At 40.3% G+C, this 228,704-nt stretch overlaps 2 protein-coding genes across 4 annotated transcripts; one reads left to right on the forward strand and one right to left on the reverse strand.

Moving 5' to 3' along the window:
- Nucleotides 1-51,726: 51,726 nt before the first annotated feature.
- SLC35B4 (solute carrier family 35 member B4) lies at nucleotides 51,727-79,576 on the forward strand. The gene is made up of 10 exons (XM_003920981.4): nucleotides 51,727-52,044; nucleotides 59,215-59,328; nucleotides 61,917-62,019; nucleotides 63,861-63,910; nucleotides 66,560-66,641; nucleotides 66,848-66,908; nucleotides 68,398-68,507; nucleotides 69,053-69,128; nucleotides 72,559-72,634; nucleotides 73,945-79,576. The coding sequence occupies exons 1-10, from the start codon at nucleotides 51,968-51,970 to the stop codon at nucleotides 74,189-74,191; spliced, it is 996 nt and encodes a 331-aa protein (XP_003921030.1). The 5' UTR covers nucleotides 51,727-51,967; the 3' UTR covers nucleotides 74,192-79,576.
- Nucleotides 79,577-97,351: 17,775 nt separating this feature from the next.
- On the reverse strand, nucleotides 97,352-228,421 carry LRGUK (leucine rich repeats and guanylate kinase domain containing). 3 transcript variants are annotated; one of them, XM_003920982.4, is made up of 21 exons: nucleotides 228,094-228,421; nucleotides 217,651-217,758; nucleotides 215,259-215,340; nucleotides 211,370-211,470; nucleotides 206,447-206,528; nucleotides 197,244-197,368; nucleotides 192,228-192,371; nucleotides 182,426-182,506; nucleotides 179,963-180,049; nucleotides 178,636-178,742; nucleotides 173,747-173,866; nucleotides 165,849-165,945; nucleotides 160,346-160,459; nucleotides 157,666-157,867; nucleotides 155,531-155,626; nucleotides 135,670-135,809; nucleotides 121,766-121,854; nucleotides 119,929-120,054; nucleotides 109,990-110,138; nucleotides 104,240-104,366; nucleotides 97,352-102,767 (listed from the first exon to the last, which is right to left on the reverse strand). In XM_003920982.4, the coding sequence occupies exons 1-21, from the start codon at nucleotides 228,391-228,393 to the stop codon at nucleotides 102,761-102,763; spliced, it is 2,484 nt and encodes an 827-aa protein (XP_003921031.3). In that variant the 5' UTR covers nucleotides 228,394-228,421; the 3' UTR covers nucleotides 97,352-102,760. The 3 variants fall into 3 exon arrangements, 2 of the variants coding, with proteins under 2 accessions (XP_003921031.3, XP_074235146.1); XM_074379045.1 differs by lacking the exons at nucleotides 97,352-102,767; nucleotides 109,990-110,138 and having other exon boundaries at nucleotides 104,246-104,366; XR_012512030.1 differs by lacking the exons at nucleotides 97,352-102,767; nucleotides 104,240-104,366; nucleotides 109,990-110,138; nucleotides 119,929-120,054 and adding an exon at nucleotides 127,056-127,212 and having other exon boundaries at nucleotides 121,767-121,854.
- Nucleotides 228,422-228,704: the final 283 nt, after the last annotated feature.

Raw genomic sequence — 228,704 nt, forward strand, 5'->3', positions numbered from 1 at the left:
TCCCCATCCTTTCTGGAATCACCTCTCTCCCTCTCCTACCCATTCCCCAGCCCCAGTAAACTACTTGGACCTAATTTCTCACTCAAGGTTTGCTTTTGAGGAAGCTCAATCCAAGACTGCATGTTTTCTCAAAACAATGATAGTTCATTGGTATCCCACCATGCCACCCACCACCCTAAATCAATTTCCCCCCAAATCCCTACAGAGAAACCTCTGCTTGAGTCACACTATTTCCCTAGCTGTTCCATGAGGCACTCCTCCATATCTTTCATCACAGTCCCTGGGAAATTTCCTAGTCTTCATTCCTAAGTCCTTCAAGACCCATGGCGCCAGTCCTTGACAGTTCTGGCAAAGTGATCTGCCAACATTGTAGACTCCTGACGAAGGCATGTTATCAACTTTTCCTCATGGCCATTTTCTCTGTTTAATTGCCTCATTAAATACAAATGAGAGCCAATGTTCTTATCGGAGGACGCAAAAGTAAAATCCACCCTTGTTAACCTGATGACCAATGGCTTCTCATATACCTCAAATGACAAATGTTAGCAACAAAAACGCCTGCACAGATACAGCATGATTGAAACAATGGGGACTATGGGGCGAGGAGGATGCATGATTCTCTTGATGAAGCATTGATGCACTCTTATTTTCTATCTCAATGAAAAATTGCAAATTGTACCCTCTTGAAGAACACATAGCATTGTGACTTATGCTTCACAATTTATGTAATTGATTTCTCGGGTTTTTGACAGTTCTATCATGTTTCCAATAAATGTCTTTTTCCTCCCCAGAAACTTGGTCATACAATGTTGGGAACGGGTGGTTGGGGGAGCCCTAATTATTTTCATTTCTTTCAATTCCAAGGCAATTACCCCCTAAATCATTTATTTGCCACTTCTCAGAAGCCGACTTGCATTTTTAATTCCTTTTTCTTCCGACAAAAGCCCGGCCTCCCCAGGCAGGCGTCTTGCCTCGTCCTTGTCCCAGGATCTAATAATTGTGAGTCATCTAAAAATAGAAAAATAACTTTTCCTTGATATTGATGAGAATGTTGACACCTTTCTAAAACACATTGTAGAATTCTCTGCTTTCTTCCAGAGACGAGACAGCGGGGCTGGATATCAGTGATTATACCATGCAGGATTACAGATTGTACTGAGTTTAGATTTTTCTGCCTTCCTCCTCAGTTGTCAGGCTGCTAGCCAGCTCTGCCGCTCCCATGACACCTGCCTCGAATGCCTGCCCCTTCCATACTGCAAGACTCTTTCCAGTTCCTGGGTTAGAGTCTGCTGCAGGCTAGGAATCCAACATCCCAGGAGTGATTTGGCTCTAAGTGCAAAAGGCACCAAGTGTCTACCTTTTGTTCCACAGCGTCGTGATGGACATAGCCAGGACTCAGAGATCCCTTTCCCTCAGCTCTCTGAGTTGGAAGCTGTCAGGTGCAAAAAGCCAGTATCCTTACATATGCAAGGTTTGGGCAGGTCTGAGCAGTGCCTGGTTAATGTTAAATGATGCAGAGAAAGGAATTGCTGACATCTGAAAGCCAATGTGAAAACTGTATGCACTGCTGTGACTCATACAACTTCACCTCCAACCCTGGTTTTCCATGATTCCAGAGTGGAAAAAATAAGGCAACTCTTTTCCTCGGAATTCAGAAAAATACCTGTTGAGTAACAACAGCTTGGCCCACACAAGTCAACTTTCCCTCATTCTAGTAGTTAACTTTGCTTTGCCCCATGGCCAGAAAAATCTCGTTCTTTACACCGACCTCACGCCACCATTCTGGATCCACTACAAAAACTAACTGCCGACCTGTATCCTACTAGAGGTGATTTGGTAGCACTGAAGATCAAATTCCGATTTTTTTCAAAAAAAGTGAACATAAAATGCATGTTTTAAAATGCTTGCTGTCTTTTTCTTGTCTGCAAATTAATTATACAGGTTCATACAGTCATCTTCCCATTACACACACAAAAGAGCTCTAACTGAACAACCAATCTTGTCTGTAATACGAGTTCTTGGGGAATTTGAGCTAGATCATCAGTGAGCACTGGAATTCTCCGTTTTAATGGGTTCAGTTATCAGAACACTTCATGCACGCATCCCCTCCCGTGGTATCACAAATCCACCAGAAAATCTTGCTCTGGCTGAAAGAAAACTAAGAAGTATCTTTGGTTTTACTTTGATGGAAAATCTCAGGAAAGTTCTGCTTTCATGGATATTTACGTGTTTCACAGGCCTAATCAGAAACCACCTGAGAAGTTCATGCTGTGGGTGCGCTGATAGTGAGTATTGATGGAAAGTTTTAGTACCTGAGTGGCGTCAACCACCAAATGCTCCATGTCAACAATGGCCCAGCCTGGGAGAACCATGGAAAGCAACAATGAAACCAGCAATTCTTAGAGAAATACTCAACAGCTTTTTGGTAGCCTGAAAGAGTAGGCAGACGTGGCCAGGCTCAGTGGCTTACGCCTGTAATCTCAGTACTTTGGGAGACAGAGGTGGGTGGATCATTTGAAGTCGAGAGTTCGAGACCAGCCTAACCAACATGGAGAAACCCCATCTCTACTAAAAATACAAAATTAGCAGGGCATTGTAGCACATACCTGTAATCCCAGCTACTTGGGAGGCTGAGGCAGGAGAATAACTTGAACCCAGGAGGCGGAGGTTGCAGTGAGCTGAGATCGCACCATTGCACTACAGCCTGGGCAACGAGAGTGAAACTCCATCTCAAAAAAAAAAAAAAAAAAAAAAAGGAAGGAAGAGAAAGGAAAGAAAGGAAGAAAGAAAAGAAAGAGAAAGAAAGAGTAGACAAACATAGCAGACACGTGGTGAATTCAATGCTAGGCATGGTCTTCTTAGAGATTCCGTGACTACAAGACTAACCACCGATGAAGAATGTGGTACCTCTGATAACACTGTGTAAAAAGATGTGGTTATCAAGTGCTCATTAGGGCCGCTTTTACCTACATGCATTTATTCTCACAACCACTCTGCATTGGTTCTGGGGTTATTGTCATTTTATAGATAAGTCTCAGAAGGATTAAAACCATCTGCCTAAGGTCACCCAGCAGGTAAGAAGCAGGACCAGCATTAGAACCCATGACGTTCTTGCTGAAACTATATGCACATTCTTAGGAAGATATTGCTTTGGAAATGAAGCTTCTGTTAATAAAAATTCTTCTCCAGGGGTGATATTCAAAATATTTAGCCACAGTATGACAGGGCATCGACCAATCAGAAGGGAAGCAGCAGTAAACAGTATGGACGACTATACCAGCCCTTTTCTACCGAATATCTGCCCCTCCTCTTCAGCCCATCAGTGGGATTTGGAACTGAGTGATTGCAGAGAATCACCATCTCTCATAACCAGTGGCTTATCATATACCTCAAATGACAAATGTTAGAAACAGAAACACCACACAGATGTAACATGATTGAAACAAGAGGGACCACAGGGCGGGGAGGATGCATGATGCTCTTAGATGAAGCAGGGGTGCCTTCTTATTTTCTATCTCATGACCAAAATATATTATGAAAATATTTTTTACTTCAATGAATAGGTGTTTTTATTTTATTTTAGAGATGAGGTCTTGCTCTGTCACCCAGGTTGGAGTACAGTGGCACAATCATAGCTCACTGCAGCCTCGAACTCCTGGCCTCAAGCAATGCTCCCACCTCAGCCTCTCAAGTAGCCAGGACTACAGACATATGCCACCATACCCATCTAGTATTTTTTATGATAAAAGAAATGTATCTTCATGGTATAAAATTATGAAATATTTTAAAATGTAAAATAAAAACTAGAACATACACACACACCCCCTTCCTCCATAGGTAAGATCTTGCCTTTTTTATTTATATCATGAACATCTTGCCTTGTCTTTAAAAGTCTCTGATGACTTTGTCAATGGCTGCTTAGTATTCCATTTTAGAAATGTAAGTATCATTGATTTAATCTTCTTTTCCTTATTGCGAATTTTGGATATTCCCACATTTTTGTTTATATAAGTAATGCTTTCATAAATATCTTTGTGCCTGAAGTTCTGTTTGCCTTTCCTCTTTAGGACAATTCCTAGAACGGTTTCTAGTGAAGATGATCACAGACCCTCCATACCATTATAATTCAGGAAGCTGGACTTTTTGTCTCAATTTAGCTCCTCAATCAGGGAAATATCCTCCTACACATTACATGGTTACCACCAATAGTAATAATTATAATAATCATTATGTTTATTACCTTCATGTGACGTCTCACCTGGGACCATGGTGACATCACATCACACTCATACCAGCACCGCCATTGATTTCCCCCACTGTCATTGAGATAAAGTTAAATATCCTTCCTGTGGTTTGCAAGGCTATGTGTGACTCACCTCGTCTTACTGACTCTGCCTCATAGTTTGCTACTCTGCCCTTGAACTTCATCCCTTAGCAACATCACACAACTTTGTTGGCCTTGTGTAATGAGTATTCAGGATGGTCTCCAGGACTCTGTATACGCAGTTTTTCCTGCCTGGACTGATTTCTTTTGGGGATTATGATGACCGCACTGCACCCATCCTGAGTGGGCCACCTTCCCCTCCTAACGCCCCCATTGCATTCCAGAATGCCCACCTTATCATTCATCACGTTGTGGTGTAATTGGCAGTCTTCCCCATTAGATACTAAGCTCCTTGAGGACAGGAACTGTGTCACCCTAACTGTATCCTCTGGGCCTTTTGCAGGTCTGGCATATGGTACACGGGGAATACATATTTGTTGAATGAACAGAACACGATCTGTGTTTACAGTATGTGGTTTGCTGCTCAGGACTGAACGAACCAGAGAAAGTATCCAAGAGCTTGGGGGTTGCGGGTCTACGAAGAGCTGTCATTTTCGTAAAATTTTTTTCCTAATTAGAAAACATTAGACCTCAGCAAAAATGGCAAGAGAGCCAAAGCCAAATGCGCAAGGCTCTAGTTAGCAGCGGGAAAACATGGAGAGTGAAAAGAAATGCATCCCTCATCAAGCAGTTCAGTTCAAACAGCAGATCTAAATGCTAACTTCAGGTAGGAAATTTCCATTCTCAGGGATCAGCATTGCAGGGAGAAGTGAATTCTTTCTGCTTTTAAGGGCCCAGCCACAATACAGAGATCAGAATCCCATCATAGCTTGGGGAGCAAAAGGAACCGAGTTCAGGGAGCAGACATCTCAGACCTGCCATGCCTGCTTTCCAGATACAAAAGGAAAATGTCTTCACATGTTTATCCAGCACATGGGAATCAGATCTCTACCTTGCCTTGTGATCTTTCCTGAGGTCGAACTATCAGATTCTAGCACATTCTGGAATCTTACAAGGAGACTGGCTCACAGTGACTCATCCCTCCGTGACCCACCCATCTCTCTTCTTACCCTTTGAGTTTACGTGTGGGGACAAATATCTCAGGGTCAGCCAGCTTCCAAGCTGTGAGAGGGCTTTACAGTACTGTGGAAGAATACAAAATTGGACATCAAAGGACCTGAGTTCTAGTGCAAGTTTCGTCATTAACTTGGTTGTGTCTATTTCTCTCTAGATCTGCGTTCTCACCAGGAAACTGAGGCGTTTGGGGCCAGGCTGCTGATTAAACCCCTTTCAGCACTCACATTTTTCTAATTCTACTGGTATGTAGATTGACAACATCTTACACTTGGCATTATTGGGAATTATTTTAATGTAAAACATGATTTCAGTCCAAAGGCAAATTTGTGGGGAAGAAAAGACAACCTGGAGGACTCTCTCATTCTTGTCTAAATCCTATGTAAAAGCTTAGCAGCCCATCTAGTCCGAGATAAGGGGAAAACTTCACAGGAGAGTTGAGACTTCAGCTGTTCTTTGCAGTAAAAGATCTAGCAAAAGCCCCTGGCAAGAAATAGTGCCTGCAAAGAGCCACAGCCAACGTACAGACTTTGTGTAGTAATGCTGACACCTCCACCAGAGTCCTGGAGGCTCCCTAAGCGGGGTGAAGGCTCAGCCAAGCTTGTGACATGAAATATAATGGGACCGGATATCCCATGTCCAGTCTACCCTTTGCTGCCAGACTTGGCTGTCAATCCTTACTCAAAGTCTATTAGCATTTTTCTCTGTGATGTCACTATTAATAATACTTATTAAAATCACTTCGAGTCACCACAGGTGTGGCACAGCTATATTTGCAAAAGGTGTTGCCATTAGTTCATAAAAATGGAGTCTTAGTCTCTGACCCTCGCCTTGGGGTAGGCGAGAAAGTGCAGTCATGCCAGCTGGGCACTGACTCAGTCCCACAGGCTCCCTGGAACTTGTCCATCCCCCATCCGTCTCCCTGTCTTGGCTTCCTGTTCTCCACATGAGTCACCTGCTACTGCCATCCTCTGGAAGGTTAGCTGCCCAATGAACCATTGGGCTTTAATGGCTAAGAAATTTTCCAGTGATTCACCATGTCTGTCTTTCACCTAAGATCATGCCTTCTCCTCTTGTGTTTACCTTTGGATTTCAGAGGGGAGAAGAAAAAGGGGAGGACAGAAATGAAGGAAAGGGGAAGAGGAAAAGAAAGAAAGGGGAAGGAGAGGTGCTCTGGAAGTGTTTGCCTGATTCAGAAGGAAACAGCTGAAATGAAACCAGTGGAGGCATGTCTGGGCGCCACGCCCATTGACTCCCATGCTGGATCTCAGGATTTAACCTCTCCATTATGCACGTGGTTGCCTGGAGCAGTTACAGGATAATCCATAAATTGTGTAATATGGATTTACTTTCTTAATTGCATTTTTATGCCATTAAAATGAATTTAGACTTGGCCTTACTAAACAACAAGGGGCCGCTACAGATGCCTAGGAGAGAGGACAGCTTGAACACAGCAGCTTGTATGTCCTATCAACCAGAATCATGGCAAGAAACACATTCCAAAGGGATGTTCAAAGAAACTTTATTACAGGGACTGTGTACAGTGGTGTGAGCAGAGTATAGGGAGCTAGCAGGGGATGGAGCAGGACCTTAGAGCTAGCAACGGTGGGAGCCATTATTGCCTGAAGGGGTCCCCACAACTCAGATGGAGATCTAACTCTAGCTCTAAGGGACACACAGCTCCAGCCCGAAGCTGTGGTCTTGGGTAGAGGAACACAGTATGGCAGGAAGGGAGAAACCAGGGAAATAACCCTGACCTCCTTCCTCTCCCCCTTCAGTCTCCTGTGGAAACCTCCCACTGGCTGAACTCACCCAGAAGCGAGAGGGTGAGAGAACCCCTGGAGGCTGTTCGCTCAGGGGTTCTCTCTGACCAGCTTCCCAGGGTCAGAACAGAGCACAGAAGTGAGGCACTGGGTCTCCAGGGGCAAACAGAGAAGATCTAATCTCTATCTGTGCAGCATATTATGATATCCAGAAGACAGATATTTACCCCTTCAGGTAGAGATAGATGCAGATGCATAGGTTCAGATAGATTTTTTTCATCTCATTTGATCCTCACAACGATTCTGCAGGGTTTTCATGTTTTTCAAATGCAGTCAGTACATCGGGCTCTCGGAGGTCAAATCATTGACCCCACTAGAGGCCGTGGCAGAGTGAGGACATCAATCCAGGATTTTGACCCTTACAGACATCATTCTCTGCCTCTGCCTCCTCTCATACCTGCCTGCCACTTCCTTTCTCCTCACCTACCCAGGGTTGACCTATCCGTCAAGCCTAGGTCAGGCTTCTACGAATGAAGTAACTCCATCGACGCCATACCTTTGGACTGCATAGAGTCATTGGTGGTGGTCAACACTGCACAAGTTGGCAACTATTTATTCATTTATTGACTTTATATTGTTCTGTGGGTGTTGTCCCTGAATATCAGAGGCTGTTTCCCTGAGATAAGATCAATAGAAGTCTTTTGGATGTCAACTCACAACAGTACTTAGCCCATTCTACCCCTCAGATCAATAACTAGTTCCCAAATTTGAAGAAGCAGCATGAGAGGGATGATTGGACCATGTGAGGATGTATATATGTGTGTGTGAGCAAACAGCATTGTATCAGTCAGGGTTTGATGCAAGAAACACACTCTAGCTGAAAGGGATTGAAGATAGGGAATCAGGCACCCCTGTAATCACTGGGCAAGCAGAAGCAAAAGGGTCACCTTTAGATGATTGGTTTTTAGATCAAATTACTCTAGCTGTGATCCATAGCTCAGGGAGCTGTTATTGCATCACACCTCTGAAGTGAGGATCAGACACCCAGACATGGAGTTGAGCCACCACAAACATTCACCTCTGACTAACCTTGCTTCCAACAGCCACAGTGTAGACAGATGGCCTCTGTCCGCTTCTCTAACACTCACTGGCACCACCTCGACTGCACCTAGGACCCCAGCTCTAAGAAACGTGGGAGGACAGTTTGGGGCCTCTCCTCTCTTGCCATGTTGAAGGGGGCTCAGCAGGGGGTGGAAACGGATCCTGATTGTCGGCGAAGCACGTGGCTGCGGGCGAATGCGGAACATCTGGTGCTGCCGTTGTTTGAAATCAGACAGTATGGTTGGGGCTGGATGTCTAGGAGGTCTGTAAACTCGGCAGGGTTGAGGAAGAATGCTCCTGAGGTATTTCAGATTGAACATTTTTATTCCATTGGTGAAATTTCACTCTGGGCTTCCAGATCAGCCTTGAAGGGAAGCAGATGTCACACAGAAAGACCATCTGTACCATGAAAAGCATGTGGCGAGGAAGGCAACCAACCTTCCCTTGGTACCGGCATGAGGACCGTGGATGGGATGAGGCTGGTGTTGAATTATCAGGTTTTAAGGTAGAAGAATCTGAGTCTTTTGAGTACCAACTGCTCATTTAAAGCTCCCCCTCTCAAGCCCCCCCACCGCGCGCACACACCCCCACCCCCACCGACCCACCCAAACCCTCTTCCATCTTGAGCCTTTCTTGAACAACAGTGCCCCCTACTGGTACTGCACGTTTACTTGCGTTTTCTGTGCCTTGGCAACAAATCAGCTCTATCTGAACTCGACTTTTAGGTGATGGAGGGAAGACACTAAACTAAACCGGCACGCTGAGCAAGTTGGGACTGGAGCACATAACACTTAGCTCCTGGAAACTGGAGCAGCCCCTACCTCTTGATGTTCTGGGCTGACTCTAGCTAGTCAGGACTTAGAACAGGCGTCCTCGACTGGGGACTGGTATGGCACATTTGGCAAGGTCTGGAGACATTTTTGATGATCATGACGGGGCGGGGTGCATCTGGTGTGTAGAGGCCAGTGATGCTGCTAAACATCTTACAGTGCAGGGTCCTCAGGTGCCGTGGTACCTAACAGGCCATGGACCAGAACTGAGCCACATAGCAGGAGGAGAGCGGCTGGCGAGCCTGCAAAGCTCCATCTGTATTTAAAGCCGCTACCGATCACTCACATTACTGCCATCTCCTGTCAGATTAGCCACAGCATTAGATTCTCAGATTCTCATTGGAGCATGAACCCTATTGTGAACTGCGGCATGCGAGGGATCTAGGCTGCACACTCCTTGTGAGAATCCAGTGCCTGATGACCTGTCACTGTCTCCCATCACCCACCAAACGGCGCCATCTAGTTGCAGGAAAACAAGCTCAGGGGTCCCACTGATTCTCCATTACGGAGAGCTGCACAATTATTTCCTTATAGATTACAATGTAATAGCAGAAAGAAAGTGTACAATAAATGCAGTACACTTGAATCATCCCGAAATCATCCCATCCTGCTGGTCTGTGGAAAAATTGTCTTCCCCGACACTGATGCCTGGTGCCAGAAAGGTTGGGGACTGCTGCTGGAGTGCACAGGACAAGAAAGAAGTACCTGGTCGAAAATACAGGTAGTTCTGCAGTTGAGAAATTCTGCGTTAGAAAAGGATAGTTTTCCCCTAGGGACTATTTTCAGGATAACGGGATCTCCTCCTTCACTGGGACTCCTGGGTCACAGTTCTCCTTAAATCTGAGACACTGAGAAAGAGACTTGGGCAAAGAAGAAAAACCTGCAAACTTCACACACTTAGGATAGTTATTAGAAAAAACATACAAACAACAGAAAGTAAATGTTGGCAAGGATGTGGAGAAGCTGAAATCCTCATATATTGCTTGTGAGAATGTAAAATGGTGCAGCCTCTGCAGATGGAAAACATTGTGTCAGTTTCTCAAAATTTACATGTAAAATTACCAAATGATCCAGCTATCCTGTGTATCCCAAAGAGCCGAAAGCAGGGCATCAAATAGATACTTGTACATCAATATTCACAGCATTATTCACATTAGCTAAAAGGTGGGAAAATGTCCATTAATAGAAGAATGGATAAACAAAATGTGGTATATACAAACAACGGAACAGGATTCAGCCTTAGCAATGGTATTCTGACACATGCTACAACATGGATGAACCCTGAAGATGTTAAGCTAATTGAAATAAGCCAGTTAGAAACACACAAACATTGCATGATACTATTTCATATAACATCCTCAGAATAGGCAAATCCACAGAGACAGAAAGTAGGATGGAGTTTACAGGGGTTGTGAGGAGGGAGGAATGGAGAAATTTCTGCTTAATGGGAACAGAGTTTCAGATTGAAAAGATGAAAATAGCTCTCAAGCTGGGCACGGAGGCTCAGGCCTGTAATCCCAGCATTTTGGGAGGCTGAGGTAGGCAGATTACCTGAGGTAGGGAGTTTGAGATCAACACGGAGAAAGCCCATCTCTACTAAAAATACAAAACTAGCTGGGTGTGGTGGTGCATGCCTGTAATCCCAGCTACTCCAGAGACTGAGGCAGAGAATTGCTTGAACTTGGGAGGCGGAGTTTGCGGTGAGCCCAGATCACACCGTAGCACTCCAGCCTGGATAACGAGTGAAACTCCCATCTCAAAGAAAAAAAAAAAAAGAAGAAGAAGAAGAAGAAGAAGAAGAAGAAGAAGAAGAAGAAGAAGAAAAGAAAATAGCTCTGGAAATGGATAGTGATGATAACTGCACAGCATTGTGAATGTACCTAATGCTACTAAATAGTACACTGAAAATGGCGAAAATGGCGAATTTTAAGTCATATATGTTTTACCACAATTGAAAAAAAAAACCCACATCCCTGGGATTCTCATCTCTCTTAGACCAAACAGCAGCCAACGTCAGCAGAGGCTCCTGTTCACCAACACCCTCTGCCAGTGACCCACACAGCCCCAAAGGTCTGTTTGCCGGGACTATGCCAGGTCAGGACATATTAGCTGAGGATTTGCTGCACATGGCCTTGATCACCCCAGGCTCAGATTGGATTTACTAGGACTAGAGACAGCTGGCAGCACATGTGACCACGGCTTCAGCTCACCAAGAAGGCATCACTTAAAAGTCTGAAATGTTCTGTGCAGGAGGGAGCTCCTCTGAAGCCCTCTTGGCTTTCTGTGGAAAAAAAGATAAGAGAAAGGGGCAGGACCTCGGAGGAGGGATAAGAAGCTTGCCAAGTCCTTCTGGCTGTCCCTGCTTATCTTCTGTGCCTAGAACCTGTCAGCTCTGCTCAAGTTCAAACAAAGCTACTTTACTTTTTTTTTTTTTTTTTTAATTTGATATGAACTCTTTTTTTTTTTATTTTTCCAAAATGTTTTTATGCATGTATGTACATAAACATCCACATAGATGAGTGTGTATATGTGCATATATATGTATAATCTATTTAGCTTTTTTTTTTTTATTGCATTTTAGGTTTTGGGGTACATGTGATGAACATGCAAGATTGTTGCATAGGTACACACATGGCAGTGTGCTTTGCTGCCTTCCGTCCCCTCACCTGTATCTGTCATTTCTCCCCATGCTATGAGATGAACTCTTGCTCTGTCACCCAGGCTGGAGTGCACTGGTGTGATCTTGGCTCACTGCAACCTCTGCCTCCCAGGTTCAAGCAGTTCTCCTGCCTCAGCCTCCCAAGTAGCTGGGATTACAGGCACATGCCACTGTGCCCGGCTAATTTATTTTTATTTTTATTTTTAGTATAGACAGGGTTTTGCCATGTTGGTCAGGCTGGTCTTGAACTCCTGACCTCATAATCTGCCCCCCTCGGCCTCCCAAAGTGCTGGGATCATAGGCGTGAGTCACCTCACCCAGCCAAAGCTACTTTACTTATCTTAGTCCATTTCTCTGTGGCATCCTGAGGTCTGTTGCTGTGCATGTGTCCAGGTGGGTGCACACATTCATGAGTGTATTTATTTAACATTTCTGTCTGAATGAGCGATCTCATGTCTTTAGAATACAGGGTGATGGGTCCAAGGTTGGGGTTAGTTCCAGTTATAAACAGCAAGCGTCACACAGCAATCACTGTTTAGGTCACAGAGCGGCATTGCCTCAGCTAACTTGCTGACACAGGGGAGTCGGCAAAGGAAATCCATCCACCCCCAGCCATGCCCAAGCCCTCGAGGAAGCAGAAGTCTTTGCAAAGTAGTGAGCGATGCGGAAGGACCTTTAGTGATTGGTGTATGGTGCACGCTGTCTTTTACTCAGAGAATGCTGCAGAGCCTAGAACCACCCTGTAGGCAATATGAGTCACTTTCCATCAATCAAAGCTTCCAACAGCATGAACTCATGATTCTGTTTGAAGTTATGGGGTGTCCACGGTGTATACCCCAAGATTTTCCCAATGATCCCTTTGGGTTTCCACTGAGGGAGATCAGGGACCACCGTGTAGCCAGGGAAGACAGGAGTAGACAAATATAGTTGCTGAGTTATCAGGACTGGAAATATCTATATTCCCAGTGCAGGCCCTGCAGAATTCACAGACCATCAGTACACCCCCCTTAGTGGAGGCCTTGCCCACCATTGCTAGCATGACCACAGCCACAGCATTCTTCTTGGCCAACCACAAAAAAAGCTTTCTATGTGACTGAAAAGCCATAGCTTTCTAAAGCCTAGATATAGGGGTAATGTCATACAAGGCCACACCTGTGGGCCAATCAGTGTCCCTGTACATTGTCTACTTGTGCAGAGTTTATGACAATGTGAGAAACCCTGAATCTCCTCTTGTCTCCTTACAGTACACCCCTAACCTGAAATTCAGCATAATCGTTCCCTTCTCTGTGTTTTTGATCATACTACTCTACCTGAATAGAATCCCTCCCATCCTTACCTCTTTATCCAATTGCCCCAGTTTCTATTCATCTTTATACTTGCTATTATTTAATCAAGTTGAATGTAGAAGGCAAGGTATCTTAAAACTGCTTTCTTCCTGGCTGACACGGTGAAACCCCATCTCTACTAAAAAGACAAAAAATTAACCCGGCACGGTGGCACACGCCTGTAGTCCCTGAGGCAAGAGAATTGCTTGAACCCGGGAGGCGGAGGTTGCAGTGAGCCGAGATCACGCCACTGCACCCCAGCCTGGGCGACAGAGTGAGACTCTTGTCTCAAAAAAACAAAACAACTGCTTTCTTCTGGAGACTTTTGTTTGCAATTTCAAATTCTGCCACCAGGTGGTGGTAGCACGTTATTCTGGTTTCCAAGAGAACTGACATCCTACCACGTGCCCTGGCAGCCACACCTGATCTCATACGATTCTACAGTGACCTTAATATTACCATCCCCATTTTACAGATGAGAAGATGGAAACTCTAGAGACCTTGCCCAAGATTACACCCCTCATAAGAAGCATAACTAGAGTTGGGAACCCAGGTCTGGCTTTAAAATCCCACCTTGTTCTTTATCGAACTTTGCTGTTGGGGGCGTTTCCTGAAGAGAGCCCCTTACAGTCTGCTGCCTTTTCTTTTAATGGAGTGTGCTACACAGTTTGTCCTCCAATCAAGACCCTATCTTGTTCCTGGCTAATCATATGGTTGGTCTTTGTGGCAAGGCTAACTCTCCAAGTCAAAGGAACAATCTGGTGTGGTCCCCAGGGGTCTACCATGAAAGCCTAAGACGCTCGGATCACTCGGGGAATTCCAAAGGTTTAGAAGCTCCCCTCCAGGAGCTGGGACCAAGTCTGGATCTCTGTTGGGATAAAGTTAATTCTTCATCGTACACATCTCTATGGCAAAATATAGTCTCCTGGAGCTGTCCGTTCGCCACCGTGTCTCAGAGTTCAGAAAAAGCCTAACACCAAGCATAGTCCAAAATAACATGGCCAAATGTGAGGCTCTTTTGATCTGCTTCAAGCCAGGCATAAATTTAGAGTATTAAATGAGCTATCTCTGATGCATACCGTAGGGGCAAACTTCCATAAATACAGTCTCTCAGCTAAGTTTTTGAGAGCTAGTGAGTCAATTTACACACCCTGGTAACCATTGGAGAACAAGTATTTGACGTTATAGTTAAGCATCAAACTATGTGCCTGAAGAGTCAAACCAGCTGGGAGGTAGGAGAATCGCTTGAACCCAGGAGGCAGAGGTTTTAGTGAGCCAAGATCTGCCATGGCACTCCAGCCTGGGCAACAAGAACGAAACTTCATCTGGGGGGAGAAAAAATACCAGTCAAACCAGCTGGAGTAGGACCACCGTCCTCTGATGAATGAGGGCACTGACCTACAGGGATTGTCCTTACTTCAAACGTGCAGGCTTGGAGTACCCTGGCACCTGAATGGATTAATGATACGTTTGTCTCTCAGAAATGTATGGGCGTATGTCAAATAAGCAGCATTCTTATTGCCAAGCAAACTTGCTTGGTGTATTTTTGAGTTGTAACACTCTGGCAATTAAAATGATTCAAAACTCTTTTAAACTCTGGGAAACCTTAAAACTGTGAATGAAGTGTTGTATGCATTATTTACTTTTTAAGTTTCAACCATCAAAACTCAACAAACTTTAATGAGTCTCTGACAGCATTGCTATGAAGGTAAGCATGGGGAGACACCATCACCACTGGATCCATTTTGTACACGTGAATCTATTCCTAGCTGGGTATGATTATTACGTAACAGGCACCAGTTGAGTGTGCATAGTCCAGATGGGCCCGTGGAAAACAGTGTGCAGGCAGCTGTCCCTGGTCATCACAGGCAGGCTCTGTTAAGCTCAGATCTGAAGGCCTTGGTCCGTCTCACCAGGTCTATGCCCTCTGCTGTTCAAAGAAGCTTGTAGCAGCTTCACTGATGATACCGACTTTGAGTTTAATGTAGGAAGAGAGTAGATCCATCTGGTATTATCACTTCCAAGAGTAAATACTATGTTGTTGGTGACCATAAAATTGGCAAAATGAACGTCCTCTTAGGTGGCAGATGTTATCAAGATAGCTGCTCAGGGCTGGCTATGGTGGCTTACTCCTGTAATCCCAGCACTTTGGGAGACTGAGGCAGGCAGATCACTTGAGGCCAGGAGTTCGAGACCAGCTTGGCCAACGTGGCGAACCCCATCTCTATATAAAAAAAATTAGCCCAGTGTGGTGGCGCACACCTGTAGCACCAGTTACTCGGGAGGCTAAGATGGGAGAATTGCTTGAAGCTGGGAGGGAGGTTCCCCATGAGGTTGCAGTGAGGCGAGATGGTGTCACTGCACTCCAGCCTGGGCTACAAAGCAAGACTCCATCTAAAAAAAAAAAAAAAAAAAAAAAAAAAAAAAAAAAAAAGAGAGAGAGACAGATGCTCAGGCACTCCCACAAAAGCTGCCAGCCAGGATCCCTGCTCCCCTTCTCTTTTGTGCCAACAACTTCATCAGGAAGTTGGCCACAGGGCCCTCTTCACAGCTGGTCTTGTCCTAAGAGCGCAGTGGACCCAGCACACATCGTCTGCCAAGTTTACTTTGTCCTCAACTTCCTACGTCAAAAAAGAACTGCTCGGGCCAAACTGCTTCCTGGCAAATAAAGAAGTGATGTCCACCAGAGGAGCCTTTCTGGACCTCGTGCCACTTCTGCGGTGTTGTGGTGATGCAGCACTGGCATGTTACACAGTACCATTGTGCACCTTTCAAACCCCCCTGGGCATATGATCGGCAAAACACCAAAATTCCTGGAATACATAATCCTTGGTTCACTTTGTTGATTACTGACCTTTACCTGGGGCTGTTTGTTAACTAGGAATAGGGTAATTACATGCATTCCACATTTCAGGGAACTGAGCACTGTACCTTACCCAATACACAACAGACATATAAGTTACATTAAATTACCACTGGGTTTTATGTCAGCACATACTACATTAATGAATGTGAGTCCATTATATAATCCCCCGTGGGATGGGCACCCTGAGAATGTTTGTTGTGTTATTCAGTTTGGATAGAAACAAAATCTTACTGATGTATTATCCTTGAATTAACAGCCTCCATTTAGCCTGTGGGAGGGAGTTTGAAGGTGATCAGCAGAGATTCATATTGATGAAAGAAATGAAATCATTTGAATTCAACATGGCAATTCTGGAAAAGTACTCCCATACACGGGCTCTGCAGCCCTGGAAAGTTCTGGTCTTAGCATGCCCTGGAACAAGTGATTTCGGGGTGCATCTAGAGAAACCACAGAGCAGCTATAGCATCGAGCGCATAAACCTTGAATATCATCTACCCGTATGCTGCAAAACGCAGCAGCTCAGGGAGCAGAGACTTCCGAAGCTCTCCAGGTTCATTGCTGTGGTTGACACAAAGATGTGCCATCCAGGTCAAGGAAGGACTTGCAGGCCAGCCGTGAGAAGTGTGGTCAGCAGACAGCCTCTAGCTGTCAGCAGCTTCAAGGTCAGCCTCAGCTACAGAGAGCTGCTGCCTCGCTGGAGGTCATGACCTCCCAGGACAGCTGTGCCTGGTGGCTGAGCAAGGCCGGGATACGAGGCCAACTAGCGTGATGCCGCCCTCACTCCGTGGCTCTCCCCTGAGTGGTCTCGGTTTTCTGGGGCCAGCATCATCCAGGTTCGGCTTCTTCCTCTGCCCAGGCCCCCTGCTTCTTTTTACGGGGGTTGATCCCTGATACACATTTGAACCCTAGACTCTTATCTCAGCCTCTGCTTCCAGAGAAGCCAGCCTGGGCAGTCACACTACCTGCCACTGGCACCTCCCCTTGGCAGCCTTCTGGAAGGCATGAAGTCTTCACTGCTGAGAAGTAAAGAGAATACAGACTTGAGTCACACACGGAAGCCCATTTGGGTAGTCCCATTTTGACACTGTCCCCAGCTTTCTGTGGTTGGACCCTGACGTGGAAAACAGAAAAAGACCACAGACCTGAAATTTATTTATTTTATTTGTTTATTTGTTTACTGAGACAGAGTTTCACTCCAGTCACCCAGGCTGGGTGCAATGGCACTATCTCTGCTCACAGCAACCTCTGCCTCTTGGGCTCAAGTGATTCTCAGGCATCAGACTCCCAAGTAGCTGGCTACAGGTACATGCCACCACACCTAGCTAATTTTTGTATTTTTTTTTTTAATAGAGACAGGGTTTAGCCATGTTGCCCAGGCCGGTCTCAAACTCTCATGCTTAAGCCATCCACCTGCCTTGCCCCCCCAGGTCTGAATTTTTTAAATCATCACACTATTTCATCCAGAAGAACTGCAGTGCAGATGGGAAAGTGGCGGGCTTACTACCTGAGGAAAGGGATCATTCACACCAATTCTTTTTTTTTTTTTTTTTTTTGAGATGGAGTCCTGTGGCCCAGGCTGGAATGCAGTGGTGCAATCTCACTGCAACATCTGCCTCCCAGGTTCAAGCGATTCTCCCACCTCAGCCTCCCTTCACACCAATTCTTTACATCAAAATGACCAGTTTGCAAGAAGCTGGTCCCCTCCAGGGCTATCCTAAGATCCCCTCCAGGGCTATCCTATGGAGGGCAGGGAGGAGAGCTCCCCAGACTCTGACAGGAAGGGACTGGGAACATGCTAGGTGAACCGTTCTAGCAAATTTCACAAAAACTATTTGAAAAAGAGTATTGATTACATATACTTGAAGAGAGTCATAATAGCTATCCAGAAAAATATTTGCAGGGAGTTAAACATTAAGAGTCTCTTCATCAGTTGATATTTTAAACTTCTTTCTCTAACTACTGACATGAGTATTGAATCATTATGGAGGGACTGATCTATTTCTGGATTTAGTCGGGAAATTGAGATCAAAGATCCTGCTCTGTGTCATTTCAGATTCAGAGCCCAATTTAGCATTTATTTCATCTTGCCTTGACTCATAATTAGTTGCGTATATATTCCTCTCCTCTGCTAGACCATAAAGTCCTTGAGGATAGAAATGCTTTGACTTACTTTTTGCACCCACTTCACGCCTCCATCTCTGACTCCATGCACAGTGGAGCGCCCATGAGGTTGGCAATCATTAAGGAAAAGGTAACAAAGGGCAAGGAAAAGTGGCAAAGCATTGCAGGTGTGCTTCATGCCAAGCCTGGAACAAGTGACAGAAAGTTCTACCGAAGGGGCCACAGCCATTCAATTGGGCAAGTCTCTTTTCCGGCAGCATAATTAGCAGGGTGTTTTCAACAGGTGTGGAGATGGTCCTGCCGTACGTATATCTGAAACCCACAAGAAGAAGCTATTCACTTGTTTCCCGAGTTCGCATGGTCCCAAGTGGCTCTGGGACACCTGGAATGGTCTGTGGTCCTGGCAGAGGGAGAACGGGCTGGGGAAAGGGGCTTGCGGGGGCGCATATTGTGAGCAGATATCCACGTTTTCCCAACTGTGACTTCGGCTGCTCAGGGGATATGCATGGATTTCCAGGTACCTACGGACTAGAGATTCCTCAGGTCTCATTCTCCCATGAAGCCTCTTCCTTCAGCCTTCCAAAGCAACAGTGTTCTCCTATCCTTCTGTGCCCGCCAAGTTTTCCGGGGCAGAGGAAATTCCATTCTTTTTTTAAACAGTGGCTGCATCTAAATTCCAAGCCACCCTTTCCCCATTTATATAATATATAGTTTTATTATATATTAGTAAAATATATTTTACATATATTAATTAATATATAAGCCACTGCACTCAGCTAATTGTTCACTGTTTTGATCCGCCGTTGCTGAAAACAGTTGCTAGTAGTTTAGAGAAGAAATAATAGTATCTTCATTACATAAACTATATTTTACATAATATATTATATATATTTTATTAGCGATACATATTATTCTAGAAAAGAGCACATTTTTATATAAATGTTTTCAGACATCTTTTAATACAAATGTTAATTAATATTGTTTCATTTTAAAAATATATACTTTTTTTTTTTTTTTTTTTTGAGACAGAGTCTTGATCTGTCACCCAGGCTACAGTGCAGTGGCACTGTCTCAGCTCACTGCAACCTCCACCTCCTGGATTCAAGTGATTGTCCTGCCTCAGCCTCCCGAGTAGCTGAAACTACAGAAAAATATACTTTTAACTTAATAACGTATTTAGATCAGTGTTTTAACTTAATGTATTTAGATAATATATATTATATATTTATGATTTACTTTTTTACTTTATAATGTGTTTAGATCAACTGCCTATGTCAGTAGGTAAACAGTGCTATCTTTTTTAATGCCTGCAGATAATTCCACCCTATGGATGTAGCATAATTCTATCCTGTGGATATAGCATAATTTGCTTAGCAAACATTATTGCTGGCATTTAGACCATTTCCAACTGTTCATTTTTATCTTTGAGATGGAGTCTCGCTCTGTCATCCAGACTAGAATGCAGCGGCATGATTTTAGCTGATTGCAACCTCCACCTCCCAGGTTCAAGGAGTTCTCCTACCTCAGTCTCCCGAGTAGCTGGGATTACAGGCATGAGCCACCACGCCCAGCTAATTCCGTACTTTTTTCACAGAGATGGGGTTTCACCATGTTGGTCAGGCTGGTCTCGAACTCTTGACCTCAGGTGATCCACCCACCTCAGCCTCCCAAAGTGCTTGGGATTTCAGGCATGAGCCACTGCGCCCAGCTAATTGTTGACTGTTTTGGTCAGCCACTGCTGAAGACAGTTGCTAGTAGCTTAGAGGAGAAATAATACCTTCATAGTTCACAGTTTGTGAAACACTTTCATATGTGTTGTATCATCAAATCCTTCTACCAACCAGGTGAAGTAGATATTTCAGGAAAAGGAGGAGGCTTAGCAATGCCGTAACTTGCCCAAGCTGGATGGGGAAATTGTGTCCTAAAGCCAGGATTTCTATCTTTAAGAAACTGAGTTAAGTGGATCGAAAGGACAATGTGATTAAAACTTACTGTCTTGCCCATTAGTAATTTTAACCCATTGTAGAGTTATTTTGTAACCTTTATTACATTTTTAGGGAATGCTGTCAAATGTTGGAGTTCTTTGGAGGCAGCTTCAAACCCTTCACTTATAATTCATTCCCAACCAATGATTCCTGGCCTGCCATATTTACAGTTGGAAATTATTAAAACAAACAAAATGTCCAACCATAGAGGGTGTGTTGGGTAAACCCAAACATCCTGGCTTCTCTGCTGGAGTATGGAGAATTTCCCTGTCCTGTGTTCACTCACTTGAGCAGTCTGGAATGGGAATTCCCCAGCAGTACCTGTCTCCGCCTCACTCATCCAGGAGCAGGGGTCCATGGGCCACACGACCCAGGCAGTGACAGCCTCCCTGCTCAGAACTGCCTCTCCTCACTGATGGGGGAGCAGCCATTTGGTCACATGTGTCACTAACGCCAGATGTTATATGATGTGCTAAGAATAAAAAATGAAGTTGTAAAATAACAAAAAAGCCACTTCCTTCCCTTATCCTAATTTCAGTTGCAGACCAGGGCAATCTTTTTATCTTAAGCAAGCAAGATTTAATACACTTTTCTCCCCTCCTCTTCTGATCCCACCCTGTTGCATCACATGTTGTGCGCACACACATATGCACACACACATCTGTGAGCACCAATCCTCACTTGACAAAAAGGATTTTAAATGAAAAAATATGCAGGAAGGGAAGGTATAAAGAAAAATAAACTAGCTAGATGGACGTGCCTCCAAATCTCAAAGGTACTGGCTGATGCTAGTGTAGCTTGGAGACCACCTAATCATTTAATGAAACACAGAGAAGAGAGAAATGCATTTGCTAGTCTAAAAAGCCACGAGTCAGTCAATGCAAATGTGCCCTATGCAGAAAACCAAATTAAAGGAACTACTGGGAATTCTCTGCATAGTCAAGCAGAACAATTTTCCCCCCTTTAAGGCCATGTTTATCCTTCAGAAATCATATAGCCTTAAGATGGAAATCTAGAAATGCATCATTTTCAGGAAGGATGTGTCACATTAGCCGGGCCCTGTCCTTCAAAGGAAGAAACTTGAAATTAATCATTGCCCTGGACAGTTTCTGCACATGCTGCAGCTGCAAAGAGAGAAAGCATGTCCTAGGGCTTATATTTAACTCTGCTGTGAAATGACAGGTGTCTGGGCCAGTCAGAGCCTTGGCCTTGCTCTGACCCATAGCCGCAATCCAACGTGAAGACAGTTCAAGACACCGTAGACCAGGGAAGTGCCTTCCAAAGCCAAAGACAGGTAACGGGCAAATGAAGTCATGGGGAAGATTCACGGCTCAGCACCTGAAATTTGCCACTGGGTCAGTTGCAAGCATTTATTCAAGGTGCATATTCTTTGATTAATTGCTAGAGCACCTTTCTTCCCATTGTCTGTCTCCATCTCCAACCAGGCCAATGATGGAATTCTGTTTTAGGAAATGCCCTCAGCCTAGACCAAGCTGAAAGGGGATTTGTGTGAGAATCCTAAGACCTCATAAGGAAGAATCCCAGAGGAGACAGGAGAATGTTTGCCTCTCTCTGAGTCTCCATCTGGGTGTGTGTCTCTCTCTCTGTCTCTCATCTCTGGGTTGTGTCTCTCTCCGTGTAGGTTTTTCAGCTTGCTTTCTTCATGTCTTCCTCTCTTGCAGGAAGCTCATTCCACAGCTCCACGTGGACTTATCTTCAATGGCGTTGCAATCAGCTGAGGCTGATTGATTCTGATTCTCAATCTCAGATTCCTAGAAGGCAGAAGCTTATAAACAAACAAACAAAAAAGCACAGCTTCCACCTTCATGGAATAATTTAGTAGAGAGAAAAAGACACCACCAGAAATAGGCACATATAAAGATAAAGCACAAAGTGAGAGGAGGTAGTATGCAAAAGTACAGACTGCTATAGGACAGAATTATAGAATGATGATGTGTGATGGCAGACACGGGGGGTGCAATTATGTAGATTGAGGATGCCGGGAATTGCAGTCCTCAGACAGTGACATTTAAGCCAAACAACAAGAAAAGAACATTCTAGGTCAGGGAACCACATGACCAAAGCCCTGGGGTGGGGAAGAGCTGAGCTTACTTAGTAACATTACATGCCTCTGTGGCCAGAGTGTGGTGAACGGAGCAGAAGGTGAACCGTGATGAGCCAGAGAGGTTCTCCAGGGCCAGAGATGCTGGGTCTTGCAGGCCAGGTTAAGGGTTTGGGATGTTGTTGAAATGCCTTGGGAAGCCATGAAAGGATTTCAAGCAGGTGCATTATTTTGTTTATTTAAAAGGATCATTCCGTCTACAGTGTGAACCAATATAACTGGAAAACAATCATGGAGGCAGGGAGACCAGTTCAGAGCCCACTTTGGGAGTACAAAGGAGAAACAATGCTGGCTTTTTAGTCCAGGGCTACAGGTCACAGCAATGGTCAATCTATGGTCAGCTGGGGATTACAGCTCCCCAGGTTTCGGCCCTGAGCAACTGGGTAGGTGCAGATGCCAGCAATGAGATGAGAAGCCCTGGAGCAGGAGCAGATGGGGCAGGACACATTAGGCTTCAGCTGCCTCTGAGACATCAGTGTAGAATTGAAGACCAGGTAATTGTATATCAGAATCTAGCACTCAGGGCTGGGAGTGGTGGCTTATGCCTATAATCCAAGCACTTTGCGAGGCCAAGGAAGGCCAATCCCTTGAGGTCAGGAGTTTGAGACCCACCTGGCCAACATGGCAAAACCCCATCTCTGCTGAAAATACGAAAATCAGCCAGGCATGGTGGCCGTTGTCTGTAATCCCAGCTACTCAGGAGGCTGTGGCATGAGAATCGCTTGAACCTGGGCATGAGAATCGTGTGAACCTGGGAGGTAGAGGTTACAGCGAGCTGAGATTGTTTCACTGTGCTCCAGCCTGAATGACACAGAGACTCTGTCTAAAAAATAAAAATAAAATAAAAAATTTTAAAAAAGAATCTAGCATGGTCTGGCTGAGAATGATCAAGTTGAGAGCTATAGAGCTAGAGTTTTTTTTAAATCATGGAAGAAAGTACAGAGTGAAATGGAAACAGAGATTAGGACTGAGCTGGAGACTCCCACATTGATTGCTGAGGCACGGAAAATCAACCAAGAAGTCTGAGAGGGACTAGCTGGAGAGAAATAAGGAAAATGGGCAAGCAGGCTGTCCCATAGCAAGGACAGAGATGGAGTAAGCAGCTGAGCAGCTGGACAAAGTCACTGAGAGATTTAGCTGCTTAAACCAACACTGACCCAAGGCCTGCATGTAGGTGTTGGGCACTGTCCCAGAAGGTGTCCATTAGACATAGCTAATGATGACACTGTTTCTATTTTCCTTCCAACTCCTTCATGTTTTATAACTATTTCAGGTAGACGTTTTACTGTAAACATCCACCTATCTATTCATCCACCCATCCATCCATCCATCCATCCATCCATCCATCCATCCATTCATCCAATCCATCCACCCATCCATCCATTTACCCATCCATCTATCCACCCATCCACTCATCCATCCACCTATTCATCCATCCATCCATCCATCCATCCATCCATCCATCCATCCATTTACTCATACATCTATCCACCCATCCATTCATCCATCCATCTACCTATTCACCCATCCATCTATCCATCCAACCCATCCAGTCATCCATCCATCCATTTACCCATCCATCTATCCACCCATCCACTCATCCATCCATCTACCTATTCACCCATCCATCCATCCATCCATCCCTCCATCCATCCACCCATCCACCCATCCACCCATCCATGTCCCAGGCTTCCCACTAAGGTGCAGGACGCACAAGAATGCACAAGGAGGAGCCCTCACTCTTCTTTCCTTTCACTTTTTCTTTCCCTTCCCTACTGGTTTTTGTTTTCCAGCTCTGAAAAAATTGTGCAAAATGTGCTTCACGTATGTATAACAATATGCATTCTGGTATTTGGTTTTGGTAAAGCACCTCACATTCCAGTTTAATTATGTTGAGTTAGTAGTAGTAATAATGGCAATAATAGTAACACTATGATTGAAACAATATCCCTTTTAATGAAGAGAAGGAATATTTCTAGCCTTCCAAATTACCGGCATTGTGTTTTTGCAGTCTAGATTGCCTCTAGCCCATTTAAGACGACTTTCCCTCGGTTAATTCAGTTTCTTTCAACATTTGCATTTTCTTGCAGCCTGTCAGCATGAAAAACTCTTATGTCGTGATGCCTTAAAGGTCAGTGTAGTACCGTCACAAAGACTGATGAGACTATTTTCTCAAAAGACAAATCTGTTGTGCTATCCTCAGAGTGAGCCCTTTTTTTCTTGCGGCACAAACCCCACCCTGGCTCTCCCAGCATCCCTGCTTGTGGCTGACTTCCTTCCTAACTTCTGCTACCACTAGAATCACAAGTTCTCCTTTCCTGGGTAGGTCCCTTCTCTCGATATCGTCTGCCGTATCTATATCGTTTATTTGTCGTGCTTGGTAATGATGGTAGATTTCATGAGAGCTTCCCCACATAGATTCACATATTCCTTAATGAGCCTCTATGGCACAGATTAATAAAATAAGGCACTGCCAGTCCTTCTTCAAATCTTCTATTATGTCAGAATTCACCTATCACCAGTTTTTTCCTCTATGCCTAGACCATTACAAAGCAGCCTCACAGTGGTTCATTCATTCTCCTGCAGCCATGACCTCCCAGTCTCTCTGCTCTCTGCTACTTACCTCATTCCAATTCTACCCAGTGCAGCCTTGAGTTTCACAACCTGAAGCCATCCCTTATCTTTCTTTAGAGCAGCATATTCCATACCACTCATTTTTTTTGTTGTTGTTGTTATTGTTAGTTTTTTCTTTCTTTTTTTTTTTTCATATTCTTTTCCCTAAACTCTGAGCCCACTCCGGTGGTGGATTGCCTCACAGCCATTTTGGAAGCAGGTAGTGTATTATCATCGGATACACTTTAAAGTGACAGAGGACATAAATCTTCAGTAAATAGATAGACTCCATCAGCTTGTGTTTGCTGTGGCAGGTGATGAATTAGGGAGATTCACCTTCCGACGTGTAAGAGTTGTTAACCCTGCAATAGCTCTACCGAAAAAAGAGGCTGCTGAGTGTCTTTCCCTGGGGGCCTTTCAAAATAAAAATGACCCTGCCTCGGATGATTAAGGGGGTGCAGATTAGATGACTTTTCAAAACTCCTTCCAGTGCTCCGTTTCTACGATTCATCTCTCCCCAATTCTCGCCTCTGATTTCAGGAGCGTGAGAGAAGTTGTGTCGTGATGGACTGCACCCATCCTCCCCACTTCGTGTTCTCTTTGTCCTGATTTTATTGATGGGGTGAGGTGGACTTCTTGTAAATCCATCAGAAAGATATCTGAAGCACACCTCAGGGTACATATTAAAAATAAGAACCCGATGTCCTTTTATTGCTGTTCCTGAATAACAATTATGCATCTGTTTCCGCACTTGACCATGTCTCAGATTTGCTGATTTTCTTTGCTCATGCTCTCTTGCCAAGTTTTGAGTGAATGGGCACTTCTCTGAGGCATCGAAAGTCTCCCGAGAAATAATTAATCCATGAATTGTTCACTTAAGAGAGTAACTGTGAACCCAGAAGCATGTTCTTATGTAGCCTCCTGAATTTAAAAGCCTGTGCTTAGCTCAGGTGCATTGTGCGGCTTAATGTGATGTGTGCTACGCAGGCAAATCACTTGCTCTACAAACATTACCAAACACCCACTATGTGCAAAGCTCGGTACTTGGGAGATGCTAGGGAAGATCCCAAAGCCAGAGCACGGAGTCGGTGGCATAGCAGTGAGTACAGTTGCTTTCCAAAGACACAGCATGCTTCCTAACAAAGGAGGAAGAGGGTTTCAGGAACAGCCTGGACTTGAGTCAGACGGGCCCGGGCTTTTACCCACCACCAGCTTTCCCACTGCACAGCCAAGGGATTTTACACATCACTAAGCTCCCACTAAGCCTTGCTTTCTTCCTCTCTGAAATGGAGTGGAAGTGTAAGACTCTTGCAAAGTTTAAGTGAGCAAATGAAAGCGAAGTGATCTGTCAGTGTCCAGGGTGTATTAAATGTATCATGACTACCGCCAGCACCTGAATTTAGCTGGATGATTTTATTTAAGGTATGTCTCAGTGCATAACTGTATTCAAAAGAAACAATTTCTCCCACAGAAAGATTTGGAACAAAATGTCTTTTCTGAAAGTGCCGTAGGGAGGCAAAAAGATTGCATTCTACAATTAAGAGCAAGCAGCGCTCCCCACCTATTCTCTTTACTCCTCTCCCTCCCCCAAATCCCACATCTCATGCAATGCCCACCCCTCTACTTTTCATAAGTCCTCCTTTCACTCCACCTGACTCTCACATTCTTCTTCTGACTCTCAAACCACCTCAAGCACACCTATCCCACCTTCCCGAAACCAAGAAGCCTCCTACAGAAGCAGCGTCCTGAGGTATTTTGCTTTATTTTGTTTTATTTTTGGAGACAGAGTCTCGCTCTCTCACCAGGCTGGAGTACAGTGGCACCATCTCGGATCGCTGCAACCTCCGTCTCCCAGGTTAAAGTGATTCTCCTGCCACAGCCTCCCAAGTAGCTGAGACCACAGGCACCTGCCACCACCCAAGTCAGGTGATCACTTGAGGTCAGGAGTTTGAGACCAGCCTGGCCAACATGGTGAAACCCCGTCTCTACTAAAAATACAAAAATTAGCTGGGCCTGATGGTGGGTGCTTATAATCCCAACTGCTCAGGTGGCTGAGGCAGGAGAATCACTTGATCCCAGGAGGCAGAGATTGCAGTAAGCTGAGATCATACCACTGCACTCCAGCCTGGTTGACAGAGTGAGACTCTGTATCAAAAAAAAAAAAGAAAAGAAAAGAAAAGAAAATGAAGTTAGTATGCAATGTGCAGCTGCCCAAGATCCCCAGTGGAGCCTACAAAGGCTCACATGACTACAGGTTTGTCTGGCCCTTGTGAGAAAGGGTTTCTGGAGGTACAGACAGCAACAGCTCTCAGGTACATCAAACAGGGTCTCCTGCATTAACCTTGGTTGTGTGTTTCATCAGATACAGTTTAAAGTGGACAGAGGGTGGGTGGAAGGAGACTGAAGTCAATTGAGTGCATTCCGTATGCCAGGAGGCTTACATCTGTTGTTTTACTGAATTCTCTAATGCTGGATTAGGTAGGTATTATTATTCTCTTTTTGTGGCTGAAGAAACTGAAGCTGAAGTTTTTAAAAACAACTTGCACAGGTCTCAACAGCTAAGAAGAAGCAGAGTCAGAATTTAAAGGCAGATCCATCTGATTCCAAAATATCTGCTTTTCCCATAACTCTACATAATCTTCCCCATCTTCTGGGTTTTACATTAAAATTAAAACCTCATGTACCTTATATACAAACTTTACACATTCCTAAATTAAGGTTTAATAGCGAGAACCCCCAAATCATTTTCAATTGACCTATATGTCAGGTGGTAGATACGTTAATCAGCTTGATTTAATCATTCTACAATGTAAACATATACCAGAACATCATATTGTAGCCATGATAGATATCATTATTATTTGTCAATTAAAAATATAATGAAATTTTAAAAAATCATTTTCACAGAAAAAAGAAATAATGCAAACCCAACTTAATTAAAATCATTAATCCACCCTTTGCTCAAAAACTGCCCACACTCTGCTACTTTCAGTCTCTGGCTTTATTTATGTCCTAGGCACTTGAGAACGGCCAAATGGCTGACATAATTTTGCTGCGAATGGAGGAAACTCTCCTGTGGAGATTATGGTGGGCCCGGTCTCACTTCAACACAGGCTCAGAGCAGTGTAAGACCATTCACTGAGGCAGCCATAATGTCCCAAAATTATACTGAACAATTGTGCATTCAAATGCTGTCATTTACCATTGCAGAAGTCAAAATACGGCTATCTGTACAACTGTTTTCACAAAATGTAGAATCACAGCAAAGGAACATTACCCCCTCCCTTCTGAAGCACATTGCTCAAATGTGTTCTCTTTGTTCACCAAGTTAATGAACTCTCCTCGCTGCCAGGTGAAGGACCGAAAAGAAAAACATATTTGATTAAGCAGAAAGAAGAGAGGTGACTTAATCATTCCCCACCTATACTGGGAAGTCTGCACAGAGTGTTTGAGATGAGCTTTCTTTTAAGAAAGGAACTTAACTGGCACCTGCCTGTTTTTCTTCTTGTATTTCTAATTTGACCTTCCCAAATGGCATCTGGATCTATAAGGAGATGAGGGGGGGCAGTCTCAAAGACAAGGAATTATTGCAAATTGAGGGAAGCCAGTTGCCTCCAGAATCTTTGTTCTTTTATCATTTCTTCTGCAATTCATAGAAGTAGGACTAAGAGGGCTGGCCTTGCTTGCTGAGCTGAGGCACAGAGTAAGGCCATATGTAAAAACAAAGCAAAGCGTCAACTCTCTAATGTGTAAGGCAGTGTTCTTTATGGGTGACATGGGTTGGCTGTGTCCCCACCCAAATCTCACCTTCAATTGTAATAATCCCCATAGGTCAAGGGTGGGGCCAGCTGGAGATAATTGAATCATGGGTGGGGTTTTCCCCATACTGTTCTCATGGCAGTGAATAAGTCTCATGAGATCTGATGGTTTTACAGATGTGAGTTCCCCTGCACAGGCTGCCTTGCCTGCCACCCTGTAAGACGTGACTTTCTTCTCTTTTGCTTTCTGCCATGTTTGTGAGGCCTCCTCAGCCGTGTAGAACTGTGAGTCTATTAAACCTCTTTCCTTTACAAGTTACCCAGTCTTGGGTATGTCTTTATTAGCAGCTTATAAATAGACTAATAAAATGGGTGAGAAAAAGTCAGTCCCAAATGTTCTCCGTCATGCTGGCCTCACAATGTCTCTGGAAGGTTTTTTCCTTATGGCTGGTTCATACTGGATTCCCCTTGGCCACAGAAACACCCCTCAACTCCCTGCTACTAAAAAACTGGTTTCAAAGGCTCCCCACACAGTGTCTAGCACATCATGACCTCATTTCCTAAGACAACAGTAGTTGTTGAGAATAATCTGGCTTCTTGATTCTCTGGCTAAAACTCTCTCCTGAGGACTCCAGCCAAGAACTATGACTACCTCCTCCAGTCCCCATACTGCTCCCTGGCATGTTGTTGACTCTGTATTAATGACAAAAGTTAAAGTGAGGCTGACACTAGCCAATAAAGGAACTAACGAGGAAAACCTCTGAATCCTCCTGATGCCTCAGCAAATATTAAGTTGAAGACAATCACTGGAAACTTAGGTCAGAAAACACATTATCAGCCTTGTATATGGCCATTAAGAATCTTAGCCAGATGGAAGGCAGAAAAAGCACAGCAGAAAAGCACCTCTTCCACATTCTCAGCTATTTGGAACAGCAAAGCACTGTGTATGTACATATAGAACAACCAGCTAAAGTATATATTGTGCAAACAACCTGTGCCAGAGACTTCAGGTGCCTATAATTAGCAACCAGGGAGAGTTGGCCCAGCTTTATAGATGTTCCTATAATGAGATCATCACTTTATACACTTATCCAATTCTGCATGAAGAGTTTCTTTATAATCCCTTTACAACTTTGTGGGGGTTTTCCTGTTTGCTTTTTCTTTTATTTTTGTTTTGAGACAGGATCTCACTCTGGCACCCAGGCTGGAGGGCAGTGGCACAATCTTGGCTCACTGCAGCCTCGATCTCCTGGGCTCAAGCAGCAATCTTCCTATCTCAGCCTCCTGAGTAGCTGGGACTACAGGTGTGTGCCACCATGCTCAGCTAATTTTTTTTTTTTTTTAAGAGATGGTGTTTCACCATGTTGCCCAGGCTGGTCTCAAACTCGTGGGCTCAAGCAATCCGCCCACCTTGGATTCCCAAAATGCTGGGATTACAGGTGTCAGACACCACATCTGGCCCCTTTATGACTTTCTACAAGTTCATGCAATGCGGGAGTCAAGGAGCATAGAGACATACAATTTGGACTCTGGGAGGAGATGCCTAAGAATCAAAGAAAGCTCTGAGAACATGGGAGCTCTGGATTTAAATCCAGCTCCTGCCATGTAAATTTTAACCATGTGCCTCAGTTTTTCTCTCTGTAAATTGGAGTGAAGAGCACTAGCATACACCATAGGACTACTGAAAGGATGAGAATTTTAAGAGGTTAAAAACATGCTGCAGACCTCAACTACACATGCAATTTATAAGGTTTCTTTATCTGAGAAGCCCAAGGTACATCAAGTCCATTCATGTTGTTAACATTTGCTGAGCATATGCTATAAGTGGCCAGGAAGTCGTATAGTTGCTGGTTGCAGCAATGGGCAGAGCAGACAAAGACCCTGTCCTTAAGGAGCTTACATTCAAGTCTGAGGAGATGGAAAAAAATAGTTACATGTTATGGATAATATAATAATTTGTGGTATTGATAAGTATGAAAGAATCAAAATGGGGTCACTAATGTTCAGAAAGAATGAAAGAAAAAAAGGGACAAATAGAGCTGAGGAAGGCCATGAAGAGAGGCCTTCCTCAAGAGAGGCCTTGTATTCATGAAAACAGAAGCTATTACAAAAGACTGCTGATATGGTTTGGCTGTGTTCCCACCTAAATCTCATCTTGAACTGTAGCTCCCATAATTCCCGCATGTCACGGGAGGAACCTGGTGGGAGGTAATTGAATCATGTGGGCAGGTCTTTCCCATGTTGTTCTCATGATAGAGAATAAGTCTCATGAGATCAGGTGGTTTTATAAAGGGGAGTTCCCTACACAAATCCTCTTGCCTGCTGCCATATAAGATGTGACTTTGCCCCTCCTTTGTCTTTTACCATGATTGTGAGGCCATCCAGCCACGTGGAACTGTGAGTCCATTAAAACTCTTTTCAGCCAGGCATGGTAGCTCATGCCTGTGATCCCAGCACTTTGGGAGGCTGAGGCGGGTGAATCACCTGAGGTCAGGAGTTCAAGACCAACCTGACCAACGTGGTGCAACCCCATCTCTACTAAAAATACAAAAAAAATTAGCTGGGAGTGGTGGTGGGCACCTGCAATCCTAGCTACTGGGAAGTCTGAGGCAGGAGAATCACTTGAAACCAGGAGACAGAGGTTGCAGTGAGCCGAGACCCTGCCATTGCACTCTAGCCTGGGCAACAAGAGCAAAACTCCTTCTCAAACCACAACAACAATCTCTTTTCTTTATAAATTACCTAGTCTCAGGTATGTCTTTATTAGTAGCATGAAAATAGACTAATACAACTGCAAAATCCACAACCTTGCCCAAAGGTCATCACAACCTTACACAAAAAATACTTTTGCAAGGACATCTGCCCAGCATCTGCTTGTGTAACCTTGGGCTGGTGTCAGCCTTGTTATTAATCTGCATAAGCAAGGAGAATTATTTCAAAGCAATTATGTAATCCTCCTCATTTTTCCTTTAAAAACTTTTGTCTTCCTTTACCTCCATGAATACCCACATAGTTTACCGTGGCACACATTTTACCACTTCAATGTTCTATTTCCAAATAAATACCTTTTCTTTTAGAAAACCTCTCTGTTATTTAGGTTGACATAAGTATGCTTCCAAAAAATGAAGAAGAGTAAGTTGCTGGAGAGTGACGAAGGGAAAAGTCCTACTATTTTAGGCAGGATGACCTGGTACAGACTCTCTAATGAGTTCATTTGGACAGAATCTGAATGAAGTGAGGAAGTGGGTGATGTGGATATTTGATGAGGAAGCCATCCAAACAGAGAGAACAGCAAAACACAAAGGCTCACCCATCCCTCAGCATTCTAATCAGAAAAGGGACAAAGCTTTGCTTCTTCAAGCTGAGGCTGAGGATGTGAGGTCCAGAGAAAGGAAAGATATGGGCAAATCCACATCATTTCAGAGTCTGGACCAGGCGTCTCCAAACTTTTTAAACAGGGGGCCAGTTCACTGTCCCTCAGACCGTTGGAGGGCCACCACATACTGTGCTCCTCTCACTGACCACCAATGAAGGAAGTGCCCCTTCCTGAAGTGCAGTGGCGGGGGTTGGGGGGGGGGGCGGATAAATGGCCTCAGGGGGCCGCATGCGGCCCGCGAGCCGTAGTTTGGGAACGCCTGGTCTGGACAGAAGCAAGGGAAAAAAAAAGTAGTTCTGGCTTCAGTCCCACCTACTCCATCAGTGCTTTAATTCTGAATGTTTGTGTGTCTCCAAAATTCATATGTTGGAAATCTAACTCCCAAGGTAGTGGTGCTAGGAAGTGAAGCCTTTGGGAGGTAAGTAGGTCACACGGGCTAGGCCCTCATGAATGAGATTAGCACCCGTATAAAACAGGCCCCAGGGAGCTATTATGCCCCTTCCCCCACGTGGGATGCAGCAGGACACCATCTGTGACTCCTTCTATGAACCCAATCTGCTGGCACCTTGATCTTGGACTTCCCAGCCTCCAGAACCGTAAGAAATAAGTTTCTCTTGTTTATAAGCCACGCAGTCCATGGTATTTTGCTACGGCAGCCTGAGTGGAGGGAGGCAGCCAGCTAGTATTAAGAACTAAACCGCAGCAGCCTTCTGCTGTTTTCTCAGCCCCGTATTTCCCCGACTGTGAAGATCCGTCTACTTTTTTCTAGAAAATGGGGGTTGGATTCTGTGCATCTCTGAAAATCGCAGCAGGAAACTTTGAAAGTGGTCTTATTTATGCAAAGCAATACCATTCTCCACCTACAGCATGCCTGTGAGTGGGCAGCAGGGAAAACAGAGCTGGGGCCCTGCGCTTTACACACAAAGTGTCCATTACCCTCCCACTAAATTTTGTCTTTCTTTTTTTTTTTTAAATTACAAGCCACATTACAGTCTGAGTACGCCTCGTTGTAGTGTGTATAATATACTTAGCCATAAAATGTCTTAGGGTTTCTTGGGTTGGAAATAGGTATAACATTACAGTCCATTATTATTATAAATTTCTCTTCATTACTCTTTGTTACATTTCTTAGCTCTAACCAAAATAATTCTTACTCTGCTCACTGGTTACAACCTTCAGCTGTAAGTGGATGGTCCCTGAGTTCCTCCAGATCATCATTTACTGAGCTCTACCTATTCAGCTCTTTTAATCTTTCTTCATAAATCAAGTTGTTCTTCTCCATCATTCTTGTTGCATTTCCCCTCACGCTCACCCCATTTGTCTGTACCTGGCTGGTAATTAGGTGCTCAGAGCTGAGCGCAGCCTTCCAGGTGGGGGCTCAGCAGAGTCAGCTGTTTCTCCAAGTGTTGCTTAGCGGATCCATTTCCGTTTCCTCTTGGGCCCCACATTTCACCCAGACAGAGCTGAGCTGAAGAGAGCACTAAAGGAGAACAACACAAATATTACCCAGACCCAGAAAATGGGTCCTGGGAGGAAGTTACAAAGCTGGGCCATGTTCTATTTAGGGCCCAGAAGCAGTCACAGGAAGAGATGCGATGAAGAAGACAGGAATTCGTTTTTTACTCCATCTTCAGTGACAACAAGAGAACAGGTGTTATGTGGCAGCAGAGACATTTTGTCTTAAATGCTATGAAAACCTGCATGAGGCTGAGCTTTCTAGGATTTCTTTCCTTCCAGAAGTCACTAGAAGCCTCCTCTACCGCAAGATGACAGACAAGGTGGCGCCTCTGATTCCAGGAGGATGCTGAAGGCACGACCCAGCAACTTGCTCTTTCCCGCCCACATTCCCTCACCTCCAACAGGCCCCTTCTCCCTCCCAAGTCACAGAAGGGGGCGCTTTCCCAGCTCTCACCCACAGTGACCCAGAATTAATTCATTTTCTCATCAGCAGGTGTATGGAAGAGGAGAAAACCACATCAGCAGATAGCTCGTATGGGTTCTTATGAATCAGCCACACCTCTCCGGCAACTTTGTTATGAGCTTTTCTCATATGCCTACTCCAGCCTTGAACATACCATTCTTCTAACGCAGGCATCTGTTGACAGACACTTGGGAGATGGCCCCAAGCAGTAGATTTTCATGTTTCCAAGCCAGAAAGCCCTGTGTTGTTGCCTGGCTCTCCCATCGGCTGGATGATTTGGGGTGGGTAATTTACCTGTTCTGGGCCTCTGCTTCCTCATATACAGGATGTCTCAATGGCGTTTTTGTCCACTGTGAGTGAAGGCATGAGCAGAGCTCCTGATACATAACAGGCAATGTTAACTTTTCTCCCCTGGAGGCAAAAGCCGTAATGGTGGCTGGCTGTAGTAGAACACACAATCACTCATGCTTAGGAAATTTCTGTAATCATTTCTACTTAGGGAAAGTTAGCGTTTGGAGAGAAAAATTCAAATAATGCAGTTTGTCTAATCCATTCGCAAGACAGCATAGAAGTTCCTAACCTAGCTTTGATCTGCAATTTGGAGGAAGGAGTTTCCGAATACTTGAGGGATCATTTATCCCCCTTGATGTGATGCTGGAATTTAACTCCCATTAACCATAACAGGCATAATGAGTCAGCAGCCAGGGGGAAATACCCTCTAGTGCTTAATGAACACAAAATAAAACATCTCCTTTTATCTTCAACATCTACCAGGGTAATTTGAATAATGATATTCATATTCATGATGCATACCAACTCTTCCATCAGCTCAGCATTGTCACTAAGGCTCCCACTGAATGCCAGTAAGTAAGGAGAGATCTTTCCGATGATCTGGTGGAACGGAAGACGCTGCTGCAGATGAATCATGGCATCTCAGGCCAACGAGGCAGATAAAAGGCAAACAACATTGCATACTAGGTGCATCTTTCTATTCGAACCCATGGAATCGGGTGGCCTTGAGGTGATAACTTCCAAGTAGAACACAAATCACCTTTAACAGAGCAGAGATATTACCATCCAGAGATGGACGGCAGTGGAACAGCGGCAATGATGAAGACTGTGTTAGTCCATTCTTGCGTGGCTATACAGGAACGCATGAGACTGGGTAATTTATAAAGAAGAGGGCTTTACGACCAGGCGTGGTGGCTCACACCTGTAAGCCCAGCACTTTGGGAGGCTGAGGAGGGCAGATCACTTGAGGTCAGGAGTTCGAGACCAGGCCGGCCAACATATTAAAACCCCGTCTCTACTAAAAATACAAAACATTAGCTGGGCGTGTTGGCATATCTCTGTAAGTCCAGCTACTGGGGAGGCTGAGGTATAAGAATTGCTTGAACCCAGGAGGCAGAGGTTGCAGTGAGCTGAGATCAAGCCACTGCACTCTAGCCTGGGTGACAAAGCAAGACTGTCTTAAAAGAAAAAGAAAGAAAGAAAAGAGGTTTAATTGGCTCATGGTTCTGTAGGCTGTATCTACAGAAGCACGGTGCTGGTATCTGCCTGGATTCTGGTCAGACCTCAGGGAACTTTAGCCCATGGCGGAAGGTGAAGGCAGAGTAGGCATACACATGATAAAAGCAGCAACAAGAGACGGGGAAGCACTCCACTCTTTTAATCAACAAGATCACACATGAACTCAGAGCAAGAACTCACTCATTATCCTAAGGACACCACCAAGTTATTCATGCGGGATCAGGCTCTGTGACTCAAACACCTCCCACCAGGCCCCACCGCCAACACTGAGAATTACATTTCCACATGAGATCTGCAGAGGACAAACATCCAAACCATGTCAAAGACGATTCCACCAAACACAAGGTTCTGCAATTTACCCAACTGGGACCAGACAGGACAGACATAGAAGTTTGAAAAGGAGTGGGGATGGGCAGGGGGAGGTGGGTGGAAGGGTTCAGGCTACATTATAGTCCCAAATTGGACGTAAGAAAATCTCTATAGGGAAGTCATCTCTTTCTTTTATTATATCTGTGAGCTCCTTCAGGCAAAAGACTATGTCCTATGTATTATATATTTATATTTTCACCTCTTAGCATAGGGCTTGGTGCATAGAGGGCTAACAGTTTCAAAGCATTCATTATGCACCAGGCTTTGGGCTAAGCATTTTACATCACACAATCTTATTCATTTCTCACTATGAGTCTGTGAGGGAGGGAGGTAGTATTATTTCCTTTTTACAGATTAAGAACGTGAGTTTGGTTTAGAGAATTCTAAAAACTTGCCCAAGGTCTGCTAGTAAATGTTGGAACTGAGACTTGAACCAAGGTCTGGCTGGCACCATTGCCTATAATCTGATGCACCATAAAATGCTGACTTCACAGCATGTGGCTAATTTGACTACAAAACTGAATATTTCATTTTCTTTAACTTCAAAGATTTTACATGTAAGTAGCCAGATGGGGCTAGCGGCTACCAAACTGGACGATGCAATTTGGAAGAAAAGGTTGGGGAAGATACGTCACATCAAGAGGGCTGAGTATTGGATGCTGTACTTCCATTCAGAATTTGGCCTTGGATTTGCTGTGGGAAGCCACTGAAGAGTTTGAGTCTAGAAGTGACAATCAGATTTTGGATTTGTAGTGAATTACAGCATCACGGAGGATATACAGAGCACAGGGTGCTATCAAAGCTCATAAGAGGGAGCCCCAACTCAAGATGAGCTTGGAAGACTTCCTGGAGGAGGAGGCCACACCTGGGAAGAATTTGAGAAACTGAGCTGACATTTGTCAGGTGGCCCTACAGGGAGAGGATTGGAGATAGAGACAAGAGCAGGTGCAAAGTACCAGAGCTGGACCACGTGGCTATGCTCAGGGATGTCCACGTGCAAGAGGGGGAGGGTTGTGGAATGAGGATGGGAAGTTAGGGAGTGAAGGGCCCTGGGCACAAGTTTGGATTTTCCTTTTCTGTAAAGGTATAAGAGATTCATCAAGACTTTTGAACGGAAAAGTGTATCTTATGTGTGAGAACTTGGGTTAACTATCAACCTCTCTGAGCTTCTCTTTTCATTTTTTTGAAAACTGAATTGTGGATAAGGACACCTGCTTTGGGGATCTGTGTAAGGGCTACTATGTTGCCTACAACAGAGCAATTACAAGATAAAAGTTAGTTTCCTGAAGTTCTCCTGGCTGCCTCCTAAAAGCTTCGCACTTTGGAGTGGGCATGCCAACTCTTCCCTTCTAGCCATCACCACTATAGGCTTGATGACTCCAGCTTCCTGCTTTTAACTTTCTCTCCCCACCCTCCTCTGCAGCACCCCTAATGCTGTTTCATAAATACCCTAAAATTATGGGTGTTCAGGGCATGACCCTGCAGCAACAACAAATGGTTTGTTAATAGAGAAACGCCAAAACTTTTACTTCTAGCAAAACCCAGACCGCCGTGTTGGTGCCTCATGAGAAACAGAGTTTATGATATTAATCCTGAGTTGTTTTCATTTTACATGAAAGAACCACTTTCTTTCACCCTCGCCTGCAAGAACAAGCAAAAGTGAATGAGGTGGGTTTGTCCAAGTGCCTTCCAGTTTCCACGTGCTGAGTAGGATTATTCCACCGAAGGGGATCGGGGACTGACTCTCTGCCTTCAGAGGACATGGTGTAACTTCCAACAATCACAGCCGTATAAGGAAAGCAGGCTGCAAACACTGCACTTGGGCCGGGTGCAGTGGCTCAATCCCAGCACTTTGGGAGGCTGAGGCAAGTGGATTACTTGAGGTCAGGAGTTTGAGACCAGCCTGGCCAACATGGTGAAACCCCCGTCTCTACAAAAACACAAAAATTAGCCAAGCATGGTGGTGGGCACCTGTAATCCCAGATGCTTGGGAGGCAGAGGCCGGAGAATAGATTGAAACTGGGAGGCAGAGAATGCAGTGAGCTGAGATCGCACCACTTGACTGCAGCCTGGGCAATAGAGTGAGACTTCCACCATTTGGGATCAGGTTAGACTGAAAGAAACTTGAAGGGTTAACCAATTGCTACAGACGGAGGTTTTGGGGTCTTTGCCTGTCCCTGCCTCCTCTAAAACAAACAAACTGCACTTGAACAAAACCTGTTGCCACATCATCAGAAACTTTGGAAGACATTCTTCCTAGGAAACAGGTTTTCCTTATGCCAGTGGGGTGGGCAGGAACAAAAAACCTTCTCTCCTTAGGTGTTCCTCCTCATTGCTGCTCACATGAGCCATCTGTTATGGCTGAAAAGTAAAGAGATCTGAAGAATCCAGGATGAAATCTGATCCTGGACAAGCAGTCTTCCCATGTCCTGACCTCTGTGAAGTTATGGCTTGTGGACATTGGACGGGAGCTTGAAAGGCCCGTAATTCAGTTTTCTTCTCTGTCCTCTTGGAACTTGTTGAAATACCATGAGGGCAAAATGGAAGGGAAATGACTTGCCGCTGAAAGCTTTGCAGACGTAGACTTCAGCACTGCAAGAAAAATAAGCCTGGAAGAATGAACTCCCGGGACATAACTCACGGTGGCAAAGAGCACGGACTCCACGTCAGACTCTGTGGTCCACATCCTGCTCAGCTGCCAGCTGCCTGGAGCCTGTTCTTTAACCTCTCTGAACTCGACTTCCTTATCTGTGTCTGTAAAATGAAAATAAAATAATACACCTCTCCCATAGGGCTGCGGCAAGGTAATATATGAGACATTACAATGAAAAACATCTGGTAAAATATCAGGCATAGGATTGCTGTTCAATGTACGTCAATTATCTTAAAGAACACTAACACAGAGTAAAGGCGTTTGTTCATTGGGCAAGTATGTATTGAGTGCTACTGTGTGCCAGGCACTGTTCTAGCTGCCGGAGCTTCAGACAAAGTCTCTGGCTTCTCAGAGTTTACGACTGAGTGGAAGATACAGGCAATAAAAAAACAAAATAGAGAAAGATAACGAATATCCTGTTGAGTCATGGTAAAACAAAGAAAATAAAGCAGCGTAAGTTCAAATAGAGTGTCAGGGGATGCTATTTTAGATAAGGTGGTCAACAGAGATCTCTGTCAGAAAATCACATGTAAGTAAAAACTAAATGAAAGGAAGGAGAGAGCCATGGATATATCTGGAGGGAGAGTGTTCCAGGCTGAAAGAATAGCCAGGACAGAGGCGCTGTGGTAGGAATGAGCTCAGCATGCTGCAAAGGGCCCAGCATGATTGGGGGGCAATTTGCACAGGCAAGAGTGGGCCGATGAGTAGGAGAAAGGTTATCAGGGGCCAGGTCCCAGGCTGGAGTATTTTGAGAAGTCTCAGTAGTTTCATCTGTGTTTATCTTGCCTCTCTGATGAAATTGAAAGCCTCTAGGATCAGTGGAGTAGCGTAGTTATAGTTACTACTGTGGTTTTGAAAATCAGACAGATCTGGGTGTTAGCCAAACTGCCAACTTCATAGTGCCTTGGAAAGGCTCTTAATCTCTCTAAGCCTCAATTTCCTCATCTATGAAATGAATATTGTAATAGTGCCCATCTCACTAGATTTTTATGAAGACTAAATGAGATAACTTGAATAAAACGCCTGGCATTGTGTAATTCCTCCATACGTCAGATACTACTGAGGGCGATGGGAACATGCTCTGAGCTTTTCTTTTGCCTATCAATAAATACATATTAATCTCTTACCACGTGCAAGCACTGTGATGGATAATCTCATGCTTCTTAGTGTTGTGTCGACCACATAACTAGACTCTTCACTAATTTTCTGAAGACTTACGAAACAGCAGTAACTTTTTAACCTAGCAATCAGCTGACGGACGACCCAATTTGGAACACCAGAGCCGGGCGGAAATCAAAATATGTCTTTGAATTCCCAAAACACCTGTCAGAAAGATTATGCACTAAAGATATAAACGTGAATCACGGAGAGGCCTCCACTCCCTGCTCATTTTTAATTCCTCTCATTTTACAGGCACAGTTGAGCTTCCCAAGCTGCAGAGAGTTAGAGGGGACAGTGGCCAAGGGCAACATGCTGAATGTAAAAAGAGCAACAGTGTGAAAGAAGACGAAAATAAAAGCTTTGAAAGGCAGGGAGAAGGACTCAAAGAAAGAATATAGGAATCTATTCATTCCTTTGTTTCTTTAATCATTCATTCACTCAACACGTATTTATGGGTAAGTATTGTAGGCTAGGCACTATCCTTAGGAGCTGGGTACATAGAAGTGACAAGAACATACTCTTGCCTTCACAGAGGCACCCTGGCTCATACATAAGAGTGTGGAGGGGGCAGACAGGCAAGAAATGATTTCAATACAATGTGTTAAGAGGCCAAGGGGAGTACAGAACACTAGGGGGCACTGGAGGAGCATTGATCAGTCTCAGGCATCGGAAGACTTCCTGGAGAAAATGGGGCCGTTTAGCATCAGGGCTCTTAGACCATGGTTCACACAATGGCTTAGCAAGAATCAGCACATTGCAATAGGGGATGCTCAAAACCATGGCGTTGAGTACACAGACAAGGATCGTCAACATTCATGTATCATATTTGATAAAGCAGGGGATTGCCTGAAGATTTCCATTCAAAATTATTTCTGTACAAAAATATTCAGTTCTAAAATCAATATGCTACCTGCAAGTTCTTGGTTAGTTGGAATGAGTTACGTCCTCATGATAGTGGGTGGGTGAGGAATTACTGTAGGCAGCACTTGTCAGACAATATATAATGTATACTATAATAACATTTTATATTATACTTAAGTATTACACAAAATATCTGCTTTGGTGTTATTTATATTTGGGGTTTGAATTTTTTTAAACCATCTGGTTTTAGGGAGAAGATTTGGAAAGAAGAATCCTTGGCTACAGGAGTTCTTTGAAAGCTTGTACTATTGATGCTACAGTTAGGAATCTAAAGTGAGTCTGTTAACCTAAGTGTCATAGCCAAGCAAGGGCCAGTGGTCCGTCTATTTAGTTTACTCAAAAATACGTACCATTGATATTCAGTGCAGGGCTGTCCATTAGAGCCAAAGATGGAAACTAACCTGAAGATCTAATAACAGGGAAATAGTTCAATAAAAGATGGTATATCCATAAATGGAATATTATACAATCATGAAAAATAACCACACAGTACTAATATAAATATTCTCCAAGACCTATTTTTTAAGGAAAAATACAGCATGAGAGTGAAAAAACGACATACTTTGTAGAAAATGGAAGAGTATACAAAACACTGGTGACAGTGGTTGCCTCAAAGTGGGAACAGTGGGTTATTGGGGCTCAGAAGAGGAAAGGAAAATTATTTTACACTAGTATCCTCTATGCCTTTTGATTTTTGTACTGTTTATACATATTACAAATTAAAAGTGTCACCAATCCCCAAGGGTAATATGTCAGGGTCCGCTGGTAGAGAGATGGAGCTGGCATCAAATGAGGGTGTTAAAGAGCTAGATCACCCTTTTCTTGGCTCTCTCACTTAGGACATGATCAGGGGTCATAAGCCAGCAGCCTACAGAAGAAATCTGGCTTAAAGATTGGTGTATGCCATACCTTTACAATGTGAATTTGAAGGACTTAAATAGACTTTTCTCCAGAGAAGATATACAGATGAGCAATACACACATGGAACGGTGCTCAGCATCACTAATCATTAGGGAAATGCAAATCAAAACCAGAATGAGATACCACCTTGCACTCACTAGAATGGCCATCATACAAAAAACAGAACGTAGCGAGTACTGGCAAGGATGTAGAGAAATCGGAACCTGTGCACTGTTGGTAGAAATATAAAATGGTGTAACCACTGTGGAAAACAGTATGGAGATTCCTCAACACATTAAATGTAGGACTATCATAAGATCCAGGAATTTCACTTCCAGGTATATCCCCAAAATAACTGAAAGAGTTTCAAAGAGACTTTTGTAACCCTGTATGCATAGCAGCATTATTCACAAAAGCTAAAAGATTGAAGCAACCTAAGGGTCTGTGGCTGGGTGAATGGTTAGACAAAATGTGTGATGTGCGTAGAGTGGAAAACTATTTCGTCTTAAAAAGGAAGGAGATTCTGACACAGGCTATCACATGGATGAAGCTTGAGGACATTATGCTAAATGACGGTACGTGTACGTACACGTACACGCTAAGGTACGTGGTTTAGCTAAATGAAATAAGTCACTGAAGGACAGACACTGTATAATTTCACTTATATGAAACACCTAGAGGAGTCAGACTCACAGAGGCAGAAAGTAGAACGGAGGTTTCCAAGGGTTGGCAGGAGGCAGGAACGGGGAGTTATTATAGAACGGGTGTAGAGTTTTGGTTTTGAAAGATGAAAAGAGTTCAGGAGTTGGATGGTGGGAATAGCAGCCTAACAGTGTGAGTGTGTTTAATACCATGGAAACTTACACTCTAAAATGGTTAAGGCAGTTAAAATGGTTATGTTATGTGTATGTTACCACAGTGAAAAATAATGTTGAAAATGTAAATTTGAATGTATTCAGACAGAGTTTACACTTTTTAATTCCCCAACAAAATTCCTATGATTTATGGCCCTTTTCACACATTTACCTTAGAAATCAGTTTTACCCACTTTACCTTACTTGCCCGGCCTACACATTCACACAAGTGAGCCTTGGAAAATATATTTCATCATATTTCTCCTAGGACTAATAATGCCTACCTGCTTTATACAATTAATGTAGGGGGTAAATGAGCTATGTATGAGGTCACTTTATAAACTGAAACTGTCAGAAACTGAGACGTGCTGCATTCTCTTCCTAGAACAGCAGATCAAAGCACATGCTTGGTACGTGGTTTAGTTACATCTTCACAAGCGCCTAATGCCTGAATCAGAGGAGAAAGGTGGCAGTCAGGGTAGGAAAACTAAATGATCCCATAGGTTTGGTATATTATCAGCTGGCCAGGCGCGGTAGCTCGCGCCTGTAATCCCAGGACTTTGAGAGGCTAAAGCAGGTGGACCATGAAGTCAGGAGATCAAGACCATCCTGGCCAACATGGTGAAACCCCACCTCTACTAAAAATACAAACATTAGCCAGGCATGGTGGCGTCCGCCTGCAGTCCCAGCTACTCAGGGGGCTGAGATGGGAGAACCACTTGAATCCGGGAGGCGGAGGTTGCAGGGAACCAAGATGGAGTCACCGCAAGGTAGCCTGGGCGACAGAGCGAGACTCTGCCTCAAAAAAGAAAAAATATTATCAGTTATACATGAAGACAGGGGGATAGAGGCACAGTAAAACAAACAAACAAACAAACAAAAAACAAAAACCAACTTGGAGACTTGTCACCCTTGACCTGCATGAAGAACCAAGAAAACTTGATTCTTGGACATGATTCTTTTTCTAAAGGTGGTATAAACAGTCTCTTTTCTTCAGTTAGATTTGCTACCTCTGTTCAATAATATAATTTAAGAAACATCTTTTCAGCAAAAATGAAGGGGAAAATGGTAAGGCATATGGATAAAGGAGCCCTGGTTCCTGCTGTTCAGAAGCTCATCCACAGTCATGAACACTGAGGTTTATTTCTTTGGGGAATTACTATTTTTTCTTTTTTAATGAAATTGTTTTATTTTTATGGATTTTAGGGGCTATGATTGCAGTTTTGTCATATGGATATAATGCATAGTGTTGAAGTCTGGACTTCTGGTGTACCCGTCACATGAAGAGTGTACATGGTACCCATCAGGTAACTTCCCATCCCTCACCCTCCTCCCGCCCTCTTTCCCTTTCCAGTCTGTGTCTATCACTCCACTCTCTGTGTCCATGAGCACACATTATTTAGTTCCCACTGATAAATGAGAACATTCAGTATTTGACTTTCCTTCTGAGTTATTTTATTAAGGCAATGGCTTCCAGCTCCATCCATGTTACTCCAAAAGACATTCTTTTTTATGGCTGAGTAGTATTCCACTATACCATGTTTTCATTATCCAATCATCTGTTGATGGATACTTAGGTTGATTCCATGTCTTTTTTTTTTTTTTTTTTTTTTTTTTGAGACGGAGTTTCGCTCTTGTTACCCAGGCTGGAGTGCAATGGCACGATCTCGGCTCACCGCAACCTCTGCCTCCTGGGTTCAAGCAATTCTCCTGCCTCAGCCTCCTGAGTAGCTGGGATTACAGGCACGTGCCACCATGCCCAGCTAATGTTTTGTATTTTTAGTAGAGACGGGGTTTCACCATTTTGACCAGGATGGTCTCGATCTCTCGACCTTGTGATCCACCCGCCTCGGCCTCCCAAAGTGCTGGGATTACAGGCTTGACCCACCGCGCCCGGCCGATTCCATGTCTTGACTATTGTGTTAGTGCTGCAATAAGCATGCTAGTGTAGGTATCTTTTTGAAACAATTATTTCTTTTCTTTGGGGTAGATACCCACTAGTGGAATTACTTTGAGAAATCTCTATACTATTTTCAAAAGGGGTTGTACTGATTTGCATTCCCACCAACAGTGTATAAGCATTTTCTTTTCTCTGTATCCTCACTAACATCTGTTGTTTGTTGACTTTTCAATAATCATCATTCTGACTGGTGTCGTGGTGTGACTAGTGATGTTGAGCGTCTTTTTCACGTGCTTATTGGCTGCTTGCACGACATCTTTTGAAAAATGTTTGTTTATGTCTTTTGCCCACTTTTTAATGTTTTTTTTCTCATTGAGTTGTTTGAGTTCCTTGTAAATTTTTTTCAGATAATTATTTGTACTTGGTTTCTCTTATAGCAGGTACCATTTTCAAACCCTTATCTGTTTTCTTTATGAGTCCCTTAAAAAGTAGCTGGTTTTGGAAGGTCCTCTCCCTTTTCCCCCCACTTTCTTCCTTCCTTTCTTCCTTGCTTCCTTTCTTTCTTGAATTGCTTGAATCTGACCCATGAAACAAACAAGAATATTTTGACTCTATAAATAATACCTTAAGTATATTTACAGTGCTCCTTTCCTGTGCACAGCTCTAAATATCTCAAGATTTATGTAACGCAAAGAAGAGAAGATCATCTTTCTATGATAGATACAGAAAACAGGTCTTAAAAAATCAAAGACAGATCTCTGTAGGATTGGCAATTTGAGACTTATCAGGCGGTATTCCACCAGAGTTATACTATTTAACTTTTTTTGTCAACAACTTGTTTATGTGAATTTTACAAATGATTCAAAATATGTCTGAGTGTCTAGAACTAGAAACAAAAATGGCTTTTAGAACAAGCTTGACAGCTTTTCCCACTGACAACACTAGGTCAAAGATGATGAACATTCCAAAATCAATAGATCCTTCTATCTAAGCAATAGATCTATGTGATAGATCCTTCTAAGGTAAGAGGACTGTGAAAAGGTTTAAACATGTTGAGCCTAGCTGCTAACAAGTTGCTATTCATTCAAAAATATTAGAATTCTGAACTCAGGGTAATAAAAGAAAAAAAGTTCTGTGAGATGAAGTCATAACTCTACTTTGTAGCTTTGGTTTTATGATGAAACAAAATGTTGAAGTTGACATGACCCCTAAAAAGACTCCTGAATGTTCTAGTTGTCAATTTATGGCCTCTCCACTCCAAATTCACCCTTCATGGCCCTGTTTGGGATGCTGGAGCTGGACCCTGTGGACGTTTCTCCTCTGACAGGGGGCACAGTGTGGAGCTTTGTCACAGAGGGGGCTGCAGGGACACTGAGGGAGGAGGTGGCTTTTCTTCCTGGTTCTGGTGTGTTTTCCTCCATGTTGTTCATGCAGTACTCAGCCAGCTTGTAGGATACCCTGGAGCATTCACTCTGGTGAGTTCAGCAGTACTCTCACAGGTGGTATCCAGAAAATTCTGCCGGAGCCCCACCCAGCTTCCTAGCAGGTACAAAACTTCCGCCAGCAGCTTCTCAACAAGCTGGCCAGTGCCCCACCTGGGCCCCAGAGGGTGACCTTTAGTGAGTTTCATCAGCACCTCGCTGAACTTCTCTGCTAGCCAGAGGACTACAGCCCTTCCCCCTTCAATGAGATCTGAATCTCCATTTGGGGAGGAGGGGAGAAGGCCCTTTTCCAAATATGTTCTTTTCTTGGGTAGTGTGACTCAGTCTTATACAGTGGCTACTTCTTGTATCTGCTATTCCTATAATTTGAGGAGTTCTTTTAATCCTTTACAGTAGTTAATTTTCTAGTTAATGCTATTCATTAATAATTCTTTATATCAAACTTTCTTTGTTCAAATACTATATAGTTTCTGTATCCTGACTGGACCTTGATTGATACACCAATGTCCAACAGAAATGTATAAAAGGTAGCACTATTGAAATAACCAAATTGTCCCTCACCAGAGAACAAATAAATCATAGTATATTCGTACAAGGAAATGTTATGCAGCAATAAGAGTAAATAAGCTACAAATACACACAGCAAAAAGCTGAAATGACAACATCATGTTGAGCAAAAACAGCAGAAACAGAAGATATATACGCATGATTCCATTTATGTAAAGTGCAAAAGCAGGCAAAACTTATCTTTGGTGCTGGAAAGTCAGAATAGGGCTTGCCCTTGGAGGGGGTTAGTGACTGGAATGGGGCATAGTGCTGCTGGAATGCTGGTACTCATTTATTTCCTAACCTGAGTATTGCTTATACACCACTGTTTATGCAAATTCACTGAGCAGTACATTTTTGCTGTTTACATTTTTAAAATTAGTCAGGTTAAAAATATCATATGTTCATGAGGTGTGAATTATTTGACTACATTAATCTGATTCATTCATTCATTTAATAGAAAGTATATGCACATATCATGTACCAGTCACCACATGTAAGATGCTGAGAATCTAGAGATAAATTAGTTATATGTGGATCCTGTTCATAAAAGGCTTAGTCTAGAGTGGGAGACCAACATGAAAACAGATAACTGCAGGGCAACATGATTAATGGATTAGTCGGGGCATAGAGGAATGCTAGAGATATAAAGATGGGAGCCATAAATGGTTCATTGAAAAACTGACAGGTGCGGTGGCTCACACCTGTAATCCCAGCACTTTGGGAGGCTGAGGCAGATAAATCACCTGAGGTCAGAAGTTCGAAACCAGGCTGGCCAACATGCTGAAACCCTGTCTCTGCTAAAAATACAAAAAATCAAATAAAATTAGCCAGGCATGGTGGCAGGGACCTGTAATTGCAGCTACTCAGGAAGGGGAATTGCTTGAACCAGGAGTCAGAAGTTGAAGTGAGCTGAGATCACACCATTGCACTCCAGCCCGGGCAACAAGAACAAAGTTCCCCTCACCCACAAAAAAAGAAAAGCTACACACAGAAAAGTGACATCTTAGCACAGCACCTTCCTCCTGCACAACATAGAGGTATCTACTTGCTCTACTGTCCTCTCTGGTCACCATAAAAGGACGAACAGGAGTTGGCTAAAGAGAAAAGGATATTCCAAACAGACAGAATAGGATATGCACTGATAGGAATTTTGACAGTTACTGTAAACTCAGAGAAGAGAGTGAGTTTATGTGGGTGGAGCCCAGGTAGCTCTAGGGAGAATGACACAAGATAAAACCAAAGAGGTAAACTGAGGCTTGACTGTGATGTTTATATGCTTTCTACTAAGTGTGAGTTTTACACAAGGAATCAAGGAACATTGTATAGCTAGACTTCAAAGACGCCCCTCCCACACAGACACAACAGATGTCTTTGTTAGTTTTCTCCCACAGTGAATCAGGCTTGGTCCTTTGGAATCAATAGAGTATGGTACAAGTGGCACTGTGGTGACTTCAGAGGCCACCATGGCTCCTGCCTTAATATCTTGGAATGCTTGTTCTAGGGGAAACAAGTTACCACTTAAGAATTCCAGCTAGCCTGAGTCCACCATGCTGTGAGCAAGCACAGCCTAAGAAAGACTATGTTAACAGACCTGCTCCTGCCATCTCCGGCATCAACCCTTTCAAGCTTCAGAGAACTCCAGCGCCAGCCCACATCTGACTGCAACTGCATGAGGACCCAAACGGAGAACAGAGCAGCTGTGTGCTGAGCACCGCCAATGCACAGAACCGGAGTGAGAAATATAGTGTTTGGGCTTTTTTGTTTGTTTGTTTTGCTTTGAATACTACAGTTTGGGGTGGTTTGTCATGTTGTACTACACAGTTGGAACACACATCTTGGAATAGCAATGGGACGTGAAGATTTTGGGTTTGTTTTTGGAATCAGCGTGGAGGATGGGTTGAAGAACACTGAGGCTGAAAGTACCAAGATGTGAGGAGGACTTTACAGGAGAAGTGGATGTCAGTGGTAATAGAAAAGAAAGGCTGGAATCTAGAGATACTTGTGAGGTGGAACTCACAGGATACAAAGAGCAAATAAATGTGCAGTGGGAAAAAGAGGAAGACCAAAATCTTTGGGGGTTTTTCCTAAAGAGAACAGGTAGAGTATAATTTCTTAATAGAAATAAAGGCCTATTAGGGAGATTAGATAATGAAATATGCATGCCCTGATGGTGAAGAGTTTATAGGGAAATATTAGTGAGGATTCCAAAGACACTGGAAACTCAGAGGACACAAGGGAGATGGGGCTGTACATAGACATACATGCAGGATCACTGTTCCGTATGGCAATGGTGGAAGTTCCAAGGGTGAAATCCCCAAGAGAACGCTTCCAGGCAATAAAAGGAGGAAATCAATGATGGAAGGAGAATCAGTGATGGAATCTCTCTGAAAGGAAAACCCAGTGGTCAGAGGAGGAGAGACCATTAAGGAAACTGGAAAGGGTAAGTCAGAGAAGTCAAAAGAGAAACAGGAGTTTCATGTCTTAGAAACAGAAGAACAAGAGAATGTCAAGAAATATTCGGTTTTCATTGTAAAAAGCCACTGCCAGATCAAGTAAGGTGAGACTGGTATATGGTTTTGACAATTACGAAGTCATTAGGGCTCTAAACAAGACTGCTTTTAATACTCTGGCATTGATCAGAGTGGTGTAAGAAGCTGCTTGGAGGTTTAAAAAGTAGAGAGTAAGGGCCGGGCACCGGGGCTCATGCCTGTAATCCCAGCACTTTGGGAAGCTGAGGCGGGCGGATCACGAGGTCAAGAGATGGAGACCATCCTGGCCAACATGGTGAAACCCCGTCTCTACTAAAAATACAAAAATTAGCTGGGCATGGTGGCACGTGCCTGTGGTCTCAGCTACTCGGGAGGCTGAGGCGGAAGAATCACTTGAACCCAGGGACGGAGGTTGCAGTGAGCCGAGCTTGGCCACTGCACTCCAGCCTAGCGATAGAGCAAGACTCCGTCTCAAAGTAGAGAGACTACAAATATAGATTACTCTTTAAAGATAGTTGATGGTAAAATGAAGAAGGAAGAAAGATAAGTTCGTTTCTTTGGCATGATTGTTGTCTGAGAGCAGGTTTGCTAGCAAGAGTTCTCTAAGTGAATGAGAGGGGAGGATAGAGAGATCTTCTGAGTTAACAGTTGTACAGGGTTCTGCTCTCCAAGTATGATCAACAGATCAGTAGCACCACCATCATCTGGGAGCTTGTTAGAAATGCAGAATCTCAGGCCACGCTGCAAGCCTACTAAATCAGAATCTGCATTTTAACAAGATCCCCAGGTGATTAACATGCACGTTAAATTAATACTCACTGCAGTAGGTCAAGACAGAAATGTGGAGGAAGGAAGGAAGACACAGAACTCGTGAAGGTATTACAGTACTCAGGTCATTTTTTTCTTGTTCAATCACCTATGCATGCTTTGGTTTTTATCTGAGATGTAATGAGAAATGTTTAGAACATCCTTTAAGGGCTTCCAAATTCTTGGCATATATGGAAAATGAAGGTCTGTGTGATGAGAAGTCACCTCTAATGAAATCCAGATGGAACTCCAGATCAACCTTCCTCTTGGCAGGATTATCTACAGTGGAGGTGGAGATATTATTGCTTCAGCCTCACTCCCAGATAGTCTACTTTATTTGGTCTTAGGTAGACCTGGTGCTACTATTTGCATGTATATATACCAGTTTTATATATATACATGTGTGTATATATGTATAAATATAACATATATGTACATATGCATGTGTATATATATAACCGATATATATATATAAATATGTGTGTGGTGTGTATATATATATATATACACATATATATATCTCCTGTGTGACTCTATTATGCTGCCAGGATTGAGAATCACTGAGAATTCAAGTAAAGCTGTGGCTCTCAACCATGTCTGTACATTGGAATCACATGAAGAACTTTAAAGATGACTGATAGCCAAGTCCTACCCCCAGCAATTCTGATTTAATTAGACTGAGGTGCAGCCTTAAAGGTGATCTATTGATATTATTTCTAATCCTATCTTTTTAAGGTACTCCCTTCCTTTCCCTCAGTGGTTCTCAAACTTAACTGTACAATCAAATCACATGGTGGCTAAACTGCCGATGTCCAGGTACTTCTACTGGCAAAACTGTCTGTATCAGCAATCAGATCTTTAATGGTGAAAAAAAGGCACACTTCCCTCTTCTTCCAGTGGAATTCTCATAGCAGTTACAGTCTGAGTCATTCAACGTGACCCTTAATTACTCAATCAACAAATGTTTGTTAAGCACCTATTGTGTACATGAGTTAGTGCTGCACTGCTTTTTATTTGTAAAATAGGTTTGTCCACGCAGCAAGACTCATTTTTGATGGAAATGCGTTTACACTTCCTTTCTGCTTCCTGGTGTCTACTACAAAAGGTTAGCATTACTGCTCAGTATTTTACCACATCAAATATTTACGTTGTAATTGAATCCCACAGCAATAGCAAAGTACGTGGCACAAAGCTAAGTAGGATTTTGGAATGCTATATTGTTTTTGCTGTTCCCTGTGAGACATGAACACTCTGAAGTCTTTCTTGAGATCTGCAGCATAGTTTGGAATGCTTTTTCCCAATCCGTGGCTGGGAGACCACATTGGAATCATGAGGTACATTATCAAGTGCAGATTACTGGGCCTCACTTTAGACCTACCAACTCAAAATCCCTGTGTATGGGTTCTAGAAAACTGTATTTTTAGCAAGCACTCCAGGTTCTAATTCTAATGCCTTCTAGAATTTGAGAACTGCTGCCTTAAAAAGGTGAGTAGGAAAAAAAACTAACATGAATAAAATGCCTGCTACCTGTGAAATTAAGTATTTAATGAGCGTCCCTCTTGAGTCTGCACAGTGCTGGCACATTACAACAATGAATTAAAGAAAGTCCTGGGGCACATGTTCTCAGGATCTCTTGAGAGCCTTGGGCGAGAAAAATTAATATAAAAAAAAAGGAAGGAAGGAAGGAGGTAGGTTTGTTCTTAGAGAGAGAAGAAATGAAAGAGTCCTTACCCTAGAGTAGCTAACAGGGTCAATTAGTGTGCCGGGCGCCTCATCAAGAATGAGAATATAAAAGCAATACACTTAGTATGTTAGGCTTTTCAGAGACCATATCTTTTAATTCTCACAACCACCAGGTGAGATAGGCATTCTTGCTTCCCTCTTCACCTACGGTGAGATTGAGGCTCAGAGAAGTTGCCTAAGATTCAACCTCAGAACCTCTGAGTCCTACTATAACGAGAGGTAGACAGCTAAGTTCAGATGAGTTTCTACTTTCACTTAGTTCAGGAAGCAGAGTTGGTTCAGATACTAGAACACTTCCAACGAACAGTCACAGCTTTGTAGTTCTAGTGCCGCCGCCGCCGGCAAGTTTGTTGTGACCCTGGTGGCCGAATTACTCTGCGCTCTGGGCGGTCTCCAAAGAAACACTGACAGCGTTGGGACTTCACTTCCCAGCAAGCCCCGCGGCCGCCTATCACGCGAGGCATGCCGGGCACCTCGCCCCTCTGTCCTCTCTGGCGGAGCTGCCTGGCGGAAGCGGGAACGACGCAGCCAGTCGTAAAGGCGCATGGCATCCTGGGACATGTAGTCTGGCCCTTGCTCGGACGCCCCCTCGGATGAATGGGACCGAGGCTGACTGCGAACTACAGCTCCTTGGTGGCTACGTCGGTGTTGGCCGCGGGGGAAGGGGAGACCTCGGCGGCCCCCGGTGAGAGCGGCTCTTCGGGACGGTGTGATGTGCTGCGCTGCGGCGAGGCAAGAGGCCGGCTTCCTGGGGTAGCGTTATAGGCGGGCGCTTCCTCTGCGCGCTCGCTCCCCAAGCCCTGCACCGGCCATGCGCCCGGCCTTGGCAGTGGGCCTGGTGTTCGCAGGCTGCTGCAGTAACGTCATCTTCCTCGAGCTCCTGGCCCGGTGAGTGACCAGCTCGGGCCGCACCCGCTCTCCCGGGGCGGGTCGGAGGAAGCTGCGGGTCGGAGGAGGGGTGCCCGGGGGACGCGCCCACGCCCCGTCCCACCCCGCCGCCCACGGAGCTCGGGGCGGGACGGCCTGAGCCCCCCAACAATCCGTCCTGTCTGGGCAGCCTGGGACCCCGTTGAGTCCGCTGCTTCCCAGAATTGCGCACCGGCCGCAGTCCTGCCCGACAGTTTCAAAGCATCCCTGAGAGGGGAACACTCAGGGTGTAGCCGTCGTCACCCCTTTTCCACATTCGCGGGGAACTGAAACCTGAAGAGTTTTTCACATGACCAGCCCAAGGTCGGCAGAGAGCTAGTGTCAGAACCAAGATTCCTTTATCAAACCACTCTCTTCCTTCCAATCCAACTCCAGCTCTTTTTTCGATCCTGTTAAATGGCACAGGCTGGACTTGAGCAAAGTTTTTTTGACTTAGAAAGCAGTCTGACTTTGTACATGCTGCAAAGAAAGTTTTATTTTTATTACGGCATCCTGCAAAGCATTTGCTTTATTGGTCTTGGAGATGGTTATGAGTATTTTGCCCAAACAAACATAAATGATGCGGTAGAACAGATATTTATGTAGAACATCAGTCCAAGTGACCCGAGAGGGCTCTTTGAGGTCGCTTTGAATGTGCAAAGTTCAGTGGATAGAAGCTATTACGGAAGAGACAACAGGTGGCGTGGAAAAGGCTCCAGGACTAAAAAGCCGAGTGTTGTGAATTTCACTCTTGGTTCTGTCATCCACTGGCTAGCCTTTCAAGTTACTAAGCCGCTCTGGGCCTCCTTTTCCTTTTGGTAAAACAATATCTAGTGTTAGCTAGATCGTGTTTCTGGGTCTATACAAGTTGAGTATCCTTCATTTGAAATGCTTAAGAACAGAAGTGTTTTGTATTTTATAGGTTTTTTTTTTTTTTTTTTTTTTTTTGGATTTGGGAATATTTGCGTGTACATAATGAGATATTTTGGGGATGGTACCCAAATCTAAACACGAATTCATTTGTGTTTCATATACACCTTATACACGTAACTCGAGCTTGAAGGTAGTTGTATACAATATTTGTAACAATTTGTACATGAATTAAAGTTTGTATACATTGAACTATCAGAAAGCAAAGGTGTCAGGTGTGGAATTTTTTACTTGTGGCATCATATCAGTGCTCAGAAAGTTTCAGAGTTTTTAGAGCATTTTAGAGTTCAGATTTTCAGATGAGAGATACTCAACTTGTGTCTCTGTTGATCATCCGAGCGATCCTGTGCAGAAGATAGGTCACGAATTATAAACTGTTTTACTGAAGTGGAAACGGTCCAAAGAAGTTAGATGACCTTTCATTACTTGTCAGTGGCAGAGTAAGAAATAGGACCCAGGACGTCTCAACTCCCTAGTCCAATACCTTTTTCAACCTCTCTGCCAGTTTTGAACTGGAGCAGCTCATAGATTTTGGTCATCTAGTTCTTCATATGGTGCCTACTAGAAGTTTATTGTATTTGATTCCATTGATTAAATTATCCCAAAGCAACCAGTTTACTTCAGGTAAACTCTGTTGGGTTAAGTTTTGCTGTTACACAGCTTGAAGTTGTGTTATGCAGCAAGTGTTGATAAAGATCTGTTATTTGACTTAGGAGTAGGTAGTGAGGGATATAAAAGTGAAAAAAAAATTATTCAACTGACAGACATTTTTTTTTTTTCTTGGAGGTTGAGTTTTGCTCTTGTTGCCCAGGCTGGAGTGCAGTGGTACGATCTTGGCTCACCCATGTTGGTCAGGCTGGTCTCAAACTCCTGACCTCGTGATCCACCCGCCTCAGCCGCCCAAAGTACTGGGATTACAAGTGTAAGCCTCTGTGCCTGGCTGCTGATACACTTTTAAAGGAAGGCCACTTTGGCAACAATTGATCTGAAAATATAAAAAAGTGATATCATCAGGCCAGCCATGGAAATGAAAGAGAATAATGGTGTAATATTTGTGTTGACTATGCCATTAAATTAAATCTTGCCAAAGGCTGTATGATATGAGAATATGCAAGCAACTGAATCCCTTCTTTACTAGTTTGTGAGCCCTTGACTGATTTACTTGATCTCCCTGAGTCTGACTCAACTGTCAAAGAGGGTAATGGTGATGATGGTTCTAGCAGCTTTACAGAGTTCTGAAGGATTAAATGAGATACACATGTAAAGCCTAAAGCACACCTGTAGGGCTTGCTGTTCTCTCCAACAACTTGGTTTCAATACAGGTATATTTCTTTTATGAGCTGTTCCTGCAAAGTCGTGGACAAACTAATTTTACAAAATATTTTCCTGCATTATAGGAGAGTCTATTTAAAATATTTTGAATAATTTGTAAATAAATCATCACTCATTTTTTTTTGTAAATTTGTATTTTTTGCATAAAACAATGGGTTTTCATAAAGCGGTGAGGAGGTACATTTATTTGAATAATCAGGGGTACCCCTGACTGAATAGAGCCCGTTCCTAACTTGCTTAGACAAGTCTCCACTTCTTGTGTTACAGATCAATAAAGTAAGAGCTAGTTGAACCAGATGGCCTTAAGGTTCTTTGTAGATATGGCCTTGGAATTTGTGACTTTATCTTGGGACATCACAGTGGAAGGCCCATAAATTTTTATAGCACAGAAACTGTGCTTTTTATATTGGCTGCCTTGGAGCTATTAGGTGCCCTAATAAGTAGCAAGTGTAACACTAAATATAAATGCTAAGTGACTTGCAGGAAGAAGAGGACATTTTAAAATTATATATATATATATATATATATATTTATGTATATATATATGTATATGTATATATATATATTTTTTATTGCATTTTAGGTTTTGGTGTACGTGTGAAGAACATGCAAGATAGTTGCATAGGTACATACATGGCAATGTGGTTTGCTGCCTTCCTCCCCGTCACCTTTATCTGGCGTTTCTCCCCATGTTATCCCTCCCCAACTCCCCACCCTCTGCTGTCCCTCAGAAGAGGACATTTTTAACCATTTTCCCCAAATTGGAAAACAAATTTAGTCTTTCCTTTGTGATTTTTATACCTATAATTGGGACCAATAATAAAACACAATGCAGTGGACAGAGCAGATAGATGGTAATGGATGATTGCCTTGATATTCCTCCTTAGGGACCTTGCATTCTACCTTGGAAACAAAATATACACACATCAGCTAGTTAACTAGGCAAGATATTGCATGTCTTACATCAGGAAAACAATCTGAAACCTTTTTTTCCCCATTTTATTTTTCATTCAAGTTTCCTAAATTCAGCAAAAGTAAACTATCTGCCCAATTCATTCTCTTCAAAGTTGCATTCTTTTTTAAATAAAAATTTGAATTTTTGCCAAGAGAATTTAAAGTAAGAGAAACTGTTTGCAGCCAGTGATTACAATTCCTGAGCCATAGGGCTTAAGAAAATAAGAGATTAAGGGATCCCAGTTTTTAATCTGAAGTTTTAGAATGAATTATTCAAGTTAAAATAAATAATTCCGTTGGTAGTTAGCCAACAGTGTGTTTCACAAAGGCTTCATAAGTTGGGTTTTCAAAAATTGAATTATTCAAGTACACTAGGGAGATTTTTTTAATTCTATGAAAATAGAAACAAAAAGTAGATGAGGGTTGTTGCTGACCTGGGAGAAGGAAGAAGTGGAAAGTGACTCAAAATGGGTAGGGAATATCTCTTGGGAGTGCCCTAACATTAGATAGTGGTAATTATTGCACAACTAAAAACCCATACCAAACCCCACTGAACTGTAACAATAACAATGCTAAGGGTAACTCCAAATGCCATTTATTTGCGGATAATCCCTGGGAGACTCACCTAACACAGTGCCATGAGACCCTCAGTGTCTTTAGCAATGGGATGAAATGGAATGAAATATCAATACCTACCTTCATAACGTAAAGATCAAATTTTAAAATACTAAGATATCTTTCTAAAAAAATCCTATAGCGAATGCCTATGTAAAGTGAATCATTTTTTAAATCTCTTTTTATCTTTCTTAGAAATTATAAGATTCTAGATCACGTTGGAACCCTCACATTCATTCTCTTGCTTAAATGAAGGTGGGTCACTGACCCGAAAGTGAGAGCACAAAGATAATGGGACCTGGTCAGTCCCCTCACCCTGCTATGGCACTGGCTCCTGACTGCCTCCTTCTTCATGTCTGGCTCCCTCTTATTACCATCTTCTTGGGCAGGGGTCCGATCCCATTCAAGTTGGGGGCTCCCTGGAAGCTGCCATCGAACTCTACACATCATTGGGTCTTGATAATTGTTCTTTAATTTACTTGGCCTAAGTTTGTTAAAGAGAACATAGAAGGAAACTTTTAAGCCTTTTTTTGATTAAGTCTTCTGCTTGGCACTTATGTATATTTTCTCATTGAATACTCACCACAACAATGAAGTCAGTTCCATTTTAAAGATGAGAAAATTAGTCAACTTGATGAAAGGGTAAAGACCTTTTAAAGGTTGAAGGCCTTTTAATATGCAAGATCCTAAATCGTGATCATCATATTTACCTTTTTCACTCTGTGGCAGGCATGCATTAAGTGCTTTTCAGGGATGGCTCACTTATTGTACAATAAATCAAACGGATGGGCACTAATATGGTTCCTATTTTAAAGATAAAATGGGAACTTGACGTAGGTAAATTAATTCACTTCTACTGTCACATAGTAAGTGACAGAGCAGCATCTTGCATGTCAGTGTATACTTTTTTTTTTTTTTGAGACGGAGTTTCGCTCTTGTTACCCAGGCTGGAGTGCAATGGCGCGATCTCAGCTCACCACAACCTCCGCCTCCTGGGTTCTGACAATTCTCCTGCCTCAGCCTCCCGAGTAGCTGGGATTACAGGCACGCGCCACCATGCCCAGCTAATTTTTTGTATTTTTAGTAGAGACGGGGTTTCACTATGTTGACCAGGACAGTCTCGATCTCTTGACCTTTTGATCCACCTGCCTCGGCCTCCCAAAGTGCTGGGATTACAGGCGTGAGCCACTGCGCCCAGCCCGTCAGTGTATACTTTTAAGCACAATGGACCATAGTGGTTCTCAACCTTGTGTCAGCACCTGAGAACCACCTGTACTTCACATCCACAGTGGCACTCGCACTCACACACACACTCTCAGCCCTTTCCTTGCACTTTGACCGGTATTTCTCCAACCTGGCTGCATGTGACAATCAAGTGGAAAGCTTTTAAAAGTACAGATTCCAGGGTCAGGCTAATCAGACTAAAAGTGGGAGAGTGAGCCTCTTTGGACAAATTGGTTGGTTGGTTGGTTTGTTGTTTGAGACAGAGTCTCAATCACTTTGTCACCCAGGCTGGAGAGCAGTGGCACGATCTCAGCCCACTGCAACCTCCACCTCCCAGGTTCAAGTGATTCTCCTGCCTCAGCCTTCCCAGTAGCTGGGATTATAGGCATGCATCACCACACCCGGCTAATTTTTGTATTTTTAGTAGAGATGGGTTTCACCATGTTGGCTAGGCTAGTCTCGAACTCCTGACCTCAGGTGATGCACCCACCTCGGCTCCCCAAAGTGCTGGGATTAGGGGCGTGAGCCATGGCCATTTTTAAAGAGCAGAGCAGGCTGGCCAGAGTTGCAAAGCCCGGAACCATCTAGAGTTAAAGATCCTTCTGTTGCGCATATTTAGGCTAATGGTTTTAATTAGCTCCTTGAATGAGGTAAATGTCTTACATGATTATATATGGATTCCTGCAACATTTTGCCTTGTCCTTTGAACGTAAGAAGTGCTAAAAGAGAACTTGTTGAATTGCATAGAAAGCAGTAGTTTTCAAGGAAATCTTCATAGGCAGCAGAGCTTAAAGAGTAGCAAGACTTCTGCTTCAGTTAGTAAGCCTAGCTCGGTAGAAGAATGGCTCATGCCTTAGTTGTCTTATTTTTGTGCCTGATGGGTATATTTAAGGACTTGTATGTCTTGGGATTGCTATATAATAATAATAATACCACCAATGGAGGATGGAGTCATTTCTCACAAGTAGCATTATATTAATACTTAATAATACAATTACATTCCTCTCCTCACCAGCTTTAGGTAAATGCCTTTGGTCGAGATGAAAATACAGAGTACGAAGGCTGGTGAATATTGCTATGATAGGAAAGCTGGAAGCTTCAGAAGAGCAAAGATAACTGCTCACTCTGTTCTTCTTCCAGTGATGGAGCAGAACTGAATGGAAGACAAGCTCAGGAAAACCTGAGCATTTTAAATGACTGATTTTCAGAGAGCCTCAAGATGAATGTCAGGAGGAAGTTTTTAACTTTGTAAATTTGTTCTTAACAGTCACTATGGAATGTGGGGAATCTTCCCCAACCATTTCATAGATCACTAAAGAGGATCTATTGAATTCCACAAACATTTTTTGAGTGCCTAATATAGTCAAAACACTAGGTTAAGGGTTGCGGAGAATAGACTACAGCAGTGTTTTTCAGCCTTTTGTTCATTATCGCTTCCTCCAGAATAGTTTTTAGACATTATTTTCTTAATTCCCCACCACCCCCACATAGATACAGTATGTACTGGTTCAGGTAGTGTTTCGATATTTGTATTTTATTATTATAAAAAGAGTAAGATTCCCCCCATCCCAGGAACCAATTTTTGTCCTGTTCTGGGCACCATTTAAAGTAATGTCCCTATCATCAGCACTGGGTCCCCTTTTCGTTTGACAGCAGTCTTGGTGATTCCCGGTCAGTAGGGATATATGAACATTCCAGGAGATCTGAGCGTATTTCTGTCCCTGGGCTTTGCTACCTAAGCTGACTAGGATCCTGATTAAAGACCTTTTTGGTGAAGCAAAGATCCCAGTAAGAACACATGACCAATTTCCTACAGTTTACTAGGAAAGCTGTATCATTGTTCTAGGCACCAGTATATCACAATAATTCTCACTCATGGCCTGGTACACGCAGGGAGGAGTGAAATAAGAAAGCTTGACCTTCTCTGTGAGATCAGTGCTAAATGTATATGATACAAAGGCTATGAACATCGAGATAAAGAAGGACAGTGAGTAATCGCAATCCATCCACCCTGTTATTCTGGCCCTATAATTGGAATGCATTTCAGTGTTATCTCCATTTTTGCTTCCCCCTCCCTTTTTGTTATTCCCTGTACAGGAAGCATCCAGGATGTGGGAACATTGTGACATTTGCACAGTTTTTATTTATTGCTGTGGAAGGTTTCCTCTTTGAAGCTGATTTGGGAAGGAAGCCACCTGCTATCCCTATAAGGTATGGCACACTAGAGTCTCTTTTAGCTTTTGGATTTTTTAAGAAAGTAAAGAGGTGGTATAAAAGGAGTATGAGACATTCTTTTATAGATTTTTATTTCAAAGATATCAGTAGAATAATAAGTCATTTTCTGAATTTAAGATGTTGTGGAACTCCCAGGTGCCTACTTCCAAAATATAATTTCTGCCACAAGATTTAAAGTAACTGTGATGGAGGGGTGTGTGTGTGTGTGTGTGTGTGTGTGTGTGTGTGCACGCGTGTGCTTATTTAGTATAGGATTAGTCAGAAGGCCTAGTGTGACCACACATTTTGTGCTGCTTTCTGTGTTGGTAAAGTTAGCAAACATTCTAAAAGAGAAGTATCCTTGTTTTTTTTTAAAAACGAATGGCTTCTGGAAATAAATAGAGGTAGTAATATAACTTTTGTGAATATACTAAATGCCACTGAGTTGTTCACTTTAAACTGGTTAATTTTGTTTTATGTGAATTTCACTTCAATTAAAAGAAAACGAATGGCAAACGAAGTCAGAATTTGTGGATGCCAGACCTGCAGTCCATTAGTCCAAATTTGCATAAATGTACTCATGGGGCCAAATAGAAAACAGGGTAGTTCTTGTGATAAACAATGTATTGAAAACTCAGCCTTCTTACTGAGAATGACTTGAGATAAAAGTGTAATTCATCCAATTGTGCGTATTTAGTAGGACAGTGTCACTCCCTTTGAGAGCGACATTCTGGTACGAATATATCCAAGTATGAAGGTGAAGGCCCATCTTTGTTGGTTTTCTTTTGCAGATTCCCATGTAGCATGCTATAGAAAATCTGGCTGAATTTTAGTAATATTATACTTTTAAATGTCCCAGTGTGATGCTAAATATCCTAGATAATTTTTGCTTTGCATTGGCTTTAGCATCTGCATAAAACTTTCTGCCTCTAAAGGCCAGCATTTACATCGCAATAAGAGCCCTGGCATTTCTTGACTCCTCTGGCCCTTTCCCACCTCTTCCCACTATCTCTTCCCATTCCCTTTCTACCACTAGCATAGACCAGGAGGTATATATACCCTGTCACCATATCTTTTATAATAGCATTGTAGCTGGCTGACCTCCCTGCCACACGCCTCTTCATCTGTCCATTTCACTTAATATCATTTTGTCACGTCACCCCACTCTGTGGTTACCACATCTGAATGACGTCCAAACTCCCCAGCCTGCCCTCTGAGGCTCTCTGTGACGTTGCCCTAACAGCCACATTCCCATGCATGTCCTATATGGGGTGGCCATTTTATTTTCTGTAGGTGAAACCATAATCAAAATTTTGCTCAGGTCATTCATCCCCATCAACAATTTCTAGGCAAGCAATGTAGAACAGTTAATTATCCTTAAAGACCTTGACAAACTCTAAATGGTACCTCTTCCAGATAGAACTAAGAACTAAGAAAATTTGGCAAGAAACCTTGTAAAGTCGTCGATAGTGTATTATTTAGAAGCTCTGAAGAAGCTGTTGCTGGTCATTTTGCTTGTGCGTTCATTGTCAAGGTCATCAAACTTTCCAGACCGTATTAATTTAGCCTTGGCTTGCCTGCCTGTTTGGGGTGTGGCTCCATACCTAACCAGCAACGCAGAACAGGTTCCTTCAGGGAAGATCACTCAGGACTCAGTGGCGTCATATCCTTCAGATGTGCAAAGGTGGAAAATGGTTGGGAATCTCAAAGATCAACATTTCCTGAAGAATATGGAGTCACTTATTTGCCTTTTCCCTGCATTCTGTAGCCATTTATTTTAAATAACCGTTTTTTCTCTTACTGAATATAATAAGTTGAGTCATATGAAATTTCTGACATTCAGATCTTTTTGATCTATTAAAAATGGCAATTTCATATGTAGAAGGCCTGATATAGGTAGAAGGCATCTATATATTTTTTGGATCACAGTGATGACATGCAAATATAAAATTTTTTAATTCATCTGTTCATAAATATTCATTTGTGTTTATCCCTTTATTAGGGTTACTGGATTTTTTTTTAAGTTTTTGTTTCTGTTATTATCTTAAAACCTATAAACTTCCAAAAAACAGAGACCCCGATTTTAAATAAAAATCTATACAAGTCAAATCATGTCCTCATTAATTTGGAGGCCACTAGTTCAGAATGAGGGAAAATTTTAGCAGCTGCTAGGCTGAAAGTAATTCTTAACGTAGCAAATATTTTCTTTAGAAACAGCAAAAATTAACAGTACAAATAAGTGAATGGAGGAAATATTTGAGAGAATCAGTCATTTTCAAGTTCTTCACAGGTAAATGAAAATTATCTACAAAGATAATTGTTGTTTTAAGTTGCTATGTCTACTTGAAAAATGTTAAATAGTGTTTCTTTAAATGTATTTTATAACTCAGGCTTTCCCATGTTAGTCTGGCTTTATGAAGTATTTTGATATCTGCTAAGTAGTTGACTTCACATAATAGTAATGCAATCCTATAACACAGAGGAAATACGCAAAATGCCTTTGTAGCCAAAAACATGTATTTCCTATACTTGATTTTCTTGAAATCCTAGATTCTGTTTGACGTGCGGTTCTGTCTGCATTTCAGGTACTATGCCATAATGGTAACCATGTTCTTCACCGTGAGCGTGGTGAACAACTATGCCCTGAATCTCAACATTGCCATGCCCCTGCATATGATATTTAGATCCGTAAGTGCTGTGGGATCACGTGTGTATGCACCTCTGAAAAGTGTAAAGTTGGTAGATTGAATATATGGCAGAACTAGAAAGGTGGTAAGTGGTCTTGGGTAGAAGAATAGGTTTGTGAGTGAATGAGCAAGGATGGCTTTCATCTGAGAAGAAAAGCAAAAAGAGGCCGGGCGCGGTGGCTCACACCTATAATCCCAGCACTTTGGGAGACTGAGGCGGGTGGATTACGAGGTCAAGAGATCGAGACCATCCTGGTCAACATGATGAAACCCCATCTCTACTAAAAATACAAAAAAAAAAAAATTAGCTGGGCATGGTGGCGCATGCTTGTAGTCCCAGCTCGGGAGGCTGAGGTGGGAGAATTGCTTGAACCCAGGAGGCAGAGGTTGCGGTGAGCCAAGATTGGGCCATTGGTTAACAAGAGTGAAACTCCGTCTCAAAAAAAAAAAAAAAGCAAAAAGAAATCTCAAAGTGGACAGTATACTTTTATTTATCTGAGGTCTGATGAGTGATTAATTAAAAGAAAATTAAATTTGTCCTAGGAAACAGATTTTACCTTCATTTTCCCCCATCTCTTTAATTTTATATTTAAACATGCTATTAATGTTATTTAACTTATTTCTTATCACTTACTCTTTGTTTCTTTCTTCCATAAAATTACATTGACTTCTAGAACATGAAAGAGATACTTGTCTTTTCTGATTTTTTTTTTTAAGCAGAGACTTGAGATAATAGAGGGGAAATTCTTGATGAAGGTAGGATTTCTCCCAAAGCAGTCCAGACACAAAAGGCTGATAATTTTGATGATAGCATTTCCACGTGGCCTGAGATTTTTGTGAGATTGTACTGTTCCTGAAGGGACTTTCCAAAGCTAATTATAATAATTAAGATAACCTTCGAAGCATTGAAAACATAGTAGACTTTCAATAAATACCTGTTGATTGATTGTCACCTTTTTAGAGAATAGAGAGATTCTTGCATGACTTTTTCCATTAAAACTGGTTGGGGGTGTGGGTAATTCGGAGAAGCTTTCAAAAGCTCTTATAAGTTAAGTAGATGGAAATTTTGACAAAAATAAGTCTATGATAACATTTATTTCTGCTGACCCTAGCGTTAGGACTGACCAGTTACAGTTGTTTCTTGAACAACATGGGTTTGAACCACATGGGTCCACATATATGTGACTTTTTTTCAACCAAATACAAAAATACAGTATTCATGGGATGCAAGACATGCCTATAAGGAGGACTGATAAGGACTGTATTGAGAATTGATCCTTTTTATTCTCATTGTCATTTTTAGAAGGTTTTATTTTTTAACATGATAGTTTTTGTGTGTGTTTTTTTTTTTGTTTTTTGTTTTTTGTTTTTTTTTTTCAGAGTCTTGCTCTGTTGCCCAGGCTGGAGTACAACGGTTCTATCTCGGCTCACTGCAACCTCTGCCTCCTGGGTTCAAGCAATTCTCCTACCTCAGCCTCTGGAGTAGCTGGGATTACAGGCGCCCACCACCACATGCAGCTAATTTTTGTATTTTTCAGTAGAGACAGAATTTCACCATGTTGGCCAGGCTGGTCTCAAACTCCTGACCTCAGGTGGTCCTCTGGCCTCAGGCTCCCAGAGTGCTGGGATTATGAGCATGAGCCACCATGCCCGGCCATCATAATAGATTTTTATGGTTTATACTTTTGCCATCATAAGAACAACTAAATCCTACTAATTATTCATCCTAACCTCCTTCATTCCATGTTTTACCCCTTGCCCATGTTCCTGTTCATCTCAAATTGTGTTGTTTTTTTTCCCTTGTGCACTAAACCTCTCTGTTACTGTTGTGTCCTTTTGCAGGGTTCTCTAATTGCCAACATGATTCTAGGGATTATCATTTTGAAGAAAAGGTAAACAAGATACTTTTATATTTTGTGTATGGAAATGATATCCTGAGCCCCTGTTTATAAGCTAGTCATCTGGATTCCTTGTCCCAAAATAGTGATAAGTTTGTTCCTGGCCATCTTCCTCTTTTCTTAGTTCTTTCTGTACCAGTAAGGCCTAATATGCAATGTCCTGAAGCAGCTGACCAGGTAAGAGGCCCCACCTGTGGTGTCACTGTGTAGAACTGAGTAGCTCCTGGCATCATTCAATTTTAGTGTCATACTAACCTGTGACACCAGCTGACAGAGATGATAGAGCACTTCACTGTGCACTATGATCACCACTAGCCACATGCGACTGATTACATTTACATTTACATTGTCAAAATTAAAGAAAATTAAATATTTAGTGCCTCAGTTTCATTAGTCACATTTTTTTTCTTCTTTTTAATTTTTTTGGAGACGAGGTCTCACTCTGTCATCCAGGCTGGAGTATAGTGGCACAATCTTGACTCACTCCAGCCTCCACCTCCCAGGTTTGAGTGATCCTCCCACCTCAGCCTCCCAAGTAGCTGGGACCTCAGGTGTGCACCACCATGCCTAGCTAGTTGTTTTGTGGTTTTGGTAGAGATTGGTTTTGCCATGGTGTCCAGGCTGGTCTCAAATTCCTAGTCACATTTTCAATGCTCACTAGACACACGTGGCTGGCGGTGACCACGTTGGAGTGCCCAGGAGTGGAACATTTCTAATACTCCAGAAATTCCATGGGATGCTGCTGCCCTAGAAGACGCTTTTCAGTACAACATAACAAACTAAGGAATGGTTGTACATATTAAAAAGGAAATTCCTAACAAAGGCCCAGTAGCCAAGAAAATGGAACGAAAGATTCAGGGCTGTTCTTTGTGACTGTCACCAATGGCTATCTTTGGGATAGGGGCAGGAAATACCAGAAGTACCTGGGATGGTTTTTCAATGTATTTGTCTCTCACCTTCATTCTGAGCCTCACCCCTCACTCCTAAGGAGGAAGGATGCCAGCGAGAGACAACACATAGTGTTGTTAGGGAAATTTCTCAGGGAAAGTTCACTTTTAAGACCAAATTATACAAGTTGATGGCAACTTTTCAATGTATTCATTATCCAGCCCCAAGCTCTCTATACAAGCTTGGAAAGTAGCTGTCAATTCAGAATGCAAGAACCTAGAGTTATTAAGTGTTAAGGACTGTGTCACAAAAAGAACAATTGTCCTGTCCCATTAGGCTCAGTATCAGGGACCCTTTATCTCCTGAGGCTTCTGAGTTCCCCGAAAAGTACTACAGTAGTTGATTTCTTTCTTCTTGGTTCTCTGCATTTAAACATATATATATGTGATGGTCAGGTTTATTACATTTGAAGTGATCACCATACCTCTTGTAGTGTAGAATTCACCTTAAGACAGGCCTGTGGTCTTTCCCAACCTTTGATTCTGTCTCATAACAAGGATACTAAAGAAAATGTTAGGGGTCTTTCTCAAGCATCTGTTGCCCTTAAGAACTTGTTTGGAGTCTGTTGCCTTGCATCTGTTGAAGCCTTTTGACTCTTTTTCTGTACGTATCTCTTTCCCATAGAGCAGTAATTTCCATAACTTTCCAGTAGAGTGAATTAGTAACTTCGTATCTCCTTTTATCTTGGGTAGAAGCCCCTCAAGTTCATAGTGTGCTCCTCATTCCAGGATTTGAAATTCAAATCTATATTCACTTTACCCATGCCTTTCAGTATTTTTTTTTCTTGGCTTGAGTTGTAAACCTCTTCAGCATGATCCTTCCAGACTGAAGAGGTGCATTATTTTTTACTGTACCTTTGCTCGCACCTGCTTCCTCCCCGACCCCTCTCTAGGACGGTCCTCGTGGCCCTTTTAGTTCCTTTCTCTGCTTATTACCTAGTTCTACAGGCCTTCTTTGAGATACTGTGACCAGAACAATGTTATGTATTTGAGTAGAAAACCTTGGATGGTTCATCTTCTTAGTTTAATTTCTTTTAATTCTTGCCTGAGGCCTTTTGCTTGATCACCAAGAATCTGAGAGGGTGCTAATGATACTAGTTAATGTGAAATGCTACTGTTATTACTGCTCATAGTTCTATAAACTGAATGTCCTTCCCCTTATCCAACTATGCCAACATTTTAAAACAACATTAAATCATTCAGAGATTTAAAAAAAATAAGCCTCCTGCAGAGAGTGGATAACTGGATTATTTTCTGAGTATTGAATCCTGCTACTTGCACTCGATAGCCTGTTCTTCCACTTGCATAGTGTGTCTTAGGACACAGCTGTGGGCCTCCTAAAGACAGGAAAAGCAAAATAGATCCTAGTAAGGACTGGGTCAGGCTTTCGTTTGGACGCTTGAGAGCAGAATGCAACTATCACTCCTGGTCTGTTTCTGTTTTTGTTTCCTGATGAAGTAATTGATTGGTCAAGAAAATGTTAGAAACAGACTGAACAATACCAAGGAAAAGTGTTGGTTAGAAACCAGTCAGTATCCTGATTCATTCATATACATATTTCTGTGGACTCTGCTGGAAAGTAATCTTGTCTGTCATATTTTAGTGATTTGTATTTTCATGTACTATCTGACTGTAAATATCACTTGGAAATTCATATCTGTGGTTTCCTAAGGTGTTTTTCTTATTTTTTTTGCAGATACAGTATATTCAAATATACCTCCATCGCCCTGGTGTCTGTGGGGATATTTATTTGCACTTTTATGTCAGCAAAGCAGGTGGTAAGAAGCTCACGAATCATTTTATTTCACAACTTGCTATTGAGGCCCAGTTACCAGGCAATTAATAAAATTCAAATTCTTACGTAATACAAAGATTCTGAAAGAGAAGAATGGAGGGAAATGGGTAACATAAACGTTTCCCTTGTATGTCGGCGCCTTGCATGTAGTTCTGCTCTCTGTACCTAGTTTATTTTCTTATTTCCTAGACTTCCCAGTCCAGCTTGAGTGAGAATGATGGATTCCAGGCATTTGTGTGGTGGTTACTAGGCAAGTACAATAATTATAATAAAGCTAATTGCCTCTGTAGTTGTGTTTGCTGAGTTTTCTCCTAAGAGACACGTTCCTTGGCAAGAACCTTCAGCTAAACAAATTATGCCATGGAAAAGAGGCACCTGGGATCATATATCTCCGAACCTTATTCAAGAAATGAGAAAAAGAAAATGCCCGCATTCGTGGCGGTGTGTTCTACAGCATGGATCCATGTTTTCCTTGGCTGCCACTGGTGTAGAAAGACAAGTGTGTGTCTACTTGCCCATCACACTCTTTGAACATCATCCGTCTCATCACAATCTGTCTGCCGAGTTGAAGCTTCTGCAGGGCATGTTAGAGCAACTGAGTCTTTAAATTTCCAAGGGACTCATTTCCAAAGCCTTATTTTCTTCAGAGGTTAGCTGCTCCACATGGCAGTGTTCCCAAACCTGACTGATCATCAGAATCTCTTGGGGAATTTTTTAAAATATGAGGATCTCTTTGTGGAATTAAATAGGCAACTCCTATAGAGCTTTGTTCTCATGTTGTTTGATATGGAGGTGAGACTCGTTCCAGGAGCTTTCAGTGATAACAATAACAGATTGAAACTGACCAAGTGGAAGAGAAATAGCGATGAAAAGAACTGTGTTCTCCTTGCTTTTTGGTTTTGAAACTTTCTCTTTAGGTTGCTGTTTGTAACCTAGAAAGCTCCTTATGAGCTATTAGAAAAATACCCAATGAGAAAAATTTGCAAAGTATATGTACATATAGTCCATGGGGGAAATAGTAGTGCCCAGCAATTTTAGGTTCAGCCTCACTAGTCTAGTAATCAAAGAAATGCAAATTGAAACCCAAATGTAATACCTTTTTATCTTGGCCTATCATATCAGCAAGATGATAAATGGTTATCTCATTGCTGCTGAGGGTACAGTAAGACAACTATTTTTATATGATAAAAATAGTTTGGGTATAAATGGACACAGCGTTTATGGGTATTGTATTTTTTTTTAAATGTCCACAGCCTTTGAGTCAGTAATTGCACTTATGAGAGTTTATCCTAAAGCATATCAACATTTGTTTAAAGATTTGTATACAAGGATGTACACTGATTTTAATAATGAAATAATTGGAAATAACCATTCTCATAAGGCATTTAAGTATGGTACGTCCATATGTTCATCATTAAAAGCATTCTTTTGAAAAAATTTAATGACTGATTTGAAGGAAAAGTCCAGGCAAAAGCTCCTGAAGAAAGCAAGATGTAAAATTCCATATGCCATCCGATCCTGTCCTAGTGTAAAAAAATTTACATAAGTGAATACATGAGGATATGTAGAAAGCTGTAAAGGACTAGTTGGTAATAATGTATTTTTATTTCTTTTTACAATTTTGTACATGTTCTACAATTAGTTTGTAATATTTACAAGACATTAAACAGTGTTCTTCAAGAAAAACATCTGGAAATGAACAAATGCAGGTATCTTGTAAGCTGATGTTTGTTTTCTAGGTATTGGGGCACTGACTTTTGCTCTCCTGATGTCAGCAAGAATGGGTATATTCCAAGAGACTCTCTACAAACGATTTGGGAAACACTCCAAGGAGGCTTTGTTTTATAACGTAAGCAATTTCTTGAACATGAAAATTCCTAAGTTGTGAAATGTTACTTCAAGTGAACTATACCATTCTTCTGATGTAGTTAAGGTACATTATTGGTAGTTGGCTTTCAGACCCACAGACTAAAGCAGTTTTGATGGGATGCTCTTGTGGGTTCTGAGCCACATTTCACTACATGAGATGATCACTATCAATCAGAGTGAATTAAATTGTGTCTACACATTTAGCAAATTCTTTTGTGCAGAATGACTATGTGCTTAAATGTCTCCATTCCCCATTGTTAGGGAAAGGATGCTGGGTTCATTGTTTGCTTTGTCTGTGATGGCCCTCAGACCCTATAAGGGCAAGAACCATAATTTGAGAGTTGATAACCTGCCATACGATGTGAAGTGGTCAAGGAGCACTGTATACATTTAACTTAAGTCTAACTGGCATTTATTTGTATTGATTGTCAAACAACATGTACAACTTTTAATCATGGTAAAGCTACTCTAGTTATTCTGTAATGTTTTGGCACTGAAATTTATGTGACCTGTTTCTTTCCATAGCACGCCCTTCCACTTCCAGGTTTCGTCTTCTTGGCCTCTGATATTTATGACCATGCAGTTCTATTCAATAAGTCTGGTGAGTTTGGGGTGAGACAGTAGAATTACCTGACAGTTTCTGAGGCAGAGTCTCAGTTTCACTCTTGACTTGACCACAGCCTTTTTCATGATCTTATTCAAATCATGTGTTCCTTTTGAAAATGTCTCCATTCCACTTTCCAGTCATTGCAGCAGCAAAAGCTTTTACAGGGGTTTCTCAATTATTTACAAATGAAGTAAAATAATATCTTTGAGTTTCTGTTTTGCTTTGGAATTTGGGTGTTGGCATTTTAATGTGAAATGTTTGATGTTTTGAGGATGCAAATAAATACTCTTTAGCACACTGCAGAGACTGGAGCCCTGCGAAGTTAGGCAGCCATCCAGCTCTCTCAACTGCTGTTTATCCTTCTCTGCCATGAAAGACAGAGTTGCTCACAGATCCAGCCCAAGCTGCCGTGGAGCAGAGCGAGAGGGGCGCTCAATGATGACAAGGGTTTTTCTCCTGCTTACAGATGAGATAGGCAGCAGATGAATAAGCAAAATTAGTTTCAGGCATCTAATATAAGTTAGCTATTACTTTTTTAAGTGGCAAGTTAATAAGTTAGCTATAGATTGTCGGTTAACCTGAAAGGAATCACTTATATGAGCTGATTATCTACGAAAAGAGTATTATATAGACAAATCGAACACACAAGGAACAAGTAAACATTTTTAGAATCAAGGCTTTATGTTGCACACATCTCAAATGCTTAAGTACATTTTGTAGAATGGCGGTAGGTGCTCAGTAAACATTTGTTTGCCATTGAGCATGAGTGGTGAAGTTACGACTATTCTCTGCATTTATAGTGTTACCTCTCCCGTTTGCCCCACTCCCCAAAAATGTGATGAAGGTAGTGTGTAAGAAAGTTTGTGAGGCTCTGAATTACTCAAATAATCATTTCCTCATATTAACGCCACCATTTTTAAGATCTCTGAGAAGCCCCACATAGCAAAGGGCTGTTAAAATAAAAATGTCAAATTCCGTGCAGTTGATTTAGCTATTAGAATGCTGCTTCTAAAAGTCACAGAGCTAGGTGTTTATGATAAAGTGTTTTACAGAATATGCCTTCTTCAGAGTCATTTCCAAGTTAAAGACACATTTTCCTTCTCTTGCTTTTCTTGAGATTAAGTATCTGGGATTTGTGAATTTTTCAAGAGAGCTAAATATTCATCAAAATATTTTAAGCGATATTTATTGTATTTTTCCTTCAGAGATACAGTGTTTCCCTGAAGTTAGTAATCACATTTGTTATCTTTTTGGTATACCTCTAAGTATATCAAAGACAATAGAATACCAGATTATTGGCATTGCCCAGTGATCCAGAACCAAGTTTCAAAAATTAGTCTTTCTGTGTATGTGTGTGTGTGTGTGTGTGTGTGTGTGTGTGTGTGTGTGTATGAATGACATTTTTTGGCGAAAGAAAATTAATGTTTATTTTCTTACCAGATCTCAGCATCACTGTATCAGAACTTCTTAAATTATGCTGTATAATTCAAAACCTGAAAATAATTTAGCAATGCAAAAAAACTGACCCTTTGAGGATTCCTATGTCCTTATTATCTTTCATCTTATTTTCTCCCACAAATTTACTGTGCAGGTGTTATTATATAAAGCTAACATAAAAGAGAGAGAGAGAGAGAGTTTGTGGTTTTTGGTTTCTGTTTGTTTTGTTTTGTGTGTGTGTGTGTGTGTGTGTGTGTGTGTGTGTGGTTTTTTTTTTTTTTTTTTGACATGGAGTCTCGCTCTGTCACCAGGCTGGAGTGCAGTGGCATGATCCTGGCTCACCGCAACCTCTGCCTCCCGCAACTTCTGCCTCAGCCTCCCGAGTAGCAGGGACTACAGGCGCGTGGCCCAGCTAATTTTTGTATTTTTAGTAGAGACAGGGTTTCACCATGTTGGCCAGGATGATCTCGATATCTTTACCTTGTCATCTACCTGCCTCGGCCTCCCAAAGTGCTGGGATTACAGACATGAGCCACCGTGCCCAGCCATATGTGTACTGTAATAGAGATAAGACTACTGCCCAAGCTGGTCTCAAATTCCTGGGCCCAAGGGATCCTCCTGCCTTGGCCTCCCAAAGTGCTAAGATTACAGGCATGAGCCGCTACTCCTGGCCTGAAACTAACATAAGAATATATCTAAAGTTATTCACGGATGTCTAGTTCCATCAACCTAGACATCTGCTAATTTTATTTTTATTGGTTTTCTTCTAGACCATGTCTGTTTATACAGATTCTAACATTGCTGTAATCCTTGTGTGGATATAATTTTATATTTGTTTTTTACTTTTTTTCCAAGTTTTTTTATGTGGCAATATAATCTCCATGATTTTTGTTTTTATCAAACGTACAATGTCTCCTCTAATGAAACTTTCTTTGTTTATATAGCCATTGCACTGCCATTGGGCATTTGATTGATTTTGATTCAGAGTTATTCTTTATTATGTATAGTACTTTAATGAATGTAGAACCTTTTTCTTCATTTGAATTATCTAGGATTAATTCTGAATGATGGGTAGGAATGCTTTTTATGTACCCACAATAAGGATTATGAAACTGATTTTTTAAGGAGTGACACCAAGTTACACTACCACCAACCTATGGTTGCCAGTTCCATTCTACCTTACCAGAGTAAGATATTATTTATACATTTTGAATTGGCTGGGCATGGTGGCTGTAGCTAGCAGCCTCCCAAAGTGCCTATAATCCCAGCACTTTGGGAGGCTGAGGCAGGCAGATTACTTGAAGTCAGGAGTTCAAGACCAGCCTGGCCAACATGGCAAAACCCTGCCTGTACTAAAAGCACAAAATTTAGCCAGGTGTGGCAGCACGTGCCTGTAGTCCCAGCTACTTGGGAGACTGAGGCACAAGAATCACTTGAACCTGTGAGGCAAAGGTTGCAGTGAGCTGAAATCACGCCACTGCACTCCAGCCTGGATGACAGAGTGACACTCTGTCTCAAGAAGATAAATAAATAAATTTTGAATTTGCTAATTTAGTAGCTATGCAATGGTACAGTCTTATTTGCTTCAGAATTCTGTAATTACTAGTATGATCGAACATATTTCCAAACAGTATGTAGTTTACTAGCTGTCTTTCCACTTGTGTCGATTGCCTGTTAAGGCCGTATCATTTTTAACTTTTCTGTGCTTCACAGTTTTTCTTTGTAAAGTGAGGCACTATTCAGGCAAATAGTAAAGCATTTACTTACAAATTAAAACAATTATTTGTTTTAAGAAACCATTGTAATGACTTCGATGGCTGATGTAGACTGGAGTCAAGGCAAGGAAAGTGATATGTGGTCCAATTCCGTTTGCAAGGAAAACAGTGTTGCTGTTCTTATTAGGTTCTGTCTGTATTACCCTGTTAAAAATATGAAAAATTCAGCTGTGAAAAAGTGATACGGCTATATCCTCTCGTAATCTCTGCAGAGTTATATGAAGTTCCAGTCATCGGAGTGACCCTGCCCATCATGTGGTTCTACCTCCTCATGAACGTCATCACTCAGTATCCTTTGGACTCCGCCGTCACCTTTGTGTCATCTTCAGGTTCTTTTGGCGTAGGAATGGTCATTCTTTTCTTCTAACGGTGTGTTAAAATAAATCTGATTTTCACTGGATTTATTCTGCAGTAAGCTGGAGACAAAGAAGCCCATTCAGGGAACTCGTCATAGAGGGCAGAAGATCTGTTAGTGGTGCAGTAGGTCAGTAAGGCATAGGGCAGTGGGAGGAAGTGCTCTGAGTGGAAGTGCAGTCTGTTGATTGGTAGTGGCGGCACAGTGGCTCAGGCCTGTACTCCCAGCACTTGGGAAGGTCGAGGTGGGCGAATCACCTGAGGTCAGGAGTTTGAGACCAGTGTGGCCAACCTAGTGAAACCCCATCTCTACAAAAATATAAAAATTAGCCAGGCATGATGATGAGTGCCTGACTCCCAGTTACTCCAGAGGCTGAGGCAGGAGAATTGCTGGAACCCGGGAGGCGGAGGTTGCAGTGAGCCGAAATCGTCCCATTGCAGTCCAGCCTGGATGACAGAATGAGACTCTGTCTCAAAACAAGCAAACAAGAAGTTACTGTATAGCATGAATCATCTGTGATTTCTCCTGGGATTTTTTTGGGTGTCCTTAGATATTTCCAGTTATAACAAGCTGCCACAAAGTCCTGAAAGAAATTTCAAATTACCAGCTACTTAGGAGGCTGAGATGGGAGAATCGTTCAGGCCCAGGAGATCAAGGCTGCAGTGAGCTTGATCACTCTACTATACTCCAGCCTGGGCAACAGAACAAGACCCTGTCTCCAAAAAAAAAAATTTCAAAGTAATCATGCTTTTGTTCTTTTAAATGGTTACTCTGAATGACCTTACATTCATTATAAAAATACTGTTGTCTTTGAAATAGTGAAACGAATCAAGATTGACCTCATTCCTCTGAAGTCAGCTCCTGCTCCTATGTTTGTCATAGAGTTCCTTTCTGGAGGAGGGGATAGAAGGGCTGGAGGCAAGATAAATAAAGGTGAATGGGATCACTCTTACTACCACTCCCAGTCACCCTCTGTCATTACCTTGGAGGTGCCTGTCATTATAACTATAGGAAGACTCCCACATAAGAATTAGGAGGGTTTTTAGGTAGTTTCAAATTGGGACCCACAAATGGAACGGCAGGAGTTCTGCAGTTTCTCCCCAGGAGGAGCCTCAGGGCTGCCATAGCAGAACTTCATGTTTTCTTAGAACTTGAGAAGTTAAGTTGGGACCATGACAGAAGGTTCTCCCACTGATCCCCCAAGTACGGTCTACAGAAAACTCCCTTGACTCCACTGCTCCAGGTATGTGTGCATCCGGGGCGTGTTCATCCTCACAACGGAGTGTGCCTCCCTCACTGTCACGCTCGTCGTGACCCTACGCAAATTTGTGAGCCTCATCTTTTCCATCTTATACTTCCGGAACCCCTTCACCCTGTGGCACTGGCTGGGTACCTTGTTTGTCTTCATTGGGACCTTAATGTACACAGAGGTGTGGAACCACCTAGGGACCACAAGAAGTGAGCCTCAGAAGGACAACAAGCAGAACTGAGGCCTGCCTGCAGTATTAGAACAGTGTCGTCGTGAGGGAGGGACCCGGTGAAGGTCTGACCACTGATTCGCTTTTGTTAATGCCGAGCTACCCGGCCGTGCGACAGGAAGCCTTCGAGAGGAGGGGACTTCTTACCTTGCTCGTGGTGATACAGACCAACACGGGTATAGTCGATAGAAACCCCTCAGCCCTAAAGTAGAAAAATGAACAGTTCTGGACTATTAAACAGCCCACACATTTATTTCTGTTTTGTTTACCAAAATATTCAGTATTATTCTTGTTTGTTGAATTCTGCGTCCCCAGAACTACTGGCTTATTGTCCATGGTCTTGGAAAAGCTCGTCCCTTCTATTGCTGTTCTCATGCATCTCTGCCACAGCCGCCATTGTCGTCCTGTGGCCTCATCCCTTTTGTCTCTTGTCACCTTTCCCTTCCTCAGCAGCACCTCGCAGTCAGTCAGATGCTGCAGGTACCAGGAGTGGCCAAGTAAACTGAGGCACCAGTAACAGCAGGGCTGGACTTCCTCCAGCAGGTTGGGAAGGAAGCAGATGTTCCCATGAGCCAAGTCCCAGTAACACTGGAGCAAGACTGGTGGGACTCCTCTTTCCCATATTTTGCTTTTTTTTTTTCCTATGCAAAAGTCAGATGCTTCTTCTCTACAGTGCTTTCTGTGATTAAGGCAGCTGTGTAGCACATCTCACAGTGGGCACAGTGCTAATAAGAAAGGAAGGTTGTTAGGGACTGGGAGCCCATGTAGCCCTTTACCTAGCCCATCACGGTGGTGACAGCAGGATGGCCCAGCAGCAGCTAGGCCTATTCAGCACCACGAGAGCCATGGCTGCCCCTGCTGGCCAGGCCAGGCACTCACAGGGCAGAAGGGCAGGTCCCTAGTGGGTGGATAAAGTTTCACCACCAGGAGATTCCCTTCTGCCTGATGACTCTGATAGAGTCACCACCAGTCAGGGGTTGCACAGACAAAGATATAGAGTGGGTGTGATGTGTAAATCAGGTCAACTGAAAGTTGTCTTTTTGCCCTGCAAGGTATCTTACCATTCTCCATGAGTATTGAGGATGGTTGGATGTGCTTTATTCTATGTGGAAACGTGCCTCTCTTTGCTAATCATTTCAGAGGTCCAGTTTTCCTCTCATGGGACAGTCTTGAGTAGGAGGAAAGCTGTTGCTGTAATATGCATAGCTTGCGTGTGCTCTTGTATAGTCTGTGATTGAAGGGCACAGAAGTGGCTTCAATCAACTGGGACCTTACATAGCAGTACGCGCTCCTCCGGAAGCAGCTGAACTCACTGTCCACTTCTCTTTTTGCCTGGAGACAAAGACCTTTTTTTGTGTGTGGTGTGCACATTGTGTTCTTAAACTGAGACGTGGCTCTCCAGGTCTTCTGGGCTCATTCCATGGTGTGTTACGTTTATTCCACTGTCCAGAGCTATTCTTTGATGGATTTGAGCAACGGCAGTGAAGATAAATGTCCAGGAGCCACCAGGTTGCTTGGAGAAGTCACTTAAGCTGCCTTGGGTTTTTGTTACTTAAAATACGAATATTATTTCTCCACCTAAATCACTCAGTTTATAGAGTCATTTGTTGATCTGGACATTGACAGCTTTGTAGAGCCAGTCATGGGCTCTTCTGAAAGATGCTGAATTAGATGTGAACCCATTCATAGGATCAAAAGCCACTTGCTTTGAAATATGTGGAGTTCCTCAGAATTGATGGTGCTAGAAATATCCAAGTGTTAAATAACCTCTTAAAAGCAACAAAAGCTACTTTTCTTATCACTTAATAGAAGAACCTGTCCCTAGAGCCTATTTGATTGCTACATATCTGGAGTCTCTGAACTCTTAATAGGCTACAGCCTTACATAACATAGTATCACCCATTTTATGTTTATGAAAACATTACAAGTTTTCATTATTGGGTATGTGTTGTACGCAGATGGTACTTGGGTCAATTAGGTTTTAGCTTCTGGTTTTAGAGCATGTGTGTTCATCTCAGCGGGAATACCTCAGCCAGTTTTTTGAATAGGAGGCTATATACGCACAGAGAATAGATTAGAGCACTCATACAAGATGACCACATGTAGAAGCAGAAACCCCGAAATGCCCTGGGAGCTGGTTTTTCTCTCTAGCAGCTGGATATAAGGAAATATGTCTAACAGACAGCAGTTAATACTTTTGAAAACTGCTCTTAGAAAAATATTCCCCTTGGTTAACTGATTTTTCAATCCAGGGTGGACATTTTTTCAACCTTTATTAAAAGGGCAAATAAACTATTTTGTAGAAGATCAGACTCATACCTAACTGGAAGAGAAATGTCAAGTAAATGTCTCTCCTCTTTCTCTGGGTCAAGACCATGTAATTTTGTGCTTCAGAGATAAGGATGTAGTTTGTTTACAAAGAGTTTAGTCTTTAAGGCATCCAAAACTCTATGCTAGAGCAAAGATCCAATAGCAAAGGACACTAGCCAGAAAACAGTGTATGTGTATGTGCACCCGCATGCCTGCTGAACAGCTTGGCAGTGTAACAGACAAGGGAGCAGAAGATGGTAGATATTTGAATTGTCTTAGCTTAATGTCTACATATCTTTTGCCAAAACTATTGTCATATTAGAAATGTTATCTTTTCCATGTTTATTAGTAATTTATTTTTGATTCTTTGTTTTCTTTTTCGTCCAACTAAAAGAACCATTAATGCACTTGATACGTTGATATCAAGTTCTAAAGTATTTAGACAAAACCCAAATACTTGGTTTCCTCCTTTCCATCCAGTTAACCACAATGAAACGCTGCAGTATCTTAATTTGGTCAGTGCTATGGAGGATCATGAAAGCTGAATGGATGTGTGCCACCCAGAATAAACCCCTTCTATTCTTCTGGGGAGATGACATGATGTTTTTAAAGGATTCTAATAAATACCTTGCAGTCATCTCATGAGCACCTTTCCTCTGTTTCACTTCTGAACTCCTTCCCCCACTTCCTTCACTCCAGTTTCTTCACTTGCAGTGTTTTCTGCTAAGAAAGACCTATCATCTTATATCTGTTTATGCCTCTATTCTTTGGGGCCTCTGGATGTTTTTGTGGATTTTTACAGAGTATTTATATCTGCACAGCATGCATTTTGTTATACATTCTTATAAGCATTGATATTGAGGGAGAACACTTATGATAGAGTATCTGGCAGAATATGTGAATGTTGTATCTGTAGATGAGGATGAACTTGAAGGGTTAAGGTAGAAATGTTTGTTTATGCTTTTACAGCCCAAAGTGGGGCTGAGAATCGCTACCACCATTCCTCTCTCTATTTGGGAAACAATACTTTTTTTATTTTGCTATGTTTACCCTTCCATTAACTGGCTTCACTCAACTGTGCCAGATACCTATAGAGAGAGGAAGTAAAAAACATTAGGTCAGAAATAATTGTAAAGCAATGACTAAGCTCTGGGCTGGTGGACGTGTTCTCTGGTGGACCAGCTGGCATTGACCTCAGCAGATAGGGAAATGCACATGGAGGAGAATCACGTTGAAATCAAGATCCTATGTTTGTTGTATTTTGTTTCACTTTGCCTGGAGTAAATAGCACCATAAGTTGTTCCACTCTTATTAGATAACCAAAGCATTTTGGTCTCAATAGCTTTCTCCTGAAAAATGTGGTCGAATCTTACCTGTGGCAGTGTACTCTTAAGGTTGAAAGAACTGTCAATGTAGATAAAATCCATTCCTTATAATTGGTTGGTGTGACATTTGAAAATGTGTCTAAACAATATTTGTAGGTAAAAGAACTAGTCATGAACCTTGAATGTGTTCAGTATGTACCAAGCTGGGGTGGGAGACTGGGCCCCTGGCTTTGTAGCACATTGTCTTTTTCCAGCGACTTCCTCCTAGCAGACATTCCAAGGATGGAAGGGGCCAGGGATCATGTCTTAATTCATTTCTGTATCGCCAGTGCCTGGGATCGTGTCTGGCTTATGTTACGTGAATAAATGAATACTTGCCAAGATCTCTCCTTCCCTCAAGTTTCTGGGAAACCTGAGGGTTCCTGATACCTGTTCCCACTCTTCATCAACTGGCTGGCAAGAACGCAAAGAAGGGGAAACCTTCCTAACATTCCAAGCAAAAGAAAGAAGAACTGCTCTTAGGAGGACGCACGCCAGCGGTTGCTCAGCGTGCAGCCTGTGACCTCACTTTTGGCTCTCTGGATTGCCTGGTGGTAGGAGGGAAGAGCATTGTGTAGTTAGCACCTTATATAGTTGATGCTCAGGAAGAAAGTACAAGGAGCTCCCTATTAGAACATTAAAGATTCTTGGGGCCGGGCGCAGTGCCTGTAATCCCAGCTCATGCCTGTAATCCCAGCACTTTGGGAGGCTGAGGCGGGTGGATCATGAGGTCAAGAGATCGAGACCATCCTGGTCAACATGGTGAAACCCCGTCTCTACTAAAAATACAAAAAAATTAGCTGGGCATGGTGGCGCGTGCCTGTAATCCCAGGTACTCAGGAGGCTGAGGCAGGAGAATTGCCTGAACCCAGGTTGCAGTGAGCCGAGATCGCCATTGCACTCTAGCCTGGGTAACAAGAGAGCAAAACTCCATCTCAAAAAAAAAAGATTCTTAAAAGTTTTTGAAGTAGGCTTCCTGGGGTGACCGTCCCACCCTTACATCTCCATAGCTGGTACAGTTAGCTCTTGCAGTGGTGGATACTGATGCCTGGAGATCACTGTCTGTCAGTCTGTTCTCAGTGTCATACTGAGACACCTCTCCTGAGCCTTACTTACTTACGTTGTTAACCATCCTACCAAAATTTGTCAATTTTAATCAAGTGAGGCAAGTTGCAAGGGAGCCAGAGAGAGGTGAAAAACGAAAAGCAGACATACGAATACTTTCTAAGAAAGTTGTAATAATTCCTTTGGCATATTGACTTACTGAATCTTGAAATGTATAGAAAACTCTTGTGAACCAAAGAGAGCAGTAGCAGTTTTTCCCCAGCGCAATAAAAATGCCTTTGTGTATCACTTGTGATTGCCAGTCATTTCTCTGCCAGTTACTTTCATTCCAGAGAATGGCCTCATTCTCTGAAAAAAGAGGATGATTTTAGAAGTAGGATTTCCTAACAAATTATGTGGTGGAGAGGGATGGCAAGGGTTTTATTCATCCCGTCTGAGCTCTTCATTAAGTATTACCATTAGGTTTTAAGAACAAAGATGGGGTAGGAGGGAGTAGAAAGCGGTAGAGTACATACAGAACAGCTACAAGACATTAGTGGGTATTCAGATTTTGAGCTGTGTAAATATCAAACATCGGCTTCCAGCCTTAAGAGTTCTTTGAGCAGAGAGTTAAGGAGGAAAGGGAGATTTTGTGAATAAAATGTTTTGCCAAACAGAATGAGTCTTTTTGCCATTATTTCTTAGAGCCGTTTTTTTCACCTCCTGAAACAACTCTTCAGACATCTGGGGTTTATCTTGAATTGTACCATCATTGTTTCTTAATAAAAGTGATAAATTTCTCGCAGGTGTTTCCAATCACCATTACCTTTGAAGTGCTTGTGTGCAATTTCAAAAGCTCTCCAATTTTTACCTAGTGGAGTGGCGGTGGCATATTTTACTACAAAACGATTGTCGGCAGCCTGTCTTCCTGATGCCTCGCAGCTGGATCAGCAATAAACCACTTCTCAGGCCAATTTCTGCATCAGAAGTTAGTTTAAAGAGGATCAGCCTACTTTTGGAAGTTTTAAAGGTTTGCAGCATGTACGTGCTATAGCAAACCTCTCAGAACTTCTTTGCCTTAATTGAAATACACTGACTTTTGTAAGCTGCAGTGACCAGCTCTCTTCGTCTGTGTAAACCTCAACTGGGAAGCAGCTCTCAAACGAGTTTACCATACCCAGCCTATTTTTAATCATGTTATGCAGCAGCCCTCAGGTACAGAACACAAAAAGGAAAACGAGAAGTTTTGCACTAAATATAGAATAATTAAAATTCATGTCTTTAAAAGTGGCAGTCCATTTCTATCAGGACAGGGCTGGATGTTCTTAAACAGCCCTGGGCCGGTCATTTCTCACAGGAATGGTGTCACTGCTTCTGAAGCCCTTTCACTCTCAAGTCATTTAGGCCTTATAGAGTGTGTTGAACTCCAAGATGTTACAAACCGCAAGCCTACAAAAAGATAAAGAACCTTCTGGGGGAGTAAATTATGGTGTAGGTCAACTGTTTAGCAAATTGTATCATCTCATTAATGGAACAGCTTTCTACACAGAACTCTGTGATTCTGATGCTAGCAGCAAAACACAGTTGTAGATAATGCAATGGCATCTCAGGCTGAGATGTCTCTCATTCATAAAGGCTCCAAGCACATAGATGAGCGTCAACAAAGATCCAATTTCTTTGTCTTACATTTTGTATTCAAGCAGTACATTAGTTCATTCTCATGCTGCTAATAAAGACATAGCCAAGCCTGAATAATTTATAAAGAAAAGAGGTTTAACTGACAGTTCCACATGGCTGAGGAGGCCTCGGGAAACTTACAATCATGGCGGAAGGGGAAGCAAACACATCTTTTTTCACATGGTGGCAGGAAGAAGTAGTATAAGCAGGGGAAATGCCAGACACTTAAAAAACCATCAGATCTTGTGAGAACGATCATGAGAACAGCAGGAGGGAAACCACCCCATGATTTAATTATCTCCACTTTAGTCCTGTACTTGACAGGTGGGGATTATTACAATTCAAGATGAGATTTCGGTAGGGACACAGCCAAACCATATCAAGCAGCTATAAGAAATGAGTACATATCACTGAATGGGATGTGTGTTTATGTCAAAATTTTTCTTTAAAAGGAAAAAAGCACATCTGGCTACACAAGTGTTTGTTAATAGAGCTTTTCAGTAATGTTCTTTGTCTTCAAATTAATAAAATCTCATTACAATTATTTTAGTATTGACTGCTTCTTAATCAGCACTTCAAGGAATTAGCCTATGGGTCCATTTTTACATGTGACTCCGTGATAAACATGCATTCTAAAGCCAAGGGAGCTTATGAGTATAATTACTGGAGTTTTATTATTTCCTGTAATAGCTTTGAATGAAGTTTACTGCATGAAACACTCCTTTCAAGAAGGCCATAAATCTGTATTGATTTCCCAGAATCTTTAGCATTGTTAAAATAATAGGTTTCATGCCAGCAATTAAATGGAGTGACATAGTAATAATAGTAAACATATATTTACTACGTGCTAGGCACCTATATCAATTTATTTAGTCCTTATGAACAATTATTGAAAGAAGAAAATTATCCTTGTTTTATACATAAGGAATCTGAGGTTCAGATGAGCGACCTAACTTGCCTCAGTTACTGTTATATTTTGGAGCTTAGATTTAAGCCCATGAAATCTGATTTCAGAATTCATACTGTTAAATCCCTGCATTATGGCACCTCTAAAATCTCAGCAGTGAGACTGTACCATCTCCTTTTGTCCTGTGTCCCTGCTTGGTGTAGATGTTCATATGCTAAAGTTTTGAGTCTGTTATCATGTCATCATGTGTCTGAATTCATGTCCTGTTTCATCTCTAAGAACTTATTATCTGTTCTATAGTACAAGGGTATTAGTCTGTTCTCACACTGCTGTAAAGAACTACCTGAAACTGGGTTATTTATGAAGGAAAGAGGTTTCATTGACTCAGTCTCACTGACTTAACAGGCTTAACAGGAAGCATGACTGGGAGGTCTCAGGAAACTTACAGTCATGGCAGAAGGCAAAGGGGAAGCAAGCACCTTCTTCACATGGTGGCAAGAGAGAGAGTGAAGGGGGAAGTGCCTCACACTTTCAAACCATCATATCATGTGAGAACTCATTCACTATCATGAGAACATCAAGGGGAAATCCACTCCCATGATCTCTTCACCCCTCACCAGGTCCCTCCCCTGACATGGGAATTACAATTTAACATTTGGGTAGGAACACAGAGCCAAGTCATATCAACCAGCAAGAAGAAAATAAAACCCAGGAAGATAGCATCAAAACAAGACTCTCAAATCATTCTGCTTCTCAAATGTTCACATCAAAATGTACCCGTTTTCTCTGGTATCTATAGCATATCACTTTCAGATTGATAAGCAATAATAAATATACAGAATAGAAAAAGGTAATTAAATCAAAGTATTAATGAATGCCACTTAAGTAGCTGTAATTTGCAGGATGTTTCATGTGTTAACTGGTCTTTCAGTTTCTCCAAGTTTGGTCCCAGAAAACATTTAGATTCTGTTATCTCACCTACTTGGGAAAATGCCACCCCTGAATTATCCTTTGAGAATGAACCTTCAACCATTCTGAGGATCATTACAAGACTTTTTATTTTCAGTAATTCAGTATCTTTAACACAAATGAAGTTTAATATGTTAGCCGTTATCCACTGGATTGCCTAATATCACCCATTCAAAAAGGATCAATGTTATAGTATGGCTCAATTTTTTGTTCTAGAAAATATTTGTCTCTACAGATGTGTTTGGATACATGATTTTGTCAGAAAATGAACACTAGCTGTCCTCCCTTTTATACAAATTTTATCAGGAGTATGTTTAATTGCATGTAATAGAAACTCAAACCAGTCCATTAATCTAATGGTTTATTTTTCACAGGAGATAGGCACATTGGGGCTAGGTCAGTCATTCAAGGAAGTTGTCAAGGAAAACAAGTGGGAGCCGCTATAAAATGGCACATCCGCAAAAGCCCACTTGCCAGAGGAGCGATCTGATGGCTTCCGCTTCACCTCTGCCTTCCAGACCTTGAGTACCTGTCATTAGAGAAATCCCAGAAAGCTTCTGGCAAAGATTATGGGAAATGTATGGGAAATGTACATTCCTAGACTCCCAGCTCCTCTAGTACAGGGGAGAAATGTGCAGTCCACCCCTTTGGTGGACTATTCGACGATAATGTATAACTTCCAGACAAGAAAAATTAGAGCAACAACAGCAGGCTCCTAATATGACCATCCCCCACGCAAATGAACATGCCATCATTCTTCCCAAAACGGAGATTCAAAGTCCCACAAATCTCCATATCCACTTCCAGTTCAGTGGGCCGTTCCCCTTTGATAATCCTGTGAACCTAAAGCCAAAAATCCAAAGCTAACCACACATCTTATATAAAGTCAATGTGCTAATGGTAATATGCTAATATATTTGTAAAAACGCAAAAAGTAAGACATGCAGGGTTAGAGTCCTCATTTTAGCAATTGTGCGAGGCCATACTCCACTCCTCAGTCTGTATTCCCTTTGCCCGCTGCCAGCTCCACCGTTGCTCATGGGTCTTCACCTTGTGGAAGGAACAAAACCTTCATTCCCTTTCCTGCCTACATTGGCGGTGGTGCTCATTAACTTTTACCTCTGGACACAGTAAGTACTAAGAAAGGTACCCAGGGAATGCTTTGAGTTTCACTTATTCCTTATCTGCCTGATGTAGCAGGAACTCTGTTTCCATTGATAACCAGGATCAATTCCCCCAGCAACTGTAGTCATCATTTTTCTTGCCTACTGCTTCAGTGGGCGTAAAAAGGCAAATGTGACCAGGTGGCAGTCTCAGCTCTCTCCTTAACTGAACCTTTGTTGCACTCATTGGTGACAGTGTTCCTCCCTTGAGAACTAAAACTTCTAGACCAGCAGCACATGAAGTTGTGGGGATCAGAAACAAAACTTTTGCAAGGGGTTATTATGGGTAACAATGAGAAGCCATTCACATTGACCTCCTAACTCTTGGACCTGGGTTTTCTTGCGAGTGAAAAGGTGCCATATTGAACCAGTTGCAGTTCAAGCATGCACTGTATCTTGTGGGACAGGAAGTTTTCATTAATCATACAATCAGCCTCCATGGAGACTCGACCAAGTAAACCAGGATGTGTAACTTACCTAGATCATCCTTCTCTGACTGCCAGACAAGTAATGAGGTCTCAGGTGTTTGTTACTGGTTTAAAACAACTTGAATGGCATAAAGAGATCTGGCTGAGCTTCATCTGTCTACAGCGTCTTCCTTAAACGTTGCTTAAACACATGCAAATGGAACACACACACATTTGCAGTATTTCTGCTGTGAATCCTGAAAGCTACATTCTTTCTTTTTCATTTGAAGGCTCCTCAGCTCCCCCCACCCACCCACACCTCTTTCTTTGGTGGGCCCATTTTAAATGTGTTAAAGCTAGGAAAAGATGTCATCAAAAGGAGAAAAACAGGTGGGAAAGAAAAAGATGAAAACACTCTTTTGACAGTTCACTTCTGTTTTGCAGCTGTGAGAGCTGTAGATTGAATTGTGTTACCCCCGCCTCACCAAGCTAATTAATCCTCTTTTTTGAAAAAGCCACGTCTCCTTCCTTCAATCAGTGTCAACAGCCAATTACAATCTTTCATCACCCAAAGTGTAATAACGCAAATGTTATCAAGGAAGAAAACAGTTGGACTGACAAGATTAGCAATTCACTCCTCCTTTCTTAATCTTGTAATCACATGGTATACAGCAGTTTACAATAATATACACCCAAGTTTGCTAGTAAATTACTCTATAAAGGCCGTATGTAAATCCCCCATCATGTCATGTCTACGCTTGGCACAGAACCGTGGGTCTTCCTGTAGGAGATGCGGGATGAATTAAGATTGCCTCCTTAGAGAGCTTTCTCTGCATCCATTAACCACTGCAGAAGTTGTTAATTATGTAAAGAGAGGCACACTTGGTAGAATATAAAACTATGCATGGCATTTAGGGGCAACAGAAAACCAGGGCAGCTGACAGTGACAGAAGGTATTTCACCAATGCTAGGATTAACACTTCACTGTTACCTATCTGCTGGAAGACAAAAAACTTCTTGCTTTATGGGAGTCTTTGACTTCCATATTTATCGATGTCATTTGGAATTTGTCCCTAAAGTCTTTGGGAAGCCCAAGTTTGTTATCGGTACACTCCCCACAACCATGGATGGTGTGAGTACAATGGGTATGAATTTTGTACCATAAACACAGTTGTGAAAGGAATGGCACATAGAATTGTTACAAAGACTTTGATTTCAAGATCTCATTCTTAGCCCTCATTCTGCCAGGCTGGTAGGGCTCCCAAGCTCCACCTTTGCCAAGGAACCCTCATTTCCCTGGGGCCAAAGAAAAACCCAGGAGGCTTATGTGATGTTTAGAAAATGAATGAGGGCTTCTGCATTTCTGCACATTCCTGGTCACTGAGGTCCCTGAAGGCTGGTGACCCCGTGGTTCCAGTGCCCGACCCCAGAACAATGCCTTGGCTACCCCTCGGCGTTTGAGCATTTCCCTGGGTCCAAACCCCTGGCTTGCCTAAGGCAAGAGAGCACAAAGGGCTTGGAGTGGGGGGATTAAAGCTTGGCAAAGGGATTTTAATGGAGAAAAATGAATGGCAGAGGCAGATCATTCTCAGTGAAACACTGGAAGTGTAGCCTTGAGGTGGAGGAAGGCTTGAGGCACCTCCTTGGTTTAGAGCTTTCTGTCTTCCTGATATTATTCTCCTAGATTCCAAGAGGACTCACCACAACCACCACCACCACCACCTCTATCAAGGAGACTGTGTGGCTTGTACTGTCTGTTGTCTGTGGGGTCCCCTTGTCTCTGCCGCTGCGTTTATGCCCATTCCTTGACTTGCGATGCTGAAGGAGAATTTCTCCTTCCTGGGTGACCACAGGAATATCAGCCAACCTTAGAAAATCTTATCTGGGAGTGATTACAGATAAGAGTGATCCTCTGCTGAGGAACTGGGAACACATTCCTTACTTCCCCAAAGTCCTCTGCATCATTCCTACCAGGGGACCTCTAGGGCTTTCATGGCCAGAGGACCTGTGACATGGTTTGACTGCATCCCCAACCAAATCTCATCTTGAATTGTAGCTCCCATAATTCCCACATGTCGTAGGAGGAACCCAGTGGGAGATAATTGAATCATGGGGGTGGTTTCCCCATTCTGTTCTCGTGATTGTGAATAAACCTCATGAGATCTGATGGTTTTATGAGGGGAAACCCCTTGTGCTTGGTCCTTATTCTCTCTCTTGCCTGCCGCCAATGTAAGACCTGACTTCCACCTTCTGCCATGATTGTGAGGTCTCCCCAGCCACGTGGTACTATGAGTCCATTAAACCTCTTTTTCTTTATAAATTGCCCACGTATGTCTTTATCAGCAGTGTGAAAATGAACTAATACAACATGTGATCGATCCTATAATTGAATATCCCAGGAAGCCCAGGCCCCATAGTAACCACTACTGGAGTCACACACAGTCAATCCAGGATCAGATATTGGCAGCCAATGAGTAATACAAAATAATTAGAGTGAGAACATATCCCCAAATCATCCTTAAGCAGCCAAAATGTAGCCATGGTATCACAGATAATTGATGGAAGGCAGTGTTGCTGGGCTCAGTATGTTTAGTGCCCACCAAGAGTTAATGGAAGTATTTCTATTTCTAATCAAACACACACACACACACACACACACACACACACACACACACACACACACACACTCTGCTGTGGATGCTGCATGTTGAGTTATTTCTAGCAGGTAAAGCACAGATACCACAACACTTTGTCAGTGCACTCTGCAGGCATTTAAAGGTGCTGGCGAAAAGTCACTTAGGTGCCTCTGTCATTTCCAGTCCCCAGAGTGCCCTTGGAGGGCATGGCCTACACCCTGGTTTGCAAGCAGGAACTTGAGAGGATACATGAAATTTTAGAATAAACGACCAATGACAAGCTAGTGAAAATGGGCCATGAAGGATTAAGCATTCTGATTATTTTTAAGTGTGCTATTCTAACTCATTAATTGTTGAGTACCACAATTCAAAAGCACTGAGCTAAGCTATAGAAATACGTAGCTGAAACAACTTGGTACTAATTTCAAGGTGCTTCCAACCCGTCTGATGTGGTGGTTCTAACTAATCAAAGACAACTACTGAAAAACATTGGTATTTTTCTTTCCAGTTTTTTATTCACCAAATGCCATATGCCAAGATTAGTACAATACTAAATACACAGTACTATTTTCTTTTATTTGCTGAACACTGTTTTGTATATGTTTCTAATATTCTTTGAAAATGTGAGTTTTAATGACTTCATGACAGTCTATTATGTGGATGTTCCATAATTATTTAAACAAATTCATTATTGTTGGTCATTCAACATTCATTGCTTCCATATTGACTTTACCGTAAATAACAATCCCATGAACATCTTTGTAGGGAAATATGTCTACATTGATCAGATTTTCTTCCTAAAATACATCCCTAGAAATAGACATATTAGCCCATAGAGTGTAAATATTTAAGATTCTTAAAGACAATTTTGTGGCTGTATACCTTACCTAAGACATTAGTCAAGGATATATTGGGCAAGCTCTTAGATGCCAGATAAGATGCTAGGTACCAGCACCAGGAATATATTGTTGAGCAAAATCAACAGAGTCCCTGTTCTTACAAATGTTATCATTGATCAAGAATCTGGATCTAATCTGGGAACAAGAATCTTCATAGACTTAATATTGAATTTCATGCATAATTAAGAGCTTAGGGGAAGGAAAAATAAGAACAAAAAGAAAGCTTTGACTCTTAGATTATCATTTATGCAAATAATTCCAAGAAACAAATGGCATTAAAATGTGCTAAGCATTGTAGCAGCTGTCAAATTACCTATAAATTATGCATTGTATTCAGTTAGTTAAGGTTATGGAGGAATATTAGAATTGGTTTAATTCCAAATGGTTCTCAAAGGGAGAAATAAAAATAATTATTTTACTCCCCAATTTAATAATGAAAAGGAATAATTCACACACCAGAAGGGTTAACTATTTATTTTTCTGCAAAGTTATCTAAGAAAGGCTACCAAAAATGCTAGGAAGGGGAAAATTTAAGAGGAAGGAAAAGTCTATTGGGAATTTCTGCATAATGTAACGAATCAAGTTGACATGAATGAGTTCTCCTCCTCTTCCAAATCCATAGATATTCTGGGGGAAAGCATGACAAGGAACGGGGGGAAGATGAAAGGATAATAATTAAGCCACAAACTAGGAGAACATGTTTGTATAATACAAGAGATAAAAGATTATAAACAGCATTTAGAAAGAACTCCTAAAATCAGTAAGGAAAAGACAACTAAATAGAAGAACAGGCAAAAAAGACATGAAAAGTATTTCACAAAAATAAGAATTTCACAGAATAGAAAACATCCAATAGTCACTAACCATGAAAGGATGCTTGATTGCATTAATAATTGGAGAAATGCATTTTAAATCCAGAGTGACATATCACATTACGTTCATCAGATTGGCCCAAATTGGAAAGCCAGAAAACATTAAGTTTGGACAAAGAGTGTATCCACAGGAACTTTTTATATACTACTATGCAGCACAAATTGGTAGAGCTGACTTGGGAAATAACTTGAAGTTATCTTTTTTTTTTTTTTTTTTTTTTTTTTGGTAGTCTCCTTCTGTCACCCAGGCTGAAGTGCAGTGGCGTGATTGATCTTGGCTCACTGCAACCTCTGACTCCCAGGTTCAAACGATTCTCCTGCCTCAGCCTCCTGAATAGCTGGGAGTACAGGTGCCCGCCAGCACGCCCGGCTAATTTTTGTATTTTTAGTATAGACAGGGTTTCACCATATTGGCCAAGCTGGTCTTGAACTCCTGACCTTGTGATCCACCCGCCTCGGCCTTGAAGTTATCTTTTATGGTTGAAGACTTGTTTATCCTGGAACCAGAAATTCCACTCCTGGTTATACCCATAGAGAAACTCTTGCACATGTGTACCAGCAGATACACATAAGATTGTTCATAATAGAACTTCTTGCTTTGCAAAAAACTGGAAAGACCAAAATTGCTGTTAACAAGACAATGGAAAAGTGGAAAAGTCATGAATGTACTATAGCTTCAGCCATCAACAAAGCTGAATCTCAAAAACATAATGTTGAGCATAAAAAGCCAGGCTCAGAAGACAAAAATTGGAGCATTTTCATAAAGCTCAAAAATTAGCAACATCAAGCAACGTGTCCTATTGACAAAACAAGGTAAATGCAATCTAGAAATTTAGAATTGAGGTTATCTCTACGTTTCTGGGCTTATATTTTAATAAGAGGAAACACACCATAATAAAATAAATGTTAGATATTGAAAAGTGCTCTGGAGACAAATGAAGCAGGGAACGAGAAAGAGGTGAGGTATAGGTGGAGGCTCTAGACAGAGAGATGTTTAAATAGGATGATCAGAGGAGACCTGAGATGTTGATGTGTGAGCGAAGACTTGAGAAGATGAGGGAGCAAGCATTTTAGTGATCTGGGCAAAACGAGTCCTGGGGAAAGTTACAGGAAGTGCTCACACTCTCATCAGTAGCTCAGTTTCGTAAGTGAAAGTCATGTTATCAACACTGGTGCAGTGAAATCAACCAGCCTCTTTCACTTTCCATGATCTTGCCTTCCTGTTTCTCCATTGCCCTCCATCCTCTGGCTTTCTGAGCCATATACTGATTAGGTTTTTAAGGACCTGCCCAAGAACAAGCAAGTGTAGTTATTATTTAGGCAAATCGAGTGGCTCAAGCAAATCTTTATCTTGCACGATTCATAGTTAGATCCAGAATTTAACTGCAATTTTAGGTAAAAAAGATTGGATCTTTGTACCTAAGCTCAATGATCCAGTACGTATAAAATTTAAATAGCCCACAGTGGCAATTCAGAATATTTTTGACTTTATAATTGACATGCTTTTTTTTTTTAAATAGGAGTTGAAGAATTAGAGGCATGCATTAGGATAATAGAATTTTCAAGAGAACCTTATAAACCAGGGTGAAAATTAGATTTGGGGCTTTAGTGTCTGGGATTCTAATTTAACATGCTGTGGAATGCACCTCATCAAATTGCAAAACTAATCTCTCATGCCAACAACTGCCTGGGTTAATTTAAAAAACCCGAAGCTTTTTACATGTTAGTAAATAAAAGAAAATATATAACTGCAGACCTTCCTCTTTCTGAAATGCAACCAAGTTGTATGTGACCTTAGTGGAGTCACTTTGATTGATGGAAGCATTCTAATTAGTTGATCAAATTGCTCTCATTTTTCAGAGTTCTTATTCGATGAAACTTCCTGCATATATTTTTAAGAAGAGTAATGCCATAGATTCTGCCTGGTGCTAGGCTGATTTTTTTTTTGTACTAACTGTTTTTCATGTGTTAATTTCACCTCTTTCTAAACACCACCTGTGCTATTAATAGAGTTTGGGATCAGGGTATTTTCATTAATCAACTTCTTTAGGGAAGATTTTTTTCAGAGAAGTAAAAAATGGTAACATAGAATGCTTATGCATTTGGAAATCTAAACGGCACATGTACGAATGTGCATGCAATGTCTCACAGATATTGCTATGTTTGCTTTAGGGAGTTTGATGTGATTTGGGAGAGGAATTAAGGTAAATTTTCCGGGTGCCCTCACACCGCTTCTCCCACCACAGACACTGCTTGGGGACTGCACTGTGGGAAAACCATTTGACCACAGAATTTAAGAGTTGTTCCTATTCATGGACTTCTAGCTAAGGCCTAATTTTCATTTTTTTCCATTTCTCTTTTAGATTTTGGTTTATTTGTTGTGCTAAAGAGATAAATATTATATATCTATAAATATATTACAAATGTAAACATATATATTATTACATACAGATACGTACTGCTTTAATGAGTTTTTCTCATTCTATTTTTATTCTTTTGTTTCCTATTTATATTCACCCTATTGTACAATTTATCTACTTAATTATTTAGGTTCTCTATTTTGTCTTTTATTATTACATGTTTTAATGCTACACCTTAAAAATACTTATTTTGAACTGTTGGTTTAGAATAGTTCTTTTAACTTCTCAAGTGTTTTTATTTAACGAGTCTAATGTAGAAATGTTCTATACTGTGTTATTTATTTTTTTCTTTTTGTGTTTTTATCTATTTCTAATTTCTTGGGTTTGAAATTCTTGTTCTCAAGCATTTGAGTATCTTACTGATTCCATTTTTTATCCCTTCATATTTTAATTATTTCTCACGTGTATGAATAGAAAGATGGACTCACATGACCCGCACGTAGAGTGATCATGAAATTATTGTCTGCATGAGAATACTTTGGAGAGTGAAAAGGACCTCTGTTAATAATCTTGCTGGGATGACAGGCACAAACTGGGACAGCCAAGGGCAGACCAAAGTGCATGCATCTCTCAACCCTCAAGGACGCTTCTAGGTCTTCCCCTTGCCCGGCATTCCCAGGCACCATGAAAAGCAGAGCTGCATTGCTGGGATTTCCTAATAGATCTTCCATATCTTCCAATCTGTCTGGGCAAACAAACATAAAAGGAAAAATAGCTCATGTTTATGAAGCACCGATTATTTGACAAGCACTTTACATGGACAGTTCAAGGGGAATGGGGCATAAACTTCCCCTGAAGGTAGATGTAGCCTCTTCCAGAACTGGTATAGTGTGGCTAGTTCTGCTTCTCCCACGTTTCTATGAGTTTCTTTGCACCCAAATCCTGGTGGTCTCTGATATCCTTCCCGTTGGATTTGGGGCCAGTCCTGCCAACAGCATGCGGGAGGGAAAGGTCAGAGAAAGCATCCACTGGCAATGATCTCTCTGCAGTCCTGGCTGACTGATGAAAAAAACAGAAACATAGGGAAGTGGTACTGGAGAGGCCTCTGGCAGGCTCTCTACTTACCCCCTGCCTCCCTCTGACCTGCATATTCTCATGTGCATTCGTGGCACTTCTCCCTGACAAACGGAAGGAGTTTCCTGCTATATGCAGCTCCTCTGTTCCTTTCCATCATTCTGAGGACCCTGAGAATGGCGGCAAGGATTTGCCCTATGAAGGATTCCTCTTAAAATGAGAGAGCTGTGCTTCTGCTGACAGCACCCTAACTGGACAGATGTGGGTCAGAACTTTAGCGGGATCCATGCTACCTCCTCAGACAGACCTTGGCTTCCCCTGAGGAGTGGCCCAGCTCTTACAATGGTTATTGCTACCATAATTTATTGAATCTAGGATGCGGTGCATTGCAATATACACCATCATTTTCTATTCCACCAAGAAAGAAAAACAATGCTGCCAGTTCAACTATGGCATGCCATCAATTTTTAAATGTGCCCTGAGTTTAGAGATATTAAAATGTGAAAAATGTCCTCTTAGAATCAATGGAATACTTTTTTTTCCCCCATTTTCCACCACTTGATTATTAATTCTCCTCTAAGATGCAGCCACAGGGAATTGAAGACTTGAGGCTGGAGGCCTGCCCGATATTGTTCAACCTGATGCATGATATGCCACCATTCATCTCCCTCACCCCATCCCCCACTATTCTGGTGAATGACACCACTATCGGTCCTTCTGTGACGGAGCTTAACAGATGAAGAAACAGAGAGCTGTGTAAATTACCTAAAGTCAGACTCCTAGCAAAGCGCTGAACCAGGATTTGAACTCAGGAATTTTGACAGCAGTCTCCCACGGTGAATTATAATAGTGCCCTCCAACATAGTTAGACATGCCTGTCAAATCACACCTTTGGTGGGGTGGGGAGAATTGTGATTTCGTATTCGCTAGTCTAAGTTAGAGGACATTACAAGAAATAGAAATGGCTTTGTCAAACTCAAGACTGTCTTTAATGCCTGTAGGCTACTGAGAGTGTGGTCCATACATTCATATAGTACCCGCTTTGGGAGAATTGGGAAAGTAAGTCTCTGAAGTCATTATCAAGAAAAGCTGTGCTGCCTCTGAGCAACCGTTTGACTTAAGGTCTGAGGGTCGCCATGAGTCTTGAACTGTGGAATGGAGCTTCGTTTTTTCTTTGCTCTGGCTACCAGGAAGCTTAATTTTATGACAATTAGAGCTTGCATTTGATATATTAAATATTTTTCTTTCTTTTTGCCACAATACCTTGCCCTTTTTGTGCTTTATCTGATTGAATTGAATTTACTATTAAATGTCCTCAAATCTTTTTGGAATGAGATGATATAAAAATACATAAATGCACACATTTTTTGTGAACTTTTGAAAACTTAGTGCTCTCTAGAAACTGGAGTACAGATAACCTGGTTAATATGGTAGCATATTGGTAGCTACCTATCCTAAACTTCTCATACAATGAAATTATCAAGGGGGTCAAAGACAACTGCTTGATAAAATCCAGAAAAAACTTCAACAATAACAAGAGTAATTGGCACTAGAAGTAACATCTATAGTTAAGTCCATGTGCCAAAGTCTTGGTATTTCCACTGAGCACAGTAACCTGAATATAGCAGAAAAAAATATATATCCTGGGAACAGCAAAATAAATGAAAAGAAAAAAATTCAGTGGTTTCTTACCTCTCATCTCTCCTGCTGGAATACAGAAACCAAGCAGACTTTTCTATACTGTATATTTTCGGAAATACTCCCTTCCCCTCACTTTCTCTTCTGGCTTTTAGATCAAGAATTTGACAAGGAGAAAGTTTCCATATAAAATAATTGGTAGTAAGCATTTAAATTACTAAAAAGTTCAGAGAGAATTACAATAAAATAAATATTTAATATAAAGCCAAAACAGCTCTTAAAGATTTATTTGAAAAAAAAAATGGAGATGGGATTCTATAAACTGAGTCTGTAATTTCTAATTAAACTTGTAATTGTGGGAATGGGAAAGACAGGGATAAATGAAAAAAAATTAAATACCATGATATATGCCAGACTAGAGAAAAATATACCTTCCTAATTACTATAAATGAAAGGAGCAAAAAATATATAGCAAAAACACAAACCAATAAGTGAAACAGCAAAATATCAGTGTCAAACTCAATAAAAAATATAAAACAAAATGATAGAAATAGGACTTGACTTAGTATGAAAAATAAAAATAGTTTTGCTGCCTGACTGAAATGAAAGACAGATTTGAATTGAGTTAAAGAAGGTCAAGAGTGAGACCAAAATTAAATTACATTGAAAGAATAAGACTGAAAGGATGAGTATAGAAGGCAAAGAAAAATAAGCACAGGTGGCACTGATATTTTCAAAGGAAAGTTCAAAGCAAAAACAATTTAATACAACATTGAAACAAAAAGGACCCTTTTCCATTGAAACAAGATGAAATCTGTAATTATGATGTAATAATCCTGTACATTTATGAGCTGATTAACATAACATCAAAATTTGTATAGAAAAAAACTATTTGATGTATAAGAAGAAAGAGACTGAAACATAATTATAATTAGGTGCTAAAATCTCACACCATCTATTACAGAACAAGTTGATAAAAATAAGAGGCTGTATCTAGGCAATTTAAATACCATAATCAGTAAAACTGAATTAGTAGGTGTTGCAAAATTTTATATCACAGATTTTCTTTTCATTTCCACTGATTTTCTAAAATTGAGCACATTATAATAAGGGATTAAAAAGAACATTAATAAAATTTAGAAATATAAACTACGTAAGTCATACTTTTATTTCTTTATTGTAATTCACTAAAACTAGAACTCATAAGGAAAAAAACTCTCAAAATGACTGTTGGGTCAAAAAGCACAAAACTATAATGACAAACCCTTGATAATTGCACTGTCCAATGTAGTAGTCACTAGTCACATGTGATTATCTACATTTCAATTAATTAAAAATAAGTAAAATGAAAAATTCAGTTCCCCAGTCACACCAGCCACATTTCAAGTGCTCAACAGCTACATGGAGCTGGTGGCCACCATAACAGACAATGTAGATATTTCTACACATTTCCATCATCACGGGAAGCTCTATTGGACAGAGCTGCTTGTGGAAGACAGAATCGTATGTATACACCAGCAAACACTACATAGGAAAATATAGAGCTAAAGATGTCTCTATTTAAAATAAATTCAGACCAATAACAAATTGAAATGAATATTTATTACAAATGGGGACCACATAGTTAACATTGAATACAGTATTATTAATCAGGAACCGCTTTCACAAAAATATGAAGAACACTAAAATCCCAGAATAAAATTGCAACAAAGACATGAACCAACAATTCGTGGTTCAATTAAGAAAAAAATACTAATTAAAAAATAAGCATATGAACAACAGTAAACCTAATCAGTAGAATAACATAGTTTTCAACAATCAAATCAGTAATTCTAAAAATGTATAATACACTTTATGCTAATGAGGGTGTGTTCAGATGGTCACTCATAAACTGCCGAAGCCCAAAAATTTAAAAATTTGACAGAGTCATCCTAGAAAGCCCCCATTCGACCCTGTGGAGCAGCAGTTCTCAAATCTGTTTGTACACTGGAATCACTCCGGGGATTTAAAAACAAAATTGCAATGGCTGAGCTTCCCTGCCCATAGGTTCTTATTTAATTGGCTTGGAATAAATACTGGGCTTTGGTATTTTGGAAGCTTATAAAGAGTGTGATATGGCTAGGCACAGTGGCTCATGCCTGTAATCGTAGCACTTTGGGAGGCTGAGGTGGGCAGATTGCCTGAGGTTGGGAGTTCAAGACAGCCTGACCAACATGGAGAAACCCCATCTCTAATAAAAATACAAATTAGCCGGGTGTGGTGGTGCATGCCTGTAATCCCAGCTACTTGGGAGGCTGAGGCAGGAGAATCACTTGAACCCAGGAGGTGGAGGCTGTGGTGAGCCGAGATTGTGCCATTGCATTCCAGCAACAAGAATAAAACTGCGTCTCAAAAAAAAAAAAAAAAGTCTGATATGCAGGCCAGCTTGAGAACAATGACTTTAGAGGCATAACTTCAGGGACCAGGGTACACTAGAAATCTTATCTGAGTGTGGGATTCTGAGAGGAGGGGCTTTCATGTCCCTTGCCTGGCTCTACCATAGAGAGCTCCACCAGATAACAGATCACTAAGTTCCCAATATGTCCACATCCCAATGCGTCTTCTCCTAGTCAGAGGAAGACCAGATGCATGTCAAAGCAGAGAAGGGCTGAGCCTGACTCTTGACACAGGGAGCAGTTGGTTTATTATGCGCTTTCATGAAGGGAACCGAAGTTCCATAAAAAAGGTTGTTGACACACCTGGAGAGGTCAGAATGACGGGGATGTAGCCACAGCTACAGGCATGCATTCTGGCAAATAGACAATACCTAAGACTTTCTCAGGGATGCAGGGAGGAACCAAATGTCTCCCCTGATGCTTTGAAACCCCACAACCCCCTGGAAGTTGGATAAAATCCAAAGTAAAATGCAAGAGAGGAGAAACTGTGAACTAATTGAGATTGTCCTGAATTGACTGAGAACAAGATTCGACGGATTCAGATGTGAGTATTCAACATTATATTGAAGGTTCACTCCAGTGCAGCTTAGAAAAGAACAAAGGGAAGGAAAACAGAAAATAATAACAAGACTGGAAAGAAAAGGAACATTGTTATATTATTATACTATCTGCATAGAAACCCTGAAATAATCTATAATACATTGTCAGAATAAATACACAGGTTATCTGTAGAAATGAATTGCATTTTATACACCAGACACAGAAACTATAACCTTTAAAAACATTCCATTTACAACAACCAAGATAAAACGCATCTAGGAATAAATCTCACTAAAGATATATTTGTCCTTTATGGAGAAAATTATACAATTTCATTAAAGAAGTTAATGAAAACCTACATAAATCGAGGATGTTTATAGATATGGAGAGCAAGTATCATAAAAAAGAAAAGCCTCCTCATATTTATGAATTGAATGTAATCCTAACCAACTCCAAGCAAGGCATTTGTAGAATTTGATACATAAGTCCAAGCATTTATGGAAACAATCTATGAGAGAGAATCTTACAAACCAGTAGGGGAGAGTAATGGGACAATTGGAATAAAAGAATTCAATCCTATCTCACATCATACACAGAAATCCATTCCAAGTAAAATATAGAGCTAAATTGGAAGAGCAAAACTTAACAAAAATTTAGAAAAATATCTGAGATTATGTTTTTGACAATAGGATAAAAAAGAAACTCATGAAATGTAAAAAAGTAAAAAAAGAAAAAGATTGACAAAATTGGTCATATAAAAAAACTTTAAAATATAACATTTTAGAAAGTGAAAAGATAAGTGACAACCTGGAAAAAGACCTTTGTAATATGTGTAATTAACAAAGAATTATTAATCAGAATATATAAATATGTCAAATTAATTTAAAAAGATAAATTAAAAAGATAACTCAATTTAAAATTGGGCAAAACATATAAATAGGCAATTCACAGAAGATAATCATAAGTGGCCAATAAACTTATTTAAAAGGTTCAACTTTACTTGACAATTGGAGAAATTCAAACTAAACGCCACAGTGAGATTACATTAACACTTACTGGATTAGCAATAAAAAGACTATTAATACCACTGTTGAAAATGTAAAAAAAAAAATGAACACTCTCTTACATGTTGGTAAGAGTATATTACAGCAAAAACTATAGTAATATCTGATAAAGTTAAAGATTTTATATGTATAGCACAGCAATTCCACACCTAGACAAGAATGTTTTCAGCTGCATCCTTTATAATAACGAACATGTGGAAACAAATTTAGTGTTCATCAACAGAAAAGTGAATAAATTACAGTATATTCTTACAGTGTAATATTATATACCAGTAAAAATTATAAAACTATAATAAGAAAAACTATATGGATTAATCTTCCAAACATAATGCTGAGAAAGTTAACTGCTGAATACATGTAGTAAAGTTTTGACTCATGGAGAACAATGGTATATATTTTAGGAATAGATACATATATACCAAAAGTGTAAAAAATTCATGGGAAGGATAAAAAACCAAATAGAGAATAATAGTTACATCAGGGTGGGAAAAGGAAAACCTTATTAGAAAGGATAAAAAATGGACTTTAAATATATTAGTAATATTTTGTTTCTTAAAGTGGGTATGTTATGGGCATGGAGTTTTATTATATTATTCTTTTTCACTTGTAAGATATAAGTCTTGTGCATTTTAAAAAGATTTACATCTAAATATTTCATTGTGTTGAATGAGTGTAGATTAATTTCTGTTTTCAAATGCTCATTGCCAGTATGTAGAAATACAATTGACTTTTTGAATTGATCTTGATACCTGAGAACTTAATGTACACATTATTCATTCTAAGAGTTTTTCTTTTCTAGATTTCTTGGAATTTTCTATGTAGATCAGTGTTATCGGCAGCTTAAGGATTTCTTTCAAACTGTATTCTTTTTATTACATTTTCCCACTTTATTGCACTGGCTTGAACTTCTAGTCCTATGTAAAATGAGCAATGAGAGTAGTCATCTTTGCCTTGTTATTCTCAGAGAGAAACCATTCAGCCTGTGACCACCAAGTATGATTTTTAACTGTAGATATTTTTGTAGTTGTTCTTTATAAAACTGAGGAAGGTCCTCTCTATTCCTAGACTTTTATTACGAGTGGGTGTTGGACTTTGTCAAGTGCTTTTTCTGCATCAATTTGTATACTCTGATTTTTCCTCTTTAGCCTGTTATTATGATAGACTTCATTGGTTGGTTTCAACTGTCAAGCTAGCCTTGCATCTCTGAATTAAATCCCACTTGGTCACAGTACATATGTTTTTTATGTATTGCTGAATTTTATTTGCTCACGAAATATTTACCAAGGTGGAATATATCCAGAGCCATAGAAGAACTTCAATAAATTTAAAAGAATTGAGTCTGGGCACAGTGGCTTGCACCTGGAATCCTAGCATTTCAGAAGGCTGAGGCAGAAGGATCACTTGAGGCCAGTAGTTTAAGACAAACCTGGACAACATGGTGAGACCTCATCTCTACAAAAAAGAAAATTAGCCAGGTATACTGGCACACACCTGTGTTCCCAGCTAATTGGGAAGCTGAGGCAGAAGGATTGCTTGAGCTAAAGAGGTCAAGTCTGCAGCAAGGTATGGCAGCACCACCGTATACTAGCCTGGGCGACAGAGAGAGGCCCTGTCTCAAAAAAAGAAAAAAAGAAAAAAAAAAGAATTGAAATCATATAAGATATGTTCTCTGACAATGATGGAATCAAACTAGAAATTAACAACAAAAAAGTAACAGGAAAATCTGTAAGTATCTGGAAATGAAACAGCACACTTCTAAATAATTCATGGATCTACAAGGAAGTCTTAAGGGAATTAAAAATACATTGAACTGAGTTAGGGAAGAATCCCTCCTCTTCATTTTTTGGAATAGTTTCAGTAAAGATTGGTAGTAGCTCTTTGTACAATTGGTAGAATTTGGCTGTGAATCTGTCTAGTCCTAGGCTTTTTTGGCCAATATTTTGTTAAGAATTTTTACATATGTAAGTGATATTGGTTAGTAGTTTTCTTTTATTACATTGTCTGTCTGATTTTGCTATCAGGGTAATACTGGCCTCGTAAAATGAGTTGGGAAGTTTTCCTTCCTCTTCTGTTTTCTGGAAGAGATTATATAGAATTGGTGTGAATGCTTCCATTAGCAATTCGTTCTTCAGTGAAAGCATTTGGGTTTGGAGATTCTTTTTCAAGTTCAATTATAAATTCATTCAACCTAAATCTTTGATTTTCTTAGTATATTTATAGGGTTATTCAAATTATCCTATACAGTGCAAGATATGGGAGTTTATGTTTTTTTAAAAAATGAGTTTGTTTTATCTAAGTTGTAAAATTATGCATGTAGAGTTGTTTGTAGTATTTCCTTATTATCTTTTTAATATTTGTGGAGTCTGTAGTTTCATCCCCTATTTCATTTGTATTATTGGTAATTTTTGTTAATATATTTTATCTTCATCTGTTTTTACTAAAGAGATAGTCCATTTTTATTCTTTTCAAAGTAAAATAAAAAATAAAAAATTAAAATAAAAAATAAAACTTTTTATTTTATTGACTTTCCTCTATTGTTTCTTCCACTTTCATTTTCATTAATGTCTGCTCTCTATTCTTTTCTTCTGCTTGATTTAGGTTTAGTTTGCTTTTTTCTGGTTTATGAGGTAGGAGCTTATTGATTTAAGACTTTTCTTGCCTAATATAGGCATTTACTGCTATAAATTTCCCTTTCAGCACTGTTTTAGATGCATACTACAAATTTTGATAAGGTATATTTTCATTTTTATTCAGTTCAATGTATTTTATTTTTTATTTTTTAGATTCTGGGTGTACTCGTGCAAGTTCACTGCATGGGCATGTTGCATGATGCTGACTGAGGTTTGGGTTTCTAGTGAACCCACCACCCAAATCATGAACGTGGTACCCAACAGGAAGTTTGTAAAACCTTGCTCTCTGTATTAGTCCATTTTCATGCTACTAATAAGGATATACCAGAGACTGAGTAATCTACAAAGAAAAAGAGATTTAATGGACTCACAGCTCTACATGGCTGGGAAGGCCTCACCATCATGGCAGAAGGTGAAAGGCACATCTTACATGGCAGCAGGCAAGAGAGAATGAGAGCCACGCAAAAGGTGAAACCCCTTATAAAACCATCAGTTCTTGTGAGACTTATTCACTACCCATGAGAATAGTATGGAGGAAACTGCCCCGTGATTCAATTATCTCCCACCAGGTCCCTCCCACAACACGTGGCAATTATGGGAGCTACAATTCAAGATGAGATTAGGGTGGAAACACAACCAAACCATATCACCCCCTGCCACCGTTTTGCAGCCTCAGTGTCTATTGCTTCCATCTTTATGTGCAATGTGTACCCACTGTTTAGCTCCCACTTATAAGTGAGAAGATGCGATACTTGATTTTCTGTTTCTGAGTTATTTCACTTAGGATAATGGCCTTCAGGTGCATTCATGTTGCTACAAAAGACAGGCTTTCATTCCTTTTATGGCAGTGTACTATTCCATATTTTCACTCTTTCCATTTTTCTTTCTTCCTTCATGATCTTTCAGGTTTCCTTCTTTTATCATTTCCATTCTGTTTCAATAATTTCCTTCAACTATTCTCTTAGGATAGGTTTGTTGGCAACAAATTATTTTTATTTTCTTTCATCTGAGAATGTCTTGGTTTTTCCTTCAGATCTGAAGGACATTTCCACTGAATATAGAATTGTAAGTTGATAGTTCTTTTCTTTGAGCACTTCAAAATATACCACTTCCATGGTTGTTGATGAGAGTCCACTACCATTTGTTTTTTTCCCTATAATGAAGATAGCGTTTCTCTCTCATTCCTTTAAGATTTTGTGTTATCTTTAGTTTTCAGAAGTGTGATTATTATGTGTCTTGTGAATTTCTTTGCTTTATTCTGTTTATGATTTATTTCTTGGATTTGTAGGTTTTTGGCTTTTGCCAAACTTAGAGATTTTGGATCATTTTTTAAAAAAATATTTTTCAGTCTCACTCTTTTGTACTCCTTCTAGACTCCAATGATGCAAACATTAGATCTTTTCACATAGTCCTACACATCCCTGGGATTCATAGTTTTTTCAGTCTATTTTCTCTCTGTCATTCAGATTGGGTAATTTCAATTGCTCTGTCTTAAGCTTATTAAGTTTTTTTCCTCTGTCCTCTCTATTTCACTCTTGTGCCCATCCAATGAGTTTTAAAATTTCAGTGATTGTACTGTTTAGTCATAAAATTTCCTTTTGGTTCTTCTTTATGTCTTCTGCTTCTTTGCTATGATTTTCTCTTTCTTTGCTGAAATTATCTATCACTTCATTTGTTTCAGTTCCTAATTGCTTGTTGAAGCATTTTTACAATTGCTACTTTAACATCCTTACCAGATGATTCCAACATCTGTGTCGATTTGGTGTTGGCATATATTGATTGTCTTTTCTTATCCAAGTTGATAGTTTCCTAATTCCTGATATGGTGAGTGATTTAATTATATCTTAGACATTTTGAATAGTGTGTTATGAGACTTCAGTTCTTATTTCAAGCTGTTGTCTTAGCAGGTCGTCTCTGACACCATACCAGTGGGGCAGAAAGGCATTGGCTCATGACTGGTAGATAGAGAAGTCAAAGTTCTCCACTTGGCCTCTGTTGACACCCAGGGTGGGAAAGAGAGGAGTGATGCCTCATTAATGCCTTGGCGTGGAAGTGTAGGGTCCGCACTAGGCCTCCACTGAACCACACTCACTGGGAGTGGGAGAGGCACCTTGTCACTGCTCTTTACATTGCCTCCACTGACACTGCAGGGACATGGGTTGATGGGGAAAGTCCTCTCCATGAGACCTTTTCTGATATTCTCCAGTGGAAAGAGGGGAGAGGTACCTCATTATTACTAGGTGAGGAGCAGAAGTCCAGGCCCCCCAAGTGGCTTTCAGTGACATCATGGGAGGGCATTCTCATTAATATTGGGCAGTGGTTAAAGTCCCAGCTCTCCACAACACTGTCTTAGATACTATCCCAGCAGAGAGGAGGAGGAAAACCTTGTTACAGCCAGAAGAGGTTGGAAGCCTTTGCCGACAGTGTGGGGAGCAGAGTTTAATCCACGGTGGTTGGCTGGAGTGGTGATGCTATTGTCTATAAGTTTTCTATCTTTTGAGACTGCCCCTTTCCTAGTCCTTTAGCCAGAGACAGCGGCCTTTTGCTGGAGCTCTTGTTGATGTATCCATTAGTGCTTCTCTAGCACTTAGTTTAGGATCTATGAGGAAAACACAAACTCTGAGAATTAACCACCATGTTGTTACTTGAGCTCTGAGATCCATGGCCTATTTGCCCTCTTGTCACCTCTCAGAGTTTTAGCTATCATGTTCAGGATTTTAGCTGTATTCAGTGAGGAAAAACCAGGAAATGTGCAGCTCCTCCATGTTGTCTTAAATCAGAACTATTATTTTTATATTTTCTATCATTCCTGAAATATTTCATAATTTTTTAAAAGATTAGTTGAGGCTTATGAAAGTTAAACTATTCTCGAAGATTCTTAGAGTACAGTGACCTACCCCCTTCCTCCCCACTTCTCCAGAAAAGATGTCTCCATTTTCCCTGCCCAGCCTTGTCACCTCCTCCGTGACTCCCCTGCTCCACCCTCACCAACCCCAAGAAAAGAAATTTAATCAGCTCCTGTTTGGGAGCAGAACTAGGAGAAAGACAGAAGCCAATAGCAAATTGTGTTATAACCACATTTGTTACAGGGAAGAGGATTATTAAAAGGGGTTTTGATATTTTAAAAAGGAAAATCGTTGGGAGATTCTGATATTCAAAATATTTAACAATGAGTATACTACTAGGAGCAGGCTTCTCTTTTCACTAGTCATCATGCAGAGTACTTAGAAAACAGTCAATTTACCAAAACAAAGGAATGTATCTCAAAGTTTAAACAATCAGGATAGACTTAATGGCACATACTAGCTAAATACCAGCCTTGCCTGTAACTACTCAGTGGAGTTTTTCTTTATAAGACAGGGAGTGAAACCATAAAGGTGATGAAAGTGTCTAAAAGCATATCTAAGACAAGCAGTACATAATCTGAGTCAGAGAAAGGTGAAATAAAACAACTAACTCTTATGTTTTATTTTTTCATGTTGCTAAAGCAAGTCAAGAATCCCCAAAATTACATTAATTCCTTAAGCGATGTAGTCGATATCATGTTGGTTACAAGTTAAATGGAACTCTGCAGTCCTTTCATAATCAGTACAAAATAAATCAATCCTCTCACGCATACAGGAATGTTGTAAATGGACATGTTGAAATTTTAAGAGCACAATCCCAGTTGGATATATCAAAAAGCCACTCTGCATATCACAGTGCAGAGATCTTGGGAGAGTTTCCCATCTGATATTTCTGAGCAGGAAGCAGCTGGAAAAAATTATTTATAGCTATGGAAAAAACTGAAATGACACTTTTAAAAGCTAAGAATAACTCACATTTTTTAAAAAAAGAACCTCAGATCTTTAAAAATTATTTAAGAAACTTATTTTTTAATAAAAAAGATAAGACACCAGCCAAAGCATCACAAAAGAAATTCATTGAGAGAATTAAGGCAGGTAGAACATTCTTCTGTGGGTAATGGGTTGAATGAGAAACAGCTAGGACCCACTGCCAGGTAAGGCAAAGAATTTGACATCAGCAGAGCAAGTTTTCCGTGTTAGGATCAGACATCAAGTGCTGGCCTACCTGCGGCCCTGAGGGATTGGAGGGAGGGTGGGTTTGACGTTGGAACCTGGGCGACTGATGACTGGCACTGATTGTTGCTGGTATTGGTGAGACTCTTTTTCATGTGCAAATGATTGTATAGGTTGTGCTGTAAAACATTCAGAAAAAAAGACATATGTAGTTAATCCGTTGGTTTCTTGGTACAAAGAAAATAAGCGTTGCATGATATATGCACAGCAACAATTTCTAGAATTCATTCGTGACAAACTATAAGAAATAAATGAGGCCAGGCACAGTGGCTCACGCCAGTAATTGCAGTACTTTGGGAGGCCAAGGTGGGTGGATCACTTGAGGCCAAAAAAAAAAAAAAAAAAAGAAAGAAAGAAAGAAATGACATTCGAGGAAGAACAATAATAGTGGACAAGGTCAGAATACAGCATGTACATGGTTGAACAAGTGTTAGGTTGTGCAGACTTGCCCAATGACCAGAGGACGCTACAGCAAGCAGTCACTAGCAATTCTTCCACCTGCTCACGCCCTCCATAACAATGCTCCACTCAGTACTCTTTCACAATCATACACGTGCACACAGTCACACACACAGTGCAGTTCTTTCTATAGAAGCTTCATGTAATGCCCTCTAAAGATTGGTCCATTCACCAATCAGGAAGACATCTGGATCTAGGTTTCTCCAGAGACCATGGGAAGCAGGAGTTTAGAAGATAGAGAGGAAAGGTAGAGGCATGGTGGCCATGGCAGAAGCAGAATTCTCACTGGTGAGAGAGCAGAGTAGCAGGGATTGAGAAAGTAAAGCAGAGGATTCCACAGAGAGTGAGAGAAACAGAAATGATGGGTAAGATTACAAAGACTGGATCTATTGGCCAAACCAAACCAGTGAAAAGTCAAAGGAAATACTGACCGTTTCAGGATATATTCAAAGAAAAAATAAGACACTGCCTGAGAGGATACTGTTATCATCAAAAGAAAAGGGGAAAAAACTCCTCCCTTTTTTTTTTTTTTTTTGAGACCAAGTCTCACTCTGTCACCTAGGCTGGGGTGCAGTGGTACGATCTCAGCTTACTGCAACCTCCACCTCCTGGATTCGAGAGATTCTCATGCCTCAGCCTCCTGAGTAGCTGAGATTACACGCATGCACCATCACTACACCCGGTTAATTTTTGTATTTTTTCCAGAGTTGGGGTTTCACCATGTTGGCCAGGCTAGTCTCGAACTCCTGATCTCAGGTGATCTTCCTGCCTAGGCCTCCCAAAGTGCTGGGATTACAGGCATGAGCCATTGTGCCCGGCCCTTCCTTGTTTGCTGGTTTTTGTTTTTCTCCATGGTGATATTTTTTTAAACAGGAAAGAGCAAAGCAAACATGTTGAGAAGAAAGAAGACAGTAGAGGAGTGGGCCTCCTTTTTCAATCTGTTCAAGTTCTACCACCAGATAAATGACATCTCCCAGTGGTGGAATTGCTTATGGAAGCAGTTTTAGAGCATCCAGCCTTAGATAACTCATCCACAGTGAGAACAGTGTTGAAGGACAAATAATATTGCCATTTAATAAAACAGGAATAAAGATTTACAAACCAATACATTAGACTTTATTTATTTTTATTTATTTTTGAGACGGAGTCTCACTTTGGCACCCAGCCTGGAGTGCAGTGGCAGGATGTTGGCTCACTGCAATCATCGCCTATTGGGTTCAAGCAATTCTCCTGCCTTAGCCTCCCGAGTAGCTGGGATTACAGGCGCATGCCACCATGCCTGGCTACTTTATGTATTTTTAGTAGAGACAGGGTTTTGCCATATCGGCCAGGCTGGTCTCAAATTCCTGACCTCAATTGATCTGCCTGCCTCAGCCTCCCAAAGTGCTGAGATTACAGACATGAACCACTGGACCTAGCCACGTTTGACTTTAAATCTTAGCAAATTTCAGTTGATTAAAGAAATGGTTGTGCATTTATAAAATACTGTAGTGAGTGATGAATGTTGAAGGGGTTTGCAAAGGATTTGTAAATTTTATTTAATTTGTAAATAAAACTTTATTGGAAGCCAGCCTGTATCCATTCATTTGCACACTGTTTATGGCTGCTCTCACACTACAATGGTAGGGCTGAGGGTTACACGAGAGTCTGCATGGCTCACAAAGCCAAAAGCATTTACTGTGTGGTTCTTTACAGAAAGGTTGCTGACCTGTGAGTTAGAAAAATACCACTGATATAACGTATCTTGATTTCTACAGGGCACTCATCAAAGTTTCTCATGGGATTACACTAGAGAAATGTGAGTAGTAATCACATAGAAGTGATTACTTTCACGGAAAGTGGGCTTTCCCTGAAGTTAAGTCTCCAGAGACTTGCCACGTGACACTACTCGCAGCTGAGTCCTGAGTTCTGTTGTTGACAGTGACTATGACATAGGCAGAGGTCACAGGCTTGTTGGTTTTATAGATTTCAAAAATCTATAAAATAGAGAATATAGGAGATTCATCAGATACCAGATGATCCAATCAAGCTGGAATGTAGAGCCAAACCAAAACGATAAAAAGATGAAAACGGGCCAAGCAAGGTGGCTCATGCCTGTAATCCCAGCACTTTGGGAGACCGAGGAGGGCAGATTATCTGAGGTCGGAAGTTGGAGACCCGTCTGACCAACATGGAGAAACCCCATCTGTACTAAAAATACAAAATTAGCCAGACATGGTGGCACATGTCTGTAATCCAAGCTACTCGGGAGGCTGAGGCAGGAGAATCCTTTGAACCTGGAGGGGCAGAGGTTACAATGAGCCAAGATCCTGCCATTGTACTCCAGCCTAGGCAACAAGAGTGAAACTGAGTCTCAAAAAAAGAAAAAAAAAAGAAAGATGAAAACGAAAGTTGCATTTACGTGAAAATAAGATCAACTTCACATACATGAGATGATAGAGACTTGGTTTGACAGTTCATGTAAAAAAGACATGAAAGTTTGACTCAGCCAGCAGTATAATAAGAAAACCACCACAGTGTATCAGCAAAATGGCAGACTCAGAACTTCCCGGCCCTTATTCTCCCACGGGAACATTCAATAAACAACTAGAGACCAGCTAAAATAACTTTACAGAAACTCTGGAATCAGCCAAATATCTATAGCAACTGAACAAATGCCCAGTCAAGGAAAAGCCGCATTCAAACGGTAGGAAATGTCATGGTGTTTTCTCCCTCCCTTGCCCCACCCACCCCAGCTCATTGCAGTGTGATTTGGGGGAAATGCAATCAGATCCCCAGACCCCTTCAGTAAGCCAGAGAGAGTAGAGCAGATCTCATTTGCAATGTTCTGTACCCGTTTGGCGGCTGCCTGATTGGTCTCTGTGCCATCTAACTCAGAGTTCAAATGGCCCGAAGAGGCATAGCTGGGATCTAAAACGAAGGGAAGCCACAGAAGCAGTGGGCATGGCTCACGAAAACCACACAGGGACTGCTAATTGAGGGATATGATAGAACAGCTAAAGTCCCAACAAGCAGCAGGGGTGAGACTCCTAGGAAAATTAAAACATTGAAAAGCCACTGTGTCTACTGGGGAACTGGACAAAAGACACACACACGCAAGCCCAGGGAAAATGTACACCAAGAAAAGGCCTGAGAAGATGTGACGCCTGCATGCAAGCCTGATCCTAGGCTTAGAACAGACGCTGCTAATTAGTCTTCTCCAGCACTGAGCCAGTCTGCAGCCTTGGAGAGGTAGCTGTTTTTTCAGATGCCCAATTTTCAACAAAAGATCAAAGGCATACAAAGAAACAGGAAAGTGTGGCCCATTCAAAGGAACAAAATAAATCTGAAGAAAGCATCCCTAAACAAAACCAACACAACCTTCTGCTATGTGGATAAAAACTCACAAGCACAACATCTGGCAGGTATCTAGCAAGTTACTTCTTGTATTATAACCTCATCTTATCTGGTTCGATATTATATATTATAATATGCATATACATGCTATACTCATATATAGTAATATATGATAATATATTATTATAGGACAGATATTATTCCCAAGGCTCAAATGTTAACTGACTTGCCCGACATTACGCAGCCAGACATTACAGAAATGGAAATAGAACCCCAGTCTTCTGATTCCTAATCTAATGTCTTTCTACTGTACCACACCACTGATAACAGCTCCACTTTGCTCTGGTGAGACTGTTTAGAATGCGGTGTTTGACTCTAAGTATCCCATTTAAGGAAGAATTCAGGCAGAGGGGAGAGAATGAGATGGGGATGGTCTAGGAATACTGTCCTCTGGGAAGCAAGAACTGTGATGAACCTATGTTTGGTCCAGAACTCCTGGTCCCCTCGGGCCCTGGACTGGCAGGTCCCAGCCTTTCCAGAATTTTGAGAACATTTCCCATTTCCTGCAGGCTGACATGAAGGCCATTAGAATTTGGAATTATTTCCCAGAGCTTTGGTGTTAGAATTCTCATCCTTATTGCTTGTGTCCCGCATGAATCAAATCCTTGAAAATACCTTATTCCAGCCAGCTATCCTGAATACCACCGTAGTGAAAGGGAGTCCACCCTCACATTGCTTAGAAGATGCCTGCTTCACTAATCCCGTCCTTTTGAAGATACCATCTATTGTGTCTTCTCATGCCAGGCAAATTAAGAGGTCTATATTCGTTCTCATTCTAGTTCCTCTGGTCATCTGAGCAAGCAGGGTTCAGGCAAAACATCCCCACAAGACTACAAATGGTGGCTCCCTCCTGGCCTCCATGTGTTACAGAGTTCTCCCCATTCGCTCATTCCTCTGTCGGCTACTCACAGAGCCCCCCACCTTTCCTCCTGACACCCCGATTATTCTCTCCCATTCCCATTTTCACCTCCAGTCCTCTGTTTTCCCCACCATATTCGAGGTCTTTATTCAGTGTTATTTGTGAACACTGCCACTGAGCCCAAAGGGAAAAATGCAATGGGCATTCTATCTCTGGACTTGCATGTTCACACGTGTGTTGGGGATCCAGGGGTAAAAAGAAGGTGAATGAGGGGCTGGGCCAGATCCTTCAAGCCTAAAGCCATCAGCATTCTGCCAAACTGCCACAGTGAAGGCTGGACTGCAATTCAAAGCCTCCATGCTTCTCTTCACTTTCATTGAATGAAGTCTACCTCACCAAAGCCTCCTCTGAAGAGCACGTGGTCCTCGCCCCAGACCCCTGCAGATAATGTGGTCAGGTGGACAGGGCAGCAGCTTCCTCTCAAAATGGCTAAGCCACCGTGGGTGAATTCCCCACCTTTCTCAACTTTGTTTTTCACCTGTAACAATGGGCAACAAAATAACTAACACTCTACCTTAGAGGGAGATTCTGACTCAATACTCTCATTTAATTTTCAAAAATCAGGATCAATAGGAAAGACAGTGGGAAATATATATAAATATAACATAGACTTAAAAATAATTTATGGAACCAGATGTAAAACAATGCATACTTTTTTTTTTTTTTTTTTTTTGAGACAGAATTTTGCTCTTGTTGCCCAGGCTGGAGTCCAGCAGTGCAATCTCAGCTCACTGCAGCCTCTGCCTCCCAGGTTCAAGCAATTCTCCTGCCTCAGCCTCCCAAGTAGCCGGGATTACAGCTGCCTGCCACCATGCCTGGCTAATTTTTTGTATTTTTAGTAGAGACAAGGGTTTCATCATTTTGGCCAGGCTGGGCTGGAACTCCTGATGTAAGGCGATCCACCCGCCTTGGCCTCTCAAAGTGTTGGGATTACAGGCATGAGCCACCATGCCTGACCTAACTCATACCTTTCAGGATGTCTTCTGTCTCACTGTCACTGGGTCCTGATCCTAGGTGTGAAGAAAGGCTCCCCTCTGGAGCCTGGAAAGGCAATTCTTTTGACCACGGACAGAACTGAAACAATGAACTTTTCATGGAAACCAAGGAATCCTTGCCACTGAAAAAATGAAAAATCAAAGATCTTTTTGAGATGCAAAGTATGCATTACTAATGGCCACACGATCTATGCCCATGACTTCCCTGGGTTACCTTTATCAGATCCACAGTAGTTGGTGGGCATGTCTGTGTTGAGCTAGTTTTCAACAGTGTCTATAGCAGGTGCTACCTAGCAGCTGACATACCTTAAAGTATATTAGGTACTGTACACATTAGCATAAATGTCTCATCCATTACACAAGACATAGCTGAGTGTCTACTAAGCAAGCAATCATGATAGGTGCTGGAGTAGAAAATAAGATGAGTAAGGTGCAGATCCTAATCTCCAGGATTTTAGAATCAGTGCTACTTCAAGGATAGAGAAACAAAATCATGTTAGGTGGCCTCATCTGGGGCATAGGTTTTGGGGACTGTGATTTCGTTTCCTTTTTTCTTTTTTTCTTTTTTTTTTTTTTTTTTGAGACAGAGTCTCACTCCGTAAGCCCAGCCTGGAGGATAGTGGCACAATCTGGGCTCACTGTGACCTCCACCTCCTGGGTTCAACTGATTCTCCCACCTCGGCCTCCCAAGTAGCTGGGATTACAGGCATGTGCCATATTGCCTGGCTAATTTTTGTATTTTCAGTAGAGACGGGGTTTCACCATGTTGGCCAGGCTGGTCACGAACTCCTGACCTTAGATGATCCCACCTGCCTCAGTCTCCCAAAGGACTGGGATAACAAGTGTGAGCCACCACGCCCCACACTCGTTCCATTTTTGGGATAATGTTCAGGTATGACTGGACGCCTGAGATCCCTGCTTCGGAGCCAGAACCCTTCCTACTGCCAGGCCTTTCCTTTGGGATCCACTTGTTTCTTGGCTCCCTTCCAGGGAGGCAGCTCACCAGGGGAGCTCATCCTGCAAAGCCCTGGCTAGCAGCTGAACCTTGTTTACAGGCACTTCTACGGCTGTGCCCATCCCCACCAAATTTGCTCTCACTGGAGAGTCTGAAATTGATCACATGAAAATGGCTGATACTTAAGCCATTACTTTTTGGATTAATCCTGCCTTTAAACAAGGGCCAATGTCCTAAAAGAGTACAGCTCTCATGGCAGATTTCAGGCCTACGGACAAGGGCAGGAGAGATTTACTAAGTGAAATTTCCTCACTAAATGTTTGCGCCATGCCCTGAGTAGTCCCTGACTCAGCAAGGGAGACAGCTCTGATTCCACCTGACAGGGTGGACACGAACCTCTCCCCTCTCCCTGACCCATGCAGTCCCCATCTCCCACCTTGGGACCCCAAGGATTGTTTACACTTTTAACCCTTTTCTGTCACTCATTTATCAAGTCATTCACAATTCAAAGACTGAATATGTTCAAAGGATATGGCAGTGAACGTGAGATATGGACCTGCCCCATCCAGCTTACAGATGGCGGGGGGTTGGGGAGGGGGAGGTATCTAATCACACACATACTTTACAAAAACTGAGACATGAAAGGAAATGCAGATGCTATAAGATGATACATTAGGCACGGCAGGACAGCTCTCCTTGAGGAAGTGCCATTTTAGTTAAGACCTGAGGGATGAATTAGCTAGAAAAGGGGGAAGGTCAGGTGGAGGTTGAAACTGGAGGGAAAGAAGGAGAATGCTCTCAGCAGAGGGAGCATCATGGCATCTGAAGGACCTCACTGGGAGGCAGGTTTCCCTTCTCCAACTTAATGGTTCTGGAATGCTTCTTAGTCAAAGTAAACTTCAAGAATGATAGAAAGATGCTGGCCTGGAAAACTAACTGGAAAATGACAAAATCAAGGAGAAGAGTTTTTTTTTTTTTGAGATGGAGTTTCCCTCTTGTTGCTCAGGCTGGAGTGCAATGGCTCGATCTTGGCTCACTGCAAACTCCACCTTCCGGGTTCAAGCAATTTTCCTGCTTCAGCCTCCCAAGTAGCTGGGATTACAAGCACGCGCCACCATACCAGGCTAATTTTGTATGTTTAGTAGAGACGGGGCTTCTCCATGTTGGTCAGGCTGGTCTCAAACTCCTGACCTCAAGTGATCCACCCTCCTCAGCCTCCCAAAGTGTTGGGATGACAGGGTTGAGCCACTGTATCTGGCTAGGAATAGACTTTTTAAAGAGAAGGTTTGGGGTGGGAATAGGATAATTCATCCACTGAAAGACAGGAGGGGGAAGCCATGAAGCCTGGAGATTTATACCACTAGGTCTTGGGAAGAGGGCACCATAACCCAAGTGATGTGCGTCTCTTCTGACACGCCACAGGGGACTTGTTCCGGCCCATGTTTCTGGATCTCACCAGCCAATGACTCCAGGACCAGATGGTGGTTGATTGAAGTATTTATAGACCGTGCTCTTGACCTCCCCAGCTGTCTCACCACCAGGTGCCTTCAGTCACTGGTAGGACCTCGACAAGGAATCATGCTGAGACCAAGCAAAAAAGTTCCCCCATGTACACACAGAAAGATTTCTAGTTAACAGCAAGTGTCAAAAAGAAAATGTATAAATGTAGGTAAACCCCTCAGACATAGAGTTGAAATGCAAATATGGGCACTTCCCATTTTTAAAAGTTTAATGATGTTCCTTTAGAAAGCCACAGAGAATGTGAATTCTCTGTCGGAGATGCTGGCATATCTTGGGAGACTTTAGCAAATAAGAGGTAGCTTGGGAAGAAGAAAGAAACTTCTGGTAGAAGATAATGAAAATCAGACAAAAAAGATGTCTGAACTAAATTGTCTTTCATTCATCACAGACCTTCCTGTGTCATGGTGTTCCTCTCACACATGCCTTCTTCCTTCAGTTACATTCTAAGCCTTGTAGACAGTGCAACCAAGTGGCTTAGTGCAAAGATTCGAGCCTTTTGGCCTTGGTTCAGACCTCAGCTCTGAGACTTGATAGCTTCAAGTCCTTTAACTCACTCAATAACTTGCTTCAGTTGCCACATTTTAAAAATGAGGGAAAGACAGCATTTTTTCTCACCAGGTAGTAGTTATAAATTTGTGTGTGTGTGTGTGTGTGTGTGTGTGTGTGTGTGTGTGTGTTTTGAGGTAACATATGTCACATTCCCAGAACAGAAACTGGCATGCAGTTGAGTGTCACACAAGACCCACTAGCTTTGTAACTCTGCTTCTCATATCCCATACACATTCACACTTCAGTTCAATTGTTTTGGATTGACTTATCTTTATATACTGTATTAATTTCCTGAAAATAAAGTTCACTAATTGCTTCTCATTATAAAAGTAAATTATATGCATTTTAGACCATTTAGAAAATACAGAACCTAGAAGGAAAAAGGAAAATCACACAGAGAAAGCCGCTCTTACAGTTTGGCTCTTTTGGCTTTATGTAATTGTGCACATTTTCAGTGAACAATTTTAAGTTATCAACAGTTTTCTGAACCCTGATCTTTAACAGCTGCATAACAGTCCATCAAGTACATGCTTCATGCTTTATTGGACCATTCTGTTATTTTTGGACTTTCAGGTTCTTTCTAAGTTTTTCTGTTTTAATGAGTATCCTTGCATGTGATGATTTTCCACGTGTTAATTTATTAGTAACTGCTAGGGTCTGAATGTTTGTGTCCCCACAAATTCCTATGTTGAAATTTTCATCCCCAAGATGATGACATTAGGAGGTGCTTAGGTCATGAGGGTGGAGCCCTCATGGGATTAGTGCCCTTATTTAAGACTCCAGAGAGGCCAGGCACGGTGGCTCACGCCTGTAATCCCAGCACTTTGGGAGGCTGAGGCGGGATGATCAAAAGGTTAGGAGCTTGAGACCAGCCTGACCAACATGGTGAAAATTCATTTCTACTAAAAATACCAAAATTAGCTGGGCGTGGTGGCGAGTACCTGTAATCCCAGCTACTTGGGAGGCTGAGGCATGAGAATTACTTGAACCCGGGAGGCAGAGGCTGCAGTGAGCTGAGATCGTGCCATTGCACTCCAGCCTGGGAAACAGAGTGACACCCTGTCTCAAAAAGAAATAAAAAAATACTCCAGGGAACTCCCTCACCCCTTCCCTTGTGTAGAGGACACATCTACACAATGTCACAAGACAGCATCTAGAAACCAGGAAGTGGGCCCTGACCAGACACTGAATCTGCCAGCACCTTGATCTTCAACTCCCAGGCTCCAGAACTGGGAGAAATAAAGATCTGCTGTTCATCAGCTACACGGTCTGTGATGTTTTATTACAGCAGCCTGAATGGTCTAAGACAGTATCAATTCCCAGAAGCGGGATAATTAGGTCAATAGTAAATATATTATTTAAGATTTTGCTATAAACTTCTTAATTGCTCCCCCAAAGATTCTGAAATTTTATCCCCCAACAGAATCTGGGTCCTCTAGCAGTATCTTTCTCTTTGCCCCATTTAAAAAATAATTTTAAAATATCAGTTTTGCTAATTCAACAAGCAAAAAGCGGCATATTTAAAATTGCTTTCTAATCACAAGCAAGATTAAACATTATTTTTTATATTTATTCATTAGCTTCTCCCCACAGTCCTTTTGTGAACTGTGTATGTCTTTTGCTCACTGATCTGTTGAGGACCATAGCGTTTTTCCTACCAGTTTGTCTGAACTCTTTACATATTGAATATTAACCCTTTTGTTGTTTTTTTAATAAAGCTTGCTGTTTTTCTTTTAAATTTGATTTGGATCTAGACAAAGTTTTTCTCATGTCTCCAAAAACTTCTCACTAACATTTTAATCAAATTACTCTACATATAGTTAAAATTAAGTCAAATTATGCAGAGAGGCTTATTAGTCAAATTATTTCTAAATAATGTTATTCGCATCAATTTTTTTTAATGAGATGGAGTCTCTCTCTGTTGCCTGGGCTGGAGTGCAGTGACGCCATCTTGGCTCACCACAAACTCTGCCTCCCAGGTTCTACTGATTCTCCTGCCTCAGCCTGCTGAGTAACTGGGACTGCAGGTGCGTGCCACCAAGCCTGGCTATTTTTTTGTACTTTTAGTAGAGATGGGTTTTCACCATGTTGGCCAGGCTGGTCTTGAACTCCTAACCTCAGGTGACTGCCCACCTTGGCCTCCCAAACTGCTGGTATTACAGGCATGAGCCACCGCCACCCCCTCAACCAGCCCTGACATCAATTTTAAACATATCTTTTAATAGACAGGATTTCTGCTATGATACAGAAGACCTTAACTCACTTTATAACACTCCCTTGACATAGTTCTATCACTATTCTCAGTTCTTCCATCTATCAGAGCAGCATCTTCATATATCATATTTTAAACCTCCATTTCTTCTTTCATTAACAACAGATAATAATATTGACCCTCCACCTCTACCTCCTAAACTTTGTCATGACAGGTTTGCTTTTCACTGTCAAGGTTGATTACATTAAGCTTTGTATTCATCGTTCTTTCTTTTCATGATTTGGCCAAAGGTTGATTAAAATGCTGAAAATTAATAGGTAATTTTTCACTGCAGAACCTAGCAGGTGGCTGTGATTATACTTCTTTTTCTGTAGATCCAATATTATGATCCCTATCCCAGCAATGAAGTATATTTCTAGGATCAAGTTCAAGTTGACTTCCACTTTTCACACTCCACATTTAACTTTGATTTGAATCTGGCAATAGGAAAGTCTGATGCAATTGGGTCTATACAATGTAAAGCCTGCCATTTAAATGAAGGCATCTATGTTTACTAGGATATGATGACTGTGGCAGAGATTAAAAGAGTGGAAGCCAGTCTTCATGAGATGTCGCCAGGAGTTCAGGGCTCTAGTACTGAAAAACATAGCAAGTAGCTATCATCTGGGTCTGTCATCGACCCAGAAGGTGAGGCAGTGGGTGGTATAGGCATACCGAAGGTGACGCGGCTAATGAGCGTCCCTCACATTGTCTGTGTTATGTTTGAATAGCAAGCAGAGGCTGCAGCACTGGTGCACTTGGGAATCCCAAACCAGCTCTCCTGGAAAGCCCACATGCCGCTGGGCATAGGCACCTGCCCACTACTTGGACTTCAGGTGTCTGTTAACTACAGCTAAGGGCTACATGGCACCAACATTCCCAGACAGAGGTATTCCGGGATAGGGCACTCTGCATCCTAGGGGCTCTGCTTAGAAGTGTCAGTTACTTGTTATCAGATGGCAGGGAAGTCTAATTGCTTGCTCACAGGAGGAGGTCCATCTCACTGTCATGGGCTGAGTTCTTGGGACTGTCTTCCTGTTGTTGGACAACAGCTTTTGGAATTCTATGCCAGAATGCTAGGCCCCTTTAATTTAATTTAATTAATTTATCTATTTGAGAGAGGGTCTGTCACCCAGGCTGGAATGCAGTGGTACAATCATGCCTTGATCTCTTGTGCTCAAACCATCCTCCCGCCTCAGCCTCCTGAGTAGCTGAGACTACAGGTACACACCACCATTATTTATTTATTTATTTATTTATTTTTGTAGAAATAGGATTTCACTATGTTGCCGAGGCTGGTCTTGAACTCCTGGGTTCAGGTGATCCAATCCTTACACCTGGGCTTCCCAAAATACTGGGATCAGAAGTGTGAGCCACCGCACCAAGCCTAGGTCCCCTTTAGATAGAGCAAAGTCTCCTAGCAAACCTTGTTTCCCAATCTCTTGCTCCCACCTAGGATAATTGAGCTTGCCCAAGAAGCAGTTTCTAGGGAAGAGTAAACTTAGATCAATATTGCCAACATCTGGATCTTCCAGTCACTGAACAAATCTCTCCCCTACCTCCTATATCGGGAAAGTGTCATTATTATGGGATCTTTTCTTTAGATGTATTCCTAGACTGACTCTTTTCCCCTAAATATAGCAGTAGATACATTTATGTTTTATGAAATGGAGACTTTTATCAAACGATACATGTATAAAGATGTTCTTCCATCTTTTAGTGAAAAATGCAATAATCCAAACTGATAAAGATATAGTGCATACAATGGTAGTTATATTTCAAACACATACATATATATATAGCATATAGCATATAAATATGTAGCATGTTAAAGGGAACACAGAAAGAATGTGACAAAAAAAAATTTCACCTGGCTCAAGCCTGTAATCCCAGCACTTTGGGAGGCCGAGGCAGGCGGATAATGAGGTCAAGAGATCGAGACCATCCTGGCCAACATGGTGAAACCCTGTCTCTACTAAAAATACAAAAAAATTAGCTGGGTGTGGTGGCGTGTGCCTGTAGTCCCAGCTACTTGGGAGCTGAGGCAGGAGAACTGCTTGAATCCGGGAGGTGGAGGTTGCAGTGAGCCAAGATCGTGCCACTGCACTCCAGCCTAGCACCTGGCAACAAAGCGAGACTCTGTCTCAAAAAAAAAAAATGTTTTTTTTTTTCCCACTGGATTTTTCATACAAGTTGTATTAGTTTGCTCTGGCTGCAATAACAAGGTACCACAAACTGAGTGGCTTAAACAACAGAAATTTGCTGTCTCACAGTTGCGGAGGCCTAGAGTCCAAAATGAAGGAGCTAGCCGGGTAGATTCCTCCCAGGGTCTGTGAGGGAGAATTGCTCCAGGCCTCTCCTCACTTCTGGGGTTTGCTGGCAAGCTTTGGTCCTCCTTGGCTTCTGCCCCATCACCCCAATCTAAGGCTTCTTCACAAGGTATTCTCCCTAGGTGTGTACCTGTGTCCAAATTTCCCCTTTTTACAAAGACAGCCTTATTGGATTAGGGCCCAACCTGCTCCAGTATGACCTCATCTTAACAAATTACATCTGCAGCGAACCTATTTCCAAATAAAGTCACATTCTGAGGTCCTGGGGGTCAGGACTCCAACATATAAATTTGGGGTGTGGGGGACAGCTCAAACCATAACACATATGTTTAGGGAAAGAACATGTCTGCATTTAAGACACACACCAAAAAAGGCATCACAAAGCAAGTTCTTCCTTTCAACAACTATTTTTCCTTTGGTTCAAAGTATTAAATGAATACACGTTGAAAGTCAGAAGAAAGAAAGCGGCGGATTTCAAAGACACGTGCGTGACCACAGGTGAAGTGTCAGACTTGAGCCACAGGCCTGACCCCTTTTACCAAGGGAAGAGATGATGTGTAAACCTACTGCAGCCCATTAGGAATTTTTGTTTTCTCTTTTCTGCTGTATTCCCATCTGCCTACCTCACTGTTCTAATAATTCAGAGCTCAAACAAATCCTCAGAGATCACAGTTTCAATATGGTTACAGAAAACTAATTAAACTAATTATAATGCTAGGGTCTCTAATCTCTAGTGAAATGTGCAGACTGAGAGGAGACCATTTAGAGGGGACAGTTATTTTTCATCATAAATTTATGGGAGGAAACCCCAAGTGTCAGAACAATAAAACTCAGAAATAAAGAAAAGCATTGCTCATTTTAAAAGTTTTCATTCTCATTATATCACCCTCATAAAATATCCCTTTGCTGTGACGGGCTTCTAAAATAACTTTGCAAAGTTATACTCCTACTTAAAAAATTATAAAAATGGTCATTGTTGAAAATATGGGGAATGAACAAAAAAAACCCCAAAAATTGGCCATAATCTTATCACTAGAAGATAATAAATATTTTGGTATTAATCTTTTTACTTTCTCATTTACTGAATATTTTATTAAATTCTTACGGATTTTTAAGAGTTTTTAAGACAAAGAAATAAAATATATATCATGTGCAAATAATTTAGGTGTTACAGAAAAAAAAGAATAAAGAAGAAAAATAACTGGTAATTATAGAGAAATAGCCACTATTAACATTTTGGTGAGCTTTCTTTTAGTCGCATTGTATGTCAATTACATTGCCATGCGTTTGGATGCTCCAGAGAGACTGTCATACCCACAGACCCCTTCTGAAGGATTTTCCACTTGGTTCACTGTCACTGGTCTAACCACAGAGAAGACTGGCTAAAGAATAGGTGCCTGACATAGCGACAGCCAATCTACAGACCAGCCAGCAACCAATGAGGGTCCTGGCTAGAGATCTCTACCCAAGAGGGGCACCCCATAGCAGATGGCAATTGACCCAACTAGCCAAATCTTCGTGTAAATTTCTTTTACAGAGAGATGGTCAATTGCAGTGGCAGGAGCAACTGACAGAGAAACAACATATAGTAGGATGTTGGCAAAAGCACAGCGCTGCAAGCAGTGATGGAGGCTCTGTTGTAGTCCATATGGGGCCCTCATCCTAAACATTTTCAGCTTTTGAACAACACTATGACATATTAAACACTGAGGCCCTGAAATGACCTTTTCTATATTGGACTTCAGTTGGTCAACATTTTGAAATATAGTGTCATACTAATCAGCATTTTTGGTTGCAAATACAGACACTCTTTGGTTAATGTGAATATTTAAAAGGGAATTCTTGGAAGGCTATGGGGTACTTTATAAAATTGATGGAAACTAGAGAACCACGCTTTAAAACTAGGCAGGAACAAAGGTAAGCTAGGAGACAAGAACACAGCCGAATCACAGTACAGGACGAGATTGGTAGAACATTACTTGCCTTACCACAATGGATGTCTGTGCTCTTCTGGAATCTTGGTTCTTCTGCTACTGGTGATTTGAATAACACTAACTGCCCCTGTGTCTTTGTATCACTCCCTCAAGATTCAAAGTCCCACGTAAAAGCTTCCAGTGGTATAAACCTAGGTTATATGCCTTGGCCCTCCTTAGAGGGGCAGGGTCTACTCCCTTTGAATTCTACAGTGGGAGTTGGGGCCCTGCTTCCCAGTTGTAGGATTTCTCTGAAGCTTACAGATAAGTACCACGATTTTAACTAACCAGCAGAAAATAGCCAATTTCATCCAACAAAATACCTCAACTCACCTCTTTTCAGGATATGGTCCAAATGGAGGTTTAAAGTAGTCTTCACAAAGATCAAAACTTTTCTGTAGTTCTTCTAAAGTTGTATAATAGTGTAGACCTCTGGTGAGAGGTACTGGTACTGGACCCCTAGAATTGGAAATTTAAAAAAGAAACCACAGGATTTTATAATGATACCAAGTGCACACACAGGTATAACTAAATATCCCAGATAAACCCCAATGCCAATGAGATCTATGTGAAATAATGTAATGTATCCACTCAGAAACATTCACATCAGAGCTTGTCTTAAGTCATTGGCATCATTACATTCTAATTTGAAGGTTAAGTAAATATGCATTGCTGTGAATATTCCTAGCCATTAAAGTACTAATACAGGCAAATTATCTTCTTTGACATTCATATGTACCCTGTTATAAATCCTAGTCCATTTGTTATGCAAGGGCTAGCAACATAGCAACTGCTATAGAAGTTAAAAATAGGTGTTTTCCGACTTTATTTATAATCTAATGCCTTGAAATGGTGTCCAAGTAAAATATTTCTAAAAATTCTACCATTATACTTTCAACTAAACTCTAGCATAAAGTATCCTTTTTCATCTATTCATATGTGCTATATCCAAGTCTGTTCTCTCAGAGTGACTTGAAAGAAAAAGAATCATTAGCCATTTTTCGTGAATAAACCCTGCTGCTCTTCGCCTCAGACTTGCTAGAGTTGCTATGTGCAAAGCAGTCCAATTGCATATAAATGCAGGCAAATTCAAAGCATCTTTCTGCCTTTGTGATGACCCATTTGGAACTCATATTTAAAATTGCATAGTTTCTCTGCCCAGGGTGTTTGAACAGGTCTGGCATTCTGCTAGGCAGCGGTCACCTAGGCCCCAGCTCAGCTGCTCTGGGGGACAGTGTCCCACTCCTGGCCACCATCCTCCCAACCCCCCTGCCATACAAATTTGCACATCTCACACAGCCTGTCTTTTGAATCAGACTATCCAAAGATAGCCTACTAACGTGAAGAAAATTAATCACTCTGTTTTGATATGGCAGGAAACAAGTGAAGAAAAATGTAATTTAATTTATATTGATTAAAGATTCTCAATAGATAACTTAAAAACAATAAAAGAACCAAAATGAAATTTTTAAATGTTTTTTTAAATTCTTGCTTTCTTGAATCACTGCACTCTTAACTTTACTAAAAAGTTTCGTAGAATGCTCTAATTAAGATTTTGTCAGTGATCTTAGTAACTTTCTGAAAACAGGGACTTCTTCATTTCGTTACTCAAATATTCTAAAAGGTCACACAAAAATTTTTATAGCTACTAACATCTATGAAGCCCTACTATGTGGCAGGCACTAAGTGAAACATTTGATACTAAAGATTAAGAATTCATGGATTTATAATAAAGACACAATTCTTCCCACCCCCATGGAATTTATGGTCTAATATGGAAAACAGACATTAAACCGTTGATCCTACAAATAATTAATGACTATTGTTCTGTGAGTCATGACAATTACAGGGTCACGTATCACAGGATATAATTAACCTTCAGTCATGAACAGCCTTGGTGAAACCTAGTACTGCTATTCAAACACCATCAGAAGTATTCTTTGCAATCTTCAAAAAATCATCGGTTTCTAGTAGCTATGAGCATACTGTGCCTTTTAAAAATGTATATAAATGAAAAGGAAACAAATTCTAGAACTGGGTTTACTGCTGAATCACTGGGTCCATTTTAGGACAGAGGTCTCTGTTTATGTTCATGATTTAGGATTCATTTGGTATATTTGAACACCAATCTAAAGTTGCTCAGGTATAAATACACATGATAAATTGCTACCTTTGAAATAGGAGTGCGTGACCAGGGCGTATCTTTCCTATTAGAGCTTGCCGGGCTGCCTCATGCTGTCTGTGTATGGAAGATCTTTCCTAGGCAAGAAATATCATCAGAAAATTATAATGATGTTAAAAATGTCAGATGATTAAAGCAGCTGAAATAATTCTTTTTTTTTTACTAGAGATTGACAAATATGTGAAAGAAAAAGGGGGAAGAAAGACAGGCATAAAAAACAATTAATGTTCATTCAGGAAAAAGAAAAGTACAAACTTCATAAATAAAACCAAAATATTTTAATAAAGTCTGTAATATACCAACTCCATTTGACATCTAAATAATAATATGGCAATTTTTATTAATATTTTATGTATGCATTTTTTCTTTCTAATGAGATTATAAACTTCTCAAAGGTTCAGACTATTATGTTCTTTTTAGTTTTCCCAGCTCTCAGCAATACAGCAGCTAACTGATTGAATGAACATACCCACCAAAGTTTAATTATGACCCTGAAACAGGAAAAATTGATGGGGAGGGGGTCTTTCTCTCATTATTTCACTAATAACACTATCACTATTTAGTAGGCATTTGATGGGAACACAGATACATAAAGGACAGTTTCTGCATTCAAAAGCTTTATGGTCTGGTGGCAAAAAAAGAGAGGAAAGAAAACCCAGATAGCTCAGGCTGTTTTATAAATAACAGAGGATGCATGGATACACAGATCGCCTGATGGATGTGATCTGTTTAGCAACTGTCCAGGTACTGGATCTCCTCCCTTAAACAAACCTAATATACAAAGTTCTTAATTTACAGAAAAGATATATTAACAAGTAATTATTTGTTTTACATACAAGACTTAATTCCAAAGGGGCTTTATAATGGCATTTATTTAAACAGCAAGTACACTTAAAATACCATTAATCTTTGCTTCCAGTAACTTAATCTGAAATACGCCTTGCTGTTTTGATTATGTCATTACCAGGCTCCACTATAAATTGGCATTTACTTAAAATTTCATAGGAAATAACAACAAACAAGCATGCAAAGGAAAGAATAGAGGATAGTTAAAGATGGTGAAGCCACAGCTCCAGATGAATCACCTGTCTTAGCCTTGGGGGCTAGCATAGTTTCAAGTGTTCCCATGTCTTTAGGGGGAGTTTTTTTAAATCCATTTTTAAGAATTAAGTTGATGTGATTGTAAAAACATTTTTGCATCACAGTAACTTACCCGTAGTGATGCCAAGACTGGCACACTGAACATCTCTGGAAATAAGTTACATTCCAGAGAGATCAGAATCCCTTTTGTCACGGCTGTATCCCTGCACACAGCACACATACCTTAGCACAAAGCAGGACCTCAATAAACCGCTTTAATGTACAACAGTATAAATTTGGGGGGATAATATAAAGAGTGAGTAATGTTTGCTATGTTTTATAATCTGGATTAGAATTTGTTCCCAGCTTGAAAAAGGTCAAGCTTTTGAAATTGTGCCTTGGAAACCATGATGCATGAGAGCTAATGTGGACTCATTGAACACAGACTCTCAGGTGGGTATTTGATTACCAAAGTCATTTTACTCTTTCCCTGAACTCCGTGTTTCTATGTGAACAGGATGAGGAGGAAATTGTGCTGGGGAAATCAGGGGAGGATGTAATGAGACAAGAAAGGAACAAGCCCTATTTAAACTTCACCATTTCAAAACTATAGGTTTAAATAATCCCATAAATATATCTAAATGGCTTGACATTGCTATAAAATTACTATTTATTAACCAGGTCTGCAGTGAATTTATTTTTTGTATTTGTTATTATTCACTCTCCTGTGAATTTGTTATTATTTTGCTGGGAATCATTTTATACTAGTACACCATTTACTACTGTAATTTCACTTTATGCCACCCTTACTTTTCCCCCATTGATGCTTAATTTACATTTTATTATAACTGAGAAGATGACAGTGGTAGTGGCAGCAGACTTTTTGGATCTTCTAGACTCTCCACATAAAAATAAACAAAGCAACTAAATAGCAAAATCAAAAACAGGTCAAAAAAATTTGCAACAAAACCAGGTGGCAAGGTACCGCCTCAAACCCAAAAATACAGGTGGGGCTTTTATAACCACAACACCTGCATGGTATCAGCATCTACACAGGAGGAAGTCAAAGCCACAACACCTGCATGGTGTTAGTTCTATGCAGGTGGAAGCTGAAGGAAGCGTCATAGTAACTGAAAGACCTGGAAAGGGAATGCCAAGACAGCTGAAACATATTCACTGAAAAGCAAAGCAGGGCAATTTGGGAACCACAAGCTAAAACAGAAGAAGGGTTATTACCACTCCGGTAATGGGTGAGTATAAGAAGTCACAGGAACTTCTAAAGGAGCTGGGTCGACTGTGAATTCTTGAAACTGACCCCCTGGGGCTCCTTGCTAAGATAGGCCTCACACCCAGAGGAGGTGATTGGGGTAGAATAAAAATGTATTAGAAGGGAGTCAATAGAAACAAAAGAAAGAGAAGGTCTAGACCAAAAGAATGAGGACAGAGGAGAACAGAGCCAGGAAATCAATGTGTTTTATGCTATCTGAAGGAATTGTGGTCCCTTCTAAAAGTCTGAGAAAACTAATTTCACATAAAAATGAGCATCAGAAAGTATGTAGTGGAATCCTACACAAAGTTATTGGGAGAGAAAAAGGAGCAGAGTAACACCCTAACAGACAATAAAAGCTTTCATATAAAACCAGAAAAAAAAAATCTGTAATCTACTACTTCAGAATAAACTAAAAGACATAAAGAAAATGACACAAAACGTTAAGGAACAGATAACTTATAATTTTAAAAACTCACGAACGAGGTGGCAGAACTCAGGAAAGAATTAGAAATAAAGAAAAACACCTCAGAAACAAAAACTAAACTAGAAGAAATATGAAACACAACAAACAATGGTTTAAGAAAACTAGAATGGAAGCAGAGTAAAAACAAAATTAAATAAAAAAGAAATGAAGAGCAGTAAGAAAGGATTCAAGAGAAAATGATGAATATTTAAGGCAGAGAAAGAATGCCCAACATACAAACAACTGGCACCCTTGACAAAATAAACAGAACAAGGAAACAGGATAATGATAAAAATTACAACCCCAGTATAAAGTATAGGAGATCTCTGTGCCTCTTACCTATTTAATATCTTATTAATTATCACACACTATTACCCCCATACAAGAACTCAGGAAATATTGTTCCCATAATCCTTTTCGTATCTAGTGAAGAATAAGTTTAGACAACAAAAAACTAGAGCAGTTGAAAGAAAGGGAGAGTATGCGGTGACTATGCTTTGTTAGTGTAGCTATGAATCCACAAATAACGGGGGAGAACATTTGTAAAAAACGTTTTAACTATTTTTCAGCTGTCATAATGGGTGCTGATGATGTTAGTATTGTTATCTTGAGACTGTTCTATGTATAAGGCGGGATAAATCAAAGGAGTAATTTAATGGGAGAGTGTATCATCTCCTGTCTCTTTCAGAAGCAGGGTTCTCAGTGTGGAAGAAAGAGAAATACATAATAGAAAAAAAAACTAAAGTAAAAATCCTGAAAGTCCTGAATTTGAATTGGAAATATTAACTGAATTCATGAAATATTTTATCTATCCACAGAAAAGACCTAGAAATGACAACCACCCCAATAGTAATGAGCATCCCTGGTAACAGCAATGTGTTCTTGCACTATCATTTCTCACTTAAACCAAGATTTCTTGAAGAAAAGACTGATTCCAAGTCTGAGATACAGAAAGTACAAGAAAGCATGTATTATCTTATCATAACAGAAGGACAGCTATGAAAGACTCTGCAGGTCATGTTAAAGGACACAGGTACCAGCTTGAAAAGGCTCCCACTAGCCAAAGGTAAGATAATATGAATTTCAATAAGGATAAAAAATGCAGTAGGTGGTGTCCTTCAAATATGCTTAAATGAAGATCATAATGACCGTAAGTGATAATTTAAAATTAATTGGTCACCTTCAGAGAATAAAAGGAAGCCAATTAGTTATTTTGAAAAAAAGTATTTATCCTGCTGATCCTATATGAACTGATGAGAGATGAAAGAAGCATCTCTTTATAGTAGTATTCCAGCTAATAAAAGAAAACGAAGTGATAGAATGACAAAATCGTCAGTTTTCAATTCCCAACATATTAATTAAACTAGGTATTGAACAACAGCTAATATAACAACAATAGGTGTAAGAAATTTCTTCTGCTAGCTTATTTTAAATGTCTGCCTACAAATCCTCTTAGTGTTAAAATCTTCCAGTCACTGAAAGAAAACAGTACCTCCCCAGTAGTTTCCAGTTGGAAACTGCAATGAAGAAAGGAATCAAAGGAAAAGTTTGGAGGAAGGGTTTTAGTACATCACAAATCATTCCTTTGTCCATTCACTTACCTCATTCATAGGTTCAACAAAATGTATTGAAGCCATGCAGGGGGTCAGACAACCCCACTGTTGGGAAACCATCTATGAACAAAGCAGAGTATCTCATCTCAGGAAGACCAGTGTGTGAGATTGCCAAGAGATTGGGAAACTGCGGTAGATTGTGGTATTTGAGGGTCATATAATGCTTAGAAAAAAGGACACTGGGAGCTGGCCAATGAAGAGCTGGAGAACAGCTTTGAGAGGCTGATCTGTGCCCCTGTGAACCTAACTGAAGCCTTTTGATGACAAAAGAAATATTGAAAATGAAAGAGTTTAGAGCATGAGGGGCCAATCTTTTGGCTTCCCTGGGCCACACTGGAAGAAGAAGAATTGTCTTGGGCCACACATCAAACTACACTAATACTAATGAAACCTGATGAGCTAAAAAAAAAAAAAAAAATAAAGAAAAGAAAAAAATACACTGCAAAAAAATCTTATACTATTGTAAGAAAGTTTATGAATTTGTGTTGGGCTGCGTTCAAAGCTGTCCTTGCCACATGTGGCCTGCAGGCTGTGGGTTGGACAGGTTTTGTTTAGCGCCATGAGGATCCTGAGTTCAAATTAGACACAAAGAACAGAGGCCAAAGATACTGGAATCAAATTCTCTCAAGATTCACATTGATGTATTAATACTGAAAGGTGCACCTGAGTAGAAGACAGCATTTTTTTCTGAAATCAAAATAGACATCTTAAGCTGTGTGATACTTGGACAAGCAGCCTCTCCTCCCTGAGCTGACCTGGATGCTAAGAGTATTGAAAGGAAATGGTGCTTGGTGGATGTAAGTGTCACCACGGGTCCACTTTCTCATTGCCTTTCGTACAGTTGGTACTTACAGGATTGTACGGGCCTTGTCTGCTGTATACATATGTTGCTAAATTGTCTGTCAATGAATTGGTCAATCAGCCATTTTTATTTCTGGAGGATTGGCTCTCAGTGACTTGGCCTGCTTCAGGGGTAAAGGTGTTGGAGGAGCTGGTTGAAGAAACAGATCTGATGGAAATAAAGAAAGTCAAGCTTCTAGAAGGCAAAAACCTAGTCACAATAGCAAATCCAAAGCAAGAAACCTTAACTAAGTCAGCATAGCCTTCATGTATGTTTCCAGGGAGCCAACTACGCAAAAGAGGATTGGGTTACTATCAAAGAGGGAGACTGAAGTATAACAATATCTGACAACTAACACAAAAGAACTTAGATTTCTGCAGCCTACACGTGTTGCATGAATAAAAACCTCTCATTGATAAGATTGGTTACATATTTTTTGCAATAGTAAGAAAAGAGCTGTGCACTGTTTTTTACTCAAACCTGCAAAGAAAAATGTTTAAGTGTTTAAGAAGTAAGGCTGATGAAAATTATATTTACAGTCCTCTGAGATTCTCTTTGAGATGTTCAAATTAATGTGATTTGGGAGTCATTCAGAAAAGTAAATACCATTTAAGATAGGAAGAGAGAAGAAATAAAACAACAAAAAATTGTATACGCAAGGAATGAGAAAATGAGTAAATTAGATATTTTATTACATTATCTAAATTCATATTAAATTATGATCACATTTATAGAAAGAACTTTATAAATGATTAGGGGAGCAATCAAGAAATGTGCTATTAGCAGATTTTGTTCAGACTTGAAGCATAAAAAATAATATTCTTGGGCATTTCTTCCTAAAAAGACAAATCATTTGGGTTCTAGAGGAAACCTCCAGTGACCTTAGGAATAAAAAATAAAAAAATAGCTGTCAGTATATTGGAAGTCAGTAATGCTGAGGATTTCCACATTCCATTAGTCCATTTCTACTCAAAGAAAGAAGGTAGTAGAAAGAGGGCTAGAGATACACTGACCTTATCCTACCAGTACAAGCAGACCAGAGGATCTCACTACCAGATTATTAATTCTAAGGACAGGGACCAGGCTCATATTGTTTTGGTGTCTACAGCAGGGTCTGATCAGGAAATGCCTGATCAAATTGAAAAAGCAAATAAACATCCTACATACATGATAGGAATTCAACAACTACAGGGTAGGTAGATAAATGAGTGAGGAAATGGGAAGGCAAAAGACGACAAGAAGGGATGGGAAAGGAGGAAAGGAAGGAAGCAGGAGGAAGAGAGAAAGGAAGGGAGAAAAAATGAAATGAAGGAAGGGAAAGGAAGATAAGGAAAGAAGAGAGGAAGGAAGGAAGGAAGGAAGGAAAAGGGGATAAAGAAAGGAAGGAAAGAAAAAAGGCAGAAAAGAAGAAAGGAAGTGAGGAAGGAAAAAAAGAAGAAAGATCCTTCTGAATATGGGAATGGAGATGATGGCTGTGAGAGCAAAGGCTCTTTCCAAGCTTGATCAACTAGCATGACATAATGAACTCATCTGCCAGTAAACTGTCACAGACCACAGACACTACTTCCTTGCAGGGCCACGCTTCCCTTTACTCAACATTTCACTTTTCTGAGATTTATGTCCAGTGAGGTAGTAAGCTGGGTCTCCCCCTAATCCGGGCTACCGCCATGGATCCTCACTCTCTTCAAATCCTTCAGATGGATCAAGTGGACTCTGGCTGGTTTGGGCTTCAGCATCACCCTTGGATTCTCGCCTTATAGATGGCTCTTAATTTTTCAAACTGCAGCCCCCAGGAAATCCTATCCAATCCCAGAGTGGGATATGTAACTCACTGAGGCTTGTCCAGCTAATGAACAGATCAAATATCATTCCAGTTCACCAGGTGGCCTCCTCAACCTCACAAACAATTGCCAGTGTCTCCACGTCCCTCAAGACCCTTTTCACCTTCCCCCTCTGGAGATAAGCACTCTCCTGACTTTCATGGTAACCACTTCTTTATAGTTTTATCACCTAAATGTGCATCCCTAAATACTGTGGTTTAATATTGCCTGTTTTTAATTGTATATTAGTGGAATCAGACAGCATGTATAGCATGTATTCTTTTGAGTCAGAAAAAGACTCTTGAAGAATTCTTGTTGAATTCTTTGGTTCAACAGTATATTTGTAAAATACAACCAAGAAGTTAAGTTTGTTGGTTTACATTACTGTACATATTTTATTATATGATTATTCAAAAATTTACAAAGCCATTCTATTGCTGATGAACATGAGTATTTCTAGTTTAGGACCATTATGAACAATGCTACTATAAACATTTGTGCACATTATCTTTTGGTGCACATAGCCACTCATTTCTATTGGTTATATACACAAGAATATCATGATTGAGGATCAACTTTAGTAAGTAATGACCAACTATTTGCCAAAGTATACCAATTTAATCTTCCATCAGTTGTCTTACAGGAATTTACATTGCCCCACATATTGACAGTCTTTATAATTTTGGTACTTTGAGTTTATAAATAGTGATATCTCATTGTGATTATATTTTGCATTTCCCTGATTAGTAATAAGGCTAGTTATCTCTTCATAAGAATATGGGCTATCTGGATATTATATTGTGAAGGGATTTTCCTATGGATTACCTGTTTTTTTCTTAATAATTTGTAGGAGTTCTTTACGTATTTTGGATACACTTTGTTGGTTATAGTTATGGCAAATACCTCCTCACTCTCTGTCTTCTGCCTTTTTTTCCTCTTAATGATGTATTTTGATTAACAGGAGATGTTAGTTTTAACGTACTGCAATGTTTCAGATTTTTCCTTCATAATAAATGCTTTTTGTGTTACATTTAAGAAATCCTTACCTCAAGATCATAAAAACATTATCTTCCATTTTTTAGAACTATTATTATTTTGCTTTTCACATTTATATAGATATAATCTACCTTGATTTAATTTTTGTATATGGTGTGAGATCAGGGTTAAATCTAATTCTCTTCCTATTTATATCTAATTAATGCTATCCAAAAGGCATCATTTTCCTGCTGTCCAGCAGTGCCACTTTTTTCACAAATCAACTTTGCATATGTGCATGGATCTATTTCTGGGCTGTTATTTAGTTTATTTGTCTCTTTTAGTGGTGATACCAGCATTTTCATATACATATTAAAATCCGATTATTAATTTCCACAAAAAATGTGAGAATGTTTTTTACTGGATTGAATTGAATGTATAGACCTATTTGGAGAAAGCAGACATTTGTATAACATGGAGTCATGTAATTCATAAACATGGTCTACCTCTCCACTTTTTAAGTCTTTAATTTTTCTAGAAAATGTGTTTTATATTTTTCTGAGTAGAGGCATTACATATCTTTTATTAATTTGTTTTTAAATATTTTACTTTTTGGATGCTACTGAATATATATATTTATGTATATAAAAATATATTTAAAAATATATGAAAATATATATATATATATAGAGAGAGAGAGAGAGAGATGGAATTTCCCTCTGTCACCCAGGCTGGAGTGCAGTGATGCCATCTCAACGCACTGCAAACTCCAGTCTCCCAGATTCAAGTGATTCTTGTGCCTCAGCTTCCCATGTGGCTGGGACTACAGATGTGTGCCACCACACCCAGCTAATTTTTGTATTTTTAGTAGAGATGGGATTTCACCATGTTAGCCAGGCCGGTCTCAAACTCCTGACATCAAGTGATCCTCTCACCTCAGCCTCCCAAAGTGCTGGGATTACAAACTTGAGCCACCACACTTGGCCTGAAAATATGTTTTTTAAAAATTAAATATATTTAAAATTGTTGCTATTAGATAGAAATTTATTTTTATATATTTTGTTTCTAATAATCTTATAAAATGCATTTATTAACTATTTTCAAACTTTATACCATTTATTTCCTGTTTATGCTTTATTATAGTGGCTAAGATCTCTGATACAGTGTTGAATTACTTATTTGCTATTCTGCTCCTTACCCCAATTAGATTAGAAATGATACATTTCTTAATCTTCTTTTGGTATCATCCTAAGGATTAAAATATCTATTCTTGACTCATCAAAATCTGATAATATGATATTATCGCATTTACCCTCTTTCTAGACTTCAAATGCAAGGATTCTAGAACATTTTATCTCCATTTTTACCCTTCTTGACTAATTATAATTATTGTTGTAAGTTTAATTTTTAATTTTTATATTTTAATTAAAAAATTTTATTGAGGTAAAATATACACATATAATTTGCCATCTTCACCATTTTTAGGTGTATAGTTCGGTGGTATTAAATACATTTATATTTTGTCCTTTCATTTCCCATACTTTAATTGTATACATTTTAATTCTATGTACTGTTAAAGCCATTGCTGTTTTTTATGTAGTCAGCATCTCTTTAGTTTTGCTCATGTATTTCCCTTTGTCTTGTTCTTCATTTTTTTCTCTATGACATTCTCTATCTAAAATCATTTTCATTCTGCCAAGAGAAAATTCTCAGTGTTTCCTTTCATGTAGGCTTCCTGTGACAAATTATGTTTCTTTGTCTAGAAATATCTTTAATTCACCTTGATTTTTGAAGGATGTCTTCACTGGGTACAAAATTCCAGGTTGGTAATAATTGATCACTTTAAAGATATTCTCTGTCTTCTTGCTTTCATGATTTCTTTTGGAAGTCAGCTGTCAACCTAATTGTTATTACTTTTTAAAAAATAATCTTATCCCTCATGACTGCTCTTTAGATGTTTTCCTTTGTTTTTAATTTTAGGACAATATGATTTTAAAACAAATATATGTCTAAGTTGGGTTTTTAAGATTTCTTTAATCTATGGCTTGATGACTTTTATCATTAATCTATGGCTTGATGACTTTTATCAGGACCATAAAGTTTCAACCATTATTTCTGAATCTGTTTCTGTTCCATTTCTTCTCTCCTTTTAGGATTCAATAACACATGTTGGAACTTCTCATGTTTGCTTTATGTCTTTTACTCACACTTCTACTCTATTTCCCATCTTGTTATGTTTCTAAGATTTATTTTTTTAATCAACTTTTCAGTCTATCAGTTCTCTCTTTAGCTGTGTCTAATGGGGTCTCAATATCAGTTACTGTTTTTCCCCCAGGTTTTTATTATTTCCACTTAGTTATTTTTTATTGTCTCCACTTTTGCTGAAATTTATAATTTTGTCTTATATCTCAGACATTATAAATGCAGTCACATTAAAGTCTTGGCTTAATAACATCAACACTTCGAGGTTTCAAAATGTGTATTCAATATTGCCCAAATCTGGAGGCTCTGTAGTCCTGTTTCTATCATCTGGGGATTCTGTTATTTTTAGTTCATGTTTTCCCGTGTCCTTATGTGCCTAGTTATTTTTCATTATGCATTAGACATTGTATTTACAACATTATTTATATATTTTTTTTTCTGCCATGGGACACCTGGGATTTTCTGAATATAATTTCAGGGATGAGAGTACTTTAAATGTGGCTTCTATGAAGCCCTGAGTACTTTTTGTTCACCTTTACTCCAAGGTTTTTAGCCCTTCAGTTACTAACCTAAAGAAAGCATGAAACACTAAGTTTACCACCTTGATAGACCTCACACTTTGATGGTATTGTCTTAGTTCCACAGGACTCTCAAAAGTGTCAGTTCAGCCTTCAGCCATGTCTACCTCAACTGGCAAAGGGCCACAGGAGTAAGTGGCCTCTGCTACCAGGTTCACCTCTCAGGGTCATCCTCCCCTAATTCCTGGCCAGATAAACTTTCTCTTTTCTGTTAATTATCTGATGCCTTCAAGTAGACAATTTTAAATCCAGGTTTTCTAGTTGTTTTCAGCAGGAAGGTTAATCCAAACTACCAGGTCTGCCTTTAGTGGAAGTAGAAGTCCAATAAATCACTTTTCAGATAACTGAAAGTTCTTGGTGATACGGGGATGCTGATGATCCCCAAAGGAGAGCTGCTGTTCTTGAACATAAGGAAGTACAGCTGAGGGCCTGAGCCGTTCCTCACTCCCTGCCTACCACCGCCGTAATAGCAACAACATTTGTTCTACAGTCAATCATTGACAAAGAAGTTTCCTATGCATTTGATACAATGACACTGTAAGGCAGGTATTATTATTTCTCTGTGTATACTTTCCAGAAGAGGAAATGACATCTCATAGCAGGTGGCTTTTGTAAGATCACCCAGTAGGTGGCAAGGCTAACACATGATTCAAAGTTAGTGCATTTTTCCTCTTGGGTCAAGAAGTCAATAATTAAATGGAAATAGAAACTAACATAGACCAAATACACACATAAACATGTACTTACCCAACTAGTTATGACATGTGCCCTATGTGACTACCAAGAAATAAGACTAGTTTCCTTAAGACACACATAACACCAGCCTCATTATTTTGTAATCACAGCTCACACACATGTCATTGCACGCTATGGCCAAGGGAAGAAGACAATATTAGGTTACAGAGGTGGTATGGAAAAGGTCTCGCGTGCACACTGAGTTTTGAAGTGGGTTTAAGCAGGAGAGAAAGAATGCAATCTTTGATGTAAGTGGGAATGGTGCTTCAGAGAAACAGAACTAGAAACACACACACACACGCGCGCGATGGGAATTTCTACTTTGTCCATCACTGTCAAAGCCCCCTTAGTAGTTTCCAAAAGAAAATACTAACACATTAAATATACAGTTAAAACACCAAAAAGCACCAAAAAAATGCCTTTTTTCTTTTGGACAATTTAAGATAAAGGTTTTTGACAGAGATGGCTGCAATTACTTCCTTCCATACACTGAACAGTTCTAAAAAGACATGGCAATTTACCTTAGGCAGGTAAGATGAGAAAAACAACATCTTCTCCTTAGAGCTGCAGTGAGGGGTACGTGAGATAACCTATGCAAAAGTTCTTTTTAAATTACAAATGCTGCATGAAGGCAATGTATGTTCTCTAACATACATCATCATATCTCACTGAATCTTCTGCCGTGATGATCTTGAAAAGGTATGTTGCTTGTTTTGCAGCATTATACCAGCTGGGCAAAAGGTTAACAACCTGTGAGATCTCCTAAAATGTGATAAATACTTGCAGATCCCAAGAGCACTGAATTCATAATCTTTAAAAGAAAAATGAGGCACGAAGCATCATCTTAGGTGAATTCACCCATATATATGACAAGAGCAATTCAGTATTACATTTGCCGTAGTTTCTTAAGAGTGAATCTGTTAGTTCTGTGGCAGTTTGGTTTGCTTTTCTATGAAACTACCTTGTTACATTCGTATTTCCACCTAAACTGCTAGCACTGAGAGGCAAAGGCACCAGAACCTCAGGGCTCTGTAAAATTACTACCATCATGGCTTGGTAAATTCCAGTGTTGACACTGGACACAATACATGTTCCACACTGGGTACCAGATGCTGTGGATTATGGGGGCTGCTCAGTTTTTCAGGGAGGGGCACCGCAGGCAAAGAGCGATCCAGCATGTAAAAGTTCATGAAACTCTATCTTTTCCTACTATATCTGTATACAGCACAGCCTGAGACTTTTTGCCTGCAGTAATCAGTAATCAGTCTGATTCTTTTGACCACTGCCTATGGTTCTGACTTGATGTAACTATTTGTTTCAAACAGGCTAGCCTTGGCCAGGCATGGTAGCTCACACCTGTAATCCCAGCACTTTGGAAGGCCAAAGCAGGTGGATCACCTGAAATTGGGAGTTCAAGACTAGCCTGACCAAAATGGAGAAACCCCCTGTCTGCTAAAATACAAAATTAACTGGGTATGGTGGCGCATGCCTGTAATCTTAGCTATTTGGGAGGCTGAGGCAGGAGAATCACTTGAACCCGGAAGGTGGAGGTTATGGTGAGCCAAGATCATACCTTTGTACTCCAGCCTGGGCAAAAAGAGCGAAACTGCATGGCAAAAAGAAAGAAAAAAGAAAAAAAAAGAACAGGCTATCCTCAAGGAAACACAAACAAGGAATTAATAACCGAAACAAAAAGTTCTGTTGCTTCTGCGGCAAATTGCAATTGCAACTAAGTCTCTTTATATTCCCAGATCATCATGTAAAAATGATAACAGATGGAAAACAGTACAGCCTAATCTGAATGCAGTGCCAATTTTGCATTCAACACTCCTGTGCATGCTGCTTTCTCAAAGCTTTCAAAGACCTAAGTTGGGATTAAGTGATGCAACTGGTTTAAGTAGTGCTAAGTTGTAAAACATGGACTCTTTGAGTGGACTCACTTTTCAGGCTAAGCCCAAGAATACTCAAAATTATATCCCAGGAACAAAGCAAGTTTTCCCTTGAAATACATCTGTCACTGCATTACTTTTCTTGTAGTGCTTTTCTGTTCTTACTAAATAGAAGATTTGAATGTCAGAATTTTCACTGGAAGTCCAGGAGAAAGGTACTCACAAAATCTGATATTGAATATTCTACTTTTAGAACCAGCGTCTATCCTTAGGGATGTATACAAAGAGGCAAAGTCCTGTCTTCAGCAGACACTAGTGAGAGAATCATGTGGAGAAAACTTATTAATCTCAAAATATTCAATCTCTTCTTTGTCTGATGTCGTATAAAGCTCAGTTGCTGCTTCACCCCTTCTATCCCTCCCTTACCGCTGGTGTTTTTTTGGCTGAAAGTTTCGCCCATAATTTAACAAGGTAGTTTCTGTCTGTAGAATGCAGGAAATCAGCCATATTCGAAGAAATATACTTTGTAGGATGCACTTCAGATTTCAGGTGGGATGTCTTAACATCTGGTAGAAAAAACAAAATAAAGTTTAAAATAAAAGGTATAACATAAGGGAAATTTCTGAAGTGATAGAAATGTTTTATATTTTTATTTCCCCAAACATAACAATTGGATGCTTAAAGTTTGTGCATTTCAACCTGAAAATAAAATAAAAATATATCTTAGAATAAAATGACTCATAATAATAAAGTCAGCCTATAACACCTAATAGACATATCCTCTGAATATACCCAATACTCAGTCAATTCAGGTTTATTTTAAATATAATCAAAAGAAGTAAAACATTTCAAAAACAGTGGCTTCTAGATACTTAAATGAAAAGTTACTCTTATTATGAATTTTCATTTGATGAAATTCCAAAAGGCTAAAAGGAAAATAAACTACGCAATGCTAACAGGCTTTGAAAGATAATGGAATGGATGATGGGGCCACTGTTTAACAGAATTTATTCATAAATAATATCTAATATTTTTCTTTAAGATGTTAGAATGTTCAGAGATCTAGAATATAAGAATAAATTTTTATTCTTACTTATGTAAAAATTTACATATACATTTTTATTACTGCTCATTCACAGAGGGCCTAGGAGTAAAGAGATTTGGCCATATGGGAGCATCAACACTTTCAGTATTGCTTTTAAAATGCTAAAATAAATGATATTCACATGTATCTTCAGTCAATGTGATGGACTGAGCAGAAGTGGAAAGCTACCCCCACCCAGAGATGAAAGAAAATACTAATGTATAACAGAAATTTGTTTTGTTTTTAACACATAATAAGACAGAAACCAAGAAAGAAAATGTTCTCCATGGTACAAGTGTAGCGAAGACTGAAATTCAGACGAATGGGAATTGATGCTAAGAGGTCAGAGGGCATCAGGGGCAGAGGTTTGAACATGTGGTCTGAGAGGGGAAGCCACAGTCCTTGCATGCTTGGCATACAAAACCTGGACTTGGCCAGGTACAATGGCTCACACCTGTAATCTCAGCACTTTGGGAGGCCGAGGCTGGAGAAACGCTTGAACCCAGGAGTTTGAGACCAGCCTGGCCAATATGGTGAAACCCCATCTCTACAAAAAATACAAAAATTAGCCTGGTGTGGTGGTGTATGCCTGTAATCCTAGCTACTTGGGAGGCTAAGGTGGGAGGATCACTTGAGCCCAGGAGGTAGAGGCTACAGTGAGTCATGATTCTATCACTGCACTCCAGCCTGGGAGACAGAGTGAAATCCTGTCTTAAAACAACAACAAAAGAAAAAAAAAAAAGACCTGGACTGTTAGATAAGGTGACAAGTTGGAAAAGGGGTATCTAGAAATGTCAGTCCACAGACCTAGGGACTTTGCCTCGGCACAGATTCTCACCTAACCAGACAATAGAAACACCTGTGGGAAATCAGACTCTACTTTGGTTTGGAATCTCAAGTTGAACTCCCCCAAATTGTGTGGCAATCCCAAACCAAAAAAAACAAGGTAAAAGTTGTTGCAGACAAGTGAAAGTATTTAATCATGGTAAGGAAGTCTAAAGTTCCACCCAGCCCCTGTCTTAAGAGAGGGAGATTCAACAGATGCAACAAATGTGCAAGGACTATAGCCAAAGAATTCCAGGTAACAGAACAATCTAGAAAGGAACATTAAAGAAACTATGTTTAACCACAGAGTGATAAAATGAGACAACTGTATACAGAAATATTCTCTGTTAAATCTCTGTGATTAAAAAAAAAAAAAGGCACTTGACCCATATTTATTGATTATCTGCTATGTGCCAGCTGGTGCTCTGGATGCTGGGGATCTAGCAGTAAATAAAAAGTTCTTGACCTGTGGGGATTACATTCCAATATTGGAGGTAGACAAATAACACATTAAATAATGTCATGTAATGGACAAGAGTGATGAAGAAGAGGAAGCTGGATGAGGGGACAGCATGAGAGATGGCATGGTGGTCAGAAGAAGTCCTCTCTAAGGTGGTGACATCTAAACAAATATGAAAAGGCATGAAGAAGAACAGTATTCAGACATCTGGAGGGAAACTATATCAGACAGAAAAATTGGCTGGTGTAAGAACATAGATGTATCCTTAATATAACTGCATCACAGTAAAGAATTCAGCATGGCTGAGGCAGAAACATAGAGAGAGAGTGAGAAAGAGAGAGAAAGATAGAGAGAGAGAGAGACAGAGAGAGAGAGAGAGAGAGAGAGGAGGTGCATCCTGTGCTAAATTTCTTTTGGAAAAAAAAACAACATTGTCCTGTTGATGTCACTCTAAGCACAGAGCACAAGAAAAAGAACAGATGAACTGGAACTACGTAAATAAAATAAAATATAAAGAAATAAAAGCTATATTCACTGAAATAATTTCTATAAAGAAGATCTTATATAGTACATAAAAGTTTATTCAAAAATATAATTTTTGTGTATGGGTTCCTTTTTCCAGTTTTCTAGGACATAAGCTGTCTGTACTACGGTGTGAACAAGTCAGTTTCAATCTGATGACACAATGCAGCTATAATTCCAATAACGTAATGTCTTAATGATTTCTCAGCAACAAAACATTCTGGGTAAAGATAATGTGTTTAGATTACTATTAAACTACATTGTAATACTACCACTTTAATGACTTGAACTCCTATAATAAAGAGTTTCATACAGTTCTTAATATATTATCTAATGTCTTAATATATCAACAGACAAAAGAGCTTATTTCCCAATTTAAGAAAAAAGCCATAATTACTAATGTTATAATGCCATGTAACAAATTTTCTTAATGTGATTTTATTCAAACTATCTAAATTAAAGCCAACCTTGAGGCAGCACTTTAAATATATATAAACTACAGTCCACAAAAAGAAGGAAGTTCTTCAGTATATAGGCTAGTTAAATTTATTTAAATACCTGCAATGAAGCATAAATGAATTTAATGATCCAAGGCAGATTTTTAAAGTTCTTTTATGGATTAATATCATTACAAATGCAGGAAAATACAAATGAAGTATCTGGAAAAACTGGAACTACATTTCAAATTAATTCTAAATGGCTTAGATCTTTTATATACTTATTTGAAGTCAAACAAATTAAAATAATATTTGTATAAAACATTTTAAAAGAATAAGCATAAAATCCAACCTAAATAACAAAAGCAGTAGAGGCCATGTACCTCAGAATAAAAGATTTATATGTATATTTAACATTATATCATCACACAGACTAAACAGGGCCATTGACTGCATAAAGGAAAGGAAAAAATAAAAGAAGTTGATGATCTGGTGTCACAGGCATGTAGCTAGGTCACTAACTAGTGATGAACTTACCATCTGGGGGTCAGATTGTAAATATTTTGAAAAACACAGTCTCTATTTTAATGACACGTGTTTCTACATTTGTAAGATTTCTTATATAGCAAAGCAATTTAGTCATTCTCCTGTCCAAAAATATGACTGATTACTTTTCAATATGAGCTTTTGACATTTAAATAAAACCTTGCAAAAAAATGTATCAACACTAGAGTTGATCTCTCTTTGAAACCATTTAGAAATGGATGACTTGGAAACAGGCTTTAATTTTAAAGTAAAAGTCCTCAGATGCACATATGACTTCAAAATCACTTATTTTTTTCCCCCCACTCAAATGGAGCTTTGTAATCATAGCACTTCGGGAGGCCGAGGCAGGCAGATCACATGAGGTCAAGAATTCAAGACCAGTCCGACCAACATTGGTGAAACCCCGTCTCTACTAAAAATATAAAAATTAGCCAAGTGTGGTAGCATGCACCTGTAATCCCAGCTACTGGGGCGGATGAGGCAGGAGAATCACATGAATCCGAGAGGCAGAGGTTGCAGTGAGCTGAGATCCCACCACCGTGCTCCAGACTCCACTGGCAACAGAGTAAGATTCCATCTATGTATGGTGACTCACGACTGTAATCCCAGCACTTTAGGAGGCCTAAGCAGTTGGATCACAAGGTCAGCAGATCGAGACCATCCTGGCTAACATGGTGAAACCCCGTCTCTACTAAAAATACAGAAAACTTGCCAGGCGTGGTGGTGGGCACCTGTATTCACAGCTACTCGGGAGGCTGAAGCAGGAGAATTGCTTAGACCGGGAGGCAGAGGTTGCAGTGAGCCGAGATTGTGCCACTGCACTTTAGCCTGGGCAACAGAGTGAGACTTCATCTCAAAAAAAAAAAAGACTCCATCTAAAACACACACACACACACACACACACACACACACACACACACACACCATACAGTGAGGGTTTTTTTTTTAAAGGAAAAAGTAACAAGAATAATTCATACATACCTACAATGATTAAATGTATAGACTCAGTCTAAAAAACCACACACATACAAACAAACAAAAAACAATACAGTGAGGGTTTTCTTTAAAAAAGTAAAACTAACACAAGAATAATTCATACTAACAATGATTAAATGCACATATATGTATGATGTAAATACCTGTAAAATCTTTATAAAAGTCATTATATGGAAATATGTAATCACAAAAAGAGCTTAAAATACAACAATCTGCTATCGAATTTTAAATATTTTTAATATGACAGATAATTTACAGTGGAAAATTAAGAAAAAATTTAGTTCATTAGGAAGTGCTATCACAAAACTAAAGGTGTTAAAAGAAGCTATTTTTCCAGGACAGAATTACATCTTCAAAGTCTTGTTTATCTGTGCTTCTAAGAAAAGAATAATATCAACTAGAAAAATAATAATTTCACATAGTATCCATGATAATTTTCCATAGCAAAATAAGCTTTTACAGCAGAAAGCTATCACATCAGTCCAAGGAGCTACAGTAATGATGTTATAAATATACATACAGTAATGATGTTATATACATGGTAAAGTGAATACGTTTACTAAAATATACTAACGATAAAGTGCTATATATTCTTGAGTGTCTAATCAAAGGAATAATTAGTTATTTAAACAAAAACAATTTCTACATCAGGAAAAAGGAAAACATGTACATGTACATTCATAAGAACAAATAAAGTACAAAAATTTCCCTTTCCAGTAAACTTCATAGGTTGTAATGTCTGCAGTGGAGGTGTGAACCGACGGGTCAATATTTGGGCCTTAACATCAAGAATATTCCAATTAAAACATAGAGCAATAATGCCCAGAATCCCTCCCAAAAGTGGATGAGTATATAACAAAGTAGTTAGCTGACACTTTAAAGAAGATAAAACACATAGAACAGGTAAATTTAGAGAGTGGAAATTTTCTATCTATGATCTGTATTATATAGAAGGATTTGGGAAATAAAAAAGGAAAAGGGTGGCAATGATTGGCAAGAGACAGGATATACATCATAAGGAAGCTTCAATACACATTAAAAGTTTCCTTTCCTTCCACTAACATGTTCAAACAACTGTATTTCTACTGGGATTTCCACCCAATCCCACACCCTAAGCATGATCTTTGCTTGCCAAGGGCTTATCCTTCCAGAATAACTTTTTCAAATATGTTGCCTCATTGGTCACTTTCTCCAGCGAAAACATTCTCTGTCTTTCTTCACTTTGCTTTTCTATCTTAGGACACTGAGGGAGTATAGATCTGGTAATTGTAGAAGATGCTCTTTGTCTCAACTGATCCACGAAGAGAAAATAAAATGCCCACTATCTGGACAAGTGACTTGACAGCATTTACTATCTAACCAATCTGAAAACCAGGATATGAATGATCTTGATTTTATCAATAATGAAATAACAGTAAAAATAATAGATAGCATTTATTGAGCAGGTACTATGTGCCAGGTGTTACTACAGATCTTTTATGTGTATATCACATGGAAATTCATAATAATATCAGAATTGACATTTCCCTACTCTCTTCTCCAAACTGCCCCGCTCCCTGTGAATGCCCATTGAAGAACCTCTTGATCTCTATAACATTTTGCTAAACTACAATTTCTTTCCAATATTATTCTAAATTTAAGTTCCTCAATTAAATCAAGGTTGTCAAATTTTAAAAAAGGACTTTCACAAAGATATCGCATTTACCAACTATTGCCACCCAGTTTGAACAGTGTCACCCTCTTTCAATGAACGGGAAAATGCAAACATTTTTTGCTGCTTTCACATCAATATGAACAAACACTCATAGAAGCACTTACTTCACTAGATATTGTTCTGGGTGGTTTTCAGTATATTAACTCATTTAATCCCCAAAAAAATACTGAGGCAGGTACCATTATTACCTCCGTTTTATACATGAGAACTCTGTAACTTGCCCAAGGTCACATGGCTAAGTTGTAACGCAACTGGAATTTTTAAGGATTAGTTTGAATTTTAGTGTTATTTGCAATCATGAATTTCTAAGGTTACAATCTGTAATAAAAGGTCTTCAGCTTTTGCAAATCATGATTGCACTCTCATAATCAGTTTTAAGATTAGAGAGTTGATCTTCTAACACCATTTATCTGTCATCAACACAAAGAAATGGTTTGGCCCTTCTTATCTTCTTCTCTGAATGGTTCGTCAATACAGAAAAGTGATTTCTAGAATTATGTCTTTCAAATTGGACTATGCAATTAAATTCATTTACAGACATACTGTGCTACGTACTATATAAATAGTGCAATTATCTTAAGTGGAACTTGGTGGATCTTTTATGGTAATAAGATGATTTTCAGGCTTGTCATGGAGCAAAAGGCAAGGATGCAAGCTGATCAAGATTGTTCTGAAGTGCCTTTTTTAAAAAAGCTTTATATAAAACATATGAATTTTGGATATATCTTATCCCAAGCCCCAACATTGACAAAGAACGTAACTGCCAATACACCAGATCCTTGTCCTAGAGAAGAATTCAGCATAAATGATGTCACCCATCCAACCTCACTTGAAGGCAACCAGAGCTGGGAGGCAGTCTGGTAACAGGCCTTCAAGTAAGGACAGCATCAAAGCAAAGCTCTAGGGCGCTCAGTGCAGGGTTTTCCAAACTGCAGGTTGCAAACAAAATTGTGAAATCAATTTAGGAGGCCACAAACAGAATTTAAAAATTAAAATCCAGCATCACAAAAATCAGAGTCATCTATCACCATAGTAAGGGTGTTTTTTTACACATTTTTTTCTAGCTGTGTATGTGTTTACTGGGTCATGATATTGTAAAATGTATACTACTAATTATGGATCTTGGTCAATAAAACTTTGAAAGCCATGTATCTAAGGAGTACTAAGTATATCCAATTTTCTAGTACTAAGCACTACATTTAATAAAACAGGATTCCTTGTAACCAGCAAGTGGAGTCAGTTGCAGTACGTGGATCTTAGATCATAAAATGAATCTTAAGTTTTAGCTGGTTCAACTAATCCCCCAACATAAGAAGACTTTCTGTAAGATTCCCATAACAGAGCATCTAACTTCTAGAGCAAGCTAGTCTGTCCCTCTGCAAATCACGTCTAACTCTTAGAAAGTTCATTATGTCAAATCAAAATAGAATGTAAGGCTATTGCTTTTGCATGACAGCTCTTCAAAGAGAGAGAAAGAGAGAGAGAGAGAGAGAGAGAGAGAAAGAGAGAGAGTGTGTGTGTGTTTGAATTTTATATAATTTTTTCTGAATAAACCCATAGGTTATTGTAGAAAATTTAGAAAATACTAAAAAGCATAAATAGGAAAATAAAAATTATGCATAATCCAGAATCCAGATAACTGGAGCCACACTGATTCTACCTCCTTAACCTGCTTTCTACTTACTATGAAATCAATTGTTTCCTCTAATTAAATATTCTTCTACAACACGATTATAATTATAATGACAACATAACATTCCAGCATATAGCTATGCCATAACTTAATTCTAAAATCCCATTAGATAGCTAGATTATTTTTAGATTTTATCATAAAAACACTGACATGAACATTATCGCACATAAGTGATTACCGTATGATAATCCTCAGATTCAAATTACTAGACTGAGATATACAAAAAATTGTAAGTCTTGTAAATTTAACAGAAAATTGTAAAACTGTGCCCCAGAAAAACTGTGCCAATTCACTTTCTCTACTGAGACATAGAAAGTGCATTTACCCACATCCTTGCCAAGAACAGGCATTAAGCTGGTTTTCATCTGCCAATTCAGTACAAAAAAAAAAAAAAAAGGTCTATCCTGTTTTAACTAATAACGAGGTTAAATATTTCTGACATATCTACTGGCCATTTTTATTTCCTCTTCTGTGAATTTCCCACTCATGTCCTTCATTCAATTCTCTTTTGACATTTTGGGAATAACTGATTTAGCTATTTAAATATTAGAGGAAGGCTTTCACACCAAGTGGCACTATTATCTCCATTGATTTGAATATTAGGTGCCAATCTTCCTTAAAGGAGATAAAAATGGTATTACTAATGTAGTAACTATAAGCCACCATGTTTTTTTGTTTCTATAAAGATCGCCTTGCTAAGCAACGTATCACATGGGAATGATAGAAACTTTGTAAATATAGATGGAAAACGGCAATTTTTAAACCTTGTTATTCTATGTGTAAAAATCAGAAGTTTCCCTTATACCAAGAAAATCAATAATAGCACTAAAAACCTTTCGTTAATATTCTTTTCACTCCTTTCCTCTGACCACAAACAAAATGTGGTCCAGTTCCACTGAATCTGAGACATTAGGAATGTACACTGCTAAAACAAGAACGCAAACACCAAGAAGTGACACAAAAACTTGGCTTATCACTTCCTGTTTGTACCCTAATGGAAATGGAACCCCGAGTGCCTTTAGGAGCCTCAGAAACAGGTGCTCAAAGAGGAAAATTATACATTTCTAAAAGTAATCTTAAATTTCTAAAATTCTTCACCTAAATGAGACATGGTCAATGCAAACGTGCCCCACACCCAGCTCACAGAAAATGAGTAATTATCTTAATTTTCTTCCTCTCTTGCACAATCTGCCCTCCTCCACATCCAATCTAAATATTTACCTAATTTGCAAATTCCTGTCCCGATAGCCTCATTTCAGGTCTTACCCTATTTCCTGGACTACCGCAGTAACTTTCCAGCCGCTCCTCCTGTTTCCTGAATTGCTCTCCTCAAATTCATCCTCCATACCTCCTTCAGACAGAGGCCTCTATAATACAAATTCAGTGGCTCCCCATTGCTGAAGAACAAGTTTCCAAGCTCATTGGAGTAGCACAAAAGGCACTTTGGATCGACACAGACCTACATCTCTCCTGGTATTCGGGTCCTTAGAAAATGCTATGCCTGTGCGTGCCTCTGCGTAGGCAAATGTGGTTCCTTCTTCTAAGAAAACTTCCTCTTGCCATCGGTCTGCTGACTAATTCTGCAACCGTGAAGACTAAGCTGAAGGCTGACCTTCTCTTAGAAGTGTTTCCTGATCCAGTTTTTGTATCCCAGGCTGAATTCAGTGTCCTTCCTTGGTATTCTTATGACAGCCTGGAGAAGTTAACAAACGGATTTTCCTGTCTGTAGGATGCAAAATATAGCCTAGCACGCTGTGGGGCCTTCAACTGCCCTAATCACATGGTGTTATTAGTACAGTGAACCCTCTAATCTGTCTCCCTTGATAAAAGACAAAGCTCCTTGAAGCGTCCTCATCATCCCACCTTATCTAGCAACCATCACTATCTGGAACATAGGGTGTACTCAATAAATGCTTGTTGGATGAATGATTCAGTAAAAATAAATAAATTAAATAAATAAATAATATGTTTTCTAAAGTTGCTATATTATTTTCTAAATATTTCTGAAGTTACTGTATATAAAACATTGTTAGATATGTTTTCTAAAGTTACTGTATTATTTTCATTATGGACAACTCAGATAAATCGGAAGGTAATTACTGGCATTACATAAACTCTTCATTTTGCAAGAGGATTTTTATCCTGGATTTCTAAAATATCAATTTCCTCTAGTGCCCTTGAAATAACATTTGAAATTCGTAGTTGCAGGGACACATCTCTTTTGTGTAAGATAAGATACATTTACACGGGCATTTAGTCATCAGTTATATTTTTAAATATAAGATACCAAACACAGTAAGTGCTCAATAGATATCTGGTAGCTTTTTAAAAGTCACAACTTAGGTTGTCTGTTTTAGTCACAATTATCCTCTTTTTGGGGGGAGTATAGTCTCCATACATAGGATTGGGTTCAATAGGTATGTCTAAAGGTAATCCTGGTCCCTGCCAGAGTAGATTGGTTCATGGGGAGAAATGCCAGATATAGGTGATGGGGAGGAAGGCAGCAAATCACACTGCCACGTGTGCACCTATGCAACAATCTTGTATGTTCTTCACATGTACCCCCAAACCTAAAATGCAATAAAACAAATTAAAAAAAAAAAAAAGAACAAGTGCCTAAACCAAGGTAGGCCAATAAGACTTTCCCTGGATTAGGATTAATGAACATCCATTCAAATTAATCCCTTTACAGTAGTGGCAGCTTCCAGAGGTAAAATGAGATGTGGGCTTGAGAGCTGCTGGTGGCCAGGTTCCCGCCATGTGCAGAAATTGGTAAGAGTCATTTGTAATCCAAAGAATGAGGCCAATACGGAGAAAGAAACAGATGAGAAGTGGTGAGAGTCCTAGACCAGAGTTCAGGAGATGACTAGAGTCCTGGTTATGTTGACAACTGGCCCCCAATCTCTCTGAGACCTGCTGTAGCCTTGCCCTTCCCATAGTTCAGTCATATGAAATCTACTCCCTTCTCATACAGTCAGTCACATAAGCTGGCTTAGAGTGGACCCTTATCATCTGCCAGCAAAAGAATCCTGATGGTATGAATAGATAAATGAACAACTGATTCACTCCCCACTAATTCTTTTAATCGATTCAACCAGACGGTTTGACATAATAAAGGCATGGGCTGATTTACATGAGATTTCTATTCAGAGAAAGAAGGAAGGTGTTCATTTTGAAATACATTTCAAAGAAAAGTAAGTTTCAGGCAACATATTGCCAAGACAAATCTGAAGCATTTGATCACGGCATCATGCATGCAAAATACGTTCTCTTTCTTACAGAAGATTCCCACAAATTAACTGTAGGTTTAGAACCTCCAGGAACAGCGAAGTCTTTCTTTTCAAGAGTTCTTTTTGCTTTGGAACTCCACCATAATGCAAGAGGGGTGAGAGGACTTTCTAGAAGTCTAGAAGCAAATTTTCCTTATGAAGAGAACAAAACGTAATGGCAATATGGCCTGGCTTCAGCCAGAGTTGGAACTCAGGTTGGATTCGTGTCTGGACACAAAGGCTACTTGCTGACACCAGCCTTCCAGAATGGCTTAATTCGGTGGCAGCAGTTGATAGAGCTGCATCCCTCTGCTGCTCTTCCAGGCTGCAATGGCAACAACAGAAGAGGCACAGCAGTGCAGATTGCCTGTCTTCTAGGAATCCAAAGTCTGGACAGCGCTGAACGGCCCCTCCACCTACGCTGACCGTGGGTTCAGGAGGAAGCCAGTGTGGAGACTCAGAGCACCCAGCCCTCGCTGGTTGTTCTGTAACGGTGCTGCCTCGGGGTTCCCAGACCTTAATGAGCTGGTGGCTCCGGGGGTGGCTTAAACCTTGGGGCTCTGACTTGCCCTGGTGTGCAGTCTTCCCTCCTGGCTGCCCTGCTCCTCAGCAGACACCTGGTTCTGGGGAGTAGGGGGGCTTTTGTTCTGTGGCACTGCCCCATGTTTTCGGGTTCGCTTCTCTTTGGCTTGCTGTTTGGAAGCAAGTACATTGTCCCTTTGAACAGAGCTGTCTCTGGCCTGACCTCTCCCCTGATAGGCTGATGTGTCTTGACAGGCTGGGTGCGGGGCTTGCTGTCCTGCTCTGAGGTTTGTGAAGCAATCTTCCTCCTCTGAGACCTGCCCTTTCGATGAACCTGTCCCTTTCTCCCTGGATGCTCCATAGGAGCCGAACTGCCCTGTAGCGACTCTGCAGGGGCCTTTTCCCCCTGGAGAGGTCTCCCATTGGGGGCTGGCCCTCCTGAGCTGACTGATCGCCGCTAATGGGAGTTTTATTTTCTTTAGATAATCCTACAAAAATCTGTCTTCCAAGATGGCCCTTGTCTGGACACATCTACCTTCTGAGCCAGGTCATTTGTGAAGAGGTTGGTATGGGCCCTTTTTATGCAATTTGTTGTTTTTTTCTCTTCTTGTAATTGGTGATGGCTCAGCGTGGGGTGGCTCAGGAATTTCTGGTGTATGGACTTTACTTCTCTGGTTGCTCTCGGGGTTCAAAGGAGGGCTGGGATTGGGATGGTCAGGCACCATGGCGGGCCCTGGCTGACGGTGGCGTTCTAGCTGTGAGGCTGGCTGGCGGCTCCCAGGCGGTGCCTCTTCCAGGGGTGCCAGTCCTCTAGCTGTCCCTTTCTGGATGGGGAGTTTTTTCCCCTAGCCCCTGTCTGCTGCAGGGGCCCCTGGTTTTGGGTAAGGCCTGCATGTCTGGAATCCTCTTCCTGGAGAGTCATCTGCTTGGGGAGCTTTCCTGGCCTTTGTAGGCTTGGATCAGGCTGAATCCCTGAGTTCTGGGGCAGCTGTGGCTCTGGGAGAGGAGCAGGGATGCGAGGAAGCCTCACTTTCTGAGCTGCCTCCTCCTGAGAGGGACTGGGGATGCTGCTTGCTCACGGCTGGGGGGACTGATCAGAGGGAGTTTCACCTCAGTGACCTTCTCTTCCTGGACTTGCTGAGGACTGTGGGCTTCCTGGGGGCTCAGATTTGCTGGTGGTTTTGAGTGGGGAGGGCTGATGGGAGGCAGTTTACTCTTGTCCGCTTCCCGGGTTGGTGGAGGCCTGGGAGGGGGAGTCATGGTTTGACTGGAGGTTGCTCCTAAAGCCTCTTCCCTGCTGGGTGATAGGAGTTTGGGGGTGGGCCTCCTGCTCTGGAGGGGAGCCAGCATCTGAGGCTGGGGCAGCCGTGTGGGAGCCAGCCGGTTTCTAGGAAGCAAGGTCGCTGGGGCTTCCCTGGCCTGGGCCTGCTTGGTATCTGTTGCTAAGTCTTGGGGATGCGGCAGTGCTGGGTAAGGGGTACTGACTCGGATGGCTTCCAGTTTGGATGTTTCCTCCTTCAGAGCTTGCTGAGAATCCCCAGCAGGTTTCTGCACCGAGTCAGGGTGGGAAGAATCTTTTGGAGGATCACGGTGGGAACTGCTGGGTGGAAGTTTTGCTGACTCAGTTTCTTCATCCTGAATTCTCTGAGGGCTGAGGGGAGTGGGGCCAGGTCGCTGTGGAGGTTCAGACAGGGGAGGGCCAGTGGGGGTTACCTGGGCCTCCCCTGACTCCTCGTCCTGGCCTGGCTGAGGGCTATGAGAGGCGGGAGGGGAAGCGTGTGCGGGAGGCGCCAGGGCAGGGGTGACCGGAGTCTGCCCCACCTCACTGGCTTTCACATCAGGGACATCGGTCTCAGTGGCTATTCGTTTTGGAGGAAGATCTGATTGTCGCACATCCTCTTCCGTCGGGTTTAGGGCTAGGTCCTGGGCCTGGTGAGAAAGCCCCAGGGCTGATGAGCTCAGGTGTTGAGGAAGCTCAGGATTGAGATGGCTGTCAGGAGAAAGCTCTTTTTGATGGGTTTCTCCATCCTGAGCCAGCTGTTGGTTCTGGGCAGGAGTCAGGCTCTGATTTTCTAGGTCCTTGGCATGAATTTGCATTCCAGAGAAATGCTCTGTCATCTGGCCATCTGCTTGCAGTTTCGCCAAGCGCCTGGGAGATGGAACCAGGTGTGCTGGTACCCCAGAGAGAGTCTTCTTGCTAGAGGGAGCTCCTGCTTTAATATAAAAAGAAGTTAACTAAAAACAGAAGTTTTAACTTCTTTTAATTTCTAAGCAGTTCCTAACTGCTTAGAAATTAATGGGAAAAACATCTTTTCCCCTGTTAGATGTACATAGGCCCTTGAAATGAATACACTCATAGGAGAATATAACCTTCCCTTCTCCTTGGAGATACTAAGTGTCTATAATTCTCTTATTTAGTGGAACTTCAAACAATTTTAGTCAACTGAAAACATAACCTTCAATGAATAAACATTAAAGGTTTATGTTTGGTTCTTATTCATAGAGCCAACATTTACATCCAGGTTTGTGGGTGGTGAGACATTTTCCAAGTGAATGAGATTTTACATTGTAAAATCTTAGAGATCAATGCCGCTTTTGATGGTAGAAACTAGAGGACGGACATCCAAGCCAGAAGAAGTCCCATTTGTTTGTTTGCCTGTTTAATGGCAGCCCCTTATATAAGCTGTGAGGTCTGTGAAGAGTTACGTCTGTTCACCAATACCTGGCAAGGGGCAGGAACTGAGGAAATGAGTGATGAATGTAAGAAGGAAAGAAAGAATTGGCCTGACAGAAGCATAAGGCACCATGGCTCAGAGCAGGTGCTCCTGAGGACCCCCGTCCAGGCTGCTACCCCCCCACTCACATCCCCACGACTCCCCTTCAACTTCCACATCTACCTTGCCTTCAAAATGGCTCTCAGAGGCCACTAGCAATGCTGGTATTGCAGAGAGGAGCTGCTTCCTCCATTCACCATGACAGCAAGTCCTCAGAGTGACTGATCTCAGGGACGGTCTCACAGACGCCATCATCCAGCAGGCACTTGTTCACTTGATGGATTCTGGGGGCCCAAATACCATCTTACCCCAGTCCTAAGGACAGAGCTCTGAAATGTGGAGTGGTCAGAGGCGGCACACGAGTCTGGAACAGCCTTGAAGAAGCCAGTCTCAGCTCACTTTGGGGAGGATCTGATACTCAAAGACTCCAACCCAAATCAGACCTCTGAGGTGACCCCAGAATGATCCATCCCCAGAGGCAAACCAGGCTCCCGGCCCCCGCTCCCCTCCACTGATACAGGATGAGCTCGCACTGCTGGATTCTCACTGAGCCCCTAGTGCGGACATGCAGCCTTTGCATCCTACCAAACCAGGTGTTCTCTAGGGAGACAGAGGGACAGGTGGGGGCAAAGAAAGGCTTCCCTCTTGGTGCGGTTTCTGAGGGGATGTCCTGTTCATCATTCGGATCTCCCTAGTTTATAAGAGTTACAAACTGAAACACTAGCTAGGACAAGAAACAAGGTTAAATTAGAAAATAAAACTATGAAAATAACAAGAATAGGCAAATTCATAGAGAAAAGAAAGTAGATTAGAGGTTACCAGGAGTTGAGGGGAGTTATTGTTTAATGGGTATAGAGTTTCTGTTTGGGGTAATGACAAATTTTGGAAATAAGTAGTGGTAACGGTTATACAACACTGTGGATGTAATTGGAGCCATTGACTTGTACACTTAAAATGGTTAAAATGCCAAATTTTATGTTATGGTATGCATTTTTGCCAAAATATAAAAATAATTTTAAAAGATGTAAAAATATAAGAACAGTGAAATCCTGTGCTAAAGATTCTTTTGCTGTTTAATCTCTCCTGATTTTCTATAATCAGACAGATAAGGATTTGTTCCCCACTTTCACAATTTAACAATTGACATAACTTGGCAAATACCAAGCCTTTTATTAAAGATAAAGGGAAACTTTATGGACTAGTAAACTGCTCAGTTCTCCTCTGTTTGACTCCTCATAACCATCATCATCTCTTTCTATCCCTAGTCAGAATAATGATTTGCAAATATAATTTCATTTTATGATCTACATAGCAAGAATTCAGGGTGATAGCTGATCCAGCTTTCTAAAAGCTTTACTGGAAGCACTGACTATCCAAGAAGTAGGTTGTATAGAGACAAATGGAAGGAACTACATCCCTTAATACTGAGTTGTGAATATAGTTTTTTTTTCCTTATTTTACAGAAACCATTTGGTTAACTGGCATTTTTTAAGTCTTCATGTATTAGAAATCAATGTTATCCACATTACAATAGGGAAAATAAGACAATTCTATACCTAAATTGATACATATTTTAAATTAAGGGTATATCTGAATATTTCAAGGGTTTATAATCACTGTATACCTTAAGTTACTATTTTATGCATGCATTAAGTGAAAAATTCAATTAATCCATCCATTGGCGAGGGTTTATACTTCTGGGCCCAGGGTTATAGATGCTGTACTCAGAACTGATAAATCTTGGGCTCACTTTTATCACTCTGTTCCACTCTCATTGTTAAGAGTAGAAATTCAGTTTGTATTCTTAGTTACAAATTAGCAATGTAAAATTACAAAGATAAAGCTATGCATTACTACTTCAGCTATGTGGAAATCATTTTCAGTTTGCATTGGTACAGGATTACCACTTTAAGAGAAACAATGCTGTTGGACATAAGCAATGTACTGACGCCTAATCCAATTGGGAAAAACCTCAATCTGGACAGTTGGATTCTAATAGTGCACCATGACATTATATATAGGTTTTTATTTTAAGAAATGGGAGTTCATAATTATTTCTCAACTCAAGTTAATGGTTATTGGCTCGCTTTAGAATAGAAAACCAAGGCTTCATATTTACAGTCCAGTTTTCTAATTGCTCAGACAAAGCTGTCTTTCATAGAATCATAAATGTTTTTATTTCAATTTCTTCCTTTCGACAGCTCAATTATGTCTAAAAAGTTCATTATACTAAAACTATTTTTTTTAATTTCTAGAGGTCCCATGTGTGTGAGTAATGTGCTTATACACATATACCTAAATTATAGAACTTAAAATCAGAGTGACTCAGCTCAGAGCAGGAGCAACTAGATGAAGCACCAGCTGGGTACATGACAGTGACTCTGCTGGGGCTCTGGGTCCCTTCCTGAGGAGTGCTGACACTCGTTTTAAGGTAATTATGGTCGGCCCCACTCTCTTGCACTGAACCTGCAAACATCTGGCCCTTATTCCTTGGCACCTACTTCACAGCCCTGAGACTCAGAAAGAACATCCACTCTACTTCTTGTCCCACTAGAGACACCATCAAAAGTGTATTAGTGAGGACCGTGTTCATTAGAACTTTTTAGATACTCACTGGAATAATGTCTGGCCTCTACAATGTTACTTTATGTGCAAGTTTATTCTTAAATCCACAAATGAAAAAAGTAACTTCCTCAGCAAATTAATTGTCTAGATGAGATAAAGTGGTTGGCTTCAGAAAACACATTGTTTTCCAAAATATTAAACACATCAGAAAAACAAAGGCCCATTGAGGCTAGTGATTTGATTCACTAATTACATATCTGTCTGTCTACTTTTTAAAGTTGGAATTCTATTAGTCAATAACTAGATGGCTCAGTTTCAGTTATGAAATATATCTGAATGTGATCACATTCTTACAAATTCAGTAATTCACACTTTTCATTAAATCAGCCAGGCCTAACCTCATTAGTCCAAATAAATAAAATTTTATTATACCAGTTAAAATGAAAGTCTATTTTTCTATGCACACATTATCTGGTCTAGTAATTTGCCAGATGGCAACTGCACCCAATAGCCAGTGTTCCTGACAGTTGTAGAATAAGAAAAGATACAGAGATGGAATCTCACAGGTTGCTGAGGCAAAGTCTTGTTCAGAGACAACCACAGATTGAGAAACACATTTCTCAGTTACTCAGAGCTGGTCAGGCTCAGGGGACTGATTCCTGTTTATCCAAACCCACAAGAGGCTGATTTAAAAGCCAGTACACTAATTAATTAATTTACAATGGAGATGAGCCTGACTTGGGGATCAAGGCAGGGCGGGTAATGTAGGGTACAGTCCCGACAGGGGCAGGTCCACCCAAGGGGACCAAATTAAAGATCAGAAGGTTGCTTGATTAGTGAAGAATTAAGGCAAAGGGGGCCAGGTTTCCTCAAGATAAACTTCTACTGAGCTACAGAAGCCTCGTTAGGTATACTACACAACGCTTCTCCATAGAGATGGCTTTCTAAAGAACTGGTGCCCAGTGCAGAGATTCCGAGCAGGGCTGGATAAATACACCTGACATGCTCCTAATCTAATGTCCCCCAGACCACACTTTGTAGACTGAGAACAGTCCTCCACAGTCCTCCATTCCTTTCTATTTTCAGACAGGTCAAACTTTTTCCAGGAACATTCCAGTCAGCATGTCATACCCTAGTCACTTTATCTCCTACAAGACATATGTAGAAGGAAATTCTCAGCCATTATCTGTTGATTTTTACCAGTTTCACACTGACCTCATTCCAAAATACCAGGAGCCTTCAACCTGGGAGAAGTGTGCAAAATTCAAAAACAGCGCTGGTTTGAACTCTGGCAAAATCATGACCTGCCCTGTCTCAGTCTGCCAGGATGCAGCCAACTAAAAAAAATCCTATTTGGGCGAAGAGTCACAACCACTAAAACACAAAGCTGAACACACCTGCAAAGCAGCCAGGGTCTCAAGTTAACATTTCACAATACACAATGTGTGAACAGGGTTCAGTCCATCAAGGGAAACTTTTAAAACAGACTATAGTTGTAAAATACACATAAAAAATTGACTACTTTAACCATTGTTAACTGCACAGTTCAGTGGCATGAAGTATATTCACACTGTGCCACCACCATTACCATCCATCTCCAGAACTCTTTTCTTTTTTTTTTTCTTTTTTTGAGACAGAGTCTTGCTCTGTAGCCAGGCACCAGGTTGGAGTGCAGTGGTGCAATCTTGGCTCACTGCAATCTCCGCCTCCTGGGTTCAAGCAATTTTCCTGTCTCAGCCTCCCGAGTAGCTGGGACTACAGGCGCACACCACCATGCACAGCTAATTTTTGCATTTTTTAGTAGAGACAGAGTTTCACCATGTGGGCCAGGATGGTCTTGATCTCTTGACCTTGTGATCTGCCTGCCTCGGCCTCCCAAAGTGTTGGGATTACAGGCATGAGCCACCGTGCCCTGCCTCCAGTACTCATTTCATCTTCTCAAACTGAAAGTTTAATGGGTACAGTTCTCAACTCTGTACCCATTAAACCACTCCCACTCCCTAGCCTCTGGCAACTACCATTCTACTTTCTGTCTCTATGAACCTGACCACTCTAGATACCTTGTGTAAGTGGAATCATACGGTAGCTGTCCTTTTGTGACTAGCTCATTTCATTCAGCACAGTGTCTTCAAGGTTCATTCATGTGTAGCATGTGCCAGAATTTCCTTCCTTTTTTAAGGTCAAATGGAATTCTGTTTTATGGGTTGCTTCCACGTTTTGGCTACTCTGAATAGTGCTGCTAAAAACATGGGTGTGCAGCGCTCCTTTTGAGACCCTGGCGTCAATTCTTTTGGAGGTATATAAGTAGAATTGCTAGATGAGAGGCCAGTTCTATTGCTAATTTTTCGAGGAATCTCCATACTGTTTTCCATAGGAGCAATGCCATTTTACATTGCCACCAACAGTGCACAAGGGTTCCAATTTCTCCAAATCCTTGCCAACACCTGTTATTTTCTGTTTTTTTTTGTCTTGTTTTTATAGTAGCTACCCTAACAGTTTTGGGGTGGATTCAAGGGAGCCTTTTAAATACATCTCAAAATTCATGTACCAAAATTCTAATTAAGGCTTTAGAATTCCTGGGTTCCTCAATTCTGAACCATGAGGCTAACCCTTATCTATTACCTCCTCCAAGGTACTGCCCAGCCTGTTGCTGAAGGGCAGTCCCCGGAGGTCCGTTATAGTCATGGAGATAAGCAGAGTTACAGGTCCAGAAGGCTGACTCACGCTGCTTGTTTCAGGGACAATTGCCCCAGAAGAAGTACAGGAATAAAAGAGAAGCAGCTTCAGCCCAAGTGATGAGTACCCGAATAGCAACTCAGATTTGTTTTCCTTTCCATGAAAAAAAAAAAAAGTCCTGGCATAAAGGGGAGAGGACAGTACCTGCAGTCGCAGCCAAACCCTTGGCGGGTTCCTCAGTCAACCCCAGGTATTCTCTGATGAGCTGACTCAGTTTTTGGTAAGCAACATCCAGATCATCTACAGCAAAGAGAGTACACTTTAAAACAACAGGATCGGATCCAATACAGTTGATGTTTAACTATTGGTGGAAATGATTTGTTTACTACATTTAATTTTATAAATATTATGGTAGGGAGAATTCTAAGATGACTCAAAGGACACATCATCCTTGTATAATTGATCTCCTCCCTTTAAGTGTGGGCAGAACCTGTGGAGGGAATGAGATACCACTCCCACGATTGTGTGACATACAGCAAAAGGCATTTTTTGCAGATGTCATTAAGGTTATTAATGGATTGACTTTGGGATAATCAAAAGGGAGATTATCCAGGCGGGCCCACCCTAATCACATGAGCCCCACGAAAGGAGACTGTTCTCCAGCAGAAAAGGAAGTCAGAGACTCAGAGCACAAGGAGAGTTCGGTGTGCTTGTGCTGACTTGAGGATGGTGGGGCCAGGTGGATGAGACCCAAGAGCAACCTCCAGAAACTGAGGATAATTCTCGGCAGACAGCCAACAGGGAAATTGGGACCTCAGTTCTACAACCAAAAGAAATGCCATCCTGCCAACAAGAATGAGCTTTGGAGGTTTATCCACAGAGCCTTCAGATGAGCCCTCAGCCTCCTGATACCCTCAGCAGAGAATCCAGCTATCATATATCAGACTTCTAATCTATAAAAGTGTAAATTAATAAATGGGTGTTGTTTTAAGACACTAAGTGTGATAATTTCTATGTAGGAATAGAAAACAAATTCAATTGTGTAATACATTAACACGTTTCAGAAACAAAAAAACTATTATTAATAAGTTGAACCATATGTAATTGCTGTTTTCCTAGATGAAAATAGTTGAGCATCAACAATTTAATATGGTTCAACTAATGTTCCCTGTCCACCTAGTTCATCTGGTTTCTCTTTCCCCTAAGAGGTAATCAGTGTTATTAGTTTTTTGAGGATTCTGCCAAAGATTTTTTTATGTAGTACAAGAAAATACAATTACATAATTTTTTATATAAATGATGGCATACTATATCATAAACCTGTCTTTTTTAGTAACTGCTTGATTTGAAGATATTTCCTTATCTGTTCACAGAGAGTTTTCTCATTCTTTTTATGACTGTGTAATACAGTACACTTTAAAAATATAAAGAAATTTGTCAGGTGCGGTGGCTCATGCCTGTAATCTCAGCACTTTGAGAGGCTGAGGCAGGCAGATTGCTTGAGGTCAGGAGTTTGAGACCAGCCTGGCCAACATGGCAAAACCCCGTCTCGATTAAAAATACAAAAATTAGCTAGGCATGATGGCAGGCACCTGTAATCTCAGCTATTCGGGAGGCTGAGGCAGATGAATTGCTTGAACCTGGGAGGTGGAGGAGGAGGTTGCAGTGAGCTGAGATCACATAGCTGCACTCCAGCCTGGACAACAGAGTGAGACCCTCTCTCTCAAAAAAAAAAAAAAATCATAATCATAATCATGTGCTGTTCACCATCCATGCAGTAGATAAAGAGCATTAGGTCCATGTAGCAGGACCGTAAACTGAATCTTTAAATAAATATTTAAATATTTATTGAAATATGAAATTCTCTCATGAACCACTGCTTCAAATTAAATGGCCATTTCTAAGCTAATTTCTGAAAATGTTTGCTTTACATGTACGTTTTTATGGTTATAGTATTTTGAGTAGTTGGGTTTTTAAACTATATGTAGATTATAATAAAATCACCTGAGTTTCATATGCCTTTCTAGAAATTTAAATGTGTATTTCACATTATATATAATTTGGCTTTGTTCTAACAAGGTCCCCTAAAAAATGAACTTAGTTTAGGCTCACTTTACACCAAACCTTATTAGCTACAATCTTAAGGAATAATTGAGACAATGCTCTCATTAAAACAGTGGAAGGTTAGACCTCTTGGATTCTTACCCCTTTTTGCAGCTCTTTGTGATTCACTGTTTCAAGGAAAATATCTTTAACCCAAGACTTTTATTCCCACAAAACAAACTTTTAACTCAGTAGCCTTACATTTCAAAAATAAAACTTTGCTGAAAATTACCAACCTGCATTGATTACTGCATCAAAATATCCTGGAAATTTCTGATTAATTTTAACATAAAGGTCCACTCTGGAGACAGCAAATTCAATTTCTGCACGACTGAATAATCCCTTTCTCCGTAAATCTCCCTCATATTTTTCCTTGTTCACGGGCACCACTAGGATATAACGAGGCTCAAAATAGGAATATTTCAAACTTCTTACACCCTGTGCATTAAAAGGAAGATAATAAATTGGAAACAGATACATGATTTAGAAATCATTTTGGAGCCATCTGACCACAGAGGTATAAGTAGTATTATTAATATATTGAAGAATTTATTTCATCTGTATAGTTAGCTACTATTTTTCTATAAATATCTCAAGATTGGATTACTTTTCTCTCTTCATCAAGTTTTAAATCGTCATTGGAAATATTAGAATTCACTCCACTTGGTTTTTCCTTTAATTAATCATTCTAATGAATATGACTGTTAGAAAATTGCTAGATATAAAATAGGTACATTCATAGCAATATTGCAACTTTAATACAGAAAGGTAATTTCAATTCGATATTTCAAAAGGCTTCTGTGGAGCACCAGGAGGTAACAATCTTACCAAGGAGAAAAGGCTCTTCTGTGACCCCTTTGTCATTATCTTGGGGCCCTTTCTGGACCTAAATCAGCACCCTGGTTGGGAAGGCCAAGCCCCTCGTAACCTGCAGACCAGACCACAGCGTGAAACTGTGTAACGTACTGACTGGTCGGTGAGTTTGGAGGGCTTGTTCATGACAGCAGGTCTCCGGCTCCTGTAGACTCCACACATCCTTCAAGTTCTGTGGCTATCAGTTTCCTCACAGGTGAAATGAAAGCCATTCCAAATGGACTCTAAAGTCCTTCCATCTCAATCAGTTTCACTCAATGTTCAAAATCTTCATTTTAAAAATTCAGATGGAAGAAATACAGGCTGTTTCCAAAACAATTTCTGAAAGAGTCAATGACCAAGGCAGCCTGGAAAAATACTTCGGCTGGGGAGAATCAGAGGAATAAAGCACGAATTACAGACTCAATCTCCTGGAAATGAGTAGGAGTGAGCTCCCAGGGAGAAAAACAGTGAAACAGGAGCCACTGCTCAGTGAACTGTTGAACTGGAGAAAGGTAGACACACACATGGAGAGTTTCCGTACTCATAAATGCATTGATTTTTGTCTCTGCCTTGTCAAAGGAAGACATTTTTTAGAAAAGACCTTTTTGCTACATATTATAGAAATAAAGAAAATTTTCCTTAAAGATACAAAATCAATTAATCACAGAGAAATAAGACTGGCAATATTCTGAAGTCAGGACAGTTAAAGAGCTGGAAGAAATGTGTAAGCTAGGGAACACTTACAGCAACACAAAGAGCTAAAAGGGAATGGAATTACAGTCTCCTATGGTGTGAAGTCACAAAGAAAAAAAGTAAGAAAGATTCAGAGTTGACAGTGAAGGATTAGGTACCCGATTTGCCTAGGTTTTGTTTTCTGTACATTTGGTCTAACTGAATCTGGTTTTGTTTTGTTTTGTTTTGTTTTTTTGAGACAGAGTTTTGCTCTGTTGCCAGGCGCCAGGCTGGAGTGCAGTGGTGCAATCTCGGCTCACTGCAACCTCCACCTCCCAGGTTCAAGCAATTCTTCTGCCTCAGCCTCCCGAGTAGCTGGGACTACAGGCATGTGCCACCACACCTAGCTAATTTTTGTATTTTAGTAGAGACAGGTTTTCTCGATGTTGGTCAGGATGGTCTCAATCTCTTGACCTCGTGATCTGCCCGCCTCAGCCTCCCAAAGTGCTGGAATTACAGGCGTGAGCCACCGCGCCAGGCTTTGAATCAGTTTTATAATCGCTTTTTTAATTCCAAAAGTGTCATACTGCTGAGTTAAAGGATCTTGAAAAAACAAGCAATCACCTTTGAAGGTTCCAAGTATGTAATAAAGATATATATATTTTTAAAATAAGTGAGTGGGAAATTCATAGTTTTACTCTGGATCTTAATTTTGGAGAAGCTTCTATATACTCTAACTATAGATCATCGTTGGGGCAAGACAGGGTATCAGGATAGAGAGAAAAACCTCCTGACATCTACAGGTCTAAATTTCCAGATGTATGAAAATGTTACACCCAGCGAGCCCCTGCAGCTAAATGGCAGCACAGCCCACACATCTCATGCAGAAGGAAGGAGCAAAGTTGACCGCATGGGGCTGCCATTGTCCTGAGGGCACTGGGAACCAGCTCCACACTCTAAGAATCAGGCTTTATCTACACCCTTTTCTATAAACAGAGGCCATGTTCTAAAATGAAAAAGGAGCATTTAGTGAGGAAATAACAGAAAGTAAAGCTTGAGTAGTAGTTTCACTCAAAATATCTGTGCAATTTCTTGTATTGTAACCTAATCCCTGTTACTTAGTGTTTCACATATCTTATCCCCATACTAATTATAAATAAAATATTTTCCATTTATTGTGTGCCTGGCAATGTGCCACCTGTACATCATAGCCCTTCCCCAACTTCAAATATGTATATAAATTATCGCATGCACCCCAAATATGTACCTCAATTATGTATCAGTAAAAAAAATTGATATACACACACAAACACACACACACACACACACACACATACACACCACACTCACACAAACTACACACACATTAATTGAATGAAAGACACTTACTTCTATTTCCATATGAATACAGCTTGCTAAACCATCTCTTGCAATACCTTCCACCGTGTCTCTATTTAATCCATACTTGTGATTACCATAAATAAATGTTAGAATGAATTTCCCCTGGAATTCGAGAAGAACAAAGGTTTTCATATAACAGCAGCCATCATGGAATCTAACTACAGCTAAAATCATTTGATGTCATATTTTAAATAATTTCAAAAACCTTACAAATTTTAGCAACTGTATCAGGGTGACAATGGGGTCAATGAAACTTAATTTCAAACTGTGACAGAAAAATGTATTCAGAATTCTCAGCGAACAAAAAAAAAATTAGGTTTTTTAGAAATAACCTGCTGACAAAATGTTGAGAAGCATTAAGGCACTGCAGCATATGGTACAATAGACTATTTTGTTTACTTACCCACTTCCTGCCAAACCCGTACCAAAACCTTCATTACTGAGAGAGCAAAACTAATGGCTTGCCCTCTGCCACTGCCATTTCAGCTATGCCAGCACACCACGCAGCCCAGAAAAGCCTTCCATTTCCAAAAGCCTTGCGTTCCAAGATAAGCCATGAATTACGGATAATTCCTGGAGGCCATGAATTACAGGGACATCCTAAAAGCTTTGAAAAAGCAGACCCATCCTGTTTTCCTCATAAAGATAGCTTGCTATTGAAACGGCCCCAAATGTTATTCGACAGGACTAGTGTCTGCCCTATAGCCATTTGAACTATAAATGATGCCTCTGTCTGTATTCTGGAAGCTCGGTTCTTTCAAAAACTGTATTCCCTTGGGGGGAAAAAAAAGGCAAGTAAAAGCACGTCTCTCGAAATTGTCTATGGCCTTTTCTTTGGCAATACTATATTCATTAAACCACTAGGTCAAATCTAAACTGGGTAACTGATGACCGTAGAAGGAATAAACATGTGGATGACCTTGGCAAGTATGACTTCTCATATACGTGATTTTGAAATGAACAATGCAGTGAAAACCTCCAGGCCTGCAGTGAATCCCATCAAATGGCGGTGGCAGCATTAAGAACAGCAGCAGCTGGGTCTCTTGCTACCCAGCATCTTGGCCCCAGATGCTCTGGAAGTGTGAGCATAGAGGGATAGGCTGTTTGTCAGGGAAAGAGGTCAGAGGCCAGAAGGCATAGGGTGTCTTTTGAGGCTGGGGGCAATGTGTCTGCTGCAGATGATGAGAAAAAAATCCACATTCCCCATAATCAAAAGAAGTTTATGTTATGTATTCCAAAAATTTAAAACTCAAAAATAAATATTCTTACTATTTTACTCCTTCAGTGTTATACTTTGTTTTTTTGGAACAAATACTGTGACTCCTTTTCTTTATATATGCGTGTGTGTGTTTGTGCGTGTGTGTGTGTGTGTGTGTGTGTGTATGTTTGTATGCAAAACCTATGTAGATACATATCTGACTCTCCTTTCGGATAGACACTTTATCTTGTTTTTGGCATGTGTTGGTTGGTGTTATGTGTCAACATGGAATATGTTTGGAGTGAGATTAACATTTAAATTGGTGAACTTTGAGGAAGTAGATGGCCACCCATAATGTGGGTGGGCTTTATCCAATCAGTTGAAGGCCTCAATATAACAAAAAGATCAGTCTTTGGATTTCATCTGCACCATTGAAACCTCCATTGCGAAATTATGACTGAGACAACGAAAGAGATCTAACCTAATGGACTCCATCTTGCTTCTAACCTCCACATTGTCCTTGTTCATTCTTGAGCACAAGTTGAACTAACTGTAGGAGGAACTGAGTTTATACAGTTTAAAACAAAGATGACAACAGCCCTTTCCCAAAACAAACTTCCTTCTTGCCAGCAGACTAGATGGCCTTTGTAGGACTAAAAAATTAGTGAGAAGATTAGAAATTATGGTTTAGGAGTTGTGTAGCTGGAGGCTACCAAGATTCTGACTCTCCCTAAACTGCTACAGTGCTTGAGATATTTTGCAGACCCTGCACTTGATGGATCAGCTGGCATCACCCAGATCAATAAACTGGCTCATCTGATCTTGTGGTCCCTACTCAGGAATTGACTCAGCACAAGCAGACAACTTTGACCCCTTATGATTTCACCTCTGACCTGATCAATCAGCATTCCCAGCTCATTTCTTTCCCCCTACCAAGTTGTCCTTAAAAACTCTGATCCCCAAATGCTTAGGGAGATTGATCTGGGTAATAATAAAACTCCAGTATCCTGCCCAGCTTGCTTTGCATGAATCATTCTTTCTCCATTGCAAGTCTTCTGTCTTGATAAATCAGCTCTGTCTAGGCAGCAGGCAAGGTGAACCCACTGGGATCTCCTGGCTGCCCGGCACACACTGCAGATTTGGATTTGCCAGTCCCCATAACCCATGTATGCCAATTCCTTCTACTAAATCTCTTTCTTTTAAGAGATGGGGTCTTGCTGTGTTACACAGACTGGAGTGCAGTTGACAATCATAATTCACCACAGCCTTGACCTCCTGGGCTCAAGCAATCCTCCTGCCTTGGCCTCCTGAGTTGCTGGGACTACAGACGTGCATCCCTATACCAGGCTAATTTTTTATTTTTTGAAGAGATAGGGTCTCATTATGTTGCCCAGGCTGGTCTCAAACTCCTCTAAGTTCAAGTGATCCCCCTGCCTCAGCCTCTCAAAGTGCTGGGACTACAGGTGTGAGCCCAACCCTAAGTCTCTCTCTCTCTCTCTCTCTCTCTCTCTCTATATATATATATATATATATATAGAGAGAGAGAGAGAGAGAGAGAGAGAGAGAGAGATACATATATATATATATATACATCCTATTGATTCTGTTTCTCTGGAGAACCCTGACTAACACTATTTGACTCACTCTGTTTTCAAAATGTATACCTGAATTCCTTTTCAGATATAAACTATAAGTTTGTTTATTTATATGTACAAGGACCTTCCACTGTGGATCCAAAAAAAAATTCATTTTCTAGAAAGATGTGGAGACGCAGAGTTGGGAGGAATCTTGCATAGCACATAGGTATAAAAGAGACCTCGTTACAGGTTTGTTAAGATTTGGGATTAAGTGGTTTCCCTCCACCCCATTCTAGCTGGTGATGCTACTTTCATTTCTTACTGCATGTGGATTTCCTAATAAATAGCAATAGTCATACTCCAAAAACCTCATGGTCTGTGGTTTTATTTCTACAGGAGAGGGAGAGCTTCTGTGGGGACTGTGTATGTGTCCATAAAAAGGGTTCTCCTATCAGTGGGCATGTTAGGGGGATGATTGTGCATTGCAGGGGAAGTGTCTGATGGGAGGGAGGAGACACCATGTGTGGGAGGGTATGCAGGCTATGTGTTGTACCCGTGAGGGCAGGAAGGTGTGACTGTCCACGGTAACGATGTGCCAAGGTTGTCCATCAATGGGGTTGCTGTGATGGGGTGGGGGGTGGGCAGACTATCTGGGTGGCTGCTGTGTGGAGGGGGGTTCTGTGTAAAGAAGGCTGAGTGTCTGTGGGTGATTGGCAAAGCTGAAAATGTGTCATGAGTTTGTCATTTCTAGGTTTTATCTCTCTTCATGAAACAGTCTCAAGCTTACATTAAAGGAAAAGAGATCAGAGGCAAAATTCAAGTTCAAGAAAATCACACTATCCTGAAGTATATGTATGTATTATCAGAAGCAGTAAAAATAAGTACTTCTCAAACACAGGAGAATTTTTGGATTGGTAGTAAAACCTCTAAGACTAAATATAGTATAGAAGTGTAGTGACTTTTTAGACTAGGAATTGAACCAGACTAACTTGATTACAGATCTGATAAGGTATGAAACATCAGATAGCAGATGGGGTACTGAGAACAGATGAACTGAAGTGAGAAAAAAAATGCCTCATATTCTAACAAGAGAAATTAACATTAATTTTGGGAACTAGTTGTCTTTCATCCTACAGAGTCCTAAGAGAATACTTCTTACTAATATCAAGATAACTTCTCAAATCTCTATTGGGGCTTTTAGAAACATAAATTACCAGAGGACTCCTAATCAATTAAACTAAACTGCCAAAATGTAGCTCTAAGAGAAAAAATTAGGAAGAATTTCCAAGATGTTTTTTTGACAAGGTTAGAGTGAAAACTGCCCAGGGATGATAGGATTTTCTCACTTGTATGTCTCCACGAACACAAGAGAAGTCCACAAAACATGCACTGTGTAAAGAGTTGGCCATTCAAATTAAACTCACAGAAACTGCAAAGCCTAGGCTGAAAAGTTCCATGATTATCTACAACGAAGTATAAGCCAGGTCCATTATTTTGGGGTGGGAACAGAGGAAGGAAGAAGGAAAAAGAAGGGGAAAGGGGGAAGGGGATATGCAGCTATAAGGGCATCACCAGTTAGATGGCAATCTTTCAAAAGCAGAAACACAGATTAGTCCCTCATCTGATAGTTTGTGGGCTTCAGAAAGGTAAAGAAAGGCATGTAGGATTTACTTGGTGATAGACACAACGAAGATATAAACAAAAATAAGGGCCATGGTGAAGTAAAAACAAAAGGTTTACAGATTTCATTGGTCATGATGAAAATATGAGATACTCTTTCAGTTTAACTGAAGTCATGGGCAGATATGAATTTACATTAGCATATACTTTCAACAGATAAAACATGCGAGGATTATGAGGGTTCCCTTTGTCTGTGAAGGCCAAGAAGGAACAAATAAGTTGTTTTGAAAAAAATGAATTCAAAGACAAGAGTGTTGCGGTGTTTCGAGTTATTACCAACAACTAGATTGTGAGGGTTTCAGTAAAAAACAAATGAAAAAGCCCAAAATTTAAATTGAACAAGATTACTCCGAGTGCTTGTGAAATGGACTAACGCAGGGTTAATTACCTTGACCTTGTAAAAACATAGTCCCCAAAGAAGTTAGGGATCTTCTCCCATCTTCTAGCAAGAGCTGCCATCTGCATTAGTGAACTGCTTGGCCTCCAGGACTGAGAACTTCTCAAACAGGAACATGACCATGGAAGGCAACATGTCCAGAACAAGCCAACTACGTGGGACACAGCATATTGAAATGGTGCTTCGGGTTGTAACAATTAGAAAGCACCACAGATAACACACAGAAAGAGTACTCTCTGGGCAGAATATCCACATCTCCAGACATACTTAATTTATAAGCTTTGTGTACTATCAGTTCTGTAAGAACTGTTTGAGTAAATCTGATTAATAACAGTAGCAGCAGCTGATAAGCACAGATCACAAGAATTTTTCATACTGCTTTAGTTCTATTTCCTTAAAATGCCTACTCATTCATTTTTATTGGAAATTTACAATATTTTCTCCAAGACCATAAAATAAAGAAGCTTGTGAAGAATGATGTATTAAGTACTTTAAGAAAAAAATAACCCAATAAGAACTCACCTCTCATAACAAGCACAAAATTTAATTCTTCCTTTTTTTATTTATAACTATTTCCTAATATTTTTGCCAGAGGACATGTATTTCTTGTGCAATAAAAACAAAGGCAAAAATTCTTACCATGTTTACCATTTCATCAAAAACTTCTTGAGAGATAAAATGATAATCAACTCGATCCCCTTCTCCAAAGTATGGTGGTCTTGTGGTGTGACAGGCCCTGAAATCATAAAACAGATCACCTAGTCTCTTTCTAACTTGAAATTCAAAATGGAAAAGATTTCAGTATAACGTATGTTTTAAAAAATGAAGTTAATCCACAAATCATAAAGTAACATAATTGTGAGAACATGGTGGTGTTGGAGTTCCAGGCTATATTCAGTTGCTATCATCTATAAGGATTATAGAAAATTTGGATTATCCATACCAAATTTTTACTCATTATTATTTATCACCTTCTGAACCACTTCCTCTGCCATCATGTAATAATACTTTAGGAAGTATAACAATACTTAACCATTCAACTATTTAACACCCACCAGCTTTCATGTTTTATCTATGAGCATTTTCCACAGGCTGTCTTTCTCTCCTTCCATCTGGCTGGCCTACTTGGTTTTCAGGACTCGGTTTAAATGTCAACCCTCCAAAAATCCTTTCCTGATCTTTTACGGCTGGATTATTCATCTCTTTATATTTCCGCCGCCTCAGCGTCTGTGCCAATTGCATTCCAATTATATGTTCAGGCCCATGCCCTCCACCACTTGAAGCCAGATCTAACTCATGCACCCTGTGCTTGGTCCATATCAACATCATATATAAACCTCCCGTGGTAATCCATGGTGCCGATGCTGAATGGAATTCTCAACTCAACCAAAGAGGCCTTTTCTCACCACTGTCTGAAATAGCCTCCCCATCCCACCACACCCCTCAACTACTCTGTATCACCAGAACTTATTTCTTTTATATATTTACCTGGGGTTTTTTCCCCCATCTTCCCCAGAAGAACATATGAATCATAAAGGGGAGGACCATGTCTTATTCATTTTATTCACCATTGCCTTCCCAATGTCTGCCACAGAGCAGGCATTTGATAAATTTTTGTAAAATGAATGAAAAAACAAAACGTGAGAGGTGGATAACAGGTGCTAAGAACTCCATTTCATAGATGATTATAAAAATTACTCCTTTAAGGTCACACAGCAGGCCAGTACTGGTCCTACAAGAAGAATATGGTGGTCTCAACCACCAGGATTCTTGAATTCATATCATTCTGCCTTCCAATGTTAAGTTCAGGAAATGCAAACTGATTTTTAGATTATCCTGTAGTTTTAAAATAGGAGATGAGGGCCAGGCACTACAGCTTATTCCTGCAATCCTTGGACTTTGGGAGGCCAAGGTAGGAGGATTGCTTGAGCCCTGGAGTTCAAGACCAGCCTGGGCAACATAGTGAGATCCTGTCTCTACAAAAAAATTTAAAAATTAGCCAAGTGTGGTGGCGTGTGCCTGTGGTCTCAGCTACTCAGGAGGTTGAGGTGTGAGGCTCACTTAAGCCCAGTAGTTTGAGGCTGCAGCAAGCTGTAACTGACCCACTGCGTTCCAGCCAAGACAACAGAGCAAGACCCTGTTTCAATAAGTAAATAATCAAATAAGAGACAAGGATAGTTAGACACCTGACATGCTATTTCATTTATTCCTTGCAAAAACCATAAGCTAGGTAGTATTTCTACTTTTTATTTTACAGATAATGAAACTGAGGCACAGTGATAAAGGAATGTTACTAAGTAGCAATGCCAAGATACTCAAAAGCCAATTCTTATTAATATCATACTAATTCAGGGAGTAAAGTTGCAACCTCAAAAGGCTCTTCCTTGCAAAGACAAATAAATGTTTACAATTCATACCACTGCTCCCTTTCCATTATACTCAAGAATTAACTGTACTAATAAATTTTACGGTCTTAACATCATATTTAAATTGTATACTCAGGAATGAGAGTACATTCTAAGAGAAGACTGTCAAAACACCATGGCATTTGTTTTATTGTTTGAATACACTGGCATTTCTTCACGTGTCTTAGCAGAGACCTGACACCCTCTGTCTATCGGTGTTCTTGACAAACAGGGAAGATAAATCAAGAGCTTGGCACCCTTGCAACAAACCCTTAGCACAGCCTTTACACACTATGCTGAACTTTCGTTTCTCAACAAAGGAATTGAGTGGCAAGAATTTCTTCAGAATTTCTCAAAGAAAGACAAAACAAAGAAGCAATCTGAAGCTTCTAGGCAGGTAAATAAAGAGATGGCTCCACTGACGTGCAGAATGCTGATGACAGGACCTGCAGACTTTCTGTTAAGAAGGACCTGAGATGACCTGCGGTTTTTTGAACTTGTCATCCAATTTTCACATATACAAATGTTCACCATGTTATATGCTGCCGAAATATGAACATCTCGAAAAGAAAATGCTTCATAGTGAAAGCAACTTTTCATTAAACTTACTTAGGAAAAATGGTACCAAGTCTAGACAAAGAAATTTGCTTGAGCCAGGACTTTCAAAATCCTTCTTTTCCCTTGTCTAAATCTTTCCACATGTTTATTATTTACTAATTAATTTACTAGTTAATTTATGGTTTGTAATGGGCACCATAATCCCAGGGAGTTTCACTTAACTGAGAAAATGACTGAGTTGGAAATGAACCCCAGACTCCAACTCTGGTCCTAAAAGTCTAAGGGTGCCAATTCATGGCCAGATGTCACTGAGGCTGCTACCAAACCAAGTTCACAGAAAGGAGATGGTCAAGAGGAAAAGGAATTGGAAGGCCAGGCCAAATAATGGAATCCCAAAGCTTCCAGGGAAATGTAACAGGAAGAAAAGATATATAAGAAGAGCTAGCAGGTAGATAAGGAAGTAGAATTTTTTTCAGTGTCATTCAGAAGCATCCAGACTTAGAATCTTAATTCTGAACCAGATTGCCTCAGGAAATAATGAACTTGTTACTGCAAATACTTAAGCAGAGGCTTGGCTCTCAGCACATCTGGATTCAAGCACGTGACAGCACATCACATTGTTAGTAAGTGAGCTCTATTAATGGATAGCCACAAAAGCCCAGGTATTCCTAGAGGAATTCAGCAGGTAAATGAAATTGGTCTGAACACCCAGAGCAGATACATGCCAATAGCTTGCTGGATACAATTTAAGTGATCTTCAACACAAAAGATTCCAGCACATACTGTATCTAAGTATCAAACTCCATGAAACCACTACTCTGCCCACTTTTCAGTAACTACACACTAGTTTCTGACTCATGCGATCGTCACCTGTCACTAAATTCTAACTGGTCTTGTCTCCAGACTTTCTTCCCTAAGCCCTTTCCCAAACTGCCAACAGGGTACGCTTTCTAAAATGCAAATGCAATCACGCCATTACCTTGTTTAGAAATCCTTTATGACCAGACCCCTGTCTATCCTCCCAGTCTGGTCTGCCATCTACCTTGATATTTCAAGCTCAGCCATATGCTATCCTCTCTGCCTAGAATACACCCCAACTCAAGCCTCACATCCCATTTCTCTTTGATTTCTATCTCAGAGGCTGTTTACCTCCCTCATCATAGCATCCATCCAACTATCTTATTAGCATTTACCTGTTTAAATCCCATACTACTTTTTAAGCTGTCAAGAGGAGAAGAACCATGTCTGTTCATTCACAGTTCCATCACCAGCATATAGCATATGCACAGCACTCAATAAATACTTAATGAATAAATGAACCATTCTACAAATTTGTCACATGTATATAAACAGACCCATTAGCTGAGACAGCATTTATGTTGCTGTAGCTAACACCATCTCATGTAGCAAAATAGCTGTGGTCTTGTGTTTTACTGTATTATAATGCTAAAAATAGAATATATTTAGTAGTGAACATCATGAGCAGCTTATAAAAATCGAGATGGCTGTAAAATAAATATCTAAGAAAGAATAAAGTTTTCCTTTCAGGACCATTCAGATCACTTTCATGGCCTTAAATCCAGAGGATAAATAGGCATGATGACATCATTTTGTGCGGCCCTCATTATCTGGCACTTTTCCAGGAAGTCACTGATTTGTGGGGTATTACAGCTGGAAATCAATAGAGAGACTTTGAAGAAAGTAAATGTGTATCTCTAGGTCACCCATAACTAATACAGGTAAAGAAAGGATATTCAACATATTTCTAAAACCAAGAGCAAATAGTAAAATCAAAACTTAACTACAGCAAAATCTCTCAGCCATGCCAATATTTGTTATGTGACTGAGTTATGTTTTCAATATTTATATATCTGGATATGCAACTTAGCATGCGGAAATTTCATTAAATGTCTTGATCTTGGATCAATGCAATTTAGAAAGGAAGTAAAATACCAGGATAAAATTAAATGAGGAGAAGGGAAAGAAATGATTCAAGGAAATGGTGGAGAAAGTGCCTTGTAAAGACTTTTATGTTTCACAATGAGACTGTGTTCATGCTATTTTTCTTTTCACATAATTAAAAATCAATAAAACTTATGTTGGATAAAGAATAACAGAAAAGAAAATCTAAACAAGAGCAATGACTTGCCCTTGATAATGTGCTTTGGTTTTATTTTTTAGTTTTAACCAGAAAGTTGCTGCATAGAACGGTAGCACTATCTTACTTTCTCAATGGATAAAATAACTAGCTATCTAATTTCCTTTTCCATCCAATGCATAGTCTTTTATCCAGGCCTTGATAGAATTCTTAGAATAATTTGCCATTGAACAAACTTTGACCTCTGCCTTCATGAGGATGACAGTGAACGGTTGGATGGTGCTTCTGAACCTGTGAGGGAGGTGGATGAATGAGTTTGTAGTTGGGAGGGAGGCAGTTACGAGTGTCTTTCTACTCACCACTAATTCCAGCCAGAAAAGAAAAATAGCAGTGGTGGCAGTAACAGCACAGGAGCATGAAGCTAATTTTAGGATTCTGTTTTGCCATCTTGTACCTCCACCTAAATTTCACATAGCACTAATTAGCTAAGGTCTGAGTCCCCCATTAAATTCCAAATTTCATTAAGGCAAAGACCTCACCAGTCTTGTTCCTGCTGTACCCTCAGGGACTAGCACAAGAGAGGAATTCAATAAATATTTATTGAAAGAATGAACAAATGGATGAATCCATTCATCTCTGCATAGCTCCATGAGTGGAGGTTGGAGAAAATCACCCATGCTTCTATTACAGTCACTGTCATAATCTGTTGTATACAATACCATTAATTCCGCCAACCATTTACTCAATTAGTCAGTCAGTTACTTAACAAATATTTATCACACACATATTAAGTGCCTGGCCATATACTGGGCATTGAGAACTCAATGGTGAACATGGCTGACAGGAGCCCTACCCTTCAATGGGCTACAGACAATCAGGGAAAGTAGATATTACATCAATTAATCACAAGCATGATGGATAAGCATTTTAATTACAAAAGATTTAATTAAAATGAGTAACTGGGAGGCCGTACCAGGTAAGAATGTAAGGGCAGATTGGCTCAGAATCTTGATGATGAGTCAATAACCACCTCTAAAAACATATCCAACAAAGCACGCCTTGGCAACGGCCTAACAGATAAATAAACAAGACTGGGCTACCAACCATTTACAACATAACTGGTATCAGAGATGCGAAAGGAACTAGAGAAAACCATGGCTCCTCAAAGGTTACTTTGGTTTGCTAAAAAGTTCCAAATTTACACATTAGCAAAATAGCACATACCCTTTTGCCTCAGTTTGACCTTCCATTCATTGTGTTCAGCTTATCTTTAAAAAAAGGTTCCATACACCCACAGAAACATAATGTACTCTATATTTTCATTCTAACATTAACTTTTAATTTACTTTTGTTACTTCAGGGTGTTTAAAATATATTAATCAATAAATTATTCCATATTATTTGTGGCCTAGAGTTGTTCAAATAAAGGATGTAATTTTAAATATCTAAATAAATGGGGCCTGCTTGAAATAGTGTTTACATTGTTTAAACATGTATAGCTTCAGGGAAGGCACTTTTTTTTTGTAATAGCATTAGGGAAAAATTTCCACTTATTTTTCTCGCTGTCCTATATATCTTTGCAGTCACATCCTCAGCTCAGTGACAGGCATCACTAATCTAAAAGTAATTTCTTCACCATACAGAAAAAATACAAGAGGAAACCAGTTTAAGAGATGATAGACAATTCTAAATTTGATTCACCAAAACCTCTTTAAAAATCCTTTTTTATGTTATTTTTTTTTTGAGACAGTCTTGCTTTGTTGCCCAGACTGAAGTGCAGTGGCAAAACCTTGGGTTCTCACATCTCAGCCTCCTGAGCAGCTGGGATTACAAGTATGTGTCAACACACCCAGCTAATTTTTATATTTTTAGTAGAGATGGGGTTTTGCCATATTGGCCAGAATGGTCTCGAACTCCTGGCTTTAAGTGATCCACCTGCCTCAGCCTCCCAAAGTGCTGGGATTAGAGGCATGAGCCACTGCACTTGGCCTCTAAAAAAATCTTTAAACTCAGTTGGAGTTTTGTGGGTTTTTTGATGGTTCTGGTTTTTCAGACACGTTCCTCTATTTTAACTGTGTCACTAAGACATCACTAAGCAAACTGTTTGCTCCAGAAATCTTGAACTGTATTGAATGCTAACCTGAAGGAAAGATAAAGAAAAAACATGCTGCTTCTTCTCCTTCCTTCCTCCTAAATTATGCCTCAAAATAGGAAGACCTGTTGGAGGCAAAGAAGCTCAAGTGCTGTTGGCATGTGTTCCAAGCTCAGACAGGAGAGGCTGTCACTGAACACAGATCTGCCCATCACACATCACAACATGGTGATTCACGCTGTCACACTGCAAGGCAATGGGAGAAGCCTGCCTTCAAATGCCATCATGCTTAATTAAAAAGATGTTTATTTTCAAATCCTGGAGGGTGATTTGGACTGAGACTGAATTAAGTTAAGCATTTGGAAAATTAAAGTTAAAAAAATACAGTGTATATCACAGTATGATAAATGGCAAAGAAGCTGATAAGCCTTTTATGGAAATGATGGGTAACAGCATGAATAAGCCATGCTGGTTCACTTGCTTATTTATGGGGCAGTAGGGGAGTCACTGCTGTGTGTTTACTGTCTGCTTCACAAAAGAAAAACTATTTTGTTTCTTCCTCTATATGGTAAGTTCTTCTATTGCTAGAATTATACTTTAGCAACCATCTTTACCATATCGTAGAATGGCACAAGAATCAAGATTCCATCATTCCAGGACCAGGTAATCACATTGATCCAATTTTATCAATATTTTACCTTGAAGGATTAACACTCACATGGTGCTTTGTCCTTACCAAGAGTTAATATCTGTTGAACTTTCAGTTTACTTACTACTTTTGACTTTGCTACAATATTTAAGTGTAATATTTGCTACAATATTTAAGTATAACTTAAATATTAAGTTGTTTTGTATATTTCTGAACTTGCTTAAAATTAATAGCCAACATTAGCAACAACTGAGATTTTACTAGAAATGAACTATTGAAGGCTGGGCGCAGTGGCTCACATCTGTAATCCCAGCACTTTAGGAGGCCAAGGCAGGAGGATCACAAGGTCAGGAGTGAATTCAAGACCAGCCTGGCCAACAGAGCGAAACCCCATCACTAATAAAAATGCAAAAATTACTGGGCATGGTGGTACATGCCTGTAGTCCCAGCTACTCGGGAGGCCGAGGCAGGAGAATCTCTTGAACCCAGGAAGCGGGGGTTGCGGTGAGCCGAGATTGTGCCACTGCACTCAAGCCTGGGCAACAGAGTAAGACTCCATCAGAAAAGAAGAAAAGAAAGAAAGAAACAAAGAAAGAAAGAAACAAAGAAGGAAGGAAGGAAAGAAAGAAAGAAGGGAGGGAGGGAGGGAGGGAAAGAAAGGCAGAAAGAAAGAAAGAGAAAGAAAGGAAGAAATGAATTGATACCTGCAATAATTCATATGAATTTCAAACTTACCCGTATCGGAGGTAAGTGCTAAACTGTCTACAGAGGCGATGGGCAAGTTCTCGTTTCCCACAAGCTTCAGGACCAGCTAATATGAGCATGGGATAGGGGGCATCCAGGCTTGGAAGAGTGCTGCAACACAGGACCAGATCAATTGGCCTACTGCAGTCAAAGAGACAGCACATTAACTACATCCATCATAAACCCGGCTAAATGAGCACTTGCTGTATAAGACACTGCATAGAAGAATAGTTGTACCTTCCAGAAACAGATTGATTATACGCCACAAATAATATTCAGAGCATAGATATCACATAAGGTAAAATAGGAACTTATGTAATTTAACTTGACTTTTAAAGGAAAAATATAACATGTATTGGTTCTTGATTGCTAGAGTGAAATATTCCTCCCCAAAACTGATCAGTGAAAGAAATAAGACTGTTAAAGTTAAATAAGACTGTAAAATTAAGATAAATGTTCATAACTACTGAATTAGAATGCAAGTATGTAAAGCCAACTTAACAGTAATAGCCAAAATTTACCTGAGCAATTACTATGTGCCAGGAAGTATTCCAGGAGTCATACATGTATTATCTCATTTAATTACCACAAGAAGCTAATGAAGATGTTTCTGTCATTTCCCCTTTTAACACATGAAGAAACTGACGTACAAGGAGATAAGGAGGTTAATTAACTTGCTCAAAGTGATAGCTAATAAGGGACAGCTGATATACAAACGTAGCCTTGGCTGCCAAGCCTGAAGCCTGGACTAAAGAATAAATTGATTATTAATAAAATCTCTCACAACACACTGAATAGATATGTTTAGACTCTACTCATGGCACAAATTGTAGCAATCTGAAATAAAATAGAAAACCTAAAAAAAAAACCACATGGCTGAGGTATGGATTCTGTGAAGACGTGGGTATAGATTCTGAGAAGAGTCTGTGGCAACAACAAAAAGCATCGTTTTTCAATCTAAGAGCCACGAACCAACAAAACCTGTGTGGTACTGGAGTCAATGCAGGAGGAAGAAGAGGGAAGTGATGGGGCAGCATCTGACACACCTGAGAGCAAGTGAACCTCAAAGCAGCCACTGGGTACCTGCCGAGAGCAGGCAGGCTGACGCCATGCATACACAAAAGCCTAAATGTGAATGTTCATGACAGCTCTATTTGTAATCACCCAAAACTGGAATCAATCCAGTTGTCTTTCAACAGGTGAATAGTTCAAGTAATTGTGATGCATCCATGCCATGGGATACTACAGGCCAATAAGAAAGAATGAACTATTGATTCATGCAACAACTTGAATGGATTTCCAGGGGATGAGTGTGAGTGGGAAACTAAAACCCAATCCCAAAAGGCTATACACTGTATGAATCTATTTCTATTACATGCTTGAAATGACAGCATTATAGATAGAGACCGGGACAGATTAGTGGTTTCCAGGGGTTAGGGAAGATGACAGGGAGGGAGGTGCCGTGACTGTTGAAGGGTGTTACAAGGGATCTTTTGATGAAACTGCTCTACATCTTGATTATAGTGGTGCTAAGATGAATCTACACATGTGATAAAATTGCACAGAAGTCAACAGAGCTAAAGACAAAAGAGTACATGCAAAACTGGTGAAATCCGGTAAGATTGGTGAATTTCCTGGTCAATTTCCTGGTTTTAATGTTCTGCCATAGTTAGGTAAGATATCACCATTGAGGAAAACTGGGTGACTGGTATATGGAATTTCTCTGTATTATTTCTTACAACTTCATGTGAATCTACAATTACCTCTCTCTCTCTCTCTCTCTCTCTCTCTCTCTCTCTATATATATATATATATATATATATATATATATTTAAATAACTAAGAAAAAGAAAGTGACAAATATTGAAAATAAGCAAAAGAGAGCTTCTTCCTGAAGAAGAAAACCAAAGCAAAGGAACAGAAAACAGAGACTTCAAAAAACCTTCCCTGAAATTAAAAAAAAAGGAAAAACACACAAACAAACAAAAAACTACACATTGAAAGGGCCCTCATTATACCTAAACTATCAGCCCAGAACTAGTACCAGGACATAGTCTAATAAAATTAACTGGGCTTTAAAGAAAAAGAAAAAAATTCCAATTAGAAAAGAAAAGCATATTACTTATAAGGAAAAGAAAATTATCATCATATTTTGACAATGTTTTATTCCAAAACACAATGGAGTAACATTTTTAATATATTCAAGGAAAAGAGTGTGAGTCATGAATTTTACATTTAGCAAAAATGACTTTCACATATAAAGGGCACACATTACTATAACATGCAAGATTTTAGCGGATACTGATCCCATATCCCTTTCTAAGGAATCTACTCGAAAACAAGCTTCATACAACAAAAGTGACTCAAGGGACATCAATATAACGACTGGGAGTGAGCAATAACTATGCAGTTAGCCTTAGACTTAAGACTAAATGAGAGCCAGAAGGAGAAATACACTATGTGATGGCTACATGTTTTGACAATAGTCAAAACTAGAGTCAACTATATTTAGTACAACACTATTTTTTAAATGGGGTGGTTGACACTGATATGAAATACATAGAATAGGCAAATTCATAGAGACAAAAGTAGATTAGAGCTTATCAGAGGCTGGAGCAGAGCAGAACCAGGAGTTATTGCTTAATGGGTACAGAGTTTCCGTTTGAGGTAATGGAAATGTTTTGGAAATAGATGGTGGTGGTGATAGTTAGACAACATTATGAATGTACTTAATGCCACTGGCCTGTCCACTTAAAAACTGTTGAAGTGGCAAACTTTGTAACATATGTTTTAGCACAACAAAAAACATGGTAGAAAATGGGCAAATTGTAGGCAAAAAATATTTTTAATGCTTTCAGGAATCATTTTGGTGGTAGTATTAGTATTCTGATACCATTGTGGTACAATCTAGGATTTTTTTAAATGAGTAATTACGGGATTTGGTAATTTCATCGTCCTCTGTGTCCCTTAGAACCAGGATTCTTGGTGTGGGGAAAAAAGGAAATACACATGCAGTAGAAAGGAGGTTGAGTAAAAGCTTAACTGTAGTTTTGGAATCATATTGTAAATAGCAAGAATTCAGAAGGTTTTTAATCCATCTATCTATAGATAGACAGAGATAGGTCTACCCAAATAGAGGTAGATATAGATAGAACAGATACAGATAGATACAAATGGGATGGATGGATGGATGGATGGCTGGCTGGATGGATGGATGGACAGACGAATTGATGAAAAGACTGGTATTCTTAGCTCTTTCCACTAAAAGGCCTATAAATAATGACCAACCTGGTAGCAATGAGTATCTTAACCCCCAGATTGGGGTTTGGAAATACTATTTTTCACTAAAACTAGGGCTTCTTACAGAAATGACTGATTCCAGATTTGGGACAGGACATGTACAAGATGTGTCTGGATAACTTTGCCATGTCAGAAAGCAAGGAAGCTATCAACAACTACCAGAGTCAAGGTTTGGCCATGTCATTTTAATACTGTATCCTCACCCCAATTATACCAGGAGAGGGGACAGTGATTCCCCAGTAATGCAGCATACAAGTCCCAAAGTCAAGAGTCGGGGTTGCTCTCCTGGATCCTGACTACTGGTGCCGACAGAGAGCTGTGTACTGGCCTAGACAGAGTAGGAACGGCACTGCAGGCTGCACACTGGCTACTGGTACTGTGTCCATGAGTTCCCACAATGAATGCTACTCTGCCCTGGAAGATCTGGGCCTACTTGGCCTTTGTTCTTGTTTGCCAACAGCCAGAAATGATCAAGATATATGTGTTTATCAAACACTGCTGCAAATTTCTTTGATATATGTTTTTATTTAAATGTATCCTAAAGCATGAAACAACCAGCAATACTATAAACTAGAAAAGAAATACGATGAGGACATAAATGCCCCTCTTTTGAAGCAAATGTGCTTTTCCAGATGTATGTAAACAAATATAATTCATTTTACCTGGAGGGCCACCATGAACATGTAAAACTGTCAATGTCTACATTATTAAATTATATGTAAAAATCATGTCCTGGCTTGCAAAATAAAACATTTTGCTCTCTGTGGGAAACCAGTCATGTGAAGTACAGGAAGGAGTAAATACCACGTGAAGAAGGGAAGCCATTTATATATCCAAGAGATTTTACAAGCATTTTTTAAATGCCTTTGGGTATTGATAGAATTTCTGCATTATCCTTATAGCATAAACGGCCATCTGCTCTAACAGATTGTTTTAAAAAGAAATGGAGAAAGCATGGTAAATCTGTCTTCAAATTCAGAGGTGAGAGACTCTGTTCATGCATTTGATCAAGCTGGGCAACTCCTCCCTGCTGAGTTTATCATAGCTTAGTGCAAAGACTGTTTCACATTTCCCTTAGGCTAGTTAGGCTTCTTCTAAGGGACTCCCTAATAATGGGAATTCATGGAACAGTCTCTGGCAAGGGTATTTAGCATTCACTCACAGCTGAGGGAAAATTTACGAAGGATATAAATTATCACAATTTTCTGTTAAAGTTAAGGTCTGTGTTTCTATTCTAAGACTGAAAATTTAACTTTTTTTTTTTTTTAGATTTCACTGTTGGCACAGGCTGGCCACCACACAAGAGGCCAGACAAACCAGTGAGGATGAATCAACTCATCACCATGCTTGGGAAAAAACCAACAAGCAAGTAACACATTCAAGTACATAATATTAATAATACGCTGTAACAGGGACAATATCATCTGTCGAATAAAGAGTTGGCCCCTTCCCTCAGAGAAGGGGGAAAAGTGGCATTGATCAGAAATGAAGGAGTCACAAAATAGAGGGCGAGGGAAAATGGTGAGGCTGTCTTTCACTTGCTCACCCTGAATTCTGGCCTGTGGATTCCTAATAAATACCTGTCAAAGATCCTTTGCGGCTGCATCATGCTGTTGACAACATGGGTCAGGTGGTCTCGGGCTGCAACCGCTTCAGCGGGAGGATCATATTTATTCACTGCTGAAACCTTTCCCAGAATTAGAGATGTAAAAGGGGGAAAAAAAAGTTTGTTTCTGAAAAGAAGACAAAGCCTGGATTTTTCCTTACTGAAATGTTCTATACATGCAACCAGGTACGCAAAATAATTTAACACATGATTACTTTTAATACAGTAAACATTCCAACTTCTAGTATGTGAAAAAGGAATAAAACTTCTACCTGTAGATTACAGGTTTTTATGCGTGGGGAATGTTTTCCTCATACCGTATCACCAAGAACAATTCCCATAGTCTCAAATTCTACCAAACGTTCCTCCTCATTTAGTGTAACTTCCTTCATTGAAGGATATGGGCTTTTTCTTCATAATGTACAGTTGTCCATCCCCTTGTCTTTCCCATGCTTCTAAATACATTATCCTCAACTACCATATGTCATATATTTACTTAATACATGGTTTTACATTTATTCCCTTTGCAAAATGTTAAAGGAAAAGAGAAATCTAATAGGTACCTTTGAGTGTGAGAATACGACAGACTGGCATCTGTAACTATTTTTAACCAAGATTTCAGAAAGGCATTTATGAGATGGAATACATGCTCTCTACCTATTTATACCTGTTTTCATTCCCATCTCAAATTTGCATCCAATGTAAGAAATCCCTCATTAGTAGAGATTTTGACTGTCACCAGCTACTAAAGTGACACGAAGCAGTGACCGTGACTATGAAAAGCAGGGAGGCAGGGGCTAGCATGCAAAGTCTGGTTATTCTGGAATTTTGTGACTAGATGAATCATTATTTTAAAGAGCAGAATTAAGGATTTAAAATATCAGAGTAGGGATTTATTTGAGTACCTTTCAATTATATGGTAGAGTGACATTATAATACATTTTATTGTTAAATGAAATTTTCAGGTAACACAGATAGAATCATATACCTTCCAAATACAACAGTTTTTCAGAGATAGTCTGCCATAAAGCTGTGACCTATATAAGTGGATATATACATTGCTTCTGTTCCCCAGAGCCAACCTTTTCACTGTACTAACAGCAAGCCAGCAGGCCTTTCACTGCATTTGTGTTGATACTCACTTTTGCAAAGGGTTAAACAGATTCTAAGGCAAGGAAACATTCCCTAAATGACCTAATGTACATATTGTTATGTGTCTTATTTATTGATTACATTGCTTCCATGGCATGAGCTTTTGAGCACATTAACCCATAAACACAAGAAATGACATGATTACATACCTTTTCTTCCACTTTAATCTTCTTCTGATCTAATTCTGTTAATCGCAGAAGCACAAAAATTACGAAGAACCAATATTCAGACTTTTCCTATTTAAAATATCAAGAGAACTGTTCAGTTGCCTTCCTGATCCCAAATCAACAAGCACCAGCACTGGGTTTTTCATGAGCTTGGGCCTCTCACCTGCTACCTTATCATTCCCATGTATACCCTCACAGGGCTATGCATTTCACACCTACCAGTCCCCTTACATTAACTCAATGCGACTGTGCCTTTTAAAGTATAAAGTCTTCCAGTGTACACTCTGGTTAATCTCCCTGTGAGATTAGAGATTAGCAGGACATGTGGATTATCCTCATTTCTTTTTTAAAAATTTAATTTTAAGTTCTGGGATACATGTGCAGGACGTGCAGTCTTCTTACATAGGTAAAGGTGTGCCACGGTGGTTTGCTGCACCTATCAACCCATCACCTAAGTATTCAGCCCTGCATGCATTAGCTATTTATCCTGATGCTCTACCTCCTCCCACACTCCCCGGACAGGCCCCAGTGAGTGATGTTCCCCTCCCTGTGTCCAGGTGTTCTCATTGTTCAGCTCCCACCTGTAAGTGAGAACATGCAGTGCTTGGTTTTCTGTTCCTGTGTTAGGTTGCTGAGGATAGTGGCTTCCAGATTATCCTCATTTCTAAAGGGGAAAGCTACTAAGCCTCAGAGAGGTATAGCATCTCATCTAAGATTTGTGGCCAGTGACTCAAACCCTGTCTTCTAACTCCAACAAGTTTCAATTCTGCAAATAATAAAACTTCAATATTTTATATTATTTTATTATTTATATGCAATACTTTGTATTAATTTGTATCATTTATTATGAATTTGTTTGTAATAATAAAATAATATTCATTTATAAAACATACTGCTTATTACTCCCTACCATCAGGATTATCTGCCTTTTAGAAATAGAATTAGAGTTTTTGTAGTAGAAACTATGTCTCTTTGAGAGGAAAGACACTAGATATTAGTGGATGATCCGTTATCTATCAGGTTGGTGCAAAAGTAATTGCAATTTTTGCCACTAAAAGAAAACAAAAACCACAATTACTTTTGCACCAACCCAATAGATGAGCCTGTATATGAGGAGAATGTACAAAGCTTAGGTGATTTACTTCTACCCATAAATCTTGGGGGGAGGTTTTGTATATAAATCAGCTAACGTGTCAAAGGGCTTGTGATGCATGCATACACACAAATACTCTTCAGATCTGAAACTGAAGTGTGCTGGCCACTTTAAGCCCTGCCTCTTATTTTTCCAGAAATAAAATGCTTTTAAATTGCCCCCCACTATTCCTGTACCAAGGGCGGTTTTTAATTTATAAATCTTTCTTCTATTTTCTGTTTTTCACCTATGTAGACATGTTCATCAAGATACACACGAAAAGCAAGTTACTAAGAGCTACATGCCAAGTCAAGAGCCGGTGGAAACTAAGTGAAGGATACAGGTAGGAGAATGGAATGAAGGACAAATGGACAAGGAGGGAGGGAAGGAGGCCAGGAGAAAGCATCTATCTATGGACAGAGGGACTTGAAACAGTCCCTGATCCTTAAATCCCAGAGGTAAAGAACTAGTAGGAAATGTATTCGTTTGTTCTATAATTATTTTACAATTACACCAATTTCATGGCTATATCCAGGTAAATTCGGTATGTAATCATAGATTTTCTTTCCCCTATTATTAAACAGGAACCACATTCTGTCTCCACCTCTGGTGTTTCGCATTGTCTAATGTGAAAGAACACTGTTCTGCAATTTCATTATCTCCTTCCCATAACCTTCAGTGCCACCAGGGATGAGTCACAAATGACCAGCAGAGTAAGTAAGTAATATTCAATTGCAGGCTTTCCTTCACTGACAGTCATGTGAAAGCTTGTTAGTCATGAAAGAAGATCTTATGTCTTCAAAAAAAAAAAAAAAAAAAAAAAAGTCACAGCCGCGCACAGTGGCTCACGCCTGCAATCCCAGCACTTTGGGAAGCTGAGGTGAGTGGACCACCTGAGGTTGGGAGTTTGAGACCAGCCTGACTAACATGGAGACACCCTATCTCTACTAAAAATACAAAAAATTAGCAGGGCGTGGTGGCGCTTGCCTGTAATCCCAGCTATTCGGGAGGCTGAGGCAAGAGAGTCACCTGAACCTGGGAGGTGGAGGTTGTGGTGAGCCGACACAGTGCCATTGCATTCCAGCATGGGCAAAAGAGCCAAACTCCATCTCAAAAACAACAACAGCAACAACAACAACAAAAAGTCACTTAGGTACTACTAAACCCTTCCTTAGAGAGAAGGAAGATAGACAAAGTTCATTCACGTTCCTGATATTCTTTTATCAAAAGTGCTTCTTGAAGAATTCCTAGTTACCCTCGACCCTCCCCATTTTCTTCTCTCTCTCCCTCCTCTGATATAAATAAAATCTCACCTGAATTGGATTTTTTAGAAGATTGAGAACTCGAAGGATAGGTAGATTTTCAATGTATTCTATTTCTCTCAGCTCAGCAATCTGTTCAAAGAAAAAAATTAGCAACAGACTAAATGTGCAAAGGCAATAGAAAACATAATACAATAGGAGCCAGTTCGGGCTCTACTAATTCAACTTATTTTAAAAATTGCTCTGTCAAGCTTTTTAATGAGAATTCCACAGAACAAGAGAATTGGTGCGTGCCCCTTCAATAAATGTGCGTGAACACAACCACGTTTTTCTTCTCTAGCTAGGGAATAGTTAAGTTTCCTCCTCTTACTCATGTTCGCTTTAAGGCAGAAATAAAATAGCATTCAAAGTCAGAAAAACAGTACAAAACGCACCCAAGGATGACCTGGTTACCCATCCCACCGCCTTTCCTAGCCCTCCAGTCCGCCAGCTTCCTTTCCCAGTCCTTCTTCTGCCACCGTGGCCATTTGTGCCTGGTTAAAGGCTTCTTCCTGCATGTACACGTATGGCTTTATCACTTTTTCTATGAGAATTATTTCAAGGAAAGGTAACAAACTGAAAATTCGATGACATATTTCTTGATGGGTGGGTACTGTTCAACTTGAACTCCTTAGCTAACTTGTACACGTATGTTTTATATACTTCTCCGAATAGGTTGTGTTTCACAATTTTAAAAAGGAGGGAAACAAAAAGGAAAAACACAAAAAAGATGGCTTAAAAGTTCCTTAATTTGACCAGGAATAGAAGTTGGGTTGCAGCAGGCCTGAATTCCCCACTAATTTAAAGACTAATAGGTTTGTTTAAATGTTCTGTAATTAGCATAATTTCAATTTTATCTCAAGTGTAGATATTGAACTTTAGCAAAACGTTAACAATCGCTTTGTCATTTCTATTTTTCTCCAAATCATTCCTGCATGCACTGGAAAGCACTCCAACAGCAGGGTCACCATTCACTCCTGAGTGATCCAACCACGATACACAGCTAAACTGCAAACTAGAACCAAAGCCAAGCAGAAGACAAACATATGCACCCTGTTCAAAGGATGCCATTTTCAAAGATACAACACGAAAGGCGAATGCCAGAATTGCAATCTACAACCTGCACACATTAATCTTGTTATACTATTACACACATCTTTTTCTATAAGATGACTAAACTGTCCATCAGCCTGCCACTTGGATTATTTTTCTTAAAAAAGGGATCAACTGTTTTCTATTGTATTATTCAGGAAAATGGAAAAGCAAACTTGTGAACAATGTATTAATTTCCCTCTAGCATACCACTTGCTCACATTGTTCTTTCTTTCTATTTTATTTTTTATTTTTTTTGAGATGGGGTCTCCCTCTGTTACCCACGCTGGAGTGTGGTGGTACAATCATGGCTTACTGAAGCCTCGACCACATTAGCTCAAGGAATCTTCCTACTTCAGCCCCCTACCCCCGAGTAGACGGGACCACAAGTGTGTACTGCCAAGCCCAACTAATTTTGTACCATTTGGAGACAGGGTTTTGCCATGTTGCTCAGGCTGTTCTTGAACTCCTGGGCTCAAGCAATCCGCCCACTTCGACTTCCCACTCCCAAGTGCTAGGATTACAGGCATGAGCCACCACACAAAGACACAAAGAAAAATATTGATAGACTTCATAAATTACTTTAAAATGTGTATCAAAAGTACAGTGAGGACAATTAAAGGCAGAATCATTGTAATAAAATAAATGATAGACAAGGGCATGAATAGGCAATTTCTAAAAAGAAAACTAAGTGGCTAAAAAACAGGTCAAAAAATGTTTAACATCATGAATAACCAAAAATTTTTATATAAAATAATACAACATACTGCTTTTTTCTACCTGAGTGACATAATTTTTAAAAGATATTTGCTCACAAAGGTGTCATAAGATGTGCTTATAATATAGTATTCCAACTTTTTTTTTTGAGACGGAGTCTTGCTCTGTAACCAAACTGGAGTGCAGTGGCGCGATCTTGGTTCACTGCAATCTCCACCTCCTGGGTTCAAGCAACTCCCCTGTCTCAGCCTCCAGAGTGACTGGGATTATAGGCACATGCCACCACGCCCAGCTAATTTTTTATATTTTAATAGAGACAGGGTTTCACCATGTTGTCCAGGATGGTCTAGATCTCCTGACCTAGTGATCCACCTGCCTTGGCCTCCCAAAGTGCTGGGATCACAGGCGTGAGCCACTGCGCGTGGTCTATAGTATTCTAACTTTATATACTGCTGGTGGGATATTAATTAATACAAACCTTTATGAAATATAGTAAGAGTCTTTAAAATGCCCATATCCAGTAATGGTATTTCCAAAAATCTATCCTAAGTAAATAATTGTAAATATACTTAAAGATTTATATATAAGAATATATACTACAACAAATTTTAAACACAAATTTCAATAAATAAATGGCTCAATAAATCCTGACATATCCATCCAATCAAATGTTTTACAAGTGTTAATCAGAATTCTGAAATGTTGGGACAATCTGTTTCCTACCTGGGAATTAGATGCCCACCTCACACTATCCACAAAAGTAAATGCCAATTAAATTAAAAACTAAATATGGAAAAACAAAACTTAAAATTATAAGAAAATATATAAGAATATCTAAAATCTTAGGATACAGAGAAATTTCTTCAATAAAATATAAAAAGCAGAAATTGCAAAAGACCACAGTTAAGTATAACTTTCAGACTTCATACTCTACTTCCTAGACATAGAGTTTTACTTGATGCATAAGTTTTCTAGGGTTTCCATAGCAAACTACCACAAACCTGGAGGCTGAAAACAACAGAAATTTCTTCCACAGTTCTGGAGACCAGCAGCCTGACATCAAGATGTCAGCAGTCCTACGCTCTAGTAGAAGGTTCTAGAGAACCCTTCCCTGCCTTCTCTAGCTTCTGGTAACTCCAGACCTTCCTTGGCTTGCAGCAAGATAACTCTCATCTCTGTCCCATCTTCACATGGGTCTTCTCCTGGCCTTCTCTCTGTGTCTGTGACTTAGTCCCTTCAGCCTCTTATGAGGACATTAGGTTTAGGGCCACCCTGCATCCAGGATGTTCTCTTTAGATCCTGAACTTGATGACATCTTCAAAGACCCCTTTTCCACAAGGGGGCACATTCACAGTTTCCTGGGGGTAGGCTTTCCGGAAAAGAGGGGCACACAATTCCACCCACTATACTTAGTAAGGATTCGCCTCCAAGAGAAATGGCTCCATGGTCAGGGCTTGCCTTCTGTCACAGCCAGCCAGCCCCAAACCCCATGGCTGCCTCTTAGGTTTAGGACAAGATAAAGAGCCAAGCACCAGGGGCTCCGGATGAGAGTAAGGAGGCTCGATGGCACCCCTGTCACCCCATCACCTGAGTCACCTGAGCTGGAAACCTGGATGTTGTCTTCAGCATCTTCTTCCTCATCCACCACCTCCAATCTGTCCTAGTAATTCTACGTCAGCAACACCTCTAGACCCCAGCCTTCCTTCCCCTTCCTCACTACAGCTACCTGATTGAAGGCCCTCGTCCTCTGAGCTCAAACCATCCTCTGATCTTCAGTCACCATCTCCCTTCTCTGTCCTGGAGGAAGACACTCGAGCCTCACTTCTTATACACAATCATTCCAGAATCTCATTGCATGCAACTCAAACATCAGCCAAGCACTTGATAGAAGGGAGGAAAATCTGGGTATTCCTGAGAGCTCTTGAGGGTCATGCATTCAGTCAACAAATATTTTTTTGGTTGTTTTTTTTTTTGTTTGTTTTGTTTTTTTAAGCGATGGCGTCTCCCTCTGTTGCCCAGGCTGTAGTGCAGTGGTGTGATAATAGCTTACTGCAGCCTCAAACTCTAGATTCAGGCCATCCTCCTGCTTCAACCTCCCAAGTAGCTGGGACTACAGGCACATGCCACCATGCCCAGCTAATTGTTTTTTATTTTTTGGAAGAGATGGAGTTTTGCTATGTTGCCCAAGCTGGTCTCAAACTCCTGGCCTCAAGCCATCAGCCTGCCTTGGCCTCTCAAAGCTCTGGGATGACAATGTGAGTCACCATGCTTAGCCAAGACAACAAATATTCTTCAGTGCCAACTCTGAGCCAGACATTACTCAAAGCGAACAAGATAAAGTCCCTGCACTCATGAAGCTAACATTCTAGTTGGAAAACCAGTGAACTCTCACAGATGTGAAACGAATATGCAATATGACATAACCTCATGCAATAGGAAGTACTAATGATAAATTAAAAAGTGTAAAGGGATAAAGAAAACAGACAGGGGATGCTAGGGAGGCCAGAGGGGGTCAGAGGCCTTTTTTTGTGAGAGTTTTCCAGAAGCTTAAATGAAACGAAATGATTTTTTTTTAAGATGTGGGGAAAAGCTTCTAGCAGAGACACCAGATGTTATGAGGCTCCTGAGGTGGAAATACGCTGGATCTGCATGAGGATTGGAAGAAAATAGTTGCCTTAGCATTCCCACTCCTTCTGTAAGGGAGCACTGCACCCCACCAGCTGCCCCTCAGAGTGCTAGTCTCCATCCCCAGTCACATAAACTGGCCAGTGACAGCCAGTCCTGTGCAGCTGGCCTCACCAAGTCAGACGGCATGGCACATGTGGTCTCCTGGTCAATGCCCTGCACTGTACTCAGTGAGCCAGTGCTAAAGCAGCCAAAGGGCAGCTATCCCTGCTGACCCCGTCATCATGGCGCCAGGACACCAGGAAGCAGGCCAAGTCCAACATGGCAATGCAGGCATTAAGAAAGGGTTCGGGGGCAAAGGGGAAAGTCACGTTCACCTTGGTCTGAGAGTTCAAAAATTGCTCGTAAAAGTGAAGCAGCAGCAGCAAAACCTGGACTCAAAGGGTGCACACATCAGCACTCTCTGCAGATAGCCAAGACTACAGAGAGCAGCTGCTGAGGAGATCAGGCTATCCTGCCTTGGGCATCACCTTTGGGTGTAAAGAGGCCAAAGACCTCGCAGGGGGCCTCCTTCCTATCTGCATCCCAGGACAGAGCATACGTTGGCTATGTGGAATGGAGACTGACTTTCCAGGAGATTAGAAAGGAGATTAGAAAACGCTAGCATCAGTGGCATGTCTCTGCATCAATGGTGTCAGCCCCTAGAGGCCCCAAGGATCACCCGGTCCAACTCTTCTCATTACAGGCCTGGCCTAACAAAGATAAATCCAGAGAGAAATAAAGTTCACTTAGAAGCCTGATTGGGTTTAATGCCCCCAAAGTTCGTTTTGCTCACATACGTGAAGAGAAGTGTGAGCCAGGGTTCAATGAAAAGGGGGGGAATGTGCATTGCTTTTGGGGGGCATTAAATGGCATCTGCCTTTGAACAAGAAAGCAGCAAGGAGCCCTCTGCAGAGAATGTCCTACCTATACAAAGCATCGCAAAAATAGAGTAGAATAATGGTCTTCGGCTGCTATTGTGCGTCAGCATTCAGGGAGAATGATTTAGAAGGACAGTCAGAGCACTGCAAAGAGAAGAGATGGGGAGTGCTAGAAAGAGCACGACTGTCACTCAGGATGCAAGTTCTCTCCATGCTTCCATTGCTTTATGAGTATTATCTTGTGAATCCTCACAAGAATTCAGAAAAGTAGTTGGGAACAAACATCATGAAATAACGACACTAAGACTTGGAGAAGTAAGACAGTGTTTTTCCAGACTGTTATCTTGCTTCTAGAAGAAACGACTGAGGTTATAATAAAGCTCACAGTTTGGGACATGTTTTAAATGCGGAAATGATGCAAAATCTAACAAGACTACAGAGTAGAGTGTGCCTAAGGTCCCCAAATCACCAGCTGATGGTAAACATTTTTAAGTGGCGTTAAGATGTTCAGGCCAGGCGCGGTGGCTCACGCCTGTAATTCCAGCACTTTGGGAGGCCGAGGCCGGTGGATCAAGAGGTAGGGAGTTCAAGACCAGCTTGGTCAAGATGCTGAAACCCCATCTTACTAAAATTACAAAAATTAGCTAGGTGTGGTGGTAGGTACCTGTAAGCCCAGCTACTTGGGAGGCTGAAACAGGGAATTGCTTGAACCTACTTGGGAGGCAGAGGTTGCAGTGAGCTGAGGTCGTGCCACTGCACTCCAGCACCCGTCTTAAAAAAAAAAAATGTTCGAATCATCACATGTAGGTGCTACAATGTTTCAATAGCTAAAACCAAGTACATAATACTGATGAGGTCCTACCAATAAAATAATATTCTTAACGTCAAATTAATCATATGAGAAGAAGCTACGGTGTGTTTCTGCTAAATGATAAATTTTCATTCCCTGATACAGAGCATTCTTAGTAGTCCTGAAGAGTCCTCAGAGGAACTCTACTGAAGGCTCAAAGAATATTTCAAAGTACTGCCGGCTGCTCCTCACCCTGCCCAGTGGGGAGCCGGGGAATTAGGTGATTGTTACACACCTCATGGTTGCTAAGGGATCCCCCTTTGGAATACGTGGCCACTTTTTTTTAATGGAGACTCTTCAACATTTGAAAATTATAAACTCCTTTCTCCATGTGATGATATTCCTCTATTTTCTTTAAACTTTGGCAAATATAATTTGAAAAGTCTCTTGAAATGGAAGAGAAAGACATACTATTTGTGAGGTGTTTCTAGACCTGTGCTGTTCCATGTAGTAATTACTAGCCACACGCGGCTGCCAAGCACTTAAAATATGGCCAGGGTGAATTGAGACATACTTTAAGTGTAAAATACATACCAGATGTCTGAAACTTAGTATGAAACAATATGAGGTTAAATATCTCATCAATACATTTGTACACAGATTACATGTTGAAATGACAACATTTTGGATCTACTGGGTTAAGTAAAATGTATTCTTAAAATTAATTTCACCTATTTCTTTTTGTTGAGATGGAGTCTCGCTTTGTCACTAGCGGGGAGTACAGTGGCACAATCTCGGCTCACTGCAACCTCCGCCTCCCGGGTTCAAGTGATTCTTCCACCTCAGCCTCTCGAACAGCTGGGATTACAGGTGGGTGCCACCACCTAATTTCTGTATTTTTAGTAGAGACAGGGTTTCAACACGTTGGCCAGGATGGTCTCAATCTCTTGACCTCGTGATCCACCAGCCTCAGCCTCCCAAAGTGCCGGGATTACAGGCGTGAGCCACTGTGGCTGGCCAATGTCGCCTGTTTCTTTGCACCTTTTTACTGTGGCTACTGGAGAATTTTACATTACATCTGTGGCTCACATCTGTGGCTCATGTGATACTTTGCTGAGAAAGCACTGTACTGGGGCATTATAACAGGCCCTTTTAGAAGGGAGGCCCACTAGCATTGCATGTACTGTATCACCCCGCAGAGGTTAAGAACATTGAAACCGGAGGCAAACCATTTTCTATTTGCATCTTGGCTCTGCTATTTGCTGGATGTATGACTTTGGGAAAGTTATTTAACCTCTCTCTGCCCCAGTTTCTTCATCTGTAAAATGACAATAATAATAGGGTTATAATGAGGATTAAATGAGATATAGTGCTTACGGAAGTGCCTGGTGCATAAGTGCTCAACAAATATCTCTAGATTATTTTATGACCTGAATTGTTATTATCATTACTGTTAATTTTTTTCCTAAATCCTGAGATGCACTGAGTTGAGATTTAATGAGTGCTTTCCACCTTTTCATCAGTCCCTGTATATATGTGAGAACCATTTAAAGTGAGAAATTTTCTAAACATCAGCCTTCAATGACAAATGCATGTAAAGGACACTAAAACCACATGAAAAGGAGCTTGTGTGGACTTCCTGAGACATGCGGCACAGTGAACAAAGGTTGTCCACTGAAATTAACTGGAGAAGTTGCCAAAACAATGTGATATACAAGTCAAGGAGAACGAAGATGATGGACAGTTTTGCCTGTGATTGAAAACTCATCTGTTCCCAGGATCAGTAACTGACTTTTCTTGATTCTTTTTTTTTTTTTCCTCATGTTCTCATTTATTTGTGGGATCTAAATATCAAAGCAATTAAACTATGGGTATAGAGAGTAGAAGGATGGTTAGCACAGGATGGGAAGGATAGGTGGGTGGGGGGAAGGTAGGAACGGTTAATGGGGACAAAAAATACTTAGAAAGCACGAATAAGGCCTACTATTTGATAGCACAACAGGGTGACTATAGTCAACAATAATTGCATTTTAAAATAAAGAGTGCAATTGAATTGTTCTCAACTCAATGGATGCATGCTTGAGGGAATGGATACCCCATTCTCTACCATGCACTTGTTTCACATTGCATGCCTGTATCAAAACATCTCATGTACCCCATAAATACATACTACTATGTACCCACAAAAATAAAAGTTAAAAAAAGAAAACTACAGATAATCCATCAACAAATTTGGAATAACTTTTAAATAAAATAGAAAATTAAACCCAAAACTATATGACACTACCCATAGATAATTTATTTTTTAAAGTACAATGATTATTTAGTATTAATGAATCTATTCATATGATATCATATGATAGATATGATAGATCTATTTATATATTTTTTTTCTTTTTTTTATTGCATTTTAGGTTTTGGGGTAACTTTTCTTGATTCTTAGCAACCTAACAGATGAGGAAAGTTTGTTGGAAAAAGATTCATCACACAAATACAAGCACCACCACAGCAGAACCCAGCAAGGTTCCTATAGCATTTGAGCTGGCACCAACTGTCCCTCTCAGGGTCAGCCCAACTTTTCATTTTCAAGAAGAAATAAACATTCCACTTCCTTATAAAAGCTTTCTCCCAAAAATGTGACATAGTATTTGATGTAAATAAAATAACTTTGCAGACCTTATGGTGTAAGAAGTCAGCTAAAGTTCCCAAAGTAATACTTGATGATTAGAAGCACAAATGCTTTCTTAAAAATAAAATATAACTAAGAGTGAAAGCCAGTGTCTGTGATTTTTGAAATAAGGTGTGCATTATTAAGCCAAACATGAAAATTTGAATAAACACAGTCCCCAACCCATCATGCAGATTGGTATATAAGAACCCCCTTCCTGTGCCTTTTCTCTTTATTTGTGAGGATTTAAGCCTTTCAGCCTTTCCTAGGATATTTGCATTTTTAAAACTTTTTAATTTTTTTAAATTGACAGATAAAATTCTATGTTATTTGTTTTATACAACACAATAATTTGAAATTCATCAAATCATGTTACATTGTGGGATGGCTAAATCTAGCTCTTTAACATATGAGTTACCTGACAAAATAATCATTTTTATGGTGAAAATGTTTAAAATCTACTCTCTCAACATTTTTCAAAAATAAAATATATTTTTATTAACTATACACGCCATGTTATACAATAGATCTCTGGAACAAATTCCTTCTCTAACCAAAATACTGTACCCTTTGACTGACATCTCTCCAGTACTTCCTCTATCGACTTTTCTTTAAATGGCAGACATGGGGCAACACCAGCCTATGGCTATTCATGTACCTCCAACCTTGTTACTCTGATATTCCAGACATTCCTAATACCATCTTTCTAGACAAAATTTTGCATGAACATGTACACTTTAGAAAATCATCAACACATGGTTGCAGTTTAAACCTTAGACATGTAATTAGGAAGCATCACATTTTCAAAAATTGAGATTTTAAGTATTTTTGTAATAAAACAATCCTTCTGCAACTACTCTAGGAATTTTGCTAGAACAATACTTCTAAGCTGGCATTGAATGTGACCACCCTCGAGAAACCAAAAATGGAATGTCTGTGCTAAATAAATAACATGTCCTCTTATGTCAACACTGAAACCAAGACATGTCAGTACAACATTACCTTATTATCCTCGAGGTTGATTGCTTCGAGGAGGTCGTGATTCTCTAAGCCTCGGAGGCTACTTATCTGATTGTGGGACAGATCCAGGTTCTGTAGGGCTTTCAGATTCTCCAAACCTGTGATCATCTTAATCTGGTTATTGCTCTAAAATAGACAAAATATATTTAATGTCTCAAAGACCTCTCACAGGAAAAGTTGTAATGGCAAGTTTTCATTTTGGATGCTGACCCAATTCTCTTTTAAAAAAATCACAAAGGCATTCTTGTCCTTCTGCCCATCTCATTTCCATCATTCACCTCTCTAAACATATACACATACCCCAGAAAGAAGTTCCAGCTTTTCAGCTGGAAAACTCAGTATATAGTATCTTCACTAAATTTAAAGCAAGATGACTATTCAAATCAGTAAGAAAGAAAAAGGCAGGAAATATAAGATTTTAACATTGCACACCTGAAGCGTAATGACAGCACAACACCAGATACATCATTAGAAATATAAATTTAATGTAATTCTTTCATCACGATCACAAGAAGCCACTTGACTATTGTAATCCCCACATACATTTTGCTTTCAGAAACATCTAAATAGAATCACTTATGTGGTGAGGGTGGTGGTAGTCTGTTACCTTAGTTTTCTCCACTGAGCTGTGCCTCCATTTATTCCTGCCCTTGTGCAGTTTCCTCCGATTTTTTTTTTTTTTTTTTTTTTTTTTTTTTTTGAGAAGGAGTCTACAGCGGCACAATCTCAGCTCACTGCAACCTCTGTCTCCTGGGTTCAAGTGATTCTCCTGCCTCAGCCTCCCAAGTAGCTTGGACTACAGGCAAGTGCCACCATGTCTGGCTGATTTTTGTATTTTTAGTAGAGATGGGATCTCACCACGTTGGCAAGGGTGGTCTTAAACTCCTGACCTCAAGTGATCCACCAACCTTGACCTCCCAAAGTGCTGGATTACAGGCGTGAGCCATTGCACCTGGCCACAGTCCCCTCCTCTTAAACCTAGGCTGGACCTATGACTTAGCTTCACCAAAGAATATGACAGAAGTGTGCCAGTTCTAGGCTTAAGACTTAAGAAGGCCTGGCAGCTTCTGCTTTTGTGTCTCAGAAGTACTGAGCTACCACATAAGAACTGTAGATAATCTGTTGGAGAGAACTTGTGGAGTGGCTATAGGTGAAAGGAAATGTCACATGGGGAGACACCCTGACATTAAATTGAGAGAAAAATCCCAGCCATCCCAGCCTCTCAACTGAGCCAACCCCCCAACCAATATGCCAGCTAAATGCAGCAAGCCCAGTGGAAGAACATCCCAGCTAAGCCTGGCTCAGATTGTAGAATTCTTAGTTAATTCCATGGTTATTTCTCCAAGTCACCACAACTGGGGTGGCTTGTTATGCAACAGTAGATAACCAAACCAAGTTATTGAATAATTCACACAGAAGCATCTTTCTCGACAATAAGAATAAAAAAAAGATTTAAGACTGAAATGTTGTCTTCTTCCTCAATCTCCATAAACCCGTAACAATAAATAAGACTGATAATAATTCTCTTCCCTCTATATTTTTCCTGGTGCATGTTTCCTGGTACATTTGATAGCAACAGCTGATTTTCATCCTATTTTTAAAATAAAATTTCATTTCAATAATGAGTAAGATTTATGTTCAGTAGTATAATTCTATGGCTTTTAAAAATGTTAATAAAGGTTGATAATCTACAAAGCTGAGTGATAGCACACAAGGGTGTATCATACTATTGCTTTTATTTTTACATACGCTTGAAAAATATCCTTTAAAAATACCCATAATCCATTTGCCAAAGTAAAGTCAAATTTCCTTCTGTCCAGAGTTCAAAAAAGTTATATAAAGTACAATGTAAATGGGAGAGGAAAAAAACTACACTAAATATCATATCCATATTAATTTAACATACTGCCATAAGACCCCAATAGCCTATTCAAAATACCCTCACATATCAAATTTATATATAATACGTTTCTTCCTAAAGAACTCTGAAATGCTTTAGATGTGGTAGACAGACTGTAATTCTTCTTAATACACTTCTTCCCAAAGAACTTTGAAGTGCTTTAGGTGCGATAGACAGGTTGTAATTCTTCTTACAGTGTCTCTAATGTTTTTCAAAGTGGTAGATGATTTGAGAAGAGGGGGGCATAGAAAAGTTTAATTAATAGCCTATGGTCATCAAAGAAACCAGAATTGAAAAAAAAAATCAGAAACACAGAATTTCTGAATTGAAAGCTATCTAGTTACACCCTTTCTCCAATGCTGAAAACCCAATGCATCACTCCTAGAAGTGGACATCCAGCTTCTGCACAAACGGTTCTTTCTGCTTGTTTATGATGAATGGGGAAAAGACTTTTGGAATAAAGCCATTTTCTTTAAAAAATGAAATTAGAAACATTCTTAACCTGCCAATTTTGAAAGATAAAAGCAAGTGGCATTTACTGTGACAAAATAAATTTTAAAGTTTGGAATGCATTGTCACTACTTGCTAAGAAGCTGGGCGACAGTACAGCCCATCAGTGAACCACATTTTCCCCTTAAATTTATCATAAAAGTTGATGATCGAGAATTAACAGTTGATTTGTATGGTGACTTGTTCTTCTTTCTCTAAATTGTAATGTAAATTATTTTCAATTGTAACTAAAGCTACTGGTTTCCTGATTCTATGAATTAAAAATAAAAGCATTAAAAACTGTTGAAACAAATGTTATAGATTTTATTAAATTTTGGAAGAGAAAACCTTTCTATTCTCAAAAAATTAAGAAAAATGAATGATTGTATATTCTGTGTATTCTAGTTCATCTTGGGTGATGAGGAGAGAGATTGGGAACAATCCATCAAATCTAAGAAAATAAAAGTATTCTATCCTTTTACCCTTTTTTTTTTTTTTGAGACAGTCCTGTTCTGTCACCCAGGCTGTAATGCAGTGGCATGATCTCGGCTCACAGCATCCTCCACTACCTGGGTTCAAGTGATTCCCCTGCCTCAACCTACTGAGTAGCTGGGACTACAGGCGCGTGCCACCACACTTGGCTAATTCTTTTGTATTTTAGTAGAGATGGGGTTTTACCATGTTGACCAGGATGGTCTCAGTCTCCTGACCTTGTGATCCACCCTCCTCGTCCTCCCAAAGTGCTGGGATTACTGGCGTGAGCTACCGCGCCCGGCCTATTCTATCCTTTTTCTAAAAGCTACTTGAGACAGAGCTGTCAATATGGATTACGTATTTTGTAATTGAAATACACTCTTAGGATGAGAATCCTATGTATTATTATTCTTAAGAATGAGTTCATTCTCATTTCCTTAAGCACACCCCTATATCTTTTTCTATTTATCATGCTCCATTTTAAGTGAATGGGAACACCAATACAGAGAAGATAGGTAAAGAAAAGCCTAAGATTCTAACAAACCACAAAATAATCACACATGCTGCTAAAAAGCTTTCAGATTGTCATAATTTTTAAATGTGACTTCTAACTTAAACATTTTCAATCTAATTTATCAAATTCATTTTCATTTATGTTTTGCTCATGTGCCTTCATAGGCGGGAAACATGAAAGGTCAGGAAAATTATTAAACCCTCAGGTTCATCCTCAGTACTGGGCCTAACTCACTGCAGGAATGGAAGACTTTTAAGAAAGCACTTCGAGCTCTAACCTAAGGGAAAGAAAAATTAACACATAGCCAGTCTTCAGTGATCTATGGTTAAACAAGACTGGAATGATATATTGTATATGTCAAAAATCAGCAGATAATCCAAGATGACATTTCATTTCTTTTTTTCTTTTTCTTTTTTTTTTTTTAAGGCAGGGTCTCACTTTGTTGCCCAAGCTGCACTGCAGTGACATGATCATGACTCACTGCAGCCTTGACCTCTTAGGCCCAAGTGATTCTCCCACTTCAGCCTCCTAAGTAGCTAAGACTATAGGCTTGCACTACCATGCCCAGCTTATTTTTTATTTTTTGTAGAGACAGGGTCTGGCTATGTTGCCCAGGCTCCTCTCAAACTCCTGGACTCAAGAGATCCTCCCACCTCAGCCTCCCAACGTGCTGAGATTACAGGCATGAGTTGCAGTGCATGGCCCAAGGCGTCATTTCAGGTAACAGTTTCAGCAACCCGCTGTGGGATAGTTCATGTAAGATATTTATAAGCTCTAAGCCTCATGGCTTGAAATCCCACCCACCAACCCTATGATAGATGTAATAAAGAACAGCAAAGCCATCAAAGAGGGTAAGAAGTAGGAGGAGGGAGAAGAAAGAATCCTGGATATTCCATAGCCAGTACTATAGACCCCCAAGTTACGGAGCCATACTGTTATTTCAAAAATATTGTGTTTATCTTTGGAACTGTTAGAATCCTGCTGAATTTCTATAAGCTGAGTTGTAGCCACACAGCAGGTCACATAGCTTAAAAAGAGTGCTCTCGGTGGGAAAAAGTAATCAAATTTAAACTTTCTGACTGGAATTGTTTATTTATTTTTAGTATATTTTTTATTTTGTAGAGTGGAAGACTAACATGTTAAAATAAAAGGACTGTCAAAATTCAGTGCCCAGAAAACATCTTGTGGTTCATTTGAAAGCCGTTTAAGTGTTAACAGCAATAAATATTATGCTTAGGTATGCTTAGATGTTATTTTCACCAATAAGATATTATAAAAAATATTTTTAAATACATGCTAAAAGTATACCTTTCTTTCCCAGTATAAAAAAGTTAATCATTTAAAATATTGAATTTTGTAACAAATTAGAAAATCATTTTACTTGAGTATGAAATACTGCCTCTTCTCTCTCTCTCTCTCTCTCTCTCTCACACACACACACACACACGCACACACACACACACGCAAATGGTAAAGAAAGGAGCAAACAAAACTGAAGACAATAACATTTCATGAAGGAATTAGCTCTTTATATATTTGAATCCCAAGTAGTCATAATTCATATAGTTACTAAAAACATTAACTACTAATTCTATACAGAATGGCATTTTGTTAGACTCACCAGACAAAGTATTTTGATTGGTAATGTATTTAAGCCATTGATTTTCGTGATCTTGTTGTTGGCCAAACTAAGGTGAGTTAGACTCTTGCACATCTCTAGTCCACTGATTTCTTCTATCTTATTGCCTACACACCATGACTGCGTTTAAGGAAAACGTTATTAAAAGCATTTGGAAGAAAAAAGAATCAGTGTTTCATCATCACTAGACAAAGCAGACCACAGCTTAAATAAAGAACGATTATATGCCCAATATAGAATATTAATCCTGAAATATATTTTTTCATACAGAACATGCCATGTTTTATACAATTTTTATATTAAAAAGGCATAGCTTTTGAGTGTGCTGGGTTGCATTTGACGCATGTAACAGGTATGGAAAGAAAAATCACAGTGGCCCATAGCTGCCTTGTTGAGAGTGTGTTTTCACTTGATCAGTTAAGTCTCCACGAGAAACTCATGCGCGTTTCCACAGGCAGAGCTTCTGACTACCCGATCGCCTTGCAGAGGCAATATGTACCAAGTATCATCAAGTTCATAACTAGGGTGAGAGCCTCAGAGATGTCATTTGTAACAAATGGGTGGTCCAAAGACCAATACCCTGTTATAGAAAGGAACAGCAGCCCTTTCTTTCTGTCTCCATGGACCCTCTATTTTCCCTTTAAAATAAAAGAGCCTTAAACTCTGCCTTACTTTCTCCATCTTTTAAGTTTCCATTTATTGTAAAAATTTTAGCTTATCTTCTGTGTTCCATCTTGTAGTCACCTAACACTACAATCTCAAAGTCATCAATTCTGTTCAGCTCTCTCTGTTCTCAATCTCTTTGACTAGTTTCCAGGATTTAATATCATTTCCCCATCAAAGCTCAGTTTTCCCTCTCAAGTAACCCATGACATTGCCATTTCTCAGCCACTCATAATCTACAGGGCATCCAATCAATCACCAAGACCTGGCATTGTTTTGCCTTAAAATATCTCTTCAATTATTTCCTTCCTTTTTATTCACTCCTTTGCCAACTTAACTCACCTTTAACATCAGAAATTACACTAATACCCATTACTTCCTGCCCTAAAATCACTCTACACACTGTATGCAAATTAATTTTTAAAAAATATTGATTGAATATGTTTCAATTAAAAAATCCTCATAGGAAAAATTCCAAATTCCTCACTCTGCCATTTAAGAGCCTTCCTTATAAGCAAAACTTATTTATCCAGTTTCATTCACATTATCATCCAATGAAAATTCCCTATTTCTACCAGGTCAGTCCTCTCAACAGTTCTGGAATGCACCAAGAACTTTCTTTTTCCTACTCCTTTCTAAACCATACCCATTCTTCAGGATTTAACTCCAAATCCCACTTGTTTTTCTTATTTTTTTTTTTAATATTCACATTAAATCAATATCTTAAGTATTTTTTTGACATATTTGACACTCATTTTCTTACTATTTATTTTCTGACTCTTACTTTTTAAATACACAAAGAAGTAAAAATGATAGGCTAGGAGAACATGTTCACGATACATATTAACAGATAAAAGATTACTACCTAGAATACATTAAAAATGACAATAAATCAATAGAAAAAAGATGACCCAGTAAAAAATGGACAACTAATATGCCCAGGCAGTTTCCAAAAGAGTGAATCTAAGTGGCTAATAAACATATCAAAAGACATTCCGTCTCACCTGTAGTCTGGAGAATGCAAATTAAGATAAGATGCCATTCTTCACCCATCAGCTTGGCAAACATTTTAAAGTAAAAGGTTTTAAATAACAGATACGTTTATGCTACTGAGAGAGTTCATTATGATATAGCCACTTTAGAGGCAATTTTGTAATATCTATTATAACTGTAAATATGTCACAGCCATTCCACTTCTTAGTGTATATTCTAGACAAAACCATTTCTTCCTCAAAGCCTCTCCTGGTCAACTTCTAATCTCCAAGCTATCTCCTTTCGTTAATCAGAGAAACAAAGAATTTTTTTTAAAAAAAGAAGGAAGAAGTCATAAATATCACAAAAAACATTTTCCCTCCATAATTATTTGCAATTATCCCCACTCTACTACTCGGCAGGTTTTTCATTTAAAGTGGGGATAATATCAGATGGCCATTAAGGCCGCAAGTTAGGTCATGGGAAAAAAAATCAGAAAACGGGTATGAATGAGTGAAAAACCATAAATCACCTCACAATTACAAGGCATTGCTATCATTACCAAATTATATCACACGAGGCCAAAGAAGCATGTCCTCTACCTCTAGACCTTTAACTCTTGCCCAATAGCATAGAAATGGAAAGCTCAAGCCTGGGATTAAGCCTGAAAATACCTAGGCCAGAGAAAGAGGTAAATAAGGAAACTAAACAAAAATATAAAATGTACCAGAAATTCTTAGGTTTTCCTCAGTGGTTTCAGTTTCAGTCCTTGGACTGAAGTATAGCTCTGTTTGTGGTCAATATGCATTTTCAAATCTGTTTCCATAAAGCGTCCTGCCAGAATAGCCCTAGAAATAGATGTTTGCGCTTACAAATTCTATCTTTTCTGGTTCCGTTTTCTCTGGGCTGTTTAAATAATTATTCTGCAACTAGAACAAAGACCAAATCTTTGTAGATAAAGATTGTAACAAAAGATGATGCGAAATATAGCAAACAGGAGATTAAACTATCTCACATAGGTATGTATAAAATAAAATACCCTCGGAGCAGGCAATCCTTGGCAACAAAAACTATACAAGGAAAACTTTGACTGGCCATCTGTCTCAGTTTAGCAGAGACAGAAATCACATTTAAGTCCTATTTTAGGAGTACTAGAGTATCCCGGTAGCTCTCCCTCAACCAAGATGAAGATATTCTGAATCATGGCAGAATAAAATCAGTGCTTGTGGGTATCTGGCTCAGGAAGTATTCTCATGGGAAGCAGGCAAGGATCAGAAAACTAGAAAACAGGAATCCCGAAATCATCAAGAGATATCAGATATAAAAAAGGAAAGCTTGTTTATTGTGTCTACAGAAATTTTTTAAGACATTAGAGGCTAACCACAGTGCCCTGGTACCTCCTGCTTACCCTCTAGCTTGGACTCCCACAGCTATTCATGTTTTCTGAAATTAACACTGCAAGGACAGAAAGGAGGAGGAATTCAGATGCCTCACTGCAATCACAGCCATGGTTTCTGCAGATACTGTTGTCATCACTAACAGCACTGGGGCTAAGGAGCAGGGGTTGCCTGAACATCTCTGTTGAGAAATATGCTCATTCCAGAAAAATTGTTTCCTCCTATATCTCAGCTTTTCACTATCCTTTAAATTTCAAGGAATTTCAGGCACTCTAAATTAATCAGGCTCCTGAGTAAAGAGAACGTTACTACAGTGACACAACAGCTTTTTTCCCTACTTCCTCCCACAGTCACCTCATGTGTGCCAGGAGGCTCTGCCAACAGTCCACATGCAGACCTGGGCCATAGAGAGCTTTGAGTTCATAGATGGTCTTCAGTATCTTTATCTCCCCAGTCTCTCGTTCTCTTAAGAACCTTCACAAAATGCTACTTGCCCTTCCTCCTAATGTTATTCATGTTCTTTCATAGGTCTTAGGATTTCCTGATAAGAAGAATCTTAATCTGATAAATCACTAATCATTACAATGAATTAGCTTGCTGGGTTAATCCTCCTAGGTATATTTTAATTTTAAAAGACCGCCATCAGTAGAAAAAAACTCAAAAGAACTCAAAATCATCATACTGAATTTCAGTTCTAAACTTTTATGATTCTGTGAATAAATCTTTTAAAGTGAAATCGTAGATCCTTGGAGAAACTGAATGAAGGAAGCCCGTGGCACTGAAACCTAACTTTACAACTGGGGAAAAGCCCAACAATATATTTTTACATTTTGACGATGCTGTCAGCAGTTCAGAATGCTTGACATGAATTATTCACTAGTTCAGTATTCGTTGTTATTCATTTGTCTACAATCATAAAATATGGTTCAGGTGTACAGAAAACAGTTACTGAGAAATAGTAGGAAATCCATCACAGTTCTCTTAGTGGAGAAAGCTGCAATGATGGCTTTAACCAAAACCAATCCTGAAAGATCTATATCACCTTACCAGTGAAAAATGCTCTTCACTATAGGAGTGAATCTCTCCAAGAAATGAAACCTGCATACAGTTTAAATGCCTCTGTGACAAAAGTTGTAATTACTCAATGAATTGCAATGTGCGAAAAACAGTGGAATTCAGAAGTCTCAGTTCAACTGTTTACTAAATAATCTGGGGCAAGTTATTGACCCTTCTGGAGTCTCAGGCTCTTCTTCCATAAAATAAAATAGTGATTAGCACAAGATGACTGCTAATATCCTGTCTGGAATTAAATTTCTATGAATTTTTAAGTTCTATTATTCTATCCTCATAAAATGAATTCTAATCAACAACTAGTCAATGTTTATAGGTAAAGAATAAGCTATACTCTTTCTTAAGAAGATCGCGCCATTGCACTCCAGCCTGGGTAACAAGAGCGAAACTCCATCTCAAAAAAAAAAAAAAAAAAAAAAAAAGAATAAATATATTTACTTAACCTCAGCAAACTTTATTGTATTACAATTTAGGATGATTGTCAATTAATCATCAATTATCCACATATGGAAAGATATAATAGCATAAGATAAAATAAAAAATTGATATCTTATAGTTAACAATTCATTCTGAGATACTGATATAATCTACTACAATTACACTGTCAATATTACTAGCTCAACTGATTTGTTTTTATTTTAAATAATTATTTTCAAAGAAATTAATTTAGAATTTTCAGGTTTTTAAATTTTTACATCGAACTGGGTTAAGTTTAATACTTGATTCACCATTGACCTATGCTTGACTAATTTTATTGGCTTTTAAGAATATAATGAACACGCTTGAAACTAGTGCCCCACCCCCAAGCCCATTCAGTAGAAAATAAACGACTTATATCTACCTGTGCATAGCTCTCCTGTCAAATCCCTGTGTCTCCTTCCCAGAGATAGTAACTATGCTCAGTTTTCTCTTTCCTCTTCCCTTCTTCCTTTAATTCTATGCCTAAATTATATTTGTTAAGATTCATTCTTACATGCATGTAGATATATTTCATTCATTTTCTATACTGTATGATATGCTATTGTGTGACTACACCATAACTTATACTTTCTCTTATTAACGTGTGTTTGGGCTGTTTTAATTTTTTACTATTACAAGCAGTAACTGCTATGAACATTCAGTATAAGGCTCCAGGTACTACATGTATGCTAAACTTTCCACGTGTAGGAATAAAAGTACTAGGTCATAATGAACTTGGATGTTCAAATTTATAAGACACGGTAAAATTGTTTTCCATGGTGGTTGAAAGAATTTCATACCCACAAACAAGATAAAAAGATCTTCTGGATCTACAAGTTTTTCAATACTTGGTATGTTTAGATTTCTTAAATTTTGTCAATTGAATGGATATAATACAGTATCTCATGTGGTCTTAAGTTGCATTTCTCTGAATACAAATGAGGTTGATATCTCTTCATATGTTTATTTGCCTTCTGATTGATTTTCTGATATCTCTTCATATGTTTATTTGCCTTCTGATTTATTTATTTATTTATCTTGTATTTTGTCCATCTTCTTCTCCAGGGACATGGGATATATTTCTCTTTAGTTAGGTCTTCAACATTCTTAAATAAAGTTTTTTTTACTTGCCCCTCCCACCACCACAGGTCTTACTCATCTTTAATAAGATTTGCTTTTGTTGGTCTTATAAATGGTGTTTCCCTTTAAAGTTCTTTCCTAATTGCTTGCTTCTGGTGTAGAGAAATGCAACTGATTTCTCTTTATTGAAGTCATATCCAGTCATATTGTTGAACTCTCAAAATTCTATTATTTCTAGTATTTGATTGCAAGTTTTTAACATTCTCTATAGATAAACATGTCATTTGCAAAGAATGACTTTTATGTTCTCCTTACCAACTTTTACACCTTTAATTTCTTTATCTTGTTTATGGTGTTGGCTAAGACCTCCAAAATAATGATGGGTTGAAGAGGCAATGGCAGACATCCTAACTTGTTCCTCATTTTAAAGGAGAAAGCTTAGAACATGGCCCCAATTAGGATAAAGTGTGTTTCAAATATTTCTGTAGATATGCTCTATGAAGTTGTGCAAATTCTCTACTACTGAGAGGCTTTATTGTGAATGAGAGCTGAATTTTATTAAATTGTCTATATCTGTTGAGTTTCTATATCTCTGGATCATTAGGTTTATTTCCCTTAATCTATTAATGTAGTTAATGATGTTTATAGATTTTCTAATATTAAATTATCCATACATTCCTGAGAAAAACTCAATTTGGTGCTAATACATGGTCTTTTTTAATACACTATCAGATTCAGTTACTAATATTTTGTTTAGGACTTTTGCAGCTACATCATGAGTGAGATAAGCCTGTCATTTTCCCTTTCCCTCATTGCTCCTTGGCTGGTTTAGATATCAAAGAAAGCTCATTAAAATGAATTGAGAACATGCCTTCTGCTTTTAGTGTTTGAAAGAATTTGCTGACTATTGGAAGGTCTCTTCTTGAAAATTTTGGGTCTAGGCTTTTTTTGGGTAGGAAGATTTTTAATATTTTAATTCAGCTTCATTTTAATATATAGTAAATTACTTTTATAGTTATAGGACTACTCAGGGTTTCTATTTCCAAACTCATGCATCATATTTTTCTCGGAATTTTTTTGCATTTCATCCCAGTTTTCAACTGTACTGCATAAAAGTTGTTTTAAAATTCTCTTTTAAATCAAACTGTTTAAATATTTTCAAAAACCAGTATAATCTAGTGATTTGTCTTCTCCTCAAGAGATTAATTTATAATCATCTCAGATATATTTTTGCTTTCTGCTGTCCAGAAAAACTTGTAAAACTTCAACTACCTGTATCATGTATAATATGATATACTTAAACAAAAGAGAAAGAAGTATATCTCATGCTGTTTCAAAACTAGCCTACTATCTTTTCAAAACTGTAAGAGATCTAAGTAGTTTATTTCATTAATAGTTAATGAAGGATAGTTTGTTTTTGCATTTTTTAAAACACAGGTGAGAAATGGTGCCATGTTACACTCTAAGTATAGGCCCATGTTGTGAACTGCAATTGGTTTTGATGTAATAATTACAGCTTTTTATACTTTTGTGATAAGACTCAATTGCTACATCTAATGTCAAGGAAAACAATCCTATTTCCTTTCTTCATGATATCTGACATTTACAAAATCACAATACTTTAGTTTTTACATGGAAAGCTAAATGTATATAGAAATTAAGACTCTCATGATAGAAATGTTTTCAATCGTATTTTGAGTCCAAAATACTGTGGGGTTGTTTTCTTTGGCAATTCCATGTCAAAACATAGAATGTTTTTCTGGGAGACAAGAGATCTCCATAACAAACTCCAGACTGTCATGTCACCATCCTCATTCAGGGTACCCTAACTGCTGCTTTCTGGCTTGCAGGAGTTTAGGGGCTGCTTACTTCCAGACCAACCAGTGTTTCTTAAGCTTTAATGTGCACTGAAATTGCTTTGGGGCTTCTTATTAAAATGCAGATTCTGATTTCTTAGGTCTGCAATGAAACCCGAGAATCTGCATTTCTATGTAGTTCCGGACAATGCTACTGCTGTGGTCTTCCTGTGCAGCACTCTACACAGCCTGAGATGAACAGACGTCTGAGCCAGATAGCTTCTGGACTGTCAGGCTATCTCTTTGCAAACAAAAAATACATGATAGTTAAGCATGAAGTAAAGTTCTACAGAAAGATGCTGCTAATGTGTATGCTTTTAGTTTGCCATCGAAACATGTTATTTGGGTCACTTTCTGATTTCTCTGTTAGGCTATAATCAGGAAAACTTGCTCATTTAGGCACCATCTAAATGTCCACTAATTGCTTGTTTTCACACACAGGTTCTAAAGGGAGCGGTGCTATGTTCTAAGCTTTCCATCATATACGAAGAAAGGATTTTCCTTTTACAAAATGTGTCTTCAAGAAAATGTACCCTCTGTGGTCCCTCGTCTCAGCCTTATCACAAATGTAGTGTTCTAGCTGTTTTCACATCCCTGAATGAGGCACCCAAAGCAATCAGTTCATTCTCCACTATGTCCCCCCAAATCCTCAGGTGAATAGAAAGATACTTACTGAGAAAGAGAAGGTACTGGCTCCCCACCACCCAGAAATCATCAGTCTCTGGTGCGAAGAAGAGACTCAAGCTCATTAAACTCACACATCTCCAATTAGCCCCTTAGGCTCCTAGAAGCTGGAGCTCACTGACTTAAAGTAGGTGATTTGCTTGCATGGGAGCCTGGCTCATGAAATAGGGATGTTGCAAATCAAATCAAAAGTTGTTTGCTTTTTTTTTTTTTTTAAATGAAAGCATATTTAAAATACACTAGAAAGGCTTACTTTTTAAAGGGAACTTTACATGAACTCTTTTGTAAAATAAATAATCACTAATTTTCCTTGTGACCATATCTAGACTTTCAAATACTGAATTTATATAAGATAGGACACAAGTTTCAGTAAATTTGAAGAAAGAAGTTAATTTTTAAATTTTTGTTGAGACAGAGTCTCTCTATTACCCAGGCTGACGTGCAGTGGTACAATCTTGGTTCACTACAACCTCTGCCTCCCGGGTTCAAGTGGTTCTTGTGCCTCAGCCTCCCAAGTAACTGGGATTACAGGCATGCCCCACCACACCTGGCTAATTTTTGTATTTTTAGTAGAGGCAGGGTTTTGCCATGTTGGCCAGGCTGGTCTTGAACTCCTAACCATAGGTGATCCACCTGCCTTAGCATCCCCAAGTGCTAGGTGTGAGCCAATGCACCCGACTGAGAAAGGAGTTAATTAAAACAGAACTTCTTCTCTGGTTCTAGAATAAGAATAAGCCTACATTTATCAGAAGAATGACTATCTTACCTGGCTTTTCAGGGTTAAGATACTCTTGGCAAGCTCTGACTCACAGTTTCATTTCTTGTTAAATAAAATATCTATCCTCATTTTCTGAATATCAATTCGTAGTCATTTAAATAAGTCACATCTCTATTAAATTGCTTATCTGGTACTAGCCCATGTAATCTAGTACAATTCTTGAATATATAGCCTTTAATTCTTATATTATTTTAAAATTTTTCCCCTTTACTTTTCAAAGGATACCATCCAAAATTAGTTTAGTAAGAGCATGATACGCCGACAAATCACAAATTTCAGAGATTTGGTTGTGGGAAAAATCCACCTTCTGGCAAAAAAAAGAGAAGATGTTATGTTAATAGCTCATTTTTCATATTTACTACAATAATTAACTGCATAAGAAGAAGGCATTTCTGAACGCAGAGGTAGAATTCATTACTGAAAGTACGCTAAGGCTGAAAGAGTCACCTATCTTTAATCACCTTCTCACTGGGATCTTTTTCTGTCCCCTTTGAGGGATACTAGAAGGCCTCTTCTTCATGGTGCACAGAAACCTCCCAATAACCTAAACACTTTCAATTCCTGCATCCATGCTCTCCACTTTTAGCTTCTATTTTAAATGTTCTTGGCCTTCCTTCAGGATTTACCTGAATTTCACCCTCACCTACAACCATTTCATTTTCTCTACTGCCCAGTAAACTGTATTCACTTCATTTCTGTGCATAGCTTGTTTCTCATTCCTTCACCTTTTCTATTTCTATGTTGATATAGCGTCCCATGCTACTCTCTAAATGCCAGAATAGTCTTTCTTATTCATCTCCAGGCAATGCCTCTTCAACTTTACCTTCTTTCTCAAAATTGACTACTGTAGAAAAACATTTTCCGCAACATCTGTTGTTCCTAGCCAAACATGTAAGACTAGAAGACAATATTAAATAACTTTAATTATTCACCTACTGGCAAAAGATTTTTAAACATTTTTAAAGAAAGAAAAACTCATGTTTTGTAACCACTGCATTCATAATTTGCTGAGTACATAATAACAATTTTCTGGAAAACCATCAAGCAATTATGTAATAAGCACTATTCTTATTTTTCCATTACTTTTAAAATAGTAATTTCATCCCCAAATTTATTGAGATTATTCTAGCAACATATTAAATACTAAACCCTTTAAGTACTAAAAACTTTATATAGTAAATACTAAAAACTAATTAGAAACGACTCAAGTGGCGAGAGTAGAAGACTGATGAAGTCAATTACAATACAGCAAGCAACAGAACTACTGAGTGAAATATTAGTAAACCATATGAAGAAATAGAAATGTGCAAATAAAAGTGTTCTTTAAAAAATCATAACACCAAATGTATACATATATAAATGGCAGCTACGTAAAATTCATGCTATGGAATAGGTCAGTTTGGCATGATGTAAATGGAGTTTAGCATTCATATTTTTCTTCTATAGAATAATAATGAACTACAAATAAACTTACGGGTTTACTTATCATTGACACTTTTTCATCAACACCTTTCATTCTGGTGTCATAGCACGACATCTGTATAATTATATTTCAGTCAGGGCAAAAGCCAATACTATGCTCTCTATGTAGCTATGGTATTAGGTTTCTTTCTTTTTCTTTTTTTTTTTTTAGATGGAGTCTCACTCTGTTGCCCAGGTTGGAGTACAGTGGCTCACTCTGGGCCCACTGCAACCTCTGCCTTCGAGTTCAAGCGATTCTCCTACCTCAGCCTCCCAAGTAGCTGGGACTATAGGCTCCCACCACCACGCCAGGCTAAAGTTTGTATTTTTAGTAGAGACCGGGTTTCACCATGTTGACCATGGCTGGTCTCGAACCCTTAACCTCAAGTGATCCACCCACATCAACCTCCCAAAGTGCTGGGATTATGGCCCTGAGCCACTGCACCCGACCAGGTTTCCTAAGACACCTTTTAAAGGGGTTTGTGCCCTTGTTCAGATTCCCATTGGAACCTAGAGCTTGAAAAAGTAGTCACCAAATCAAATTAACATTTTTGACCTAGTAAGAGCAAAAGCATGTTAATAAATACAAAGAAGAGTATACGTACAAGTCCCTGCTCTAGGAAATGCATGTTCTCTCTAGTTGGTGGTACAAGACTCATAGATACTAAATGAAAAGGAAATGGAGCTTCTCAAGAGAGTGGGGCATAGTACATGAGCCTGACTTACTGCAAAGATGTGGGCTATGGGGTCTCAGACAGTGGGTTCAATCCCAGTTCTGCTACTTCCCAGCAAAGATGAAGTTAGTTACTTAACCTTTCATGCTTCAGTATCAGGGCAGTACTGCCTGCCCCACAGCTTTATTGGGAGGATTAAATAATACACTGAAAACACCTGAGGCCAGGTGCAGCAGCTCACACCTGTAATCCCACCACTTTGGCAGGCCAAGGGTGGTGGATCACCTGAGGTCAGGAGTTCGAGACCAGCCTGGCCAGCATGCTGAAACCCTGTCTCTACTAAAAATACAAAATTAGCCAGGTGTAGTGGGCTCATGCCTATAATCCCAGCTACTCGAGAGGCTGAGGCAGAATTGCTTGAACCTGGGAGGCAGAGGTTGCAGTGAGCCGAGATCTTGCCATTTCATTCCTGCCTGGGCAACAAGAGTGAGACTGCATTTAAAAAAAAAAAAAAAAGGTAAGAAGAAAGAAGAAAGAAGAAAGAAGAAAGAAGGAGGAGGAAGAGGAGGAGGAGGAGGAGGAGGAGGAGGAGGAGGAGGAGGAGGAGGAGAAGGAGAAGGAGGAGGAGGAGGAGGAGGAGGAGGAGGAGGAGGAGGAGGAGAAGGAGAAGGAGAAGGAGAAGGAGAAGGAGAAGGAGAAGGAGAAGGAGAAGGAGAAGGAGAAGGAGAAGGAGAAGGAGAAGGAGAAGGAGAAGGAGAAGGAGAAGGAGAAGGAGAAGGAGAAGGAGAAGGAGAAGGAGAAGGAGAAGGAGAAGGAGAAGAAAACAAACACCAGGAGGCTGCCATCATTCCTTCCCTGGTCTACACAGAGCTTACACTGGTTTGCAGCACCCAGGGGTGCAGCCTGGCACTTGGTTCACAATTCTCTAAAATGACCAATATATTTGTCTGTAATTCTCCAGGAGCTCAGAACTTTACAGATGGGGTCTATGGTTTGTTTTTGTTCGTTTGTGGGGTCTGTCTGCGAGAGTTCAAGGAAGGGAAGTAAAAGGGAGAAACTCCGAAAAAGTCTTTCCTGGGGTAGGGGTCTTGCTGTTCCCATGAATGATTGGCCTGTGGCTCCAGCAAGGCGAATGAAACAGCAAAAGGAGAATAAAACAGCTCTGCAAATTCAATTCCTGATAACCTCAAGATCGTGCAGCCCCGGACTGAGTACAACAGGCACCCAGCGCCGCTTATTTGCACAAAGGAATGTCACCCTGGCAAAAACTATAATTTCAAAGTGAAAAAAAAATGCGCTATTGATAAAAACAGAATGATATAAAATAGAAGAAATATGGAAAATTAAGGTCTCTCATCAGTATAAGGGAATGTCTGTTTCTTGACTTCAGACAGATTTTCGTATTTGTGCAAATCTCCATAGGATATTTTGAATTTAAGTTCATTTGGTTTTTAAAATAAAATAAGACTTTAGCAATAGTTGATGTCCATTTCTTAAAATAACTTTTAATTTTTGAGTCCAATACAACAACACTGATCACAAAACCCAGGGCGACTGTTTCTAAATTTGTCGGCATATTAGATCCACCTGATGGTCTCTTAAAAAGTCCGGGACAGGTGCGGAGGCTCACACCTGTAGTCCTAGCACTTTGGGAGGCTGAGGCAGGTGGATCATTTGAGTCCAGGAGTTCAAGATCAGCCTGGGCTACATGGTGAAATCCCATCTCTACAAAAAAGAAAATACCAAAAAATTAGCCAAGTGTTTTGGCATGTGCCTGTAGTCCCAGCTACTCAGGCTGAGGTGAGAGGATCACTTGAGCCCAAGAAGCTGAGGTTGTGGTGAGACAAGACTGTGCCACTGCACCCCAGCCCTCCAGCCTGTCTCCAAAAAAAGAAAAAAAAAAAAAGTCCAACACCTAAGCCTTACCTCCTTACCATGGATCAGTGGCATGATGTCATCTGGAAGGTGTTTAGCAATCACAGGCTCAAACCCTACCCCAGACCCAATAGGTCAGAATTCCCATTTCTCAAGAAACACAGGTGATCTGGGCATGTATTTAAGCAAGAGACTGCTCTAGCACGTGGCGAACTGTGCCATCCACCACTGTTCACAGGTAGTTTATTTCTGCTTCAGAAATGCAAAGGCAAGTGCAGAGAAGGAGTGGAGATCTGAAAACATTATTTTCTTAAAAAATAAAGTTGGATAAGTAAAAGGGCAAACTTTGAGCCTAGGACATTTTTATAGATTATTCAGATACAAAATTTTTCAGATAAAGTGTTTCTGCTCTATGTCCCATAACATGCTGTGCATTTCAAATATACACAATACAATGCATTTCTTTAAATAAATAAAATGTACCAAGGAATATTTTTTAAAAATTGTTCTGTCACCAGGCGCAGTGGCTCATGCTTGTAATCCCAGCACTTTGGGAGGCTGAGGCAGGAGGATCACTTGAGGCGAGAAGCTTGAGACCAGCCTGGTCAACATGGCAAAAACCCCATCTCTACTAAAAATTAAAAAAAAAAAAGCCAGGCAGGGTGGCGGGTGCCTGTAATCCCAGCTACTTGGGAGGCTAAGGCAAGAGAATTGCTTGAACCCAGGAGGTGGACATTGCAGTGAGTGGGGATCAAGCCACTGCACTCTAACCTGGGCAACCAAAACGAAACTCTGTCTCCAAAAAAAAAAAATAAAAAAAGTATTCAGCTATAACTAACAAAAAAAAATGCAATAATAACTACTGTTCAAATGAAGGAAGAAAAGACCAGAGCAAAGTTCTTTGGTTTGAACACTAGGTTCGAAGAAAGCTTCCTAAAAACCTATGCATTTACAGACCATCTCCCTTTTCCAAAATAAATGTTACACAAACCTTCTTTTGTATTTCATTTCTGACGCTTACATTACTTACTTCTGTATCTTATTCTCTCTGAATTCTCTATTTGAGTGTTATTTTGCTCATTTAATGCACTTTTGCAAACCCCTTAACATGTATAATTAATGTATTCATAAAGTCTACCTTGAGGTTTTTGGGTGGCTTGAAATTGAAGAATGTAGTCAAATTATTTTGAGAAGCATTAAGTTCTAGGAGATAAGGCATACAACTCACACAAGATAAATCTGGGGGAAAAATAGATACAGAATAAGGTGAGCCAGGAAAATAACAAGACAAAGGCACTAAAAACAGCATATATGACCTCAATATTTTAAAATTATAATAGTTGCAAGGACATCTTAATTATTCCATATGAATGAAAGAAATAAAATCGGGAGCATGCAAAACATACAAAAAAATGTGGAAAACTCTCGATGACTCAATCATTTAATCCTCTTCCCCAGGGGGGTGGCCAACCCGTCTCCTTTATTTTGGGGGCAGCCAAGTAACCAATGTCTGCAGCCTCTTCCACGTGTATGCTCATTCTCCCGCTAACAATGAAATGCTACAGAACTTGCCAGCCTTTGAGAAAAGGATGAGAAGCAAATGCCTTAGATAATCCTCTTGATAATTAGCCCCTAAATAACTAAATCAGATCTTTTCATAAACAGTGGAAATGCCACAATTAGGAAACTCTCTTTGTTGCAAATTAAATTTTGTTTCAGTTGGACTTAGCACTAGATCGAATTAAGTATCTGAAGTGATGTAACTCATTGCCGTTACTTGCTCTTGACTCCGGACTGGATCAAACATACATCTGAGTTTTGCATTTATCCCAAGCACAGACTTTCAATCTTGAATACTAAGTAAGGGACTACTGTGCTAATAAAGGATACTGCTAATGAAATTACATATAAAAGATTTTTTTTAAATGAACTATTGTTTTACCTTTCTTTGTGACTTTATAGCAGACATAGAGGTAGCAGAATGAATTAGGGAAGGAATCAGGAAGGGTTATAGCCCTAGTCTCCACCAGTAAGTCCTTTTTCCACCTGAAAATGGCAACAATACTAGCATTTCCCTCTCTCTCCTCATTCTAGATCATAGTATGTGCTATCACAGCCCCCTGGGGGATGGCCTCTAGACGGAGAATGGAGCCTCCTCACCCAAAGCCAAACAAAGTGCATCTACCTTTCTCCAGGTGGCACAGACACATGCAGACCTGGGGAAGGAAGCCAGGCTGCAGCAGCTGGATCCCTGCCCTGAGGTGGGTGGGACGTGCTGTGTGTAAGGGGCTTCCTGATATCTTCCCTTCTCAAGAGTCACTGAAGCCAGAAATTCCCTTCCAATTTCTATGTTATTTCTCTGGACGAAACCATGCCCTTCATTACTAAACGTAAATAGTACTAGGAGAGACAATAATTTGAGACATTAACACTGGTGGAAATGAATCAGAAAATCCAGGAAGAACTCTTCGAGGAAACCTAAGGAGAAACTGTAATTGCTTTCCAGTTGGTATCTATTTGTCGACGCTGAGCTCGGCTACATGTCTGTCAGTAGCGGTCTTAACTCTACTAATTTCTGCGGGACCCCCAGACCCTCCTGAAAGATGATCTTTCTGTGGGCAGGTAAATGGAGATTTATATACATATGGAGATCCTTCTTGAAGCAGAAGCAGCAGCTAGTGCTTGGCTAGAGACAAAGAGACGGTGATTTCGTATACTGTAGATAACTAATGTTTTCATATCACGAAAAAGTTCCTGGGACCTTTTGACTTGAGCTGGCCTGTTGTCCCCATCAGTGCAGTGACCACCTTGCCCACCAGAGGGCAGGAGCTCCTCGTGTCTCCAACTCTGGTTCTCGGCGTGTGGTCTGGGACCAGCGCCATCAGCCTCATCCAGGGGCTTATTTGAAATGCAAATTCCCAGGCCCCTCCCCAAACCTACCGAATCAGAAACCCCGAGAGTGGGGCTCAGAAATCTGTGTTATCAGGAACCCCAGGTGATTCGGATGCAGTCTGAAGTTCGGCCTATAGCAGGATACCAGCGGGGCAGTCATCACAAAAAGAAAAAGACGCTGTACCTTACGCACAGGAGGCTTTCAATAGTTGATGAACTAATGAAATGCGCTGTCCAAGGTTAATGAGTACTGATCCGGCTGAAGAGGAGCGCTTAGAGCCTAACTCTGGGCTCCCTTGCTCCTGTTTGTTGTCAGCACTGAGCATTGGCAAGGCCTCCCACCTCTCAGCCGTTTCCTACCGAGCCCATGAAAACAACCTCAGAGGTGTGGAGTAGGCCAGGTGCTCCTGCCAGAAACGCTAGAAAAGGCCTTCCAATGATAATCATCAGAGATTTGCTTTAAAATAACCCTGGGGAAGGCGGGCAGGGAGGTATAGATGGGGTGATCATTGTTGAAACCAAATATTCATTCAATATTCTATTTGTGTACCTATTTGTAATTTCCATAATAAAGCTTTAAAACTAGAAAATAATTTCAAAAACACTAGCATTTTAAGAATGAAAACGGGCTAGAATATTTCTTAATCATTAGAAAGTGGACTTTAATGAGTCTTCGAAGAGGGGAAAAAACAAAATCAAACAGAAGACATATCAGCAACATTTACATGTCATAAAAAAGGCAGGCAAAAGAAGCAAGCAGAAAGATTATCGGCGAAGAAAGCAGGTCAGAAGTAATGATTTGCTTACTTCCTTAGAAATTTAAAGAAAAAAACTGTACACTGTCAACTTCAAATAGGATCAGAAAATTAGAAACGAGGATCAAGCTTTGAAGAAAATTTGACAGTGGTAGGACTAATTTCATTAAATGTGAACAAGGTGTCATAACAAATATATTACATTGAACTACAAATGGTGGAGTTAGAGTTGAAAGGATCAACTAAATAAAGACAGCAAAAAAAGAATGAAAAATATGTATTTGTGAATCCCTGGTGCTCAATAACAAGGATAAAAGAGCTAACAGATTTAAAATACAAAATGTAGGCCCGGGCACAGTGGCTCACACCTGTAATCTCAGCACTTTGGGAGGCCAAGGCAGGCAGATCGCTTGAGCCCAGGAGTTCGAGACCAGCCTGGGCAACATGGGGAAACCCCATGTCTACAATAAATATAAAAAGTTAGGCATGGTGGCATGTCTGTAGTGCTAGCTACTCAGGAGGCTGAGGTGGGAGAATCAATTGAGCCCAGGATGTCAAAGATGCAGTAAGCCATGATCAGATCACTGCACTCCGGCCTCAGTGACGGAGCAAGAACCTGTCTCAAAAATAAAATAAGATGGCTGGGTGAGGTGGCTCATGCTTGTAATCCCAGCACTTTGGGAGGCTGAGGCAGGTAGATACTTGAGGTCAGGAGTTCAAGACCAGCCTGGCCAACATGGCAAAACCCTGTCTCTACTAAAAATACAAAAAATTAGCCAGGTATGGTGGTATGCACCTGAAATCCCAGCTACTCTGGAGGCTGAGGCAAGAGAATCACCTGAACCTGGGAGGTGGAGGTTGCAGTGAGCTGTGATTGTGCCACTGCACTCCAGCCTGGGTGACAGAGTGAGCCTCTGTCTCAAAAAAAATTTTTTTAATTAAAAATTTAAATAAGATTTTTTAAAGGCAAAATAAAGAATGTAATACAATGCAAAAGCAAAATAAAGAAAATCCATTAAAGAAAAAAACAGACTAATTCATCTACACTGAGTAACTAACAGAAGAAAAGAAATCATTAAATATTCAGGGAGTATTGAAGAAGGAATGATCGATCTCTTAAAAGGAAAAAATAAAGCCAACATTCCATCTCATGCTCTTAAGTATCATTGACTGCACCTCAGCGACATTATAATATTGCAAATCTGTGCCTTTTTCTCTCTCATCAGTTATCAGTGCCTTTTTTGCATGGAAAACAAAGGGATAATATGTAAATTGATATACAAATTACTTATATCAAGTTTGGTATTATCAAACCATATTACATACGTCAACATTTAAATTTTTCAGATAATTCAGTGATCTAGAATGACAATTACATACCTACAATTTTATTTGCTGAAAGATCCAATTTCTGTAGGTGAATATATCCACAGAGAATGCTAACATCAATTAAATTACAACCCTGAGAAAACAAAAGGTAAAAGACTTCAATGTTGCTTTGACAGGTTACTACTCAGCCTTCTTGCAATAACTGTTGATGGAAAGAAATCCAGAATTTCTTTCACAAATATAGAAGTGAGAAAACAAAATCTGAAGCCTGCTACTAATAGGATCTCAAAACAGATGTCATTAAAAAAAAAAAAAAAAAAAAAAAAAGGCCTTCCTTTGAAGAAAATAATAGCTTAGGAAATTAGTGTTGCTAGCGAAAATGAATACAACATCAAAGGCCAATTTAAAGCAGTGTTCATGGAGACTGTTAGAACAGAGTTGTTTTTTTTTTTTTTTAATCACACAATAGCAATAAAGACAAGTCCTTTATCTAGTAGAAAAAAATTTTTAAAAATGCCTAGAATTTAAATGAAGTTTTAAAGAGCGTTCACACCTCATCAGGAGATCATTAATAACAATACTACCTATGCCTTCACAGGGTTCATTTTCAAAGCTCTTTCGCTAGAGTCTCATCTGATCAAACACACCTGTGAAATCTGTAGGACAGCTTATTCCCCATTGAGAGATGAGGGGTGTGAGATACAGAGAGGTATGCTAATAGCCTGAAGTCACACAGCAAGTTAGTGACAGAGAAACAGTGTCCAAGTCTTTTGAATCCTTGTCCAAAATTCTTTCCGGGAAATCTTGATTCTAGTGAGCTTCAGGTGAGATTGAGGGGAATTTGGTTTTCGTGGAACAGAGACGTCTTTGACTGTTTTATGTCGTGATGTCAGAGTCAGAATAAAGCAAACCAATGAAAAGTCAATTATAAGCACATTCTCATATAGAATAAAGGTGATTGTTTAATGAAGGCCGCTAGAACAGTAATAATAAATAAATACTTGCTGAATACTGTGTACAAAGCATTGTGCTTGGAATGATGAGAAATACAATGATGGAAAAGAGCTATATTATGCCCTTAAGAAACTTATGACTTTGGCAGGAGAGAAGATATGTACACAAGTACTAAGAGAAAGTGAAAAAAAAATAACATGTAACATAATTAAGACATAAAGGAAAAAAAAATCACCAAACTGGGCAACCCTAAGAAAGTGTATTCAGTAAGACAGGTTATTAAGGCAAAGTAATTCAACGTGTAATATCTCAAATGTAAGGAGGTCAGTGGCAAGATAAATGAAGCTTCAGTCCATCCAGCTGAAATAAGATTTAAAGGATTGCTGTTTGGGGTAGATCAATTTAAGGCACAGCACTACCTACATAAGTAGAATATTGATTGAAAGGGACTTGTGTGGGGACGCATTGGCTGCTGATATTATATCCCATATTCCAGCATCAAACATGGTGCAATGCATACACAGTGCTCCCCGTATGTTATTGCCTGACTGGCTGAGTCATCCATAAAATGTTATAAAGTGAAAACAGAAAAACATTACAGTTTTAATATGCTGGCCCTGAAGGACACGCCATGGAGCTAGCAAAGGTGAAAAGAGCTGAACATTTCTTGTGTAGCCTTCTCATTCAAATCCAAGACAGAGCAGGCTGACAGGGAATTACATACCCTTTTGCCAAATCATGGTGCCAAGGTAAAATTTCAATGCGCCTTTTTTTCTCATATGTACCTAAATTTACTTTGTGGATCTCCAATGAATATTTAATGCTTTATAATATAAGGAGGCAAAATGACTTAAATTGTTCTCCTAAGACCACAGAGAAACAAAATGAGGAAAGAAGCAAGTATTCGCAGTAGTTTGCTCTTACAGCCTCTCTTCTGTTAAAATTGAAGCCAAAATTTTTTTGCTACTCTATGACACGTACTGAAATCTTAAAAACTGATGAATAATAATAGATTCTTTTAGGTATCTTATGGAAAGTAAGATATAGCTCAAAACTTCTTATTTCTTGACATACTTAGTGGAGAAAGTCAATATCAAAATACTTTGTACCCTTGGATTCAGATGTGAAGTTCAGTGCTGCTTCCACTGATCAGAGAGAAAATTCTTAAAGAGTCTTTGGTTTTAACAGAATCAAATTCAACCTCCTGGAAAGAAAGCACTGATTACTATAACATAGACCAGTTAAAATGAAAGAAATAGAGTGTGAAGAGAATGAAAACGAAAAAATTGGAGGGGGGGACCTGATTATTGGATTTGTCAGGGCTCTTTGAAGTCTAATATTAACATAAATATCTCTCATCACCAGTCTCTATCAAATGCAAGGCTCCAAGATTTGCTGCCACCACAAAAGCTATGAGTACTGAAGAAAATAAATATGGTCTAGCCAATGTCAGGCTGCAGGCAACCAATGGAGATTTTGGCATACTCACTGATAAAGTTAGATTGAGGTAGACTTGCTCAGTCCCAGACCCTGAGCGCCCCAACTGATGGAGTGCTTCAGCCACAGCCTCCTCTCTCAGGACCCCATCAAATTCCTTCTGTAAAAAAAAGCCAGAAAGGTAGACAAAGAAAAGACTCTCATTAGAAAAGAAACAATCTACCTTGTCATATGCAGCACTTAGTATATTTTATACCCAGGAGCTGAGCCCTCCAAAATTTACCAATATCCCCCAAAAAATTCAGTGTTGATAACATATACGTATTACATATACTAAATAACTACACCTTCTGGCTGGGCACAGTGACTCACACCTGTAATCCAGCACTTTGTGAGACCAAGGTGGGCAGATCACAAGGTCAAGAGATCAAGAATATTGTGGCCAATATGGTGAAACCCCGTTTCTATTAAAAATAAAAAAATTAGCTGGGTTTAGTGGCACGTGCCTGTAGTCCCATCTACTCAGAGGTTGAGGCAGTTGAATCGCTTGAACCCGGGAGGCGGAGGTTGCACTGAGCTGAGATTGTGCCACTGCACTCCAGCCTGGGCAACAAGAGTGAAACTCCGTCTCAAAAAATAAAATAAAAGAACTATCTGCCAAATCAATGTTTTCATTGACACTGTTTTTCTCAGGTGGTCATTTGTGTTAGACATTCAAAGTTGAGTGAATATTGTAGCAGTAGAAGCAGCGGCGTCAGTGGTGGTATCAGTTGAGTGTTTCTCTAATCTAGACACTGTACTAAGAGCTCTCAATAGAATAACTCATGGAATCCTTTGGACAACACTGAGATAGGTACTCTTATCTCCACCTTACAGACTGAAAAATGAAGGTTTGGAAGTTCTCACCTGAAACCAAACAGGTAGTATATGACAGAGCTGGAATGAAAATCCGAATCTGTCCAATCTCCAAAACCGCCCTAACCACTGCGTTTAACTGCTTGCTCACACCCCAAAGGACGGTTACATCAAATTAAGCCAATTATTTCTCTAAATCTGGTATTCTTGCTGGAGAAAACATGTCCTTCAGTTTAATTAGTCAATGTTGCTAGATTTATAAAATGTACAAGATTATTAAAAAGGTGATGATTGGCCAGGCGCAGTGGCTCACACCTGTAATCCCAGAACTTTGGGAGGACGAGGAGGGTGTATCACTAGGTGAGGAGTTCAAGACCAGCCTGGTCAAGATGGTGAAACCCTGTCTCTACTAAAAATACAAAAATTAGTCGAGAGTAGTAGAGGGCACCTGTAATCCCAGCTACTCAGGAGGCTGAGGCAGGAGAATCGCTCTAACCTGGGAGGAAGATGTTGCAGTGAGCCAAGATCACACCACTGCCCTCTAGGCTGGGCAATAGAGCAAGATTCTGTCTCAAAAAGAAAATAAATAAATGGTGATGATCATTTCCATAAGGAGGTTGCCCCTTGATCTATAGACATCACACAGACCAATGTCAGCCTGACATGTGCTTCCTCCAACAATGACAGACAAAAGAGATAACAGGTGGGTCAGTACTAGGTTTGTGCTGCCTTCAACTCCGTAACGACCAACACATTAACAATGACATCAACACGAGGACACAAAACACAGTAATCACATCAGTCACATCAACATAACTAACCATGACTAGCATATAGACTATGATGGCAAAACATCCCTTTTCTAAGTCCTCTCTATGAATTCAGGAACCAACAAATCTGCTCCAGCCATAGGTACTGACGACATAGTCACATAGGTTTGTGCTATTACAAAGAGTTTCTTTCCCTACAAGTTTCCACTGATCCAGAGAAGTAAATACCACCAAAGTGGACAGCACGTGGCTTCAGAATTGGGCAGGCATGGTTTGAACCCCAGCCCTGTCATTTTGGATATGTGACTTTGGGGAGGTAAAGTTTTCACTGAGCCTTGTAGTTTCCAGCTATAAATAGGAAACGTTATTACCTTTGAAGAAGTACAGGACAGGTTGCCCTAAAATATGCCACATTGGTATATTGATTATTTGGAGCTGAAGGCACTTGAAAAACAGCAAACGCAGGGAGAGACTCTTTCTGAACTCCCTTTACCTGCCTAAAGGCAGATCCTCCAAAAGAAACTCAGTTGTCCTAAATTCCCACCTTGGCGGTTTCATCAAACACAGAAAATTGACTCTTACCTACCCCAGGAGAGGAGACCAGAAGTCAATGTCACACTCAGACCGACTGTCATAAACTCTCATACCTCACATCTGCTTTTCTAAGGGACTATCCATTCCCTAAAAAGCATTTATTCTCCAAGTGACCTGCATCCCTTCTCCCCTTCCTCTATTGAGATGGTACATAACTTCTCAAATCTCACCGCTTTTTTGATTACAGTATTCACTTTTATTTTTCCTGCAATGTTCTCCACAAACATTAAAAATTTATCAAAATTATATATACATATTATATATATAATATATACATATTATATATATAATATATACATATTATATATATAATATATACATATTATATATATAATATATACATATTATATATATAATATATACATATTATATATATAATATATACATATTATATATATATAATATATATATTATATATATATATATATCCTTTTAATCCACCTGTTTTCAGTTTATTTTACAGACCCAGCTATAAAAGCTAGGAGTGTAGAGGGAAAGACTTTCCTTCCCTACACCTTCTTTTAATATTTTTGGAGAAAGAAAAAAAAATGGATATACAACCCACAGCACAGTATGCACAACAGTGTTCCCAATAGACGACAATTTTGTTATTATTAATTGATGAAGTCAGAAATTCCACGCCTTAATGTTTCATTCGCCCACGCCAATCAACTCATATAATAAACTAGAACTTTATTCAGCAAAGTAAATGTGTTTTGCCCATTTTATGAACAGGGCAAAACTCATTTACTTTGCTAAATAAAGTTCTAGTTTATTATATAAGGCCTGGGAAGGAATGTCACCTTCCCTCCAAACTTTCCACCTAGCCCTCTGAAGTTCATCTGGTCCCCTCCATTTCCTGGAAATATGAAGACAGTGCGTCCTTACTTATGGCAGGCGGATGCTTATTTTCAATTTAGCCATTGACATGGAGGGGAGCCCATGCTGACAGCATTTTTCCATGTCCCCAACACAGCTCTCTGCACAATAACCTCCTCACACCTCCTGAGGTTCCTGACATGTGGCAGTATTATGTCTTCCCTTTCCAATATTTGATCATGTTCAAATTCCTGTCGCTATCTTGAGTGGCTTCAGAATCCCTGTGGATGGCCACCCAATGCTCCCTTTCTAAAACATGCACACATGCACATTTCTTTACTGTCTCAACTCTAGACAGCTTACTCTCACGGCCATGCCCTGGACCTAGCCATCATGCCAAACTGCTCCATCCTGGAAACCTCAGGCTCCAGTATTCTACTCTAATCCTACAGTGGCTTATCCTTCAACCTATCTGGCACCTGTTGAACTTATTCTCTGACCACAATAAAATCTCCAGTCTGTTCACAGATAGACATCTTTCTCAGAGTCTATCCGTTCCCTTCTGACTTCCTTATTGGGCAGCCCATGGGCAATTCTTTTTTTCTTTTTCTTTTCTTTTTATTTTTTTTTTAATTATTTTTTTAGACATGGCCTTGCTCTGTCTCCTGGGCTAAGATGCAGCGGTTTGATCTCAGCTCACTGTGGCCTTGACCTCCCAGGCTTAAGCCATCCTCCCACCTCAGCCTCCAAAATAGCTGGGACTATAGGCATGTGCTACCATGCCTGGCTAATTTTTATGTATTTTTATAGAGGCAGAGTTTCATCATATTGCACAGGCTGGTCTTAAACTCCTGGACTCAAGCAATCAGTCTACTTCCACCTCCCAAAGTGCTGTGAAACTACAGGCATGAGCCACCGCACCTGGCCCCACGGGCAATTTCAATTTCTCTCTATCTTCAAGTCTCCGATCCTGGTTCCCCCTGGTTGCAGCTACCCATCCATATACAAATCTGAATCAAGTTCACAATCAACTGCTTTATTGAGGCAGGACTGTGTCATGTTCATCATTCATCAGGGGAAAAAAGTCCGTATAGAGTTCCTACCACATGCAGCTTGGCTCAGTGGATAAGACATGGTGAATAAGTGAACAGCTATGGTGCCTGTCCATAAGGGATTCACAGTTCAGTCAGCTATTTTAGGCTTTGATAAATACTAGAATAGAGATAAACAGTGTCTGCTGACTGTGAGCAGGGCCCTCATTGTATATCAGTGACATGATGGAAAAACAGTTAGCAAAGTCTTCCAAAAAGAGAGAGCCAAATTGTGAGTTACTCTGGCAAAAGGGAAGATAAGGCTGAAAAGCGAGCCACGAAATAGTATTACAGGCTCATGCCTGTAGGCAAAGGGGGAAGCACGTACAAAATCCCAAAGGCAAAGGCAAGCATGGCCCATTGAGAGAATGATGAAGGTTCAAGATGGCTGAAGCCTAAGGGCGAAGGAGGCAAACAGTGCCTGGCACATGGTGAGTGCTCAAACATGGGTTGAATGAATGAAAGCACCTCCTCTCTACCCCCTAGCTGCTGAGTGGGCTGGAGAAGATCCCACAACCATGCATCCTGGAGTCCCTGTAAAGCTGAATTTTAGCTGCGCCTCTTGGCTATTAAGTCTAACAGTCTCCTGTACTTCATCGGCCCCTTTTCAACTATCCTTCTTGACTAGCCCAGCTCTCCATCATGCTCAAGCTGTGTAGAGCCTCAGCTCCACTGACCTCTTCTCAACTAATGCCCTTCTCTTCTGCTTCCAAGGCAAAATGGAAGCTCTCAGATGTGAACCCTCTCAGCCTCCTAGGAGCACCTGCCCTAACGTTTCTCACTTAGGTCTAGAGGAAGACTGTGTTCTCTCTACTCAGGGTCCCACCCCCTTCTCTTTCCTCAGGGACCACTTTTGCCCCCTTTTGTCTGTGTTTTGAACCCACCACTCTCTACTGTTCCCACTCCAGCTATAAAAGTGTGGGAGATTCTACTGTCCTACAAAGGCTTCCTTCAGTCCGGCAGCTTCCTTGAGCTATAAACTGGAGTTTCCTTTAAGAACCAATCTTCTCTAGAGTGGTTTTTTATGCCTTAGCTCTCCTTTCCTCGCCTGTCACCTATTCTTGAACTTCACTTAGCTTCCTGACTTCACCACCTCCTAAAAATCAGGTGGGCCACTGTCTCCAGCGACCCTCACATAGGCAAAGTGAATGAGCACTTTTTAGGCCTCTTCCCACTAAACCTGTGTATAGCATAACCCATTCCCATGTTCTTTCTTTTTTCCTTTGAGACAAGGTCTTGCTCTGTCACCCAAGCTGGAATGCAGTGGCATGATCATAGCTCACTGCAGTGTTGAACTCCTGGGCTCAGGTGATCCTTCTGCCTCAGCCTCCCAAGTAGCTGGGACTACAGGTGCATACCTCACTATGACCGGTTGGCTAATTTTTTTTTTATTCTTTTGCAGAGATGGGGTCTCACTATGTTACCCAGTCTGGTCTCAAACTCTGGCCTCAAGCCATCCTCCTGCCCTTGACTCCAAAAGTGTCAGGGTTTCAGGCGTGAGCCACTGAACCCAGTCGTCATGCTCTTGAGACACCTGGCTTCCCTATCATACAGGTCAGGCGTCCCCAAACTTTTTACACAGGGGGCCAGTTCACTGTCCCTCAGACCGTTGGAGGGCCGCCACATACTGTGCTCCTCTCACTGACCACCAATGAAAGAGGTGCTCCTTCCTGAAGTGCGGCGGGCGGGCGGCCGGATAAATGGCCTCAGGGGGCCGCATGCGGCCTGCGGGCTGTATTTTGGAGATGTCTGATATAGGTCTTCTTTCTCCTCCTGCTTCTCTTACCAGTCCTTCCCAATTTTCCTCCCTGCTCCTTCATCTGCCTACCGCTTAAATACCCTTCATATCTGTACCTTTATGGTTCTATTCGTGGCTTTTCCCCTCTCATCCCTTCCTGGATGATTTTCCAGAATCTAGTGGCAATGATTCCTATGTCTCCTGAGATCCCTCTGAGATCCCTCCCTGATTTCCACTCACGCGATTCCTATATCCAACTCCTTAACACTAGCTCCATCTGTCCCTGATTCCTATGATAGATAATGGCCTAAGTATTATCCCAGACCATGCCATAGGCCTAGCAGCCATCCTAGACTTCCGATATTTAATTTGTAAATGAACCATCTTAAATACTTTAAATATGTTTTTATCTTTAGCTTCCTTTCCATTCCCACTGCCACTGCCTTAATCCAAGCTCTTCTCACTCCCCTGGATTTTGCTAGAATCTTCTCACTGATCTTGCCTCCAGTCTTACAATCCTCTAATCTAATCCCACCTGGCCAACAGAGCAGTTCCCCACTGTGTAGAGACCCCAGTCCAAGTCCCCACAACATCCCAGTGCCCTTCACAATCTCACTCCTTTCCGGGCTGCTGCTGCTGCTGCTTTTTTCTTTTTTGAGATGGAGTCTTGCTCTGTTGCCAGGCTAGAGTGCAGTGGCAAGATCTCGGCTCGCTGCAACCTCTGCCTGCCAGGTTCAAGCAATGCCCCTGGCTCAGCCTCCCATGTAGCTGGGACTACAGGCGTGCGCTACCACGCCCAACTGATTTATTTATTTATTTATTTTTGTATTTTATGGGCTTTCACCATGTTAGCCAGGACGGGCTCCATCTCCTGACTTCATGATCTGCCTACCTCGGCCTCCCAAAGTGCTGGGATTACAGGTGTGAGCCACCGCACCTGGCCCGCTAGGCTACTTCATCTATTCTCACCTGTAACTCATCGGTGGGAAAAGCTGCCACCTGCCTGCCCACACAGCACCTCTCTGCCCAGGGAAGAGTCTCCTTCCCCTGAAGCCTGCCATGTCCCTGCAATCCAGCTGTCAACTGTACTCATCTCTTTATGGCATACTACAAGTATGCTGAATTGCTATGATTTATTCACATTCTTATCTCACTTTGAAAGCAGGAACTGTGTATGTCTTCAATCATGTTCTCAACTTTTTCTACCATTACTGTTATTATTTATTGCAGCCATAATTTTTTGAGAGTCTACTCTGTATCAGACACTACAGTAAGAACTTTAAATGCAGCTTCTTATTAAATTTGATGTTCATAACTATCCCAGGAGTAGGTATTATTACCCATATTAAGGGACTGAAAAGAAGTGTTTTTCATGCATCAATTTTTGGGCCCAGAAACTTCTGCTCTGTACAGTCATAGCAATCATGCAGTAAACACTTGTTCAATGAAGGCAAAATTAATCAACTCACTTAATGGGCTGCAGTTAGCAGATAAAAACATGTAAGTTACTATTTGTATTAATTGTATCAAAAATATATTATGATAAGCATTTAACATACAGGATCTCATTTAATTCTCACAATTCTATAGGTATTGTTATAATTCCCACATTAAGAATGAGAGAGGTTGCCAGGCATGGTGGCTCACGCTTATAATCCCAGCACTTTGGGAGGCTGAGGTGGGCAGATCACCTGAGGTCAGGAGTTTGAGACCAGCCTGACCAACAAGGAGAAACCTCGCCTCTACTAAAAATACAAAATTAGCCAGGTGTGGTGGCGCATGCCTAAAATCCCAGCTACGTGAGAGGCGGAGGCAGGAGAATCGCTTAAACCTGAAAGGTGGAGCTGAGATCATGCCATTGCACTGCAGCCTGGGCAACAAGAGCAAACCTCTGTCTAAAAACAAAGGACGATAGAGGCTAAGCAACTTGCTCAAGATCTCACAACTAACAACAAAAGGCTAAATCAAGCCTCAAACACAAATCTTGTGTTTGAACAAATCATGCCATTGCACTGCAGCCTGGGCAACAAGAGCAAACCTCTGTCTAAAAACAAAGGACGATAGAGGCTAAGCAACTTGCTCAAGATCTCACAACTAACAACAAAAGGCTAAATCAAGCCTCAAACACAAATCTTGCGTTTGAACAGGTGGTCCATACTGCCTCCTTTAATTCATAAGTGCTTCTGAGGTTTAAGGCAAATTGCATTAAAGGCACTCAACAATCATTGTGACCATGATAGCACTGCAAATATTAACCAGGTTAAGACGGGAATAATAAATCACTGAACGTGAATTTCCAAATTTTTAAAACTTGGTTTCAGTTTATTTAGCATATTAATATGTGTGCAATACTATGAAAAGCCAAAATAGAATAAAAACACAAAATTAATATTTAGAATGTAAATGGAAGAAATAATGAACCTGTTCCACACATGTCTTACAAGCCAAAAAGGGATAACTAGTTCATGTCAACCCCTTCTCAGGTTTGTTAATGGCATACTGAAGACCGATTAACAATGGTGCTAATGAACCCCATAGCCAAAGAGCTCTGTGTTAATTAGAATAACAAAGTATACTGGTGGTTCATTTGTGAATTCCTCTGAGGGGAAGCTGGTGGAAACCATACAAACATCTCAATGTTGCAAAAACACTGCTAGAGTTTTATTACAGTCACTGTTAAAGATAGCAAAGCAAATCCACAAAAGACAAAAGAAGTAAAAACAGAGTAATTAATTGCTTTCTATGGTCAACTTTAAGCAAAACTAACGGTAACTATCTTGTGTATAAATAAGCAAGTAGAAAAAGAGGAAACACAAAAAGCGGGATGAGGATGGGGGGAAAAAAACAGGCCAAATGTTGAAAGTGAACAGGACATTACAAAGGAAGGGGAACCCAAGTGGTTAACAGAAGAATCAGAGTAGCAGAAGACGCTGCGGGTTGGAGAGGGGAGAATAAGAAGAAATAAGACAAATGAGGAAAGGAGTTTGTGAAAGGCAACAGGCATAACAGAGAAATATGTCTGGTCTCAAGGAGAAAAGGTTACTATGAATAGATGCAAAGATGCAAAGAGGCGAAACCAGAAGAATATTACACAATTAGGGTAATAAAAATATCCTAGGCTGGGCACAGTGGCTCATACCTGTAACACCAGCACTTTGAGAGGCTGATATGGGCAGATGGCTTGACCCCAGGAGATCAAGACCAGCCTAGGCAGCATGGCGAGCCTCCCCCACCCCTCCGTCTCTACAAAAAAAATACAAGAATTAGCCAGGCGCTGTGGCGTACACCCGTAGTCCCAGCTACTCAGGAGGCTGAGGCAGGAAGATTGCTCAAGATGGCTCACTGCAGTGAGCCGTGACCGCACCACTGTATTCCAGTCTAAGTATCAGAGTTAAGACCCTGTGAAAGGAAAAAGGGGAAGGGGAAGGGGAAGGGGAAGGGGACAGGGAAGGGAAGGGAAGGGAGGGGGGAGGGGGGGAGGGGAGGAGAAAGAAGGGAGGGAAAGAAAAGAAAAAAGAAAGAAAGGAAGGAAGGAAAAGAAAAATGAAAGAGAAGGAAACAAGGGAAAGGAAAGAAAGAAAGAAAAAGAAATTCTACACTTTTATATTACATTTACTTCTTAAAATAATTTGATGCAATTTATACTGCCAAGGAAAAAGAAAGGGGAGAGAAAACCTAAAGGAAACTTTGAAATTAAGAAAAAATATTGAATCTGAGTTTCCTAGCAGCCAAGACAAAGAGAAAAACCTAAGCGTATTGAAAGAAAGCAAATTAAATCACGCTTTTGAAAGAAAGCAATTTATTAGAAGCCAAGAGAAAAAACTGATGTGATGAAAAGTGGGAAAGACAGGAAGACTACAATGGACTCAGAAAGGAAAAAGACGATTAATACACGTAAGAAAGAGGTGGAAGTGTGTGGTGGTCAGAAGAGGTACTGCAGGAAGGAGGGAATCGGCAGTCCTGTGAAAGGTGAAGCCACCACCGCAGTTAATACAGTCACCTGTATATCCTAAATACTCCTACAGTGAGCTGGCTGTTTGAACATTTTAGGGTTCCTTTCTGGTATATGTGCATGTTGCTTGTATAAGACATAAGCCCCTGTCAGAAGTAATGTATTCAACTTTTAAATCACTTAGTCTTTGAGGAAGCACTTTCAAAAGAGGATTTTTTTTTCCCCCGTGGAAGGAGGCTGATGTGACTAGATCTGGGGGAGAATGTGGAAGTATTTTATAGCCATGGGCAACAGGTGCTGGAATGCCAGAGATGAATTCTGCCTATTCATAATACTGTCAAAGTATAATTTTGAAAAAGCTAAAGCCATAATTCCCAGACAATTATCTAGACACTCTTTCTAAGTGACGCTGTGTTAACTCGACTCATAAGAAATCAAATGTGTTAATTAAAAAGAAAGGAGATGTTTAGAGATATTTCAGGCAGGGGGTGAGAAAACGAGATAACAAACAAGGGATGAATAGAGAGGGAATAGGCGTTCCTGGAGGCGAGAGAGCCTGAGAAGGTGTGGGAAGCTTCGGGCTGGTGGGGGTGCATCGGGAGCTGCAGCTGAAGTAGCAGGGCCTGACGGCTGGACGAGACAGCCAGGGAGTGAGGGGTAGAGGGGGAAGGCACACCTCCAAATTCAGCATTTCGGACTCCTCGGACTCCTCGGATTTCGCCTCGCCCTCGCCCAGGTCCTCGTCTTCGTCCGCGTCCAGCTCTTGATAGGGGTGCATGAGCTGCTGGAGCAGGTAGGAGGAGGCTGTGTTGGACGTGCCTTTCGTCTTGTGCCCCATGGGAAAAGAAGACCGGCAAGGCTGACGCTCCTCTTCTGCGAGAAACTGTAACAATTGGGCTCCATTTCGGAATCTGCCCAAGCCTCTCAGGAGAGAGGCAGCTCTGGTCCTCAGGAGAGCCCTCTCGGAGGCCGCCATCTTGTTTAGTGGGGTTGCCTAGGAGACTGACGCTCGGCAAGAGGAGCCGCAGGGGATTCTGGGGCCTGTAGTCTCCTCCGCTCTTGCTCGCCTTCTGCAGGCGGGGTCGGGGGGTGCTCCACTCGACCACTCGACTTTCCTTTTTCTCAGCCTCTTCTGTTGTTCTTCTCCCTTTGGTCCGTTATATTAGCTTGTCTTTCTTGTTTTCACATCTTTTCGCTACACCCCCTTTCTTGGCTTCCAGCTGTTTCCTCCCTACACTGAGACGCCTCTTAGAGCTTTATCATCCCACGCTAGGATCGCAGGTGCGC

The sequence above is a fragment of the Saimiri boliviensis genome, chromosome 10 (genome assembly GCF_048565385.1).
Source record: "Saimiri boliviensis isolate mSaiBol1 chromosome 10, mSaiBol1.pri, whole genome shotgun sequence".
Lineage (NCBI taxonomy): Eukaryota > Metazoa > Chordata > Mammalia > Primates > Cebidae > Saimiri > Saimiri boliviensis.

Excerpts from the sequence above, each read along its gene's own strand:
- SLC35B4 (XM_003920981.4), top strand. The coding sequence starts at position 51,968 with ATGCGCCCGGCCTTGGCAGTGGGCCTGGTGTTCGCAGGCTGCTGCAGT. Across the intron at positions 52,045-59,214 it reads TTCCTCGAGCTCCTGGCCCG|GAAGCATCCAGGATGTGGGA; the intron begins GTGAGTGACCAG and ends TTCCCTGTACAG. Across the intron at positions 62,020-63,860 it reads TGCATATGATATTTAGATCC|GGTTCTCTAATTGCCAACAT; the intron begins GTAAGTGCTGTG and ends GTCCTTTTGCAG.
- LRGUK (XM_003920982.4), bottom strand. The coding sequence starts at position 228,393 with ATGGCGGCCTCCGAGAGGGCTCTCCTGAGGACCAGAGCTGCCTCTCTC. Across the intron at positions 165,946-173,746 it reads AGCACTTACCTCCGATACGG|GGCCTGTCACACCACAAGAC; the intron begins GTAAGTTTGAAA and ends TTATGATTTCAG. Across the intron at positions 110,139-119,928 it reads GGACCATATCCTGAAAAGAG|TGGCAAGGATTCCTTGGTTT; the intron begins GTGAGTTGAGGT and ends TCATTTTTTCAG.